Source organism: Lonchura striata, chromosome 4 (assembly GCF_050655825.1).
Source record: "Lonchura striata isolate lonStrDom1 chromosome 4, ASM5065582v1, whole genome shotgun sequence".
Classification (NCBI taxonomy): Eukaryota; Metazoa; Chordata; class Aves; order Passeriformes; family Estrildidae; genus Lonchura; species Lonchura striata.
The window spans coordinates 18,631,646-18,869,703 of record NC_140706.1 but is presented as its reverse complement, the minus strand read 5'-3'; the positions used below and the strand labels follow the sequence as shown (position 1 = coordinate 18,869,703).

Below are 238,058 nucleotides of genomic sequence, written 5' to 3'. Positions count from 1 at the left end.
AAAAAAAAAAAAAATCCTTTTGCTTATGATGTTTCCATCAAGCCACTGAATGGCACTAAAGTCTGTTTGTGCTTTGTCCTGTCCAAACCTGCAGTACTTCACAGCATTCTGTTTAGAGCCATTTAACGAGAATAATACAGCCTTTAAAGACCAAATTCAATCTTGTATCTTAGATACACAGTACGTGAGAAAATAACACAACACAGGTGCTAAAAGCTATATAAACGTTACATTTTCTATTAACTATTGCAATTACCTAAGAAATAACAAGAGGGGTTGAAAGAGCCTTGAGAAAAGCCTTTGCCTGCTATGTAGAACCTCTAGGAGACAGGAGCAGGAGATAGAGTTGTACAAGCTGCTTCTGCGGGTCAGCAAAACCTGGAAAGCTAACTGTAAAATCATTACAGTACTATTAAATGCAGCAGGAAACAATTTCCCTACTAATATAGTTGGCATGCAAATTCCATCCCAGGTGAAACATATTTTTATGGGGGAAAAATACCAAAACTTTAATCATATAGCATATAAAGATTTGGAAAATGTTTCTAAACCTAATGAACTCTGATTGAATTGTGAAGTCTGTGCATAGCGTTATCATTTCTGCTGGTGAATGAAACAGCTTTTAAAGACTAACAGTATCTGACCAGACCTTGTGCAAAGGGAACAATGAAAAGCCTGTATCTTAAGAAAGCTTGTTCATTATTGTTTAACTTTAGGGAGGGGAGCTGGAGCAGAGTAAGTTTCCCAGATGGAAACAAAGAAACCGGCTGTTAATTTAATTAATTAGTTAATGTTACATTACAAAGAGAGAGAAATGCATAAAGGGCACATGAACGAAGTAAGCTTCCTAGATAAGTGTGATCTGTTGTGTGATCCGCGAGTTGGTGAAGTCCAAAGATCCAGACTGCACAAGTACTGTAAAGAAAAGCCTATTCTGCATCAGAATAGCTGTGAGATGGGGACACTCCAAGAAAACTATGTGGGCCTAAAATAATAAATTATCCTTTCTAGAAGTCGTCTTACTGTATTGCTTCTTTCTCACTTCCTGCTGTTACCTACAAGTCCCCAAATTAAGCATGGAATGGATTGTTTTCACGCAATGACTGTGTTCTGGAGTTGTGGGGATGTCACTGCTGGTCAGGACACCATAGCAGATCTCACAATGAGAAGCTGCTTAGCTGGAAATGCCTCATGATGCAGTGCCACTTCATATCATGCAAAATCAGCTGCATGAGCTCAGAATAAAGGAAAGCCTGCAGCCTAACCCATTAATAACAGAAACCTGAACAATTTGTTGTTTCAATATGTGGACCCAAATTCTAAGGAGTGCCCTGCAAGGCTTCATCACAAAATCAGAGAAAAATGTATGACCTCCAGAGTTCCTCTAGTCTAATTCCCTTACTGAACCCCAAGGAACATCACTCATAACCAGATACCAGTTTCACTTCAGACTGGTCACCACTACTTTTTAAGTAAGTGTTTCAGACTGCCACCCACCTCGTCTACTTACCCCGTCCCTACTGGACTACAAAGATGCTGTGGATGTCACATCGAAAGACCCTTGCTAAAATCAGTATGTGCTGCTCTTATCACTTCAGTCATAGAGCCAACTCTCTCATGACTGAAGACAAATGAGTTGATGGAACTCAGCTGGTTTTCTGAATTGACTCATCCTTTGTCATCTAGAAATGGCTTTCAGAAATGTGTCCTTCATTATCTCCTCTGAGATACCTAGTAAGGATAACTGCTCTGTAGTTACCTGCACCTTGCTTTGATGATGGATGTGACATTTGCTTTTTTCCAGTAACTGGAAATCCCATCTGATAGCCACAGCCTTTAGAAGGTGATAGGATGCAGCACAATGAAGTTAATCACCCTCCTCAGCACCTTTACAAGCAGCTCCTAAGGACTTGCAAACATGTAATTTGCTGAAGTCTCTGCAAACCTTGCCAAACTAGGCATAGAGCTCTGTGAACCCTAAGGGCTGACCTTGCTAGTAAAGAACAAGGGAAAGAGGGCTTTGAGCATCTCAGCCTTTTTACAGTTCTTCATCACTAGTGACCCGCCCCATCCATCAGCAGAGCTGTGTGCGTTTTGGGTATGTCTGCTATTCAGAATGTTGTCTCTACCTCTGGCTGTAGACAGTTGTAATAGAAAGGCTGGAATTCGTTGTGAATGGAGAATTAATGGTACTGTCTGGGCGTGGGGTCGCTGGATGAAGCACACGGCAGTAAAAGAGTTCTCAGTTTGGACTATGCTATTGGCATCCAAATTACCCAACCTAGCACATTTGTGTGCAGTTTTACAAGACAGTTTTTATCTTTTTCTGGAGAAAAAGAGCAATGAAGAAATCCTGATGATTTACAGAGGTGAGACAGGGTGGAGACACCGATCGCTATCAGCTGCTAAAGGCTGCCAAAGTGGCATATCCAAAATCTCTGCACTGTTGCCAGCCAAGAGGAAGCGAGACATGAGGAGAACCTCAGAGCTGGTGTCACTTCTCTCCTGTGTAACTGCCATGGATGCTGGACCCAGCACGGTCTGGACAGAGTCTCAGCCCTGGGTGGCAGATGGCAGCCCGGCCACCTCTGCCTTGGTGCCCCGTGGCTGTACGAGTTCCCGTTCCCGGGGCTCCGGAGCGTGGTACAACCACCTTCCCCGAAGAAGGTCTGGCACTGGCATATGCACAGTGTTGATAAAATGTTGCAACAGCATTTCCCGAAAGTGCCTACGTTCATCTTTCTGCAGGGAGCAAACTGGTCTCAAAGCCCTAAGGGTTCAGACATTTATGTTACTTTATGTTACTTTATGTTACTGTCACAAATCCTGATGAGTATTAATGGCTTCCTACAGTCTTGGTCGAATTTTCTGAGTGTTCTTTGTTGTATACATAACCTGAGAAGCTTTTATTTGAGTCCTGTCCTGTATCCTTCCATTGATCTCCAGAGCAGAAAGCTTTTTCTTCTCTTTTATTAGTGTGTATTAACTGCTTTGAGTTGCCTTTCCTGTTAGCAAGTGTATCATTCACCTAGCCTTAATCACCACATTGATTTATCTGAACAGAAAAAGGGTGAGGATATAATCTTCAGAGTTGTTTAATGCCAACAGTTCTTTCCAATATATACATTCAGCCAGCCCAACAATAACCCTGAAGCAGGTTTGAACATAGAATAATAGAAAAAAATATTTTTTCTGCCCTTTAGTGCCATTTGCAGTCTCTCCAAACTACAAGCTGTGAATACACTGGGTAGATGAGAAGACTGATGAGGGAAAATGAGCCAGACTAGTAATAACAGATGAGAAAGAAACCTGGTGGGGGAAACAGAAACAATACATGAACTTAGGAAAAATGCTACAAGGTCACCTTACAGGAAAGAAGGCTCAGAAATTAATATAATCACTTTTTTTTTTCATTAAAAAACAATACAAGTACAAACTGGCAATAAGTTCAAATTCAGATAAGCAATGGCCACTAGATTATTGGTAAATTGTCCAATAAACATTTGGTTTGTTAGTGCTGTGAAAAAAAAATTCCTTTTTGAACAGACTTGAGATTAAAATTCAAATATCTTCTCTTGATTAGAGAAGTTATTAATATCTGCACCCAAATTATAAAACTTTATAGTTCTCAGATTTCAAGTGCTGATAAAATATCAAATGAAGGGGGAATTTTCTAAGATTTGCCAGGATGAGAGGATCAGTTTAGGGACCCCTTCTTAGTTGTTTCTGAATTCCTGAAGTTTATGTTTTGGAGAGGGAAACTTGTTAGTTCAAGAGGAAACTATACAAAGTATTGTAAGTGGGCCTGTATTTCCTGCTGTTAATAGACTAAGAAACTATATGTCATGGATGTTATCTCAGTCCAAGAAAACTGAACTCGGAGAATGGAAGTCAGTGAAACACCTTCCTTATCTGATGGAGTATTTGCCTTTAGAATCTTTTTATCAGTGACCATGAGTTTAGATATCCCTCAAATGAGCAAATTAGTGGTAATAGGCAAAAATGCTGCATAAATTACCAAATCTCTTTCAATAAGAAAGAAGGAGCAGTCATGAAGGGCAAACCAAGAGCTGCAGATCTGCAACGAACTTTTTTATTAAGTGTCCTAGTTAGAGAATTTTTTTTTTCAGTCAGCATTGTCACAGGCATTGCAGAAGACTTTTTTTCTTTAACACTTATTGAGTAAAGACAAATATAAAAGAAGTCTTGGAACAAACAATGTTCACCAAGTGTTCATTGCAGCTGATTCTTGTATTTGCATAGAAGCTTTGCTTATCCTTTTTTCAAATTGTTGAGCTCTTTATGGGAAGAGAGATGCCATTCCAGTTAGAAGACGTTGGCTAGGCAGACTGTGGTTGGATTATGTTTATTTCAAAAATAAACAAAGACTCAATCTGTTTACACAAGATCTGGAGGCACATCCGGAGATTCCGAGTCCGAAGGAAAACAATGGCAGAATGAATGAATAAAATATTTCAGGCAGCACTTGGATTTCTGGAATCTGTAGTAGGAGCCAAACAGTTGCCAGGACACAATCTTACTGGTGGTGCAGGAGAAGGGAGGGATCTTGCTATCTTGAATATTTTGGCTTGTCAGATTACAACAAAGTGTTGGGTTGTTATATATTTGACAGCTAAAGACCATTTTGGAGCAACACAAAAATGGTTGTGGAAAAGAATTACCTTACAGATTTAGGTGATCAGAAATATGTTAAAAACTACCAAGGGGCAATCCTGGAGATTATGATATGACAAAGTTCATCATCTGATCTACTCAGAACCTACACCACTGCAACTGGTTTTGCCAAAATTGATTGCCAGACTGTAAAAGTCCAGGCATCTTATTAAATTTCAGCAAGACTTTGATTCTGGCAATTTTGCATTCACAGTAAAATCATAATGGGTTCATTTGTAGTTCAAACTGTCTTTAACTGATCAGTGTACCCATTCCTGATGTTTAATGAACAGCAATATTAACACAACAAATCTATACATTAAAAATAAATTGCTGGCTTTTTCACTTTTCAGGCAATGTGAGAATTTAACCAATTTCAACACAGAAGTGAGCTATAGACATGACTCACCAAAAAAGCCTATCTTAGAGGAAATGGAGGACAGAGCATTTTACCACCAAATGAAAAAAAAAAAAAGATCCCAGTATGTACATAATATTTCTTTTGCTTTCCCTGAATCTCAGCAAATCTCTAAATCTGCCATTCCCTAAGCCGAGACAGTCACTGCTTTGTGTCTTCTTATTCCCTCCCTTCCTGCTAGACAGGAAACAAGGAAAAGCACAATCAGGAGGTGATGAGAGTCACTACTACGTATGACTACTTTTTATCTTACAGAAGCATATTGACCAACTGTGTAAAAAAAAATATATAATAAAAACCACAATTAAAAAAAATCCATCATTTGGATAGAGTCATTTAGCACATTCTCGTGAGTGCAGCAAGTATTGAAGAGTGCTTCCTGGGACACATTTGGGTATGTTTTTGCTCAGAGAAAATAGTTCCTATTTTCTCTGAGAAAAAAATCCTACTGATGTGTAACAGGAACTATCAGAATGGAGTCTGCTTATTCAGGCTGGTAGAGACATTTTGGGGATCAGTTTTAATTTTCTCAGTGTTTACAAAGAACTTGCATTAAAAATAATGTGAGTAGTAACTTTTAGAGTATTTTTTTTTCTAAATAAAGGCTTAGTTAATAACATATAAAGCTGTTCTTTACCTGAATGAGCAAGATCAGAAAAATGCTGTCAGATTCATTATTTGCAATGGAAATAATTTGTCCCTTTATGATTATATTTGGGATAAGAACAATTACTATTTATGATCTTCTGAAAAAGCAAGCAGAAATTGACAAAAGCTTTTACTAAAGTGTGGTTTTGATACTTTTATAAGCTGTTGATTGAAAAGTAGAATGAGCAATCAATCAGAAGTCAGAACTTCGGTGGGTAGGAGATTATATTCTCATGATCTGTGACTAACAGAGAGTAATAGAAAGTGAGTGAACATGTGTATCATGTAAATACAATTCTATTGTCAGATAGTTTGTGGTAAATTGAAATGGCTGCTCTGAGGTCACAGCAAGCAGACTGCTTCCTGGAATTTCTGCAGGCAAGTTGCACATCCTGTAAACAGTAGCTCTCTATATCTGTGGCATTGCACTCCCAGGTACTGTGAGTGACACAGACTAATAAATAAGTTCATTCTGCAGAGGCAGAGAAAGCTGGTCTCAAATTACCCAGAAAATTGAAGGACATATGAAAACCACTGCTAAGAAAATCAAACAATAGATTTTTTTTCTTTGCGTCAATTTTTATATGTTTTGAGTTGAGCAATAGAGGCGAAGCATCAGAGACTGCATCCTCAGTTACAAGGTCATTGGATACAGACCATTTGTCAGAACACAATTAGGCATTTGGTGTTATCACTTGGTACAAACAGCTGTATTTCTCACAAAAAACCCAAAAATTTAAAAAAAGAGTAACATTTCATCCATTGCTTAAGTTTTCAGAAAGAGTACACATAGTTCATTTTTGTTCCTGCTTGCTTTGCAGGTTGTGGTACTTGTAAGATTGTGTGCAATGTGCTAAGCTTCCTTGAGCATCAGATTTGAAAAAACTTTCATTATTTTCCTTGGATCTGGACTTCTTATTCCTTTATCTGCCCATTATGAAATTGTGACAGTTTTGGTTAGGGTGGAACAAAAAGGTTCTGTATTCAGTGAAATTTTTCAGCTTTCTGATATGACTTGTATATGTCACATGTATATGACAGATCATATTTTTTATCTTCTATTTAATGAGTTCAAGCAGTTCTTTCTCAACTGTTCATAGTTAATAGGAAATGTAGGGAAGGACTCAACTAAAAGTCTAAATCAGAGACAGTCAAGTCTTAACCCCTTTAGAATCAATAGAGAGTAATGGGAACTTCAGGTTGCTAATTTCTTACTAAAATAAGTATCTAAGATCTGAAGCTTTTCAAACATGGAGAGGAGAGGCAAATCAACTTTCAGGAATCTCTTACCCATTAGGAAATGGCCAACTAGCACAGCCCCAATGTCTTTCTTTATTTCGTGTTCTTGGGACACAGGAATCAAAATACCTTTTAGGCCTTAACTGATATAACTAGAAAACAACCATAAAAGAAACTGCTCACTGCATTAAGGAGTTGGAGTGCACATCCCATAGCAATGGGTAAACTTTTACTCATGTTTTAGCATCTACTTTCATGTTTATGCTGTAATTTCAGAGAATGTTTTCAGAACTAAAACGACTAAAGGAAGACTCAGAAGAGTATTTGGTTCCTAAGATGTGCTCCCAATGGGATTACCTGTGCTAACACAAGCAGTGCTCCCCTTCCCCTGCAATTAGTGTCTGTGATCATTCAGTACTGAAAGTTTTGGCATCACTTCAGAGCAAGTCTCTTCTACACAAACTTGATCTCTCTGTAATTTGTAAAAAGAGACAAGCTCAATAAACAGTTACCTATATGATCCAAAAAATTAGGTTCATAGAATCACAGAATGGGCTGGGTTGGCAGGGACCATACAGGTCACCTTGTATGTTGCTAATGGCTTCTGAACTATAAAGGCTTGAGGTAGGATGTAACACCTATAGAGAATTACTGGAAAGAGACTGCAGTAAACCACAAACTATGGCTGTGGGTGTTTTTCCTTAAGGCAAAGAATGAGTGGTGTGATTCTTAACTGCTCTGAACCTCCCTTTTTAGATCTAACTGATCTCACAGCCTGAAAACTCACTGTGAAGTAAATGGGCTAGTGAAAATTTAAAATATATTACATTATGGAGGAAATAAAAAGCTTAAATGTCTAGCATTAATCCTCACTGAAATCTCAATAAAGCACTGAGTCTTGAAAGAACATTTCTGTTCCATAATAGCCCTGCCTTTGAATGGCCCGGTCCCACCAAAAGCAGAGTGCACAGCACTGACCTGTTTGCATTGGAACAATTTCCTGAGCAGTATCAGTAACCATCTCTGTTTAAATGTCTGGACTGAAGTCAGGAGAGAGTAATCTATCCTGCTCTCATAATTTTAAAATCTCACCATGGTGTTTTCTAAAAAGGAACAAAACTTCCACCTAGAGAAAACTGAAAAGATGGCTTATATTCGCATCAAGAAAATGCTAATTTCATTGGGTTGTGCCCAGTTTTCTGAAAGATCCACAGTAAATTCTACAAAAAGAGGACTAAAAAAATCAGTTCAATTCATAATATTTTTTGTTAAACTGTTTGGAACTTGTGAACAAAAAAATCTGTATCTATGAAGGGCTATTTCTTCTATAACTTTTTACACTGCCTGTGTTTGTACTGAAAAAGAAGGTGATATTTTCCCTTATGAAATAAAATAGACTGAACTGAGATTTTATAAAAATGTTCAGAAGTGACTAGCAAGAAGAACAGTAGCCTTGAGTTGAATACACAAATAACTGAGAATTACAGATCAAGCTTTTAAACTAGGAAAATACAAATACATATAATAATATATAAACACAAAATTCATTATTCCATGAAAACAAAAAAAAAAATCTCATCTGAATGGGCAAAGATGGACCTTACATGTCAGAGAGACTCATTGTCTTTATATTCAAAAACTCCACTGTTTACTTGAAAGAAAAAAACCCATAAACCTCAGGAGCAGAATTTCATCATTTTGCAGAGACAAGGAAAAATCTGACAAACTAGAAAAAAGTGTCCAGCTGCTAACATTGTGAATTGAGATATCACAAGATGATACTTGGCTTTTTTCTTTGCCCAGATTGCTGGGTTTAGGCCTAACCCTAACCCTAACCTTATCTTTTCTCTGGAAACAGTATTTTCACTTTGTCCTAATCTCATGTTCTAGAATCCAGTGTAAAGATCTAGTGTATACAAAACAAAGAAGTTTATTTGTACAATCTACCACCTTGGCCCTTCCCTCATCCAAAGTCTAAGTAGTAGGACTGAGATTTCTGGCAGTGTTTTCCATCTCCTATTGCTTGCTTGCAAGTTAGTGCCTAACACCCCTTTAGTGTGTGATTTCTTCCAAAGCCAAGCTGGCCAACAGTCTTAGACAGGTTTTTTCCAGCTTTGAGTAAACACATAGGTTATCATCCAGCCTGAGGAAATCTGCACTTACAATGGTGCCTGTAACTTCCCTGCTTCTCTTTCACTACTCCCTTCTAACTGAAATCCTGGAAGGCAATGCAGCACCCCCTTTGTCCACAGAGCTCTCCAGTGTCTGCATTTAGAATGGTCACCTAGGATGCTCAAGAAAACACCCTGGGCGTCACTTCCTGCTGTTTCTGGAGGACTGCACTGACAGGAAGATCTTTGATATATTTGGCTTTCTAAGACTGCAAACCTCTATTTAGGTCTTTATTAACCTAGATTGTTGCAAAGCCAAACATCTACCACTTCCACCTTTCAACTGTGTGTTTTCAAGACTGAGTATTGATTAGCTGCCTAAATAAATTATACTTGCTGAAACCAACTCTGCACTATAATACTTACCCCTTATCCCTATTACCACCTAATGCAGGAATGGACTGATACCAAGTTTAAAATTTTTCCAGGATTTCTTTGTAACAGAATAGAAATGTATTTCTCAGGGGAAGAGAAAAACCCTAATCAGAAAAGTTCCTGTTTTTCTGTAAACTGTAATTCCCATAGACAGGAAATCCAGATTAGACAAAACTAAGTAAGGATATTTGTTGAAGATTCCAAAAAGAGAAAGGAGAAGATAAAGCTCTCGAACAGAAAAATCTAGTGGTACAAGTCTGAATTTCAAAATTTACACAAACATATCAAAAAGACATTTTATCTTTTGTATGATTAACAAAACTTACTCAAGCTTTTAAAATAATAAAAAAATAATTGTTGAATAAAGATGCAATATAAAGTCAGTAGAAGAAAGTGTACTTTGTTAAAAATACAAGTAGCAAATGATTGCTTTTTGTGTTGCAGAGGTCACTGTTTACAGCGTTTTAACACCTTTTTCCACACCTGTTCCCTTTCTTTCAAGGATTGCTTTCCCTGCAGTGGAAGTGCATTGTGTGAGGCAGAGGTGGCAGATGGGCTCGCCTGCCTCTGTGTTAATGGAAATGAGGGGCATTAATGCTCCTAACACTCCTTTCCCATGCCTATCAGATAGCTGAAATCCTTTCAGAAACTGGGTACAGTTAGAAAGTATTACAAACTAAAATAAAGCATCTAATTATGTCTTAAGGTCAGAAATTATGGAGAGAACTTCACCAGTAATGTGAGTGCCGCTAGCAACTGGAACTTCCTTCACAAGCTGTAACTATGCCAGTTTTCCACAGTTGGAACTTGATATTAACATTAACACACCACGATTTGGCTTCAAAGAAATGCTTGTTTTTGTAACCTAGATGCACTTGGAAAAAAAAGGGAGAAAAAGGAAAATGTTGTGACACTAGATTTATTATCAAAAAAATTTAGATAAGAAATAGTACTGAACACATAGAGAATTAAATATTACTGCTTTTTATATTTTCTGCTGATCTTCTATTTATAATTACATTTATTAATTAGGGTGTAACTATCCTAAATAGAGCTTTTCAGAAAAAAAAAAACCAAAAACATAGAATGCAACACTCAGAGAACGTTTCTTGAATAAAATGAACAATCAGATATCTAATAAAACATATTATGTGAATAAAACATAATATTTTGCCGTTGACTATCAGAGTCCAACTTGTCTCTTAGCAACATGATACAGACATTTTGTTTAAAGCAAAGCACAGAAATTGGTCACATGCTTTATCTTGCACAAATTGTGTCTTTAATTCTTTTGTTAAATATTCCATTTATTTTGGTCATAATTCCAAAAGAAACAATTTGTTCAAACTGTTCAGCCAAACACAATGTCATTTGGCAAACCACTGTGGTCCTCCATAAAGCCAGTTCTCTAGAGAAAATTGTTTTCACATATCAGTAGTCCAACATCTACAACATGCTGATTTTGAAATCTAGGCACATGGAGTTGCTCTGCAACTTTCTTCAGAGGAACTCAAGTTCACTTCCTGCAACCAGCAATGTCTGACAAGACAGAATCAGGTGAACCTCCCTGGGCTTAAACAAAGACTCAAAAAGATTGCCAAAAAAGCAGTATTTCTCCCTTTGTATTAATTTTAAGGCTGATCCCTGGTTAATATTTAGCACAGTCATATGGCAGTACCACTGTTTATGTGTTGCAGGCTTACAAAGTATGGTGATGAACCCAAGACAAACATCTTGTCCTAGCCACAGACTCAATCTGTCCCCCTTAATAACTGGTGATTTGTGCTGCACTGCGTCCTCCACAGAAAAGACAAGTATCCCGAGATGCCATAATTTGGTTGGTATACTATTAATTGCCTAATTTTAAAAAATACAAATTTGACACATTTTAACACTGTTTTAAAGCAGAGTACAACTGTCACACTGCTGGATCAAAATTATCTTCCCTGCATTAACAATTTGGGTAAGGTACTGAAAAAACCAAGCATAAAGTGTACAGGAAAAAAAAAAAATCTTTCAGCGATCTCAAATAGCAGCACACAATCTCTAGGTTCTAGATATTTTGGTTTATTCCACAGTTATTTGCTGCAATAAGTGTTTCAGATCAGATGTGCAGCCCCTCATTACACGTGTGACCTTGTGCTAAAAGCCTGAAAGCTCCAGGAGGGTATTTTCTGCCTTCTGCACTGATTCCAAAAGCTGTGAATAAACCCTGAGTCCTGTTATATGTGATGATTGTAATTCGCGCCAATATAATATTGTTATATTTGATTCAGGAAAGCGTGGTATGATATGTGCAATATTTTATATTGTTGCAAGCACTCACGCCACCACCGAGAGCTGCCCCCACATATCCGAAACCGGTTTCTGACAAAAAGTCATTTGCAATCTAATAGATGAGGCTCGCCCGGAGATGGGCTGTTCCTCGAGGTGATACAGGAACGCCCCGGCGCCCATCATCCCGGCAACGACCCTAGACTGGGATCGCTGGAATCCTCCGGGCTAATACATCTGAAAGCCAAGGTTCCTGTAAAATCGCCACACCTGGACCCGGATTGTTCAACCACGCACAGAGAAAGTAAACTTTATGAATATATGGGACTTTGAATGCGAAGAAAAGACGGATTGCTGAAATCCCGGCCTCGGGCAGAAGATTTGCTGTAAGAACAACTGGGCGGTGTGCGTGTCCAGGGCAGCCTCTGCCGAGAGCCCGGGCTCGGCACTGGCCTTTTCCTTGTGGCTGCCTCAGAGAGAATTCGATATAAAATAAAATTTTCATTATTTCACCTTTAATTTGGCTGGACCAATTTTTATGTCCAACAGTGCCAAGTGCAGGAGTTGTCCTTCAGCACCTCTGGAAGCTCCCACAAGAAGGACACGCACTATCATTCCTATGGCTGCTGGAGGGGGAAGGAGTGCCAGGGGCTGTTTGTCCTGCGGCGCTGCCCAGCCCGGCAGGAAGGCTGGCCCATGCCCCTGGGCCCGGCACTCCCGGGTCCAGCACCTCAGCCCTGGCCCCGCTGCACTCCCCGCCCAGCAGCGGAGCTTCCTGCGGCTGGAGGAAACCTGCTGGAGCTGGCTGGGCAGCACGAATGCCTGCAGCTGATTGCCCTTTCTGTGCGGGCTGTGGGGATGGAAGCCGCTGGTCCAGCACAGGAAAGCTGCCAGGCACGGCCAGAAACGGCCTGGAGGAAAAGAGGGAAAAGGAAGCGCCCAGGAGCTCCCACTGCCCCAGCTGCATCCGTCCCCTCCCTCCCCCATTTCCTCACATAAAACGCTGGACAGAATATTTTACTGATTTGTTAAATTATGCTGAAAGGCTCTTCCCCTTCCTCACTGAAGACACAGCCCTTCAGTTTTGCAATTTATTTCAATATCTTTTATAAAATGCATATTTTATTGTTAATTAACAGCTCACTGTATTGCTTTCCCCAAACTGATTTCTATACGGCAATTCTGTTTCAAGGAATCCCTTCCATTTTGCCGGAAGCATTTTATAAAATTCATTAGAAAACAGTAAAATAGCAAAATAGCTGCAAGCTTCAGCTTTTTTTTTTTTTTTTTTTTTTTTGCTGTTTTCTGGCAACAAATATAAATGTGTCTTAAATTGGAGACTCCTTGCAGCCTTTTCCCTTTACTAGGATATCTGTTTTACAGTCTTTATACTCTTCATTTCTCATAATAAAGTTTGTTACTATGACCAAAAAAAAAATCCACTAAAAATTATAAACTGTTCTAGTTATTCAGTTGTTCCATGACCCAGCCATCAAGATTTGAGCTTCAACATATTTTTGGAAGTACTAAAGGAAGATAACTTGGGTACATTTTTAGACAAGCCTATTTACTTTTGCATTTTTTACAACAGTTGATTTGACATTACAAGAAACCCCTGACAGACCACAGCCAGAATCCTAAGGAAAGCAGCAAAATACCTGATCATTATCTATAGATAACAGAGCACAAGGTTCCCTGTCCAGTCATCAGGAGAGACACTGGCGCAGGTCAGGCACAGTTTAAGTGCCCCAGTGGGGAAGATGGAAGGGATGCAAGGAAGATGGGAGATAAAAACAGACCATATTCTGTTAGTTATGGAACTGCTTGTTCAAACAAGAATCCAACAGTCTCTATCTCTGCCTAGTTACAGCATTTCCAAAGTTATTGAAAATTAAAAATAAGAGAAGATACAGCTCAAAAATCACAATCTGGAAAAAGTTAAGGTACTGTTCAGATTTTGCACCATGTATGAGCACAAAGCAAAGGGAATTAGGGGGTCAGCAGGCCTGTAGGGAATCTCCCTTGCTATTTAGTAAATACTTTTAATTCTTTATAATACCATGGTAAGCTTATTGAGCCGCAATCCTTGTGACTGCTTTGTAACATTGTAACTTCTAAACTGCTACCCAGTTTACGGATTTTAAAAACTGCAAAATGCTGCATTTTTAGATGTAGATCTGAAGATGAAGTAAGATCTTGTGGTTTATACATAAACTGAGCATCCAGAAATGCAAACAGAACTTCAAAAGAGGAGAGACTGCTCACCTCCTTTAGACATCTACTCTGTAATCTTTACCAAATAATTTAATCTTTCTATGCCTTCATTTCCCATATATAAAACAGGGTTATACTTGCTGTAAAGGATAAAAGCTGTCACATGTCTTTTTAAAAACTGTCACAGAAAAAACTCTAGTTATAAAACAACTTGTAGCAAATATTAAGGAAAACATTAATTTTCTGTTATCCAGAGCAAAATTTACCCAAATATTCTCAAACATTTTATCTGCTAAGCAGTTTCATTCTTTATACAGGAAGTGATACCACCAAGTCCACACCTTTACCTCTTTTTAAATTAGCTTTATAAATTTACCAGTTCAGTAAGTTTGTACTACATCATCAAGACAGAGACAAGAAGATTCAGACATACAACTCATACCCCTACCTGAGACTACAGCTTAGATCGCCTGTCAAATTTTGAGCAAAGTATAAAGGATTCATGTTTCACTGACTTACATTTAGTATGGCAAATAATGACAGTTACATGTACATAAGCATGTACATTTTCATAAACTAGACAAAGACAGAAGTCCTATGGCAAATGCAGTGACTATATAATCCATTATAATTTTTTGGCTTAGAGTATTTTCCAGTGTTAAAATACACTCAATCAAATCAGATTATTGATTTCTTTAACTTTGGTATTAAACAAATCAAACAAATTTTGTGAGGAAGACCTCACAAAAAGGTATGACAGCTAACAGATGATGCCAGCCTGGACTGTGACAATCCATCACAAATCAGTATGAGCAGAGCTTTGGCACTGAAGCCTGAGCTGTTGAATCACAGAGGCTGGAAAACTGTCAAAGGCGTAGCACTGCTCACCCAGAGAGGGTGTGGGGCACAGCAAAAGGACTCTTGGCATCATTCTCAGGACAATATTTTGTCTCATGCAAAGACTGGCTCCAACAAGTTCTGAAGGAAGCTTTGCTCAGGCATTCTCTGCAGGGGAACATATTTTGTGCCCTTGATGGGACTCTGGGGAGGAGTTCAGCAGATGCCTGAGATAGCTCTATACCTAAGCAAAGTGAATGGTGAATGCGTGACTACATCTCTGTGTATGAAAATAATAAATAGGAGCAGTTAACATGAGAAAGAAGATGGAGAAAATTTCTGTGAAAAGAATAAATAAGACAGGGATAGAAGAACTGATGTATGATCCCATCTTCTCCTTAGAAAACAAGAAAAAATAATCTTGCAACTAAAAGTACCTTGATTTTCTCACTTGACAGTATTGGAGATGATATCCTCTAAGATGTGAGCCTGAAAAATTAATTTCATATTAAAAGAATTAGATCTTTTACAACTCTGACAATAACACCACAAAACTCAGATCACTAATTAAGTTTACTTTATTTCATTTAATATTGCATGCATTTTAGACAGTGACTCATATTATTTACTTGCACAAGTAGTCATTCGCAATGTACAAGTAATAACCATTGCTTTTACAGTGGAATTCATTAGCATGCACTTCACACAATTGTGTGTAAAGTTATTTTTTCAAGTTAGAAAATATTAAGGTAGTTATTTCTAAATTGATTTTATACATGGAGTTTAATTTTGGTTTTATGCAGGCATTGCATAGTTGATGCTTAGCTTCTCCAGAAAGACTCGAATGTGGTACCAGTATTGTTGAAACAGATCAAGTGACAGTAGCAAACAAGAAGATTTGAAGAAGAGGCATAACTTTCAGGGTTGAAAGGTCAGCAAGTACAGCCTAGGATGAAAATCAAAAAGGCTTGTTAAATTTGACATTTGAATCAAATTTCCTTAAGGCAAGTTAAGAAGTCAGGAAAATATTCAAATACTGACTACAATATGCCAATAATTAGATGTAGACATGGCTAGAAACAAATTATACTGGTTTATGTTAGTACTGTATGGCATAAATTCTCATTCTAACATTTCAAAGAGAAAAACACATTCACCCAATGTATAGTATGTAACTTTATTTTAGCCTTTAGCCTTACTTCAAACATACAAGGCATCATGGGTGAATAAGGAGTCTAACATTTCAACTTGTTTCTAAAAATAATTGGGAATTAAGAATCCTTATACTGTGGCTTGGCTAGTACTTGTGAATTAAGTCCAATTTAATGCCTCAAATACTCAATGTCTTCTCATGAAAGTATATTTTAAAAAAAAGCCAAAGAAAGTGATCACAAACTCTCTAAATCTGTAACAAATCAATCATTTTATTTTGGAAAAAAAAATAAAAAAATCAACACATGACTATATATAGTAATAATCTTCATGCTAGTAACTTCATTTTCTACATTTCCTATGGCAGTACACACAGTGAACTTTCAGATTCACACTGACAAAGTAATCCTGTAAAATTTTTGTAATTTGTAGAACAGAAGCTTTTACTTTTTCTGAGGAAAAGAGTACAAACCTCTGCAATATTTCAAAAACAATATATCCCACTAACACAGATTATACATTAAAAAAAACTTAACTGTAAAAATAATTTTTTAACACTGCATTTTTACAGCAAATATACTTTATTTCCTTTTACTCCAGAAAAGCAACATTATGTACTGCATGTTCACAATTTCCTTATTTTTTATCTAAGGTAAGAATTTAGACAGAAAGATTTGCACTATGCACCATGTGCCATATGAAGCTTAAGTTACTCCTACTGGCAAAGCATCAGAAACTATTTCAATCTCCTCTAAGTGAAACTTATCCTTACTTCAGCTGCAGCCAGTGATGTCACCTCCATCAGGTTGACTGCTCGGAAAGCAAACACAGCAGCTGCCAGGACTGAAAGAAAATGTCCAATATTTAGGTTTCTGACCTGATAAGTAGTGGTTAGAATTAATCTTGATATAAAATACCAATTTTCACTTAGTTTAATTATTTCGATTCTGAAGAATAATATACAACACATGGCCATGTTTGAGTTTCATTGACCACACTTTCAAACAGACAGGAAAAACACAACAGGAAAAAAATAGGAAAAAAACAACTTTCAGGAAAGTCTGAGTGAAAATGCCTGAGTTTAAGATTAATAAGATTAATAGCTTTTCATTAAAAGGGACAAGCTCTCTTACATGTACAAATGAAACCAAAACCTTTTCTCTTCTCCTCACCTCCTTTGTATTTAGAAACTGACTCAACTGAAGATATATGTTTTCCTTAAAACCTCCATCTTAAATCTTCCTAAATATGAGGACATTATTTAGCTACAAAACTTCCAATGTGTCTTAAAAGATGCCACTTCAAAGGAAGAAATCCAACAAAATCAGGGGGACTCTCAATTGCTTTAAGTACTGTAGGTAGCTGCCATAACTAACATAAATCTTGTGAAAGGTGATGAATTAATTTACCACTACCACTGAAGTTGGGAGAACATCCTGTGTTCTGTTCAGAGAGCACTTAGCATTTTTTGAGTATTGCCATTAAAAAAATTACCTGACATATTTTTATTAAACATGCAGTACTCATGCAATTCCATTTTTCTAAATGATATATGCTTTGACATGTATGTAACCTGCTGTCTGCATTCAAAGAGCAGCTATTTTCTTCTCATCACAAAATACACTGAATCTAATGAGTATTGGCCTTACATTCACACAGACTTCACATGTTTTTGTAAAAATAATTCTTTTACCAGCAAGAATTTCTAGAGAATTGTATCCCAGGATTCTGTCCCAAAGAAGCAAGAGCTGGTCTGTAGCTAAATAACCAGAAAATGCTCGTACCATCCATTTAAATGAAATTCGTAGCCTGCAAACAAGTGACAAACAATGGTTATTATATTTCTGCCTCCCATAATGATCAGATTGTCTATAAATTGAAAATATTCATTATCCTTCTGCATTTCTCTTCTCTTCCAGGAAGAATAGCATTTTCTGTTGCTGCAGTAATAATCAATATTTTCATTTGCAACAGCCATAATAAAATTATTTAGCATCTTATTTGATAAAGTACTAATATGATTCTCATAATTGTTCTGATGAAACAATCACATTAGAGTGATCTTCAGCTATTATCACCCTCAATGTTTCATCCTTTCTACTATTATGCTATTAAGATGGATACCAATTAAGACAAAAAGGTTTTCAGGTTCTCTTGTGCCTGGCGCCATGAATTCATTATTAAATGACTCTTGCTCTCTTGCCTCTTCCAGTAGCTTCTGCTGCAACTAACACATCTCTGTGTCTTCTGTCTCCTAGGAAATACATAACTTAATTCCATCGGATACAACATGAATTGCTGAAACTTAGCTGAACAGTGCAGCATAGAGCATTTCTCACAGAGCAATTCTCTCTTTTGCAGAGCATGCAGAAGAAATGCATAAAGCACAGTTTCTCAGGTTATACAAAACACTCCATCTGACTCTCAAGGAAAAATGGAGCACTGATGGTTATACTTTTGTGCAATTTCCTACAGATCTTCAATTAAAACACTACAGAACAGCATTTTCAGAATAATAAATGTGCATTTGTTTGTATTGAAAAAAATTTGTTACAAAATTTGAATATTTGTAAAAAGTCAGAAAGAAGTACTTACGGCTGAGCTCCAATTTCTCGGAGGTGATAGAAGAGCTGGGGCAGATGGGTTTGTAGAAGAGTCTCAAAAAGCAAACACAAAGATACAATGCCCTAAAGAAACAAGATCATATCATTAATACTAATACTCATCCTGTCAAATCCGAGAAAACAGTAGCAGCATGTAAGTGTATGAATTTTTAATTCAAGCAATAAAACACCTAGAGTGATACAGTATTCAACTCAGTTGAGAAAGGCACAAGCAATTCTAGTACCTTCAGTCACTAAAGCCTTACTCCTGCAATTCCATGTATGTATTAGCAACATAATATGTTGTGATAGTCCTCGTCAAGTCCGAGTTACTTATGGTATTTGTATTCAGGGCTGAAGTACTTAATGGGTCATTATAATGTAACCTACTTGAAATATTTCCACTTTGATGAAACAGACTTCAGTTGCACTAAAAAATAAAGGATGTGAGAAAAAGTATCTCTCTGATAAGTAAAACCAAACAGCAATAGGGAAAACTATGAAAATAGCTAAACATAAACACATTTTAAAAATTGTTTCAAAAACTGCCATGGAAATTGATAGATTCTCGTTTGACCCCTTTCTCTGTTATTAAAGATGGAAAGCACAATACATAGCCTTGAAATATACTAAGGATAGCATTTTCTTTTAACCAGGAAATATTTTCAAAAAGCAATATAACTCTTCAGTACTTTTTGAAGGAAAAAAGAACTATCTACTTTGTTTTATTCTTCACAAACAGAAGACAAGCCAATTGTAACAACTCTTGTACATTGAAGGCAGCTGGTCTTGGTCACAAACAGACAAATTATTTAAACTCATCTCGTAGTACTAAAAAGCATGTGCTGTCATACCAAGATTCTTCAGTTAAAGAAACTGACACTAACCTGGTATCACTGAAACAATATCTCTATACATATATTTTAGTCCCTTTACCCCAGGCAATATTTTGGAGTCCATTTACATATCTTTAATGAAAGTGAATTTGTGTGATTCTTTGAACTGAGAAAGCTATTGGATTAAAAAACTTGACATTAATAAAAGACCCCACACCCTCATAAAATGAGTACTTACTATTTTAATAAGGTACATGATAGCAAAGACTAACACTGACATAGAAAACAACAATATCCAGACTGGAATGGCCTAGTAATTTTCCCAAGTTTGCCTGAAATGTTTTAGTATATGTAAAAGAATACATTCCAATCACATTGAAAACAATGCTACTGTATATTATTGTTCTGTAGCAAACAGGATATCAAGTGAGTGGATTTAACTCCTAATGAACTTACAGAGGGATGAGAAGAGATGGAATGGAGTCTGAAGAAAAAACGCACATACATCTCACGGAATATCTGATACAATTTGGAAGGTTCATGGTACAGAAAACAAAGTGGAGCAACTGAAAGGATAAAAGAATTATAATTGACTCAACACTGTAAACTGCTAAAAGAGTTCAATGATTAAGCACATGAAGTATGAGGTAAAATCAAGTAATTTATAGTACCACAACTTACAAAAACAGTACTAAACCAATTATTGAGAAAGAAGTATTCAATCACAGTTTATCATTTAATGTAAAAAGTAAAAAAAGGGAGTATGATACATTCTAGATATTATTCCTACATGTTTCAAGAGGCTAAACCAATTAGAACCTACTTACTACAGTGCTGGCTTCAGAACTGTAAGAAATATCCTTATGGAGAAATATGCTTATATGCTCTGTAAGGAGAGCACCCCTAAGGTGTAGGGCAATGTGACCACTGCAAGTTTTTGCTAAAACTGTCTCTAACTTTCAGTGTTCTGAGGCCAGTGACCAGCTTCAAATTGATGCCCTATTTGTAAGACTGCTTGAAGACAGATATTGTGAAAATGAAAGCATTGAAGGAACAGCTCTTGGCTGCCATAAAAACGTCACTAAGTATGACAAACTCATAGAGACATGTTTATTTCTTACAAAATCTGTAAACCATGGACATTTGGTATTTCACTGTTCAGAAGTCTTCTAATAGATCTGATTCAAAATAATAATTGAAAATTACATTTTGTAAAACAGCAGCTTTGAAACTTGGCTTGTTTTGTAAGTCTTGCATTTAGTTAAATCTGTTAGATATATGTTATATCTGGTATATGTAATCTGTGCTGCTCAAATAGAACCATCATTGCTTGAGACTGACAGTCCATACACTCAATGCATTCTCACAAACAGCTGTCACACCTTTTTGTGAACAGCCTTTTGATCTGTCCAGTCATCATGCTGATTCCTTCACTTTACAGGTGCAATCATTTTAGCTCACAGTTTAACACACTCAGTTTCTATCTCTACATCCACCTTCCACTTCATTTTACTTACAATAAGCTAGGGATATTTATTTATTTATCTGCATATGTATGTATACATACACACACAGATATATGTACATTTTATATATATATATATATATATACTGATATATGCACATGTGAATTTGTTTTCATATCTAAGAATCAGAGAAGGTGGCTTAAAAACAAAAATGGTGTCTGTGTATGAGAGGTGGGGTGCTAAGGTAGGGTGAGATGTTCACAGAAACACGTAATTCCGTAGGGGTAAGAAAAGCAAAGGGTGTTATCTGTGCTCATGGTTTTAATGTTTGAAGATGGAGGTGGAAAACTTGTCAGTGTGCTCATGTACATAAAGGCCAGGAGGGTAACAGAACAGCCTCTGACAGCTGGCACTCTGACAGTGTATGCATGCAAACTGGAAAAAGGGTATAGGATTTTCATAAGGACCCAGACACTTCCTCAGATAGCAGCACAGCATGGAATAGAGCAGATGCTCTGCTTGATTCCAGCCACTGCACCCACAGTCTTAAGCTACATAACCATTTTTCTGCTGCTTTGCTTTTCACCCTTCCTCTTCTCAGAGCCAGCATATTCTGAGCCTGTGCAAAGAGCGGGGATGGGAAGGAGGGAGGAAAACTCACACCTCTGTTTGGGAGACACTGTTCTCAAGGGCAGAGTCAAATCCAAACATTTTGAAAAGCAGTTCATACAGAACAAGTGAACATCTCTAAGTGAGTCCCTAAGGAAGAGTATGTAAATTAAGTGCTCAATATTCCAAAGACTCTGGATTCCCTACTCAGGTTCAAATTTGCATTTAATATTTCAGTTCCATTATTTTAATGATTGTGTGTGATCATTAAACTTCATTATTATCAAAACATAGCATTTTAAGTATAATCTTAAAACTGCTTGCCCTGTGGTGCTATGAACACCTTTGATAAACCAAAAGAAAAAAACTGAAAAGCCAAAACATCTAATCTCACATCTGAAATAGCTGCAATGCATCTGTAACCCCAGATTTTTTTGCTTTTTTTCCTAAAAATCTTGTTGATATTTGTGCTTTCCTCTATGCAGTAAATTAGCAAGCATTTTATTATGTAATGCTCCTTTAATACCTCTTGTAGGTAAATGTAGAGAACAACAGGCTTTTCGCATTATTTATGTTTTTAAGAACTTTTTTCATGGTAACTTGGTCTACCCAGAATTGAAACACAAGGAAAGAGCATTTCGTTGGTAAACTTTATCCTTCTATTCATATACATTAAGATGTGTAGCTTAGCTCAACTATTAGCTCTCAAAGAAGGAATTCCCTCATGGCAGCAAGCTGTAATATGAGTAAATAAAACAGTCTGAAATTTTAAAAATTAAATTCAACAATCTTCATACACAAAAAAACATTAAAGCACATGCACAAGTTTAAAAGTTGCAGAAAAGTATATACAGCTTTAAACTACAATATGAGGAAAAGCAATCCTGAAGTTTTAGATTATGAGAGTCACACTTACCATACATAGAAAAGCCATGAAAAGGAATTACACCTGCAAAACAAAAATATTTCTTTTTTTGTTCTTTAATAATCCTCTTTATGCAGGCAAAAAATATTTTACCTGCTCACATTATCAAATTGTATTCTGCCTACATCAGGAATAAAGTATTTCCTTGTTATTGCACCTGCACAGATCTCCATCTTGTACCTACATAAGTACAGTTTTGCCTATGTCAGTACAACCAAAGACATGCTTAAACACAAGCTACAGTTCCTAGAAAGTCAAGTAAAGCTCCATTTCCATGAAGTTGTTACACAGAGGCTTTGCTGATATCAGAAACTAATTTCAGATAAATGACAACCCATAAATGTCATGCACTGAAAAGAACGGGGCCGGAAAAAAAGGAGGCCAAGACCTCTAGTAATTCATGTTGTACTCAGACAGAACATTCACAGTGCTTGGCAGTTGTAGCATGACAGCTCACTTCTCCTTCCCAGCTGATTTTAGTTCCCATTCACTAGATTTTATATAAGACTGGTAAGAGACGGCTGCTTTGGCAAAGATTGTAAGAACAATGCTTCATGGCAACAAAGCTGCAAGAATTGCAGAGGCAAACATAGAAAAAAGTGAAACAAAAGTATATACGGTAACTGACTCCACTGAAATACAGAAGACATAGAAGACAAGGCCAGAGATAGATTTAAGATTGGTGATATAAGGCCTTGAAAGCAAGAGGAAAAAGCTTGAACTTGAAATATAAATGGAGGGAAAGGACTCAATAAGGGATTGAAATGGTCAAGGTAAGAGCTGAAAAAAACAATTTTAATAACTGAAGTTATAACAACAGCAATGATATGAAAATGACATAGATCTGTTGTGTCAATATACATTTTGAAAGGAGAAAACTTTAGGGTGTGGTTTGTTAAGTACTGAAAATCTGGGAGGTCAGCCAGTTTCAGCATTTATCATTCAAATCCTCTAAGTGCTGATACAAGACTGAATACAAGCTGCTGTACCACAAGTTATTTTCCTTCTCCTTCCCACACACAAACTCTGTGATCACTAACACCAGGCTGAATGTGGGTTTGGAGTAGCTTCCATCCAGCTTATTCCTTTAAATTAATGAATTTCACAGAGTAATAGCAAAACAATAACTTGTAATAAAAAAAGAAAATATCACATATTTGAGAAAAACATCTTTCCAAACTACCACTAGAGGAGGCAATAGTATAATTCATACCATTTGGAGGATAGAAAACAGCATATTCTTCCATTCCGAGTTTCCCTGTGAACCGTCAAACCACAAAGAAAATGTCATTAAGCTGTAAAAAGTTATAAAGATTTAAACAATTTAAATTAAAAAGTAGATTTTAAGTTACAATTACAAAGATCATAACGAATTACATTACTGACTACCTGACATTGTCTAAAATGTGGCAAGAAATGCAATGGGACAGGTACAATATCAGATATAAAACTGAAAGGCAACACCAATACAGAAGGATGACAAATAACAAAAAAGAGGAGGAAAATTTCAGCAATACTGTTCCATTGAGATTCTATTTAGGTGTGTCTTAGGAGCTCTAAAGTCTGCTGCAGACATGGAAGACAGTGAAACTCTGGGAGGGATTAAGGACAGACTGACCTAGGGACAAGAAAGGCCATCAAACATATACAAACAGAGATAAAAAATATTCAAGGCATCATTAGGTCTGCAACAGAGGAAGATGGATGTTCTGATATAAAAAACAAATATTTAAGTAATCGGCCAGATACAAAAGAATTAAGTCAAGAAAATCACTGATGATATAACTTTTTAATCTTCCAGGCAAAATGAACACATTATATTATTAAACCATATTTCACCCATATAAATTAATAATCCAAAATACATTAATAAAATTTAAACATTTATTTAGAAATATGAAAGTACTATTAAACATATTACAACTAATTAAAACTTGCAATTATTTTAGTTCTAAAATGAGAACATTCAAGTAAAAATTTAATTAATTACATGAAAATATATAGAATATTCTGTGTACTCTATTTACTTTTCACAATAGAATGGAATCTGGATATTGATATTTTCCTATAGCATGAACTGACTAATATAAAATAAAAATTGACCTCCAAAATTCCTATGACCCCATGAAAACAAAATCCAGTATTTTTCAACTACATAAATAAGTTGTTTCATTAAACTAAAAATTATTTTCTCCTTTTCCTTTCAACAGGTTGCTTGTTGTGCAGCCAGGAATTATAATCTGGGAGGATGAGTATTTTTAGCATAAAGCACATCTCTTGGAAAATCAGCTAAAAATAGGACATACGAGCCTTTTGGATTTGCACTGCACAGATTTAGGTATCAGCAACATCATTCTCCAGGATTTGTCTAGGAACATGCAGGATGTTCTCCATTGCTGTGTTTCTGGGCTGCCATGGCAATGTGTCTGAAGTAAGACCTGGGATCCCACTGCTGTTTTGCTCTCAGATGAGCCCTTTGCTTATTTCAGGGAGTAGGTAAAAAAAGTAAAAAAAAGTGATAAAAAGCAAAAAAAAAAGTAATTAAAAATTAGAAAACAAACATTACTTATAGTGACATAAGAAGTAGCAAAATTAAAACTCTCAGCCGAGGTCCTGCACAAAAAAAGTACTTGGGAATCATATTTGGCTAAATACACCAGGCACCAGGACCAAGGAAATAAAGGGTAATGTAGAAGATTAAGGTACCTGGGAAAAAAAAAGTGATTGGATTACTGAATGACTCAAGAAGGAAGGCAAAATTAAGAACCTCTAGGTAAAATCAAGGCAGGTGAAGTTCTAAGACACATGGAAACATCCAGAAGAATGGCACAAGAAGCTGGCAAAAAAGGCATAATCAAGAAATCTAAAGATTGTTAAGAAAAATATTGAGACCTCAAGTCAAAGAACATCCAAAAATATGCTAATACTCTGGAAGATGCCATGATTTAAAAAAAAAAAAATCAGTGCTAAGCATGCTTGGTAAAGCTCTAATCTCCCACCTGTTTGAACAGAGCCCACAGTTCTTTAGCAGCATGTTCTGCTCCTGTCTACAAATATTTGCAAAACTCAGTGCTTTGCAAAAACAACATTCTATAACAACTCCCAGTTGCTAAATGTATTGGTGTTGCAGAGTTCAATATTGTCTATTTAAATGTCTAGCTCTGATGAAGACAGGGATTGTCATGATTTTACCATATTGTTATAGTTGTGTTTTATTTCTTCTGTTAAAACACTGCAAAACTATTACAGGAAAGTGGAGTAAAAGACAACATTGCAATCTTTGATCAGCTTCTAAATTGTCATAATAGAATCTATGCATAAGTCAGCTGGATACAATTTTATTAACATTCTTTAAAGGGTAGTCTACTAGGTGTAATGAACACAAAGCAAATTCACATACTGTATTAGTGCATCAGTCAACAAAAATCTACATGATCTTCTTAAAACAACTCTTTTTACCTTGTATGTATGATTTGGGTGGGGTGGCACTACTGTAAGTAAAGTGCTCCAGGACAGATGTATCTCGGGAAAAACACAGCAACACCTGCAGAAAAGAAAGTCAGCTATAACTGGATCAAAGCAATCAAACCAATGTCAAACAAATTTAATGTCTTAATTAGCACCTATTAGATGCTATTTAAGAGAGCCAATAAGGTTGAAAGCTCTTCACCACCCTAGTTTGTTTTCCTGCTCAAATTTCCAGGCTCGCTTTGAACTTGCTATAATTTTACATTCACCTTCATTTGTTATCAGTTTTTATATCCACATTCTTCAACCCTGCTCCTTCCTCCTCAGCAGGTGTTCATCCCCTTCTGTCACAACATTAGTGACTGTATGTGTACTTGGCTGCTTCTGCATCCTTTAACTGTTTTTCACCTCAGTTACTGTGAACTGGGCATGTCCTAGTAAGTGAATACGCAAACTAATCATATACAGCCCCAAATGCATGCAGCTCTGGAAGAACGTACATTTGCTTTCATTCTCAGGATCTTTACAAAATGTTTGCATGCAATTCAACTCTTTCAAAAAACAGATTATAATGCTCACCTTGTATCCTAAAGATCAGAAATGCACATTGTGTACTCTAGAGTATATTTGGGTTTTATTGTTTACATAAATGAAAAAAAAACTGTATTCACAGCAACTGAGTATAAAATTAAGCAGTAAAAGCATTCACAGAAAAAAAACCCACTATAAAGAATCTCATCCTATCTGGAGTTGTAAAAATGGTAGTAATTAGTACTGTACTTTAAAAATCTTCATGTTTTCACGCACTGAAAGGCTGCACTGTGAAGAATGTACACAAGAGGGCAGACATAAGGCAGACTTCACTCACTGCTGACTTCTGCACACCCGAACCTCTCTCTGTTGGGGTTTAAGACCAGTTGGAAACCAAGCATCATCAGACGCTTGCTCAACCCCCTCCCTCTCCCTCTCCACCCCGGTGGAATAGGGAGCAGAATCAAAGTAAAACTTGTAGGCTGACAAAAGAACAGTTCAGTAAGTAAATAATGACAAATGATAATAATAATGATAATAGAAGACTAAGGCCAGACCCTTCCCAAACCCAGACTGGCCACCCGATTCCAGGTAACTCCCCCCAGTTTCTATACTGGGCATGACATTCTGTGGTGTGGAATACCCCTTTCATCAGTCCTGGCTATGCTCCCTCCCAGTCTCTTTTGTGTATTTCCTCACTGGTAGAGCATGAGACAAGGAAAAAGTCCTTAGGATAAACACAACTTTCCAACACCTAAAACATCAGTATGTTATCAACAGCACTCTCATGACCAACCCAAAACACAGTAGCAGCTACTGATACAAAATAAAGTCTACCCTAGCTGAACCCAGGACACCCTGCTCTTGAAGATTTTAAGAGTTTATTTTAACTGTAGTTAAGGTGTAAAAGGAAGAAATATTTCACTACATAACTTATTGTGAATAAAAATTAATGCATTTTTCCTTCCACTAATTGGTGCAAACACCTTCCGCATATCGGCATTTGTCACAAGGAAACAAGCAAAATCACATATCTGACCATTATTGCTTTAATTTTTTTTTTATGGAAAGCCGGTCATATTTTGAGACTTTTTTCTTTTTTGAACCTCAAAACTATTTCTCAAATACAAACATCTTTAAAAAATGAATAATACTTTATCTCAAACAGTTTAGGCTAAATATTATTTTTGTGAATACACAATCATGTTCATAGCTGCCAAAATATCACTGACAATAACAATGCACAGGCAAATGTAATTCTATGTGTATGTTAACTGAGGTGAACAAAAGAGAAACTAATCTGAACAGGACATAAACTATGTTCTCTCATAGGGGAAAGAATGTAACCTTCATTTGAGGCCCTCTTTTTTAGGAATACAGTGTCCAGAAACAGTATCTGGAAGTCTTTAAATGAAGACTGTGCATCTTTGTAAGCAATAGACTCTAGCTCAAACCTAAGTTATGACTATACCCAAAAAACTCTGTGCAAGGTTCTTTGCACATATTCATTCTGCAAGATGTAAGACTAGAGTATTCAAATTGAACTTCTGGCCTGAAATAACGAATTTACAAATTTACTAATCCATGTGTTATTTTTCTCATTAACAAAATGATAGTGCTAAAGAAAACTATGGCACAAACCCCTTTTCAAGTACACAAATATTAACCAAATTATTGGATATTTATAATCCAACTGAAAAGAAAACCACTGAATTCAAATCATTAAGGGAAAGAAAAACCCAAAGTCAAAGCTTTTATCAAAAAGAAATTACTTTATTAAAAATACCTGTATTTTATTTCAACAGGTATGAAGAAGTAATAAAAATAAGTAAACTTTGGGGGAAAAAAAAAGCAAAGGTATTAAAGGAAATAAATGATGTCATTTCACAGTGTTTTTCCTGAAAACTGTTGTATGCTGCTGAAGAGGTACCAATAATGACACAAAATATCCTCATCATTATTTTAAGCCCAAATTTTCTTGTTTTGATGGAAATTTCATCTATTCCACAACATACAAAGGACACATTCTGGTCAATGACTTAAGAAGCAGTAACTAGTCATGAAAAAGAGCCATAAACCCAGTGCAAACCCAGAAACAATGTATCTGGTTTAAACTAACATTTATCATATTAAATCAATAAATAATATCCCACATCACAGTGACTCATACCGCAAAATTTTTCCAGGGGCTATAGAACAAAATAATTTGGCAGTAAGGCATTTGCAAATTAGGTTGGAAGAGGAAATTATCAAAGAAAATTGATAACTTTTTTCTAGAGCAGAGTCTGAAGAATATCACAAAATAGCAAACAAAACTAGAACAACTAATAATTAGACATTGGAGATATTCTCTGCTTCAAAGCCCTGCAGTAAAACTAGCCACATAACTTTTTCAAAGATTTTTGGTGAGTGTCCTTCAAATTACTTAAGACAGTTTAGTCTTTTTAATGATTTTCATTCTGCAGCTATTCTTTTAGTCAGTAGAGATATAAAAAAAGGAAAACAATCAACTGGGTTATATAATGATGAGCAAAATCTATTTCTGATGGTCTTAAAAGATTATATCATATACTAGTTCATACTTCTTCATAGTTTATTACCCCACATCTACTGCAAGTGTTAGTTAATGACTAATTAATGCCATGGTAGTCTACATAACAAATGAAAAAGAAATAGGAATCAGATTTTCACATCCCATGATGAAGACACAGTATTAACAATAATGAAGATCATCTTTGACCATTAAATCAAGAAAAACTCTTACATGTAAGTATTTAGTAAACAAATATCAATGTTTGAGTTGATATTATTCAGACAGTTTGCCAATTTCACAGAATCACTAGGTTGGAAGAGACCTTCAAGATCATCAAGTCCAACCCACGCCCTAACAGCTCAACTAAACCATGGCACAGAGTGCCACATCCAACCTTTTTTTAAACACATCCAGGGATGGTGACTCCACCACCTCCCTGGGCAGACCATTCCAATACTTTATCACTCTTTCTGTAAAAAACCTTTTCCTAATATCCAACCTAAACTTCCTTTGGTGCAGATTGAGACCGTGTCCTCTGATTCTGCCAGTTGCTGCCTGGAGAAATAGACCAACCCTCACCTGACTACAGCCACCTTTCAGGGAGTTGTAGAGAGTGATAAGGTCACCCCTGAGTCTCCTTTTCTCCAGGCTAAACAACCCCAGATCCCTCAGCCATTCCTCACAGGGTTTGTGTTCCAAGCCCCTCTCCAGCCTCGTTGCCTCCTCTGGACACGCTCAAGCGCCTCAACGTCCTTCCCAAACTGAGGGCCCAGAACTGGACACAGCACTCGAGGTGTGGCCTCACCAGTGCCGAGTTCAGGGGGAGAATGACCTCCCTGCTCCTGCTGGCCACACCATTCCTGACACAGGCCAGGATGCCCTCGGCCTTCTTGGCCACCAGGGCTCACTGCTGGCTCATGTTCAGCTGCTGTCAGCCGGTACCCCCAGGTCCCTTTCTGCCTGGGCACTGTCCAGCCACACCGGCCCCAGCCTGTAACATTGCAGGGGGTTATTGTGGCCAAAATACACGACTTGACACTTGGAGTTATTAAATTTCATCCTATTGGACTCTGCCCATCCATCCAACCATTCCAGCCAGGTCTCTCTGCAGAGCCCTCCTACCTTCCAACAGATTGACACACGCTCCCAGCTTAGTGTCATCTGCAAATTTACAATGAAAGACTCAAACCCCTCATTCATGTCATCAATAAAAATATTGACCAGAACTGGCCCCAGCACAGAGCCCTGAGGGACACCACTGGTGACTGTCCCCAGCTGGATGCAGCACCGTTCCCCAGCACTCTCTGGGCCCGGCCATCCAGCCAGTTCCTAACCCAGCACTGAGTGCTCCTGTCCAAGCCATGGGCTGCAGCTTTTCCAGGAGAGTGCTGTGGGACACAGTGTCAAAGGCCTTGCTGAAGTCCAAACAGACAACATCCACAGCCTCTCCTGCATCCACCACGTGGATCACCTGGTCATAAAAGGAGACCCAGGTTGGTCAAACATGACCTACCCCTCCTAAACCCGTGCTGGCTGGGTTTGATACCCTGGCCATCCTCTAAGTACTGTGTGATGACACAGTATAAACTGTTCCACTGTCTTACCATGTACTGAGGTCAGGCTAACTGGCCTATAACTACCAGGATCCTCCTTCCCACCCTTTTTGTGAATGGGCACCACATTGGCCAGCTTCCAGTCTTCTGGAACCTCACCAGTGAGGCAGGACTATTGGTAAATGATGGAGAGCAGCTTTGCAAGGTTGCCTGCCAGATCCCTTGTCACCCTGGGGTGGATCCCATCTGGTCCCACAGATTTATGAACACCCAAGCAGCTCAGCAGTTCTCTGCCTGCCTCATCATGGATAACAGGGGGACCATTCTGCCCCCTGATAACTCCAACTCAAGACCACAGCTGTCCTGAGGACAAGCCATCTTCCCACTGAAGACTAAGACAAAGAAGGCGTTAACCACTTCTGCCTTCTCCTCATGTGCATTTACTGAGTTCCCTCCCATCCATTAGAGAACAAAGGTTGGTCTTACCCCTCCTTTTGGAAATTCATTAGGAAATTCATAGATGTAATCTCCTTCTAATTATGAGCCTTTGATAGGCAGCAACAAAGCTAATTAGCTGGATTCCTGATTCCTAGAAACAACTTTGCAATGGGAGCAATCCTACAAGTAGTCATACCTGTCACCGCCTTATTCAGAATCAATGTCTTTAATATAAGAATATGTCGATATGCTTATTGTAACAGGTCACTGTAAAGCAAGGGGGTATTTTAAATGGAACCCTGAATACACTTCTCATGACTTAATTTTTCTGTACACAACAACTTTTAATTGTTGGGAGTTATTTACTCCAAAGCTGGAAAAGGGAAAAATATGGCTGACTTTGTATTTTCTAGCTTAGTGCACTGGAAAGACATTGTATATGGTCCTTCATAGCAGGAGTTTTAGAAGCTTACCCTGCTTAATCTGATTAAGTGTGCAAGATTGCTATTCAGAAGTGAAATACATGCAGCCAACAGATGCATCCATCCCACTGTACTCTGCCTTACAAAGGCAGTTCTCTCTCCAAAGGCAATACAATCCCACAGGAGCGTACCTCCTAGGTTTTCTAACCAAAAAATAGTTACATACCTGATATAAATAATCCTCAAATACAAAATAGTAGTCATCGTTGCTTGCTGTCAGTTTTACATCCTGTAATAAAAAAAATACAAGCGTTTGAAGCCAAAAGATCTCTTTTTAGACTCCCATGGAGATTAAATGTAACATTGTGATAGAAAACACAGTTTCACTTTCATTCAAAGAAATATAGTTAAGCTTATACTCCACATTTTAAAATTAAAAAATGCTGTATTAACTTGATGATTAAGTATTCAGAGTTGAAACCTGAAATGGAAGCAGTCACACCCTGTTGGTTCTTTCTCACAAACCCAGTTATTCCTTCAAATAAGGATACCATTCCTTTATGACTTAACGGTTCAACTCAAATGTCTTACATGGGAGGCAACACGGGCACAAGGAATAAGTTCACAATAATAAGTTCACACTTATTATTTTTACACTCCTCAAAACCAAATCATCCAGTATTTTCTTTGTTAAAAAAACCAACAACAAGATAAAAGTGTGATGAGCACATAAATCAGTCACTGTTTAGTGAATTACTTACTTTGTAAATCAGGTTGTCCACTAAAAGGTCGTGTTGAATCACATTTGACTTAAGCTGTTCATAATACAAGATGTCCTAAAATTAAGAATATTACCATCATCTGTCTGAGACATGATCTGAATTTATATTGAAAGTAAAAAAATTAATTTTCAGCAATTAAAAAAAAAAAAGCATGTATTCAACTGAAAAAAAGCACTTCATATTTATGAAGCATCTATCATGGCTTGTTCTAGTTTAAGTCCTAAGAATTAAGATTTGAGACATTATAAAATTACTTCACCTTCAGATAAGGGAATAGTTCAAATCAAAGGCTTCCAACCTCTGGTTCTCTCTACACCTAAAATCTTTTCTATGCTCAAAATAATTATATTTCTTTGTTACCTTCTTTTTTCATGCATGTCTCCACCAATAGGTTCTGTCTTATCTTTAAGCATTAGTGAGTTGCTGCAAATATTTGACATTAAACTAGTATGAACCTGTAGGCAGGTTAAATTTGTGCGAAGATGAAATTATTATATATATGAAAAAACTGGTGAAGAGTACAAAAAAATAGGATCTGTTTTTAAACTCCATCTCTTTCCTGAATGTTGATGGAACATACAGGTGAAACAACAGGGAAAAATCAGAACAAACTTCTCTGTTTTTACTTATTCTATCCCTTCCTTCTTACAAACAGCTTGCAAAGGAAAAATAGAATTAAATATTGCAATGTCAACCTGTAACTCCCAAATCCCTTTTTATATATACTTCTATCCCTAAATATTTTTCTGCCATTACAACTTCAATTGAATAACAATTTCTGATTGATTTGAACTAATTGATAAATTAAGTCAGCCATCCCAAAGATCCTTTTCACTTCACAAAAGTATTTTGATTTCAAAACATCTATATGGACACCACAAAAATATTTGTATATTCCCAACTTCACAGATTTACTGCTAATTTCTTCAATAAAGACAAGTCCAGAGTAAGGATTTGAAGAACAAGTGGGAAGTACGATGAAATCTTGCAGGGAGAGAATGATGAATAATGCACACTTAGAAACTATTAGAATTAGCATATTACTAAACTGCTAAGTTGAAATGAAGACAAAAGTTTTATTTACTAAGTACTGATGCCTCCCACAGGGAAAATATTTAAATTTTCCTTTTGAGAAATAAAAAAGGGGAGGTATAAATATTACACTATTCTTTAGGAAGGATCAGACATAAATATTTACTAAGTGCAAAGTATCTGCACTATGAATATTGCATTGTGTTCTTCAAAGCTACGAAGAACTACTTGATTACTCAAGCCATCATTTTAAAGCATCAATATTGTAATCTAATCAAGTATAACACTGCAAGTGTTATAATCAAGTATAAATGAATAACATTTTTTTTTTGCCATCTCTAATGACTGTCTGTATTAAAACACAAGAAGTTAATATTAAAAAAAAACCAATCAAAACCAAAGAAACCACAAGCCAAAACCAAAACCCATGGTAAGTGGATTGGAACGAGATGATCTTTAAGGCCCCTTGCAATCCAAACCATTCTGTGATTCTAAGAAGACCAGAAAGAAGCTGTTCACTTGAAATAGAACTCATGCAAAAAGAAGTTTAGCAAAGAAATCAGAAATTATTAAAAAAGGACTTGCAAAGCTAACACAATTATAACCATTATAGGAATAAAGGTTTTAACTCCTTATTTGCCATTCATTCTCTCTTAAATTGTGATTGCTGTGATGGAAAATGAAGCTGGGCTTGGGAATCATGACAGGTTTTCAGCCACAACTTGGCTACAGGAGGATCTTGCCCATGTCTCATGTTAAAACAAGAGGTTTGTGATTGATGCACGATTAATAGATTTATTCCTTAGATCTGAATCATAAACAAGATTTACTTCCAAGACACAAGACTCTCTGGTGATCAGTCTCTCACTTAGACAGTGAGGAATATTTAAGAGCCTCACTCTTAAAATATATTAAAAAATATATTCAAAAAAATATTAAAGTCAAAAAATATTCAAGTCTACTTTTTCAATTTAATGTCTGAATTTTTTTCTCCATATGAGAAATTTCACTACTGGCAAGTTTCAAGAGTGTCCAAAGAAGTGTTACATTTCTTACATTATTTAAAATTTTTTCAGTTATAAACAAAAATCTTACCATTTTCATCTGATTCAACAATTCTTCTTTGTCTGCCAAATCTTCATGTAACATTGATTTGTAAACCTTTTCCCTTTCAAAAATATGTTGCATTTTTATATAGACTGCAGCTTTTCAGAAAATTATATACTTTTATACCACACCTCCAAATATACTAATCTTTCCAAACTGAATTTAAGTACACTTCAGGATTGCAGTGAGCAGCCTTCTTGACCTTACAGAGCCACATCCCAAAATTTCACCCAAAACATTCGTATTGCATCCACTTGAGACCATAAGGGAGCTCTGAAAGGAGCTCATGGGCAAGAGAGAACAGTATGTTTCAGGAGAACCGAGCAAAGCTACTTTAAGCAGAATCTGGATATTCACCTTCTCTCAAATAAAGGTTTGGATTACTCAGCAACCTCTGCACTGCCACACGTGTCCTGCCATGAAATCCCTGGCACTAGAGCTACACTCTCACTGATGAACTGTTGGCAGGTCATGACCCATTTTTAGTTACCCTTGACGTGATTGCACTATTGCATTTGCCTCTCAATCTAGCAAGGTTAAAACAAATACCTAATCAGATTTCATAAAGAGAAAACAGAAGAGTTAAAGGAAGACCCTTCTGGTAAATTCTTGAAGAGGGTACAAAGCTTATTCTCTTTTCACCAGAGAACTGTGAAATCTACTTGTAAAGTACATCGTTCTCCAGCCAAAGATGATGACAGTCTGTTACTATAACTGGGTTTTCTGCTGTTTGAGTGGTACAGTGGGGACCTTTGGCTACTGAGCCTAATCTAAAAAACCTTTTGATAAGGCAGATATACAAAATGCCCCATTATGAACCTACCACCTCACCTATTTATTAAGTTTTTAAACCTTTGAAACTACATTCAGTAATACCTATAGCAAAGTAAACCATTACTGATTTTTCCATTTCCTGGAATTTTCAGAATTAAGGTTTTACACCTATTAACTCAAAAAACTTACAGGGGAAGAAAAAGCCTATTAGATAATGAACAAATTTCCTTCCTAAGCAGTATTTCAGTAGCATGCAGAGAATAAACAATTGTGAACACTATGAATAGAAGGAAAAAAAAAAATTAAACAGATTTTCACTGTGTGCCATCCATTTCGTGCAATGAGACAGACGACCCACAGGAAATAACTGTGAATATGTGATTCAAGATCATATGATTAAAAATATATACAGCAAATTGGACTGTTTACACAGACAATATTAACTGACACTGTTCACCTTCAAATGTTTGTCTTTGCAACCTTAAAAAGGCTCTTTTAGCACAGTTCCTCTAAAGTGTACCATTACAAATGAAAACGGAGAAACAATTCATTGTCAGGCAATGTGTTTATATATTTCTAAATAATCCTGCATACTGAGCTCACAGTTTATCATTTTTATTACTACAATGCTAGATCATTAGTATCATTCCTTGCTTGGCTGTATATTAGCTTTATACAGAGGCTGAGCTTTACTGAATAAAATTGTCCAAACAACAATATTGGATGCTAGCACACACAATGCTGCCCATACCAAACTCTCATAATATTTCACATCAAAGAAAGGAAATTCACAGTTCATGTGATTTAGAGATTCATGCAGCTATAAATGTAATAGAACCTAAATTGCAAATCAGAAATATTACAGTAAGGAATGCCTGCAAACAGACAACTCGACTCCAGCAGAGAAACTATTCATAGCAGATAGAGAAAAGAAGTGTTAGGTAAATCCATAAAGTCTATATGAAATTCAGCAGATCATAAAACAGCTACATGTATAGGAAACTGTTTTGTTATAGTTCACAAAAAATAAAGCCATGTATTCATTCTATGCAAGAAGAACATCTCAGGGTGTTAGCATTTTGGCAGTAGTCACAGCTTACTTCTGTGTACGAAACATTAGTTAATGCAGTGCTTAAACTGAACCACAGCTATTCAGTTTATAACATAGCTGTGGTGATCCATGTGCTATTCTACTTGATCCATGGGCACTCTGCTAGGTCTCATTCAGAAAATCCATCTTTTAAATGCATGTACTCAAAGTCCATAAAACAACTTTAACTTAGAACCCAGGATAAAAAATGCTATGCAAAAATAATCTTCGAAAAGAAGACAGATTATGACAGCTGTTAGATTAGAAGAAGTTTCAGCTTTGCATGACAGAAAAACATTTACATGCACTTACCTCACTTACCTTGAATTATTTTCTCCAAAATAGTGTATCTTGTCCCAACTTCATAATTTCTGTTTTCTAAGGGGACTGAGGGTGCATTTTGTATTTCACTGATTTTCAATCCTTTATTTCAACAACCTCAAAGTAGTAGACAAATTTCCCAGTTTGCATCACTTTATCTGTCATTACCACTTTGTCTTAATGTTATAATTACCATTTTCCAGCCACTTCCTTCAGCATCATTACAAAGTCTCACCACTAATTCCTTGCACACAGTCTACTCAGTTCAGTCTCAAGGCTTTGGATCCAGCAGACTGTCTCTTAAAGTAAAATTTCTACTGCATTCAGTCTTAGAATGTGTTTAAAATAGCTCATTTTTCTTTTCCATCTATAGCTGACAAATATCATTTGCTAAGTGTGTAAAAATTTATCATAAGGTAAATTATTATGTACATATAAAAGCCTCACATTGAAGTTTCCCAATTATGCAAAGACCTTAAAGAGGAATTTAACTTTTTAAATAACCATGGCTTCATATTCTGCAAAAATTTCCTTGTTGAGGACTTGCATCAAGTACTTTGTTCACATGTCTATTAAAAATTAGGAAGAGTGGCAAAGACTTCACCACAGCACAGAGCTTTTTAAATCATAAAATGTTTATCAGTTTATGTGACAACTCAGTAGAGCATTTCTATTTTGGAGAAAACATCACTAGAAGATACGTGCTTGCACTTTTGTATTCTCACCTAGTCTTCACATTTTACTCACCCTTCACTACTTACCTCTGGCTGATTAGAAATGTTAAGAATGAGGGCCCACAGATCAGCTCGGAGTGCTGTTGGACATCCCTGACGAACATACTGCTGAGCTGCAGCACTATCTTGCTCTGCTAAAACTGTAAGAAACAAAGCAGGTGAAGAGTTGATGTATGTAAGACTTCTATCAAATACCTTAATTTTTAACTTTAAAAACTGGCTTACCATGCTGTAAAGAGTTAGCTAATAGAAAAATACTGAAAAGATTTCATTTCCACATTGCAATTTTAAGTAATTCCTTGGGAAACAAGGCAATTGGTATTAATCAGCAAAGCTGTACTACATTCTGTCACAAAATAGCACTTAGTATGTACATATGACTGTATCAAGGCTGGTTGCAGCTACTAAGCTAGCATTATGCAGAACAAGCAGCCATTTATAGCCACAAAGTACTCCTGGTTTAACTATGAATGGTATCTCAGTTCAAATAGGAGATTGCCTCTCATTCTGGCTTTTTTTGTGTCTCCCTTCTTTCCATGTTAACTATATAAGTATCTTCACAGATAACTGCAGGGCCAGAATTTTCCATTCCAGAGTATACTGTTCTGTTCTCTCATTATTGGTGTATTTACTCTAGGGGATAAAGACCTAAAAAGATATTGGTTTGCCTTCATATTGACAAAAAACAAATACTCTCCTGCTGACAGGTTTGTTTATTTGGGTCACTGCTGTGAAGCTTTAGGCTACCCTGTCACAAGGGACTCATGCTGAATACAGTACTGTATATATCATAGAACAGATTACCTAATTCCCTACTTAAATCTATGAACTTGAAAGACATACATCTTCAGCTACTGTAATCTGATAAAAGTGTTCCTCACCAAGGGTGTGTGATTAATTGTACCCTGATACCCAAAATGTCTTTCACAAAAGTGAAAGAGAGTTGGGAGAAATTTCTATGTTATTATCTAGACATTACATAGGTGTTGGACTGCTTCTTGAAAGCTGCCAAATCCATTTCCTCTAATTTTTCAGAAGTGTCTATGAAACAGGTTGCTTTTCTGTATCTCACTGAATTTGATATTCGCAATATCTGCTCTGATATGACTTAGAAGGACAAGATTTAGAATTAAATATCTAACTAATTGATTTTTATTTTCTTCCCTTTTTGCTTAAATACTGAATAGATGAGCTTGCCAAAATCTGTTTAAGTTGCAGAGCTCTAATACAGACATTTCTATGATCCTTTGTTCTTGCATGAAGATGGCAAAAAAACCCGATTCCTACATTCTTCACAGAACTTCAGAAATACTGTGATTTATCTTGGCATCCATGAGTATTTACCTTATTTTTCTTACTGACATAGAAAATATTAAGAAGTAGTTTCGGTATTTACAAGATGGGTTTTACTAAACACAACAAAATAAAATCCTCAGGCTATGCAATACATCTAATAAAAAAGCAAAATTTGCCTCCGTGACAAAGTCATAGCTAACACCCATTAGAGAATGCAGCAGTTTTCCCACTGAATGAAAAGGGATTTCAGTTTATGGTCAAGGCACTTACATATTTACAAAATTTTTAGTCTTTGACTATAGGAAAAGCTAAAGCATTTTCTAGAATAAAGCTTCTTTGTATAGGCAAGAGAAGATGAATATGAACGGCATGAATGAATGGCTCAAGAAGTCCAGAAAATATAGTTTATTTGGAAGAATGGGAAAAGAACAGAAGTGGACAGAACCTAATGAGTTGCTCTTGGATTAGAAAATTGACAGTGCAGGACAGAAAGATGACAACAAAAGAAGTAAGAAAGAAAGAAAGATCATTGTTCTGTTACTGCAACAAAAAAAGTAGGATGGAGCCCTTTTGGGACAGTATCCTGCCTATTTTTTCCTTTGATGCTAATGTTCAGCAGGAATCAGAAGAGACAGTAATGAGTAAATATTGGTGTATTTCAACCATTCCTTGTATGTTTCTTCTATAAGCAAACTTAAACTATTCAATTATTATTTCTTTTAACTTCCCCTTCCTTTTGTAGGTTATTTCTTAACCTACAAAAACAATCCTGAAACTTCTAAGAAAAAGCAGTATAAAGAGACAAGTAAATGAATATTCCATAGTGGCTAATATGGAATACTAATACTAATCACTAATACTGCAATATTTGGCAATTGCAACTGATTATTAAAATGCTAATTCTGACATAAAGGCATAGATCCCATAACAATAATGAGATCTTTGTGTGCAGAGAAGGGATTCCAAAGAATTTTGACTTTAAACTGAAATTCAGTAATGGAATAAGATAAGTTGCCACCAAAAAGATGTCTATGTGCTTCCTATTTTGTTTTTATTGAAATACCTGTGGAGCTTTTTTCTGGTAGGTACTGGTACCCTGCAAATATTTGCTTTTCTGTCCCTATTTAAATGATAACAGTATTAGTGATTGTCTATCTAAATTGCAATGGTATTACTAATAATGCTTTGTGCTAGTCTAGGTTCTTAAAATTCTAAGAGGTACAAACAAATAGAAATTTATTAAATTAATTCTTAACTACTCACAGTTAATTACAAATAAAAACAGATCCATACCTTTCTGCCCAACATGTACATGTTCATTTTCAAAGAACTCTAGAAAATAAAAACACGGAAAAGTATGGCAAACAATAAATGAAAAAGACATCCCAGCTGATAATGTATTTTGTATTTTTAACACATAATTACATTGAGTTGCTCTTTACTGCTAATATCACTAAAAGTTAACCTGCATCAAAGTTCTTTTTCAAAAACTAATTTTGTGTTTCAAAACCACAAATATCAAAGCAGCATTATACCACATGATTTTCAACTAGGCAAGTTTCCATTTAAAAAGAAAAATCTTGTGATACTAGAGTGATTTCCATTTTTATGTAGAAAGACCATTTTAAAACCTCTTTATACAGCAATAGATGCATACATGGAAAACTAATAGAGATTATACACTATTTAAGTTACTGAATATTAATATATGGGTATGTCCTGTAATATTTTCTTGACAACAGATATTTTAAATATGTTTGCATGTGTACCTGTATGTATGTATATATATAAAAATATGCCTATCTGTTAGCTGGATTAACATTTACTGATAATTTCTGTATTTCTGGAAACAGGCAATGTGGTTCTCTAGATCCTGAAGTGTTCAAACATATTGAAATTAATATATTCTCTACTTAAGGTGATGACTTTAAAACTTCTCCAAATATGATTCTTCATATATGCATTGTTTTCTATTATTAGCTATATTTTACTATGAAAATCACTAAAATCATAGTCACAGAACAAATATTTATGGTTGAAAAAAAAAATTTGGGAAAAATACACAATTTTTTTTATAATTTCAAAGGATTCTGCTCATTAGTGTTCCGTTTGAATGACTGGAGCATGGCAGTAGCTTACCAGGAGGCACTTGTGCTGAATCATCAATACCTAGCTGTCCTATATTTAAGCCTAGTTCATTAAAGTCTTCTTTCTGAAAAGGAACAGAACCATAACAAAGTAATTAATATTTTTAATTCTCTAAATCACTTGAGATTTCTTCTGAAAGGCTTAATGTGAGTATTTTCTGAACCAAATGAAATTCTTCTAAATGCATACATTTGTCATAGACTCTCACATCAATTCTTACTCTAGTTTTAGTTATAAGCCTCAGTTTGCATGTCAAGTATGAGCTACACCTGGATGTAGTGAAGTGGTGAATCAAAGATCAGGTTAAGGATCTCTAATTCCCATCTCTTTTCCAACCCAGGTGAAGGCTTTTCTACTAGCATAAAATCTGCAAGAGCCTCATCAGTGAAGCATTTAGAAAAACTCTCCTATATAATACACTAGCACTCAAACATTTCTTTTCATTTACACCTGACAATAAAGGGACTTAAGATTATATTGCGAAGAAAGCCAGAAATTAACTCACTGTCAGGCTACTGATCTTGTACAGAATCTGCAGAAATGAGATGTGCTACAAATTTGGAGTTTCTTGTATAGAAGAAAAATTGTTAAGTGAATAACATGTACAGAAGTGTATTTTTGGCACAAATTAAACCTGTGTTTCATAAAATAAAAACTTCCCTACTGGCAGAAATTTTACTGTTTATGTTTTATTTTTCATTTAAAATATTTTTTCATAGACCTTCTTTATGCTCTGTATTTTAACTATATATTTAGATTGATTTTCACTTTCAAAAGGAGAAATTTATGATGATAATTGTATTAATTTTTATTAGTTAGAATAGTTTTCATTAACAAGGAAAAAAAGCTCTTACAGAAACCTCTTATTTAAAAAAAAATACTTACCAATTCTGGAATATCTTTAACTTTTAAGGGAACCTGAATTAGTCCCAGATGATTTCTGAAACTAGGCTGCTCTCCATTTTCATAATTTGGGTTTCGAAGATTCATCAGTACCTTAAAAAATTGTATCTCTGTCATTTCTTGCTTACATTCATAATCCTTCTCAACCATTATCACCATTACAAACAGTACATTCAGCATAAAATAATTTTCCACAACATATATCTAGACACAAATTATCAAATTATATCTCAACATTTTCAAAATCAACAAGTACTGAAATTTTTAAGGAAGCTAACAGTCTACTTTGAAAAGTCAGCTCAATAAAAAAGCAGAAATAATTTTAATATACATAACTAAGTGTTGGCTATATAGTAATGCCTTGACTAAAATTTACTTCCTCATATAAGCTATACCAACAACATATTTCTGATGGCTACAGTATCCAGGATATTCTTCAGCATTACTTTTCTCTGAAATAATTTTATCTATCTTCTTACACTGGCAATCTTACAGAGCTTCCAATAAAAGTGCTACAGAATTTGCTACTAAAATAATTCTTTACTAAAATAACAATATCAAAATATCTTCTTTCATATAAGAAAAAGAAATTACAGAATTGAAAACTTAAAGCAAATATAATTTAAAGAACAAGTAATCATCTCAAGTAACTGTGATCTATAAAGGAACTTACAGTCTCTCATATACTGTTATTTCAAGGTATAGATTTTGATGTGATGCAAAGATTCTTTCTAACATGAATTTCCAGCTCTTATGAAATTCTTTTATAACACTGTATTTCTACAGGTCTCATATTTTTAAGTATTCTAATACCATATAATCTCATTGTCAGACTTGTTAATTTAAAGAAACTGCAAACTCTGGAAAGAAAACAGCATAAAAGAAAAAGAGAATGATCATGAGGGTCACTGAATAAAGATTAAAAAAAAAAGACTAATTTATTTACAGATCCCGAATTTATTTACACACATCAGGGCTGTTAGTACAATGATGGAAAACAAAATAAATTAAACATCTTCAATGTTATTTTGATTAACTTAACAAAAAGAGTGATACGTAGTAAGTACTATTTGACTATGATGTTCTGTGCTTGAGCCAAAGAAAATGATGAATAATACTGACATTTAAGATTTTAAAGATTCCACGGTCACCAATTTTTTAATGGTTCAGTCTGATTACATACAAAAGCCCTGAAATTCAACACAGTCCTGTTTCATGTTTGATTTTTTACAACCTTCTAAGAAGACCTACAATTTCAACTGAATACAAGTCTGCAATCTACTATCAAACAGTCTATTAGTTTCACATATTGTGAATTATGATCTTAATATATTGGAATTGAAAATGTAAAATGGTTTGCAAAATCACTTCAGAATCACTCTCCAAGAAAAAAAAAGTTGGTCCCAAACTCTGGTTTAGAGAAGTTTATCACAGGTTCAATTTAAAACTTAAGTTAAAAAAGTGACAATAGCGTTTTGTTTTCTAAACCAAACATGGACTCGCTATAAATGATAAACAGTATGAAATACACTTAGCAATTATTTTTCCCACTTCATATAAAGCACTATAATGAATACAAGATAATGGCTAAGTTTTATTAGAATTGAGGCTTACCTCAAGGAAATCTTTAGGTGCATAAACAGGCCGGAAAAGACTTAGATCTGAAATAAGATTTAAATGACACTATGTTAAAACCAAAAGATCAAAAACCTATGTGCCATATCTATAACACAATCTAGCAATTTAAATAATAGATTAGAGCAAAGATCAAGATAACATCATCACAAATATCATGTCAACAACACCACATATTCTGTCATGATTATGCTACTTATAATTGCCTTATTTTTTTAAACCCCAGAAAAATGAAGAGGAGGGTGTTCTTCAAGGTCCCTTCCAGACCAAACCATTCTATGATTCTATGAAGAGAACAGTAGTCAAGGGAAGCTTCCACTTAATCTTCACAAGTGTTTAGACTGAATCACTCTTAGACTTAAGAAAGACAGGATTTTCAAAAGCAGGGTATTTTTTAACAGCTTAGATTACTGAATTACACATACTGCTGTTAAATGAAAACTGGGGAGCAGTACTAAAAAATCCATGAAAAATGTTTGCCATCAGAGAGGTGTTAATGTGATACAAACCAGCACCTGTGCAAAATCCTTTTTAAAGAACTTGGCTATGAACTAGCATGAGAGTTAGCCTTACTTTCCCTAAGTATAATATTATTCTGTGCAGGAGTTATTTTTATCTTTTGTCAAGAAACAAATCAGAGCTTAATTATCCAGAGTTCCAAACATTTTCTGTAAGCCTGAGTTTACAATAAGAGGAGCTGTCTCCTAATTGAATAAATCTCTAAAGCACTGGAATATGGAATATAAAACAATAACCTCTCAGTAATGATTCAGTGTTAGTACAATAACTAGAAACAAAATAACAAGGAAATAAGTATTTATTTATGCATAATGACACACTACCAATGAAAGAAAGATCAAAATTAAATTGCCTTGAAGAGATTAGATTAACCTTTGACTGGTAAGTAAGATGTACATCCTGCCTTTCTATGTACAAAAATTTAATGGATGTTTAAATTTAGTTAAATGAGCCTTACCTGGCTCATCAGTCCCCATTTCATTCCATTTATTAAGCAGTTCTTTTTGTTCATTTGCAGGCCTCTGAAATACACAAAAAAGTGTATCTTCTTTTTTTTTAACAGAATTAATAAAAACATGCTTATTTCAAATATGTATTAATTTCAACTATACATTAATGCAATGTTTTACAAAATAGCAATACAAGCTTATTTGCTAACAAATTATTCTTAGGCTGAAGGTACATTACACTGCAAAAAACCAAAGTTCCAGTTCCTGGAAGGAAATAAGCCCATTAAATAGTTTTGGGTGTTTAGTGATGAATTTAGGGTATTTAGTACTCAGTTTTGTGTTACTGAATATTTACTGTCCTTCCATAGAGCTGTTGGACTCCATCAAATTCCTGTCCCTGGCAGTCATGAAAACCAAACAGCAGCATCCTTTAGCTCATGATGAACAATAGAGGTTTTGCCACCTATCACAGAGGCAAAACATGGGAATGAACAAAAGATTCTAACATTACTCCCTACTTCCATGATCTTTAAAATTAAAGCCTCTATATTAATTTAAAAAAAAAGAAAAAAAAACACCAAAAAACACAACCAAAAAAAAAAACCCACCACACCAAAATGAACGACAAACAAAATCAGCGATGTACCAATAATCTCTCTCTCTCTCTCCTCATGTACCAGTTCAACTACAGATTTCTGTGCACACAAAGCACATCGGTATCGCACACAGGCTGCACAAGTTATACAGTGGAGTCTGCACACAAAATACTGTTAAGAGCAAGGAACATAGTAATTTGCTTTCCAACATGCTGCTCTCTCAAGAGGATAATTACTGCAACAGCAAAGAGGAAAATCTACCTAGAGCCTTCATCTTCTCCCAAGCTGAGATGACACATTCATTGCCACCATCTCTGAAAATTATTCTGCATTAGAAAATATTTAGATACTGAACCTGCAGCTCTTGATAACCATGCCTAAAATGAAGATTACATTACAAGTGTGCAAGAAAAGGCTTAATTTCAGAGGAAATGTCAGTTTGAAAACAGAAAATTAACAATACATTACCTTCTGTGCTAGTGGGATATTGAGTTCTGTGCACATGCTGTTCAGACTTTTCAGAATTCGCTTCTCCCAGCTTCCCTAAAATGCACACGAAAGATCGATTATAAGGAATTTCTTTTTCCTGAAAATTGAATTTACTATGCGATAACAAGCAGCATTTTGAATTCAGATATATATAAAAGTATAGCAAGAGTCACTGACATCTGGAAACATATGAAGAGAATATTTACATGCTTCTTCATGCGGAAGCAATAGATCAAACAGATCTCATTCTTTACAACACAAAAAAGAACCAGAAAATTTTGTTGTTCATATTTCATATCTTTAAAAAATCGCGTATTTCACAATTACTGATTTTTATATATGTTTAATGATCAAGCTTCTTTATAGATCAACTTTTAACAATTTTTTCAAACAATTATAAGAGGTCAATCAACTGTGCATAGCAAATACCTTCTCCACTTTGGGGCCTGAAGAGACTGGCAGTCTTTCTCCACAAAAAGTATCTTAGATGTTGTCAGAAATTAAGGAAAGTTAGAAATCTGGTATTCTGTAATGCTTAAAAAAATGGTTCTTCTAACACAATGCTCAGGAAATAGTTGTCTGTCTAATCAGAGAAAACCAAAAGTAGACAATACCTTAGTGGCCAGTGGACAGTTTAAAAAGCAACCAGATTCTTCTGACAACTGCATTAGGCCTCAATAGTGCCTACTCCATGGCTAACTCCCCTGAAGTTAATGCCAATTAGTAATGACTTCCTTGTCAATGGACTTGGTATTTTGCTTCTGTGACTACAGCACCATTGGTGGGTTCTATACTTAATTTCATTTTCTGTGGATGACAAGCCAGACCTCAATCACATGAATGCAAAGACTCCACTTAATTTCATTACGTTCTATTTATTGCTTGTAATTTGCTCTAGACACAAATTTTACAACAGCTAGTTACTGTTTAACCATGCTCCTCAAAGATCTGTCCAAAAGGTGCTGCAGTTTATTAGACAAGAAGCAAATGAAGGGAAGGGCAATTTAAAAAAAATTAAATCTTGTCTATAATTGTTTCATCTTAACTTTCATTTACAAGCTCATTTACTAGATCCTCTCATAACTTTTTCCATTTAAAAAATTGCTATCTTGCACCAGAAATTTTTCCTCACAATCAAGTCATCCCTTCACTTTCTTTTGCATAAAAAAAATAGGTCTGAGTTTTGAATCTAAGGAATGTTTTCCAAATTGCATACTTTTTATCATACTCTCTAAAATATTTTTCTTTAACTGTATTATCATATTTAAATTCCTTTCAAATGCTACACAACACCATGCCACAAACTGGTTCGTCTCTCACAAAGTGGTAGTATCAAGTATTTACTATTTTGCTAAGAAGTGAAGTTTTGTTGTTATATAAATAATAAGTGAGAGAGCATGAAAATTACTGGGCCATATAGGATAAGAAAGTGGAAATGGAGAATACACAGGTAGTAGTAGCAAAAACAAAGTTAAAGTATTTTTTGGCAAAAGCAAGATCAGATGATCAGATGGCCTGGCCTCCTGTCCAGCCAAACCCTAAGTGTCCAATGCTGTCTCCCTAAGGAGATTATTCCAAAGGCCGATTGTTCCCTGTGTGAAAAATTTTCCTCTTCTGTCCAATCAGAATCTCCCCAGGAGTAACTTGTACCCTTTACTTCTCATCTTTTCCATGTGACTCTTGTAAAAAGGTGTCTCCATTTTCCTCTGTAGTCACCCTTTAAATACTAGAACAAGGTCTCCCCTAAGCCTCCAGTTCTCAAGGCTGAACAAACCCATCTCTCTCAACCTTTCCTAACATGTCAGGCTTCCCAGTTCTTTGAACATCTCTGTGGCCCTTCTCTAGACCCTCTCCAGTCTGTCCACATCCTTTACTGTACAGTGGGAACCACAGCTGAACACAGTTCTCCAGATGTGACCTGACAAGTGTTAAGTAGAGTGGGTCAATGATTTCTTTATCTCTGCTGGTGATGCCCACATTGATGCAACCCAGAATCCTGTTGCCTTTCTTTGATGCAGCAGCACACTATCCACTCATATGGAGCCTGCTGTTCACCAAGTCCTTCAGGTTAATTTCCTTCAGGCTGCTCCCCAGCCAGGTAGATCCAAGGCTGTGCTGCAGTCTGGATTATGTTTTCCCACATGCCAGACCTTACATTTGTGCTTTTACATCATAAATCTCTTATTAGCCCACTCTTCCAGCATATGCAAGTTTTTCTGCACAGTGACTCTCCCTTCTGATGTGGCCACCTCTCCACTTGGTTTGGTACCACTGGCACCATCACTTCATGATACCATCCAAGGGAGGACAGGTGGTGGGGGCATAGGGAGGGGAAAAGCAAAGATATGTGTAAAGATATGAAAGCTACAAAAGAAGAGACAGATGGCAGCTTTCCAAGACCAAGAACCATCTAATTTCAAATAGCAATGGAGGTCAACACACTTGGTGTGACTTACAACTGCCACACTGGACATTAATCCACTTACTGCATGGGGGTGCAACGTGTTGGCAATAAGCCACTTATACACAGTCATAAACTGTGACATAATTCATTTTTCAAGACACAGTAAAATATATTCAAGTAAATGCAAAGAAGACAAAACCAAAGTGAGGGTTATACAGCCTTTCCAAGCAAGATACCATGCCCTCTCTCCAGGACAGCAAGTACCTGAAGTGAGCAGAAACAGAATGCACTGTTCTTGACTGAAATAAAAAGCAGAGGGAGAGGTCATAAACTCTTTTATTGATGGGAACAATACATTTAACAAGATGATTCCTCTAGTCTTAGGAAGACATTCAACACTAAGAAAACACACTATTAGGATTGCTATGGTTACAATTATTCAGTAAAATAGCTGAAACTGAGGAAGGTAGTAGTGCAATTTGGAAACAATTTCATAGCTTCACAGAATAGTTTCCAAGACCTAAAGAACCCACCTGAAGGGAGGGAGAAGGATTATTAACAAGGGCATGTAGTAACAGGACAAGGGGGAATGGATTTAAACTGAAAGAGTAGGTTTACATGAGATATGAGGAGAAATTCTTTATTGTGAGGATGGTGAGACATTGAATAGGCTGCCCAGAGATGTTGTGGATGCCCCATGCCTGAAAGTGTTCAAGGACAGGCTGCGTGGGGCTCTGAGCAACCTGATCTAGTGGGAGGTATTCTTGCAAGGGAAGGCTGAAACCAGATAAGGTCCCTTCCAACCCAATCATTCTATATTCCTATGACTTATAGCATTACTACTCATTGCCATTAATGCTCTATCCTTCTCTAGAAACCTGGGTTTTTTTGTCGTAGGAAAAGAAAGTAATATAAAAACTTCAGTCTGCCATCTATGAGAAAACAGAACTAATGTGAAAACAAAAAGGTTTAATTATGAACATTTTAATACCTACTCTATAAAAAAATATTAATATCACTTTAATCACTGATTCAAAGTAATTCCAGTAACTATCAGAGATGGCTTTCTGGGAGTAGTACCCTTATTTCCAGAATTCTGAAGTAGAACAAAATTAATTAAGATGGAATAGGATAAAGAAATTGTCAACAGACTTATAACAATGGAAACAGCATCTTAAATGGTGACTGTATCTAATAAAAACACAATATGACAAATATGACTTACATGCAGAACATTTTTATATGGGGACAAATTTTGATGATGGCACCAAAGTATGTTTTCCAACTGCTGTGATGCTAAATGAAAATAAAGTAAAAATAAAAAACATCTACATACAAATAAAAAAATCCCAGCCTTTACTGTCAAAACATTAGATTTTCAGTACCTGTGGAAGTAAATAATTGTGTTTTCACTTTTATCTCTCTCCCAAAAGGTATTAGCAACCTGTATACTTGTATTTTAGCTATTTCCAAGTATTTTAAACAAAATCATTGAAACACTGACTTTGTAAGTTTTTTACACTGTTTATTCATCTTCAATCAAAAAGAGTAACAAAACAAAACTTAGTTGTGATTCAATTGCTCTGATGATGCTTGTTTTCTTACAGGCCCATTATCTACAGTGATAAATGCGTGTCATCTTGGAAATCAAGCAGTTGCATGTATCTCAGCAGTTTTAGAAATTATGTTTAGAATCTTAGTTCTCTAACCGTGCATCTATTACTATTTCACAACTACCATAATTTACCAGTATTTCTCTATGGAAAGGATTCACAAGGCTTTATCAAAGAGCTAGATTTCAAGAAATGGTTTGAAAGAGCATCATACTAGTTTGGCTGGGATAGAATTATCTTTCTTCATAGCAGTTGGTATGGTACTTTCTTTTGGATTTGTGACCAAAAGGGTGTTGATAAAACACCAATGTTTTAGCTGTTGCTGAGAGCATACATAGCTTCAAGATCTTCTCTAATGCTTCCCCAACAGCAAGGAGGCTGGGAGTGCACAAGAAATTGGGAGGAGACAGAGCTAGGACAGCTGACCCCCACTGAGCAATTGGATATTCCAGACCATACAACATCATGTTCCAAATAAAGAAGTTGGGACAAAACTTGCCTGGTGACAGGAAGTAATTCACGCATTCCTATTTTGCTTTGTTGGCATGTGTGTCTTTTGCTTTGCCAATTCAACTGTCTTGGTAACACGATTTCTCACTTTTGCCCTTTTGATTCTCTCCTGTTTCACTGGGGGAAAGTGAGTGAGTGGCTGAGCTGCCTACCAGGTTAAACCACCTGGAGGACATGGGTGACTAATACTCTTTGAAATAGGGAATCATATTTTGAAACCAGCAAAGACAGGACTTCTGCTTATTTTTAAACTACTGGAATAACAGGCCTTTCTACACCTAAAAACACTGCAAGTATTACATACACTTTTGTAAAATAATAACCCATGAAACTGGTTCAGACAAACATGCATATAGATATATGTCTGTGGTTTTTGCATTAATAAACTAGTAAGAGTGATTCTTTTCAGGCAGCAAATTGTGGCATTACATTTCACACCACACAAGAAAAATTGATTAAAGCAAACTATAGCCCCAAATCCTGAAAGACTGAAACCCAGGACAGAGAGATAAGACTTAGGGGAATAAATAACAATATGATTGTAAAGGTAACACAATTTGTTGAGTATTTTGTAAAAGAACACGGCAATGTATTTCTAGACACAGCATGGTTAAATACACCTTTATCCCTACCTCAGAGGTTTTTGTTAGATCATATTCCTGAAGCATGTTATTTTTTTCTTTACATTTTATGTGGATTTTTTTTTTTACTTCAAATGGCATATATTGGCAAAAAAAAAACAAAAAAGCAAAAATATTTTTCCTGACACAAAAAATTCTCATTTAATCTTTACAGTCCAGTTTCTCTTATTCTCCTTCAATATGCCTTAAGCTCCTTAGCTCTAGATTCTTCATCTTCCTTTCACATTTTAAGTACTAAATATATCTCTTCTTTCTGAAGATCTCACTGTCTCTGCAGCCTGTTATCTTTCATCATGAAACTGTCTGTGCCCTTTCAAAAAAATGTTTTTGTAACCCTAAGGAAATGACCTATAGCTACCCCTTTTTTTTCTTCTCAATGAAACCAAATTCTCCCCTTTGACACAGTCACATCATCTATTCTACATTTTTCACCTACCTGCCACTATATCCTACTTCCTTCGTGGCTGGAGAATTACTTGAACGTTTTCTGTATTTATGTAAAATGTCACATATACAATATTACTATTAACTTTGATGCAACTACAAATCTGTGCTTTTCCTAAGGTATAGATCCTAGAAACAGAATAACAGTCTACAGAATAAATCTCAAATAATCTAATTAAAACTCTGATATGAATGGTAAAATTGATAACCACCAACCTGTGCTTTCCTCATATAGGCTAAAGGTTCTTTAATATGTTCAGATGGTGCTGCAGGATGACAGGGCAAAGGAAACCTTAAGAAGAAAATATGGTAAACTAAGTATTTTGATGTTTTATTTTGCTTAATTAATTCCATATTTGCAAACCTAAATATAACTTTTTTCATGAGAGCACTAGCAAAAACACAAGTGTATGTTGATCAAAACTGTGTATTATTTTTGGAAGTACTTTTTCCTCATCCATTCTATGGATAGAAATAAGATAACAATATGCAAGAATTAGTAACATTTCAACATCAGTTCTTCTTGTATTAAAAATAATGCTCCCTTATAATTTCACATACTTACAAAATAATTACATTAACAAATCAGGTATTTAAAAAGTGTATTCTCTTCACATCATGTCATCTTTATGATTCCCTGGAACTTTCCCTGTCCAAGTCATCACATTTTTTTAAGAAACAATATATATATTTTAAAGGTCTCCTTTCAAAAATCAGTAGTGAACATGTACATGTCCAAAGTAATTAGAAGGTTAAGTGAGGTACTGACTTAAGCAAAGTTGAATATCCACTCATAAATTGCATTATGACAAAATATAAAAGCTGGAACAAAAATTAAAAACTAAACCAAAACATTATCTTTCAGTAGTGTAGGTTATTTCCAATGAGTTTTTGCCAAGCATTACATCCAGCTTAATTTTAAGTGTCTCAAACATATTTCAGGAAAAAAAAATTACACATAGCTTCTATAATAGTTACCCTGAATTTTCATTTGTTTGAATGCATTCAATCAGTTTTTATCATGTTTTTCGGAAACCCTCCCCAAATTTCTTTCCATTTTTAACAGACAAGATCATTCTTGTACTTGCTGCAGATTTGTTACTGGCTATTCTGTCCCAGTGTGTAAAACAGAATCAGTATCAACAGATTTCAGAAATGCTGTTTCTTGGCTTTTCCACAATGCTCATGAAATCATGGTGTTCATAGTAAATTTCAATTTTCAAGGGCAAATCTCGTTATTTTGTTGCTTATTTCCATGCGATAGCCCTAGAGACAGGTAAATATTTTTCCCTGGAAAGATATGATGAAGATGAATCCTCACTAACAGACAGAAGCATTTTGCTGAATTAAGTCCCACACACTACTAAATATACATTGTGCTAAACTGGTAACTCTAACAAGCTTATGTAAATTAGCACAAATAGATTTGTATATACATTTCTTATTTTATAGTTGCATTTATGACTATATCTGTTATGAAATTCACCTTTCCACTGTGCCAGAATGTAAGGAAAAATTATGCTTCCCAGAAATCTAATCTGAAGTTTGCTGAACAATAATAAAAAGGAAACTTGACTGATTTAACTGTTTATAACCATATCCCAAGCATGATGAGCACTGACCTGAGAAACCTAGAGATCCAAATATTAAAAATAATTAATAAAAAAAATATGTGGAATGTTGCAATAAATACCTCAATTAAAACTCATTTGCCACAGCTACCTCATTTACATAGAATTATATTATGACCCTTGGTACATTTGGAAGCAAAGCGAAAAGGAAAATACTAAGGTAACTACAAAATGTGGTGATACTTATTTCATTTATTCTTTAAAATGCACTTGAATCCAGTATTTTCATTAGGATGAAAAAGAAATAATGCCACATTAAAAACAGAAACTAAGCAGGTACCCTTGCTCTGACAGATAGTGCAGATTATAGCAACACACCATACACCTCTATAAACAAATGGATCAAAAGTTAATCATGTGAGTAGAACTCATTAAGTGAAAATACTAAATAAACTCACACATTGAGTTCACTATAAACAGCATTCTGAAGCTTCTTTTCCCAACCTGTTAAAATACAAAAAAACCCAAACAAACAAAAAAACAAGCAAACAAAACAACAACAACAAAAACAAACAAACAAAAAAAAACAAACCAGAAGTTAACTTTAGGAATTAATATTAATGGAACATCAATCAGAGGTTGCTTTGTAGTCACTGGGGTTTTATGGTTTTATGTCTGGTCTCAGTTCATGTCTACCTACCACAGAGACAAGAGTAGACAAAGAAATATTAATCTAATTAAGATAGGAAAAGTGTAAGTCTCTTTATAGAGACTGAATATCCTTTATTTCCATCTGCTGTTCAAATAATTACAATATAGTTTTGGTTTAAAAATTTACATTCTATTTCTTAAATCCATCATTTTACTAAACCAACAATTAATATGAATAGAGGCGGCCTTCCTGATGATCATGAATCTAAGATCATTTATCATAAAATTCTAACATTATAGTAACATAGCCTACAACTTTCAATGCAAATTGGAAATTTAACTAAAGATAAAATCTTCAAGAGTATCTCCATGGAAGTTAATTTCCATTTTTGTAAGTGACTGAACTCTCACTCAGAACTTTCAAAAAAATCACCAGGATCTTATAAAATGATAAATGCACTTTGCATAGTATGTTTTTCAAAATGCAGATGGAATTCAACAACACTTTCCCTTTTAAATTTTCTTTATCTGATTTAATAATCTGGAATCACTGAATGTCTGCCTCTGGCTACTGTCAGTGACAAGACACCAAGCTTCACAAAATACTCTTTTATCACTTATATCACATATGTTCCTACATATATATATATACTATTCAAAAATATATCAATGAAGTATTACAAACCTGATGTCTTCAGAAAATCCTTAATATCCTCTTTTAGAGATTCCAGCTTAATTTCTGGTTTGTGTAGGCTAACCTAATCAGAAAAATAAATAAATAAGCATCAAGAACTAAAGAGAAATTACATTCTTCAAGTTGTGAAGTAAGTAATGTACATGCTTAAGGTTACACCCACAGCAAAGTCCTTCCTCGAGCAATAGCAGTCAAAAATATCAGTTAACTTTCTCACTCAATGTCTTTGCCTTTTTCATCAATGCTAAGAGGTGTATGTGGGGAAGAACAGAGAAAAAAGGAGTAGAATATGCAATGAATGCATATAAACATAGATGTTTAATAATCTGAGCGAAGACCCCCCCATACTTAGCCCAAATACTAGACTATACACATTAAGGTCATAAGGTACACATGGAACGAACTAGAAGCCAATCCCTGTACCTTATCTGAAAGATTAAAACTGGAAACATTCCCTAATTTTCCACTTAACCTCACACAGTTCAGCTCTTTCAAATACGAAATGCCATCTTCAAACCAAAAAAAACCCGACTGCATCAAACGTTCCTCACTACAGTTGTGACCAGTGGATATATACAACCTCTTACAATGAAATGCACTCAACACACTAACCTGCACTAACCAGCTTTACAACCACACCATGACACAACCACACAGATGGTGCTGCACATCGTTCAGCAACAGCAGGACCAGCTGCTACAGCATCTCCTTCTACATCTAGACCAAGAGGAGAAAACAAATACATCTCAAAGGTCCAAAAGGACAACCAGCAGAAACTCAGAAGTTTCTGTGAAATGCCTTCTAAGAAATATTTTCCTAAGCACGGTACATGGCAATAACTGATTAACATCAGATAATAAAGCTAAAGGTTTAGAAAAAAAAAGCAATGTCACATGCTAACTTGAAAATAACAGCAGAGGATCTTTGTGTCCACAGCCATGACAGCTCCAGGCATACATTAGAAGCATATGGCCATATCATCTACATAGAAATGTGAGCTATCTCTTACCAAAAACCTACTCAACAACATGCTGTAGGCATATCAGCTACTGATTCTATTGCAGCAAACTTTCCTGCAGCAGTAGATTTAATTATTAGTTAATTAAAAATAATCTTTCAACAACTTGTGCAGTTTTCCAGCCCTAACAGCACTGCTGACAGCACAGCATGCTTTAAGTCCATGGTAAACAACTAAAACTCCAAAATCCTGTACTTTGCCTTACAGTTTATACATAGAAAAGGGTGCTTCTGTACTGGAAAAGTTGGTTTAGGTGAATTCACAATGCAGAATTTTAAGAAAACCTTTCCATTTTCCTCACATGAAAAGAGGAATGAACAATAATGGAGAGAATGACAGCAACAGCATTTCTGCTCTTATTTCATGTCCCCTTGCCATTACAGGTAAGGAAGGCATTTATATTTGGTTTATTGACTGCAACAGCAAAGAGACTATTTCTCAGCATGCTTCTGAGAAAGAAAGGTCATCATAAGCATAAGTGAAAGAAAGGTCATCATAAGTGTGGTGAGTTGCATAACTCCCATGCCAAATAACAAACACGTATTCCATCCAGCACAATGGTAATAGCTGGCAAAGGATGGTCACTAATATCTGGGAAACAAAGATTTTTATGTGAGTTCTTGGGCAGCTCACAAAATACCATTTTAAGCAAAAACCTCAAGGAGTATTTTGTGATTAATTCCTTCTGAAGCTACTGTGATGAAAAGTCCTACATCCTTTTTGTACATTTGTCAGGCTGAGGGCTTTCTGTGATGCAAGGCAGTGGTTTTGTGTGATTCCTGTAAAAATTTTAAATTAAGTAACACACATCAACAGGGCAGATTTTGCCATTCTGTTCTTCAGAAGTTTTTGTGTACACGTTTTGTAAATGTTCAGGTTTGTCTTTGAGTTAAATATGACTAATTCTAATCTCAAGGTCCATGGGGTGTTTACCTGTCAGATCTGGTATGCTTTTTAGATATCCAAAAAAATCCCCTCACAAATACAACTCATTGACAGATGATAAATCACACAAACAAAAAATAAAGCTCCTGTACAATCTGCTATAAAATGGCTTAATTATCTTGACACTGAAAACAGTACAAGAAATTATGGAAGTGCAATCAGAACAGTATTTTAATTCTCTGCTGTTCACACACCTGTGAGCTCCTGGCTTATTAAGAAACATCTGACACTCCTATTGACAACAACAGGAGTTTTTTGGACATTCCTGGAAATTCTGGAAGTTGATACAGAATATTGCATTAGAAGGCATTAAGTAGTCCACAGACTACTTACCATTTTCCCTCTCAGGCCAAAGAACAACAGGAGTCTTTCTTTTAAACTGCTGTTCCTAACACAGCCTGTTCCCCACCTGCAGAATATAAAATCCAGTGACTCTCCTGTATGCAGCAGAAAGGAAACAGGATAACACATTGGGGAAATCTTTCTCCAAGGTTTATATTAGTGCACCAACCTACACTGGTAACCTTCACCTCTTCATGCCCATGTATTCATCGAGTATTATTTAATTATTCCTAGCCCTGCTGTAGCCAATGTTCTTAGGGTAATCTTTAACTTACCAAAACATCTATCTTTAGCACCTTTCCTGTGTCCTTTTTCTTTTCTTCGCTGAAAAAAGCTCTGTTGAGACAAATTTTCACATAAGAAATGTGAAAATTCCAACCCCCGCCAAATTATGGGGGCATTTTTGCATCCACTTTTACCAATTCAGAGTTCAGCTGCAAAGCCTCCTCCCATTCACACTCTCCCTTTGCTTTACTTGTGTACTACAATCAACACATTCCTAAGTGCTAAGCAGAACAAGAGAGCCACAGAAACTGTTAGGGACTCACTGCCCACTGGATTGCTGATCAGTTTTCAAATCAGAAATTAGATACTTGAGAATGTGGCAAACAATTCAGCTGGCAGCTGCAGCCAGCTCTAACACAGATCATATTCTACCCCCACATAACAAAACAAGGGAAAATACTCATTCTGGTAAGTGAAAGGAACTCTCTTCAGAATGGTTTTGCTGTAACTTAACAGTATGGTACCTCTTTAGAATTTATGGGAACTAAACTGAGGAATCAAGGGGACTTAGCATAGCTGATGCTCCAAAATTATTAGTCCAGGTCTCACACATAATTTTGTTTTTCCTTTGGATTAACTGATCTAACTTATTTCTGTGTTGTACCATGTTGGAAAACACATTTAGGTATTTTAGGTAGGGTAGTTTTGTTTTAAACTGCTTGGTACAACATATTGACTAAGTCTCATTTATATTTTCATTTCCTGTGATTTTTTTGTAGAATAAATAAAAATATGTTGACAAAATTCTATTTTTATTAAAAAAAGCTTTACTACAACTTTACATAGATAAAAATACCTGTCTAAGATTTATTGGGAGAAAACCCCACATTGATGAGATTTGTACTCATGAACTGAATTAATTCCCTGCATGACCAAAAAACAGCAAACACCCAGGTAAAACTACCAATTTCAACACACACATCTTGATGAAAGGTACTTCTATAAGAAAAATACTATCTGTTACTATAAGGAGACTATCACATGCAAGATAATAGAGAATGAGCAATATAGGAGAACAATCCATGAAAGCAAAGGGTGACAGCTAGAACAGGGAAAAAGTCAAATATTCACAGGCTGGGTCAGGGAATATAGAGCCCTGAAAGGAAATAGGGATGAAATGCAAACATTTCAGCAAGAAATAACAAATTATTTCCCTGTAAAATTAGCATTATGCATGATCTTATGGATAGGGCACCAAGGTCCAGGTGTGGGATATCTGTGTTCTCTACAGTCTTGGTCAGCTTCCTGTGAATCAAGACACATCTGTCCCTTCCACATTCCTTCACAGAACAAGCTATCATTACACCATTTCTTGGCACCCCCCATTCTTCAGCTGTACAGAGCAGTAGGGTAGTTTAGGGACCTTTAAAATTTTGCCAAATTTGCCGGTGCCTAAGGTACCACTAACAATCTTGTGTGCACGTCTTTGATTTTGGCAAGGTATCCTGCTGAGATCTTGGCAGTCACCATTGGAAGTGATACTCTAAATGTACTCCCTCTGTAGCTGGATGCCAAGATGGAAGAAAATTCAGACACTCAACACTGATGTGGCTGAAAGGAAGCAAAAGAATAGCACAACAGCAAAATAATAAAATTGGTGGAAATAGGAAATTTATTCACAGAGGAACTGAACACAGAGCTCAACCTATTTGCAAATTAACATCTAAATATGAAAGTGGCATTCAGTGATCATGACTGGAGCAGCATTGATCATGCAGGAGATGATCCATCAATCACAGCACTCAAAGAAGTAAAGGAAAATAACTAGAGGCAGCAACATACTACTAAGACGAGGCTTGACAGAACAAAGCGTTCCAGTATAACTCCTGTGTTAAAACATTTCTTTTCTCAACAAGAATAAACACTGCAGAGAAGTGATCCAACCATACTGAAATGTGGAATTGCATCAGGTGAACACATATTTTTATCCTGTTGCAAACAGTTCTGCAAATAACTTTACACAATCCTAATATTTTTACAGGCTATCAACCATAATTTCCCTTCAAAGCCTTTTTTGTTTAGATAAACATGTACCCTCTCAAAACATTTATTACTGTTCAGTATATTTTTGCACAAAGGCACAATGCTTTTTGGTTTTATTGCTATTATTTCCCAAAATACAATAAAACAGAATCCTCAAATATAACCCATCTTTAGAAGTAAATTCAATGAAAGCTAATAAATATTCACCATTCCTTATGTACTTCATTCTACCAGAACTAACCAAGCTGACTTGGTAAAATCCACTTCAAGCACAACCACAACAATTTCAACATAAATACTCACTAAAAACTTAAACCCCTGCAACTTTAAGGAAGAGACTTTAGTTTTGGTTATGCATTTCTGTAACAGAAAGAAGAATAATTCTGAGCCTAACTAAACAAACTTCAATAAGAGTGAAACCCTAATTACAATGACAATTTTCCAACCCTCCTACATTTCTACATGAACTACAATAAGGGAAAAAATAGTGTGAACTTTCTTATACAAGTAAAAATAACCTAGCAGATACAGAGAGTTTCAATCAGCTTCATATGGAAGTAAACAGCTTCAAATGTTATGCTGTGGTACAAGATATAAGGCTATCTTTTAATGATGTAATTTCAATGTTTAATAAATTTTCTAGTTTTGAATATAAAATCAGTGCTGAAAATAAAATACACACACAAGGTAAAAACCAGAATCCACATTACTAAAAAAGTACTACTCTGCCAGTCAAGCTTGCATTGCTTTTGAACTCCATAATCTGATCAACACATATGCAACTGCATTCAATTTAAAATTCACTCTAATACAAATATTACTGCTGAACCACTTAAAACAAAGGCACAATCTCTATCAGCAGGCATAATAAAATCCTTTGCCAAATACAATGCATGAAAATGAACCATTAATTATCCATGATGACTCATGAGACTACAATTCTTTGCTAATTTTTATTAAATAAATGCTACATTGCACAGGAACATTCTCCTTCTTAATTTGATCTTTTATATAAATTGAGATTGTATCAATTTTTTTTTTTAACTGGAGAAAAATATCATGAAAACAATATGCTGAGACATCTTGCAAACCATTCATTTCACATAAATTGTTCAAAGCTTTCTTACTTACACTTTCTTTAGAAGCACAGCCAGGCTCCTACTCCAGCTGCCATTTTCCTAGCACTTCCAAAGCAAGTCCCCTCCTCCTTTGCTCCACCTGAAGTCTTGTAAAGACCCTTACCTCTCCCTTTGATCAATATTGTCTTTAAACCCTTCTGGTTCTATCACAGGTCTGCCCAAAGAATGGTGGCAGACTCCCCTCCCCTGACAGTGTTTCTGACCATGACATCTCCTCTCCACCCTTCTTCGTACCTCCAGTACCTCCACCAATGTTCCCTCACTCCCAAACTTAATTGCTGCAGTGGGGTGGGATGGAGTATCAGACCTGATGTTTGCACTTACATTACCCGTTTTAGCCTCCTGTAACAGTAGCTATAATGCTTTTTTACAAGTTCCCCTCAGGTTGTCCCACTCCAGTCATACCTACAAGAAACATCTGAGAACATTTATGCAGACAATGCCAGGGGGAACTCCTTGCACTGTGAGTCTTTCTTGTTTCCTTTAAAACATAATTTAGAACTCTTATCTTTCATTTTATTGTCACCTCCTGTCTTAGAAAAGTTCTTTAGGAATAAACTACTGAAGCTTTTCTTTGTTGGTTGGTTTTGTTGGGGTTTTTAAAAACTTTGTTATTTGCCCCGGTCACTAGAGGTTCTGGGCAACTCTGAGTTAGACTGATGTCTATTAGAGGTTTGCATGGGACAAAAATTAAGATTGATTAATCTTAATTAATTAATAAAGCTCAACTCCCTTCAAAAATTAAGAAAAAAGAAGTTTCCGAATTGGCTGCAAATGAAAATGTGCTAAAAAGGTAGCACTTTTTTCATGTCTTTGAACAGTTTCACACAATAAAATATGTGTTCACTGACACAGATCTTCCCTAAAGCAGAATTTTAGCAAGATTTCACAAAATAATTTGCTTTAAAACTGCATTTTGTCCTTGAGATGTCCATCTTTTAGTTTTTCCAAACACCACTAATCTCTACCTTAAAAACATTTACAGTTCAGAAAGGGAAAAGTTAAGATAAAAACAAGCAAATTTGATTACAAACTTGTACAGTGAAGTTGTGCCCAGAAAATGAGTTCTCTCCTCTGCTACCTCATTAATGCCAGCAGCAATTCTACCTGTTGAAAAGTTAATATTTTGGCTCTTTGTCACTGTTACTCTTTCCATTCAAACACATTACGAAGTATGTTCAGAAGAAATTCCAAAGCAAATGATAGGCACATTAACACTCTTACCCACATCAATCTCTCTTATTAACTGCAGTAATATATCAATATATCAAAACTCAACCTACAAAAATCAACCTAACATTAATTTATTTATTCATTCATCACTTACATGACACTACCTCTACTTCAACCCTTGGGATAAAAATGTGATTATCTTGGTATCCCCAGAGGTCAAGCTGAGACAGCAAATCATTTGATGCCCATGCCAAAGTTATTTCAAAGAGATTGTGTATCACAGCCCTTGACACCAGCTCAGGCTCCCAGTGACAGCCAAGCACAGCACTGGTTTGATCAGTTCATAACCACAGGGCTACTCTATCACCACTCACAAATAATGTCAGGATACTGTGTTTTCCCCAAAATTCTATTAACTCATCAATGAAACTGTTCATTCTGAGTTATCCTTCCTAGCAAATAAGAGATAAATTTACAAAATTTGTGTACAAATTTACAAAATGTGTCTCTCTGTTTGTGAGACTACATATTCTCTCAAAATTTCAGGGATTATTATAATGGACCTTAAGATCCATTTGACTATGTCTTCAGAGACAGTAAATATTTTTTACAAATACCAACATCATTTTCTACACTAAGAGACTAAGAATATTTGTGGAGTATAACTGCAGTATAAATACCCGAAACAAAAGTAAGTTTCACTCTGATGCACTGATTACAAAGGCTTCTCAAAATACAGTGTGCATCTCCCAAAACACTTTAAAATCCCCTAAAAAAGGATCACCCTTCAAACTCATAACTTGTGCAGACCGAGCATTGTTAACCAGCAGACAAAAAACTCCATCACATCCTACCAATAAACTGGAGTTCAGGAGTGAGGCACAGCAACAGTTAAGATTTCCTATTTGACAGTGCAACTCCAGCAATACCCCACGTAACAGGAGGAATATCAAGCATTAGCTTAATACAGAGTGAAGCAAAATTCAGACTTTCAGAATTCTGTACAGCTGCTCAGGGATGGGCAGCAGACCGGCCACTGACTGAGGCAACTGCATGGTATAGCATCAACATGACTGACCAAGCTTTATAAACAAAACAAGTCTTCTGTACATGAAAGAACATAAATGTGTGCAAGGTCAATTAAAAAAACTTCCTCTATCAAGAACACAGATTCCTGGCAAACACAGTGTACATTTGGACCTACTAATTTAAACCACAATCTCCAAGAGAGAATTCATTCGACTGAGAAATCCCATTGTTGATGTATCTATAAACTTTCAGATCACTAAACTATATCTCTGATTTAACCTGCTATTAATAAACCTTTCAAACACAACTCTAAGAATCAGCTTGAATATTTGTTCCCTGTTTCTTTTCTTTCCCCTTAGCACTTTGTATGACTAGAATGATCATGACCTATACAAACACTTTTTTTTTCTTCTCCAAGAAATCTGTAAAACAGCACTCTGCAAAGCCATCATAGCAGATACATTCTCGTGTCCAGCAGGGATTTAGGCACCTCACTGCCCTTTCAGACTCCAAACACCACCTTGGGAGGTCACTGCTCATGTTCGCAGTGTCCAGCAGAACAAGAACTCCACAAAACAGCCACCCTCCCCGTTTAGCACCTTCTAAACACCCAGCCAAGTTCTGAGGACACCAAGCTTCCTCTTGTCTCAAAAAACCCATGCAAAGTATCAAGTGACTGTGAAATCAGACCCTGCCAGAGACAGGATAAAAGAATCCTGTTGAAGGGAGTGCATTCAGGTGTGTTACAAACTGGAACAGAGTGGTTAGGACAGAGCCCTGTTCACCACCCAGTTTGAGGACCAGGTCTGACTCTCCACTCCTCATGTCAGGTTTTTTAGGATACTCAATTTCCCAACATTTAGCAGAACCCAGCCCCTACACTACTTCATAATTCCAGCCCCCTTCAAGTCATGTACATTGGCTTATTCAAATAATTAGAAAGGCCTGTCAACAGAAGCAAGGCAGACACACATTTATAAAAGCATTTAGAGACCAAATCAGTAGATTTAAATATAAAACAAACACAAGACAGTGTGACAGTGATGTCACTCGCTATAAGAGTTTCAGGGACATTCATAGAGGAATATCATGTTTAATTAAAAAATGCAACAAAACTAATGGACAAATTAACGGACATGGTATCCTTAAAAATAAACCAAAAAACCCAAAAATAACCCACCCCAAAAATCCCCAACCTGTATAATTTTAAGCAGTGTCTGAAAAAAAAAAAAAAAAAAAAAAAAAAAACCACACAAAAACAACAAATCCAAAACCGAAAGCATAACATTTTAAAAAATCCAATCCAAAATATTTCAGTTACGCACAGTATTTGTTAGAGCACCATGACTAGGTTATTATGATCCTGAAAACTGATGCAATTTTACTCTGAAACATCCTGAATTAAATTCAGCTGAAATATGAAAATCTGGCTCCAAGTGCAGATAAGTTATTAAATATAAAAAAATGAGCAAAGCTGTTATCCCAGCTACTAAAATTTACTTTCCTGCGTATTTTTTTCATTTATTTTCACTTCCTTTCATCAAATCCTCATTTTCTCAGGGACACTAGGGGAGCGGGGGCGGAATTTAAAGCTCTCCAAATTAAAGATTAAAAAAGCAATTCGCTTCAGGACCTATATTTGAAGCGGCGAGGTTTCAGACGGATAGTCTTCATATTCACTGCGAAATCCTTGGGCCCCAAGGGGACACACAATAAGCACGGCTCTAGAAACCACACGCGCCGCTCCGCGGCCCCGCCGGGGAAGGAGAGGAGCGGGACAGGGAGGGAGGGAGGGAAGGAGGGAAGGAGGGAAGGAGGGAAGGAGGGAGGGCGGGGTCCGGGCCCTGCTCGTGCGGCGCCGCCGCGGCCGGGCCGGCCGGGAACAAAGCGCCGGGGAGGGGCAGCGCGGCAGGGAGGCGTGCGAGCGGCAGGGCAGGGCTCACCCGGGCCTGTCGCTCCAGCTGTGCGTGCAGGCTGGAGCCCTGCAGGCGCTGCACGACCCTGGCGATGGTGAGGGACAGCCCGCGGTCCGGCTCCAGCATCGCGGCCCGGCCGCCGCAGCGCTCCGCGGTCCCCGGCAGCGGCGGCGCCGCCCGCGGCTGCGCCCGGCCGGCAAGCGGCGCCGCCCGCAAAGGTTCCGCCCTCACGGGGAAGGAGGCGCCCGAGGTGCTCCGGGGCGGAAGGAACGGCAGAAGTCAGAGGCTCCGCAAGCAGTCAGAAAGTGTTATTAGAAAACTGCTGGGAATTTTTATGCCCTGGCCTCCTATATAAGCGCAGAAAGGAAGGAAGAGAAAGAGATGGCGAGTCTGGTCCCAGCGCAGCCATTCAGCCCGGGGTCCTGTCCCTTTTGTGGACAGGTGTCTCCAGCCCGAAGATTCCCTTTCCCGAGGGATACAAGTGGGCCCGTACTGATGCGAAGTTTTCTTTAGTTTTTGGCTGTTTTAGCTCGTCTGCTGGGCGGGGTGAGGCTAGCTCAGGCTGGGTGCGGCAGGCAGGCAGCTCCCGCCCGTTCAGCCGCTCCGGGAAAGCTGCTCCGACGCGCGGCAGTGACAGACGTGTAATCAAAATTGTACTTAATAAACTCATTTACCACGTCAAAACAGCCATTGTTAAAGTCCCAGAAGGATTAGGGATTAAGCTAAGAGAGGAGATAAGGTGGAAAAGCTGATCGTTGACCTCTAAAGTATTAGAACCCATTTTCAGCTCTGAGGATGACCTCTGTAAAATAAAGAATGTTTCAAGATTCTGAAATAGAGTAACTTTTTCACTGTTTGGAGTGATAGATATGAGGAAATGATAGATGTCATCGGTTGCATCAATAGAGAAAACAACTGCATATAATAGGTATAAAAAATGCACCTGAACTCATTTGCAACCAGCTTTGACTTATTGGTGAGCATTTCTGGATAAAATGAATTTTAAAGAAGAATAGTAATATAAATTTAGAGATTAAGTTCTTTAATGAACTGTAGAGAAACCTGAAAAAGTCACATATACTAATCAAAATACTGAGAAGAGGTTGCTTCTCAGTTCATGGAGAGCATGGGAAAATGAAGCATCCAGTTGCCTACCAGTGCCTTGAATATCTATTCTGATTTACATCAGGTTTTCTGTCACTTCTTTTCTTACATACATGTATGATGTTAGGGGCAACAGTGTACACATTTTTTTTCCCTCTGTATTGACAGAGTTAATTATATTTTTTGTCTACATTCCCAACTGAGCAAGTATACCAAGTGAAATAACCTTCTGTGCTAGTTCATAAAAAGAGTCTGCAAAATGTTCCATACAGAGAGTGCCTCACCTCATTTTGGTTTGTTTGGAGGGGTTTTTTAAGCTCTGCTGATCAATAGCTGAAAGTTCAGAGTTTCACATTTCAGCTGCAAGTGTGAGAGACCCCTCCCTCTTTGCCTGGCACAGTCCACAGCAGCGCTTTCCTTTCCAGTTTGTGAGCAAACCTGTGGACTGCCACAGGGATGGGAGCCTTATCTTGTGTTTGGTGAGCGTGTTATTTTTCAGGGCAGCTTGGTATGTGAGGGCTCAGGGGCTGGGTACATTCCTGCTGGTAGCACAACACGGTCTCTGGCTGCTTTCCATGTGATCTGCAGGCGCCACATTTGGCCACAGGGCAGGTCATGGGGTGGGTCAGAAGCCACAACACCTTGCTGATTAGAAATGTGTGCTCCCCTGCTACTGGGGAGTATGGGGAAACCATACATCAGGTGACTTTCATGTGCAGTGCATAAGATTTGCAGGTCTGCAAAAGCCATCCTGATCACTATAGGTCAAGAAAACAGGACAAAAAGCTAATGTCAGCTGCAGATGAGTAACTTCCTGCAGTTGACTACCTCTGCTCCAAGGTTGCCTTTATAACTCTCTGCCTATGCACGTCTGCCTGTTGTCATTCCCTGGTTTTTTAGGCTGTTTTCTTCCACTTGGTTTCCTTCCACTGCATTTCCCTTTGGTCAGTCACATCTCCAGTATGGGTAGGAAAACTTACTTCTTGTAAATGCCAATCCAAGCTTAAAAGTAGGGCAATATAAAGAGATAATTTACAGAATCTTACCGAGGGCTGTTAACAGCTTCTTGGGTATTCCTACCATATCTAGTTAAGAAATCTCGTGCTTAAGTGTGTGCTTCTTTTTTGTTTCCTTACAAGGAGTGTACTGCATAGCAGCTTGAGAAATACAGGGTCTTTATTAGAAAATATCACTTAAATAACAGCCATTGGCAGAAATCCCAACTCATGCTTTAGCCTATCCCCCTGGTATCACACAACTGGTTTAACTTGGTTCCTGTGATAAGTTTTTGACAATTGCAACTTTTTTGTCATGATTTACTTTTAAATTGCAAGTAAGCAGCTGCAGTACAGTCAGCGTAGAGTGATTTTATGATGTTCAGTACCACATACCAGAGGTAGCTTGTTGGTTTTATTAGGAGGTCTGGTGTAGATGTCATAGTTTTTCTATTTTGGGTTGTTGGTCTTTCCTTCTCAGTGTCTCAGTCTTACACCCTTGAACACCAATTGTCTTCCCTTTGTATTCCTCCTCCATTCCACTGCGGTGCTCTACAGTGTTATACTGTAGTTTATTGTGGTTTGTGTCAAGTTACTTCATGAACTGTACTGATACTGGTATCCCAAGTGTCTTTTATTAATCTGCCATAACAGGTCTGGAAAGCATCGAGAATCTGGAAATGGAAAGTAAAAATAACATAGTCAGCTTGGCTTTTTCCATGTAATATGGTTGTTGACCTAATATCAAACTAGGCTGTCTGCAGGTATCACCAAAGGAGGCAGTGCTGTTGTGTGACAGATAATGGGTGAAGGAAGACAACAAAATACCAACAAGGTCAATAAAATCCCAACAATCCCAACCACAAAATCCCAGCAGTCCCAGCACTTCCAGTCAGCTGCTCATGAGAGACTCTGCCTAAGCCATTCACAACCCCCATGCTGCCCTGATCCCACCTCCACCTTTCATCCTGTTCCTGTGAGAAATGCCAATCATGAAGTCTCCTCTTAGGGCTGCTGTCTCTGCCGGGGGAACAGGGGTGCAGAGGGGCTGGAGTGGGAGCACTGCCCCCTTACCTGTGCTGAGGGTGGTGCCTTCATGCACTCAGTGCTGGCAGGAAAAGGGAGCAAGGTGTGGTGCAGAGTAGGACTAAGCATACAATCACTGGGACTTACTGCTGTGGGTGAGCCCCTTCTCTTTCCTTTGCACCCTGAGTGCCAAGGGGTTTGATGCTATCCAGGGAGAGCTACATATTGCATTCAGCCTGGTAATGCATCAAAAATATTGTGTAGTTCTCTAAGTTACTCCTTTTTTTTTGTGCTACAGGAGACACTGCCAGGAGGATGACAGTGTGGGCAAACCCCAGTGGGAGTCAGGTCAGGTGTAAGGGTGGCACTGTCCCAAATCAGGCAAGTGCCACAGAAACCCAGGTTTAGGAAAAAGAAAACAAAAACAAAAACAAGCAAAAACCACCACAACAACAACAACATAAAAACCCAAAAACAAAACAAAACAAAAACCCAAAACTAAATCAAAACCAAAACCAAGAACCTAACTCAACAATTTTCTATTTTCTGCCAAAACAAAAGGATAACACATTAGAAGGAAAAACACTAACAAACTCAAACAAAAGCCACACACATCCTCCCTTACCCCCCCCAAACCTCCAAATCTGCCTTTCTTCAGACAGGGTACAGGATAAACTGGATTTTTTTTTGTAGCTGGTTAGTGGTTTTTTTAATCTAAAGAGCTACTCCTGTCCAAAACTTTATTTGTTCTTTCTCCACTTAGAATAATTTTAATTTGTAAGGGCTTAAAATCCATTACCCCAGTCTTCCATTTCAAGCCATTATCAGCACTTCACCTGTGAACTAAAGTGTCAAGTTCCAATAAATTTCTCATCTAAGCAGGCACTTTCAGAGAACATAATATTCAGTCTTTTTTTCAGTGTGCTCACTCTTTATATTAGACAAATGTATATTAAAATTTAATATCTATTATGGGCCAATCCTGCAAACTCCTCTTTATAATATCCACTGGTTTTCTTGCACAGTCTTAATCATGATATACTGTTTGGAGCTGATAACAGATTCATGACAAAAGAAGAAAGATCTGTCAGTGACTCATCCTTTTGACTTTCAAACTTTATTCAAATTATCAAAAAGTGACAGTGTGTATTTTGACAAGTTTCAATACTTCCTTCAAAATAATCAGTTCCTGTGGAGTAATGAGATTTTTTTTTTTTGCCCCAATACCACTGATGCAATCTGAAGAATGTAGAAAGTTTAGATGGTGTCTTCACTTATCAGAGCCAAAAACATCACTTATTGCAGAATGTTGTCCATGAGAAGTAATATACTTTCTCTAATGTGTGGCTGAGCTTGAGAGCTAGGCTTTTGAATACCAGTGATGTCAAGGATTATCAGTCTAGCCATAGGAGTTTCATGTTGCACCAGTTCTTAATTTTAGGCAATTTCCTACCAAACCTTGGCTTTAGATAGTGTAAGCCTCCCTAGTGAGGACCACGTATTTCAGGTCATAATGTCTGTTAGTGAAAGTTTTTACAAAATTTAACCAATGGTTTGTAAGGAAGAAAAGCAGTAAAAAAAAAAACTGTCTCAGTGGATTCTTAGTTAACATCTCCATATCAGGGTTTACTGCTGTGTGGGTGTGCTAGGGTGAGATTCTGTGTTCTTTTCAAACCTATTGACTCCAGTGAGTCTATGTGATCTAAATACAAGCAGGACTTGGGTCCTTTCTGTCACAAGAAGTATGCTCTTTGTAAAGATAGGAACAGTCTGATCTAGTGGGTGGCATCCCTGCCCTTGAGGAGGGGATCAGAACTAGATAATCTTTAAGGTTCCTTCCAACCCAAGCTTTTCTATGATGCTATGAAAATATCTAAAAACATACGTGTGGTGATGTTTTCATATCTATTTTTGAAAAATATCAAATCCTCTCATTCTCTGTTTATTTGTTACACAATATTGTGCATTTCTCCAATGAAATAGCTTCTTGATGCTGTATCCTACTTATTGCAGTAGGGGAATTTCGTCTTCTGTGGAAATGTAATAAATGTTTTAAGGTAGTCTGTTATACGTCTGTTCACTGCCTGGAATATATACAATTTACTACGCAGTTATATCAGTGTGTGTTGCAAGTCTTCAACAACCAGCAGACCACCTTGGATACATTATTTAGTGTCTAGATCATAGCTGCCTTCTCCTTAATCATTTAGAGGTAATCATAAACTTCAGCTGGCAGAACAAGGATCTCTTCTTGAGTGCATATTATTCTTCTGATTAGGATTTGATGACAAAGTTGATTAATCCTTTATCTTCTCTCTCTCTTTTTTTTTTTGGTTTTTTTTTGTGTGTGAAGGATTATTCCATTGTTTCATTTCCTTGTTTGTAAAGTTTTAAAATAGAAGAATAAAAAGTGAAGAATAAACCAAAAGGAACTAGAAACTCTTGAAGCGTTTTTGTAATGGTTATAGTTCACCAGCTACTGTAACTGTTCAGAAAAACAATCAATTTTTGTCAGGGAGATTTTTACTTCCATTACAAGGATTTGTCACATATCCTTTACCTTGATTTCCGTTTCCTTAACTTGATGTCTTCTCTGTTGGAAAGACAGGCAGAAGTGCAACAAAAAGGAAATGTTGAAAGAGCAGAAGATAGCAAGCAAACCTTCATAAGTTTCTCATAGATTTTTTCTCCAGTGATGATTCTTTCCTTTCCCTGTATGGACAAATAAATGCCATGTATCATAGAAAGGGAACACCAGGCACTGATTAAATATCATCACCAACTATGGAAAAGAATCTTCTCTGACACCTCTCGGGCCATAGTGGGGGCCTAAAGCATCCTACGTTGAAACAGTTGCAGTTGTCCTGTATTAGTTCAAAAGAAATTAAGTCAAAATGTAAAACTGAGCCCTAATTTCTAAATTTCTACCGTTTCTCTTTTTATATACAGGAATACATGAATGCAGAAAATTGAAACACTGATTACTAATACTGCCTATTACAGGAATTGTTGTGCATATGTGAAGCACAACTAGATGATCAAACTTTTGCTGTGGAAATGAGTTCATTATAACAACATGCTCAAAAATTCACCCAAAAAAAGAGTGGAACAGTGGGATGGAAGAGCACACATAGGTGAAGCACAGCTCTGAAGGCTGGATTCAGAGCCATTGAGTAGCAGACTATCCTGTTTTTTGCTAACCCAAAACATACAAATTAATATACGGATCTGCTTAAAGGAAAAATGACACCAAAATAGTGTACACAGCTCTAGGGAGCACAAACAAACCCAAATTATTTGATTTCAGATGAAGCTCTGCACACTGAAACCAAAAATTTTAAATACAAAAATGCAGTTAGGTTTTCTGTTTTGGATGACTGTTTAGAGGTCTGTGAAGAAATCTTCCAAATGCACAACAAATTTGCTAAATCAAAAAAAGGACAGAGGTAGTACCTAAAAAATTGTATTATTTTGTTAATTACAGGATACAGGCTTGAATCTTACAATCTATATTGCAGCATGTTTCCAGAAAAAACAGGAAGGAAAATCAGAAAACATCCACAAAAGTGAATGTGCTAAAGGGCTCAGGAAGGGTTGAAATAAATTTCATTTATTGCAAAAAAAAAAAGTAAAGAGACAAGGTATGGAACTGATAAACCAAAAACTGTACAGCCTATCTGAGACTATCATTAATATGAGTAAGCAGTCATATAGCAATGCAATTTATCATTGATCACTTTTGTTCTTCATAGGACCTACCCACTGTTAAGCAAAGGACAATTTTCCAGAGCAGATGGGATAAAATGTGCTCTGAACTTAAATAAATACACGTATTTCCTGGTCTTTGTCTGAAACTAAATTGAGTCTTGCATTCATAGAGAGTAGAGCTGGGTGGATTCCTGATGGATAATGTTTTAATTTTAGGACAACCTAAAATATGGAATTAAAATACCTTATTGGAGTTGTTCAACAGCAGAAGGGCTTTTCACTTTGGCAAAATTAGGCTAATAACAAAAGCAGCATAGTAAAATTTTAGATCAAAGGTGTGATACGTAAGATCAGCCCCCACATATGTATTGGCATACAGGGAGATAACAGCATGAGATCCTCATAGAATCATAGAATATCCTGAGTTGGAAGAGACCCCAGGATCACCAACTCCAGCTCCTGGCCCTGCACAGCACAATCCCCAGGGTCACACCATGTTCCTGAGCACTGTCCAGATGTTCCTTGAGCTCTGTCAGGCTGGTGCTGTGAGCACTTCCCTGGGGAGCCTGTTCCAGTGCCCAATCTCCCTCTGGGTGAAGAACCTTTTCCTGATATCCAACTTAAAGCTCCCCTGACACAACTTCATGACACTGACTCTTTTAAGGAGATACTTTTAAAATGTAGGGTTGTTTTCTGTTTCCAGATATGTCTGTGAGGTTTGCAGCATGAATATGGATGGGATAAATATTTAAAATAGATACTACTAGCTTTCATAATCTTATCCAAGAGGCACAAGTCCTTGAGACTTAACCATTTATTTCCTCCTTAGAACTGGAAATAACACCAGTTGGAGGTACTGAACCCAGCTCAGTTGTGCTAAGGGATGAACAGTCCAGACTTAAGGTGCCATTTTCAAATTCACCATGTTGGTTAAGTTGGCCTAAAGCAGGAGAAAACTATGCACTAATAGGATGAGCAATAAGTAAAGAACCATTTATGAGGATGCACTGAAGAAGGAACAGAAGAAGTTATTATCATGTCACTAATTAATTGAGCCACCATATCAGGGTGATGCAAAAGTGTAAAGAAGGAAAAATCCTGGGATTTTTTCTTATTCCCCTGTACTATTAAGGAAAATGAAACTGATTGCCTTCTTGATAATTAAGCTGTATTTCATCAAAAACTATCAATTTGTACAGCTAGTTTCTTCTCAAACAGTATTAAATCTGTAAGGCCTTGGCTATTTAATAACACTTCAAACTACAGGAATAAAAGTTTCCTATTATTTTAGGTTGGATAATATTGTATGTGTCCAATGATCTATTCCTTTTGAAACTGAAGATGAAAACTTATTTGCCAATTTATATAATGATCTGATTTTTTTAGAATTTATTTGAATATTTCTCACAGAATCCAATTTTAAAATTTTAGCCTTCTCTTTATAAGGTCTTGTGAAAAACATGTTCTGGTATGAAATGGCTCAGTTTAACAGCTAATGTAATAGTGATTTAGGTTTTTTGCCAACGCATTCCCATTTATCTCCTAATAACTTTCATGAGCAGACATTGAGGATTAAGTGAAGACTTTTGGGAGGTCTGCCTCTACAAAGTATAAAATCACAGCTGACAATTCTAACTTTCTAACAGAAATGTAAATGTAAAGAGATAAGATCCCTATTAAATTATGGTTTGAGCAGGATTGTACTTTAAGTACCACTGGGTTTAAAACAAGAGTGGGTGACAATGTAAACTGGGAGTATCTCACTAGCATATTGCTTAGAATATTTTAAAAACCCTTTACTTGCTCCAGGAACTTGAGTCAGCACAGCTAGAAAAAACAAAACACAAAATGTAACTGACCTTTGGTCATTATCTCATCAGAAATACCTTTTTATTTTAATTTATTCATTTTTCCCACATTGTAGGATTGGAAAATGAATGCATTAGAATAAAAGGAGAACATTGTGAAGAGGTAAGGTATCCAAGAGGAGACAGAGTAGCCAGAATGTGTGTATGGTCTGTGACTGTTTTGCACTGCTTTTTCTGTACAGAGCACACTTAGCACCAGTGCAGTTGGTTCCTAAAACAGCCAAACCAGAATGCCATGAAATTGCAAATATGAGATAATGACTTCAGGCACACACACAAAAATATTAGAAAAAAAGAATCACCCAGTTAATTGCAATTAATATACCACAATTTTTCAAATGTTCATTTAAAAAAACTCAAGAGTGTGGCACATAACTTTTCTATATATAAGAATTATATCCAAGAGATCCAACTTCTGATATGCTTAATTTATAAACCCTGGATATTTGGACACACCACAGCAGCCTGACTGAGTTTGACTGTCAAAAAGTCAGTGTAGAGAATTCAGAGCAGAGTTTGTCCTTGGAGTTTTGTTTCTCCCTTCTTTTGAGAGTTGAGACCTCTTGGCAGATTTAAAACAGTTTTGTAATGTAAGCAAAGACTAAACAATGAAAATGAATTTAAAACTTACATAGTTTCAGCCACATTAACTCCCTGCACTATGTAACACTGTATAAACACGAGCAAATAGTCCAAACTAACTACAGCAATTGTTCCTCAAAATATATTTTTTTAAGGATTATATAGACAAAAGCCTGGCAAGTAAGGCTAACAATACCATCGTTTAACAGCTCTTCTGTGCTGAAACTCTGGAAAGTATTATTTTCAGTGTTTCAGTATTTTAATAGTGTTTTGAAATTGCTATCAAATAATTCCAGGACTGCTTAGCACAATAATTGAAATAAATTAGAGTATTTTTTGTCACTATGGACTTGATCTGCCTCCCCCACTTTCTCAGAAAATTATAACTGACATATTTCTACAGTTATTGGATAGCATTATACCAATCAAAGAAGTGCAAAATGCAAAAGGCATTTAGCTAATTTACAAATAAAGCTAAACATCCCAGAAATTAAGACCTGGAAGAAAACTTCAGCTGGGGTAAATTGTCTTTGCTCCTGAAGGTCTCCCTGTACCTCCTCTTATTGTGTTCAATAATTAGTCCAAAGTGCCAGCTAGCAGAGTTCCATTTAACTGAAAAAAACTGGCCTGGAGATTATCACAGTAAGAGAACAGGAGTCAAACAATAAAATACTTAATTGTGTACAACAGAATGCAGGCCATGAGCCTAATTTAAAATCTTACTTTCATTATATAAGCCCACAATTTGAAGGGGACAACCTGTCATCTTGCTATCTGACTGCCCTTCCATGCAAAATTATGACAATGGAAAACCAGCAAAATTCTAGACATCCCACAGACTTTTGCTTTTGTATTTATTAGATCAAAATCCTACTTTGGTTACATACTTTCAAGGAGTGTTGTTTCTTTGTGGGCTTTGCTGACAGGGTTTTATAGAGTACAGCAGCTGTCTATGTTGTACCGGTAGTAATGATAGATAGGTCTTCTAAGCGGAGAGATATTTTACAGTATCTTCTAAAATTTTTCTTCTTTACCCTCACTTCATGGTTTGAATTGTTTCAAATTACTAAAATTCATACTCAGATATCAGTTGTTGAGAAGAGGTTTAGCCAGTTAGTTGCTCTTTAAAATCTGAGCCTATGTGCCCCTCTTTGGCACTGAATAACAGAGAATTCATCAAAATATTATAAATTGTTTGTTCTATTTCTTGTGCAGACTTGTGCAAATTTATGTCAAATCAGATGACTGCTCATAGGAAGTTTATGTTTCCTATAAAAAACGGAAACTTTAAAGAATGCCTATTGCTGATTAAATTTATTAATTTTATGTAAGTTTAATTTTCAGTATTTGTCTAATAGAGAAAGTGTCTCTCTTGATTCCCATATCTTGGGTTCCCTTACAACAAGGATTAGATGACTCTTGGGAACTCAGATGTCAGTGAACAAAGTTCAGTAGTATTACCTCAAGGGAATTTATCATCAACAGACACTGATACTCCTCTAAAAATACTGATGTTAGGTGAGATGCTATGGAACACAAAGTAATTTCTCTCTGTACATAGTAAGACACACAAACTGAAGCCCTGGCTTCAGACATGCTGGTACCAATTCACCCAATAATACATCAGCTGACCTCCATTTCCTCCCTGCTAATCGCACAGCCACTCTCTAAATTACTTAGTTGGTGTTGTGATGCTAACATCTCTTCATCTAATTCTGTGGAAATGTGGAAATCCATTTGATCTTAGCGTCATGAGGATAGCATGGCTTCTTTTGAGAGCAAAGTATCAGACAGCAGCAATCTGAAAAGTCTTCCTTGCTTTTCCCAACTCTTCCACTCTCCCACCGAGTGGCCTGTGCCAAATACTTTGTTTTTTCATCTTTAAATTGAAACTCATAACAGCTGCAGTTAACATAACTAATTCATTAATATACCTCTGTGAGATATGCTAATGCAAATCTCTTGTGGTAAAATAGTTGTGACTCTTTGTCACGTGCCTAACTGGAATCTTAAAATCAAAGACTGTGGTTCTCAGTTGTTACAGGTGAGGCTTTATTTAGCAGCTGTTGCTGTTTTGAGCTTTGTTAGGGAGTTGAGTACTGTCAAGAGGAGTTGTACCATTTTGTTGCTGATGTTATAACCTATTGGGGTTGTTTCTGGTGGCAATCCCTGATCTTTCATCTATTTTTTACAAGCCATGCCATGACTGTACATCAGAAAAATCTCAGATTACCAATACCTTAGAACATGTGATGGATTTTGACTTTGGTTGATGTTGGTCTAATATGGAAAGGTTTGCTCAAAGGAGAACATTATTAGTACCAACATTTGGTGCTGTTAATATAATCCAAAAAAAGGGATCTCCTGAGCCATGTGTTGATGCAGTTTACTTGGTGTGGGGTTCTAGCATGTAATATACCCACAGCATAAGGGCATGCAGGACTATTTGCTTGCATCTCTAGCTTAAATCCTGAGCTGTGTTTTCTAGCAAATTAATATTCAAAGGGTGAAGGGACAGAAAGAGTTGTACAACATCATGTATAGCCTGCAAAAGAAACAAACACCTTTTAAAAATATCTATCTTCCTCTTTCATGAGTGTGTATTCATTCTTCATAACACTTATGTATCTGTTACAATAAGACACAAAAAGGAAAAGGATCAGCTTTAGCTGTTCAGAGAGCATTGATGTAACTTCTGCCCTCAATTTTTAATAGTTAGAGGGCTAGATGCATGGGGAGAGAAGATGCAGCTGAGCTCAGTGACAGTCTGAGAATTGCCAACATGAGGAGCAGCGTGCATGGTGAACCATTTGGACAGAATGAGTGGACAATGACTCATTCCAGACTTCAGTAATATCACAGGGCGTCAGAAGGATTGTTATGAAATATTTACACAGATTTCTTTGAAGCAGTTTCCCTAAATTGTGTACAGAACTTGCACAGAAATCTCTGGAGCAGAAATCCCTTTTGCACCTGGAAGCCCATAGAAACTTAACCATGATTATGAAATTGGACCTGAGGATTTACAGAGACAATATGCTTTATTCATCCCTTTCATCAGAGAGAGTTGAACACTGTAGAGAACTCACAGCTATCACCTGAGAGGTCTCATTTCCTCTTTTCTGAGGAAGGTGGTAGGACAGGCTGCCTGGATGCCCATGAAGGCATCAGGACCAGCTGTCTTGCATCTCACAGGCAGGCCAGGTACTATAAACATCCAGGAAGTTCAAACACTATGAATTTGCACTTCAAAACAATGAAAAGTGGTCACCTCCAAACAATTTAAAAGATACCTTGAGATGTGTCTTGATACTAATGTGACCTAAATACAATAATTTCATCATTGAAGACCTGTGGAGTCTTCCAGAGATTAATTAAGCAACACACCATGTAATACGTGCCCTTTGCAGAACCACTGCAGGGGCAGCAGGAGCACCTTGTTTGCCTTTGATCCCATCTATGGTTGGTGAATGGTATTTTGGAAATCACTGATAGTTCAACAAGGTGCTCAGAAGTAAATTTCTTCCTTATATTATTTAGTTCAGGTCAGGATGAAATAAATAGTTTAAATGCAGCTACTGTGAGACACTGATAGGACTACGGCTCAGATTGCCTTGAAAAGGTTTATGATAAATGTGTTCATGAAAATTTTGTGCATTCTCCAAAAGTGTGGCTTAGTTCTAATCTCCCTGTTATTTGTGCCTGTGAGAGTAACTCCACTGAATCAGAGGCCTAATGCCAGTATCAACCTGGTGAGTGAGAACAGAAGTAGACCATGACTTTCCATATATGTTTTTTCTAATTGTTTTATTCAATTCACTTGTCAGGACAAAAAAGACCTGGTAAGAAACATAAACCTATTTGTAAATTTGATACCAGCTACAGATATGCTTTTCCAAATTCATCATTTTACAATTAGATTTTCTATTTAACTTAAGTAAAGATCTTTGTCAAATTAATGAAGAAACAGAACAGAGTATTCTTCAGGAAAAAAGAATGAGGTAACTGTTAAATTGATGTGGTTTAGTTTTGGATGAGAAAAGATACATATAGATAGCAGGAAATGGCAGAGTACAGCAACTGTTTTGGCTGCAAGGGCAGTGTGTTCATTATATGATATTACAGGGGAGAAAAGGATTAAGACTAGAATTAAAAGAGGCAGATTCTTTTGCTATCACGGATTAGCAAGCCTCCTTCAAATATAGGGAAACATATTTTTGTATACTTTTGTCCAAACTATCAACGCAGTCATATTAAGATACCTAAATTGTTTCTTAATTAAAACCAAATTTTATTAATAAATCAGTGTTGCTAATAAAACAGCCAGCTCCAGAGAAGTTCTTGCCTAAAACTTTCAACATCCCAAATAATGCACAATTAAGTACAAGTGGACAGACACTCGGGTTTTTGTTTCTCCTAAATGATAAAATTGCATCTGCAATGAGCAGGCATTTAGTTAAAGCCTCCTTTTTTTGTCTCTTCTGAAACTTGCAGGGAGACAATGAGATGACACTGATCTGCATGGAGAGTGATCTACCAAGCAGTTAGTTAATGTAGTGGAGGGAAATAATATTACAATGGCAACTCAGAAATGTTCAAACATGAGTACTATTGGCTGTACATTTGAGTAAATCTATGCCAAATAAAAGCCTAGAAAAACAAAACTCTTTGATCTCAATATGTTTAATGCAGAAATCCACTCCAAAATGGGAGTCAAGAGTTCATAGCAAATTCTTCCTCATTTACTCTGGCAATTTAACTAGCAGATGCTGAATCGAGCTCAGCCCAGGACCAGATGGTATTCATCCAGAACTTCTAAAGGAAATAGTAAAATTATTAACTATGATGTGCAATCTATTGTTTAGAACTACATTGTTGCCAGGGAAAAAAATTTGTGTAAATGTGATTCCAATGTTTAAAAAGCACTCCGTGGGAAGTAAACCCTTGAAATTGTGAGCCAGTCTGTAAGCCTGGCGTTCAGAGAAGGAAAACTGATGAGGACTCTAATAACAGATAAAAAACTCTGTACAAATTTGTAGAGGAAAGCTGCACCTTATACACTTGGAGTCCTGAGTATGTGAACAAGGTGGTCCAGTTTGTTTTAAACACTAACTCCATAGTTGCTGGGATTTGCACAGAGTATCATTCCCTCACACATTCTGCTCTTGCTTTTGGTTGAAATTAGTACCTTCTGGAGTTAGTTATGGCTCAGTACTTACCCCTCAGCTGTTCAAGCCTGTGCTGCACCTGCTGTCTCCTACCACTGTGATCCAGCTCCTTGGCTGCCTCGCAGGGTGAGCTGTCCAGTGCAGCCTGGTGAGTTTGCCTGTTTGACAGCTCTGTGCAGCCTCCGGCCGTGGCTGCTGGCCTCACTGGCTTCACCCATCTTGCATGTGCTTAGCAAGCATGTCTTGACACTGAAGTGCCTTGAACCTGCACTGGCTTCACAGTGTTAACCACAGCCCTGGCCAGCCTCTCGCACCCTGAGAGCAAGGTGGGACTGTGCTGGGTGGGTGGGTATGGGCCACTGATGGCCAGCTGCATCCAGGGCTCCCAGAGCTACAAGGGGTAATTGAGAACTTGGAACTTTCAATGTAACTTTTCAATCTACTTTCCTACATCCCTATTCCCATTATTCGTACTATAAAGGAAAACTGGCAAGACTGGAAGAGAAAGCCAGGCTTTCCAGTCTGTGTATATCAGGTTTGAGGGGCCAGGATTTGTTATAAAGAACCTGTTACTGCCCTGCTTTTAAGTAAAAGGGATTTTAAATGTGAAATTAGTTTTTCATTCAGATATAGTAGAGATTAATTCCTAATATTAATTTTTATTTCTGGACATAAACAAGCTATATACTGGAAAGTAAAAGCCTATGACTTTGTGAAAACACCAGTGAGGATGATGTTTAATAAAAAAGCCAAACTTTTAAACCACTGAGATCTTTGTGTTTTCCACTGATGTGTAAGTAATGTGCCATGATTTATCAGGTTTATCAAGTTTGTCGAGTTGTGTACAAGTTCTTGCACAGAGGAAATGTATAGGCTTCTTCTCATATTAACTGACAATTCGAATATACTTTCATAAGATTTGATCCACTAAGTGAAATTAGTGAGCTTTTCTATTGACTTGCTGGGGTTTGGATCAGGCAGGTACAACACTTTTGTATGAATCTAGCACTTTGCCAATTGAGATAAATGTAGCTGCTTTTATTTTTCTGAGTCTACCCTATCTTCACTTTACTCTGAAAAATATGAAGACAAGAATCATTTCCATGTAAGGAATGCCAAATCTTCACTATGTTTTTCTCTTCTCTGCTTTTATTAAGCAACTCATACCATTTTAAATGTTAGTTGAGAGACAGATTTATCACTCTCCTCACTCACTGTGTCTCGTTTATAGGCTGTGACCTCACAGGCTGACTCTCAGAAATAGTGCAGAGACATGAGTAGAAGCAATCTTGCAAGGGGTTAATGCTGTAATCTTTTTCTAGCCTGTTTATAATCCCAACAGTAGTGCAGTAACAGAAGAGGGTGGATCTAAAAAGTACCCGGGGGGGATATATGTGTGTGTGTGCATACGTGTGAGTGTGTGTGTGCACACGCTCTGCTTTTCTGAGGGGCCGTGTGTGCCCCTGGAATAAATCTTGTTCAGCCAGAACAGGACTCTGTGTGCTGGGTGCTCCTGCTGGAGAGTCAGAACAGCTTCCTTGCACAGCTGCCTCTCTTGTATTTCTTCTGAAGAATTCATTCAGAAACCATTTGTTTACTGAAAGCATGGGCAGATAGTTACAAACCCACCCTCTTCTTCATCAAAGCTACCCTGTGGATACTGAAGAATGGAAATAGTTGATGCTAGTAGCTTCCTTGGGAATGGTACCAACATTACTGATTTCCTCTGCAATATCATCTTGGAAAATGACACTTTTTTCTGTGTGGATGATGCACCTTATCCTTCTAAAGGTATGTATGGAAAATTGTTTTTTTCCAGGCAGTTTTAGTTCTAGCTGGATGCAGAGATACTGTAGAAAGAAAGAGCTATGCAAGGCATTTTCTCTGAGAGAGTGAAAAATCAATTGCTTGTTTTTAAGCTAGTATGAGAAACAGGTAGCAAAAAATTTAGTATGTGCTGGTTTTCCAAGTTCAGAATTGAACTAGGACAAAATCTGAATATAATGCAAAAAAAACCCCACTAGCACTTTGGAGCACGAAATGCAAATATCTCTGCTAAGGACTTGGAGAAGCATGATTTTTACTCAATTCAATAATGATGGAGTGATCAGATCTGATACCATGTATGAAAATGATTTAATATGAAATCATAGCACTCTGAAGCTGAAAAAAATTCCATATATTAAAATGTGTTTTGATTGCTTGATCTTTTCTTACCTTTGCATAAAATAGGATCTCCCATGGTGAGTGAGTGGTGCAGTCAGTAGCATGAGAAGCACATGTTTTAAGAAGTTGTATTTGACTCTCCAAATGTAGATTGTATTGCTTATATTGTAGATTAATGCTATGCAATTTAGCATTAATTTAAGAATTTCAGCACTTTCAGACATTTTTTGTTTGTGTAAAGACATAAACTTTCATAAAATTGAATACAGAAAGGCTTTTACCTTCTGATTAAAGATTGAAATATATAATCTGAGTTCAATACTATGCAATTGATCTTTTCTTGCGACAATTTTCAGATTTGCATCAGATAATACGGATTCTGCTGTATTGCTTGATATTTCTGCTCAGCATTTTGGGGAACATTCTGGTGATTACGGTGCTGATAAGAAACAAACGGATGAGAACAGTCACCAACACATTTCTGCTGTCACTAGCAGTCAGTGACCTGATGCTCTGCCTTTTCTGCATGCCTTTCACCCTTATTCCCAACCTGCTAAAAGATTTTATTTTTGGAAGTGCTGTTTGTAAAACTGCCACATATTTCATGGGTAAGTCTGGGATGTTTATACTTATTTTGAAGACTGACTAATGAGACAGGTGAGAAGATATTTAAAGATCTATAAAAGTCTGATTGTTTCCATCCATCATTGAAGTTACTATTATTACAAAGAAACAACTTCGTAGTGCAAATCTTCATGGTTCTGGTGTCCTTGGTCTGATCCAGCAAAACAGAGGCGCACACACAGGTAATTTTAATGACATACAGAAGTGTTTTGCTGGATGTGAAGATGTTGCATGATCAAACTTTAATGAGGAACCCAGCACATGCACTTGCTTACCCATCACCGACAAGATTCTTATCAGTGTTCAGATCACCCACCAGAAATGATGGGCTTGTACACCCTCAGCAAGGGCAGAATTTACCCACAGATTTTGGCAGCAGTGATACATAAAAAAGAAAAGAAATGGGCCAAAGTAGGTGTCATTTGCAGAGCTAAAAGTTAGCACAAGTACTCTTTGCAGACAGACCAGGTGTGATCAGAGCTAACCAGAAGACCATAAAACGCAGATATAGATTTTAGAGGCTGACTTTAAAAAGCATTACTTTTGTATGCCTTGTCATACCCCTTTTGGTTGTGGACCTAGGCTCTAGGATTTGCAAAATGTCTTGGTTGTGTATGTGTGTGTAAGTGATAGTTTGTCTCACTTTAATATTTCCTCTGCATTTGATAATTTCTTAACAAAAAAAAAATCCAAACAAACAAACAAAAAAAAACCAAACCAAAACAAAACAAAACAAAACCAACAAAAAAACCCCAAAAACCAAAAAAGAAAAAGAAAAAGAAAAAGAAAAAGAAAAAGAAAAAGAAAAAGAAAAAGAAAAAGAAAAAGAAAGAAAAAGAAAAATGATTATGTAAAGTTTTTGCTGCTTTGGGAGCCCCTTAGTTGATTAGAGAAAGCGCTGGTCCCCTTTCAACCTGTGCCCTTGAGAACTTTGATGTAATGTGAAAGTACACACCTAAAGTGTGCGAATGGGAAATCAACATCTTTTTGTAGATAAAACCAATAAAACTAAAGGCCATGTTTAAACAATTATAATGAATTGCTGGCAAAAATATCCTAAAACATTACTGAAGCTTTGTCATCTTTCTCTTATTGCACACAGTGTAAATTACTTTATTAAAAAATCCAGTGAAATAGACCAACATAAAGTTTCTTCTTATTAAGGTGTTTTATTTTAGGAGTCAGAATGTGAAGATTTTCCACTAAATGCTCAGGTAACAGAGGCATCACCTGACAAACAGACACTGACAACCATTGCATCAACTATGCTCAATTTTTCATCTTAAAATGTCTCATTTTAAGATGTAGAAAAACAAATTTTCAATTACAGATGATTTCTGTAAAGCAAACCATAACAATATTGGCATTTGATAGTCTGACACATATTCACAAAGACAAATAAAACTCATTTACTGAAAGAAAAATTTGTGGCAAAGTTAAGAGGAAATATTTATAATTTAACAGTGGTGAACTTGGGCACCTCAATGACAGAAACACATACAACCACACTATACTTTATAAAATATGAACAGAAAAAATTGAGGGTACTCGAAGGACAAAGATTCTGCTTTATGACTTCGTTTCTCCTTGTTTGTAACTCCATTACCATCTAATTAAAAAGTTGTAATAGGATTAACTCTCTTGAATGAGAAAATCAGATCACAAGTGAAGCAGGACACTCATAAAAATTAAAATAATAAAAAAAGGACTGTGAACATCTGTGTTAAGAGGGTAATTAACTGATTTCAAATGCTTTGTTTGAATTTCAGTGCAATTAGTGAACAAACCACAGTAGCAAAGAGAATAATTAAGAGTAAAATTGTCTTCTTTCCCTGTTACCAGAATTTTATTATTTGATAGTGTGTATTTCTTCTTGGACTTTGGGAGTAAGAGAAGTGCAGAGCAGGAATATCAGTCTGGAGCAGTCTGGAGACCCAGACCCACTGCCCACACATTCTTCACTGACTTCATCAGTGTGGTGTTTATAAATATTTTTGCTTATAAACAGTTTGCTATATTTTTAAATTTTTGTATGCATACAGCAAGCTACTAAGACCATTTGAACAAAACATAAGCTTTAAAACAAGAGAATAACTTTTTTCTTTATTTTATATGCATAGGTGTCTCTGTAAGTGTCTCCACCTTCAACCTGGTTGCCATATCTTTGGAGAGATACAGTGCCATTTGCAAACCACTGCAGTCCAGGGTCTGGCAGACAAAATCTCACGCTCTGAGAGTGATTGCTGCGACCTGGTGTGTGTCCTTCATTATCATGTCACCATACCCAATCTACAGCAAACTGGTACCTTTCACCAAGTACAACAACACCACAGCAAATATGTGTCGGCTCCTTTGGCCAAGCGATGTCATTCAACAGTCTTGGTAAGAATAACTGGCTGTTAGCAAATGTGTAATTACCTGCTGGAAAATGGGATTTTGTGGTAGCAATAAGCCTATGGAAAATCAAGCATTAACCTTCAGCAAATGTTTGCACTCTATCATTCTTATTTAAGATGTAAAAAAACCCCAACATTTTTAAGCTGCTTACATTTTGACGTTTGAATGACTTTTCCTTTGTCACAGGAACGACTGCCCAACATGGCAATGATTCTCACGCCATGGTCTGCTAAGCCCCAACTGTCACTTTAAAGAAAGCATCTGTCATTTGTAGTAGGAATACTGCTTTCACTCATTTACACATAAACTTCAACATTCTCAGAGAAATTCTTGATTAATCTTTGAGAAACACGGACACACCCCTCCGTGTGCTGCCTTGCCTGTTAATTTGTTTGAAAGTTCTTTGTAGCAGAGAAGTAGAACATGAGGCTGAAAATGTCTTATTTGAAAATCCTTTTGGTTGCTTATGAAGAATAGACACATAGGGAAGTGGGGAAAGACATGTTCCCAGTCCTACACATCCAGGCAGGGTAAACAGCAGCACTATCAAACAGCAATAGTACTTAGACACGGTGTCCTTGCACGTTGACTGAACACTGACTGGCACTGAGACAGCGTAAGATTTTTTTTTGATACTGAAGGTCAGTTGGGAAAAAGATTAAAGTCTGCACCATTTTGGTAGGATATATCCACCAAGAGAGTAACTTTGTGTTCATGCTTTCAGTAGTAGTCTCAGGTATTTGGCAGCATGTGGAGGAAGGGTACAGGATGAAATTCTCTTCTCTGTGTCTGCTTACAGATTCCCAGGTGTGTTACTGAGTTTGCACCAAAGTCACAGGGATCAGGAGAGACACAGGCTCATGGATGCATTTAAACATCATTATTTCCCCAACTTGTCGCCACATCAGAGAATCTGTCTAGGAGAGCAGCCTATGTGAAACCTCATAAAAGCTGCTTCCTTTACCTAAGAGATTGCCACTCCTGGGATCCCTCCTTAGGAGTTCTTCATGGCTCCAGGGATGAAAACCCACATTGTGGCTGCTCTGTTTTTGCCCACGTGTGCCACAGCCCTCTAGAAGTCAGATCTGAGGCACAATAATAGAGTAATTTGCATTGGAAAAGACCTCTAAGATCATTGAGTCCAAACATTAAAGTATTTTTAATGTACCAAGAACCCCTTTAAGAATCAGCAGATGTTCATTAATTTTCTGCAAGGCAATTTTCACACTGACCAAAACTACAGGGCATCCAACACTCATCTGGTTAGAGCAGGGAGTCGCACTCATGGGCAGAGAGAATTTCTGCCCCCTTTAACTACTGTGAGAGTGCCCATCTCCTCTGGGCTGCATAGGTGGGATGAAAGATGGTTTTTTGCCATTATAGGTTTTTCCTGCTGTACCTTTCTGATGGAAGCAGGAGAAGAAGTAGGAAGCTTCAAATTTCTGAGATGTCAAAATGATATTTTGTATTGGCGTGAAAAAAAACTTTAAAAATCTTGAAATCCTGTCTTCTCCAACTCTCAGTTTTATAAAAATAACTTTTTCTGGTTTTTTGACATTCCCTATTCTCAGTGTATCTTTTGATTCCTTAGGTACACTTTCCTGCTACTCACACTCTTTCTTATTCCTGGGATTATAATGATGGTTGCATATGGTCTAATTTCATTGGAACTCTACAGAGGAATAAAATTTGATGCCAGCCAGAGAAAATCTTCACGAGGTAACAATACATTTTGGTTTGGGGTGGGCTTTTTAAAGATATGAGCGGTCAGTCATTTTGAGACTAGTAAAAGGAAAGCTTTCTACTTGCAAAAGTGATCATTATGGTCAGTTATGACATGAATTTGCCAGCAGTTACTCTTCTGCTAGCAAATAAACCTCCTCTATGGCTTGTTTGCAAAGATTCAGGGCAGAATACATTAAATTTCTAATTTGCTTATTATAGAAATACCAAGGGTTTTTTTCTGGCTGTGGATAAGGACCATTTTTAAAAATAAATGTCACAATTAAAATTGTCAAATTAAAGTAGAAGCATATAACCTTGAAAACTGGACTAAGCAACATTCTTGCACCGTTTGCATCAGTTTGTATAGAGGTAAGATGTGAGAATATTGGGAGGCAGTGGATTCAGGGAAGCTGATAACACGACTGACTCAGAAGCAGGCCAGTGCTTTCTTTGCAACAGTTGCTCAGCTATGAATTATGTTGTTTATTTAGATTTAGACTGCATTCTTCATTTTTTATTTGGCCGACTGTTCAGAGATATTTTGCCAACTATTTAAACAGCACTTTATATGTACAGAAAGAAGAATAAGTACCTGCAGCGCCAAGTACGAGGATGGAGATGGATGTTACCTCAACAAAACCAAAAGAAAAAGGAAAATGCCATTGCAACAGCTCTCTGCTATGAGCCACAACAAAATAGAGAGAGTGAGAAGCAACAGCTCTTCTGCCAACTTAATGGCCAAGAAGCTTGTCATCCGCATGCTGATGGTGATAGTGGTTTTGTTTTTCATCTGCTGGACTCCCATCTTCAGTGTCAATGCCTGGCGAGCCTTCGACACAGCTTCCGCTGACCGGCGTCTCTCGGGGGCTCCCATCTCCTTCATCCACTTGCTGTCCTACACGTCTGCCTGCGTGAACCCCATCATCTACTGCTTCATGAACAAGAGATTCCGCACGGCCTTCCTGGCCACCTTCACCTGCTGTGCCCCGCAAAAGCCCCCCGCCATACGGGGAGAGGCTGGTGAGGAAGAGGAGGGGAAAACAACAAGGGCTTCCCTCTCCAAATGTTCTTACACACACATGTCTGCATCTGCACCCCCCTGAGCTGCACCAGGGGAGGCAATGAGTGGTGAATTGTCTGGCTTTGGAACGTGACTGTGGCATCAGCTGAGCGCCATTTAGTCCTGAGTTAATGAAACACTTCAGCTGGCAGTAAACACAGCAAGAATTTTATGGGAAATTGATGCTATCACTGTATGAGTGTTAAATCACCTTCCCTTCAAAAGTACAAAGGAGGAAGAGAGCTCTGAAGATAAAGGACTTTATGAAAAGCCTTATAAGCAAAAATTTGCGTCCTCTACATCAACAGCTTTGCTCAGTTTTCTGATGCAGTTCTGAGTATCTCAAGATATCCCCAAGATGCAAATAGATTGTCCTCAAACATGAATATATGTAATGCAATCTCCACTTCACTAGATATGCCTCATAAGCAAAAATATTTCTGTTATATTTATAGTATCTTTTCACATTATTTTAGCTGAGCTAATACATGTTGAGATAATTTTGGTGTCACTCTCACAGGAACTCTGAGGTGGTGAGAATGGGCTTGTCCATGTGAAATTAATGCTTTTAAATAAAATAATTTCTTTTTTAAAAAATAAAATTAAAATAAATACCATTGGCTTTGTGGGTGGAATGCTGTCTTCATTCTGGCACTAGCATAATTTGACATAAATGAATGTATTTTTCACTAGTATAAACCCCATAGAACAAGGACAAAGAAGTGACTTTCTTCTGTGCAGCTGAAAACACCCACATATGCAAGTGGTGGGATCTAAGATGAGCCACAAAGGCTCGTGTGGAAATTTCCAGTGGGAAGCACAGGGATAAATGCCTGGGATAAAGCAAAAAGAGGTGTTTTAGAGAAGATGCAGGACTGAAGACACAGGCTGGTGCCCACGGCAGTCACAGTTCACAAATATGTTCACAGCCGCTTCAGGCACGGCACTGCCAACATGGAAATTGGGTGCAGAATGGTGGATACAATGAGCAAAGGCTGAAAGGCTTGGTCAGAAAACAGCTTTTCTAAACTTTGTAGCAGCTATTTTCTCCAACTACATGTACTTGTAAACAGATTCAACATGGAGTAGAACAGCTTTGAACGATGTAATTATTGGTGCTTTGTTGCACAAGGAATCCAGCCTCTTTCCTGTGCAGCACACAGGTGGGTGTGGGTGTTCAGGTCCTGTCCTTTGCTCTATGGAACTCAGATGGAGAAGTTACATTCCTTATTTTGGTTTGTGAAAATATCCTGTTGGAGATGTTTCTATCTTCTACCTGAATCAATATCATTATAAACCCTTGTTATTAGACAGAGATTAAATTTGAGCACAGCATGGAATGTAGATGTGGATATTAAATATAAGCCCTCTCAAGGTTTTTAATCAGGAAAATCTGATCTCTTTACAGAATGATTTTAAATTAGAAATACACTGTGTGTTCCAGGACCCAGATCCATGTTCTGCACTCAGTTATTGCCTGAAATGGTTTACCCTAACAACTTAGGACACAACTTTGGCTATTATTTTTTTTCCACCCAGCTTGTCCACAGACAGGAAATTAAAAAAAAAAAGAATTCTAAACACCATTTATGCACAATCCATAGAAACAACGTTTTGCCTGCCTAGTTAATAAAGTAGCACTGCTCCTGGAACAGTGCTGAGACTACTGACATTGATCTGACCTTTTGCAAATGCCTAACAAATTAAATTATGGGATTTAATTCATAGCAATAAAATGAAAATTTTACTTCACTTACAGATACATGTTAAGACCCTCTACAAAACTGTCCTGTGTGTTGAAACTAAGGAACAAACTTAATTGTTTTCTAATTTATGTGGAACAGTAACAGCAGAAAACATACTTGTGAAATATTTTATACCATTTGAAAGCCTGGATCAATTATAGACAATAGTTTAAAAATGGTTGTTTAACTAAGAAAACTCTCCACATTTTAATAATACACTTGATGTCACTGTTGCTGTCTATATGATGTATTGCAGGACAGCCCATGCCACAGCTCTTTCAAAAGCAAATTCCTTTTTGTAAATGCAGCTTCTCCAGTACCTGTTATGTCACCTGAGTGACATAACAGGATATGCACATTTCACCTGCTCTCACTGATTGAGTCTGAGGATAGTGGTTTCAGATGAAAGCCAAAAGCTATTTTCAACAATGCCTTAATCAGACCTCAACCCCCAACAGCCTCCAGTAGCTGCAGCTGAAAGGAGCAGAGTTTCTGATTGATTCCCTTCTCTTAACTCTCAGGGAGTACAATTTGGAGGTGATGAAATGAGGAAGGCAGGGGAAGATCCTGATGGATCTCCTGATGGAGTGGTGGCTGGGAGACAATCAGGGATGGGTTGAAATGTGCCAATCCCCCAAGGCCCATCTGTGTGTGCGTCACTCATCCCCTCCATTGCCCCCTCTGCACCTATTTTCTTGTTATATCAACACAGTATTTCTTTTGATCAAGCTCCCTAAGCCACAAACCTTATGCCAAATTCCAGCAAGAATTAGGAATTAAGCTTTTGAAATGCAATATAACGATCCAGTCATTTTATATTCTTCTGTCCTGGTCTCCTAGCACAGGAAATTTCAGCCCTTCTGCATCTTAATGCCATTTTTCCTGATCTGTGTATTGCAGAAATCATTCCTGGGTCCAAATGTTGCCCGTTAGTTGTTAAAGACTCATGGCATCCTCACAGTATCTTTAATTCAGATGCTGATGTCACTTGAAAAGGCATCTTCAGCAATAAATATGGGTGGAATAAACATACCAAAATAAAAATAGCCTATGAGATCTTTTCATTTGAGCAGTAGTTTACAGGGATTGAGGATAAAAATCCTATCCTACTACAAGTACTCTGTAAAATCAAACCGTTTTCCAGATGTAGTAGACAAATGGCAAACCAATGATTTCAGGTGCATAATGTCCATAAATCTTGGAAGTTTTTATCTTCTTTCCCTTTTTCCTAGTTCCCGGGGCCTTTCCCCCCTCTGTCTTTCTTTCTCTTATCTCTTTCAGCTGCATGGCACCATGTGATTTTTCTCCTGCATGCTTCTCAGTCTCTAGGTTACTTCCCCAGCACCACCAATTGCTAGATGATTTTTTTCTCTTTGACAGGTTTATTTTCCTTCCCAGATTTACTTTCCCAGAAGGCACTCTCATCTTCATTTCCCCCATCATCTCCGGCTGACAGACTCCTGCAGCACATTTCTCCAAGCAATACATCCTGCCCACAACACAGCAGCTCTGCAATCCTTCCTCACTCCTACTTCTGAGCTCACACAGTGGCTCTTGAACATCAGCTCTCTAATGAGCAGGATGTACTAGTTCAGAAAACAAAAGTGGAGCATTAATTACACCCAGATCCTCCTTTGATACTTCTGTCACTATTACTAGCAACCTCTATTATTAGGGCATGCTTTAATACTGATGCCTTACAATACTGCTAATGCTAAATACAGGACTTGGTGAGGGGTCAAAGTAAAGGTATTTCACTGTTGCCAAGACAAAATACCTTCATGGAAAGCTGTGTGTGGATTTTGAACTCCAGCCACTAAAGGTTTACATCCCTTATACAAGTCATGGCCTCTTTTCCAATACCACCAAGCCCTTCTTGGCAAAGTGGAGAGCCTGTCTGTGATCCCACCTGCTCCTGCATCCTTCCCCTCCTGTTCCTCCTGCCTCTGAGCACAGGGATGCTGCAACCCCAGTACAGCCACCATGGTTCACCACAATGCTTTTCTCACCTGGAATAGATGACTGCAGGATCAATCAATACTGAAATAGATGTTGAGCTAAACTGAGGATTGCTGGCAGAAAAAGATGCCTATTCTCAAAAGGAAAGTATAGAAAGATAAAACCTAATGGTTTTAAGTTTCGGAAAGGATTACGTGAGAGTAGAGGCTGTAGCCATTTTATTACAGCATCGGAGACAGAGAGGTAAAGAGTATAAAATGAAAGTTTGGACTTTCAGTTCAGTTTTATTTGTTTGCAAAATGTTTTGCTCTTCATTCAAATATAAGAGACCAACCAAATACCACTTCATCTCAGATGTGCATGTAGGTCAGCAGTTTGCTTACTCTCTGGCCAGTTTTCCAGTCAATTTTTCTATATGCATTATTAATTTTAGTTAAACAGCTTCAGCTTTTTATGCACAATCCATTCAGCATGCACCCAGCTCTTCTCCCAGGGGTCATGTACAGCAGAGTAATGCATGCCTTTAACACACCAGAATTTCTCTCTCAGTGTGAATAAAAACCTCAACTTCTAGAATTACCTGGTTTTATTTTTTCCTTCTGCAATGCTTGTTAGGCTGCCTTGGATACCTCCTAAAGAAAAAAATGCAAAGGAAATCTTCATGAATTGTAAAACTCCCGTTTTGCTGCCTAATGGCAATTCATCCCTGCTAGGAGCTATTTGTCTGCATCGTCACAGATAACTATTTCATGAAGAGTTTTCTTGGCTTCCACTCCCAGTTGTGTCCAAAAAGCTGATTTTGAGGTAGCAAGATGTCAGTTGTTCCACTGTACAGTGAGACAAGAACAAAGCACATTCATTAGCATCAGCTGGTAGTAAACATCAAGTAGGAATCATCCCCTATGGGGTAAACATGAGTTAATTGATGTCCTGCTATTTTGACAGTTATTAAAAATTTAAAAAAATATTTCCTGTTACAATGAAGAAATGCAACTTATATACAAAGTCTGGTTTAAAACAGTAGACAAAAATCACTTCATAGGTCCTGTGAAAGTCATACAAACACTAGAGATACAAAACAAGCATGAAGAAAAATCACACGTACAGAACCTAAATTCACTGGAAGGGGGCTACTCATGCATTTTGCTTGCTGTCAGAGACAATTTTTAAATTATTATTATTATTGAATGGACATTGGCTTAGGGCCTTGTTCTGAGAATATTTAACAACTGCTAAGAGGCCTCATTTCTGAGCAAGTGAAGAATGACACACAGAGGTGAAACCACAGGGGCAACTTTGCTGAACAGATAACAATGCCCAAGAGAGAACTTTCCAACCAGCCGGGAACTTTGCATTGACTCCTACAAACCTGCTATGGTCCTTCTAACACCTGAGATCCTCAGGATCTCATAGCTAAACTGAAGGTAAGTGTGCAACAACCAGAGATGCTCCTTGCTCTGCAACTGGCTCAAATCTCAGCCCATATCCCTGTGGGGACATCTGGCAGTGTTGCTGTGGCTGGCTTGCTGTTATTGCAAAGGAATATGAGAATAGCAAGGTCATCCAAGACACTGTCTGGAGTTGTTTTTCCTGTTGGCATCCCAAAAGATGGTTCAGCCACACGCAAAAAGGAAAAAGAACATTATAGGTATGCACTGAAATTAATTCAGGAGTTGTTCCTCCACTTCTTGTCCACCAGCCAACATAGAGCTCACCTCTGCTACCACTGCCATGGTGAGAGGCAGCCTCCAGGAACATGATACTCCATCAGACAGAGTAGGAGTGACAAAGGTTTCACAAACCATAAAAACCAGTTGCACTAAGTAGAAAAACAACTATCTAGTGAAGCAAAGGGTTATTTACAAAAGAAACAAAAAAACCCCACCACCAAACCCCTCCCCTAACTGTGATGCTTGCATTTAATAGTTACCAATAACTAACTAGCATTTCACTAGAAAGAAGCAGGTATTGCCTCTCCTGCCTCACCTCCAGCTCATTGTTCTGAAGCTCTTTTTCACCACAGAGCTCCTGTGTCTTCATTTTGAGGACTGACAGCAGCAGTCTCTGGTGCATCTCAGTGCTACCACCTGGCTTGTCTAGATAATAATTTTTAAACCTATGTGTCTGCTTAGGCTACAATACCTTAAGGGTTCAATTATTCTCCTAACTCTACCAAAAGTAACATACCTAAATTAATATGAACTTGCCAAAATGCAATTTTATAACTGATTCATGTTGTGTCTGTGCTTCCTCCAAATGTAATTTGAATAACATTTTCTAATCTACTAACACATAAAACAAACTGAAGAACTTTGATATTATTTCCATGTGCTTGTGGGCTCTAATGTAGCCATCTGTGCAACTTCAGGCTCTGCTTGTGTGCCAAGAACTGTTATTTACTTACATCTGTCCTTGGTCCTCTCTGGACCAACATTATTTGTGCAAGTGCTTTTGAGCAATTTGCTGTGTCTGTGAGAATCTCTCCACCTGTGTGATCAACTATCGTAGGAATCAGGCGGGAGGGCTTTGAAGGAGGGACACTTGGAAACACCTGCTTTTTAGTTACAAGTAAATTTACACCCACTTTTTTTTTTCAATTTTTAATACTGCAAAATTTCACATCTGGCTTGAAGTCACTCTACTTTGTTTCATAGCTTTAACATTAATCTTCCTCTTTCACCTCCTATAACTGGTCTCTAATTCCAGCAATTCCCCTTTTCCTTGGGGAGTATCTCACACACAGGTCACCAACAAAACTACTGTTTTTTCGTATCCAGGAAACTAAAGCAAATTTTGATTGCTTCTTCTGATGCATTGTGTTCAGCTTCATCAAATTGAAAAGGCTAATTTTATTAATATTTCAGGATTTCCATGTGTGCCCTGACAAATTACAATTCACAATTGTGGACCATCTTGCATTTTTTGGTTTCTTGTGTTTGGGCCCTTCAGCTCTTTCTGTGGGGTGAAGTGAGATGTGACAATAAATTACCTTGTAGGAGCAGCCCACAGGAGACACTGCAAGTAAGGGGAGACACAGATACATTTTCCAGATTCCACTGTCTGCAATAAATTGCACGGAAGTAGTGACAGCACATACTCATGCATACTTAAGGAGGGTGAATGGTGGCCAGCAAGGCAAGAGAAAATTAAAATTTTTAGCACCTGATGAAACAGGCGGCTACTGAGCACATAGAATGCACTTTGTTGGAGAGGAAATTAGCGTAAAATGCACACATTTAAAGTCTTTTGGTGTGGGTGAGAAGATGATGTAGTTTACACCTGCAGCAGATAAGGAATAGGTCTATCGTGCAAGAAATGGTGTAAATAAAGGTGCACAATACCTGAGATGCTGCTGATGATCTGGAAACCTTTTACACACTTATTAGCTAGTTCTACTTCAAACTTAGTCTAGGTCAGTGCCATGTAACCCTGTTTGTTCCCAAACAGCAGCTCTGCAAACAATCTTGGGCTTACACTTGTGGATTCTGTCACAAGTGTAAACTACTACACCCATAACGCACAACTCCCCTTTTCTCTGAGTATCCAGGAAACTGCCTATTTGTTTTCAAGTGTTTGTCCACTCTAGTCACAAATACACCTGCCCAGAATCCTACTCTGGGTGTGTCCATTAGGACTTCTGACCCCAAACACCCATCTTATGGTGAGGGTGGGCTTGGAAGGCCACAGAATTAGAGTGCATTGGCCCAGTCAAAGTTCAGGTTTCATTATTATTTTTCATGTCATTTTGAGCAGGCAGAATAGGTTTAGTGCTGTGGTAAGGCAGTGGAGTGTTTGTATCATTTACAAGGAAACAGTTCTTTCGCTTTTCTAATGAACTTTTAGCTCTGCCTCCAAGTTCAGCTGATGACCAGACTGACTGACTTACATGCCTTACTAAGTAGAAACCCAGCACACCATTGGCATAGTCCTCATCCAACAATTGCCAGAGCAGGGGTTTTCCAGGCAGCAGCTACAGCTTGAAGTTCAGTAGTCCCCATTTTCCCTTAGATGCAAATACTCTTATCTCTTGCATTTTTGCTTAAGGTTTGCCATGACCAGATCCTTATTGAGGACTTGGAAGTGCTAAAGGCAATGGTTCTTCAGCATCCTCAGTTTACATGACTTTTCATTTGTGCACACTAAATAATTCATATTTCTCCATCTCAGGAATATAATTCACTCCTTGAATAACTTCACTGTTCAAGTACAGCTGGGAAATTAGGTGAAGTGAGAGTTCTTAAGGAGCTTTCCTATTAAACTACCCAAAAGAAAATTTTTTGATGGAGATAAGGTGTCAGAGTTAATTTTTCTGTCAGGAAGAAAGCTCTTATTACCCAAGAGAGAAATTCTGATTCAAGGTGAGAGAGAATCAGGTTTTAGCTCTTTCTGCCTCAGAAAAGGGATTTAAACCTCAGTTTGCTCCATTCCAGCCAAGATGGACTCACTAAATGGTTAAGATGGAAGATAGATTTTACAGCCTCTCTAGTCTGATGCTTTATCAACATCTATGAACTATTTGTTATTGAAAAAAAACAAGTAACACATAAATACTTAAATTTCTAATTATTATTTCAGTAAGAAGCATGTCAACTTTGCATCCAAGGCAAGGAACTTGACCAGACTTTTTTCTTTACCGTTTCCCCCCCTTTTTAAAAATTTTATTTTTAGACTTCCTCCATATGACCCTGGCAAAACACATCAAATTAGTTAAGATTAGGTAAATTCAAGATGATTTCAACTTGAATGGGGCACATGCCTGAGTTTTTAAAGTAGATATCTTGCATATGATTTTATTTTATATCTGAGTCCTTGACAGTTTACTAAGGACAATAAATTGCTAGAGAATAATAATTTTAAACTCAGTTCTGGTACAGTCCAGCAGTACATTGAACTGTAATTATCATTAGTCTGTTATTCAATTTTTTCCATTTTACATCACCAGGTTTTAGAAAAAAAATTATTCCTAAGCTCTGGCTATCAAGGCTACATCTGGTACTCAATAGAGGGATTTCATGTGTGGCTTTTTAACAGCTCATCCTCTTGTCCTCACTCTATATATATATATGTCTATACAATTAGGAAGTTTTTAGTCACATATACAGAGTAAATTGAAAAACAAGGTAAACATTGTTAGTGTCCACTCTAATAAGACCAGCTGAAAAGAATTTGTTTAAACAACTAAGTGTAAGTACAGGTGAGAGAAAGAAGTTAGACTGTAATATTTGTTACATTGTAATGTGTATAATGTGCAACTAATTAATACAGGTTTTTCAGATTCCAACAGATGAATGGCAAAACTCTACCATATTTCATACCTGTATCCCTCAAGGTGGCTGAAAAAACATGCTGCAGAGATCTTAGTATCATTTTTAAAAGCTATGACTGCATGACATATTTCAGTTTTCTCCTTGAAGACAACCCCATGTAGGTAGTAAGCCTAGTTTATTGTTTCACCATCATAAAATCTAGTGAGAGGAGATGAAATTCTTTGTTTTCTAACTTAACACATTTCTCTTGGTAGCCAGTATCTATTTTCTACAAGTTTACCTGTAAGCTGACAGTAAAAGGTTGTGCAAAAATAGAATTTTATAAAAATTTATTATTTCAAGCTCTAGATCTGGAAGACATCCAGGGTATAAAGACACTCTAATAATAAGTTTTAGGATGAAACATACTTGGCTCATGACAGCTCAAGAGCCAAGGTATCTGAAGGCAGAAATAGAGAACAACAAAAAAAATCAGATTAGGGTTTTTTTCTTTGAATAAATAGCACAAAATAATTATTAACCTGAAAAATTAACCACTTGGTCAAAAGTGGAGTTGTATTTGAAAGTCTAAACACTCACCAATTACATTTATCCTCCCAAAGTAACAAATTCTCCTTATCAACATTATTTCTAAATTAAATGAAGAATAAACCATTTTTTCAGACCAGTTTGATTTCCATATCTATTAAATCTCCATGGTAAAACTGTTTACCAAAAAACTGAATGTGTGAAACTAAGAGGATGACACAACATCCGTCTCATGCCTGAGGTTACCACAACAAGCACAGTCCAAAAGGCAGATGGTTCCTTAAGCCCTGGAGTACTGTAAAAAGCAGTATGGAGCAGCAGCAGGACTCACAAATAAGATACACAAGCCCAAAGAAAGATTAATCAGTGTCAGATCCTTCAAGAATAGTTTCATTTTCTTGAATCTCTCTTCTGAAATTTGTAGTAACTGGTGAGTAATCTTCACAGCAGAGCCACAAAACATTTTCATGTGTAACGAAAATAAACCAAACTCCTCCTTTGTTGAAAATGTTGTGTTAGCTGTCTATTTGGTCAATACAAGATTTAACACCTTTTCTTTTTATGTTTTCATAAAACATCCTGCTTTGCATTCCTGCAGACTGCCAGCCTTAGCAAGCCCACATCCCCACAATGCTGGAAATGACCAGGCTGCAGCTCCTACAAAAGCAGAGCCAGGGTAAAGAAGCAACAAGACCACTCACTTCCTCTCCTAAAAGCAACAGGTGCTGTGCTAGAAACTGCACTGACACCAAGATGCAACTCTGCAGTTGCTCTGTCTGTACACTGAAGTGCTTGTTTTTTGAATTTGGCAAACAAGGAATTGCTCAGAATTATGCTAAACAGTGCAAAAAATTTAAATTTTTTTCTTTTAAAGGCAAAGCATAGAAACACTTTGCCTTAGGACTAAGATGAGGGCACTAAAAATCAGACATGCTACATCCTAACCTAATGATTTCTTTCACATTAAAATCTAAGTCAATCACATTTTTGGAAAAATTACAATTACATTTTTTGAGGCAGAAAATTCAATCATATGAATCCTCCACTGCCCTTCCCAATTTCCACAAAGAGAATTTATTGGCAGTTGAAGCACACCTAAGCGAGAACAAACAGCAACAAAGTAAAACAGGGCTAACAAGATACAAACCAAACATTTGTGTCTGGGTTTTTTTGTTATGTGTGTATATCTACATGGTTCTGCACAAGACATGCTTATGCAGATAAAGAAGTAGTCATAGTCTGCCCTGAACTAAACCCTGCAATTACACTGCACATACAGAAGTATCATGAAAATACTTGGACAGAGACCAATGAAGTTGGAAGGCATTGCGCTCACATTTTATATGGATAAGGACACTGCCAACATGGATCTCAGGATCACATCCTATTTCACAGCAGATACCTTGGCTGTATTTTCAACAGATCATGTACAATTTTATTAGAATTATCATAATCAACAAGAAACACTAAAATAAACTGTCTCATAAAAAAAATCCCTTAAAATCACTTGGAGATTTTAAGAACTAAGTTTCTGTTTGTCACCAGCTAGCTATTGAAACAGGTAACTTCAAGACAGAAACCATAGTATGTATAGATATGTGCTTCTATCTTTTATGTAACTTTTGAAGTTATTCTCCAAACAGAACTATGAAGCTATTGGAAGGATTCTGATAGTATGGTCTGCAAGGCTGTGGCTTCTGTATCAAAATCCTTATTTTGATGGCCAATAGGTGGCAATTTATTTAAATGTTGTAATGTACTGGCATAGCAATGAACAGATGAATGCAGTTGCTATTAGTTGTAAATGCCAAAGGCTTCCAAGTCAAGTCACTCAGGAGAAGCTAAAGCAGAAAGATGATTTGGAGGCTATGCACAGAAGTAGCTGCCATAGCACAAGGCCCCATCTTGCCTGTGAACACACCCACTGGGATTCACAGAGGTGGAAACAGACAACTTCTCCCAGTAAACAAATCAGCAAACAGAGCAACAGAGAAGACTGAAGGTTTAAATGAACACAGATGAGGGGGCAACATGTCAGAAAATACAATTAAAAATAAATAAAAAGTCAAGGATTTCTAAATTCAAAGAATTTACAACTTTACATGGTTCTAAATTGTGCCCCCTCAACTCAAAGCCTGTAAATCTTTAGGGCCAGGTCTGTAGATCCCTCCACTGCATGTATCTACAAGCAGCTTAAAAAACAAACATATCTTTCTCCCCACCTCACAGTCCAGCACTAGAAACAGCACCAGGAAATAGCAGGGTGTAGTCTCAGAAATTGGAGTTCACCTTACTTAAACCAACTCCTCTCCTAAATTATGCAGCAAAATGTACGCATTCTGAGAAAAACTGAAAAGTAATTAAGGACCTGGAAAAGTACACATGAGAAATAAGGGAACTGAAACTAGAATACAAAAGCAATAGCACACAGAACAGACAATATACAACTTTTAACCATCCCTTTCCATACTTGAAGGAGATGCAGAACATGGAAGACACCAAATTCAAAATATTTTATCAGATCTTTCTCAGATAGTAGTTAACTTACAAGTTTGCTTCTACAATGAATCAAGACTTTCTCAACTTCTTTTCACTTTAACATATGTCATTAAAGTCTATATTCAATACAGACGTATTTTAAAGTAATATGGGCTGTAACTCCTCATGCTTTTGATCTAACACTGAGTTTGTATTACTGGGTATCAGAAATAAATCTCCTTTACAAAGACATAAGTTTTTTCTACCCTGCTCAGGAGCATGCAACTCCAATCTAAACACAGCACCATGAAAGACCAACTACTCAACAGAATTCATTAGCTCTGAATGTTCTGAAATGGCACATATTACATGCAAACACTACATGAATAATTTCCTCTAACCCAGGTATTTCAAACCACTCTCCTTTTAACCTTCTTCTCTGGATCCTACTAGGATTTATTATTGAGACTACCTATATAGCTAATTGCCACAGCTCAGCTGAAGACATTTTTTTCTATCCATAGTTCTTCCTCTAAGATCTGCACCATCCCATGCAGCTTCTCCCAATGGCACCTTAGCAAGTGACCATTCTCTTTGCAAAAACCTCAGATCTAATTTCTACGCTGTTCCAGAACAATCAAGTTATCATTTCAGAAAAAGACTGAAGGGTCTTGGAAATAATTTTGAGACCATACTTTTGAGAATAAGGTTCATAATGTCTCTGTTTCAAAAAGCAGAAGTTCTGCAACTGCTGAGTTTGACTATTTAATGCATTTTAATGGCAAACACCTTGCAGGTGTCTAAATAAAAGTACCTGCAATCCTTCTTTAAAGCCAGTGATTTTTTTGTTGTTGTTCTTGCCTCTCCTACTTAAGAACCACTTTTAGCCCCTTCTCAGTCTTACAGGTAAACTTGTAATTCTTCAATCAGTTTAATGCAACACTAGCTAGTACTCACTCGCAGGCTTCTGCTCTTCTATATTCCCTCTCTTCCCATTTCAAAAACGTTCTTGAAATGACTATCACTTGTGCTTGCAAATTTCTGGCTGTTCCTGACAGCCCTACTATTCTGTCAAAACAAGAAATAAGTTAATTTGCTGAATTTCCAGCTCTAGTTATCAACCAACCGAATGACATGTCAGACATTCTGCAACTAAGATTAAAAGAAGTCAGGTGTACTAGTTGCAAAAATGAAGTTGCTAAAGTTAAACAATTAAACACAGTTCATTTTTTCTTATTTAATAAATTATATAAAAAAGTGAAACTTTTTTTTACACATTATTAAAAAACAGTTTCTTATCTAACTTCAGCAATAATACAAGCAAAAATGAAACCGATTTTTGGGTGGACATTCCATATCCCATTTAAGTGGAGTCCAGTGCGCACAGCCTCACAAGTACTGATGACTTTTCACTCCCAAGGTTGATGATCTTTGTGCTGTTCTGGTTCCATAGATGACCTCACAGTTCATTTGGGGGGGGAAAAAACAAACCAAACAAAACAAACAAAAAACCAAACCCATATTGCTTGGTCAATGTTGAAAAAAAACAACAAAATGTGGCAAGTTTCAACACTTGTTCAAACCATAAGTACTTTTGTATCATCATACAGATGTTCAATTATGTTTGTCACAGCAACAGTAACATGGTATTTTATCTTTAGCCTTGTAGAAAAAAATTAAACCAAACAGTTTATGCACATGCACACACAGAGTACACTTGACAAGAACACTTTTATGTGGTTTACATTTCACTTTTATTTAATCCTCAAAACTGCCCATATTGCAGGGATTTTCTTGATGAAATATGGAACTGAGCAATTAATTCTACAAAATTATGGTAAAAACTTGCTCGTTTTTCTACCTTTATTGCTAAGAAATTTTACAGGTGCACAGTTTGTAAAAATAACCCTTTTAAGACTGAATGTATACACATGCTACAGGATTTTAAAAAATGACATTAGCATAGCACCTCCAGATGGGGCAAATGCAGTGCTGAACACAGACAGAATGTTGACGAAGTTAGAACTGCTCATTTATTTTACAGCTTCTAAAGGGAAGAAATTGTTCAGTCCTAAAAGGGTTAAGTAGAAACCCTAATATACTTCTTTTTCTAACAAAGCTGCCACTCAATCCCACAGTACAGTGCTTGAAAACAAAGTCAAAAGTCTGGCACAGGAAAGTATACACATTTGTTCAGTACTCATAAACACAGCTGCTTTTGATAGAAAGTAAATAATATGGTTAATAATTGAAGAGCATCTTAGTTTCAAGATGGACATCTCTATGGAGTCATTTAATCCACAAGTGGGTAGCTTACTTCCAATAGATAATTTGATTCACTAGGCATCAATATTTTCTATATGGGGAATTCATCAATTCATGTCTTGACTTAACGTCTTTTCAGGCAACCATTCTGATTTTATAAGTCTGTGCAATGAAAACAAGTACAGAATACCATTATTAACATAGCTGTGGGATGCCCTCAGGGCAAATAATTAGGAAAAACATCAGCAGCAGATTATTAAAGACTACACTAGTGTTGAATTCTGAAATGCAGTTCCAAGCAACAGAAAACAAGAAAAGGCATAGCTAAATTAGAGCACTCACTTTGCTTCTTCTTCCTATAGTTGGAACTATAACAACATTCTGAACACAGACTCGATCTCTATGTATACAGAATTAACAGCAGACTTAACAGCTAGACTTGAACAGTTATAAGAGTTTCATACTGAAACATTTTATAAGTAGTTTTATCAAAATCTTGAGATATTGTTAATAGCATGAAAATTGTTAACAGCTCACAAGGCCAATATATGTAACAATATCACCCCACAGAAAAAAGTTCAGGAAGATAATATATCTGAACAACTGGACGTATTAACAACAGTAAGAACCTGGAAGACCATTTCTGTACTACAGAATAATTACTGGCAACAAGAGAGCCACAAGCCAAATGAAAAAATGTTGTTTAAAATGGTCTTGTAAGCAGAATAGGCTCTTTTTTCACCCACTTGGCTGTAGTGTGTAGAACAGCAGATATTAGGATAAATCTTTAGAAGTCGAGGGATATTATACCTATTGGGCAAAATTACCGCATGTAAAGAAACTGAATATAAAAAGTATTGCATTTATATGTAAAAAATTTAAAATAATGAATATAAAAGCACATGTCAAGTTCTGAAAAGCTATTTTAAATAGTCTTTGAAGGTTAAAAGGCTTGTTACGATTTGCCTGCTGTGTGTCTATCATGGTTTCTTGAATACCCTCTAAATTTGATATATGCATCTTGCTTATTTTAATTCTCAGTCTAATTAGTGATGAAAATCTGTGGCTCTTGAACTATGCTGTACTGCAAGATATTTATGTGCTTCTAACAAAAACACTGTGAAACTATTCCTGCCACAACATAATAAACCAAAATTTTACAGCACATACAAAGGTAAACAGATTTGCAAGTATGCCAGTAAACAGTTGAAAACAGAGTTAAGGCCACAATGAATCCTGCCCTTGGTCACTGAAATGGAGATGAGGTGAGGCAGCATTCACTAGTGCTAGGAACCAGCATTGCGACTACATCACGGGAACACCTCTTGTATACAGAGTAACGAGTATGAAGGCCTGTGGTAGAATACAAGCACATTTCTGGAGGATAGTGGCACTGATTTTACTATTTGCTAAATATGCTTTATAACCAATTTCTTCCTTTAAACACATTGTTCTCACACATTCAACGGAGCACTAAAGCAAACAAGTAGAATGGAGCGTCAGAGTACACAAATATGGTGCAGAGACAATACTTTAAGATGATGGTGGGTGTTGAAACTGGAATCAGTGGTCAGAAATAAAAACCCTATGAAAATGGTCAACAGGTAAGCATGTAAGCAATGCACTGCAGGAAACCACAGGTTCACATTTACACAGCAGTTGTGACTTTTGCTTCAGGGTATAGAAAAGGCTGAACACACCACGACATTTTGGCTTTTAAAGAGGAAGATCACACTGTCAGAACTTGTCCTACAAGTCTATGCCTAGCCTACAAATAAACTACTGGGGTATACGTTCAAATACAAATGAAGCAGGCAGGTCTATAAGGAGGGACAAAACATGGTAAAGTCAAAATGGAAAACAAATGCAACAACCAACAAAGTCAAAGTGCAAATGAGCCTTGAATTTATGCTGGAGAGAAGACTTGAATGTTGCACAAGCTGTTGGCAGGGAAAGGGAAACCCACAGGAAACAAGAATGGGAGGAGTTGACATCTTCATAGTGCTTTTATGATTTTCTATTTGCCCATCTCTAAGTAATAAAATTTACTTCTAGTTATTACTGTATGATCACTTCACAATGAAAGCACGTTCTCAATACAAGTGTTACACAAAAATCTGGCCTAATTTACTGAACAGTATGAAGAAAAACATGCTTGTGATTCTCAAGTGATGAAGGGCATCACCTACCAATGCCATTGGTAGCACATACTTCTCATGGTACTTTAGTTTCATGCCAACAAGACAGAAGACATGCTGCCAAATGAAGTTATTGGGAACATTCCACTTTTGAAATAAAACATTTAACTTACACTTAATACAAATTATGTACAAGATTAGAAAAACCTGAACAGATCCTGAAACATTTTTAGATGTAATATGACTGAGCAAGGAAGAGGGGAGTAACCCAGTAACAACCCTTCAAAAATACCAACATATGCCTGTGACATGAACAATCATTAATATGACTGCTTGAGATGCCACTTTTAGGAAAAAAAACTCATGTAATGTTAGAACCTCATGAATTATCACTATAAATACATATTTTAAAAAGAAAAACAGAAATAACTATTAACAATGACTGAAAACAGAGCACTAAAGTTAACATACATTGCATGTATTGCAGGCAAGGCAGAGGCATTTTTTAAAGCTTTTGCACAGACTTCATATAATCTTAAAAAAAATATGCTGGCCTTTACAAGGTTCTACTTGCTGAAATAAAAGCAATTTCAGTTCATAAAAAGTCACAAGACTTCAGTTTAAAAAAAGGAACAGTTCCAGCCACAGACCAAAAATATATATTTTTTTTTAAAACTGGAAGAGTATGGTAATTAGATTATACAAGCATGGTCAGGCTTGGAACCTGAATATACTTCAGAGCAAAAGCTCAGAGGAAAAAAAAATATAAACTATTTGGTAACAAAAGTGTACTATATGTTGTGATACAAAAAAGGTATGGTGAAAATGTACCTTTTATACTAAAGCTTATACAAGTTCCTTGGTCCATAAAAACTATGTTGTGTTCATGTTTTCTAGTTTGCTCAACATGTATCCCAGCCACATTTTTGTTTCTTGCCCACTAAAAAAACCACAGCTGAAAAATAGATTTTCAATAAAGTTCTTATGTATCGGATGTTGGTTTTCTCTTTTTTTATTGTGGCTTCTGTTTTTAAGATCAGCACTTGCAGGTAACAAGGTTGAAATCATATCACCTAAAATGGAAAAGTGTTTTCCCATGAAACCACAAAAACTGTTCAGTTCTCTTGAATGTAGCACGAAAAGTCAATTAAAGTCCAGACAAACAACAGTAGTTAGGAAACTACAGTTGCCGTAGATGATGTGACATTGGTGGGGTTTGTGCTGACACTTGTGTAACTTCCCTCACTGTTTGTGTTTGTTTCACTGGAGGCCATGAGGCTTGAGTTGGCTCTGAGGATTGCTCCAGCAGCACTGCAGTGTGGCCGTGGCCCTGGTTCCGGTGTGTATGTAAAGGTAAGGCTGGTGGAGTAAATTATGCCATCGTTACGGACCAAAGTTACTGGAACCTGGACTGGCTGTCGGACCCACCTCCAACCCTCTCGAAACGCAGAAATGTCTGGAACAACACAAAGCATGCTCTCTGCACATCTGAAAAACAGGAGACTCAACTGAGAACAATGTACTTAAGTTGAAAGAATTCAATAGAACAGAACAGCTCTGTTGGAAGGGGACCTACAATATTCAACTAGTGCACACACTGACCACTTCAGGGCTGACCAAAAGTTACAGTCATATTATTGAAGCCCAATTCCCTTTATTTGGTAAAAGACAGAGAGGCTTGGGACATCAAATGCCTTTCTAGGAAGCCTGTTCTAGTGTCTGACTACCTTCTCAGTAAAGAAATTATGCCCAATGTCCAGTCTAAATCTTCCCTGGTGCAGCTTTAAACCATTCCCATGTGTCCTGACACATGACAGCAGGAAGCAGAGCTCAGCAGCTCCCTCTCTACTTCCCCCCCTCAGGAAGCTGCAGAGAGCAATGAGGTCACCTCTCAGCCTCCTTTTCTCTAAACCAGACAAGCCCAAAGTCCTCAGCTGCAACTCTTAGGGCTTTCCAGCCCCTCACCATCTTTGCCACCCTTCTCTGGACATGTTCTGGTACCTGAGCATCCTTCTTAAACTGGGAGCCCAGAACTGCATGCAGTGCTCGTGGTGAGGCTGCACCAGTGCTGACTGCAGTGGGATAGACACACCTTTTGACCAGCTGGATGCAGTTTGGCCTCCATGCTGCCAGGGCACATTGCTAACTCATCCTGAGCCCCTGGCAGCCAGCACTCCCAGACCCTTTTCTACAGTGCAGAAAAGTGTACGTTTGAGTGAGTACACGAGTATACATTCTTCAAAGCACCCAGTAAAACACAAACACCATAGAAGTAATACAAAATATTATACCTGTACATGGTTTCAGCTTCCACATCCCCAAACCAGACACGTAAATTTGGAGTGAAGTTCTGTCCTGTAAGTTCCAACATTGCTACATCCCCACCACCATTCAACTGGAAACGGAGCAAATAGAAAAAGAACAAGAAAATCCCCCCCCAAATATGTATTATTAAGAATAACCACTGTCCCCTAGGAAAAAAACAAACAAACAAAAAACCCCACCAACCAAAAAGAGTCACAAACAAAACCCTCATATACAGGTAAGAACTTTAAATAGTGATGTTTTTATCAGCTGGACAAAACCAAAACAAAACACAAAATCTACACAACTGAAGTATAAAGAAGTAACACATCTAAAAGATACTGCTAAGTAATTTGATACCTATGAAGGAATTTCCAAGTTTTGATAATGGTCGCTTAGAATAGATGTCAACAAGGCTTTGAAAATGGAGAACAAAATCTTTCAGAGAAAGTGTTATGGGAGCTTTAAGTTTTTCCTCTGCCAAATGCTGAGGTTTTTTTAGTAAGGTTCTCTTTGATCTATTATTGGCAAGAGTCAAAAACAATTTCTAAATAATCAAACAGAAGTCCTAAGGATATCACTACCATGGTAGTTTCAGAAATAAAATTCTAATTGTATACAACAATATTAATATTATTCCTACGATGGATAGGCTCATGTATTCTGAAATGTAAGGAAAAAAAATTACAACAAAGTAATTTTATTTTTTATAAAGCTATTAAGACTGCTTTCTTACAGTATTTAACATGGGTAACATGAAGGTTATATGAGTATGACAAAAATAATCTCACCAAAAACCAGGTTATTAAAACAAACTACTAACTTACTTGAAGACTTTCCACAACAGGCACAGGTGTCACTGGAGCATGGACTGGACCCATCCCCTCATAAAATGTGTATTCTGCTTTGTCTGTGCTAATGATTGTCCAAGAAGCTCCATCATTAATCATTTCTTTATTTGGTTCTTTTGGGCATGGAGTGGCCTTAGAGAGAAAGAAAAGTTTAAAATCTGATCTGTAGACATGTTTGTCAAGTCACAGACCTAAAAACCAACTCAGCCAGTAACAACGCCTGTTTTTTTCAAAAACATGTTTCTTTACCTTTTCCTCTAAAAATGACCTAGGGAAAACCTCTTCATATTTCAGAAAAACTACTAGACAACTACTATTTGTACATAGAACACCATAACTATTGCCTAGAACACTGTCACCTCTCCAACCTTAAGTCTGAGTTTTATTTTAGTTCAACTTTCAAAGTTTTAATGTTATTCAATAGGCATTAACAAAAGAACTACCGCAACTAGAAGTAGCTGTTTTAAAACAGATCTCTTAGTAAGGCAGAATGTCTAAAACAGCTACAGAGTGAAATGGAATACTTTTCGTTAGTTATGATTTTTATCTGATCAAGACTTTTTTTTTCTTTTTAGAGTTCTTCACCCTCCACAAAATGATGGCAAACACAAGCTTGTACGTCAGCGTTTGTGCAAAGACATAGGAGAGCAGCTGAAATGGCAGCCTTACAAAATAATGAAATCACAGAATGGCTTGCACTGGGGAAGGGACCTCAAAGGTCATCTAGTATCTCCCTCTAAATACTACTAAATTAGTATACATAGATAGATACATAGAAAATACACAGACAAACTTTTTTTATGGCAATATTGTTTTATGGCAACAAAAACCTCTCTGAACAATTTCACCACCTAGTAACCCATAAGACAATTGTGTATAGGTTAAACACATAAAAAAATGGGACAAAAAATTCTAATAACTAGATTCTCTTTCCCTCCATTAAGCTTTGAGGATATAATGGTATGTAACCATAATCTTCACTCTTCAAAGAGGCAGATAAACTTCAACTAGCATGAACCGTCCATATTAGATGTTTAAAAAACTGCATTTTCATTTGGACTCTTCATGCTGGTATGATCATGTAAAAAGTACTGAAAACAGCTGACATGGGAAGTGTGCAACATGGATAACTACAGATCTTTTCAAACTCAAGATTCCCAAATGAAACTTCCACCAGAAACATACAGTTTCTGAATTACTAGCCCAACTGCAAAAGAGGAGCTATTCTACAGGAACTGTTGTATACCATTTTGAAGCATGACACCATTCCTATAGGCTGACTGCAATTCTTGTTGGCATGAAATTACATACTTTGAATCATGACAAAAAAACCCCATGAATATAAAAAAATCAACAACCCTGTAAAAGATCCTTGATTGACTTTTTTCACATTTCCTAGTCCATGACGTGGAAGGCAAATGCCACAGAATTTGTTCTCAAAATCCTGTTACATTAAGAATCATTTCAGTAACACATTACTCCATCTGTTACAGAAATCTTTAAAAGGTTTCAATTTCTCTTTTAGAGAAGCATTCTTCCTTGTCACTTCCAAATAGGGCTCCAGGGACATTTCTCACCCCTTCTTTCCTTTCATTTTTGAACTGAATTTTCTCAACAGGTGGCACTGGAAAATTAAAATGCCTTAACATCATGCTTAGTACTTATGTACTGTCTGCCTTCAACTAGGGACAGAAGTTACAACTTGGGATCCTAGGGTTGCCACTGACAGTTTTCTGAAACCACCACCTTGATGTGCAGTGGCAGCTGTGTTGGGCACCATCAGAAAACAGGACTGAGAACAAGTTCTCTGGTATTATTTTGCCAGTGTGAATACCTTGTTCACTTAATTCTGGAATACTGGGTGCAGTTCTGGTCTCCCTGTTTAAAAAATCGTGGAGAAAAAACAAGAGAACTGACAGAAAGGGCAACTAAAATCACCAAGGAGTGCTGAACTTATGAGAAAAAATGGAGAAAACTGTGCTTTTCCAATTAGAAGAGAAGAAATTAAAATGTTGAAGGCTAAATGAATGCAGAACTGTTACTAAATCCTGCAAAACTGGAGGTAGGAATCGCTCACAGGAATTGTTACAACATTAAATACAGCAAACATTTACTACACAGGGAACCTCCTGAACTCAAGGAAGCTTCTTGAACTTTCTGCTACAGATTATTGAAGAAAAGGAACATCTGCACATTCTGAGGTTATCAAACCAATGTACACATCTACAAAATGACACTAAAAGACACGAGTCAGGAATGAAGCCTTTAACAACACTAGGTACAAGTGTGGATGCTGGCAGAGTACAACCACACTGGACTGTGAAACACAACCAGATCCACCTGCTCCCTGCAAGCACCAACTCCTACTGCTGTTGGCAGACTAGACACGGACATGGACTGTGCTCTGATCTAGTAAAGCATGATTCATATCCTCTCTCCATGCACCAGAACACATGCATGTCTTGAAAGAGATGCTTTAAGCTTCTATGGTCTCTATATAGGCCTATTTCCATTCACCCAAGAGATGTCATCCTAAAGTTTCAGGATTTTGGGGAGGAGTTGCTGTTATTGTTGTTTTGGTTATTGTTTTTTTGTTTTTGTTTTTGTTTTTTTTTTTTTGGTTTTTTTTTGTTTTTTTTTTTTTTTTTTTTTTTTGTTGGTTTTTTTTTTTTTTTCCCCTTTTCTTCCAAACAGTGACCACAGTTTGTCTAGACTCCTGCTACAGGAACAAATACACATTCTGTTTCCCTGGTCTTTGTCCTCTGATCCAAAATAAAAAACCCAGATAAAACAGGATTTCTCTCCTGACACTGGCAGAAAGAGTTTCTCTTCCACTGTGATTTCACCTACCAAAGCATGGTAGCAGTCTGATGTGCAAGTTACCAGATTTTTACCAACAAGTATAAGCAGCAAATTCCTACTCCACCAACAGAATTCAGGATAGGGAGTGTCCTTTTATCTAACTCCTACCCATGCAGAAAGTTCAGAGCTCTAATCAGACAGGGCTCCATGAGTGCTGCTGAAACTGAAGAGGGGTAAGACATCCTGACAGTCCCACAGGCAATTCTAGGATGCTGAACTAAGGCAGCTGTCAAAGCAGCAGGACTTGTCTATGCTGAACTAAGGCAGCTGTCAGAGAAGCGGGAGCTGTTTCTTCATTCAGCACTTCCCATGCAATACTCTAAGAATGATTAAATAGCAGGCTGATCCTGAGTTCTTGTACTTCATGTTTCACAGCTTTCTCTTCTTAATGATAGTCCATTCTCCTTTACAAAAATATGAATTGAAAGATAGGTATTTCTGCTGTGTGCTGTGGGTAGAAACAATAGATCTAGTCCCTTCTGAACCACAGGTCATGAATATTTACTGAAATAGGAATAAAGCTTCTCATATTCTCTTTCCATTGTCCCAATTCAGGACAGAAATGAAATGACTCTACCAAGCCTTCCCGTCCCTTCCCTTAAATTAAGGGACATCTTCAATGCTAGCTTCTAATTTCCTACCTCTATTTTTCTTACCCAAGAAGGTACAGCTGTTCTAAGGAAGTCCTGAATCTTTCCCAAGCTTGGCCATCTTCCTGGAGCACAGCATTATCTCTCAACACCCTTCATTATTTGAGCTGACCCCAAAATATTTAAAGAAAATTGTAATACTTAGGTAGTCCTAAACTTGGTCAAAGTCTTCAGAGTCACAGAATACTCTGACTTGGAAGTGACCCACAAGGGTCATCAAGGCCAAACTCAAGAAAAGACTAAGCATGTTCAGGGATTGAACCCACAGCCTTGCTGTTTTCAGCACCATGCTCTGACCAGCTGAGCCAATCTCAGGGTCCTTGCTGGTCTGGTAGAAATTACCATGTGAAAGTGCTACAAGCATGCTAACATACAAGAGACTAAAACCTGATGTTTTTCTCCACCTGCTGGAGAAAAAAATATTTGAGACAGTTCTATTCTTTACAGACAAATTAAATTTCTGTGGCTTTTCAAGTTACTGTGGGCAACTGCCACAGCTGCCTATGTTTATACTCTTAGTCAAGAGCAACACATGGCAGCTCTGTTGAGTTCATAATGAAACAAGACTATTATCAACTGTATCATTTCCTATTTGCTGTAACCTAGAAAGGGACACACAAATAAGTGGTGCAGTTCCACTGGCATATGTCAACATGTTAAGCCACAGTATCATGACCACATGCACAAGTTTCTAGTGTGTTTCCTTTTTCTCCACTGGAGAAACCAGTGGAAGAAGATTATGAGGAAAGAAAAACAGATTTGGAAAGGCACAGATAACAATTTGTTGCTTTCCATCCTCTCTTTTCAAAACAAAGTATTAGACTCACATTCAAAACCTACTGTAAAAATGGCATTCATACATATTTTGGGGATACTTGGGAAAACTTTGCAACTACACTTATGTATTGAAATAGTTTTGAACAACTTACTTGAAATTGGATTATTCTCTCCTGGGAAAGGCACAAATACATTCTCTCAGTGTCTTTAAGGTAAAATGCACATTTATGGAGCTGTGATACTGGATCGTCTGCATCCAATAATGCCGTTTGTTTATCTACTTTTCGAATTATCTGTGAATGAAAATTGTACATATATACTTAGAACAATTTCTATATTTTATTACATATATACAATCAGTAAAGGAATTGAAAAGTAATTTTTATAACATTTTCATGCCTCTCATTTTGATACCAACATTAGATTCAGAATTCTTAAGTCTTTTGGAACAAGAACACAACATTGAAGCGATATTCAGTACTACTTCAATGTGCTGCAGGCATTTTGCAGAAGGAGTGGGGAAAAAATTGAAGTTTCAGCAAAATCTACCTTTGTTTCATTTGCTGGTGTAAAAGAGCAGTTATTAATTATATTGTTATCTTTAATTACTATTTTTAGTAATTAATATGTTTCTACAGAAGCTTTCACCACTGATAGGATCAACAACATTCTGGGGCAAACTGGCTGCTGAAGGAGACTAATTAAAATAAGGATTAACTAAAGGTACTGAGATGTCCTTAAATACAGTTTTGGAAACAACAATCACAATATTGATTTGGTCATTAAATATTACTTAAAGACAACTGCAAAGAACAACTGTTCCTCACATTTAGCAGTTCAGTGAAAAAATATCTGTTGACTTAATTCAGATCACTTTTGTCAATTTATTTCAAGAATCAAAAGCTATTCCCTTAGATAGTGAAAATTTGTAGCTCGTAATTTTAACTCAACTCCTAGAAAAAGAAGGTTAATGCTTTATGCAACACTACCAGAAGCAACAGCCAAAGTGCCTGAATATTTCTAGGCTGACAATCAGAACCCAACTGTCTTCTGCAATATCTAATTATAATAAAGAATATTATTAGCAATACAAGTTTAATGGTTAATATTTTTGCATTTGCTTATAAAATACCTGCAAGTTATCTTTTAATTGCGCCACCTTCCATCAGTCCTGTAAGCAGTATGACAAATGTTCCCCATGGCAAACAAAACAGGAACCTTTAGCCTAATTTGTTTCAATCTGTTTCTATGTACAAATAAGGTTTCTGGAATAATAAATGATGGCTTCTCCTTTCATAAATAAAAAGTATTAACATGAAGCCCATAAAAAAGTGACATCCTCTTACTGAATTTCCTGTGCTTGAACCATATCTGTAGGGTAACCAGTATAACTGCTTTTACTGTCAAACAAAATTTTCATTTTGTACCATTTATACTGAACAGGCTATTTTTTTCTTTTAGCCAAGTTTGGTATTGGGAGAGAAATTCACATTACAGTCCTAGCAAAATTAGTCTGGAAAGAGGAACAAAAGCCTCACTGCAGGAAGTCTGTTTTTATATTGGTGCATTCTAAAGATTGCTTTTACCTAAACTGGAATTACCAGAGCCTTGTATGAAACTCGTAATGAACGTATAAACCACAATTTCACAGAAGATCCTGTATGAAGCACTACTGATTATTAATCACAATAAAATTCCACTTAGGCTGGCATTAAGTGCATAAAACAGAGAAAAAATCTGTAATTCTACTTATTCACAAAACCCAGTACTGTGTATCCAGAGATAATTTTTTTTTTTTGGTTCACAAACTTTAACTGGTTATTCCGAAGGCAATTCCCACATTTCAGATTTAAAACAGACAAGTATTAATAAATACGAAAAAATGTTTTTTGCAACCTGATTCTGGTATAATATATCCTTAGGAGTACATAGAAGTGCTTTTAGATTCAAACCAGTCGAGCATTTTTAAAGCTGTGCTGGAACTCAACACATGGAAGAGCCCTACTAGCTGAAAATATTTACTCATCTATTCCATATCAATATTTGAAGCATTTTGGAACAGAGAAATCTACAATATTGTTTTTAAAATAGACAGATTAACCTATTTTGGAAGGCTTAAATTCTGAAAAAGTCCCTATCCTATTTTGCAAGTTGTTCTTTGTTTACAGAAATAATCTGCAGATGCAAAAATATGCTTTAATTAAAATAAATGCCATTTTCCATAAAAAACATTGCCCAAAGGCAACACACAAGGCCAAAAACTGTAAACACTGGAAACGCAACTATGGAATTACATTAAGTTTCTATCTATAAATTAATTACAGCATTGGAGAAATGAAACTGTACCAGTCTTGGGAGTGCCATGCCAGTAACTGAGCATACAAGTTTGACAGTCTGCCCATAATGAATGTAGCCATCTCTCACTGTGAATTCTTCTCCTTCTGATTCATCATCATCCACTGCATGAAACAGGATTTTTCAGAATTACTTGTTTTAATCACCATTTTTCTTGATACGAGAAACATGTAACATCACACTATTACATCAAGTATACACTCAGTAACAAAACAAGTGTGTATATGGGCAATTAATATGGAGGAAAAAATTGCAGGATGTATTTTCATGAGGATGAAGGAAAGAAAGTGAACAAAAATACAGATTTGCTTTTACTTACACAGGTGAATGTAAAATGCTCCCCACTGTTGTGAACTGGCATGGAAATTACCACCTTCTACGTGCAAATATCTGGTGCTAACTGTTTGGGATCGAAGTCTATTAAATAGTGCCACTTTTGTCCCTGATGCAATACATACTGCAAGGAACACATACAGACTTGAGATTATAAAATTACTTCATTATTACATAGAAAAGTATCAAAAAGTCACAAATAGCATAAAATAAACTGAAGAATACTTGAAATCAAGACATAATTATCAAATATTGATTAATTTAGAAAATATTTATATTTGTGACAGACCAAAAATAGACATAAAATTATGAGTGCAGTAACATACATAGTGGCTGTTCTCCAAAGGCATGCTAGCTCACAGAATGCTGCCACTTAGCCAAATGGGCTAGTGCTTGCCAGCTGCAAACTCCTTCTGTTCATAGTTCTCCAACAACTGATTATTTAAGCAGAAGCTTTAGCCCTTGTGAATGATTTCAGCAATAATTTGAAAAATATTTGAAATATAAATACACAGTATTCTTACAGATCACAAGCGATTGAAAGGATGACAGATGTAACTATATCAAATTATAACCATGCAACTTGTAATGTTCTCAGATCTGAACTTATTTATCATTCAAAAGAGAGAAATGTCAAAGTTTGGTCCCCTAAAAAAAACACCAGCAACTAAAATTTTGCCATCAGAACGGGCATGTTGTTCTATTTGGTTCATATTTACTATTGAAGAATGCTTGGTTCATATTCACTGTCCATCAAAACTATCTGTCGAATACAAATTCAACAGTGCATACTCTGAGCCCACGGGTGTGAACTGCACAGCAACAGATTGCCTTTAGTCATGTGCCAAGCTAGCGGCCCCGAGATCCACATTCCATAGGTGAATGGGTTCCAGCCCAACACAGATGGAAGAGCCTTTTAAAGCACTAGTGAAGAGAGAGAGAAAAACAAATAAAAAAAAAGGGTATCTCTTGAGGTGCTCCAGTGGTATGCAGGCAAAAACGGTGGAGGAAAAGCAAAAATGTTCCCAATTATACATTAGCACCAGAGATATTGTTAGTTGAAAAACATGGTAAGCAAATAAATCTGGGTGAAATATCACCATACAGATTTCTTAAATAACTACTTAAAAGGAACCATGCAAAACAAAAATATGAACAACATGAAAATGGCATGAGAAAGTAAGAAGGTGGCTGTGACGTGACTTAGTGCAGTTTGCATAACATGATGCTACTCATTTATCACAATCTGAAAGCAATCTCTTTGATACTGATCAAAACATTCTAAGCACCAGATCATGGCAATTAAAGAGATCCAAAAGCTTAGAAAGCTGATGTAGAACATACTTTATACACTTGTCTACATTAATTCATTCCCCAGAGTATATGGGGGTTTAGGTGGGCCTTTTGTATTTATTAAATAATTAACCATGACTGCATAAAACTCAACAAAGTAACCTATGTATATTGGAATATTTTAAAATACATTGATGTGTACAGTTCTGAAATAATGCAAAAAAAAACGGGAGTTGAAAATTACAATGTATTTCCCTTGTAGTCAGACCTTAGAATACATAACAAAAAAGTAGTATGAAACAAAATTAATTGCTAAATAAAGAAAAAACCAGAAATACTTACAGTCTGCATTTTTCAGTGACTGTTTCTTTTTAGAGGGTTTGGAGATGACTTTGATCCGTTTGCTGAGGAACACGCCGATGTCATCACTATTGCCATAGAACATTTTTACTGATAACATGAAGTGCTTTCTCTTGTCTGAGTCCGATATGTATAATGTTTTGGCAGTGCAATAATTCTGTAGGTGAAAACATTCTGTGGTTTATTCTTTGAAGCCAACCCAGTTCAAGAAACTATGCATATTTAATTATGAATAAAATAAGAAAACTGATGCAATAGTTTCTAAAACAGATGAGAACCTGCTTTTTCCATGTCTTTCCTATGCATATCTTTTATGACTGCTGTTCAGCTTTGTGAAGTGTTGCACTCAACCTCATTACTCTATGGCCATTCCAAAGACCCTTACCAGGACTAGAAGAGATGACTGGAGACCATAACTGTGTCAAAGCCACCTGTGAGGAGTCAAGAGCACTACTAAAAATTACATTTTATTAGGGCTGTACAGACTCTGCACTGGGCATGCACAAGGGACTGCCTGTGCAGAAAATGTATTGAGCTAAACTTTTCTTGAAAGGATTGGAAACGATTGGGTTTTGAAACACAAGGAATACTTTTGGCTAAGTATTTATGCTAGGTGACAAAATAATTTAAAAAAAAAAAATCTCATAAAGAACTTCAATTATTCTTTATTCTTTCCCTATTCTGAATATATGAAGCATTTCTAGTAGACTGTGCTGGAAATACCAGCTAGCTATAAAATACCAGGTAGCTATAAAATACAGTTTAATAAAACAACCAGGTAAAATGAACACTTTTGCTGCTAGTTCTATTCCAACTGTTTAAGTCATCCCAAATACCTTAAGAATAAAATCTTGTAAGAAATTTACACTACTGTAAAAATAACCTACTAGATTTTAAAGATGCTACTTCAATTGTATTTTTAGGCAAATGTACTTAAAAGCTACTTCGAGCAGCAGATGTTTTGATATTTCCTTGATAAGATTATCCCCTCATGCAAGCCAAGGAGGATAGAGAATTTGGGCCAGAAACCATACTTTAGTTAGCCACTGATGCCTACCAAATAACCTAACAGTTTACTGAGTCTGCATCAACAACCTACAAATTAAATGTTAGTACCTTGCTATGACCCTATAAGCCAAAACCAACTATTCAATTGTCCTAAGTATTTTGAGGGATTTTTTTTCAAACCATTATGCAATACCTAGAAAAAAAATTATTCAAAAATAAGAAAGGGCATTCCTTGAAATATGCACCATGTAGCTATAATATCCTTTGCAGTTAGTTATCTTAGTGGTTTATTACAGTTTTTCTACCTTTCCTTCCAAGTTCAGCTGCTGCATTTCTTGGTCACTGTTTCCTATCCCGATAAAGGCGCAAGGTTGTGACTCCTGCTCAGTGCAACCATCCCGCTCCATTTGCTCTTTTTTTTTCTTCCATCCACTGCCCATGAGATACACACATGGAGGAGGACAAAAGAACCTGAAAAAGAATAGATTATGGGATTACACACAGTTTTCCAGATAAACAAACTGATGTGTACCCAATGCTTTCATATTGCACTTGAGTTCATACAGGCATGCCCCTTCAGTTGTCTTGAAGGTTTTCTAAAATATAAATTAAAAAAAAAAAAAAAAAAAGGCAAGGAAATCAGCAGTAGATGCACTGTCAGTGAGAGAATACATCCAGTTAAATATATGTCAGGTAACAGTTTGCATCTCGACAAAACACCTTACAAAGATATTCTGAAAGAAAGGAAAAAAGGCCTCAAAACTTATTATAGTCTTTTGCAGGTGCTTAACATGATGGAGCAATTAATACAAGCAGAACAGTTCCACAAACTAATTTAATGGACAACTGCTGACTACAATTCCTAAATGCTGAGTTTTGTCATAAGTAAGAAGGGAGTTTATTCTGTCCATACATAAATATCTCCCCAGTTTTCAATGGAATAGATAATTTTATACCTTTATCAGTATGTGTAAAAAATAAGACCTAGTTTTCAGCAGCACTCACTCTAATCAGTCTAGATGCTACTTATAGCAATATGTTCAAATTTAAATTCAGCATTATATAAACAATGCATTGGTCTTGAATTTTCTGCAAATTGTTAAAGACCAAATCCTGAAAAGGTATGGCTTTGGTTAGCAAACAAGCTACTGTGTTTTTATCATCATTTCATTATGATCAAAGATAAAGTGGAATGAGTACATCCAGTAGTGAGGTAGCTAAGGAGACATGTAATGGAGGGGAACATAAAAAAGTTTTTAATTACTTTATTTACTTCAATTTGGAGAGTAGCAGTATAACCTGGCACTTATGCAACCCAACAATGACTCCTACCTTACAGGTGAGGGTTTTCTGGCTTTGTTTTTTGGTGGGATTTTTTTGTTTGTTTGTTTGTTTGTTTTGGTTTTTTTGGGTTTTTTTTTCATTTTTTAAAATTGGTCTTGGGACAACTGAATTCCTGGCAGGGGGAGCAGGCTCCATGCTGGGGCAGCAGCCAGTTCTGCTAGTGGGCAGGAGCTGTCAGGGTAGGGGAGTAAACTGAACTGTGGGCTCAAAGTCATGGAAAACGATCAGAGGACAAAATTATTCAGTTTCTGAAGTGTCTATGGGAGTCCTGTCAAGAGAGGTCAGTGACAGGTAACCAGCTGGACTTGATGACCTGGAAGGTCTTTTTCATCCTAAATTGTTCTTATTTCTATTAAACACCATTAATGCTAGCTTTAGTATGAAAATCTACTGTAAAACTCCTATTTATCTCACCTATTCAGCATTATTTTTTTCAGCATGATCACATGTATTTAACAGATATAAACTGTTTTTTAAGTTACAGAATTCTTAATAGATTAAACCAAAGTGCTGTTAATAATACCATACTTAAATACACATCTTAAGAATACATATAAATAAATAAAAGTATTTGTACTATTTTTTGTTTAATGGACATAAACAATGTATATTCTTTGTCCGAGAAACAAATCACCAAATTTTAAGTCTTACTGGTATTTAAAATGTATTAGTGGTTATGAAAATGAACAAAACTTTACTGCCTGCAGGCAAAAAAACCTCCTCAAATCTTCTTTCTTGACTATAAATCTGCAGTCAAAATTTTTCATTTGCATTTGTTCTATTTACAACACAGCAAAGTAGGTGTTACACCAATAAGTATACAGCTGAAATATTTATAAACCTTTTTTAAAAGTAGCCTGGTCATCATCTACAAGCTATTCCTGATGAAGAAATTATACACGGATTAAAAAATAGTGTCAACCTTTATTAACAGAGCAATGCTTTGGTAAAATAAACAACATCAAAACAAAAATCCAACAAATCCTTTCTATTCCAAATAATATTACACCATAAAAAACATGACACATTTACCTTCTTTCCTTATGTACTCTTTTATATTTATCTTACTGGTCAGAACACAAAAAAAAAAATCCCTACTTTTTCTCATACCCTTTCCCATTTCAGCTTTATTCTAAACCAAGTCCTTTGAATAACTACAGCCACTAGATGGCAATAAAGACCTGTAAGAAACAAAGCGTAACCCACTGATGAAGAGAAAAGAAACCACAACAAAATGCACTCTTAAAATTAGAACGCAGAGAAAAATGTTTGAAAATTTACTGAACAAAGGAACTTTCAAAGCTGTTAAAATTTTAAGTTTGTTTAAAACTACAAACAAGAAGACAAGACTCTGGACACTCACTATTTAAATGGGTTTTCTTCCTTATGTATCTACCTCTTTTTCAGCTTTCAGGCATAGACAGCTACAGTCTTGGGTCTTTTTAATTTCATAGTTACCATTCCGTGAACTCATGTATAGAACTCATGTATCAGCTATGAATATTCTATCCAATACAGAAAAAGTGAACCAGGTTTGAACTTCGAAAACACTGTACTAAATCAGATAAACATCAGAGAAGAGAGCAATATTCCTTCAGTCAATTCAAGTCAATCAATACAGAGAAAATGTGGTACTTCAAGCAGAGAAGCTACTCCAATGGAACTTCCTGGGAAGCAAGGGCTTAAAGGGAAATAAGATCCACTTGTGTCATTTCTACCTCGTCCAGATGCACTCAGCATTCTCCTCAAACCACAGGCTTCTGTCACAAAGGTTTGCTTTTTCAAATCATCCAAGTCATCTCTGCAGTCATCTTATAAAAGTCTTTGTCTTCAGGAGAATTCATCTATTCTATATAGCTATATATATATATCTATATATATATATATATATAGATAGATAGATAGATATAGATATAGATATATAGAAGCACATCTATATGCTTCTTCTAGCTAGTTGGTAAATTCCAAGTGTTTGCCAATTACCCACACTGATCTGAGAATGAAACTGCTCAGCAATCTTTCTTCAGAGGAGATCAAAGAACTAACAACATCCACTAAAGAACTCAATGTGACAACAAACAAATGAACAATCATTAGGTACTACAGTGCTAAGGACAAAGCAGTGGAGCCATGGGGTAAGCCCTGGAAAAAGCTATGCTCTCAATAATGAATTTTATCCAGAAGCACACTCAGTTCAGAGAACGGAAGTACTTGCCCAGAAATTATAGGAGCTCCTTCACTAACAGCTGTAAAACAAGACACAGCTACAGCGTTCTCATGCTAATCAGCAGTGATCATGTTTAACTCTGAGCAGCACAATCAAAATCCCTATCTGGCTCACAGTCTTTAGATGAACTATGCTTTGCAATCCAAAACACTTCAATCCTTTACACTGCTGGATGTTCCCACTGCTCAGACTTTGAAGAGAGAAGTCTCAGTTAATGGTAAATATGGAAAACAATACAAGTGCAAGCCAAATCCCCACACTCATCAGGACTAAACAGCACCTGAGTCTCTATCAGCTGAATGCCTTTGAAAGGTGACAGCCATCCAACATGAAACATCAGGCACAAAGTCTTAAACTCAACTGGAGCCCAACCTGAGCTCCTTACCTCCTGGCTTCTTTGTGAAGCTAAAAATCATTAACTTTGTTAAGTTAAGGCTCATATGAAGGGATGACTCAACAAAGCCAACTCCTTTCATTCCTGTTACTTAAAAGTACTGAAAACTCTCAAATTAACCTAGAAAGTTTGCATCCATGAACCTGGAATAGTGTTATTAAATCAGGCCACAAAACATGAGATCTGCACCATCTACAGTAAGCTTTTAATAGAGTATTTCACCATCTAGTAACACTCATCAAAACACTGAAAGGTTATTGTACTAACCTTTTAATTATGATGTGCAAAGTTTGCCAATGGCAAGTATTTTCCATGACCTTGCAACAAGACTTAAATGAAGACTGGAACAAGAAGTGGAAGTTTGTCTAGGTTTAAGTTCCACGTTGACTTGAAAGAGATGTCATACTTAAGAAATAATTCCTTTTGTAACTTGAATTCCTCATTACAAACGTAATGCAAAGTAAGTTATTCTTTAAATAACCAGATTATATCTATGCCACAATTAAATCCCATGGGAAAAAAAAAAAAATTGTCTACAAAAATGGGTAAAAAATAAGTTTCTAAGATGTATGCAAACTAACTCACTTCAGAAATGGTAGTGAATGCAAAAATGATGAAAACTTGACTGCAGAGTTGCATAAAGCAGCATTAAAACTTTCCTAATTTTGCTTACTCCAGAAATATGAAGAAACAAAGGCCACAGTTTGCTATGAGTAAAGTAGAAACAATTTTAAAACTCAAGAAAAAAAGAAAAGAATAAACAGGAATATAATAATTCAGTTTACTAAGTACCTTAGAGCACACATGGATCCAAGGATTTAATAACTGGTGCTTTCTTTTATGCTGATAACAACAGGACATCATTACTGATGCTGACAGTCTGGGAACTAGCAGAACAGTATTAGAGACAGTCAACATGGTAAGTTACAGCTTAAGAAAAACTAAAATATTTAACTGAAAAAATGAATCTTTAGTATGTATAGGACAAGAGGGAATAGACATAAACTGATGCACTGAAGTTCCACTTGAACACAAGGATGATCTTTTTTACTGTGCAGGTGACCCACATGGAACAGGTTGACCAGAGAGGTCGTGGAGTCTCCCTCACTGAAGACATTCAAGAACCATCCAGATTCAATCCTGTGCCATGTGCTCTAGGTTGGACCAGATGGCCCCCCGAGGTCCCTTCCAAACCAATTGATTTGGTGACCAATTCCACATCTTCATTTCATACCCATACCACAACAGCAATCATTTCAGCACCATATTATTTGATAACCCGCAAGCAATTATTTTTAATTCCTGATCTTCTTTCATAAAGCTTTCAAGTTTTCTACACTCATTTGTCATGCTTCTATCCTTAATTAGATGAATCAGGGATAAACTGCATGAACAAATGCACCTGTTAAATCTAGAAACCCATATATGAAAGAGCATCCTATTTGCTTCTACTAGTCAAGCAAAAAAACCATCACACAGTGAAGACTGCAGAAAAAAGCACCTTTGTCTAAAAAGCATTCATTCTCATGTATTCCTGCAGATTCTGTCCTTCAGAAAAGTACCTATAATTGCAACTTGTACTGAATTGATTTTGCAAGGAAATGTTTATCATATATACAGTCATGACTGACCTATCCTTCTTTTTAAACTTATTACAGATGTGATTCAGAAACTTATCTCACTGAGGCTAGCTATTTCCCCTTCATATTAATGTGAAATTATTCAGAAAAAAACTCCTCTACAAGTATTCACTGTTGATCATTAATGTTTATTTACTCCAACATTAAAATGGAAGGTTTAAAATTATAAAAAATTTAGGCAATGGAAGAAAAGCTTTGCCCATAGATAGGGAACCTCTTGGTAGAAACTGTCATCACTCCACTGAATGCTATAGGTTTGCAGTACTTATTATATAATTAAATGATTTAGGAGGAAGCATTTTATGTTTCTTCAGACTACAGTGCAATCTGAGGAATTCTGCAAAGCACTGTGCACCCAACTCCACGGTATAGTTTCCTTAGTTCCCAGCTGTAGCCAGACTTCAGTGCAGCATAAAGTTACCTTTTTTCATTTCCATATGATTTCTGCGCAACTTTCGCATGGAGTATTAGCACGGTTTGGTCACCTCGCTCTTTCAGGTAATTTCGCATTGCTTCCCTAAAAATCAAAACACAAATATAAGCTTTGAAAGTCCTTTTGGTTTTGTTTACAACGAAACAAAGATGGCTTTAGGGAAAAACCCCAGGACCTGAAATTCCAAAAAGGCCATCATTAACAGGGTCAATGTTTAAGACAATTACACAGGAAAAAGAAGTAACTATCCTACACAAAACTAGCAATATGAGGTCTGTGATCATTTATAATTAGTGCATTTTCTAGGAAAAACATTCTTGTGATGTAAAATCATACCAATGCCAGTAATTACACCATATTTAAATTCCTGTTTCATTAAGCACCATGCCACAAATTAGAACACATTTTATTAGTTAAATATTTCCTTCACGACCTATTTAGTATCTCATGATAAGGACAAATTGTCTTAAGCTTTTCATCAAATCAGTGCAATGTTTATATACAAGTTTTCTTTTGAAGATATTAAGAAAAAATTAAATTCTTCAGCATATTGTTTCACCTAGTTTTCCAGAGAAAAGATCTACTTTCTGCGTACAATCAGGTTAAAAAAAAATTAAAAATGTTTTATTGTTCACTGTAATTACAGATGTCATATAAATGCTGTAATTACCTCAAACACACCAACAACAATTCCTTGAGAGAAACAAGAGAACAATAACAGCCAGTCACTCTTCTGTATAATAATCTAACTGTTCATTAAGCAGCATGCCAAATTCAACACCCTAGGGATCAGCTGTGCCGGAGTGCTGGCAGAACACCAGTTCCTGAAGGAGCTTTTGTGGGTTGAATGCCCACCAAGGCACTAATCTTCAAAGTCATCCACCAGATAAATAAATTATGAAATTATCAGGAATTTATATGAAAAGATAAAACCCTGCATAAGAAGGATTTTTCGTTTGGTTGTTTGGATATTTGTCTTTTTTCTGTTAATTGAGCTAATTATTGAATTCCCTTAGGGCAGATCTAGAAAACCAAACATTTCTAGTGAAAGAAAATCATGGGAGATAGAAAGCAGTATTTCATTGACCAGACCTTTTCCAAAAGAAATCCCCACACAGTTTCATAGAGAAAAGCAAATATATTGAGCCAGGGCTGGGTTGGACAATGACATCTCAGGTTTGCTTATCATGTTTTGCAAATTCTTGTGTCTGTCATGCCTGCGTAAGACATGATAAATGTCTAGTGATAAGTGAGCTGATTTTCAGTGTAAATAGCAGGATATACGAACAGAAAACAGACTTGAATTGCTGTTTCTATTTTGGACTAACTTGATCCATTTACATTTGACATTGGTAAAACTGATGTTTATCCATGAAAGTATAGCTGGAAAAACTATTTCAAAGCTCACAGACTTACTAATTTACAGTCATTTGTTAAGAGTATATTTTAAACCCCAAAATATAACTCACTCTGAAACTATTATTATATATTTCATTATGATATATATTAGTTGCATTTAAGTTGTCTAAAAACTTTTAATCTGACAATATGAAATATTCTATTAAGAGTACTATCAGACTAAATGAGGTACATCTGTTGTATTAAGACTTGACTACTATTAAGAAACTACCCAAACCCAGCAACCCACACAGAAAACTGCTTGGTGCTATTTAATTTTTATTTAGCATTGTATGAGGAAGAAAGATTGTGTTTTCTATTGGTCTTTTTCTACAGTGGATTTGTACAATCCAAGCTCCTGTGAGAACAAGTGATGTTCCCCCTCCAGCCCCTCCCACTGATATCTTATGTGACATTTTTCATTATTCAATCCTAAAATTCTTCATGAAGGTAGTATTACTATAGTTTACATCTAAAACCAGCTAGCATAGTATGAACAGAGTAGTGTTATTCTGCTGGAGATCAATAGTCAAATCACACAGCCTTTAAACAACAGTGATTTTCCAATAACTGAACTAAATGCTTTTAAGGGTTTACAGACACATTTTCGGCATTGCATAAACACATCAATTTTAAAAATCTAGGTGACAGTTGTTCCATTTCAGCAGTTTACTCTTCAGAGGAAAGTTAGGCTGTTTGTTTCCAATTTCTATCATCACAGGCAAAGTTTTCAAACTGTTGCTTTGAAGGATGGCTGGCACTTCTCAGATACCCACCCTGTATTCAGGAAAGAGCAACGAGCATACGTAGTAGCTAAAATCCTGCATAGAAAATTTAGAGTAACTATAGTAAATAGAAAACTTATTTAAAAGCTCTCATTGCATACTCATTTGTTTTTTTGTTGCTCTTTTTAAAATATAGAAGATACATTTAATTTTTGTTCATTTTTTTAAAATGAAGGAATATAAATTCTATTAATACCTTCAGGGTTATAGTACAGATGTTACTACTCAAGATGGAAAGCAGCTCATTACTTAAAACATTGTATCTTCAAATACCTGAGAAGACTGCCAGGCCAACAAGAAACCACCATCTTTCTTCAAATACTTGTCAGTATGGATCAATTTTGCTTTGAAATGAGTTTAATGATGACAAGCTAACCTAAAGCTTATTCAGAAATGCAGTGAGACAGATATTCACAGCACAAAATGTAAATCTTCCCCCCCATCATGTGCTAACATAATGTATTATTTCATTCAAAACAGAGGCTGTAATGAGGTGACAAGAGGCTTCACCACACAAAACTATAAAAACAAATGGCACATCCTTTTTTGCTTTCAAGCAAATAGTGAATTTTAAAATCAAGAGCTAATTATAACCGGCACAGTTTGTGGCACAGAATAATAAATATTTGCGTAGACTGTGTTAAAGCAGTTTGAAAAATTAAGGTGACTTCTTAACAGTTTCTGGTGTAAATACATCCCAGACAGGCCAGGAGCAAATCAAGAACTGTACTTAGTCATCCTAAACACCTTCCAGAATAGACTGACTTGATAATTCTATTTGATACTCTCTCTGACTATTTGAGGTTCACCAAAAATTGGTTCAGATCACTTCTTGACAGCATGGTGTTAAATTCTGGTAGCAAAAAAGGTTACATGCCTCACTTCTACTCAAGAAACAAATCAGCTGGTTCCTGAGGATTTGAAAATAAGCAGATCCACATCATACAATATAACCAATAATAACTGATACATGAAGTCAACACCATTTCTAAAAATGCATTTTGAGTTTCATATTAAAAAATAAGCCAGTCTGTTAAAACTTGCACTTCTGGCTGCTGTTTGCATATATAATTGAAAAGCTTTGATATTTAAAATTCTAGGGTTAGCAAACCACAATTTTTTAACTTAATTTTTCTGAGAATGAAAAAGGTAACTTCAAAAAATTGTTAAATACTGAATTTCTTTAATGCTTACCTTGTGAGCCGTTTCGGTTGAGGTCGCTCTCCAAATTTCCTGAAAAAAGAAGTAGTTGCTAATTTAAAACAAAAGTGTTTAGACACAATTTTATGGTAAGATACTATCCCAATTTCACAATTTTTGAAATTGTATTAGAATTTTACATCTTGTCTTTGTAATTTCCTAGATAAGACCACTATTAAATTATAACCACCTCCTCGTAACAGCTTTTCCCACAACAGCAGAGGCTTTTTTTTATTTGAACATTAGGTAACTTTCTTTGTTGAAGTCACATTTGCTCTTAGAATGACTTCTGGGAAGTTCAGACAACACAAGAATGTAAAGAAGCAGATCTTTGCCATAGAATTGACCTTGCCAACAACAAGCAGTTATTGCAAACATACAGAAATTAACAGATTTATATGTGTTGACAAATAAGTGAATGCTTTCCACCAGGAAAATTTCTCAAAAATCTGTTTTTCCTTCATGACTTCTTACAAAAAGGATGACAACATTTTCATACATGCCAGTACAGAATTACAGGAAAAATCTCTCCTATGGAATGCTGCCAAGCTTGATCCATAAATAGCCTGCAATACACTGAACGATTTTTTGCCATAAAGTGTTTTTGAGACAGCTGTACTTCTTTAAGTGTTCCAACACCGTCTTTGAGAAAAAGAATATTCTTTACACTAGGCTAAGACTTTCCATGAAAGTCTTCATTTACATAAGACACCAAATTAACACATGGCAGATACATTTTCATTACCAAAACCATCCTCAGATTAAAACCAAATGGTTAGGTAAAAGATATGAAAAAAGGAACGCTGCACCCAGCAATGTACATCTGCTAATCCTGGTGAGGAAGTGCAACCACAAGCTAAAATTATGACAAAAACTGGGGGGAAAAAAAACCCCAAGAAACCCACAACGCAAAACCAAAGCATAACAAAGTCAGGCTTAGCTTAACACCTTTTTGCCTAAAAATAAATAGACATTAGAGACTGTGCTTTTACTGCCAATGTTCATAAATATTTCTGTGACTTGCAAAGTTCATTTTATATGTGGGCATAGCTTTCCCTTTATGCTTCCTGGATAGGGAAAGGAACCCTTTCCTACTATTGTCCTACAAGAGTGTTGGAGGCTCCCTAGGACAAGAATTTGATCATTAAGTGATGTGACAAGAAATTCCCCTGTTCGTGCAATGAATCTGTCCTGGACTCTACAGCCACTGATGGTGGAATGATTTCATACATTCCAATTTAATTTCTGTAATCCCAGAAATGTACAAATATGTAACTATTGTAATTTATATAGCTGAGCTAAATAGCACTCTCTTGACAGGGCAATGACAACATTCAGCCAATTTTAAAGTTTTTTTCAAGACTTGAGAAATATGTTTTCTAAAATACTGGAACAGAATAAATGACATGAAGCCAAATTTTCTTTTCAGCTTAAACAATGAAATAAAAATTTATTTTTCCAACCAGACAAATTCCCTTCATGTTTTACTTTGTTGCTATTTAATATACAGTTCACTTCTCTGGCTTGATTTTAATTTTAAATGAACAATGAAACCAAAATTCTTGCTGTGAGATTTGTTTTTATACATTTTAAATTTTGAGGTCTACTGGACACAATTTATATTTTTCTCTGTGGTATGAACCACTGCATAAACATAGAGGTAATGCAGAAAAGGTAACTAGAAAACCCAAACAGCTTTGCAGTTTGGCAGTGGGAAAGTTACATCCAAAGCCTGTCTGCTTCTAACACTTATCTTTTCAGGATCTGCCTAGATGGCTCCTGAGCACACCCTGTGCCTCTGATTTTCCCTGGATAAGAATGTGAGTAGGTGTATATCCCAACTCCCCCATATTATCTGTGTAGTTGCTGTTCTCCCCTGAAGACCCAGGATCATCCTATTTGACAGAGGGTCTGTGACTCTCTGACTAGAGAACAGATTACCTTTAAGCAGTATTCTACAAACAACATCCCTATAGATTAGTTCCCTGCTTTTGAGTAGAACTACTGTCTTTGTTTCAATCCCTCTGCACATTTCAATTCACCACAAAAAAAATTAAGAGGTGCTTATCTTGGAGCAAAGAAGGCATTATGCACACAATACTTACACTGTGCTCAATAGATCCAAACCAAGATGAGGATCTTAGTACACCAGAAACTGCATTAACACAAAACCCCCCTTACAGACAAAACCTCACTCTGCCCTAAAATAATACTGCCCTTGCAGAACTTGAGTGCAGCAGGTACATTCCCTTGCACATACACTTCATTACTAAAAAGAGAGCTACACAATGCAGTTGCAATTACTGAAATAAATATATTTCATCTTTTCCTCTAGTCAAATCCTGAACATACAATGCAAGAGAAAAGTACCAAAATTCCCATTCTTCAGAATCAGAGCTAAAGCACTGCATCACTCTGGGGATGTAAAGGGCAAACTGTGATCTGATGCTCAGTGCAGTACCTCCCTAACTCATATACCAGCTTTCCCCAGCCTCTTCCACACAAAATAAAGTTATTTATGTCACTTTAATCAACATATGAACACATATAAATGCTACCCTTAGCAACAGAAACCCTTCAAAGAGCTGATGTAAATTTGGGTAAGCCTTTTATTATTCTTTCAATATACATTATAGAGAGGTATGAATAGGAGGAAATTGCATCTTGATATTTACTTTAGCTCCCATGTTAACTGTTTCTAAATTAAATTCAGCAACTTTCTCTCAATTATGTTGTCTTGACAGATGACTGATGGTTATGTATCACAGCCATGGTGTCAAAGAACAGCCTTTTCCTGCATCATTACAAAATAATTTCAAATATTCCATAGATATTCACCTCCCTAGCTCAACAGTAATAGTTAAAGAAGTTAGAATTCAAAAATGATTAAGAATGAAATAGGAAACTGAAACATCATCATGTCATGACATTATTCTGCCACACCCTCACAATTCTGAAAACTTGCAGCAGTGGAAAGAAGTTATCTGAGTAATAAAAGTTAGCATGAAAGTCAGTATGAATGATCAATAGTTTCTGTATCCAGTTGGCTGAAACTCCAGCCTTCAAGTGAGAGTATGAGAGAAAAGTGACAAACAGATGCAAAGATCGATTGATAAAAGATATGCAAAATGTGGAAAGGATATCATTATTATCTCTTGTCTCACAAACACAGGAATTGGGAAATATATCCAACACCAAAAATTTAATTTTAGAATACTTTTTTCCTTGCTCTACAAACACAAAACTAAGTTGTAAGACATATTGCTAGAGAATATTGTGGAGGCTGAAAGTAGAAGTAAGCTCAAAAGATTAAACAGAAGTCTCATACAGAACTCAATTCAATTCTATTAAGTATAATGACCTGTTTTTTATAACCTTGTTCTCAGGAAAATGTAAAGTATGTTCTACCACCAGCAAAGAAAGCAGCATGAGTTTAAAAAAACCCAAACCAGTCTACATTTATCCTGTCTTTTTTATCCTTTCCTAACTTATCCATTACTGATAACTAGCAGGCATAGATTAGTATGTATACTCCTATGTACCAGATATATTCCAAAGCAGCAACTGCATTCGGTACGCCAGATTTTCAGTCACACTTCAAAACTCAAATATAAAAAAAAGACACAAATTTTCTTTAAAAAAGTATCACGTGTATTTTGTTTAATGGTTGATCTGGTTTACTTATTCCATATGTTTGCAAACTGATGCAGAGATTTGTATTGACAATGCACACATATTGTATATTTTATGTTAATATATGTTTCTGAAGGGCAGAAACTCTCAGCAACTTCTACACAGAAGAAAAGTTGAAGAATCTTTTTAAGTTTTCTGATGTTAAGACAGATGAAAATGCAAGAAACACATTATATCTATGGATTTGTACTAAATGACATCCACTGCACAAGCTGTGATTGTTGCTATTTCAAACTTCCCTATTTGACTGGTATGTTAAAAAATGAGCCAGTTCAGACATTCCAAGGCTACCTGTCAGACATGACAGAGACTGCAATACTTTTCTTGTGAAGGTTTTAATTGGATTTCACTGTTCTGGAATTTCTTTATCTATTCAGTATTTTTATTTCTCCTTTTTTTATTATCTTGAAAATATGCAGATTGATTAATAACAAAAATGTACAGGAGAGGAAACTAAAAATGTATCATAATTATATTCTTGCAGAGGTTATTAGACAAGATAAATATATGTAATTTGCAGTCCTAATTAGAGGTTATGCATCATTATATCTGAATGCTCACCAAGTCCCTTTCATTTCCTGGGTTTTTAAAATTTTACTATCCAAGACTAAGTGCTCTTTCAGGTGTCCTGTATTGGGATTCTAGACATACAGACCTACAGTCAAATTGCTGTTTCATTCACATCAGCTCAAGCTGTGTTCTGTCAGTATATCACAACATGTTGTACTGGAAACATGAGTGAGAGTATTAGTCACACCATAATCACTTGCAAGCAAGTTATACTTGTCCTAATTAATTATTTTCCCAGTCCTGATTTTTTCTCCAAACACCAGTTAGTATTCTATTACTTCCTGTGTTTTGTCTTCTGATGCTTTGCATAAATTAATTTCACTTCCACACTTTGCACTGTAGGCATAACTCTTTCTTCAGTATAATGTCCCAAATATTTATTTTCAAGTCCATACTTTTTATTAAGCAAGTCCTAATTTGCCATTTAAAATTCTTTTCCCCATTCACAGAAGTGTAAGGAAATGTATTCTTTCTCCTTTTGTCTCTTTACTGCCCTTCAACTAAGTATGGAAGTTAACAAGTGAAGTAACACTAATCTTATCAGTACAGTACATAGTTTTACTCAAACTTTTAAAATTCTCAGGTTAGGTAAACACATATACAGGCACAATATACAGAATAAGTTTCAAATTTTCATCCAATACAGAATGTGAAATCCTATTTAGAATTCCTAGCTCAGATACAATACCACTACAATTTTATATGGTTGCAGGAATAGGAATTTTCTCTGTTTTCAGCATCTTATCTAGTTGTATGCCTTTACTAAACATACCAAACTTTTTTTGTTATATAGTCTTATTTTTCTGGACATAAATTATTTGACTCCATTTTTTTATTCAATGGTTCTATGTGTCAAATCAACTTTGGATGGAAAAATAAATGAGAATTACCAAAACAGTTCTGCTATTTTCAAGAATAATAAAAAAAAAATCTCTACAAAAAAATCACATGCTATCCTATCTTCAACTCTGACTGAAGATCTATGGTCACTGAACAGTTCTAGCATCCTCCTGCCTGGAATATGAACTTCAAATTTTTCCGGTATTGGTCTTCAGCCAAGAACATCATTTTAACAGTCCCTGAGAAAGACCATTCACCTTTATGTGCTGAGCACAGAAGCCTTAAAAAAATATTTCCAAAACGTACAAATAGAGACAAACTTCAGCAATTAGGTATTATATCTTCACTTGGCCTATGGATTGACACAGTTTTTGGCATCCAGTCAGAAGAGCATGGATCTTTCTGTAAATGGTCTCCAGAGAAGCAAAATGCAAAAGGGAGTTGTCAAATTTGACTACAGCAGGAACAACAGCTGAGGAGAAAGAAAGCGTGTTGGAGAGGCCAACATGGGGGAGCAGCAGAAACAATGTGGACTAAGAATGGGAAGACATGAGCTGCAAACTAAGAACTGCTAAATGAAAAACATGGACCTGAGACCACTATGGGAAATGGGGCACCAGAAAAATCCATTGCAAGGCAAAACATTCAAATTCAACTCCAGAATATACAAAGTAGTAAAAATACACTACAGTTACTGTTTTCTGTGTCAATTTTTTTTTGTGACAGAAGTTTTCCTGGTGTCTTAAAAATTTCAACACTGAAAATAAAAGTAAATACTTTCCTTACCCTGAAAATCCAAAAGCATAGTATACAAAACCAGGCTGTCCAAAAAGCTGATAGATGCCCCATCCTTGGGAACATTCATTGGACAGGGTTCTGAGCAACCTGATCTGACTGAAGACATCCCTGCTTGTTGCATGGTATTTGGACTCCATGACCTTTAGAGGTTCATTTCAAAACAAATACCCATGTGCGAGATCTCTATTTCCTTTCTGCCTTACACAAGTATGAAGAGATCACGCTTTGCTGCCCACAGGTAACTAAAGAGATCCAGGTGCATATTTCTCCCTCACCATCAGATGGATGAAGAAAGAAACATGAATAAAGAGCAAGAAAACTTCTATGTTGATATAAAATAACTGTTTAACATAGAAAGCAGAATTGGAAGCAAAGAAAAACAAAGTGAAATGGGTCACTCACCACTACCCATGATCAATATCAAGCCACTTCCTAAGCAAAAGCTGGGTAACCTCTCTAAATCCCACTCCCTCCCAGTGCTGAGAATGACATTATATGGCATGGAATATCTCTTCAGTTTGTTTGGATCATCTGCCTGGTTGTACCTGTACCCCTCTCAGTCATTGTGGGGGGACAGGCACCAGGCAGAGTGAAAAAGAGAGACAGCCCTGATGCTGTGCCAACACTGTTCAGAAAGAGCTAAAATATCAGTGTGTTATCAACACTGTTCTGTCACAAAGAACATGGCACCATAACAGCTGCTACAAAGAAAATTAACTCTGTCCCACCCACACCCAGTACAATGAGAAAAGAAAAATGGATGCTTTCTGCATGGGAAACACATGCCAGATTAAAAAGGCACAGAGTGCCTGTTCATTGGAAAAGTTTCACCCCCAACTACCTGACTGCAAGATCATTTCCAACTGGACCTCCTCACTTGCTGGTGCTTTTGACTGATGTAGCAAAGGCCTAGCGTCATTCCTGAACAGTAAACTCAATTCTTTGTAAGTCCTGTTATATCGCAATACATATTTGCTGCCTAGCATGTTAGAAGAACTCTTTAATAGGCTACAAGGGATGACTATAATACCTCAGTATGGATTTTGGAAAAAATCCCCAGACAAGTGTCACAAAGAAACTGGCCTGGACGGAACTTACCTCACACTGTTCAGTTCAATGGTTTCAGTTCCATCTCCCAGAGCACAAATGTCTCAACATTGTGATAAGTAAGGTATGGCAATCACTAATTTAAGGCAGTGTAAGACCTAGAGTATTAAACATAGAAACTAAATACAGAATAGAGTGATCAAGGAAAGTTTTTACTTCCTCAGAGGAGATCCAAGGGATACAATGCTTGAAACAGGAGGAGCCTAATAAAAAACCTCCAGATTTTTATATAGTCTTTGGCAACATCTCAGACTACATTATGAATTCAGAAATAAAGAACGCAAGAAAATCCAGCTTCTCTCCAACAACATGAAGTGACAAAGAAGTCTGGTGAACGGCTCAAGTCCCAACATTTCTAATACTTACCAAACAGCTGGTATCCCACAAACCATTACTTGTGATAGGATTGGGGAAGAAGAAATCCTGCCATTTCAGCTACTCTTAAGTGCATTTCAGCCAGGAGTGCAGCAAAAGAAATTCCTGTGCTTCACTTAATTCCATTTCTAAAAACAGTGTCAACTGTCAGGTGCAACCTTTTCCTAGATCTCTTATAATGCCATGTAACTTGTGAACAAACAAGAAGAGTTTGTGACTTAATAATCAGACAAAAGCCTTTTAAGGAAAGAAGTTAAAATAAGAGAAGTATTTTACAGGTATTTTTTTATCATTCTCCCTCAGCTTTAAAGTAACTGCTATGTATCTGGAAAGCTAGGAAGTCTGCCAAGTGTTTGTTCAGCTCTTAGTACCAGATAACCAGACCCTCGTTGTAGCAGGCTCTATTGCTTTCTCCCATGAGAAATGAAAATATTTCTCAAATAATTAATTTCAAGATACTTTGTGATCTGTTGCCACAAACTCACTACATTATAAGCCCACCAGTACAAAGGTTTACTTGGCCTACTGAGGTTATCTAAGATCCGGGAAAGTGAAATACTCATGTCTCCATTCAAAGTTTGAGGATCAATATATAAGTATTCCTTTTCAGCCACTAACAGAAACACCACCTGAGAAAAGCTGAAGGATGGACTTAAGAGGCACACTGGGACTTTATTTTCTCTTTTTCTTTGAATTGTTTATCCTCTGCCTATTTGCAGCTTCAATTTGCTTACCATAAACAAATTAGTGAATAACTGAAGAAGCACTGAGGAAAGTTCATATTTATGGACTTTTAAAATGCTTGAAATTATCAAAGCTAACACATGCAACAGTGCCCATGTACAGGGCACACTCATTAATTCTCAGGAGCAATCCCTTAATCTGGCATTTGCTAAAAACACTTCCTTTGGGTTGAACAGCATATTACAACTTGCATGGAAAGACTCCGCCACTCCACATCAGACTTGTTTTGGTTTTGCAGATTTCTACATTTAGGATAACGTGTTAGATCAACTGCAAAAGCAGGTGTATATTTTAAAACACAGTGTTTTCTGTTAATGTAGGTATACTTTTCTGTGCACAGATTTCGATGAAGACAAAATGAAAATACTGAAAATATTTCTGTGCATTCACCTACACAACCATAGTCTATTACAAACATTTTAGAACACAACTCCCAAGGGAAATGATCATCTGTTACAAAAAAACATTTTCCCATCTGGTTTCACAGACGCAGAGAATTCCTGTGTATTGAAAAAAAGGGCCATTTACGATCCAGCATGAGCTGGCATATAAAGACCACCACATTTCATACAGTGGTTGGATCCATAGCACTTAAACATGTTTCCTGCAGGAGATAACTGCTGGATTTGAGTTCTCTAAGTGCATCTTATTCCATACTGATATCCTTTATTTTTAAATGAATCTGAAAATAGTGCACTGTTATATGTCAATGCTAAAAATGTAGAGCTCAAAAAAGTGATGATCTACAGGTTTTACATATGATTAAAAAGCCAAAACACCTCAAGGACACAATTTCTAAGAGATTAATGCAAAAGACATACAATTGTATATGAGAATTCAGTTAACATGGAAATAAACACAAGCAATTATCTATGCTCAAAAAGAACATTTCACATCGATCTTCTCCATGGATGAAGATACTAAATAAATGAACCATACCAATGGCTAAAAAAAGCCATCAGAAGGCAAGTTTTATCTTCTCAAAAACAAATTGGGTTCAATATACAGAAGTCTGATTATGGGAAATAGAAACAGTTGTATTACCAGTAACATCCAGCACTAAACAACCTCCACATTGGAAACACAAACTAAGAACGAAAATAACTAGTTAATATTGTCAAAAGAAAGGACAGATGATGACGAAGTAATTCTTACCCACTCTATACTCCACAACCTACAGTTCCACAAAACCTTCATGCTTCACAACACTTCTCAGGCAACTCCCACTTCATGTCCCACAGGTTTTTTGGGGTTTTGCCCTCCACCAATTTTTGCGTAACTTAATGCCATACAGTCTAATTGTGACCCAGCATACCCTGTATTCCTAACTATCTGCATAGCATCATAGGGTAAGGAGTCTTTAAATCCTTAGACTACTCACACCCTAAATACTTCATTGTCCTGTTTCTTTAAAATATCACACAGCTGAGGTACAGAAACTGCTGAAGAAATGACACCTATCTCCCCCTGTTGCTCCCTCTAGACACAACTATGTCCATAAGCATGATCCTCCCAAGGATATGAAGTCAACAGATTGATTGACAGCTTCCAGCTCACCCACCCCAGGCTGGTTCATCCTTCAGGATGAACACACACACTAACAGAGTCACCCGCAGTCATCAACTCACTCGCACTTTTGCCTGCCAGCAGCACTTCGGCCCTGATTCTCATTAGGGTGTCTACTGTAATAAATATTGCTATAAAGACTTTGTCCTGAAGGTTAGAGTTGAATTAAAAGCTAACCCATTTTTATAAATAAATACAGTTTTCATATTCACATACAAAGAACCAATCTCAGCCAGCTTGCTTTGAAACACTATTGACACAAGGTATCCTCTATCCATCCTACAAAAGTAGATAAAATTAATTAAAAACACACCAATCAAGAATGTCTAATGGACATGACCAATGGATTTCTACTACTCCTAAAGTCCCTTTCTCCTCTGTAAAGAGTCAATGATGGGTGGTCCAACTGCATTGTGACTCTGGAAGCAAGGGGCACAGCAGCCCCTGAAATCACAAAACCAGAAAGTTGTTTATCAATACACAAAACATTCACCCTCTTCAACAATGACAAAATAAAAGACCCACCTGTTCCAGGGTGAATGCCACCAACCAAACATTATCACATCTTTGTACTGCATGATTCTGTACTGTCCCCGACCATACTTAAAGAATTCAAGTCCCGCAACACAGGGAGCGTGTTATCTGTTTGAAACACGTCTTCCACTCTACAGCACTGTACACACTTTTGGCACTATATCAAATAATACTGACAAAAACACAATAGAAAAAGCTCTGCTTCACTTAGTCACGCCCTCTCACTCAAGTCAGTGGTTCAATTAGAAACTCCCTCTCCCTTTTCTGACCTGCTTTCATCCTCCCACACTACTCTCATTATTGTCCTCTTGTTTTCCAATCCCCATAAAATCATAGAACCACAGCTGCAATTTAAATAAAAACTTGCACTGTATCAGTAAGCAGGGTCACTTTTAAACAATTTACAGAAAGTGAACAAATTCACTTCTTTATAGCAATCTACCTAAATTTAGAAAAAAGCTCCATGCAGTAATCACTACACTTGTATATGACTCTAAAAGTCAAAGGTCTTCTCCAAACAGGACATAATTTTAATCAAGACAACACTCACACAACTTTGCTATACTAAATGAGGTAAGGAAGTCGGTAATGATAGCATGGTTAATGAGGAAGTGCCAAAACATACACCTGGAGGTGTGATTTCCCTGTTTTTGCTTTTGGCTGTAGGTACCTGCAGCAAGGAGCTAGTAATCCAAAGATCTCAGGTATACAAAAGAACTTAGGTACTATCAACTTAAAGGATAAAGCCATTAAAATGTCAGAGTGGTGCAGAATGTAAGAAATTTAGTAAAATATTAGTCAATTTATTATGATTCCTTTATATTCACATGCTATTATTTCTTGTTTATTACTTGCCTAATAACATTAGTTCAAATATTTAGTGGAAACTGTAGACTTGAACACACATACCTTAGTAACTGACCAAGTTATTAGCTTGAAAATCAGCATGTCAGCAGAATCCCAGTCCCTAAAACACAGTATAATCTGGCTCAGCAACAGTAACTGCATAGGGAATGTGCTCATTAGTTTTATCTTTATCCATTCAAACCAAAAGAGAGTGGATACTTGGAAAAGGGAAAGCACCTGAACATTCATTTCACAAAACTGACCATTAAAGTAATGGCAATACATAAAACCAGTCTGGAACATGATACTACACAAAACATCCCACAGTCACAGCTTTCATTGATAATGACTTTGCTCAGCTTATGATTACTAGAACTCTTCTCGTCCATCTGACACAGCATATTTTCTTCGTGATCTCACCATGCATACCACCTTTGAATACATACCTCACCAGCAAACTTGACTCTTATTTCCTAAGAAAGTGATTATATATCCCCTAGTAAACCATAATTTAAGTATCAGCAAGTCCTTAAAAACAAGCAGTTATATTTTAAAAAACTAAATTTCTAAATATGGCAAGAACAGAGCTATTGAGTACTAAACCAGTGCTTTTTAGAGCTACTACTGACCCATAACTGCAAGTAAGATTTAGTCTGAAGAAATTTTTTTAGACGCATGAGAGAAAAACTACTAAGTGTACTGATCATTATCTCTGTTGCCCAAGTACTTGAAAAAAGTTTCAAATTAGAAATAAGAGGAGACTTTTTCAACCACTTTCCTGCCAATATAGGAGCCCAGCACTATAGTATAGTACCTAAGGATTTGTTCAACCTTCATTTCAGTGACTGTATGTCTGCAGCATTCAAAGAACAGCTTCACCTCTGTAAATATAATTTCCATCCTTAACTGGAAGATAAGCAGATATTCTGTGCAGAAGATAACTTTAAAAAAATTGAACAAAAAGAAGGGCAAAAGGTTCATGGTTTTCTCCAAACCACCACCATTCACTGTAATACAAAAAATATATAACGGAAGGATAAATTGTGAATGATTTTATAAGGAAGTGGTAAGGAACCATATTAAATTTGCAAAGGCAGAAGATTCTCAAAAAGCCAGACTAACCTCACTAACCAAAAAGGTAAATAGGTATTTCTTTGCAGCACCTCTTTAAGAGATAACAGGCTCTTGATGGGTACAATCATTGGTCAACTTCAAAATATCTAACCACCACTCTAATAAAGTAATGGGATAATCACTCTTCCATGTCATTTTCCTTACTTACCCTATACCCTCATAAACAAAGGAGCTTTATTGCTACAGCAAATGGTCCCTATGAGCAGAAAAACAAGGAGAATGGTCTAATCTGTCTCTAAGGGGCTTACTGTCCCTGCTCCAAGCTCCTCAACTCACTTGCCCTGCACCACCTGCAGTGCTCAGACATTCAGAAGAAGCTAACTCAGTCCATCAATCTGGCACACCACTAACACATGGGGAAGCAGGAGACAGGGAAACCAGTCATGTTGGTTGTAAAAAGCTGTTTGGTCACCTCAGCAATCTCAACTTCAACAGAAGCCAAGAAAGATCACAGGAGCAGCTAAGCAAGCCTGTAACTCTCATGGGAAAGAACTATAACGCAAGAAAACACACAGAGGAGTCCAGTACAGAAAATGACTTGCAAAATGCAAGGCTTAAGCAAAATAAAAAGATCTTACCAAGAGACTAACATCTTTAGTCAAAGTTTAGCTTAGAATACCTGTAAGACACTCACCACAAGTCCAGTCAGAACTTAATGCAAAATGACAGCTAAGTAAACTGACAACTCTAAGATTTAAGCAGACCAACTCTGACAAGTCTTGCTGTGACACTTTAAGTCACCACTGCCTCAAATGCCTTTCCCACCTCTCTGCTAGGTCAGGGCAAGCAAACGTGCCTGTATCCCAGCTGCTCCAGTTCACAGTTGGACTGTGGCTTCAGAGGCAGCTGAGCTGATTTGTCACTACCAAACAGGTCTTGCCTGTCAGCTTCCCCCAGCTGCACTGACCTACCCTCAAACACCAAATTCCAGCACTTGTAAGACCATTCCACAGATAATTCAAATCAGTAATCTAGAAAAAAACCTATCTTTTTGGGAAGGCCAGAGATGGAAAGGAGAAAGAGGAAAGACTTCACTGATTCAATTGCAAAGCCACTGAATGCCAGTACCACCTCACTGCAATCAACAGGCACACTCAGGAGAATGTGACCACCTACTTTAGTAGCAGGGCACTGTTATAAACCTGGTTCACACCTGGTGCACCTTCTATTTAGACCCATTTAATATTATTGTAAATACTGTAAATAATGTTAATAATAATAACAACAGTAATAGCAAAAAGCCAACAAAAACCAGTTCATACACTCCGTCAACTGGTCTTGTTTTAGGAACTGTAAGCTCTGACAGCAGTGCCTAGCCTTCCAAAACAAGTTTCAAGAGTAATTTTTAAATATCTTTGTTGTATTCTCACACTTCTAAAACACACCTCTAAGAAATGGGGACAATTCCCTATCATCTCCCTCCTCCGGCAACTCAGTCACTTTCAGTAATTTTTTTTTTTTATGCAATGTAATTGTTTTTCTTTTTTTTAAACACAGTGTTTATACAGTATGTACTCTCTCCTTTCATTCCCTTTCTTCCTCCAGCTTCTATACTGTGAGCCTTCAAAATGCAATATGGATGCAGCTCCTTATAGTCAATTAAAGTAAACTGCTAGAGTTCTATAGGCTTATTTCTCTGAACTATGTCCCACTCACTGATCCTAGACTTGTAAAACAATTCAAAAATTGTATCAGTACACAAGCAGAGAATAGATTATCAGCACCTAAGCAGGCTGCCATGCCAACAGTAATTTCCAAACTGGTAAATAAAATTTATCTCATCAGTAAATTGAAATGACACAAAACCTGTGCATACGTATACCTTTTAACGACGCTAGATTTGGCACCAACCTGTGTTACAAAATTATAGGGTTTCCTAGATATCAGATGTTTTCTTGCATCACCCAGGAATTACGTGATTACACTAACATTAACTGGGCGCAGTTATGAAATGAACTGTCAGTATCCTAGAATTAATCAATCTCAAGTGTATTGTTTCATAATTAAGCTTATGAATACATCATCCCATGAATATAAAAACAGCAGCAATAAACACATCCCAGAAAAGAATGAGAATTAGAAGGCTCTCTTCTAACTTTCCAGGACATCTAAATCAGTTGGAGGCCATTCTCCGCTCTTAGACTTTTTCCTTGTGATTGTGCTGAAGGTCTCTAACTGGGAAGCATTTAATAAAAGCAAATTATTCTTAAACCTTTAAAGTCACATAACTTGCATAGGCAGCAAAATTAGGTAATATTCCATCTACAGTTTACAAACCTGTGTTTTAAGAAAAGCAGTTGTTATAAAAGATTTGAAAGCTTTGGACTTTTTGTCACTGCTGTTGAATTAATTTACAGTTAAATTCTAAGTTTCTAAGATATTAAATTATACTGCAGCTACAGCCCCAGCAATAATTAATAGTGCATTCCAACATAGGAAAGATGGAAATTCACACTGCATTTAAAAAAATGCTTGACTTGAAGTAGAAAGATGAAAATAGCTAAGTAGAACAAAAACCATATTTCTGTTTCAATTTTATAAGCTAGAAGCTCCTTCTAATGATTTCTAGTTCTAACTGTAAAACTAAAATATTTAGAAACAAATTGCTAGAGAAACATAATCTCCACAATGCGTACCATCAAACCTGATAATATTTTAACAACTGTTATGGTAACTGGGTCAATGATCCCTGTACAAGATAATTAAACAGACACTCCAATAATAAACTTTTACTCCTCCTTATCACAGTACATTTACAATAACCATATGAAAAGATTAGATTACATGGCTGGAATGTCAGCAAGCTAACACCTTATCATCCTTTTTTCTGGTATTACAGTATTACTGGTCTCTTACATAGTCACACATGTTCCTATTGTGCCCTAACAGCTTTTATGCAGCATTTTTAATAAGAAAAAAAATCTGAAGTGCACAAATGCAAAGCAGTTATTATTGTCCATTTTTTAAAATGGAAATTGTGTGAATCATACTTAATTCAAGGAGGCTTGCTTTTCGAGTTTGTCAAGTTTAAACTCCACACATGCAAATTACTGGTAAAACTTCTCCCTGCATCTTAATGAGATACACTATAAACCATTAAGGCAATTTGAAAACAAGAATTTTTTTTTTGAGACAAACTTAATGTAGGTATTCTAAATCTTTAAGAAAACAGTATTTAAAAAAAACACAACCTAATAGCACTTAACTTCTGCATGATCTTGAACCTGTGACTGCTATAACATGAGTTTCCCAGAATAACACCTGTGCTGGCACAATTTTTTTGTGAGGATTTTACAGCATGAAAAGCGTGCCTAAGCACTCTTGTGAAGGCTCCCAATTGCTGAGCTCTGAACCCAACCTCTTTTCAAAACATTGTCTCATCCTTCCAAGTACATTCAGGCCAGAAGGGAATGTAAATTGTCAGAAGTGTCTTGAAGCACTAAACAATCAAATTTGTCATTTCAGTTAGCACCTACCAACCCAAGCGTACCTTGACCAGTAAAATGATTACCAACACAGGACTACCAAGCACGTAGTACATGGAACATGCCACTCTATAGAGAGATCTCCTTCTGCCCACTGCTGCCTCAAACAGGGCAGTCTGAATTCTCCAAAGCAGAAGAAAAAATTGACAAATGCAATCATTAAAGCTCAACAATCAGATAGATAACCTGAACTATAGAATGAAAATATGCAGGTGGCCATGCAGCCAATATAAATGAAGAAAAAAATCTCATCCAAAAACAATCAAGGGATAACCTATATTAGAAGTTACCACTTAGAATTCACCATTTTAGAGAAATGGTATTTTTTTCTTCAAGGCATTAATGCATTCTGGAAAATATGGCACAGTCTGTCAGCAGAGCAGGCTTAGTGCTGTATTAGTACAATTAACAAATTGATTAGCCACCCTTGCAATAACTTAGGAGCCCATAAATCTGTTTTAACTAAGTTTAAAAAGAATAAACAAGATTTTAAAGCAAATTAAGTTGCTATGAGTTTTATGAAAACTGGAAGCTGGATAGACATTGCCAATGTCATCAAAAAAACAAAGCAGAATTTGGAAATTACTGTTTCACAGCTGATCACTTTGCATATGCCATTTGGCTAGACAGTAAGATTATGCCTTAGATCTATTACCACTACACTTTGTCCATTAGGGATAAATAAGTTCATGGTACTGTCCCATAAACCTTCCGCACCATACAAGACACAAGTGCACAGGACACAGAAGTTCTTTGGTCCTACCATTTATAGAACTTAAAAGAGGCTAAAAACCACAAACCTGTCACATGACAAGAGAACATACACAAACTGCAGTCTAAACAAATGAAGGAGATTCAGAATACAAGTTTTAAAGTGCTTCAATTATCTTACATGGTTTTGGGAAAGATTAAATACTGTGAAGACAGCACTCATATTGACTACAGTACTACATACTGCTCACCTAGGCATAAGAAATAGAAAAACCATTTGCCAGTCAGATTGTAAGTCAGACTACAAACAGAGCATCTCCAGAATTTCTAGTGACATTTTGAAATGCAATCTAACTGCTGAGTTACACACAACTTTAGGGCCCCTGCATTAAGTGGACTTTTAAACAAAAAAAGCCCATGAGTTGCATACTGAATTTATTTATAACTATTAACCTTTTGGAACAGGTATCAAAGTTATGTTATATTTACTACCCTGAAAAAAGCCTAATAGAATGTTCTGGCAAGTTAAACACCAGAGAAGTGTAGCACCATATAATTTTTTTTTTTTATTTCCCCAATGGTTCACAGGTTGTTGTAATAATTTGGTGTGCCAAGTTAGGTATCACCTTTGCTATGACAGTGTCTAGCTCTTCAGATAGGTGGCATTGCTATGGGTAGGGGAAGGACTGCTGGACTACTTGTATGACAAGAAAGGTAGTGGGAGAAGTGAAATGAGAGCCACAGGTTTGGGAGCCTGAGGTATTTTTCACTTCTGTTTTTTATTTTTCCATACACACAGGAAACTCCCTTGGGGAGGGAGAAAGAACAACTTCCCTACAGCTAAATAAAAGAGCATGTGTAAAACAGAGAAGCCACTCAATGTTTCTAAGCTCCAATAAATAAAAACTTAAACAATCAGATAAAAACTTTAACACTGAGATAGCAAAATCTACTTTTCCCAAAATTTCTTCAATGTCTTTGCAGCAGTAGAAAATTCAAGAGACAATTGTCTCCACACACATAGCATACATCATTATCTACCTACAGAGAATTCATTCTGTTCCCCAGCCCCAGATGAGTATCCATCCATCCATTCCTCTCCATTCCCTTTTGCTATTACAAAGCAAGGCAAAGATGAGGAAGAAAGAGTTAAGACAATCCACCAAGGTGTGCAAGGCCTTCTGCTCCCACTGCCAGTGGTGCACAGGTTATTCTTATTCAGACCAAGGCTCCAGCAATCTATTTCTCCATTTCCAGCAACAGGATTAATGAACAGCTGAAGAAGAACCATACAAGCCTAAATGGTACTTCCCCTCAACCTTTTCCTGTCTGTGACTATTTTCAGTTCAGTACAAGGAAATCCAAGGCAACTTCACACCATCAATAATGATCAGCCTCAAAGAGTTGTCCCACCCCAGAATCAAAATTTTGTTTTAACAGATTGGGAAATCCAGGTTCATATTGGAGTGACGCTGGAGAAGCCTGCAAATCACACAGCTCAGCAGCCACAGACACTCACCACTGTGACAGAATGCCACTGGTATCTGAAGGTACACACAGAAACCAGCTGTCAAGTGTGGCATGATAATACAAATGCTTATTAATAAAATTAGCCACAAACTTTACAGGAAAGCAAAATACATCTATACTGGTAATTTTTTGGGAGGAGGGGAGGGCAGCAAAGGAATGGTACCGCAGAGTTTTCTGGATCAAGTTGTTTTTGTGGGTTTTTTTAAAAATGAAAGGATTTTCCGTTTTTTCCCAAGAGACTGGCAACTACAAAGCACAATGCCCTTTAGGAAATAAATCTACATTAACTACACAAACTGTGCCATGACAGGCACTGTTTTTCAACCCAACAGCTTTTCATCTATGATCCTTTTACTAGTTATAAAATCCATCTGGCCATGCCAGTACACCTTGGGACAAACCTGAAGTATACTCAACATTCAGGACACCATTCTTCCCAAAACACAAGCAATATAGAGAGCTCCAGTTGTCCTGGCTGGTTTTATAATCAAAACCAGAGTTCATCCTTTAAGGTATACTAGAGCCCTGCTAAAAGGGTTTCCTGGACCTGCATGCCACCCAACAGCTTGCAAGCAGCTTGAGTGACAGATGAATACAGGTTACTTACAGGAAGGACACTATGCCAAGACCTAGGGCACTTTGAACTTACGAGTCCTCAAGATGTTTCTAACAGCCACAATTAACTACACCACTGCAGAAAAAAGAATAAGTAAGCAATCAAAAGGACTGAGACAGCAAGTCAAAAGCAAGAAGACAATGTAATAAACAGCCTCAGGCTGAAAAAATGTAGTGGATTCCATTACAGATTATTTGGCAAAGGAGAAGCTGATAAATGACTCAACTCTTAGGAAAACTGCATGAAGCTAGTCTTGGCTTCCAAGAAAGAAATTAAGAAAGCAGCTGAAAAAAAGGAAGATGCCACAGACTGAAAGAGCAATGCTTAGGTGTTTGCTTCCTGTTTCTCCAACTATGGACCAGTGCCTCAAGTCTGAGTTTGAAGATTCCTTTTACCAAAGGAAAAAACCTTTAACCAAAGGAGCAAGGTCGCACACATTAACCTCACTGGCTGGAACAATTATTCAAATTTTATATCCAAAGGATATGCCTGTTTGACTTTCTAAATTTTATTCCAAAATGAAGTGGGGAAAATGCTTTGGACAAAGGCCTACATGAGCTGTTTAATCAGCAAAAGTAAACTGAGGCTCGCTGTTGGAAGAAAAAGTGCACCATTGTTACACATCTACTTCCAGAATACCTGTATAGTCATCTTTCAAATACATTTTTTTTTAAGCAAGAACAGACAAGACCAGGATATGTATCGCTAATTATAATGCCTTCTATAGTAAAAACAAGAAGTGTAAGGGAACTATCCTGATCAAACCGGTAATTTTTAACCTATAGTTAGACACCCCAATATGTACCATTTCTGTAGGGTTCTGAAATGGCATTAAGAAAAGAAAATCAAATTCAACCACTGAACCAGGCAAAAAAAAAAGTTACAATTTTATGCAGAATGTCACACAAGCTCTTTTAATACATCTTATATTAGAAGAAACTGTCTGTATAGTAAATATAAACCCAAGTTATATTTTAAAGTTGTATAGCAAACACTTTTAAGTGTATATATATACCCAGACACACCCCCACCACTTTTTGGGCAATGCTTATTTACAGAATTTAACCTGGTCTCAGCTTTACTTTGCTTTCATCACTTCAAAAACAATCCTTCCACCATGTTCTGTTGCTTTAGAAATACACCATGTTAGTAAGAACGAAGTGTTCTGCTTCTTCACAGCTTTCAATATACACCCTACAAAGCCACTAGCAATAGACTGCAGTTTGTGTTCAGTCAAAGTTCTATTTTATCCATTCTCTTTGGAGTAGCAAAAGCATAAAAAAATAGTAGTAGCTTCCATGTATGAAGAGGATTGAAACATTTCAAAAGAAAGAAGTGTGATAAAAGCAAAAAACAAAACTCCTCCAAAATAAAGTAATCTTTCACTATGTCTTCTTCCCCCTCCCAAAATGTATTTCCTGCCTTCACAGTAGTAACACTGGATCCTTCTCTGGCTTCACCAGTATAACTTAAATTTTATGCTTCTCCCTCTGTATCAATGTTTTGTCTTTTGTTACACGAGATATCTCAGGTTCTTGAATTCCTTAGATTTTATATTCTCTACAATCCTCATCAGTTCTTAACAGGGGAGACAAGTCGCATACAAGTGCTTATTAGACAGCCCCTCTCATGATCCAAGACATTGACAAAGCAAAGTTTCAAGTTCCCAAAAGTGAGGAATAAGGTTTGGATCTGATTTAAAACATACAGTTGTTAGATTATCACACTAGTTGAGTAGCAACAGTGACTTCTCTGCTCTGTAGATAATGGTTGTGGTGATGCTCTAAGTACACCACAAGCCTTAGGGCTAATAACAGCAAAATTTAGGGGGGAAAAAGGAACAACACTGTTGGGAAGCAGTCTGAAAGTACTCCTCTGGACAAACCTAAGGATTTGGATTGCCCAGGAACAAAGAGAACGGGGCTTACACAGAAACTTCACAAAACAAACAAACATAATAAAAGCCACCAAACAAAAAAACAAACGAACAAACAAAACAACAACAACAACAAAAAAACCCACACCAAACAAAAAAAACCAACAAAACCAGGGAAAGTATTCTGGTGTGTTACTCCATTAAAATAATTAAAGAGAGGGAGGAAAAAAATGAAATCCAGAAGCAAAGCTAATTGAGGGCTGCTCACAATACTCAGGAGAGGACACAACTGAAAATGACTAAGCTAACACAATACCCTCTGTTATTTCAGTATGCTTTATAATGTAACAAGAGGAAGCAGAATATTAGCTAGGAATGCAATTTGTGCAATGGTAGAATAGTATTTTTGTTCTTAAAAATCTAATATCACTACTGAAAAAACTCTTCTGCGATCAGGGCCATTAAGCAGGACAGTACTGAACACAACAAAGAAAATATCAGAAGTGTCACCAGCAATATCTGCTGAGTATTTCCAATGATATCCACAATTTGAATCCTAAGGACAGAGGAAAATTTTCAGTAAGTGAAGAAGTCTCTTAGCTCTACAGATATAATATTCATCACTTCCTAATACCTTCTGGCAAACATGTCTGTTGCTTATGGTTCAGTCTTTTTTAAAGAACTAGTCAAACTGAAAAAGATAAACTTTTAAATTTAACCTGATGCAATACTACTTTTGTGACTATGCAAACTGACAAGTCTAACCAGTCTACTGCTAACTCTTAAGTGCCATCCAGCAATATGGTGAGACATTAGACAGGAAAGTCAGTTCAGTTTTTCTGATTATTTACTAAGTATTTAACAATCAAAAAAAAGTTAATATTTTTTTTTTTTTTCAGAAAAAACATGGAACCCAGAAACATTAGAAAAGCAAGGGATATGCCCAGAGCTTTTCTTCTTCTCTATTTTATTTCCATATGGAAATTCAGGCTACATTCAAGGAATGTTCACATAAGGACTGGCTTTATACTCTGTCTGGAGAGGTACCTTAAGCATATCTTCTGAGGTCACCTTCTGTTTACTGCAGTCTCAAAAGCTACATGCAGATGCAGCAAGTCAAAAAGATGGACTGCTACCCTTGTAGCACAACGGAACCTGTACACAAGAGCTGCCCTGTATTTTCTAGGAGTCTTTAACAATCACAATTGACTGTAAAGGCCTGGTCTACTTTTCCTTTGCTATCATCTGAAGTACAATTTATCACTTCAACAAGCTGACTGGGAGTAAAACTCAGTAAAACCTTTTTTAAACCTTGTTTCATAATGACTCCTTTGTTTTGCCTGCTAACTGTTGTGAAATACAGGTATTTTGCCCATTGCAAATAAAAAAAGAAAAAAAAGCAGAAAAGTTCTGACGTTTGTTTTGGCATAGTTCTCACGTTTGTTTTAACACAGTTCTTGGTATTTTGAAAGTGCTGCTATCTCAACGTAAGTATCGGGAACACTTATTTTATTTACTGTATTATCAAAACTGAACATGAGTCTGGCCAATAGCTGTATTATTAATTAGAACAGATTATCAGGATAAATTTTCATACCTTTCCTGCTTTAGATGACTCTTAGAGCAAGAAATTTGCTTTAGCTCTAGAGAACTGCCTGGTTTTTTTCCTCTCTACTTAACACATTCTTCTATCACTCTAACAGACAAACTAAGAGACTCGTTACCTCCATCATCAACAGCAAAACAATTAACAGAGGAAGGTACTCTTGTAAATTTAGTATTTATACAAAGATCCCTTGAGCTTTTATACTGTGATCAGAATTCCATCTCAGTATCATCTGTGCTGACTACAACAGTTTGTCACAATACATCAAGAGTACTTACAAGCCTCTTTCAAAGAGGAATCCTTACCCCAAATAGTTATTTTGATTAACTGCACTCCATGACTTATTGTGAGAAATATGTAATGCACACATACAAAATAAATCAAAAGCAGCATCAACCACACAACAGTAAATAAAAAAATGGAATGCAAAAGGAAAATTAAAAAAACAAACAAAAACCCTCACAAACAAAAACACAAACAAAACCCAAACCAACAACCAAACCAAACAAAAAAACCAATCCAAACTACACCAAACCAACAATACCCCACGACTCAATGCTGACAAAGAAGAACTGAACAGCAGAAGAAAAGAATTTGGCCAAAAAAATACTTGGACAAAAAGACATATCCAAAATAGTTCTGATATATCCCCATAAATTCTGGAAGATATTACATTTTTGAGGATTTTACTAGTTGTTACTGTATATCTACAACAAAATAAAGCATGAAAAGAAGCACACACATGCAGAATAACTGCAGTCTCTCACCAAAGCCTTTTCTTTTCTGAATTCTGACACTCACCACTGAAACCAGAGCTGGGTGGCAGATTTGGAAAGTAATGAAATATTTTCATTTTGAAAATAAGTACCTATACAGAATAATTTCCCCCACAGTATAAAGATATGGCAACAGCACACTGTAGCACCACTTCATTTTATTACATGGCACGTTTATATACTGGTGATGCCCTAACCATGGCATCTGCCTCAGTAAGAGCAGCATCTCTCTAGTGCCCACTCTAATATTGCCCACTATAACCAAAACACATTAATGACGAATACAGTCACTTAAGTCTTATTTACCATACCTTTCTCTTATGCAGATGAAAAACCTAAGGAAGTCTGATTTCTCCTGACCAGCTTTCATGGCCGCATGTGGGAGAGACAACATGATGTCACCTGTCAAAACCCAGCAAACAGCCCATAACTACACCAAGTACAAGAACAGAGGCTGGAGACAGTAATTCTATTTCCACCTCTCCACAGACTCTGTTTGACCTTGGCAGGCACTGGGGTTTTGTGCTTGTTTTTTCATGTTCAGGACATGAGGAGCTTTTACGCAGACGGCTGGACAACAACAATAACTGAGTACGGCTAATTATTATTTATTCTGCCTGGCCTTAGAACTCTTCCACAAGGGCATAAACCCAAGAGTGTGCACAAGCACCTTCAAAACTCTAGACCTTAATGTTAAAGTTCCCTTTATGTAAGGTCACCACCAAAAGCAGTAACACCCCTTACCAAGACAACCTCCTCTGTAATCCATAACTGATAAAAGCTTAGTTTCACAAATTCTTCTGCTAAACAAACAACTCTAACCTTATTTTCTACACTGGTAGTTCCTAATCCACAATTTGCAACTTACAAGCACTGCCTGCAAGATCCTTTGCCACTGCTCCCAGACAAAATTACATTACAGTGTAAAAATAAGAGCTGCCAGGAAAAGGAAGCAGGATATTTTCTGAAGAGTATATTTTATTCCATGCAGTTTCTACAGTTCGGCAAAAATTAGGGACCAGTATTTTGCACAATTCAATTCTCTCTTTAGGCTTGGAAAATTCTGAATTTCACAGCAGCCTGATCAAGTTTCATTTCAATACCAACTTTTCCTGGTAATCTCCCAAAACACCACACACTAAAAATATGCCACAAGTATGGCTTTGAAAAAAAACAAAGTGCAGTGAAACATCCCACAGACCAAGCAATGTTACCAAGAATAAAAGCAGAAAGACTTTTTTTCTGGCACATTCAGAAGAATGTCGATATTTGTCTGTATTCAAAGGAAAACATTTAGGTATTTATTCCTCTACTCAAATAACTATAAGAAATTAGATTAATAACTGAAACACCAACTAGGATCCATTCTAGTATAGACATTTTAATCTAACCTATGAGAAGTAGAAAAATTAAATTAAGAACCAGGTATGATTCTCACACAGAACAATTAAAAATGATTAGTTGCCAATACAGCTTGCTGCTCATTTGACAAAGTGTTCTGGATTTTCAATGCACTGATGAAATACCACTGCATACAAGCTAGTCATTCAGTACAACAAAATGGAGATAAACTCTTGCTCCTGAATAAGAAACAAATGAAGAAAAGTTATACCATAACCACAACCACGCTAAGGTCTTCATGTTTTCCAAGTGAAGCATGTAAACAACTTTAGAATCACAGACTCACAAAACATCCTAAATTGGAAGGGATCCATCAGGATCATCAAGCCAAATTCCTGGCCCTGTGCAGGACACCCCCAGATACACACCATGTGCCTTGAAAGCATTGTCCAGATGCTTCTTGAACTCTGTCAGGCTCAGTGCTGTGACCATGTCCCTGGGGAGTGTTTTCCTAATATCCAACCTAAACCTCTCCTGACATAAATTCAGCCTGTTCCCTTGCATGCTGTCACTGGTCACCAGAGAAGAGATCATGTCTGCCTCTCTGCTTCCTTCCGTGAGAAAGCTCTAGGCTATGATGAGGTCTCCTCCAGGCTGAATAAGACAGCTGATCTCAGTCATTCCTCGTATAACTTCCCCTCTAGATCCTTCAGCATCTTCATGGTGCTCCTCTGGATGCTCTCTAGGAGCTCTACATCTCTCTTACACTGTGGTACCCAGAAGTGCCCCCAGCACTTGAGTGAGGCTGCACAGTGCAGAGCAGAGCAGGACAATCCCCTGCCCTGCCTGGCTGGAGATGCTGTGCCTGATGGACCCCAGGACAACCTCAGCGCTCCTGGCTGCCAGGGCACTGCCAGGGCACTGCTGACTGATGTTCGACTTTCTGTCAACCAGGACCCCCAGGTCCCTCTTGAGCCCCCCTGCCCCAGCCTATGCACATCCACAACTGCCCCATCACTGGTACTTGTCCTTGTTAAATTTCACATCTGGTGATTGCCCAGCCCTCTAACTAGCCAAGATCACTCTGAAGGGCTTCTCTTAACTATGGAAATATGTTCTTCAATTCAACACGAATGTTTCAAGACTCATCTACATAAAATGACATGCTCAAAAAAGAGCTTCACAAGGTTCCTCAAGACATGTGTTGTTGGCTGAAGTGTTCAGGCTATTTTAGAGAGAACAAATAATGTCCCAGCAGCATGCCATTCACTAAAATATTTTATTAATCAAACAGTAAAACATTATAACAATTATACCTTATAATAAAATCTTACAGATCAGTCAAGCTTAAAAAAAACTAAAAAAATTAGTTTTTATCTTAATCTCCATTTTATATTTTATATGTATTTTTAATACATATATAGTATTATATATATGATAATAGTCTGTCTATTGTAAGAATCCAAATCTGCAAGCTTAATCAAGAGACTTCTCACACTGTACATACTGAAACCCTTACATTCTTTTCTTTCTTGGTAAAAGATTTACCACCACAAATATGTAGTTTATACATTTACAAGCACAAGAGCAAGAAGATACACAGCCATATGTCACCATCTGGATAACTAAAGTGCAGTTCAAGAGCATGAAGTATTTTTTAGAAAATTAAATTATTTTTAACAGTATAAATAGGCTCTGAAAAACGGCTGTGAAGTGACATAGAAATAGTGACAAAGAAGGAGTTTGCAAAAAAGTTGCAAAATTAAGCAAAAAAGTTGCTTAATTTTTTTTGTAAAAGGTAGCAACCACAAAATACAAGTAAAGAACACCACATAAGTAGCACACCAGGAAATGAGAAACTCTACGTTTAGCCCTTATTTTTCCAAGGCTCAGTAAGAATATAGGGATATGGAAGCTGCTTCTATTAATAATTTCCTCTTCAATGAAGTGTATTAGCTGTTTCCTTCTCTGAGTTTTTACATTACAAAAATAACCATAATTCTATATTATTTCCTTACTTCGTATAATCTTGTTAATTAATGTGATTATGTTCAAAGTAAGGATGAAGTGTATAACATTATAATGCTATAAGCATTTCTACATAAAAATAATAGAAGTTCACTGAGATTGAGACTCTAATTTATAATTATAAAACTGCCTTGAAATACTATAGAATTAAAAGGTATGTCCACTTTTGTCAACAGAATTAGGATTTCAATACAGCTAGTGACATTTACCTACAGAATTAGGATTTCAATACAGCTAGTGACATTTACCTTTTTCTTCTTTTCACCTAAACACAAAAGAAGAAAATAAGTAATTCCATCAAAGCCAATACTCATAATTGCTCAATTTTTAGAAACATTGAAATAACAAATTTAAAAAAAAAACACCTAAAATACACCTTCCCTGTGAAATGCTCTTGGGAGGCAGTATTTCAGCACATTAGTGCCATATAGTTCAGTTAATAATGTGCTTGCAATTAACATCCAGAGAATTTAGGGTTGCAAGTATTACGAACACAGAAAATTGATGTCCTGAAACTTCAGAATTCTGCCAGCATGATTTCGTCCCCAAATGTCAAACTAATACTGTGCATAAGCTACATAATTCATCCCAAGAGAGATTCTAACAAACTGCATAAGAGAATACTTATTTGTATTAAATCTGTACTTTAAAAATTCAAATGCCAACCTATCTTTTCAAGTTTATCTAAAACCAAACATAGCACAGAACAGGTATGCATTGCACCTTAACTGCAATCTTCACCAGCAATGAATATATAAAACCTTTAAAACTATAAAACCTTTCCTCAAAATCTTTACCTGTGAAGGCACCACAAGTCTTTTAGAAAGATTTTATACACACCTACAGGCTACTTGCTCTTATTTTCAGTTTTTTTAAACACAGAAATTGGAGTTCTAAATTATAAAATATAGTCCTAAAATAAATTATGACTGCAAAATAGAAATTAGCAAGTCAGAGGAAAGAACACAAACCCATTATCATTATGCAATTCATAGTACGGAACAATACTTAAAAGAGAACTATTTTTGCAAAGAGATATCAGCAAATGATACTGCCTTTTAAATGGCTGTAACAAGCACACACATACTATACCAAATACAATAGTCTACAGATTATTTCTGGAGAAATGAAGCTATAGAAAGATTATTTTCAAACTTTCTTTGTGCTCTGTATCAAGCAGAATAAGTCAAACAACAAAGAGCTACTTAATATAGTGAACAGCAAAAGCAAATAAAATCAAAATTAAGACCTTAACTCCATAAAATTGCTTCTACTGAAAGTAGAAGGTTAAAAGGTTAAAACGAGTATTTGCCAGCATTTCAGAAGACTCTTTCAAGAATATAGTGCTCACAAGGATTTCCCAATAGTCTGACTTGACAGCTCTTGCTGCTTGATAACGATTTAAAATGTTAGTCACACAAAACCATCTACTCATTTGACTGTGAACGAGTTTTTCCCAATCTTTAACACTCATCACAATACAATAGGTGTAGTTATACTACTCAAATCTTAATAAGCATTGTTAAAATCCTCAGTGACAGTAAAAACCGTAGCCTGAAGAACCCATCCATGAATGCTAGTCCTATAGCCTACATCATCCTGTTTCCACTCCATAAACGTCACTGAAACCATTCTGACACCTCTTGCAGCCTAACCCTATGATGAGGCTCAGAATCAATACATAATTGTTATCTTCCTTGACCTGTCAACCACCCAAGTCTACCAGCAATGCTTCTTTTCCAGAAATAACTCTCCTTCATTCCCTTGGCATTGTTGTTCTCATGATTCACCCCTTATCACTCTGTTCTTTCAATCTTTCCTTCTCGAGGAGCCTCCTCATTCACCTGTATTATTTTATGAATCACTTCATAGGCTTTGGTCTTGCATCCCTTTCCATTTGTCTGCATTCTATCCAGGGCCATGATTCAAATTCAACCATGAACGACCTGCCATCAATCAGAAATATTCTTTCTACTCCCTATCTCTTGTGTTTGTCCAAGTCAACACCCCAGCTTGAGTCTCTCTTTCCCTACACTGATGCCTCACTATCAGCTCAGCCTCAGCACAGACAACACACTGGTCTTATTCATTCCACCATTGCTTCAGTTTCCTTTCCACTACTGCAAGTCCTGAACTTAACTAAGCATTAGCTTTCAAACCTAGGTTCTTTATAGGTCCTAGAAATAACTTGCTCTAGAGATTCTAGCAATGCCCATCACATTACTAAGATACCCCTCCACTATCTGAAGTTTTATCACATGACCACAGGAGTCTGATCCTTAAGGACATTTCTCTCTTGATAGCATTTTTAGGCTACAGCCAGGTCACAAAAGCCCTTCCTCATCTCACTTCTTGAGCAGCATCCACTTCACTCTCTATTTCAATACCCTCACTGGTCAAGGCCCTTATTCTAAAATTATTAATCAGGCTGTAGATGAGGTTAAAGTTCTGGTGAATTGTTGTATTTTCACCTCTGAACTTCTTTTCTCTTGCCCTTGTGGTTGGGAGATCTCCAAGAAGCAGCATTCTCTTTCAAAAACCTCCTACAATTGGGGTTTTTTTCATATTTCTCATTAAAAACAAAGAAACAAAATCACCAGATGGCTGTCACATCTATACTACTATACAAAAAGTCACGGCACTCATACCAAATATTCTCCTGTGCCATCACACACCTCCTAGGTCTTCCCTTACCCTTAAATCATTAAGCATTCTGGTTCAGGAAACCCCTCATAACCGCTGAACTCCAGGATGACTAATTCAGACATGGAACTTGAACAGCTTGTTACTTAGAAATGTGACTAAAACAATTTTCTACTGTACAGTGCCTATGGAAAACCAGCATCATACCAGCAATAAGCCTACTCAAACTATTTTTGGCTTTTCCAAGGCTTCTCAACCTGTTTGAAAAATAATCCAAATGCTATATTGTATACTGCTGTTACAGAGATTTTAACTGGTAATTGAGTACTTAAAACAATGTCTACTATTTATAATTTCCATCTGTTATTTCTGAGTTCACTTCCAGTATTTCTAAGATCAGGTTGTCCCAGGCTACTAAGAAGATACCATTCCATACTTTATGTCACTGTAAAATTATAAAATTAGTTTCATAGCACTAGAGATTTTCTTTGACCTATGGCTTTATTAGACCTAGCAGAGAAATATTCAAGCTAATGGATGCCTACAGGTGTTTTTGCAGTATAGCAATTATTTAAAAACAAGTGGCTTGCGCTCACAATATAATAAAGAAGCATGTTCATTAATTTTGTCATCTTAAAATGCTATTTCCCTAAATTGTACACAACCAAAACCAAAAATACTTCACAAAACCCAAAAAATACTATCCTATAATCCCAGCCATAAATTATCCACTTCTTTTAAACAGTAGTTGTGAATAGTAATTCCTTTTAAGTTACTTGTCTGATGTTTCTGTTTACTTTCTCACTGTATCTGGTTTTGACACTGTGCAGTTTGGCTTGTCACACTGTACATATGCACAAGTTTCATCAGAAGGCTCCTGTGAGGCAGCAGCACGAGCGTGCCACATGCTGCCAACAACAAAGCACGAACACACTCTGACTGCCCCCCAAAAGTGCTGCAGGAAATTCCTGCTATTGCATTCCAACACTGCATAAACCTATGTACCATAACTTAAGCTTAGGCACATAGTTTTCACAAGAAAGAAAAACAAAACAACTTTTTTCATTCAAGTAACACTGACTGCAAAAGAGCTATAAGTTTGAGTGCCCATGTGATGCCTAGTCAAACACAGTACAGGATTTGCATATTACATTCTTTAGTTATTGCTTTTTAAAACACTTTTTTCCCCCCGTCCAAGTAAGTTTTTACAGAACAGCCCAGAACGAAAACTTCTTATACTATTTTGAAAAAAAAAAAAAACCACCTACTGCAGAATCATCAATTTTTAATTCTAATACACACAGACAACTCAGCATCAGAACCACATTCCAAAAACAGGTAATTTAATAAAAACAATTAAAAAACAGGCTCCTTCATATAATATAACTACAACATCAACAAAAGGTAGCATATTTCATTTTACCTACACTGGAAATATTTAACAATAAGAAAACAAAATTATTTTTCCAGATAATTATTTGACTTAGGGGCTTAAACAATAAAGGTAGCATAAAATCCCAAACTACAAACAATTATTTAACTCTCATTAAAATGGCATTTTTTCTACTGTTCTGATTATTTGATCACTGTTTTTAAAATAATCCACAGTTGTTTTGTCAACATTTTAACACACATCTGAAAAGGATAAAACTAATGTCACAAACATGACATCACTTCTGACAATCCTGTAATGATCAATAAACAAAAGGAAATGGAGTCCAAATATTCAGATGAGTAAACTAATAGAAACATAGAAAAACTTAATTACTAAGTGGAGCACAGGCTAATAGTTATAGCAAACTTTAAAAGCATTTGTTCCCTTCTTTCAAGTCTAGCCTCTAAACTAGTACAATCCAGGAATCTTTTACAAACAAGATTAGCTTCCCTAAAGAACATTTAATTGGGAAATTTTGTATCAGCCACAAGACACCTTCTTCAGGAAAGAAATCAAGTAAAAGCTTCAATTTATTTTTTGACAAACAAGAGTGAGGAATTGGAAACACTACTGCAGCTAATCAAAACAACAAAATACCATAATGCTACCTTCTCCACAAGAACAAAAGCATCAACCACCAACTCCACCCCACCCCCAAGCAGGCTGTTGCTCTCTAACCACAGAGCCAATGCTGTAGACAATGTAATCCCACAGGGAAGACAGAAGGTCACAGACACTGTGAAATCTTAAAATAAGTTCGGCGTTTTAGAAAGTCCTAGAAATACTTTAACGAGACAAAATTTCATTTGGAACAGGTGGAGTACAGATACAGCCTGCTCTTCTCCTGTCTCTTCCCTCAACACATAGAGGGAGGTCACACTTGCTCAGCGTAGTGCAATATTAAGGATACAGCACTTAAAAAAAGCAGCAGCAGCAGCAATCAAGATGTGGCAAGGATGGCAACGTGCAATGTGACACTGCAGGTGTGATTGCACACTGTATACCAGCAGTGGATCTGTTATTATTCATCAGCTGTAGGTGGCTAAGAGAGTGTCACTTATTACAGTGACACATGCTGCAGCTGGCTAGCCATGATTAAGTATTACCCAGTGCGGTTGAAAGGGATGGAGACTACCATTCATTATGATCCAGCGTGGCTTAGTGGCGTAGGGAGGCTGCTACCCTTCCTTGCAGCCCAGCATTTGAAGGAAGGCAGCTAAAACTCAACAAAGCCCTGGGAATGGTGTGCAGAGAGGAGAGAAAGGGAACCTCGGTCGCCCAGCCCGACGGCACGGGTGTCCCGCTAGCAGGGGCGGAGAGCCGCCCGCGCCCGGCGCGCCCGGCGCGCTCCGCCGGCAGTGACAGCGCCGGGCCGGGCCCCGGCCGGCCCTGCCGTGCGAGGGGCGCTGGGCACCGCGCTCAACTTCCAGCCGCAGCAGCAAACGCCTTTGTCCGAGCGCTCCCCGTCCGTAGCCGGGGGAGCCTGGAGGACCCACGCCTACGGCGGGACGAGCCAGGGCGAGCGAGAAGGGAGAAGAGCCCGTGCCAGCCCCAGGTCTGCTCCCAGCTGGGCTCCGCCGCTCCCCTGGGACCCCTCAGAGCGGGACCCGCTCCGAAGCAGCCGGGATGAGCACTGACCCTGCACGGAGTCCCGACCGGCGCGTCCGTGCCGGAGAGAACGAGAGCAAAGTGAGCGCCCAGCCGCGCCGGGACTGCCGCGCCGCGGGGCGGCCGGAGAGCGCGGCCGCTGCCGGGCCGGCGCCCGGGGCGCCTCCTCCGTGCGCCCACCCGGCGGGACCCCAGCCCCACGAGGTTTGCGCCGCAGGGCCCGCCCGCGGGCCGTCCGGAGGGCAGTGCCCCGTTGCTCGAGCGGCGGCCGAGGAGCGAGCGGGAGGGCGCGGCGCGGTCTCGCCCCGGCAGCCGCGGGCGGCGGCGGCTCCGGCGGGCGCCGCGAACGCCCCGCACTCACCCTGTCACAACAGGCGCCATCTTCCACAAACTCTCGCCAAAACTCCTACTCTCGCGAGAGCGCCCCCCTCCCCACGGCCCAGAGCGCGCGTGCGCGGGCCCGCGAGACACGCGCGGGGCGGGGGGGGGGCGGTGCGCGCCGCCCACTCAGCGCCCGGGCTGCTCCCTCAGACACAACAGCCCGGGCGTGGGAACCGCGCCGCTCTCGCGAGAGTGCGCCGCCGGCCGGCAGGCGGACAGCGGCGCAGGTCTCGCGAGAGCGGAGCGCGCTCCGGGGAAACCGAGGGATTCCCTCTGCCCGCTCGCGCGTCCCGCCCCCGCCGGCGCGAGGAGGGGCGGAGGGGGAGGAGCCATTCGGGGCGGGGCGGGGGGCGGGGCCGCCGCTGGCGCGCGGGGACCGGCCCGCGGCCGCCGCCGCCTGCAGCCGCGCCCCCCGCGGGGCGAGCGCGCGGGGCCGCGCGCCTCGTGCTGCCCGCGGGCGCGGCACGTGCTGAGGGGCCCGTGGGGCGGGGCTGGGCACGGGGCGCGGGGAGCTCTTCGTCTGACGGTGAATAAAGGGCGGGGGGCTGCGGTTTGGAGCCTCAGCTCTTAGGAAGACCTCTCGGGTTCCTCGCGTGGAATTGTTAACATCTTTTTTTTTTTTTTTTTGTAGAAGTCAGTTTTACATGAGAAACCCGGTTTCATAACTTTGTTTTCATCCCCATCTGAAGTGCGTAAGATGCGTTTGTTTAGCAAACAGAAGCAGCGGGGTCTGGCAGGGTCCCAGCCAGCTGAGCGAGCCCCGTGGCCACAGGCGGCCGAGTGCGGGCACGGGGACACGAGCGATCTGCCGCACGGGCTGTGCTCCACGTGTGATAAAGACCACAGAAAAACACGATCCCTGTTCTGGATTCATGTAACAGCACCCTTCGGGGCGCGGGTGTGATTGTCCATTAGGAGACTAAGTTTGAAAAACAATCCTTTTACATTAAGCCTTCTGTCTGTTTCAACTTCGTCTGTGTTTAGTATAACACGTCAGTCTAACTCCGGGACAAATGCTACATTGATTAAAGATTGTTGAGGTTCCAAAGCCCACATCTTTTTTACTATGTTAGCTCTACGTCTGCTGTCTTCCAAATTACGGGGAAAAATAACATTTCAGTAGTCCCACGAATAAGATTTCAGATTTCTTGCCCACATATGCGCTTCACTGCTTATGCTAATTGAATGAATAATGTCTCAGATAAATAAAAACACGTTTCAAGAGATTCCTTAGTGACAAAGTTTTCTGTACGTGTCACTGTACAAACAGCTATTGTCTCCTGTCATTAAGGGACTTTCCCCATCATGATTTCCCCCTACTCATTAGATACAAGAGGACTTTGATTGGCTCCCTTGTGCGCACAGTTCTCGGCAAAAACACAATGCATACTGGAAATCTATATTGTTTGCAAAGAGCAACTCGTAATCCGTTTGGAAATCTCTTCCTAAAAACATCTCTCTCTCTTTTTTTTTTTTTTTTTTTTTTTTTCCTTCTCTTCTCCCAAGGCTAAAGAATTATCTCAGCTCATGCTAACTCCATTCCGTTAAGAATAGTTTCTGGATGTTTGCCATGGACTGTCTCTAGATGGTTATTTTGTGGGGCCCCTCTTTTAGTGTGTTTTGAATCAAACTGGAAAATCTAAAAATATAGCACACAATAATCTGCAGTGTCTGGTCTCTTTTAATAATTGACAATGAAGGCACTTTGGTTAATAATCAGATTAATTGGATACTGGAGCAGGTATATTATTTAGAAGAATTAATAATCATAGAAACCATTGTAGTCCTTTCCATCACTGACAGCAGTACATTATAAAACAAATAACCATTGATTTTGTTTTCTTAAATTATAAATTATCTACAGTTCAAAAGGCCAGGAATACTATTCCAATCAAAAACAATAGCTTGAACTTCATGTGAATAGCTGATGGAAGAAAAGATAATAACCCTAAAGGATTTTTAAATATTGTTTATGCATTGAATTTTTTTCTTGCTGCTAAAAGTTTGTATTTCACATAGATTGTGAACAGCTCCTATTGATTTTATTGGAAACAAAAGCATCCACTACCTCAGGGAACTAGACCTCACCTTCTGGCCTGTAACAAATATAAGCACTTCCAGAGCTGAGGTAGAAAAATTTAAATACCAGGTTTGCACCATTTAAATTTTTGTGTTTGCTATGTAAATTAGTAGTTTGACTTTTTGATTTAAGCTCAGCTGAGGTTGTCAAAAGGGCTCTGAATCAGGCCTGACACTTCAGAAACCATTTGGAATATCACAGCTTGCAGGCATATTTGAAGGATGTGACTTCCACAGGTGTTGGGCCTCACCTGTGTTCCAAGCAGATGCCCTGCCAGGTGCTCAGAATCATTAGCCACCTTTGAAAATGGAAGGCTGTTCATGCAGGAAATCCAGTTTACTCTCACTTGTCAACTGGGGGACAGGACCGCCTTGAATTTGGATTCACCAACATGTATGTTTTGTGGACAGAACCACTTGGCCAGTGCTTAGTGGATCTCAGCAGCTTCATTTTGGGAATCCATATGGTTCCCCTGTGCACTCAGTCTTGCTTTGTGTGGAAAGACGAGGAAAGACAAGGAGCCTAGCACGAGCCTACGGAATTGTTAGGATCAGGCCATTGGTGTGGGCAGGGAGGTCTTTTGGCCTGGAGTGTTGTCCCACCAATGGTGCTGCAGGACAGGAGCTGCTGGCCAGCAGTGCTCAAGAAGCCCAGCTTTGGAGGAGAAGGGCAGTCATGAGCAGGGAGCATGAGATGCAAGCTGCGATAACCAGGCCAAAAATTTCAACAGCTTGTTTGACCAGTCCAGAACAAACTTTCTCCAGCTCAGCCTTGGCTCTGGGCTTCCCATAAGCTCATTCCTTTGGGCACAACACTAGCTAATTAATATGCTTCTCATTTGGCAACTGCTTCCCACCTCATTGGTTTGGAAAAAGATGAGAAAACAAAAGACCTGCACACTTTTGTGTAGAAGCAATTCCATGTTTCTTATGTGCTTAGCACAAGCATGTGAGACATGAGCAAGGGGACAAGAGACTCTGTCTCAGATCAGCCTGTCTTACCAAAAAATATCTCACAGTGTGTCCTCTGAAATCCCAGCTATTTTAAAATTCAGTGACCTTAAAAAGCACTGTAGGTAGTGAGAACCGCAGTTATCTGGATCTCTTCATTATAAGGAGCAGGTTTATCTTGAGACGTTGTAGTTTGTAGGTGGTGTAAATCACACATTTGAGTGGTAGGTACTGTGATACAACCCTGCTGGGATTTCATAAGCACAGGATGTACAGTGTGGTTCAATCGCGTGTCTAGGAAAGCAAATAAACAGGCAGTTGCCCACAGAGCATCTCTTAGATCTGAACTGTGGTGCATGTGCCAACAAAAGTTATCGCTTAAGCTGCTCGCCAGCCAGCTCAATGTCAGAAATGTCTGCTGTTTGAAATGGATGCTGATGTTCAACACTGTTCAGGGAATTTGCAACATTGTCTTAAGGATGACAAAGAGAAAGAATACCCTAGTTAGCAGTCTGCAGCAGGAGCATTGTTAAATAGTTTTTGCTTGTGTGTTGTAGTCTCAAAGAGGATGGTAGAACAAAGAAAAAATCTGAATCCATGTCGTAATGCGGGCTCCGGTGTAAGTATACCTTGGTGTGGCAGTCCCCAGAGGCTATAGTCAAGCTTGGGCCTCATTATGGTGTTGCCTTGAAAGCAAGTACAGTCCCTTCCCAGAGTGTTCTTTTAGAGTAAAGACAAGAAGAAAAGAGTATAGCAAACATTAGGAAGGAAGAAGGGAGGGAAGATGAGGTTAACAGTAATAGCATCATATGGTTATATAGGTTAACAGTGTGAACAACTTGATGACTGACTTCTATAACCTCTTATTTTTAAATACTTTCTAGAACAGCATGCTAAGACACTTTGCATTGTATTAAATTTTGCTCCTCACCCTACCCCAGAATAGTATCTTATTTTCCATTGGGTGAAATGTTTTGTCAGTTTGCATGTAAATTACCCTGCATCCCTCCTTAGTTTTACTGGGCTCTACAAAGAGTGCACCTCTGAACCTCTCTCACTCAGCATTCCTCCACTCATGCACGATGCCTGTCCACCAGTTAAGTGTGGCACCAGGTTATTGCCTTAGCCCTGCCTCCCATGCACAGCCCTCTGCAGTGATGGCTGGTGCCATCAGTCCTCTCATCCTCAGGGTGTCCCTGCAGGTTCCACCAGACCTCAGTGAATCATTTGGAGGCTAAAATGCCATGTGGCTGCCCACCACACACCGGGTAGTGCCAGCCCCCTGCACCCCAGCATTCACAGGCAGTGGCAGAGCAGGGTTCCCCAGGCCCCACCTTGGTGGCTGTGCTGCCCTGACCTTCTGCCATGGCTAATGTGTGCACGCACCAAAGCAGTTCTAAGATTAAAGTTCTAAGATGCAGGATTACAAAGTCATTCATTACAAGGAATACAGCAAGATAAAGTGTAAAAATATCCATGTTTTCAAAACGTACAGGAGAAGATACAGCTTCTTTTCAGTTGTCTGATCTCTGTAGGACTGACTGTGAGCTGAAGACATCTAAGGAAGTTATTTGCATTCTATTGGAATCAAGAAAACAGGGAAGATTGAACTAGTTGATTAGACTATGAATTATCACAAATAATTAAAAAAAAAGGAAGATTTAAAGATTATATTACTCAAAATGTTTTATTGATTTTATTAATATATAAATAAAAATAATTTTTGCAATGCTACAGTTCTGAATTGGTATGAATACAGATTTTTTTTTTGAAGGAAAACATTTTAACTAGAGGTGCTGTTGCAGTTCTGTTGTTTTCCTGATGTGTGTCAATTCACATTTACACTCAACCCCAAGCCTGTAATTTAGTGACTGAGTTAGTCTGGTCTTTAATTCATTAGGCTCTTTGAGAAAACATATGCTGACAGACTTCACCTCTGTGTGTAAGTAAAATGCGGTCTTTGAAAACAAAGAATGAAAACTCATTTGATTCTACAAAACACAAGAGAAATACACACTCTTAATTATACACATTTTTCTTACTTACAGGGAATGTGTAACAGAACAATGCTTAAGGAAATTTCAGACTAACTATAACAAGGTACAAAAAAAGAATTCATCAGCCTACTATAAAAGAAAACCACAAACTGCACGTGACCTCTTGATATAGCTATCACTAAAAACCCATTTGCCATTGTAAACCATCCCATTTTACTATGTATTAGGGAAGTCCTTGTCCCAGTGATAACCACACACTATGTCAAAGGAGGAAATATGGACAGAAATAATTAACCTAAAATTCTACATACAAATATGTGTGCACAGGAATTCTGTCTATAGAGAGAAGAGTTAGAAAATTAATTGATTCACAAGTGTAAAGTTGGATACCATATAAATGCTCTCTGGAGAATTTAGTGACAGGTAAACCTCATTCTTGTCCTATATAGAGAATTTAAACTAATTTTGTGTTTAGTCGCTTACAGACAGTACATGGCTGTGGTCTATAAAGATAATACTTGTTTTGGGGCTGTTTATTTAAATCATTTAGGAAGTTATACAATCTTGAAACAGAAGTCCAAAGGCATCACCAAAGAACATGTAATCCTAAAAAATATTTAACTTGCAATACTGCCATGTTGATATCTATTTGGGTTACAAAAGTTCTTGTTGTGGACTTAGTCTAGCCTTCATACTACTATCATTTTGCAGTTCCATAGACCATTTGCCATAATCCTTCTCCTGAAAATAGATGGACTGTTTCTGGCCGGAATTATTGAAAATAACTTCCATAAAAATTGCTCAGAATATTGCTCAGATCCAGAGTGGCTGACACCTTTTGAACTTTTTCCTCTTAGGGAATTACTCATGACCTTTTAATGCTAAAGTTTATTAGTGCTTGGATATCATATTGATGATCTTCATATAAATGAATGGATGAACAGATAAGTCACAACTAAGCTAATGATCTTACAGCTGTTATGAAGGTAACTGAAGACGTCATGGATGATAATTACTTAAGTAATTTCTCTGCAATTTTATTTACTGTCATTCTTGGTTCAGGATTCACTCTGTCTTTTTTAATCTTAACAAGTGGTGTTTCAATTTTAGTGTTCTAGACAGCCGTATCTTTTTCTAGAAATGCCGATATCCAGGCATCCTTATTACTCACGGTTTCATTATCAGTTTGTTTTTCTCCTCATTACTGGCACTGACCTTGCCAAGAACTAAGTACATGCATAATTCTACTAGTGTGATTAGACTCATTAAAGCTAATGGGATTAGTCAAGAAAGTAAACCTACTTCTGTTTAAGTGTTTGTTGTTTGAGGTAGTGCTGCTAGAATCAAGATGAGGAAAGTCTGGAAGGAATTCAGACTGAACAATAATTTTCATTAAACATAATACAAAGAGAAATTAAAAGATTTTTCTCTTGACCCAACCCTGATGTGTGCTCAACCCAAGGTGGTTTTACACTGGAGGTGAGCAGGGATTTCCTAAAATTGCTTTTTCTTCAAAAGATGGGGCTTGTCAAGAATTAAGCTGGCCTCAGCAAACTTTACCAGGTCATTTCTCATGTCTCAGATGAAATTTTTAAATTAAAGACAATGAGACATCTCAGCCACTAGCCCAGCAACAGCGGCTGAGTGTAACCTGATAGCAGTGTCATGGTGCTATGCCCTGGGAGACTCTGGTTCCCCCCAGGAATATTTCATTAGCGTGGGGAGATTGAGAGAGGCAAACCCAGAAGAGGTTTCCTCTTTCTGCACAGAAACAGGGAAATAGCACTGAATTAAACAACATTTCCTCTTGCAGAAGAATGGTCTCACAGTTAGAACATGGGCTTAAAGCTTGGGGGTCTTGTGTATAAAATCCTCAAGAGGTGTTTATGCCAGTATAAAGTGGGGGAAAAAATCTAAAGGATTTCCTTGCTATTCCTCCTACCCTACCTTTGTTCCTCATTTTGAGTGTTGCAAGTCTTCTGGTTTTTGACCTGCCAGCTGAAAGCCTCCCAGAAGCATTATAGCAGCCAGAAATACAATGTTTAGAGTGCACCTGGTTTTCAGCTCTTTTGTTTGAGAGCCGTCTCAGCTAGGGCTGAGAGGGGAGGAGCATGGAGTAGTTGCTCCACCATCTCAGGGAACTTCCCTTCTGGATCATCGAGACAATTTCATGGAGACTGGTAACACAGGCCAGACATAAAGTGGGTGATTATTAACTCCATCATGCTATAATTTGCCATTTCTGACCTCTGATGAGCTGCCTCATACACAGCGAGTTATAAAAAATCTGGCCTCTTACAGTATCGAATACAAACTGCTCTGCTATCAGTTCAAGGAAGTAAATTTCCCACGGCCTTGGAGGAAACATCACTTGTGGGCTTTCACCCATTTTATACCTTCCTTTCAAAACAGACACTTATTTTGGTCTCTATAAATATAAATGACAAGTAAAATTTATTTAAGCTGGAGGAAGGCTATTTGTAGTCTAAAAGTTAAAATTCTTAGTTAATACTGACTCCTGTACCCTGTCTTTTATTGTGCAGAAGTTAAAAATCAACAAGTCCATCTCTGCAAAGTCTAATATCAAGGGTGGTAGATATATTTAACTATTACTCAATTTTTCTTGGAAAGCAATTAATCTATGCCCCAATGCTCACAATTTTATTAACATTGGAAAGAGCCATGTGGTGTTCGTATAGTGTTTAAGCTCCATGAAGTCTCAGAGCCCAGGGTTTTCTGCTTACTGGCGGAGGAGGAGGGCTGGAGTGGCAGTTAGTGGTGCGCTGGTCCCTACTGTATATACAGCTGTTGCTGCACAGGGGAGGGAAACGCAGGGTCTGGCTGTCTGTTCCAAACAAAAAGAAATGGCACATGCTATTACTTCCAGATCATTGCAGTCCCTGCACCACCATCTGCTGGGGGTCAGAGCAGTTGTCCGGGTCGGCGTCAGTCATGCACAAACTCAATGCCTTCCACCGAGCTGCACCCAGCAGTACATATTTACAAGAACAATAAAGCAAACCTGCTCCCTGGACACAGGCACCACAATGCTCCATCACATTGGGAACAAAGGGGCACAACGAAAGTTGATATGCATTACAAAGGAGGTTCTCGGGGATCAGAGCTTTGTGATTTCAGGCCGTAACACAAATTGAAGGAAAGAAAAACTGTCACCAATAAGCCCAGACCTAGTGATCATTGTATTTGTAATTGACGCAGCATTGCTGAAAGGGCACCTGGGTCTCTGTGTTTCCCCTTTTCCTATTGTTAAAGTCTTCTGTAGAAAATAGTTAAATGGGAAAAGCTCTGATGGTAAATATTGAAAACTTGGATATGTTATTCTGTAACAGCAGCAAGATAATCTCTGCCACTTACCCCAGCTTGTCCATGCAGATCTCTTTTTCTGGGGCTTATGCCATGTGCTGGAGCGAGATGTGGAGAGCCCTGACTGACGTAAACTGAACAGTTCCTGGAAACCGGATGAGTACAACTGTGTCACTGATGTTGAAACCAAATGAGCAGTTTTAGCATCTCTCTGGCCTAACAACAGCTAGTGAGTAATTCATTTCTCCTGCTAAAAACGGCTGCTTCACCACCACTAGAGTGACACATCAGACGTTACTGTTGGTGCTGCAAACCTTTCACTTAGCGCTGTCCTGCACCCTTGGCTGAACATACGTGTACAGGCGTGACACCCCTGGGGCCTAGAGCTTGAGGTGGCATAGCTGGCAGTATGTTAAGGCATAGACATAAACAGGACAGGCCTTCTCTTAGGTCTGGGCTAGCTTGCTGCAGAGCTACATCCAGTGTTTCGGTGCTGCATCAAAATGGAATTCTCGATGCAGAGGCGTCTGCATTCAGCTGAGTTTATCAGTTTGGTCTCAGCATCAGCACTGTTAAAACAGGCAGCAGTGCCAGCATGGGGTGAGGGAAATAGGCAGCAGTTCTGGAAAGCTATGAAAAGGGCAGGTGGAGCTACACCCAGAACATTTTTCAAGTGAGGCTCATTGCCAAATAACTAGAAACTATGCTGTGCTAGCAAAAACACACGAAGGACTTCTGTAGTTCCTGCCTCACATAGCTACAGTGTCTGTCACAGCACTACCAAATACATAATCTTTGACATTTCATCTGATAATTAGTGGTTTTGGCACAAGTAAGCACACTCTTGTTAGTTCTATCCTCAGTTGCTTTTTTACTAAGCATCCCTCGTCATTTTTGTATAAAACCTCTCCAGTCCATGTAATGTTTGACAGCCTTCTTGGATGATTTGCCTGAAACATGATATGGAAGAGGACACCTCCAGGTAGCTGCACACACATGTCTTCCAGACCCCACCTTCCTGGCCTCACTGGCACCAGGACACCCCAGCTGCCGGAGCCGCAGAGCTGGTTCTGGAGCCTGCGAGGGCATGCAGAGCAGCTTTTGCTTGTTTCCTTGGAGAACCTCACCAGCTCAGTTACATATCTGTACTTGGAGGACACTTTCCCTGAGCTGAACTCACAGAGCTGAACTCCACAAGTTTGTATTGTAGTTAGGCAGGCTTTCAGCAGTGGGTCAGAATGAAAAGAAATATTTTTTTTTTACCATCTGGTCCTGTGGAACTGCATTTAAAGTAAAAGCTTCAGAAGAGTAGTCAATGTATAGCTTAGATGCATTTACATAATAAAATGTATGCAAAGTGTAAATAAGTTTGTATCTCTAATTTTGGAGAGGAAAAGACAGGGGATGGAAAGCTGGCAGAGTGGCTCTGCAAGGATATTAGTAATAAAATGAAAGGACAGAAAGCCTTCAACCTGTAGGGAACTGATGCGATTAATGTGTGGGGACTGAAAGTCATTTCCATTAGTAGTCCAAAGTAAGTGATTGTGCTATATGTCTAGTGCACCACAGAGAGCTGCTACATTGTGGAAATCATCTTGTTTCAGTGCCTGCTTGCGCCCCTGCTGGAGGCTTTATTCTACCAGTCAGTGATTAGTGTAGGGAATAGTCTGGGTTTCCCAGTCGTCCTTCTGGACATAGTTCAGACGTTGAGGAATTTGTTGTAGTAGAAGGTGCCCCTGCCCATACCAACTAGATGGTCTTTTAAGTCCCTTCTAACCCAAACCATTCTAGGATAATGTGATATTCTTCACATAATTCCAGGGAAATTTAGAACTGGTCTCATGTATTCTGCAGATAAATAGGAAACTTCAGTATTCAGGAGGAACTTTACAGGTCTTGTGGTCACTAGCAAATGTAAACTACAAGAATAGATACATTCTGACTAATGAAATAAAATTTCTGATAAAAATAAAGCTTTTACTGGATAAACAATCAAACAACTGTGTTGGTATGATATGTTATCTGTAAACCATGCTCTTGGTGGAATATTCCATCCTCCTCAATCATATGTGGCATACTTAAATGCTGCCCTGGATAAACTGTAGTCTTCACTATGTTGTAAGACTATCATTGCAGGGAAAAAAGATTTCTGTTTATTTTTCTTAATTGCCTAGATAAAATGAATCTATACCATGTCCAACCCAGCAGGTATCCAGTTATGCATACACCTTAGGAGTCTAATGTTGAAACCCTGCAGCACCCAGGGGCTGAGAGGAAGCTTTTATGTTTGGGTACTTAAGTGGAAGATGAGCTGTTGGGAAAATCTAGACCAGAATAATAGTTTAACTTTTTATATTGACTCTTTTATTTCATTAACATCACCCTTTATCTCTGAGTTTTTTGTAAAGAGTAATTCTGCAAGTTGCTACATCTCTGGGCAACATACATTCAGCCCACACAAGGCACAACGTGCTGAGTCACACAGCACACAGAATGTGTACACCCATGGCTGTTCATGCCAGCTTTATTCTTTCTGCTGCATCAGTGACAGCTATTGGAGAAAAAGTGATGTTTGATCAAACTCAAATTGCACAGAGGGAAGGTTTGGCCTTTTTGAACAAATTTAAACTTTCACCTTCTGTGCCAGTTGAATACATTGCATCAAGAGACAGTGATGGTTTTGATCTGGGATTAACTGTTGTAATTTTGGATTTACTGCCTTGTGCAGCCTTGGCCTGATTTTTACCCCCAGACCACTTATATGCTGCTTCTTAGCATATCTTCCTTGTACTCATTTTCAAATCTACTAACCTCTCTTCTTCCTACCTGTTCTCTGAATTCTGTGTGCAGTAATATCTGCTGGTTTCTAATGCCTGATGGCCAGATAAATGACCATTAGGAAATAATGGATTAATAAAATACAATTACGTGTTTTTATGAATGCAATGTTTTAGTGATTTACAGCTGGCCTAGGGCATATATATGGTAAATATGGACTTTTGTTGCTTTCGTACTGCATCCCTTCTCACTGTTTATGCTCTCCACTTATAGATTACATTTTAGCCCCTTGAATTTTCCTAATTGAAGAAGCCTTTGCAGTGGTGTTTCCTTAGCATCATATAGAAGGTTCCTCAAATATATTGGAGATGCTTAAAACTTCATGAGGGAGAAAAAGCTTTTAATGTTTAAATATGTTCCCATTGTTTGTGTTTTTTTTTCTTTTGTCATAGAAATCTTTTAAAAGGAATATTCAAAGGGTTGTCTTGCCTTAATAAACTTAGGAAACTTTCAGCTTGTCCCTTATGTTGAGTACAAATGCAGCTGTTATTACTCTGTTTTTACTTGCACATTTTAAGCCATTGCACTGTGTTAGTGATTGAGTAGCACTTCACTGAGCAATAGAACTGTGTTCGCTCAGCTTAAATGCTGCTGCAAAAGAAGCACAAGAGAAAAATGTTTTTAAGGTTCTACAGAAACTCTGGCTAAGCTGCAGTGGTGTACTGAAAAGAGGTGTGGCAGAGAGAGAAATACAGAAATTAAGGAAAGATTGGTAGAAAGGCAAAGGGAGAGACTGTTGCTTTGGTAAATAAAGAGAGGGGGGGCTGAGCAGACAGCGTCAAATTGCTCCCCATCTCTGTCCTGGCGCTTGCAGATCTATTGAAAACGGGCCAGAAGGACATGCTGAATTTGTTACTCCTGTGTGCCAGCCTTTTCTGCAGCAGCAAGAGAAACCAATCAGTGCTGCTTCAAAAGCAGCTGGAAACTGAGAAATCCCTGGTCCCCTGCTGCCTGGCAAGCAGCAATACAGGGTCTTCTCAGTTTCCAGCCACTATAGAGGCTCCATTGACAAAATGTGTGCAGCATTTGAAGGAGTACAATGTGACAATGAAAGAACCTGAGGGAAACAAAACAAGGAAGGGGGAGAAAGGAAGAAAGGGGGAAGAATTAAATGGGAATGAGGGAGCAACTGAAGACAGGAGGACAAAAATCAAAAGAAAAATATGCTAATCACTGCAAAAGGGACAATAAAAATAAATCATCCTTGTCATATTTAACACCTCTGCACTGCTTTATCAAAGAGTATAGTTGTGATAGGAATACTAGAGAAAAAGGGGTAAACTTTACTAATGTTTGCTTTCATTGCCTCTCTGAGATACAGGCACACTTAATTTAGTCCCCCACTTTCACAAATACTGTTGTGAAGTACAGAGTGACTGCAAGATGCTAGACACCACACAGGGGACCACATGGCACTGTGAATGGGACAGCTCCTAGCCTCATCCTCTGTTTCTGAGAGAAGCAGAAAGATTTAAAGAGCTCTGTAAGTCAGGAGAATGGTGCCTAACTGTTGCTCAGAACAACCTGGAGAGTAAACAAATGCTGCCCAAAATAAAGCAAGGCAGCTGGCTCGTTTTCTCCTTTCCCTTGTACTTCATTGCATTGGCTATGAGAATGTGTAGTGGAGTGGAAACCAGAGCATCACCAAGAGCTCAGAGCAAAGCAGCATGACTGGGTTTTATTTCTTTTACCTCTGTCTGCCTGGCCATAAGGTAGGACATCCAAGAGGGGTACCAAGAGCTATGGGGATATTCCTGTGGTACATTAATCTCCCAGCTGTTCCCACTTAATGCTGCTTGTTCAGGATGAAGGGAGATCTGGGAGTGCCAGAATCAAAGTTAGTTACAAACTGGAAGGGACTTCCCAAATGTCCTCACATGAATCATGGGGTTTTTAGTTCATGGGTCCTTTAGCTCAAGCTCCTTCAAATTAAAATCCCCTGCAACATATGCTGGGTGAACACAGTGTCTTCAGCACCAACTTTTTCACTCCAGATAGCTGCTCTTACTTGGAATAACTTGGTACAGTAACATGCAAAAATGAATAGTACTTGGGAGAGAGCACTGGTGTCTGCAGATTTTCTGGGAATTCTTTGTACTTTCTGAAAGGTCAGAGAAATGCATCATAAAAACTGAGACGTAAGAAAAGAACTGTTACTGTTAGCTTCAAGAGGGAATATCAGCCAGGAACTGTGAAGGGGGTAGATTTTGTATTGCTAAAGTTCAAAATGAGTAAACTCAGTTTATGTGCATTTGCCTTTGAGCACTGCTCTGTCATCATCTTAAATGAGCTTACCTTTTTAAGCAAAGGAAGGCTTCTGTCCTGGTGACAGGAGTTTTACAATTAATAAAGCCTTCCTAAAAAATTCTCATTTATCATTCAGGTTTAAAACAAAATGCTTCCATTTGCTCTCTTAGCTTGACAGTTATTTTCAGTCATGACTAATAATTCCTGTAAAAGTTACTGCTTAGGTTAAAAAAAAATCTGTTTCTCCAAAGCAAACTCAATTTGAGCATGAGCCATGGCCTCTATACAATCCCTAGTATTTAGATTAGTGATCAATTTGTCTTTCTCTGTAGGAGTAGTAGACAGTCTGGAACTATTTTTTTTTTTGTGTGTGTGTGTGATATTTTTATTAAGGAGTTCCTGGGTGTTATAATTTTGAAAGAACTTACAAATGCTTTAGCAGTTGTAAAATGAGACCACCATCATGTCTATCTGATCAGGAATCACCCATTGTGTAGTAGTTTAAGAATGAGATGTTTTCTTTTTTTATTTCATCTGTTCAGTTCACATATAGTTGATCAAAATTGGTACCATATTTTCAAATTTACCATTTCAGATTTTTTTCATCTAAGTTAATTTAAAGCAAAGGTATCTTGCTTCATCTCTAAAATCTTAGCTGTATATTTTATGTCATAGAAAGAGATGATATCAAGGGCTGTAGAGGAACTACCAGCATGATAAATAAACACATAGGGATACCTCTCAAAATACTGGACAAAAACCTATCTAATACTTTTTGAATTTTTTTTCCCTTTTATGTTTGTCTCATGGATTTGTTTTGATTACATTAATGAGTAATTCATCATAACTTTCAGAAACTTTCAGAAACAGATCTCCATAAGTAGTTAGTGCTGAGAACCAGTGTGTTTGTTATAAACATTAAAAGGATTTGAACTTCAGGCCACCTTTAGCTTGATCCCTTGGACTGGCTCTTCTCACCATGCAAGCTGCCCAAAAGCTGTCCAAAGGCTCCACTGGTTGGTTTGGACTTGTGACATCCTCACTGGAGTGTATTCCATGTGCACTGAGCACAGATTCTGGGTTAGTTCCCTGCAAAGGGAATTCAGTGCTTCTGTGCACCAAAACTGCTCTGGGAGCTGAGCCAGTGTGCAGTAAATGGGAACAGTCGGGGGTGGGATTTGTTGCAAAACTGCATTGCTGCTCTGAACCAAAGTGGTAAATATATAGGCAATCATTGGTATTTTTGTGGCTTTGGGAAAGCACTGCATATTTTTCTCTAGTGTGCAAACCAAGCAATTTTGACTGCTAAAACTGAAATGTGTATTTGTATACTTTTCTGATCAGCATCCTCTGGTAAATTCTGTATGTTTGATGATGCAAAGAGAAAGCAAGCTGCACTGAATCATTATGTAAGCAGAGAAATCCTTACATATCTGCTTTACATGCAACTCAGAATATTAGATTTTATTTTATCAAGTAATAAAAACTGTGGCTTTCACATAAAAATTATGAAAAACTCTTTTCCTAGCTTCAATTCTCCAAAAAGAGAAAGTGATGGGTTTGCCAAATAAGGAAAACAGACTAATTTTCTATGATCAAAGAAGACCCTGCACTACATAGGGTCTCATGAGAATGCATTAAGAGTGAAGAAACAGAAGTCCAAAATCATGTGATCTTCATTTAAAGCAATGTGCTTGATATCATATAGTACATTGAGGTACTGATCATGAGATCAGAAGTCAGAACTTCTGTATGTTAATTTTGACTTTGTCAGTGAATTCAGCTTTTGTCAAGTCATTACTCTGCAGTTTCCCACCAGAGCAAAGGAATGTTAATGTTTCGAAGAGCAGAAGAAAGAGTTCAATACTTAACAGTTTACCTTTCTGATTTCCAGTTTATTTATTTGAGTGAATCATTATTTTACTCTTAAAAGGCTGCTGAATTTCATTTGCTATTTCTGGCTTTTTGCACTAAATGTTTTAATTTTGATTACTCACAGTCATTTGTGTAATTTCAGTTCCTTGGCTGGATTGCTAGAGCTCAGATAAGGTTCTTCTGCAGCTGCTGGTATAAGTACAAAATCTAATTTCAGTTAATTCTTGCATATATGTTTTTGCATTTTTTTCTTAGCAAGTGATCAGGCACATTTTGAATGAATGCATATTTCCAGAATCCAATAGAAAGGAATGTAAAGTGAGTGCTAAAAATCATTTGATTGCAAAAAAAGGAAAATTTCCTATGGTAGTGTACTCCAGTGGCTTTGTGCTAATGCTCTTGAATTTCTTCTACTGGGGTCTGATCCATAAAGGGATTTGGTTACTTGAAATAGTAGTTACGTCTTAAAGTTCTTAATATGTGCTATTAGAACTACATCTCAGCTTCTGTTTAAGCTTAATAGAGTACTTTCATGTTCACACCACAGATTATACCACAATCCACCTTTGAGACTGCTTTGCTACCTGCCCAAGGGAATGGTGGCACCTGAAATGATAGACACTGCAGGAAATTCAAGCAAATGTGTTGTACTGCCACCAGTATGCCTGAGCTCACTGAGGGCCTCCTTACTCTGACCTGGGGGCTCTTTTGCCACCTGTGGTTGTGAATTTGCACATTTGCAGAGGTATGTCTGTCAGTTTGTAGGTTATTGCTGTAAAGACCTGACAGACAGAGCAGCTCTGATGCAACAATGCTGAGGCTCTCCAAAGGACTTTGGTGTGAGCTCACGAGCAGGAAAGACTTCTCCTTGTAAAAGGCTGCCATCCACTTTTGTGCAGTATGCAGTTTGATCCATATTCTTGCCAATTATATTTTGAAGATAGTGTCCCAAACTGTACTTTCCCTATCCTGAGATGAGAGGCTAAGTTTGCCCAGGGAGTTGGAAGATGCTGGATGCTGCTTCCCGGGGAGCTGTCAGTCAGCTGTGACTCCAAACTCCTGGTATGTCACTCCCTAATTAAAACCAGCTTCTAGAATGTCTTTTTCACTCATGCCTCTAAATATTATTCTAGTTTAGGAAACTTTCAGACACAGCCATGCTCAGCTCCTTTCTGAGTCTGGGAGAACGCAAACCTATATTCACCTTCTGGACATTCTCTGTCTCTGGGCATGTTGTCTCCCTTTGTAGTCCTGGTCCTAGAACAACACATGTGTATTTGTCTTCTCATAAGGAGATACTTTCGTAAAGTTTTCCACTTCAGTTTTGCAAAACCAAAAGTTTCCTGATGGTCTACAGATAACTTCAGATCTAGTTTTTAATCTGAACTGGAGGCTCTCCACAAGAATGTTTAGAGATAGCATCTCAGTTCAGTTTGGTGATGAAACACCAGGAGTTTAATCTGAAAGGGGTTTCTGATTTTCTTCTTTTAATGAAACACAAAAAAGGAAAGTATCTCCCCTTCCATCCCAGGTTTACAGCAAGAGCTGTAGGAATGATCACAACTGCATCTCTTAAACAGAGGGTTTTTTAAAAGTTTAGGAGACTTTTAAAATTTCAGTTTGGTTATCCTTTTAAAATTTGATCCCCAAAAGAAAGCTTGCAGAAATCCCTAATAATTATGAATGGGTCACCTAGTATATTATGTAGCTCGATACTTCTTACCCTCAACCATTAACCATTACATTCCTATTACAAGTGAGAATACAGAGACAGACAGCTCAGGCTTTTACTTTGGCACAATCCATACAGATTAATTAAAAAACAGGCCCAGTACAAATTATACTAAAAGAAAAAAGTCCAAAGCATGAAAATAAGCCAGAAAAAGAATTGCATCATTTATTTGTAGCTTCCTTAAGGATAAGGAATTGGAGAGTATGAGTAAGTCTCAAGAAATGAAATAAAAACAGCCCAGCTTTTAGTGACTTTTTCTTATTCTTACCTTCTGGAGCAGAGCAGGCTACCAAGTACAAGCAGCAGAAATTTGACTGCCTGACAGGTTTAAAATAAGAGTGAAGGTGCAGTAAGTAGCTTGGCTTTCTGGTTTGTGACAAGATACAGTGATCAAGAAAAGTGGATTTGAATATGGGGCAGCACAGCATTGTGGATATCCCATCTCCTGCTGCTTACAGCCAACCACTGCTTACAGCTGCAGTTGGTGTGCTCTGCAGCTATTATGAGTGAAGTATCTTCAAAGTTCTCTGTAGTAAGGAGAACACACGTTACATGTCCTTTTGGATGTTCAAGCCTCTTTTTATACCTCTCCTTTCCACTCTGCCATACAGAGGTACTATGGGGAGGAAGCAATGCATGACTTATAACTACTGTCTTGGTACAGAGACAGCACATTTTGTCTGTGAATTATCACTTTGGCATATCATTTTGCCACATACTTGCATTGCTCTCTGTCCAACATCACAGTTTCAAATATTCTGGCAAACTACATTTAATAATGAAACATATCTTCCTGCTTAATGGTTCAGTGAGAATTATCTGGAATATTAATAAGTTTCTGCTTTGCCTAATTGGTGTTGTTCATTTCTGCTTAAATAAAGCTTAGGATAACAAAGGATCAACTGTTTGAGCCAGGGATTCATTTAACATCATCATTCACATTTCCTTTAAAATCAAGGGTATTCACAAGGTCAGTGTCTCTAAGGATACTTTGAGGGATATAATTCTGTGTTGTTTACATTGGTGAAGAAAACAAAAAAGGGCAGCACAACATTTTTTGGTCACACTCTCCAGTGCCTGTGAAGTATTTCAGTGATCAAACCTGGTTAGTTTTAGAGCTACCCTGGAGTGTCCTTGGTCTGAGTTTACAAGGCAGAAAGTTTAGTTACCCAGCACAAGTTACATTGTCCTCCTGTTCCTGAAATTTCATTTCAGAAGGAAATTTGGGGTGCACTTTTGCCCATATTTTTAACAATTTTTTGTTTATTTTGGTTTTCACCAGTAATTTCTGATCTCTTTTCATTTTTTATGCCATGTTATGTCCCTACTCAAAATAGGTTGTTTGGTGAGCACAAAGACATTTATTTTAAAGGGCTTCAACCAAGTTAAAAATGTGTGTAGAACTGATGGAAGACTTAATATGAGAAAGTGGGAAATGCTTACCTGGAAGTATACAAATCTTTTATACAAATATTTTTAAAAATATTTTTGACACCCCCTCCCCGCCCTGCCACCACTCCCCACTCTGACATTCATTTGACTGTATCACAATCCCAGTTTTCATGTAAAAATAACTGATGCCCCTACTGGTGCCTGCAGGTATAATGTGAAACAATACCTGTGAGCAATGCTGATGTGCATCAGGAAGTTCAACAGTGTTCAGTAGCTTCAGGGCCCCCTGACAATTTATCAAATGACCCCATGTCCTAGCATGAGAAAAATATGAAGACCTTATTAAACCCTCCAAAATCTTGGCTTTTGTAGTAATAATCTCTTTGCCTCTGTCAGCCTGTGAGGGGCAAATGCGAATGAACCATGGGATGTGTGTGAGAAGCCAGGACCACGCAATTTTCATGTCATGCTGTGCCTTGGGCAGAAGCTTCCAGTCATCTGACCCTGTCCTCAGCATCTGTTTCCCCGAATTGCAAATAGTTCCATTACCATCATGCTGTTTTATGTCCTGCAAATGCAAATTTGCCCTGTGACAGAATGAGTCCTATGCCTGATGGAGATTTCGCCATCCCGTATTGTGTGTGTGCAGGTCCTACGTAAGCCTGAGAGAAACCTTCTGACGTGTACTACTGATTGTTTACATATGTTATCAGAGGGAAAAAAAACAGGAAAGGAAAGCTGTCAGCTTACACTGCCAAGAGACCTGGCAGTGGCTATAATCACATTTAGATCATTTCCAGTCAATAGATTTTGTTCTCATTTAAAAAAAAAAACCCTTCCTAGAAAGTTGCTGCACTGTTCTTTTTACTCTGCTACAGTCAGTCCAGAAAATACCTGCAATGACTCCTGTCCTTATAACCAAAGCAGGCAACATCAGGAGATGCTTCCAGAGAGAAGGTGTAAGATGTGGCAAGAGAATGTGCTTTATACCAGTTCAAAATATGTAACACTGCTTGCAGCTGTGATTATGGTTCAGTATGATAAGGGTCTTTAAATGATAGTGAAGTCACAGACTTGTAATGTAAGTAGAAATTGATGCCAAAAAGAAGATAAAGTTTGGAACCTGGGTGTATGTCTCATCTTCAGGTCAAGCTCCATAACGGGACTAAAAAAGACTGGAGCACTGGAAGACTGGGACTCCAGCTGCCTGGATCTAGGAATTGCTGGTAGCAGAGAGAATGTTCCTTTAGCCCACTAAGCCAGAAGAGCTCATTGCTTCTCTGAAACAAAATACTAGAGGGAATAGACACCAAAGCAAGTTTAATTAATGTCTGACTAAGTTAGTGTGTTTAAATCTGGCTTCTTTAAACTATTCTGCATCCATTCACATGTACATATGATACTAGAAACTTTTTTAGGGTGAAATAGAAGTCACAAACTTGCATCAGCATCTCAAGTACTACAATTCCAGCTAGTCCAGGCCCAAGCATTGGGAGTCCTATACTATTAATATAAAACTGTTCTCATAGAGTTAAGCATTTGGGGACTGAAGACTGCAGTTTTTGAAAATGTCAATTCATTTTACAATAACAGTCTTAATATTTTATCTGCCTGAAGACATACAACATGAGCAAAAATAAAATGTAAACTTGAATATCAGCATAAATATTAGTCATTCATATCAGCGTTATGCAGAGACAAAAAAAAAAGAAAATTCAAATGCAAGCAGTCACAGAGATAAGGAGCTCTAGTATAAAGTCCATGTGAGATGCAGTGTTATTGGCATCCACATTTTGTCTGACATCTTAGTCATCAGAAGAACAAATATGGCAATGAATGCTCCAGAAGAAGTAGGGCAGTGATACAATCACTTCACATCTAGCATCCAATTCCAAGTGTAACACCAAAACAGAAAATTATTTTTGTACACATGTAGAAAAGTGACAAAATCTATCTGCTTTTGGCATCTAAATGAGACACACTGAAGAATAAAATTAGCACCCTAGTTTTACTAGGTGTTGCATTCCCTTCCCTAAAGAAGGGAAGACCAAATAGCACCTATCAGATGCTGAAGTAGCTTACAGGTTACTACATATACTCCTTCCCTCTGCCCTCCTCATGGAAATCATATGTCATAGGATCATGTCAGAGGTTCTGGCTGTTAGGTCACATATTCCAATACAAAAATGCAAGGCATAAGAAGTTGCCAATGATACAAGGAAAATCAAGGAAAAACAAATACTTGTCAGCTGAGATATCAAAGGAAAACCACAGCTAAAAAGGAAAACCAAAGATGCTGTGCAGTAAGAACTTGGTGGAAGCTATCATCTTCTGCTGTTTTCCTTGTGAGAGGGAGAAAGATGCTGTCTCCTAAAGGCTGGCAATGGTAGGGCATTGGTGTGCAAAAATTTTGTACTTCAGACCAACAGAAGTGGAAAAGAAAACAAGCTTGAAATAATTGGTGCCAGACTCCCAAACATACCTCTATCCATGAACTTTTTACAAGTTTGGGAGTAGGGTGAAAGGCTGGATGAGTTAATCCTGGTTGAGGTTACGTTGGTTCCCCAAGGCAGTCTGACTTGGAACATTTTTGAGTTTATCTCTTTTGAAAAAGCTGTCTGACTTCTTTGCAGGAGAAGGGTGAAAGCGGACCAACAGTTTTTTACATAAAAATCTTCATCCACCTTGATTTCACACTCATGACTCCTGCAAATGTCAGATAGACTGTGGCTCAGAGCCAGAACATGGTAGTGGCAGCAACAACTTCTTTCCACTGGTTTCTTTAATTGACCGTTTCCCTTACAGATCTGAGAAGAGATGAATCAAAACTAATTGCTTGCTTAAGAAGTAATACTGACTTATCCATTGTGGCACTGGGCACAGGCACTTGAATGGTCTGGAAAATATGAAAAGAATTGGCTGGGGAACAAAAACAGAGCTGATACGTGGTAATGGCAGAAACAGAAGTAGAAGCTATATTATAAAGGCAAATTCCTATTGAATGCTTTCTGTCTTGCTTTAAAGAAATACAGAGAAGCACTCAAGATGTGCAGATAACTAGGCAGTGTTTCTCACTGCAGAGTTTAAGAAGGAAGTGCTTCAAGGGTTAGTTCCTGACTCTATGGAATATTGCTGGATTGAAGGCAGTCAGCTGGAGTTCATCCTGATAGTCCCCCAAACCACTTTATCGCAAAAATGTACTGTAATCAGTAAGGAACAGTCACGGTATTTTCCCACCACTTTCATGCTTTATAGACAGATGGGGGAAGCAGAAGAGTGTGGGGTTCATGATGCATGTGAATGATGGACTTAGTTCATATTGTAAAGCAAGTATCTTGTGGAAAGAGGAAAAAAAAAAACAAACTATGGTTGCATGTGAACTTCAGCTTTCCTCCTGCCTATTGATTATTTGTTCTATTTGTTATGGCAAGGTGCTTGCATAGTTGTTCATTTGTTGCATCAAAGGAATAGAGATGAGTCACTAAACAGAGGGTGCTACATTCTGTAAGGTCTTTGCATCTGCTTCCACTGCTACATAACCAGCTGGAGAGCAACTTTAGAAGCATCAGTCCTTCTTCACAGGCTGATCAGTAGATTGGTGAAGACAGAATTTACAGAGGTAGGAAATTAGAAGCAGTGGAGTATTATACCTTCAGAGAAACTTGCACTGGCTACTTTCAGAGATAAGGGTATTATTGCCTTGGCCTTCAAGCAATATCCACAAGAATGCAGTTTTAATGTCTGCTTTCTTTTTCTGCCAATCTGGGTCTTAAGTTGAACGACTGTGTTTCAGTGTGAGTTTTGCAATGGTTTTGATACACATTTTTATTGTGTCAGTGTACAGATACAACTGTATAGTCTTGAAAACTAGACACTTTGTGCTTCAACTTACTTTGCAGCTTAGTTTCAGTAGTACAAGCGTTCTCAGGTTGTGTTCAGTTCCCACGATTAACTGGTTTACTTGGGTCCTTTGAACAGTGACATGGAAAAATAATTAAATATAGTTGTAGTAAAGTCAAAGGAAAAACAACCCATTGAGGTTTCTGGTTAAGTCAAGTTCTTACACTGTTGTCCTGTTAGTTCACTTCCAGCTGACACATGATATATAAATAATTGTTAATGTATGATTAGAAAGAAAATCTCAGTCTTGACCATAGCAAGATAATTAAAATGAGTAGGAAGAGTTTTTATCTTATTTTGTAGCATCAAAAGTCATAGGATAGATGGTATCACAGAAAATTACTTTTCTGGCATTTTAGAGACATTTACTAACTCTGTGAAATTATGATACAGTCTGAAGCATTTATGTTTTTCCTCTTACATAATGCATCACTATGGCCAGGATGGAAGAATTCATTCAGAGGTCATCTAGTCAGTTTTTTTAAACAAGAAACTTTGAAAACTTTTCTAGAAATTTTTCTACTCTGCTCTTGTGAAACCCAGTCTGGAGTACGTAGCTCTGGTACCCTAACCCAAGGACATGGTCCTGTTGGAGTAAGCCCAGAGGAGCCATGAAGATGATCAGAGGTGTGAAGCACCTCTCCTAGGAAGACAGACTGAGAGAGCTGGAGTTGTTCAGCCTGGAGAAGACAAGGCTCTGGAGACAACTCATAGTACCTTCCAGTACCTGAAGAGGGCTTACAAGAAATGTGGAGAAGGATTCCCTGCAAAGGCATGTAGTGGTAGGTCTAATGCCTTTACACTGAAAGAGGTAGGTTTAGATTAGATATCAGGAAGAAATTTGGTACCATGAGAGTGGTGAGTGAGCACTGGACCATGTTGCCCAGAGAAGTTGTGGATCCCTATCCCCGGAAGTGTTCAAGGCCAGGTTGGATGGGGCTTGGAGCAACCCTGCTGTAGGGAAGGGTGTCCATGCCAATGGCAGAGGGGTTGGAATTTGATGATCTTTAAGGTCCCTTCCAGCTCAAACCATTCTGTGACTCTGTGAAATCTGTCAGACCTGAAGTGCTCTTCCTGGTCTTGGTGGGCTGCAGAGGCATGGCTCTGAGGTTTCTGTCTAGGAGCCTGTGGTCCTAGAGCCCACAGTTCCAAAAGAGCCCACTGCTCAAGCTGTCCCTGGGGCCAGGGGGCATTTGGGATCCTACTCCAGCCAAAAGCAAGGAAACCTTGAAAGCTCTGACTTTTAACTTTATTTTGGCCTCCATCTTTATAGCAGTCAGTTTGCAACCCCAACTGAAGCCAAAATTTGCCTGCCAGGCATCCTACCAAAGAAAGGGATGCACTGCTAATTCAGGTTGACCTGGGCTGAGGGTGCCGGAGTTTCCAGGCTCCCAGTCCATGGAGCTTTAAGGATAACACCACCATCTAAAGATACACCTCAATCCAGTTTTAGAAGCTCCAAAGCTGACATTTGCCTGAGCACCTAGCATCACCTTGGTTTCAGTGCTGGTTTGTCTACCTTCTGCAGTTAGCAGTGTATAGGTTTTGATGATTCTGCAGTGCTATGGTTACCAAACAAGGAAGTCCCTGCAGCCATTGTGCTGGATTATATGAGTAGGAAAGACAGACCACAGCATCACTGCTACCATATCTCTCTGCAGGGCTTCTGAAAAGAATTAAAAATAGCTTCCTGCTTTACAAGGAAACTTCCTGTTATTTGTATAGTACTCTCTGTCACCTAAGGCAAGGTGTGAAATGAAATGTATGTAAATGAAACAAAATGTGCCAAGTATTATACCTCTATGAAGTTGAACAAATTCTCATTTCTATTGCTTTTTTCTCATGAGTACTAAGAGTGGCATGAACAGAAAAGCAAAATGAGGAAGTTTTTGGATGACTGTTTTCTGCTAGAAATTCTTGATCTTATATTAAAATGAATTTTGGAGCAGAGGAAGGGGGAGAGTAGTATAACTTCATCACACTGCATGTGCTTTCAGCTGTCTATTTTGCCTTCAGCCAAGTGCTCAGGAATAGGACCTTTAACCTTACAGCTATTTGAAGCTTCAAGGCTTTAAACAAGATGTGGTAGAGTATTATAATATTATTGCTTCTGATTGTTAAGGTAGAAAAGAGTGTGTTGTATGGCAGAATGGTATTTGGCGCTGTGAGACAGTGGGGCTGAAAAGTAGGAGGCTGTGTTATTCTTTACTATTTTAGTTTTCTTGGCAAGGGTGTCTATCCTTGTGTTGTTAGCAGGATAAAGGCTATTAGAATCCAGAACTCCAGAAAACAGCAATTAGCAGGTGTCTGTGCTCTGCAGATATCTTATTTGGGGAGTAAAGGTATGAACACAAACCGAGATATTTTTCTTGGTCTGTATTACCATCATAAGCGATATGTTAATTGGGAAAAGCTGCTTTCAAATTCTTATCAATTTAAGTGATAAACAAGAAGAGTACCAAAATCTTGCACAAGTGTGTGTTCCCTGCTAAACTGTGTCCTTTCTTCTCTTCCTTGGCAGCAATTGATGGAATATCTTTCCAACTTACCGAGGTGCAGGGTGCAGTAGGCTTTTCTGTTGAAGGGTTTTGTTGCCCTTCCCCAACTGTTTTGGCTTTTGAGGTAAAAGTGGTTTAATTTTTCAGATCTGCTAGGATTTGGCCTGCATGTTTTGTTTTCCTTTTCCTGTGTTATTGCAGAGTGTTCCCTTCTTGCTTACTTATTGATTGGCAGCCAGATAATGACACTCAATAAGACTATTTTGCCATGTTTTTTTCAGGAATGTTTTTTTCCATGGTAGAAACACCGAAGGAAGTGAAATTGAGTTTAAAAGTTTAGCATTCACAAGCATTGGTTTTGTTCAGAATAACTTTCAATTTTCTCATTTCAAAATACAAACAGCCAGAACTGTTTTAACAACAATGGTGTCATAACCATTCCCACATTTTTTTCATTGGTGTCCAGCCTGCTTTTAATTGTATGAGTGTTATAAAAGTAAATTCAAAAGTTTTGAATTAGCAGTGTTTAAAAATCTGTACAAATCTGGAACTCATAAGGCTTGTACTGAATGTTTGTTCTAGAAAGTTAAGGCTATGTCAAAATACATCCATTTGTGGCCATTGCAGCCTTGATTTTGGCCTGAATTGACTTTGTACAGAATTGAAGAAATCATGTATGATGGTAAGAAAGAAACCAAGCCCAGAACTCAAGAGGATCGATAATGCTAGATGTGATAAGGGAAACAGAGATGCCTGGTAATGTAAGAGCAGTGAGGAAACTGTCACCATATTGCTATAAAATAACACATAAGCAAAGGCACCAAATGGATGGGGTTGGTGTACTTTTGAGAATTGTGCATGAAGAAAGTATTGCTCATTTGGCTTGCACAAGGGCTGGAAAAAAACTCGTATGAATTTGTTCAGCCACCTGCCTAAAGTCAAGTGAAAGTTATTGTGCAGCTAGGCAGACAGAAAGGAAGATTACTGAAAATATTAAAATGAAGCAATTCAGCTTTCCTGTTACAGCTACAGATATAAGGCATAAAGTGAAAGAATAATCAGGGAGAATTTGAACCTAGTAATCATTAGATCAATAAAAAGGAATTTGTTTAGGACAACTGGGAGCTTAAGAATGTTAAAGCAAGCACAAAAGTGATGTTTTGGCCAGGAATGTCTGGAAAGGGAAAATAATTTTTTTTTCTAATGTCAGCAGAAAACTTTGTCTAAATGTCAGCAGCAAGAAGAAAATGTGAAATCATCAGCAAAAATAAACATTTATCATTCCTGAACTTCCATGTCACCTATGTCAACTTCTGGGAACAAGTTTTTCTGCAGGGAATAGTATGAATATTTACTGGCAATTAATTAATTTGAAATATTTTTAAACATCTCCCTGAAAACAAAATATATTCTTGGATGTCCACTCCAGAATTTCTTTCTGTATCTGAGAGAAGAAGAAGTGTGAACAATAACACGTACTTTTAAGCAAGACCCAGAAAGATTTTGGGAAAAAGCAATGATGGAAGAAGATGGGGTTTTCTGGTTTTGCTGTATGGACATAGTTGAACGTAAAATGCTGAAAAAGTGAACTCAATGTAGTTTTGTAAGTCACAGTGGCAATACTCACAATGAAACATTTACGTAGGGTTCACTTAAAAAAAGTGACTCAAGAGCAGGTGGACAAACTCATAGCAGGCTATTAGCAGATAAACATGAAATTCCTCCCCTGTGAGCACAGTGATGCTCTGGTATGTAGCCAGTCCAGCACTGCTTCCCACAGCCCAAGTGGCTTATAGCACCTTGCATCTGTGAGGGCTGGAAAATAACAGCAGCAGCTCATTTCCTTCAAGCATCCAGAACTTTCAGATGAGGCCCCCACAGTGCAAACCACCCAGTGTGCAAGGCAGCTCAAGCAGCCTCAGCAGAAGGCTGATTGCTCCCTACCAGCCCATCTGGCTGCAGCAGCCCTTCCTGCTGTGAAATGCCCCTTCTGACCAGTCCAGAGTGTGCTCCACTCTGTCCCCTGCCCTCCTGGGGAGAGCTTGGTGCTGCTGCTGTATCCAGGGTGCCGCTGGGGGCTCTTCATGGTACTACACCCTACTCCTTATTTGTAGCATCGGCGGAGCTCTGGGCGGAGGTTGATGGAAAGCTCGTATGATGTTGGGCAGAGGTCTGGCTCTGCTGGCAGGCTGGAGGAAGGGATTTTACCTTTGCTTGCTCTAAACCCAAAACAAGTTACTCCTAATAAAGAAAAGATGATTGGCCTACAGATAAAGACTAGGAGCAAGTAGGTATTTTTCTGCTTACCATAGTCGAGTGGAATTACGAGTGGAATGCTCGTTTGGAGATACAAAAAAATAGTTAGGTTGACAAAAGTGTTTCTTTGAGAAAATGTTAGAGGTATTATGTAAATTGTGACACTAGCTGCCTGAAATGCATATCCTACCACAGAATCTATGCTGAAATTGTGATAAAACCCAAAACCATGACTACAAGAAGGCACAACGTCTGGATGAACTAGACCTATCTTTCTCAGTGTTCATCAGTAAATAAATAGCATGAATTCATATTTTTTTCTGCATAGAAAAAATGTATCTTGTATATTTGTACCAAATTCACACTCTTTAATAAGCTGAGTTTTTAATCTTACAACCTGAGTATCAGATAATGGATTATATCCACCATGATCATTTTAGGGAGACTACTTTAAAAAAACCTAAATTAAACAAATGCAATTTGCATCAGTTTTTTCATGACCAGACTGTCTAAAAACCAGGAGTTTTAAGTTTTAAGAAGCCACAAGATGAAGTATGTGGAGGCACAAAGAGGAACCGCTAGAGTGCTTTAGAGACTGCCTTGGGCCACTGAAATGGTAAAAGTGGGGAGATGGCAGCACCAGCTCCACCCAGTGCAATGAACAACTGGAATTCTTAGCAAATAGGCACATGTGGTGTTTTTTAGGAGTTAACACTGGAAAATACAATTGGCTCCAACCTCTTCACCCTCAAGCTAGGAAACCAAAAATCCTAAAGGAAAAAGCAAAGCAGCAGCCTCAGAATATCATATAAGCCTCTTAAAAATCAGCCTACTCTATGTCTCCAAGAATTTAAAGACTATGAAAATCAACAAATTTTACTATTCAATAGCTAAGCAAGAGGCTTCATCCTTACCTAATGGCCAGCCAAAGATAGATAGTAGTATGCAGTAATATTTAAATAACACCTTGACAGTGCTATTAGAACACAGATTATTACTGAAAACGTTGAAATATGAAGACCTAATTTGCTGAGGTTACTAAAGTTTAGTTGAAACCTTGGCTTTTTGCCCTGTGGCCTACCTATCTATTATCTAAAGATCTTATAGGGTGTCTCACAAAATGAAGCCCAGATTCTGGAATATAATCCTTTACTGGTATTGTCTTTTCTTAAGAGAAATAAACTTGCATTTCCTGTTCTGGGTTTATGTAGTTCTGGACATATTAATACCATGGAATATTCAGGAATATTTGACAGGTTCTGTTAAAGAAACATCTTAAGGAAAAGGTTAAATAAATCCTATGCCTATGCAATATTTCAATGTAGTTATAATTATAAAACCCACATTAATGGAATTCTGAACCCAGCACAATTTTTATTTTGATGAACTGGAAGACCAGACATTTTACCAACAAATGGGAGAACCTCCAAATTTCTTTTAATCATACTGCATAATTATTTTTCCTTAGTCTGAAACAAAATTTCAGTGATGCAGAAAAATTCAACATACCATTTCTTAGTATAATATTTGTAAAATACCTTTTTGTGTATATATTTCTCACACATATGCACATGTGCATACACTCTCATTCTATTTGCTGTCATTTCACCATTAGGTTCTATATAAAAACTGCAGAGGTTCTTTGGATAGTTTCTGATGGCTCAGAATACCCACTGAGACTGAAAGCAAGCCAGAGTTTCTGGAAATCTAAATCCTCTCATTTTAATAGTTTTGCAAATCCTTGGCATTTTGCTTTGAACTTTAACCAAGAAAAGTTATATCTTATAAACAATGACATTTGTTGATTGGATGAAGGACTAGATCAATATTGATTTTGGCAACTTGTTTTGGCTGGGTTTGCATAATAAAATATGCTGGTTGTGGTGTTAAAAAGTTATGTCAGTTCCTCAACATGTGCCTCTTTTTCTTGGAGCATTGCCTGAGAAATAGTTTCCAAAGTTACTTCCAGAAGTTAACCTAGAGGCTATCTATTATTGTGAGCTAACAACAGCCTTCTGCTGAGCTATCAGCATGTATGAAATAAAACCATTCAAGAAGGCAGATTAAAGACAGATTAAAAAATTGTATTTCTGTTTCACAGAAGTGCTAAAGCATAGAACCCCTATTTTTATTTCCAATTAATCTGATATACATTATTCTTGCAATTTAAAAGGAGCTCTAAAGTAAAAACCTAGAATTATAGCAACAAGATTTTAGGCACTCTGAGAATTACCTAGTTGACATACAGCAAAATAAGAGCCATAGGATGTACATTAATCAGTTCTGATTCAGGGGTAGCATCAGGAATGAACAAAACTGTATCTGTTAGAGAAAATGTGCCATTTTAATTTCAAAGTTTCCACTGAGACAGAATCCACAGCTAGCTGATCAATTACCATCACAGTTAAAATTTTCATCTGGTTTTGAACTCAGTTTTTCTAGTTTCAGCTTCCAACTCTTTGAGCCTCTGATACGAGTGCTACAGGAAAGAGTCACGTTGAAAGTGATTATCTATTTATACATCTATCCATCTACCTACCCATCTTCCATTTCCTGTAGATGCTGTTAGTTCACATATCTTTCTCCTCTTGTGATACTCAGCCCTCTGATGTATTTCCAAAAAGCAATCACATCACATCCCAGGGTTTTTTTTTTTTTTTTTTTTTTTGCTATGATAAACAAGACAAGCTCCTTCATGCCTGCCCTACCAGAGCAATTTTCTTTTATCCAGGTGTCTGCTTTACTCATGCACAAGTTCGAATTCTCAAACATGAGTGAACAAATTTTCCAGATAGTATCTTACTAATACTCTTGACAAATAACACTAATATTTCCCCGTTTTTAAGAAAAAACTTTCCTCACCTGATTCATTCTGAGATTACTTGTCCCTTTTTGCATTAAGTTGCCTTATTCCTCTGACTGCATCCTGTGTCTGACCAGCCTTTTCATATGTGGGGTTTATACTGTGCCCTCATGAGGAATGCCACTTGACAACAGAAATTTATGTTCTTTGACCTAGAGGATGGAGTTCATCATCTCTGTGTTTAGGAACTTTCAGAAAATGATTTAGTCTGTCCTGAGATGAGTCCAAGACAGGTGAGATAAATGAGCAGTAAAAAGCTCCTATTTCTATGTGTTGAATACAAATGCCTTGAGAACTGCTATACTGTGTAGTATTTCATCAACAGATTATGTGAATACAGTTTTGCATCCCCTGTCCCCTAGAAAAGAACAAAACCACCTACTGGACATTTCTAGATTTTCTGATTTATTTTCTTATTTCTCATTTCAATCTCATAAAGACTAAATATATTGTCTGTAGTTCTCACCAGTCATTACTTTTGGCCTTTGATTTTATATATATTTAAAATTATAATTAATGTAGCTGTATTGTCTGGCAATCATCCCTCCCTCCCACTTCCCCAGAACCAAGGATTTTTTCTTAATTTTTAACATCCAAATCAATTATTTCTTAAGGTAATACAAAAGAGACAAAACTTCACTCTGCATTGACATACATTAGGATAAGCAGAGTAAAATGATGCATCACTAGAGTTGCTGCTATTGAGTTCCTTTAAGGATTTTGTGATAGCATTTTCCTGTAAGTGCCTTCATTATTCCAGAAATCCTTTATAGTGTACACTCAGTTTAATGTATCTCATGCATTTGCAAATCTAATAATTTCAAGAAAATGAGAGAAAATATTCTAGAAGTAAGTTGCTGGTTTCTTTCACTTTACAAGAAAAATGTCATTTCAGACTTTTATAAGTCCAGCTGTTGCTGAAGTCATTCAGAGTCTGCTGTCTGAAGTTTGATCAATGCTAGTTTTGATGGCAGGATCTGTTATCTGTTTGAAGTGGCATGTGATAGAAGATTTTTTATAATTTTATTCTAAGTTTGGCCAGAGAGTTGAAATTCTCTAACAATTTTTACCTGAAACAGTGCTTCTAAATTATGATGAGAACAGAAATAATCTCCTTATTGCTCCAGAATTTGTCAGACACCTGTAGGAATAAGCTGTACCACGGGATTTCTGCGTCTCTGACTCTAGGTTGCCAAATTCAATTATCAGAGCACCTAAAAGTGGAAAGAAAAAACAAGTTCTTTCTCCAAGGGCAAAAATTAAATGTTTCCTTTTTTAGATCTTACTTCTTTAGTCCTTGTTTGCTCAATCCTAAAGCATGTTAAAAAAAAAAGAATTCCAGGCCCAGTCCATGATACTAAAATCAATCCAGACTTCTTAAGAATTCTCCAGGAATTCACAAGTGACTTGTCAGCTATGTAGAATCTTGTCTGGCTTCTCTAATGCACAGTGCATTTGGTGGAATCCTTGCCACCGAGGCAGGAGCCCATCTTACTGGAGGCAGTGCCTGAGCTACATTCAGCAGAAGCAACAGTTCCTTCCACAATCTCAGTTGGACCAAAGTGTGGGAAAAACTTTCTTTTCTGTTGGACTTTTTGAGGAGGTCTGAGATCATATCTAGGTCATGTACATGTGTCTATTGGGTCAGAAAGACCTTTATCATCGAATTCTTTCTTCTTCAATCGGCACAACTGGCAGACTACATGCCTAATACATAGGCTGAGCTCCTTTGAGTCTTTGTATATCCCCCAGGTCTTCAGCCATTGCTTTGGATCCTCTTTGAGTTCCCTCCATTTTTTTTTTGATCAGTCTTGAAATGTAAAAACAAGAACTGCCCTGTTGTAGAAGCTATTGAAGCAATGCCAGCTACAGAAACTCCCAGCCAACTCAATTACTTGTCTTCTCAGGTTGGTGTTTTACATACTGAATTACACCACTTAGGTCCATCCTCCTGCTAAAAGGCCAAAATAATCAATGAGATTATCATTCAACCTCAAGATCTTCATCAAAGGCTCACAAATATGAGACATTGTTTCTCCAGCTATGCTAAAGGCATGTTGACCAGCACACACACAACAGAGATATTGAGGTGCTCACTGTCTCCCCACCCAGCTCCTTGGAGACTCATGGGCAGCCAGGAGCCAACACACACTTCAGACACATGCTTAAAATGAAGAACTAGAAAACAGCTACCTTGAGGTGCTTCACAGCTCTTACCTCCTGAACAATGTAAACATATCCACAGAGACATTCAGACTCTCTTTAGACCCTCTTTAGAGACTCAAAACCATAGCCATAGGTCTTACAGAGCAAAAAAACTAGAACTAGAGAGCGAATACACAGTCTTTTTACCTTCCAATATGAGATTTCTCAAAACTAGGCATGAAGGGCAGGGAAATGTAAAATTATATTGTTTGGCTTTTTTAAAGCACCAGGCTGGTGTTTTTATATTAGCAATTCTTATATAAAGGCCTCTTCTTTAGAAAATGTATTGCTGAAAGAGCTGTTACTAAGTGGGTCAGAAGCAGAGAAAGTGCAAAGCTGTTAAAGAGTATGTTTAAATAGTATGATAAGCACTTGCAAGACTTTTGTTGGATCTGGTTTACAGTATTAACTTGCAATAATTTTGCAGTGCTTTGACCTCCTGAGCTACAGAACTGACAGTCTCCTACATGATCCCCATTCCTCTGCACCCCTCTGGCTTTTGGGCTGAACTTTGTTTTTTTAGCTTGAAGTTGAAAAAGGAACTTATTCAGCTTTTTCATCTGAAATTCACCAGCTACCTAAAGAGCAGACTTCCTGGTTCATGTATGGAGCAGGTCATATTCCTCTTTCACTATGACTGTCAAGTCTGTCATATAACCTCCACAAACCCACTGCAGAGAAATTCAGACATATTTTAGAGAAGTAGTTTGCTTTAGCTAAATATAAAAGGGCAGGGACTTGCTTTCAAAGACTGAAATTTTGCTTTAAAAGTGATCTTACTAAGAGAAGGAAAATGAGTCAGTAGCATGTGGAATATATATTATGTGTGAGACATCTTACCCAAGCAAAGGGAGACAGGATACAAAGGGAAGTTTTGCCTGCACTTGCAATAATCTTCAGAAGCTTTTTTCCTCCTTAATTTGCAGGACTTGCATGTTGCTTTGTTCATATACAGAACCAGTCATTATGTGTATCCAACCTCCTAACTTAGCAATCAACTCAATTACATCCTCCTGTCCAGTGTCACTACTCTGAGTGGCACTGCCAGTACAACCTAGCAGTAGAAACATATTAAATGGTCCAGTTCATCTGAGTTTCAAGATAGGTCTTAACATATCCCACCTCACACCATGCTGTGGTAGCAGCAGAAGAAGGAAGTGGCTGGAAAGATTCTGGACCAGTCAGCTTTCCACTGCACTTGAGGTGTTCTGTAACTCAAAGCTCCAGCACCGGCTCTGTGATATCCTGTCTCTCCCATTTCTCATCATCCCTCAGAACTGTTGTGCTTTCCAAGCAAGGATGTGACTAATAGGAGGAAAACAGGATAAAAGCAGGATTGGGGGCAAAATTATGATATCACATGGCCATTTCTCACTGATCAGGTTTAAAAATCATTAAGCTGTCAGAATGAAAGATCTGAGATACTAGACAAGTCTAGTAACCTTTACAAGAAACACCCACATGCTCTTCCATTTTCTAACATTTTCTCCTTTACGTGTGTGCATGGCAGGAGGAAGCTATTGCTGCTTTCGTTTTACACAAGAACTGGGACTCAGTGCTTTTCACTAAGCAGCCCAGTGCAGGGACACACAAATCAACCCAACTCAAACATATAGCAGCAAAACAGGCGCTGGGAAAAGAAAAGCCATGCTTGCTTAGCTAGTCAGCCCCACTGCAAAGCAGCCTATGCCTTGCTAATGAGATTATCCTGCTTCCAGAAACCAGGATTTCTCATTAAGGGACTCTCAGTGTCTGAAATTTGGCTTTAGAAATTGTCTTGGTATGAAAAGGTTTAAAGCTGGTTTGGTCATTGCTGCATGGAAAGGTACCCAAAGGAACTGAAAGGATCATCCAAAAAAGCAGTGAAGACTTTCAGAGGAAACCGGGGCAGAGAAAGCAAGTGCAGCCACAAGTGTTTGCCAAACTTACCCCCAAACCAATGAAATGTCTGCTGTTCTGCCAGTGGCTGTGGAGACTCTCATTCACATGAAAAAGCTTTGACTTGGACTCCTGGGTATGTCAATGGCTCCACTGAAATTATACTACTGTTTTCATAAGCTATTTATTTCCTGTTAATACCTTGGAAAAAATTTTAGAAGAGACATAAATGAAGACAGTATTGCAACTTGGCAAGTTCACTTCAAAATTCATTAAAAGTGCTCTTTTTCTATTTTCCTTTACATAGCTCTGGTGCCTGTCATCAATAGTCAAGGGGAGAGTTGAGGGCTCTTTTGTTTGATTCTGATTCTACAGAGGAAAATTCTACTGGCTTCAGTGCTTTGACCCTTGAAAATTATTGAATTTCCCCTAGGAAGCTGCAACTTTAAAATATTCTGTACTGATACATTTTTAAGTCTGCCCAGATGTAAAATGGTTACATGAATTAACTTGACTTTTTGAGTAACTGAGACAGAAAAATTTCCTAATTAAAGAAGATATATTCTATATTAGTATTTCCTATCTATTGCGATTCAGCCCATATGATCAATTTATTTTCCTTCTGTCATGGATTGCATAGATCATTAGGCCATGGTGGTTTAACATAATGCTGTGCTGTGTTTGCACAGAAACACTGCACAAGGGAGATTCTACAGGGATTTTAGCAAACCTCTTCTAACACAGGGTTTTTGAATAACACTATTCGGCCCTAGGCAAAAGAATTTCCTTTTGGCATTTTCTTTTCTCCAATGAAAACACAAAAAGTGGAAGTTAGATAGTACTGTTATTAGAGCTTTGCTGCAATGAGAGAAAAAGTGGTGTTCGCAACAGCATGGATGCAGCAGCTGAGAGACAGCTCCTCTGCTAGACCTTCATTTGATCAGCTTCTTTCCTAGATTTAGGTCTTCATAGAGCTGATCCATCTCTTGGACCATACCTAGCACATTACACTTTGTTTTCTTCTAATCCTCTGCATCACTGGGAGTTTGGAAGGGCAGAGAGCAAGTAATGAGTTTGATGTTGAGATTTTTGTGTTTTAAATGTCAGTTACTCAAGAAATGCTTGGAAATTTTAAGGTTTGCTCTGTGTGGATTTCTAATGGAAATAAAAAGATGAAGACAGAACCTGTCAAAAAATCCATAAGGAGAAAAAGTCACCTATACTTATCCTTGGCTGCAAGCTGAATGGAGTAGGAAGCACCATAACACAGCAGTTCTGTTTCGTGCACTCACTAGAGCCAGTGAAAAGTGTTAATATTTTCATAGAAAACATTTCAAAATAATCTCCCTTCTGCAACAGCTTTTGGATTCTCAAGTTTTTTTCTGGTTTGTGTTTTTTTTCCCTTGCTCTCCTTCCATTTCACCTTTACTGGCACAAGAGAAGGGAGTAGAAAGGTGGCAAGTAATCTAGCTAACTAGATACATAGGTAGGTATCTTGCAGTGACAGGGCTGTGAATATGACTTAAGTTAATCAGGCCTGTTGAACTGAAATGTAGCTTTCAGATTTCCTCCCATAAACTCAGCACATGCCAGACTCTGCTTCAGTCCCTGTGACTGACATGCTGTGCCGAAGGCACTCCCGCATCTGTGCACAGGCAGCTGATGGTGCAGTGTGACACTATTTGCTGCCCAGCCAAAAGAACGTGTTCCTGCTCCACTGCAAACACAGAACAGACTTGTCTCTAAACAGGCTGTTTATTCTTTTGACTTGCATTTGTCACCTGTATATATTGAACTGTAACTTAGTCTTGTTTCCATTTACTTCTCCTTTGTGCTGTGCATAGGCAAAGCAGCAGTAGGTCCTTGAACAGTTCCCAATTTTTATTAACAGTTCTCAAGTTTCTGTTCCTAAGAAACTATGTCTACTTACTTAGTGTTTAGAGAATTGGCTCACTCTTTTCCTTTAATCATTTCATGCAGTATTCTGATTGCATAAGGTAAGAAAGTCATAGAGCCTTTCTCTTCCTCCGTAAGATTTAAAATAGAGCTACTATTTCAAGTCACCCCTCCCAAGGGCAAGGCTTTCTGTTTTTAAAAGCTGGCTCTTACTTTTAGATTCTCTTTAGAGTTCAGCATTAGATAACTCACAAATCCAAACTAAAGTCACACAAGATATTTTTTCTTTTTCTTCTATATACTGCCAAATAAATGTTTCCTTGCATCAAGGTTGTCCTTTGCATCTTGAAGGGGTAATATGCACTAGAGGGTGGCTATTTTGATTTCAGAATTTTGTTACTGGGACAAATACTGTAGTAAAACCAGCATGAAACTTTGAAAAACTTGAGACAACTCTAAAAAAAAATAGTTTCTTAACAGAAGACTTCCTAGTGTATGTTTGGACTACCATTTAAATGGCCAATAAAATGTTGGCCATTAGCCCACTTCCCTCCTTCTCCCTCCCCTCCTTCTCCTGGTGCTGCAATTTACAGAAGCAGAAAGAGGAAATCTGCTGATGACGTTTTTCCAACTGAAGAACAATTTTTGCTTAGTGTTCCCTGTAGTGTTCTTTGCATAACGTCCTCATTTCTACTCCTTTTTTTTACATGATGGCAGAAAGAACTGGTTGCTGCAAGCCTTGGTGTGCCCATGCTTGTTTTCCTGCAGAGACAAGAGCAACATGGAGGTTGAGGACACAACTGCAGTTTTTAGCCAGGGTTCCAGGTAGTTCCTAGTTCCCAGGATGAGCCTTGTTGTAGCAGATATTCACTTTTGTGAGCACTGGATACACTGCCAAGGCCATAGTCTCAAAATTGATTCTGTTGAGACCACTGTCTGAATATATCCTTAACTTATTTCTGCTTATCACAAATCTTTAAGGAGTCAGGCACCTAACACAGGGACACTTCCATACTGACACCCCTTCCATTAGATGGCCCCAAGATATTTCACCAGGCAAATTTGAGAGATGAATAGGCCTTTAAAAACTGACAGATCACTATCCCAGAAGCTGTAGGGTTGCTGGCATATCAGCATTCAGTGGCCCTTCCTGATAGCTGACAATATTCAGTGTTATAGAAGACAATGAAAAACGCTTTGTAAAATAATAGTTTATTTCTTTTTCAGGGAAACTAATAGTGACTAAGTCATTGGATGAAAACCACTAATCCAAAACTGACAAGATATATTGCATGGACATCATCCAAATAACAAAATTCTCCCTCTCCCTGTTATATAAAAGACTTTTTAGTCAGGAAAGATTATAGACAAAAGGAATTTAAAAGTTCACAGAAAAATGCTGGTGAGTGAAATGCTGGTGAGATAACATTTTTAAAATGGAGAAATATCCCAAATCTGGTGAGCAGTAAATTTGGCTTATTTGGCAAACAACAAAAGAATAATCGTGTTTTGCTTATTGCACTTCTGTGTCCATAATTTGATTCCAAGAAATGCCCACTATTTGTAGGGACTTGAGGGTTCTTTACAGCATTATTGAACCTTAATTCTCTTAATGCTGAAATGATGTGGGCAGACAGAGTTGATGGGAAGGATCCAAAAGATAATCCCATTTCTACTAGTTTCTGTTCACTTCTGAATGATATCCAGCATATCAGGCTCGGGTTACTGTTCCCAGGCTCTCCCTGCTATCTCTTTTTCCTTCTTTAATTCAGTTAATCTTTCTCTTTTCTTGCCATCTGTTTAGTTAGCCTGTCCTAAACTGTTTCTTTTGCAACACTGCTGTAATCCTGCAACCAGCAAGATAACCAAGAGCTGCCTTTGGCAGCTCAGCACTAGTGTAAATTTGCCAGGTCTCAGAGTGGCTGATAAAGCTTTCTGATACATTTTTTTTATTTGTCTAGCAGCAAGCTTGGAGGAAGCAGAATAAGAAAAAACACTCTATTGCTGTTTTGCTGTCCTATTCTCTCTCTCTTCATAGGATTTTTTTTTTTTTTTTGTCTTCTGTTGTCCTCAAGAAACTAGGAGTCAATTTTAAGTAAGAGTCAAAAAAATTATCTCTTTTCTGTTCTACCAAAGGGACAGTTAACACCATAAAAATTCAGGAAAAGGAAGTAAAGGAATGTTCACAAGAACTTGCTGCAGCTAAATGGAAGGGAAAAAAGAAGGAGGCTTAACTCCATTTCCTTATTTGCCCAGGCTCTCCAAAAAATGTCCAAGTGCTTATTAGCGGTACTGTTTATCATCACGTCGTAAAAGAGAAGATCATGTTAACACCTGTGAATCTCTTTGTCCGAATGCTTCATTGAAAAGAACTCAGAGCAAATGTCCCTCCTCTGCTGCTGCCTTCTTAATTGACTGCCTGTTTTTGCTGCAACCAGTGCACATGCAGAATGCATGCTTCTGCCTCAATATGATATTTAAAAAGGAAGTTAAATGCTCTGGCATCTTCATAAGAAAATTCGTCATCCCCAGATTGTCCATGATGAAGTGGACAGAATTTCTCAGCCACTAAGTGGCATTTTATAGCAATGGAAATTTGGCATTAATACCTGTTTCAAATATGTTCCCTTGAGTCTGTTTCCTTTTAGTGAACACTTCATTTTACTTACTTTTTCATCGAGTTCTGCTGATGACAAAACGAAGCAAGGAAAGCTGACTGGAAAATTGGAATTCCGTTTCATTAAACTGCTTCTAGTTTCAAAATTTGTTTCTGTATTCATGCGAATGCAATCCCTGACCTTTCCACTGAAAACAAAGCACCGCTCTGTGACAAAGCCCCAGAGAAGGTTCACTGTGGCTGCACTCCCCAGGAAAGGACGAGACTTCTCTGGAGAGCTTTCACTAACCAGACTGGGGCTGGAAACTTGGTTTCCATGGCTGGGAGAAAGCCAAGGCCTTTCTCTTAGCTTGTCTCTCCTTCTCTCTATATATCATCTGGAGAAGCTATTTTGCCAAATTTTGGTGAACTGACATTTCAATGTTTGACTGCTGCAACAAAACGACATTTTTGGACAAAAAAAGAACTGTCAAAAGATTCTTAATGTTTTATAAAAAACCATTCTTTTTACATTTCATTACTGTATAATCTTTTGAGAAAAGAAGCAGCCCTCTAAACTTTTCTCTCATCACTTGCACTGCAAACAGCACTCCAATCTTGGCGCTTAAGAATCAAGGCTTTTATGCCACAACTTTGATGACACAAATGTAGAAAAATAAATTGTCAGCATAACATTTAAGAAAACGGAACTCTACAACAAACCTAACTCATAAACAAAATTTAGACACTTTTTTTTCCTGAATCCTTTTTTATTTATTTTTCTGCAGTAATACTTGCAGAATACTTGAGTTTCATATGCATAATTTAGCATGGAAAAAAATGTGAACAACTGAGCTGTAGGTGATGCTTGGGGCAGAGACAGTAAAATGACATCCCATTGTTGTTGAATTGGCAATATGGCCTGCTCACTTCTGAGAGCAGAAAATGTACCCTCAAGTATACTGTGACATGCTTTAATCAGCATAAAATGGAACTGCCACTAAAAACATGGATCTCACACTTGATGCACTATATCCTTCTCTTTCCCACCTTCTCTTTTCCATATGACCCTTTCCCACACAAAGAACAGAACAGCTTTAGGTCTTCTTCTGCCTTGATCTTTTTCATCACATGTGATAGGAAAAATGGATGAATCAGAACTGGGAATGAGTAAGCTGCTGGAGATGGACAGAACAATATTTTTATTGCAATGGTGATATCATTTTAAGTGGGATTACAGCATTTGCTGCTACCAGGGAGTTTCTCAGGTAAGGTCACCAGGAGCCATGAATTTCACTATAACTTTTGGGTTATGGGGAGATCTGTTTTTATGACAATTGCCTCTCTGTGTTTTCACTACAACAAAAAGGAAGCATATTTGGACATCCTGAGAATACCTATCTTCCTGAAATGGAGCAGAAGGCCCTGGCTCTTTAATAGATGCGTGGCACACCCCAGGCTGGGCTGTATTATATCAAAGGTAACCTCTGGCACACACACTGCAGAATGGGATGTGCAGCACAACACTGGATTTCACTCTGCCATCAGAATTCAGATAATCCACATGCCTATTATTTCTTCAGCTATTGGGAGTGGGATTTACATGCTTAAATTTCTCAGATAAAAAAAATTAGACTATTTTATTGAGTAAATAGTATTGTTCCTCTAAAAAAACAGACAACATAAAGAAAGACATAAATGCAGATGAAGTGTTAAGTAATTTGCAATAGTTTGAAATACTTCTATTCGTACCATTTCTTTTCACTGGAATATATTTTGCCCTTGTTAACAAAGATGCTATTCCATTTAAGTCAACTGGGGCTTCTCTGGTGTATCCTAGAACAGAACTGGAGCCAAGATATCTATCTTACTCAGTTCATTAGACTCTCCAAAGCCGTAGATTAAATAAGCAAGTATGTCACTAAATCTGTTCAGCATTAAAATGATACAAAATGTATTTTTCCTCTTCCAACTAAATAGTTTTCTTCAAATTTGAACCAGATGGAAACACAGTGAGTTATCTGAGATGAGCTCATCTGGACTTCTGAGTGGAATGTCCGACATTTGGTCACACATCTTGAGATGTTAGTTAGGGTTTGAATGGGGAAATTTTGATCATCTTGTGTTTACTCTTGTGGATAGGCTCATTAGCTTCAATGGGCAGCAAGATAAACACATGACACATGCACAGGCAGAGGAAGACCACGCAGGACATAGTTCTGTATAAAATCTCTCAAATGTGGCTTGCATTCCAAAGAAAATTGTCCCTGAAAAGTCCAGCAAACACAATAAATAAAAGCTCAGCATCAAAATCAGTTAAGAAATGTGGAGCACTTCTTATTCTTCTGTGTTCTATTAAACCTGCTTTTACTATGTTTTTTTGGAGGATTAATATTTCAGGGGGCACACTGACTTGTAAGTCTTCCATGGAACCAGGCATACTGTTGCCATTTGACTAATTTAAAAAAGCAGGCATCTAAATTTTTTCTTGTCATAGTAATTTTAAAAAAAATCCCCAAACCTATGATGCAGTTTATAAATGTAGAGCAGCAGATATTAAATCCCCTTGCTTTCAGGATTAAAACCAACCATTTCCAATGAGAACTTGTCCCCCACATGGTAAGGCTACCAGGAAACTCCATGTGTTTCAGCTGTAGAGTCACTTTCTGTTGTTGAGTACACCAAGTGCTGCTGTGTTGAAAAAGTACCTGTCCTTTATTAGCCCAGTCAGGCTAATCTTGCCTCACTGAACTCAGGGGAGTTCTGCTGTTGCCTGCACTGAGACAGGAATTTTACCTTTAGTCAAGAACCTGAATATTAAATGCAGAATATCTTCAGCCAAGAAAATGACACCCAAAAGTACCTCCTCTATATAGTTAAGCACATCCAATTTTTAGACAGTGTGTGATGGCTGCTTCAGGCTAATTTACCAGGCTTCCTGGTAAAATGAATTAGCATAGGTGGAATTCATCTCTGGGAGAATTAAGCTGCTTCTAATAGTTAGACTTAACAGGTTTGGTTTTTTATACTGCATTGAACTGGGGCCAGCATACTTTTAATGTACAACTCTCCTGACTCCCATGAGCAAGATGGAAGAGTTCAGTAATTATTTTGTATTTATTCTTTCCCTCTTTTGGAAGGAAGATAGTGAAAAAATCTGCATTTAAACAAAGTTCAGGCTCATAAGAATTCAGAGTTTTTATGGTCTGGGTTTTTTTTTTTTTAAATCAAAATCAGATACACAAAATCTGATTTGTACTGGCTAAATTCCAATGTATTTCTCTTGCCTGATGTTTCCCTCTGGCTAGCCCTGCATCTTCAGCTGTGTGTAGCCAAGAGGAATCACCAGCCATGGGGATGTTAGATGAATTTAACTGAATAAATCCAGGCCCTGGTGCCTTCATTTTGTGACTTTCTTTTTTTGATATCCCTAAAGAGACTTAAATGTTTGTGGGCCAAGATTTAGATTATTACTTGAACAGCAAAAGATGAAACAGACTATTCTGAAATATAAACAAATTTGCACACGAACTCAAAGCTGAATTTATCCAGCAGGAATGTCCTGGTAGGATTTTACGGACACCAGGAAGAATGAAAAATAGGAGGATGAAAAAAAAAATAAAATCATACTTACTGGAGCTGTGGACATTCTCAGGATAATTAGTTACATATGTTTTGGTTGTGCCCTAGGGTAAAATAAGTTCTGGGATGAGGTAATAAATAAATTAAATGTGGTTTTGGAAATAGTTATCCCTCACTACCCAAAATGTCCACTGCTAAAAGAATTTGGAGGCAGCCAACTTTGGAAATCTGAAAGGACCACAGACACAATTTTTATAAGGGCAACAATACTGTAAAGAAGACACCACAAAACCTGAAGTCAGCACAATTTTAAATGCTGCTGATTGATGTGCTGAGCTAATCTAATTGATAGATTTTGGAAAGATTTGTTTGAATAAGCTAGGTAATTTAGAAATGAGCTATATAATGTAGCTGCACTTAAAGTCATCAATTATTATAGCAGCAGCTGAAATACTAGCTACATGTTTTGATCACATGGATGAATTTTATAAACACTGAATTGCTTTCTCAAGTCACCACCCTTCCTTTTTTTCCTCCATTTTTTAGAGTGGAAAATGTAAATATAGCTTAGTATCCCTTATCATGTCATATGTTCATTTACTACTGTTATTCAGTCTTGCTCACAACCTTTTTTTAACTGTGTCCTGCCCCTGTGATGAAACAGAGAACCTGCTTGACCTAGTCAATCTGAGAATACATATTTTAAGTCTTTGACTAATCACTAGGCTTTTACTTAGGGCTAATATCCATTTTCAGTGGAAATACAGATTTCAAGGACTTGACAACATGCTATGGTTTTATTTGGTCATGTAGAAGCAAGAAACAAGTAAATTGGCTAGAGTGTCCTGAGGTTTTGGTAAACTGCAGAATTTCCTTCTCACAACATGTATGATTAGCCTCAGAAGTTTCTCATTAACTTTCCAGAGGACTTCATAGAACTCTCACTATTTAAAATGTATTCTTTCAGTGGACAAAATATGATAATACTTAGTCTACAGTATCAAACTAATTTCTAATATCTTTGTTTCAGTTATCCATTTTAGCTCTTCTCATTCCTCCTCCATTAGATGCAGGATGATTCTGGGGTGTCAGCTTCAAAGCAAGGACTCTCCCAGCAAAAAATAAGAATCTGCAAATCCTGGATCTGGTGTGTCCTTGCAATGCCTATTTAGCATTTTATTAAACAAATGGACAAATCAAGGCCCATCAGTTTACCACTCCTGCCCCTTTGTGCCAGATTAAGCTTCAACCAGTTTACCTCAGCCCAGGTAATGAAAAATACAAATTACTCTAACATCCAAAGGATTTTAGTCAGAGACTAGACTTAGGTCTCTTTCTTCTTAGTCAAGAAGTCACTAGTCTTTGGATTCTTCTATCAGTAAATCTTAAGAATTTTGCAAAAAGATAATAAGAAAAATTAACTTCCAATTCTGTCTTTGCTGTTCTGCTTTTTCCACTTAGAATGTAGGTGTAGGCTTTCTGAGGTGCACAGTAACCCCATCAAGCATCCCCTCCTGAAGCAGTGACAGAGCAACTGAAACACAGCAGAGGAAACCGATGGCAAGGTCCTAAAACTTAATTGATCTGGGGTTGAGGCATGTAAATAAAAAGACAAGGAGAAAACTGAACCCAAAACCTGATTAAGATGTTTTGAAGGAGTTTTAGGAGGGACTGCCACCTAGAGAACTCAATATGCTTGAACATTGTGGTCTTTGAGCTGCCACAGAAAGGGTGTGTCAGGGGACCCACATAAATACCAAAGTAGCCTGTGCCATTATAGAAGGATTTCATATAATATCAAAGATACATGCTAAATCTAAAAAAGCTGTATGAGCAACTGTATTTTCTCAACAGAATTTAGCAACACAATCTGTCTAAAGCCATTGAAAATTATCTTTTAAAAGCAATAATTTTCTGTTCTGTCACCATATTTCTGAAACACATTCAAGGGTGTTAGAGAAATATGAGGTATTGTGGGTAGAGGTAATCTGGACGGACTCTGTGCACCAGTGGGTGTTCACAAACACATGTTAACTACAGTTGGGGACTGGAATTAATTTAGAGCTAAGCAATTTTCTATAGGATTGCATTTTACAATGGTAGGAAGGAAATAATGTTAATCACATAAGTAGAACAAGTATCATTCATTCACTTCTTTCCATAATGATGTGTCAGTGTTCATAGACCTTGTTGTGAAATCCTATGTTCTGAGAAGAAGCAATTTTTGTAATAACTGGTAGAACTTAAAGATCAGGATTCATTGATAAATCAGGCTTCATAAATATTAGATAAAGGGCTATGCATTGTATCATTAATCATATATTAAAAGTGAATAATAATCTTGATATTATACAATAAAAAATGTAGGGCTGTAGCACAACTCATACTGATTTTTTTTTGCAAGCTGAGAGCTGCTGCTGTAGTTGCACCACCAGACTGCCATTCAAGGGATGTAGGGATCGCCACATGTTTCCTGCGTGACTTTTTATAAATTGCTTAATCTCTGTTTCTTAACTCCTCATCCATGAAACAGAATTATTCCCTTGTTGCACAGGAATGTCTATTAAAACACATGTATTAATGAGGAGGTACAGTGGCAATAAAAACATTTATTCCTAACTTCAGGTCCCTCCACATTTTCTGCAGACCTCTGCTAATACCCCACGGGTAAATTTATTCGTTTTCTGCTTAATTCCCAAGAGAACATTACAAAAACACTGTGTTTGTCTAGATAGTCTTTTATCAGAATAATTTTTTACTATTTCTTTCAACATGTTGTGGATACAAATAAAATGAAAAAATATATCAAAGTACAGGATCATCAAGGACTATTTATCTAAGAAATTAAGTATCAAAAGGAAATAATCCCACAAAACTTGTTGTCCTTCAACAGCCTTTGCCAGTGGTAAATGTATTGCTGAAAGTTTGATGCATCCAATGTGAAATTCAGATATGTTAGAGATTAAATTGTTGGTCACTTAATAGGTAGGAAACCTGTAAATGGATTATAGCAATGCCTACTTTAGGACCTTCCATTAAAAATTCTCTGATTAATTCTTGAGTGTATTGGAGCAACACTTTTCATGATAGATAAGGAAAATGGAGAGGCGAAGAGTGAGGAATGATGTAAGATTGCACAATTGCTCCACGTAGAGCAAATCTGCCTGAGCACTGAGGAACCATTTGAGGAAGCTGGGAAATAGAGAAGGGTGTGGCTGGTGAAACCCTGTCTCTCAGAACCATAACCACATGTTTAAAATAGCATTGGAAAAATACACTCCAGCCCATCTTTGTTGGTTTTGAGTGCAGTAAACTTTCTACACAAGTCCTTTAAAACAACATGCTTGCACAAAGAAGACTAGGAGCCATCAGTGGCATAAATCATGTCTTTAATTTCCACTCCTCTCAGTTCTAGGTAAGGAGGAGTCCCAAAGGCAAGACTCCATGTAGTTATTGTCTAGCTGAAGTATCCCTGATGCACAGTGACAGAAAATATTTATTGTTAATTCCACAGAAAACAAAAGAACAAAGAAGAGGTACAACCCTTATTTACAATAAAAAGGTATGTGTGGACTTATGTGTCATGAGTATTAATAGGTCAAAGTCAGAAGTAATATAGTATTCTGGCACAATAAGTTTCCCCTTAAGAAAATATTTCATTTAGGCAGGGCAAGAGATTTTTCAATGATAAAGAAATAACAAAGAAAGCCTGCAGCTAAAGGCAGTAACTTTACTAAAGGTCTCTTTCTAACCAGTTACTTAAAGAGAGAGGAAGTAGACATGGAACTATCGCAATCACAGCTACCTGAGGGACAGGTATCTGTGCAGTAGCAGGGTTAGGTCCCAGTTTTGCTTTCCTGTGCAGAGTTGAGATAGCTGCCTATGGCACCACACCAGGCACACGCAGAGAGGCACCTTCCCATCCTGTCCTTCCCACTGGCAGCACAAACCCCTGCAGTTCTGCAGCTCACTGCACAGGGTTCACAGGCACCATAAGTGTGCAGCTGTTTGAGATCTGCTCTGCTGTCAGATACCCACTCCCTTTGGCCTCTGGGGAAAGGTCAGCAGGTCAGATCTAGCCTCTTCCTCTGCCTGTCCTGGGCCACATGTCTACAGTACAGGGGATAGTGCAGCATGGTCCAGGGAAGAGTTGAGCTAGTGGGGCCAGGTCTGGGTAGTTACTACTTCAGATCCCCAAAGCAGTTCTGCATTTACATCTGCTTTCAGTTTCGATGCAGCTTTCAGTTGAAGATGTGAAACACCGCGGTAAGTTCCTTGAAAAAATGTAAAATCTCCTTCACATGAGGTCTATAATGATTAGTTTAAAATTACCTGTCAGGAATGTATATAGATACCTGATCCTGCATCAGTGCTGGGCAGTTTGAGGTCCAAGTTGTTTCCACCCAGCCAATTCTACAATACCCAGGTAAAAGCTTCCTTTCTCCACTGGAAATCAGTTCTTAGGTTGAAATACTCCTGATACATCTTCCTTATTGCACATACATAGGCCAGTTGAATGTGAATAAAACCACTTCCAGCACTAGTGCTTCTAGCTACTTCTGAGTGAGTAGCATCATGTCCCCAAGCTCATGAAATCCCAGCCCACTAACCCCACCTCACTGAGATTTCTTGAGCCTACACTCTCCTTCTTATACAGAGAATCACCATAAAAAGACCATTTCACCTCCATTGCACCTCTTTTATATTTATCTTGGTTTATTGATTATGTATCAGAGGTTCAGGAAGGAAATATTTCATACTACTTTGCAGTCTTCTCATCTTGCAGTCATCTTGTAAGCTTCTATGCCTATTGATCTCTCATTACAGAAAACACAGTTTGTTTTGGAGACCTCACAACTAATTCTAGCCTCATAATCAGATATTAATATTTCAGAAGGGAGAGTCTACCAGATGCTCCAGAATGCTTCAAAGACTGATTGCAAATAATTTTTGTTTAGATTGATCTGACTTCATATTGGTTAGAATTGTTGTTAATAAACAATGAATTACTTTATGTTCAATGTTGTTGCCAGTTACTTCATTTAACTGTGCTCACAGTGAGATTTTTTAAAAAAGATCTTACAGGAATAATTACATTCTTTCACCATAAAAGGATTTCTTCTTGTTTCTTCTTCTTGTTATATACACCTACTGCCAGTTCAGGCATCCAGCTTTGAAAACTTCTTGGTCTGACATTGCCAATTCTCAGCCACCATCACTCAAACTGTGTGACAACAAAGGCTGCCATTCAGAGCTCTAGAATGCTGTCTTTTATATTAATTGACTTACATAACAGTTACTACTACAGTACTACTGGAGTAATCCCAGTGTGTATTATGATAGTAACCTCTCTGATATGCAAATAGAAATAAATAAATATCACAGTCTAAAGGGGTTACAGCACCTCCCTATGATCCTCTGGTTAGGACCCAAACCCTGTGGCAATTACATCTGTATTCTCACATCCATTCCCACTGTGCTGACTTGGACCAATCTTCAAATATTTGCATCCTTCAGTGTCATCATTTGTGAAATGACACTTTTGTTGACCTTCGTAATGTTTGTGAAAAGCTTTGAAATAATGGGTTTAGAAGACACAACCAAACCCCACAGTTAAGACCTTCGTTTCTTTGACTTCATCTTACCTAGGATGTATGTGAGCAGCAAGCCCAGCTTTAAGGGGTCTGATGATGGGGGAACACAAAACCAGACAGTAGGCATGATAAAAGTCTAGGAAAAAAAGTATCTAGAACAGGCTTGCCACGTGGTATTCACTGGGCTTTTGTTTAGCTGTCCCAGAGATCTGATAGACTCATGCCCAGGGTAGCTGAACTCAGGAAAACCTGAGCCCATCCTGCTCATATTCCAAACTGGCCAGCTGTGGGGCAGCTGTGGTCTGCAAGCTAAGCAATCATGTCCAAGCTGAGATACCCTGTGTTAGCATGGGCCAGGGCTTTCAGGTTGGAGCCTGGCCATTTCAGTTTGATCAAAGGACTCTTGGGCTGTCTAAACCAGCACAAAGACACCTGGAAATATTCATAGAATCATAGAATAATGGCATATTCTGAGTTGTAAGGGACCCAACAAGAATCATTGAGTCCAACTCTTAGTGCTGCAGGGGACAGCCCCAAGAATTACAGCATATGCCTGAGGGCATTGTCCGAATGCTTCTTGGAATCTGGCTGGTGCTGTGAGCACTTCCCTGGGGAGCCTTTTCCAGTGCCCAACCACCCTCTGGGGGAAGAACCTTTTCCTGATATGTAATATAAATCTTTCCTGACATAGTTTCATCCCATTCCCTTGGGTCCTGTCACAGGTCACCAGAGAGATCAGTGTTTGCTCCTATACTTCCCCTTGCAAGGAAGTTGTTGACTGCTGTGTCTCCCCTCAGACTCCTCCTCTCCAAACTGAATAGACCAAGTGACCTCAGCCACTCCTCATATATTCAGTATATTCCCCATCTCCAGGCAGGTATGGTTATTGTTTAACCACTCAGCGTAATAATTTTACATCTCACAAATAGTAGGTCCCTATTTTTCATTATTCACAAATTCACTTCCCCACAGTCCTAGTTAGGTAGGTCACTGCATCAGAATGGGCTCATGGGTTCTCAACAGAGAAGACAAAAATACATTTTGCCTCCCTTTGGATGAGAGGTCAGACTCTTTGTCGTTGGAGGGGAGAGCAAAAGACAGAGGTATAGCAAAGACTGAGGGTAAAGCCCTCATTATTCATCTTGACATTGGAAAAGGCCCCAAGTTCAACAACTCTGCCCTCCTGCTCATCCCTGCCAACGACCATAGTGACAAGCCATGGAGCAAGACCTCCAACAGACTGAGGAAGCTGCAGAGCCCTTTTTGCTGTCACTAGACATCTGCCGCCCTTGACAAGGCTCCGCTTTGCCTGTGCTGGCACCTGGCCCTGACTGAAGCCCTCTGCAAACAAAGCTGCCTGCAGTGCCCGCAGCTGTCACTGGAGCGTGGCCCTGGAGCGCTGGCAGCCGTGGGGGTGAGGAGCTGCTGCTGCCCCTGTGGGCTGAGCCTTGGCCCTGACAGGACTTAGCGCCAGCTCCATCTGAGATGGGCTTTAGAAAATCTGTGCAAGCAGTTAGGGGATGAACCGCCTCCAAGGAAACTTTCTCCCTAACCCTTATTAGTAGTTAGAGGTTGGCCACAAAGCAAGTAGCTTTACATTCTCAGACTAACAGACACCATCATGATGGACGTCCCGACAGGAGCCAATTCAAAACAGACACACGGCCCTTGCTTTGCTCGGCAATGTGGGTGCGCTGGTTTGCGTGAGGTACCAGTGCTGCAGCTCAGCGTGGGATTGACAGGGCTTTATCTTTCCTAAGCACTGGTCTTAAGGAGATTAAAAAAGAATTTTTTTAAATCTGAAGCCAAAATTTTGACAAGTCTTCAAATTGCCCTGAAACCAAATCCAGACAATCTACAAACATTTGAAAATGTTATGAAAAGTAATTTATTTTTAGGTGTCTAAACATATTGTTATTGACATTTCGTGCAGTAGTGTAGAATGCTGTTTAAAAGGACATGTAATGTACAATGCTGTCAATATTCTATGAGTTGATTCTCATGTTTTATTTTATAAGTGGACAGCTGTGTCTAAATCAAGGGGGAAACCCTTTACAGATTGGGAAGCCTTCTGTTTGTACTGTGACACAGTATTTCAATAGAATTTCCACTCCACAGGAAGTTCAAACTGTTTTCATTCTGAAGGACAGCAATTTGCAAAGTGACAATATTTTCCATGACAGGGAAATCCCAGCTTTTAACTTATTTCTGTCCCAAAGCAAGGAACTGTGTGGGTTCCCTCTCACTCCTAGCCCCATTACTTACTGTTGCATTTCAACCCAGGATTTGTGGCTCCAAGGTTAGCAGGTATGATTCTGAGTACAGGATTAGGAAGATTTCATAAAATGAGCACACCATATTTTTGGAGGTGTCTCTCTTCAGATGAGGACCACACTCTTTGTAACCAAGTCCTGCATTTTCCCAGTCATAAGAGTTATTATGATGTGATCTTAAAGGGAGTTGGGTCCTGAGCTGTGCAACTAATTCTCAGATCCTTTTATTTGCATGAACAGCTTCATCTGTAATCATACTTGCACCATATGCAAACTCTTCTTTGCAATCCACATAAATTACTAATTCACAGCTTAAGCTGCACATTTCCTCTATTAGTCACATTTCTTTGAGGCTTCTCATTACTACAGCATATGGAAGTCTTCTTTCCCTATGATGCTGTGCAGTGAATAATTGTGGGAATCAAAAGATATGTAAAAGATATAATTTAGGACCAAACTCAACATAGAAATTTCCCTAGCACAAACCTTGTCAAACAAGCAGTAGAGTTGCTGAAAGCTTACATTGCTACAAGCTTTTTCAGTGTTTGGAGACAAGGTATTTTCATCTGGTCCAATACTGAATGAACAACAGCAGTTTGAGAACTGTGTGTGGGGACTAATGACTAACTGAGAGGAGCTAATGGCTCAAACACAGTTGAGGGCCATTAATTGTAGGCAGTCATTAATTCTCAGACAACACCCAGTGTCAGAGTTGTTACTCTTATGAATAGCTGTTTAAAATCTTGTCTATGAATGTTTTTAGGGTTAGGTAGTTATAGTCAGCACATATGGGGCATTTCCAGAAAATTAACACTTTGTATGTTGGGCAGATTGCTTATGTCAGCTCTCCCCATGGCTCTCATTGCTAATACATTTTGAATGAGGAATTGTGGTTTATGCTTTTATACACTCCCAGTATTTAAGTTACATCTATTGCTTCTCTCTTTCTCTCTCTCTCTCTCTCTCTCTCTCTGTGTGTGTGTGTGTGTGCTCACCTTTTAAGAGATTGTATTGCAGAAGAGAAACTCCATGTTGATATATCTGACATGTCTTGTAACAACCAAAGGAAAGAATTTTAGGTAAATTACAAAGGAAACCAAAAATCTCCCAGCATGTCTCAGGTTATGTGAATATACAAGAAAAGGACAAAGGACGGTAGAGCAAGGGCTGCCAACAGCCATATCAGCAAGGTATTTTAAAGTCAGCTGCAAACGCAAACACATTCCTGTTGGACACACTGCAGATTGCTCCAAGATGGGTACAGGACTGGTAAGAAAGTGCAAGTTCAAAGAACTACAAGGGGCTCAGGAAAATTAGGTTGACCTCCAATTAAAACCTTGCCAATAACCTTCATAATGTTTTTATGGGTTCTATGAAATGAAGATGTAGTTTCACTTCCATTCTCAGTAAAGGCCTCTTTGCATCACCTAAGTCATCATCAAAGAAGATGTTAATATGACTTCTTTATTGGGGAAGCCAAGACCTAAGGGACTATGGAAAATGAAGCTTCCTTTTCCTATTAGAGTTATTTGCCCCAGGTTGAGTTGGAAAGATATTAGTAGTGAAACACAAAAATTATTCCTGTCTTATGTATATTTCGAAGCTGTATCAGCATGCTTACTTAACAGCTTTTGTGACTGCAATATCAATTTTTAATGGGCATTTTAAGAAAAGAAAAATCTATTGGTTTTTTTGAATATGACTACTAAAGCCAGCAAGCAGACATATAAAAAAGAGAGCACATGAACAGCTGCAGATGTAATCCAGGCAGCCAAAAGACTGAGCTTACTCTTCCAGAACTCAAAGCTTGCCAGAGGAAACCTCCTTCTCCTTCTCCTTCTCCTTCTCCTTCTCCTTCTCCTTCTCCTTCTCCTTCTCCTTCTCCTTCTCCTTCTCCTTCTCCTTCTCCTTCTCCTTCTCCTTCTCCTTCTCCTTCTCCTTCTCCTTCTCCTTCTCCTTCTCCTTCTCCTTCTCCTTCTCCTTCTCCTTCTCCTTCTCCTTCTCCTTCTCCTTCTCCTTCTCTTCTCCTTCTCCTTCTCCTTCTCCTTCTCCTTCTCCTTCTCCTTCTCCTTCTCCTTCTCCTTCTCCTTCTCCTTCTCCTTCTCCTTCTCCTTCTCCTTCTCCTTCTCCTTTTCTTGCAGATCTGTAGGTTTATTTTCCCTACAATTCCATAGATTCTTATGGTTTTCCTCACATAAGAAAATAAAACTCAAGTTATGGGTAGGAAGACTTAGAAGGCTTACTGAGATCAAATTACTGTAAGAACAAATCAATCTCTAATATAACCTTATTAGTAATTTTGCTTCATATAGTGTTTTCTCTGAGGGCAGGACATTTTAGAAGGCTTAGATTGTTCTGTAGGGGAAACTTTTATCTTCTGCACATGGAAAACAGAAGGATCAAAGAAAGAGGTAAGGAGAGAGTTTAATTGTCAGATAAAATTAGGTACTTAATTCACCCTTATAAAACATAGAGACAACCATGCAAATCTGAGAGTTGTGTATTTCCATGACAGGGAAACTGCCTCACTCTGCAGATGCAGTAGTATATTTTATGCACACCTGCTTGACTGCACAACAGCTCTGGATCTGACCACTGCAATTAACTTTTCACAAGCAGGTCCTGGTGCGTAGGTGCATTTTTTGATAATGTGGCCTCTAAGTCTTTCTTCAGAATAGTTTTATGGTTTCCATGAACTTTGCTCAAAAATCTGCCAAAAGACTTCCAAGTAACAAACATGCTTTTGCAATTTACTGAAACTTTCCCCTTGTGTTCCAGAGAAGCAACCTCCCCATTAGTCACCAGAGAGACACATGAGCCAAGGAGGAAGGAAAGGGAATCAGCTCATAAAAACAGTCAATTCCCTTCTTTAGTGTCTACACTTGGTCATTAAATAAAAAAAAGAAGTGAAATCCAAACTTTTTTTTCCAAATGGGTCATTACTTCAGTGCAGATTGAATAGATGAGGACTATTTGCAACTTGATTTTGATCAGGAATTTTTTGATCAGTTGCTTTTTTTTGTACTTCATACCCAAGTAAGGGCTATTGTGCATTTGAGGTACTCTGCATCCTTCCAAAGGAATGCAGTCTCCCAGGTATATCTTTTTACTCTTCTTTAAATGACCAGTGAACTCTATTACCCAATAAGCAAGGGGGTTGGAGTATGTTTGCCAGATACTAATTTTACTTAGAAAAAACCTGAATAAAGGCCAAGACACAAAGTTCATATCTAAATCAAATTCATTTTCCTCTAAAGATAGAATGTGTTGCAGTTTGAGGTTTCCAACCGACTCCTCTTAAAAATGGACATTTAAATACTTGCAGTGTTGAGCCTGCTTAAGTTCTAGGCTTGGTTCAGTTGGAAACTGTTAATGTAGATTTTGCAAGCTGTGTCACATGGAATGACAAGCAAAGGAGATTATAATGTCTCTTCCAGCCTTAAGAATATGGCAGTCGAGTAGAAGTTGAATTTTCAAAGCAAGCTGTCAGTTGATGCGTGATGAAATGGTAATTCCTGTTCATTTCCCACTACAATGCATTCAAAGCCCAAGAGTGACATTCAAACCTTACTTCCTGCAAGGCAGTACTGTACTTAGGAACACACTGTGCAGTATGAGTTGTACACTTGTAACCCACAAATCCCCCTGCAATTTTTCAAGAATAATCAGTGATAGGTAGCAAAAACCCAAGCACATGGCTCATTTCTTGTGAGTTTTTCTCTGAAAACTTTCTCCACAAAATCACTTGGAAGATTTTGGCAAGGGCAGAGAGAAGGGGTTAGGTCCTGGATGCTCACAATATTGAACTGTGGAAATCCATAAAATAATCAGTGTTACATTGTCAGAACACGTACTTTCCACGCATCCTGGCCAGAGCAAATTCTGAAAGCCTTTCTGGTGCCAAAGTAGTTGAATTAAATTTAAAAATAGCTAAATTTAGCCGTCCCTCCAGATCTCAGTTTCTGAGTATCATCTGGCTGCAAATGTAGGTGCAGAAGGACTCTCAATCATGGGTCAAGTTATTGTAAATCAGTTGAGGCCCTGGAAATACCTGGCTGCACACTTTTAGTTTGGCCAAGTGCAGGGTAGTATGGCTTAGTTTAGCCATCTTTCCCTGCAGGCAAAGCTACATCAAATTGCCTTACATTTTCTGTGGGCTCAAAGCATTCACACTGGATTTACCACATTTCAGCTGACAGATGGTAACTTATTAAACATCAGTATGCTGATGAATATTTTGAGCCCACAAGATTTTTGAGACTTTTAGAAGAGATAATTCCTAAAGTATGCTACACAGCTTCCACCTACACTGCTGACTATATGTTTGCAAATGCTTTGTGGGTATGAGGTACCATACTTGCAAAACCAAGCAGACGTGGCACTTCAGTGCCTCTCTCCTCCCTCCTGCTTTAACAAATTATCATCCTATTGAAACAAGCAAGCTGTCTGGCACAGTTGTAAGTGTGGTTACATAACAAAGCCAAAAAAAGCAGCTCCCACAAATCCAAACCACAGATTAAGTCCAGTTTTAGAAGATAATATGTACAGTAGTGACAATGAGAATTAATGCCATAAGAAGAAACAACTCTCTGGCTCCATTACTCACAATAATTATGTTTAAAGGCTCATATGTAAACATTTCAAAATACAATAAAAATAGAGTACAATAGTATGGATGGCATTTTCCATTTATATCTTTTCCCCACACCCATAAACTCACACTGGAGATAAGCAAACCAGTTTGTTCTGGGCATTCTTTCATTCACCTAAAGCTGTCTCTGGAAGCAGTACTTAACAGCATTTTGTGTTTACATACATAAAAAAAAAAAAAAAAGAAAAGATGGAATAAGGAAAAGAAAGGCTGTAGGCTTCAGAACCAGTGGTTCTTGAACTTCTTCTGGAATGGTCCAAAAAGTGCACCTATAGAGTCTTAAGTAGCCTTTGCTGGCCCAGAATACCACTGGGTTCCTTTCTCAGGCACACATATTTTAGAGACAGATGCACAGCCATGTTCCTCTACATGCGGGTACTGTGTTACAAGTGTTCTGAGATTTTTGGTAGGTAAAACATTATTTATCTCACTTCATTTGAGAAATGCTTCTCATTACCTTTTCTAGCAGTTTGAAATGAGTCATGAAAGAACTGGTTGACTGTCAGATAAGCTGAATATGTGGGGCTCTTGAAATGTGTATCCTCAAGTGGAACTTGACAATCATCTAGAGGTTCTTCGCTATCTACATTTGTTCATAATTTTGCATTATCATTAATAATGAGGCTAAGAATGAAAACTAAAATATGTGTGCTTTGTTCATAGGAATTAGAACAAGAACGACTTGTCTTTGGCTACACTTGAATGGAACAGTAGTTGAGAATATAATCAGAGGAAAGAACAAGAACTTTCTGAGGCTATAAACTATGATATACACAGGCTTAATAAAGTGTCACATGTGTCTTGAGATTCTGGCCCTATTATGTGCATTTCTTTCTTAGTCCCAGTGGTTGATGTAGGAAAAAATCTGCAGCTACCATTTTATGAAATTCTTGATAGCTCTGGAATTGATTATGAATGACAACAAAGAGAAATGAGTTTCAGACATTCCAGAAATAGAGTCAGAGTTCTCATTTAAAACAAAACAAAACAAAAAAACCCCACTCAACAAATAAAGCAACCCATTCCCCCAACCCTAAAGCTAAATTGTAGTATATGAAGAACAAGAACTAATTCCTCATTATTACACTAACAGTAGTCTTACGTATGTAGGGAGCTTGAGTGGTGAGTAAGGACTAAACATCCTTGTCCAGGACAACTTCTAATAATTTTTGAGTCTACACAACTCTTTGTCTCTGAGAACAAATCACAGAATGAACTAATAGAGGGTGGCTGCATAGCTATTCAAAACCAGAATCTTCTAATGTACCAGAGACCAGTAAGGTTTTCACTGGAAGTGGTCAAACAGAGAAAGCACACTGGCTGAACAAGGTACATGCCCTACAGATCTTATGCATAGGACAGAACACTTTGGAGTTGCTGATGGGAGTGAAACCAACATACCACTTTTCTGGTTTGATTAGGATGCTACCAAGCCAAAGTTTCACTACTGCTTTCTCCCTGCTTTGGAGTTTTCTCACCAAACAGGTCTGCTTCAGAAAAGAATCTCATCACTGGAAAGTTCACAAATAATGTACATACAAATAAACAGCAGCCCAATGACTTGATGCTAATTGTCAGCAACATGTAAATTTCAACCTGCATACACTGATAGGTAATTCACCATAGTTCAGAGGTGGCTCAAGACCAATGAATCAGAGAGACATAAATCATTCTTTTAGAAGTGTTGCACAGTTAAAACCAGAATAGGAAGTTCACTACAGAGAACAAACAGTTCATCAAGCCAGGCAGTTTAATTACAGTGTTAGACCGAAGCCCTGGAACCTGTGAAGAAACATCAAGATACAGAACTGGTAAGGTCAAGTAAATCCACATAGGGAGCAAATGCTTCATCTTTCAACAGATACCATTATCTGTTTCATCCCGTCCCATATCCACATAGCAAAGCTAAGAAAAGTGCTAAAAATAGAACCATAAAAAAAAAAGAATCAGTTTTGTGGCTTTCTGTATTGGTAACAATGCAGAAGTTTGTCTGTCAAAGATGGAAATAGTGCCTCATTCAGAGAGATTCACCTATCAAGCTCTTTTAAAAGTAAGTAGTTTTTCCACACCTCAGGAAGGAAACATTATCCCTGTAGATGTCTGCAATTACCATCTCATTTCTGGGCAAAATGATTAAAAACACAGTAATCAGAAAATGCCAACAGCATACAAGCGCCAGCTTTCTGGAGGCCTCACAGTCAGGGTTCACATCAGGACATAGAATGGAGACTGTCTTTATTGCCACTCTGGCCATCACTAATATAGAAAAAACCCTGACTCCCATATAGAGCCATATATAGGAGTGCAATAAGCCATGAAAATGCTGGATTCAAGAAAAGGTTACCCTGCTCCTGGTACCTGCAATGTCTTGTTTGAAGCAGAGCTCAGAATAGTGTGTAATTGTAACTTCTGTCCTGCCCTTCACCTGCAGGCTCACACATACCCTTATTCTTAATCTCTGGTGGATACTCCAAGGTGACAGAGGCATAGCTGATAACATTGCAAGGACACTCATTCTCAACTGTTACAGCTATTACTATTATTGAAAAAACAAAACACCAACAGCAATTCAGCTCTTTGGTAAAGTATGGCTGACTGGCTCATGCTGAACTCCAAGAAGACTGAGTCAGTGTCTATCAGATTGGGAAAAATACTTCAAGGGCCTGAAAATACTCCTGAAACTTTAAGAACTATCACAGCCATATGATAAAACAGGGTACTGACTGATGCCCTCATAGGTGTGGACAGCTAGAAAGCATCTCTTCCCTCCTTTGGTCTGCTGGAAAACTTGTTCCTTACTACTTAGTGACGATCAACCCATACCTTGGTCAGATCAAAAATCAGACAGCTCCATTTGCTGTAGCAAAACAAATACAACTTTTAAGCACTGACAGACTTCATCTGCCCTCTTTCCCATGGACTCAGACCCCTGTGTCAAGATGTCCTTCCAACAGCTGTGGAAACTGGTTTGAAAACTGGAAGCTGGTTTGAAAACTTGCTTCTAATTTCTAAAGCAGTTGATGGACTGAATTCCAGAAACTAAAATTAATTCTGATCAACAAGGCTCTGCAGGTGCTTTATCCTCTAGGCCAATGAAATCAATGCATCAAAATCTTCCTCCCCATCATGAATCTCATCTCAAATAAAACCCAAATGAATTTACAGCCCTGCAAAGAACTCTGCCCTGAGCACCTAAGAGTTTTCTAATGAGTGTGCCAATGTACCTTGACATTACTAGGTACTTTGATAATTTTTAGAGATAGCATTTGTACATCATGGTAATAGACAGTGATACTGATCCCATAAACAGCCAAGCTCAGTATTTAGGAGGAATGAAAACAGGAATATAGGCAATCAGGCAAAAGAGTGATGCTAACAAGAACAGCAGAATAAACATGGGAGAAGCTGAAGGAAAAGGAAAGCATTTTTTTACTCTTGTGGAAAGAAGGTGGGCAAGAACAGAAAGGCAGAAGCAAAAGCTTATGAAGATGGGTTTCACAGCTGAATGTCCTAAATAGTGCTCAATTTTGTGGCAATATTATGAAATTATATGTTTCCACTAGGAAACTTGGATAGTTCATATCACTTTTAACATGGACCATCCTAACAATAAAAATAGAAGAGCAACAGCCTGTGTATCAGGGCCAGAGTAAATGGGACATTTTCTGCCATTCTGGTGATACTGGATGGCTGGAATGGACCTTGAATGCATCTCCATGATTTAACAACCTGGAATCTAAACTGACCTTTCCCGTTTTCCTTCTGTTTTTTTTAAACAGTTCCCCAGCAGTTCTCAAGAGGGTACTCCTCCTGCACGGGTACTAATGACTGTTTCTGCACTCCTAAAAATTAAGTACTGACTTCATTGCATGGAAAGTCTTAAAAAAATGTGGAAGTATGGGGGGGGAAAAAGTAATTTCAAGTGATAGTCCAAGCCCCTCCTCCCTGGCTCCAAAGAGTAATTACTCATCTGGAAAAAGAAACAACACTGCTATTTCAGTGTGGCTTAGGACCTTGGGCCTGGTTTCATGTTTCAGATTAATGCTTTCTGTGCCTTTTGGAGATTCAGAATAGCAAAAAAAGTCACTCTTCCAAGAGAGCTGCATCTATAGATGCAAGGCCTTCTGGAGACATATATGCCTTGCTGCCTTTTTCCTATTTTCTGGCATCCTATTGAGACACATAGCTATTTTCCCTCCCACTTGAATGAACTTCTAACCTGCATCTACAAAGCCACATCTGTTCTTCCTGACCTTCTGTCCAGGCCTCCAGTCACTCTGTGATGAATATATAGCATTCTTTGTTGCAACATAACTAATAAAGGCAAAAAGATTCAACCAAACAGTTTAGAAATGAAATGACAACATGAGCTGCATCCAGTCAACTGAAAAATCTGGTGTTATGATATGATCCTACCTAATTCTAGTGCTAGTGGCATGGCTGGCTAGTATCCCAGATCTTTAAAAAAAGGGGCCAAAATTCTTTCCTCAGCATATTATTTTTATTATTTTGTGTATCAATTAGTAACACATAAGTATTTCAGTTATGGTTCTAACGTTTCTTATATTCCAGTGTGGTGGTGCAAGAATACAGACACACCAGGACAATGGTGAGATGCCCCACAAGTAGAGCTTCAACATCACCCATCATTCGGAGGAACAAATCAAAGCAAGGCAACACTTTACAGAAAAAAGACGGCCTGAGACCAAAATTTGAAACATGAGAAAAATTCGCATATTGTCAGAATAAATTGAAGAATAAAAATTTACAAAACTAACATGATCAGGAAATTATCAGCATCTAAAGAAAAAAATTCTTATAACAGTGATTCAGTAACTTTTCTTTCCAATATAATAATGGATCAGAATGAAATAAACTATGAACTCCATGAATACCTGTATTCTCATTTCCACACATTTAAAGAATTATGGGAAGATATGGATATAAGTTAAATAGAATTCTATAAAATTTCAGCTCCTTCCTTTATGAGTATTAAACCATTCTAGAAATGGTTTAATATAGGAATTGCCAGACTCACTTAGACACACGTCCATTTAGGCCAGAACACTTCCATTTAAGTGTCCAGCAGGAAAGGTTTCAGCAAAGAGCACAAGAAGCCTCATAGAGAAAAAAAAAATTAAAAATTCAAATGTGGTATAATTTTAGCCTCAGTTTCCACCTCAGCTTTTCATGTACTCTCTTCTTCATCGCTTAATAAAATATGTGGGTTCTTTTCAAAAGTCTGAGTGCTCTCCAGTATACCAACAATAAGAAGCCATACTGCTACAATTTTTTTCAGCAATAGACAGTTTATTTAAAAAAGCACAAGAAGATTGAATTCCCAAAGCTCTGAGTAGGACATTAACCTATAAATCCCACATACACAGTTGCCAGCAGTAACAGATCGTAGCAAATAGACTGTGCAACATCAGATCCCACTGTCTGCCCTCTGCTGAGAATATTATAGACTCGTTGATTGTCTCTGTGAAGTCTGGGAATGCTTTCAATAGTGCAAAAGCAGACACACAGACACACCTCAGGTCTACCATATGTGTAGAACAAATACCTGGTTGATCCTGAAAAGTTCTGAGCTCTTAAAAATTCTGGCAATGTGCTTTTCACTTCTGCTTTACTAAGGTAAGCCTACAAAGTGCAAAAGTGACATCTCACTAGTTCAAATAATTCTTTCCTATTTCAATAACTCAGATAATTAGAAATGTTTCATTGATCTCCAGCAGGCTGCCTAGAGACAATCACAAAGACTCCTACAAAACTTCGCATATTGTCACAGTCTAAGCTACCCAGAGGTGAAAACTGCCATCTCTTAGCTCTTTAACATTGGAAAGCAAATCTATCTCCAAAAAAAATCCTAATTATCACTTTCTTTTCCTTATGAAAAGTCAGATAACTCACCACAGCAATAACAGGACTAGTTCACCATATAAGTATATAAACAACTCCTTATTCCTTTTGATGTCTCACATCCAAGTTACTCTTTCAAGCCTCCAAAACAATTCAGCCCTACCTAATGACAGACATAAGATAAAGTCAAAAGCTGCTGCGCAGGTGAACTTTAATTTTGCCTTCCATAGGTGCACAAGGGTCTTCTTGTTCTCAGAATGATGACACCAGTCCCACCAAAGTGGCATCAGCACTTTCTCCTATTTGTTCCTGAGTCTCAATAGGTACAGCATAAAAACTTGCTTCAATCACAGCTATCTTGCAAGAAATTCAGCTTCTGTCAACACTAAACTCAAGGTTTAGCCTTTGTTTAGTGGAAGATATTACCCTCAGTCTACCTCCAGAAAATGGTGGGACTTTGTTCTTAGATTTTTGAAATCTTCTGGGACGCACCATAACTTGCAGTTTCAGAGAGCTGTTTGAAGGACTATGAACCATATTCCTAGAGAATAATGCAATGTAGTGACAAAGTGACCTGAGCAGGGAGATAGATTGCAGGGACATCTGAATAAAAATGGCTCTTATTTCTTGTCTAATAGTATGAGTTCATATCTCTAGTCGAAGCTACAATAGTTAATTGGTTTATTTTTCAACACAAATAAGTTCACTTAAGGAAAGAATATGCAAGTATTTTTTATCAAGCAAGGAAATTTACCCCAGAAAAAAACTACTTCCTTTCATGAAGCCATAAGAGATTCCAGTCACATGCCCTTGCAAGCTATAAAACAAGAGACATCAAGTTACATAATTCTTTAATAAAACACTTAAATAAATCTGAGATTCTTAGGGAGAGTTTTGTAGTAACTTGGTTAGTTAACTATGCATTTGGACTCAACACCTTTTGTTTCACATTTTCTCTGCTTTCCACATTGTGACAGCAAAATAATTTTTATTCAAGATCACTGAAATTCTACTGCATGTGAAAAAATAAGGAAATATATCCTGAGCTTCAGTTTGTGAATGATGGGGCAACAATTCAAAAGCTTTCCATTTCAGTCCTGCATGCCCAAATTTGTTTCACTGGTGTTTTGGCTGACATAGGTGAATGAAATAATCTGAGGAATCCAACCTTGAAGTCTTCTAAAACCATCCAAAGATTACTGCCAGTAAAATGTCTGGCTCTTAAAAAACTGAGGTTCATCCAAAAGAAGTTTAGGGATTGAGTTAAAATACCTAATGAATCTTTTCACAAAAAGTTTTAAAACAAAATCCAACAAAATATTTCAAGTTGAATTTCATTTCAGTGTTTGCTCATTTCATCCTGCTATGGAATTTAAGAAATTTAGTAGAGTTATGGGGATATTTCTTCCTTTACTTTTTTCATGTCTATTGTTTAACTTCCTTCCAGTTGGGAAACCTAGGGAACAACAAAGCATTATGACTGTGGTGCCCTTGATAGTGATGAAGTTATAGAACAGGAAATAAGCTCTTTGTATGTGATGATAACTGGACATTATAAAAATCTATGGTACACTGCCTTAAAATGAGGAAAGAAATAAGAATACAAAACCAAATACTTGCCCATTATTTTTATATGAAAATTCATTTAACGTCAAAGCCTATGATGGAATTGCAGCAGGACTTTAAGAATTAGTTTTAATTAGCTTTCTTTTTTTTACCTGCTGTTTTCACTACTCTGTCAAAGCTGGTGTGCATGAATTTTTCTTACACAGCAATTGTAAGAACATAATGGCTGAAGACATGTGAGGATTATGACAGATTTTACATTTTAAAAGTGAAGTGGTAGCAGCTAGGACAGTGTAATCTACCAGACCACCAGGGTCCACAGATTTCCAGTGTGTTGAGGTAATTCCTAGATTAATTTTCAATTGCTTTGTCTCATATTTGTGTCATATTTTATTTCTGTCATCTGTATGTTCTCCTTTTTGCTACTTTTTCTTTATGTAACCTCTTTGGTCTCTCTCTCTGGGCATTCTTCACATTTTACCAGTGTAATGCCTTCAATACAAACAACTTTACTGGTTAAAGTTGCTTGACTTATCTAAAACATCTATAGAAAAGTAATATCAACAGTATCTCTCTTTGTATTTATTGTGAAACGTAAAATATTTCTCCTGAGCAACATTGCCCAAGGTCTCAATACTACTGCTTTCTCATATTGATCACAATTCCTTGCTGCAGGAATTCTACCTAAAAATAATTATGACTCCCTTGCTTTTGTCTTCTTATTTCTCTCCAAAAAAGGAAATAACCTATTTCAAGAGACCAAAGATTCCTCACTGCCCAGGAGTCATGACAAATTCAGCCCTGGGGAGGAGCAGTGGCTCTACGTTAGCCAAAGTATACACTGAAATGCTGTTCTGGCACTCATGGTTTCCAAAGAAATGTCATATGACAAAGATGTCACTTGGTACTTGATAGTTTTATCAAACCCTAAGGGATAGAAGACATTAATTATCTCGTAGTACAAAAACATTATTCCCTTCCCAAAGTGACATCATTTCAGTATGACAAATGCATCACCCTTTCACTTTTCTGACTGGAAAGCTAACACCAAATAGTTCATCAGCAGTATCATTTCATCTTTAAAGCATTGTTCCTTGGGTGAAAAATATTGCACAAATGAAGAATATTGCCATGAGCACAGAGGTGAAAGTCAGGCCTCTGAAACAGATTGAAGGCTCTCCCATCCTGCCATTTTTTCCTTAGCAGCTGTTAAGCAGTAGGTTATTCTCAGGTCATACTTACCTGACCATGGCATTGGGATCCTTTGACCTGTCTACAGATGTTTAGGTCTCTGTGAGATCACTCTTCACAAACTGAGTGCTCAACTCCGTGTGCTTGATTTTCCATTTAAATGTACTCTGCTGAGGGGCAAACTCAGTCTGGGTTTGCAGGGAGACCTCAATTCAAACCAGCACAAGCACTTTGATTCATCCAGAAGGCCAGGCTGGTGCTGAGGGTTTGCACTCACCTTTAACAAATGGCTCTGTTTGCTGCCTGGCCAGAGGATAATTTCATCTGGCTGCACCCGAGGGACATCAGTGCTCCTGAAGCATCTCTAGCTGTCCAGGAGCACAGCCAGACTCCAGCAGCCACCCTCTTCTGGCAGAAGCATTACAACCTGGTATTCGATTGAACCCCAGCTTTATGACCCAGGGAATGCCTCAGGGGAGCAGGGAGCAGGCAGGTGTGGCCGTCCCCAGGCCCACAGCCAGAACACAGCTGCCAGTGGGACCCCCGCAAGGCTGGAGCTGGTGCTGCGGGGCCGAAGTGGCCCCGGGGGCTCCCACATTTCACTCTGTCCAGGAGCCCATTTCATTATCCCCTGGTGTCACTGGTCCCTGCCCCAGCAGCACTGCAGCAGCACTGGTCTCCAGCTCCCCACAGCCCTGCCCTGCGTGGCCACAGGCACCACGTCCTGCTCCTGGTCCCTCCATCCTGGGAGGATGCCTGGTGCCCAGGGCTGGTGTCCCCAGGCTGCCTGCTCCTGGCAGGGGCGGTGGGACGGAGCCTGGCTGCCAGGCTCGCAGCAGTCAGCAGCACTACCATCAGCACCATCCAAAAGGGGGGCTCTTGCCAGCAGCCCGTCAGGCAACAAAAGCATCCTGGCACCATTTTAGCTGAGGGAAACAGAAAGAGCTCTTGGAGCTGCTGTAAAGCGCCGATAGCTACCAGCAAGGCTTTCATTTATTTCTGAGAATGTCCTTACATGCAGCCATTACTATGCAAGGGGTACATTTCATTGCAAAGAGCTCAGTTTCTGCTTTAGCTGGAAACTTCTTGGATATTTCAGAGGGTCTGGTTAACTAGGGTTTGCTGAAAATGGCCATTCCAGTGGTCATGATCCATGGTGCCTGGGCCAGCATCCTTGCATGAAATCAGCAGATGTCATTCCAGTGGAAACCCTGCAGCAAAGTGTCAGTTTGGGAATAACACTTCCTGGGATGCCTGTCCCCTTGAAACACAGTGAGAGAATGTCTGACTCCCAAGAGCAACACAAAGCTGTGATACGTGGTCCTCTGGAAAGCTGGGCCCTTTACAAGCACACAGGCATTTAAACAAGGTGCAAGATTTGGCTAAGACAGTGTTTGCACAGGGCTAGCAAGAGACACAGCACCCACTCCCAAGGAGCACCACAGCTTCTGGCAGCACTGTGCAGACCCTGCGTGGTTCCTCAGTGGGGTGCTTGGGAAGAAGAAACAAAGCACGAGACAAAGAGAAGGAGACACAACAGACTCTTAGTTTATAAAGCTTAAAAAGGGGTGAATGAAAGCAGGATGAAAAGATGGATTTTTGTCTTGATGTACAAACTCAGAGGTTTCCTCTCTTCACGTGGAAGTGAGAGCTTGGCCATGCATGGGCAAATATGCATGGAGTTTCATATTCCCCAGGTTCATCCACTCTTACAAGCACCTTTTGTACCACAGACTGTGCTGCTCTCTGGCACACTGGCTTTTCTCCATATGGCTGGCACATACTGTAATGGCATGGGTACCTCCACAGTGGTTTAGTCCCCTACCCACACTTTTCTGAGTGATAGAAGAGAGAAGAAAGGCCAAATACCATGAATCAGAGTATTCTCCAGCAATTCTGCTTTGCATGTAAGTTCAGAAAAGTTAGAAAACTATTTCCTCTCCTACACAGGGCTATTTTCTCCTCATTCATATCTGTAGGTTTGTCCCAAGTTGCAGTCCTATGATCTCACAACCTGCAGTTTTACCTTTACTTGTCCCTTATTCTACAAAACTGCATATACTACCTTGTTCCCTTGACCTGCCTACATGACATTTAGCTCCACTGGTCTTCCAGCTCAAGCCTGTGCCATCTTGGCATAAATAGGTGCTTAACTGCACACCAGCACTCCCCTGTCCAGGAAGCCAATATACTTACTCACAGGGTTTATTAAAAGGTCCATTGCAGACAGATGTTTTGGCACTCAGGGCCAACTGGAAGCTACATAGCCATTTTAGAGAAGTGTTAAGCCACAGCTGAAAGTTTATGAGTTGGGTTTTGCAACCAGCTAATTACAGGCACAGCTGAGAGCACATACAGAGGAAGCTCCTATCTGCTGGTCAGTGACCACACAGCTATAGATACAGTATAAGTGAATAACAATGAGAAAAGCAACATACAAAAACTTGCTGGAATGAAGATACACAGTATGTTTCACTTTGATGAAGTTCAAAGATGGGAAATTCAATTTTATGAAATCCAGCAATGGGGAAATAAGCATGTATCACTGTAATAAGGTTATTAATCATGGAAAACTGAATGTCCTGTTTAAAATGAGCAGGACAAGGTAATAAAGACTATCAGTGGAAAGTGAAACATCACAAAAAAACTGGGTTATCAAAATAACTGATTTTTTACCTGACAGCTTGATCTGCATTAGTGGGCATTAGTGGGGGAGAAAAGCATTTTTTGACAAGTAGCGCCTGTACATCAAAGCAGACTGCAGTTTATTAGATATTATCTATTTTATTAGATTAAATCAGACCACATGTACCAAGCCTCAGATATGGAGAAAAAAATCCAGTTTCAGAGGATAATAGGCAAGGTTCCCTCTGGAGCCTTCCTGGATTCTGCCATGCTTAGACCTCAAAGCTTCATTGGTGGTTCATCTTACCCCACCTTTCTTTCTCCTCATGCTTCCCAGCATTTGGTGCTGTCGTTAGTGATTAGGATATGTTTAATGTTCAGGTGAATTAAATTACTCTTTCATGGCTGATAGCCACCTCATTGCCACCCTCAGCTACGATGTAATACTTCTCAACAGATGAAAAGCATGTATGTCTTGTCTGGACTATGATTTACACTGCACCGCCCAGAGATGTTTCAGGGTGAGGTATTTTACTTTACCCTGAAGTTAAACAGGAGCAGTCATTTAGATACAGACTTACTTCATTCTGTCTTAGGGAAGAGAGGGATAGGATGACATAGGATTAACACGTGCATTATTTTACTTGTGCTTGGCACAGCCATAAATTTTTACTATTCTTAAACTGTTCAGGTCCCTCATAACATGGAAGAGGAAGTACAGTCTGGTTTCTGTGATTCCTTCCATGTCCTGACTGCCTTGTAGCTTCGAGGCTGATGCTTTAAATCTTTAACTTCTTTTCTTCTAATTTTCCTCCCTAGAGTCTCTTTCCTCTTTCAGGCTTACCTGTAAAGCACATCAGGAAGTGGTAGTAAGACCACAAGTCTCAATACTTGAATTACTAGCCAGGCATCAGCAAGTATCTGCCTACACACAACTACACATCTGCAGGAAGGAAGGGGTGAAACCACCTTAGATTGAAATCACAACCTGCCTGGCTGTAGCTCACAGTGCCTTGTAAGTAAAAATGCAAAAGATACATATAACTTGCCAAAAGAAGTCTCTGTCTTACCACTTAATTGTACATGGCAACTAAGGGAGCCCAAACACTCTAAAAATCAGTCTGAGATAAGAAGTCTCTTATGTGATGAGGGACCTATAATACAGTGTACTGTCTTTATATTTTCCTATGTACTCAAAGGACATGCATCTGGAATGGTTACACATTTTCAGCTTATAAAAACTAACTGCATATTTGTCAATTAAAGTCAAACTAATTCCTGCATCCTGCATCAAAACCATACTTTGATAATCACATGTTTAACACTAGCCCATAGAATATAAACTCTGACAGGTCCTGATCCAGCCTCCTCAGCTTCCAGTGAAATCCACAGTCTCATTCAGCCTTGGATTAAACTTGGAGAACTGCACACAGCAAAATGATGTGTGGGGAAAGAGCAGGAGAGCTGCAGCCAGCACACCAGACTGCTTTCCAGGCACAATGTTGAAATGCCCTGAAGGTGTTATAAAGTGATACCATGCTAAGTAAGGCCACTAAATGGGTTTGATCTATTCTGACAGTGTCAGCTCTCCACATCTAGAGGGGGGGAAAGAAAGTGTCATATGGACAGATCTTTAGGCACCATCCAGTTTGTCCACTTCATTATTTCTGCTGGCTTTTGGGTTTTTTTTAACACGGGCTAGGAAATTTATATTAATTCTTTCCTCTTTATCATAGTTGAAGATTTACATTCCTCCTCAATATGGTCATTTATCAGGTACATTTTGGGTTCCTATCTTCTAAAAAGCATGAAACCCCAACAAATCCCATATCATAAGCATTGTTCAGTGCCTCCCAGGGTCAAGCAGTCTCGCAGAGCAAGCTATTGCATGGGGAGGACTCTCTGCCCCTGCACATCTGCCCCTGAAGTGTGTGTGCAGCACTGGGCCAGCAGCGTGCTGAGCCACGCCTCTGTTCCACGGAGACACTTTCCACATCTATTGTTCTTGATTAGAAAAGCATCCCAAATTTTAGAATTGACATTTAAGACTGAATAAAGTTCCAGTTTGGTTTTATCAGGGCAAACTTTAAACTATATTGTCTAGTAGCTTTCGTTACTATATTTCCTTTATGAGTGTGAGTAGGAAGAGCATTAAGGAAGGCTATAAATCAAATGCATACTTCTAGTGAGTGCAGGAAATCCTTCATGTTTCATAGAAATAGAAATAAATGTGAATTTATTCACATTGTCCACATTTAACACATCATCCAAGGTAGTATTCTAGAAGCAAAATTATCAGAAGAAATCAAAGGAAAAAAATCCCCCAGAAATCCAGTGGTGCCTAAAGCATTAATTAAAAGCCATTGCCTCCTACACATATAAGACAGAAGAGACAAAAAAATCCCAGCATTTTTGTTTTCTTTTGTTTTTTGAGGGGCTAGGGGATAAAAGAAACATCATGGTGTTGAGATTTAAGACAACTCTCTTGACACTGATAGCGTGCCAGCATGTCCACTGGAAAATAACCTGCCCTTAGTGACTAATTCTCAACAGAAAACTTGGCTACTTGCCAAAATGTACATATCCCTACATGTATGCAGGAAATCATTTTCAGTGAACCCAGAGCTGGCCTAGCAGGATGGGAGATTCTGAGCAAGGCCCCATTGATACATTCTATTGGAATGGGTTAAAAGACACAGCAGCATGTTATGGATGACAGCAGAGAGAATTTAAATATGCAGCATAATGGTAAAGCAATTAATAAGAGCAGTTGCTAACAGTTGCACAACAGAGGAGTGTTTTAAAATTCCTGTGCTCTTTAACAATAATGTGGAGAGACGCTGTGAAGGGGAAGGGGGGGAAAGCCTGGCAGGGAAGGGACATTCCTTCAGTTCCTCTCAAAAGTTTGAAAAAAACCTCTGGATAGGAAAATACTATTGAGCAGCCAATTCTTTCCACATTTGGCTAAGCCTAATGCCCAAAATACACAGAACACTACTTCACTTTGAAAGGATTGCAATACTCCTATCTGAGTCATCTGAAAGCAAATAAAATGAGACCTAAACAAATAAACCTAATTGTGCATGGAAACAAATCCAGCTCTCCAGCTTGGCCATGCCTTTGTTTTTGTTAGTTTAAAGCCTACATATGCCGTTTTAGTGGCATCAAGAGTTATACAAATATTGACAACAAATTGCCAAATGTTGTTTTTTTCCCCTTCAGTGCACAGAGTAAAGAAGCTGGGGTAATGCTTCTAGGAACCTTCCCCAGTGCACTGAACCAAATCACAGCTTGATGGGACCCACTCCAGCCTCTTCTCTGAAGAGTAGACACTAATGAGATTGAGGTTGTTGATTGTTATCGTCAGAGACTTTTATTTTTCACTCATGAACTCTGCTGAACACAAATCCAGGCTTTCGAAACGTAGCTCAAATGTTTGCACCATAGCCAGGGCATTGTCACATGCTCTGTCCTCCACCCCATGATTTGTTGCTGGCTTGTGTCATCCTTAACCTGCTTCTGGTGGTTTGGCCAGGAGAGAAACAAATAATGATGACAACTGAGAAAACCAAGCTGCTCTCTGACATCGTTCTTTTAAAATGCTATTGCTACTTGCTGGCTGTAGAGAAGGGGCAGTCGCCTTGAGATAGAAATCACTCATGAAATCCTGCTGTCATCTGTCAAAGGTATATTTCCATCAAGTTGGTCTGAATCCTTAGCAGCTTGCTAGAAAAAATGAGAATATGTCAAATCTTGATCTGTCACAAGCTAAAGTTAGAAAAAAATATATTTACATTTGACTTTTAAATGAAGCCCAGACTTTCCTCTCACAGAGAGCCAATACATTAACACATTTTCTTCCTCTTTGCTTCACATTCACAAAACATCCTTAACTTTTATTATTCTATCTGGCTGGATAGCAAGGTTTTCATTTTGCAAAACCATAAATTTTTAGTACCAACAAAAAAGAAAAAGAGGAATTTTAGAACTGGATAAAGACTCAGAGTTTTCACACAAAGAAGCCACAGAAATCAGATTCACGCATCCTCCTCAAAAGCCCGACAGTTAAGACACTTCTCTACAGTACTGGAAAGATTAACTGATATTGCTGTTTCTTCTTATTCATCTAGAGAACTTACAACTTGGTCTCATACATCTCAGTGATCACCTAAAGTTGTTGAATACCCTATTTCTCTTTTTCTCTTTTTCTCCTTTTCATCAGAAATTGCATTCTACACATAAGAAACTCCCCAAAGAATTATATCCCAAGTACCAAATTTCCATGAAAAGTTTCAGGGTTTAGTGCTAAGGTCACCAGCAAAAAAAGTTCTTGACTAATTGTAAACCTTGTAGCTTTGACTGTTATACTATCCACTCTTCATTTATTCTGGTGTTACCTGCTCACCATATGCAGGGAGACCTCAGTATATTCAGGAAGCCACATGCAGAAGCATCAGCAAAGGCTTTCTGTACTGCGTTGCTTATTACAGTGCAAGCACCCCCAAGCACTTACACAGTAAAGGGTGGATCACTAAATCAGTGAAAGGGATAGCAGAAAGGCATGAGAATTTGGGGGCTGTGAGAAAGTGAAGGAAAAAAGATCCTCTCTATTTCACTAACTCTGGACTTCGTAAAAAACCAACACAATGCTTGGGACTGTTCGTGCTGTGAGCAAACACTGAAATATGACAAGGCATCAAGGCATGTTGTGCTACATGATATTCAGGCAGCTGCTGTGATGGCAGTTTTAATCCACCAACTGGTGCAATGAAACAAATCTGAAATGTAAAAGCTAGATTTCCACCAAAATATTTCATTAATATTACATGCATGTAAGGCAGGGAACTCAGACTTGTAATCCCCACAGCAGCCCTAAGTCAGCCCTGAAGGACAAAGCAACAACGCAGCTGCACAGACGGGGGCTCAGAAGGTATTCTAGGTTTCAGTTTCCTGACCGAAGTATGCAAATTTCTCTATCAATGTTCTGTTGGCATATTTTCTTTGAAATTCATTGAAGGGGAAAATACACATTGTTTTTCAGAGGAACATAAGTATGAAATGACTGTATACCAACATATGAAGATAGGCAGATATAGCCAAATTTGTGTGAACACCTACTAGTGGAAAGTTTCACCCTGCAGAACAGATCTCAGCAATATGTTTTAGGTCAGAGGAGGAGAAGAGAGCTGAATCTTCTGTTCTTGACTGCAAATTGAGAATCAAGGACCTTCCACAGCATATGCCAACCTCAAAACCTGTCCTGCACTTACAGCAGTCCCATGCCTGTCACTTGGAATCCCCACCAGCCAGTTTGTCAGCACAGAGTTGGTTGGCACAAGCCTTCACAGCAACAGAGCCTTGCTTACTCAGCTAAAATACCCTGCAGGTCCCACACCATGGGGGAGGAGGAGGTTGACCTACCCCCAGAAGTCACCCACCAAGGCAGGAGAAAGGCACAATTCCTAGTGAAAGAAGAGAGGGAGCAGGTGAGCAGGCTTTGTCTGATTTAGCAAAACACCTTCACTTCACAGAGATGTCCATTCAAATAACTTTTAAATTTCCCTTGATTAAAGCAACAGGGAATAAATAGAAAGGAAAGTAGCATCTGAAGCTGTCCATAAAACAGGATTTGTGTGGGTAACAGATGAGGAGATGTAAGGGCACCTCACCAGCCTGCTCTCTCCTCACATCTCTTTCTCTCACACACTCACCCACTCTTCCTTGGGCTGGGCACCTGCTTGTCCGCTGAGGCAAGTCAGTTAAAACCAAATTTAAACTATAATTATCACAGATAGGAAGGAGGACAGACATCACAGACAGCTGTCTGAGGACAGCTACTACTTCCAGCTGGAACTGCACAGGAGCACTGAGTGTTGTCCCTCCTACTCTCCCTCCTGCTGCTCCCGCATCCTCCAGGTCCCACGATGTGGGGATGTCAGTCTCCCACCACAGCACACAAACTGCCCACGAGCATGGCAAGGCAACTCTCCTTTTCCACCCTGGTTGCCACTGTGGGTGGTCATGTTGGTGTCTGCTCACATTTGCATGGTACTGAGTGCTGTGGAGTGTACAAACTGTTCCATATGGCATGTGGAGGGAGAGAGCCATGCTAGCAGTGCACTACAAAGCTGCATTTATGTTACCATATAGAGCCCCTGGTCTGTATTTGTCTTAGCATGCCTATTAGAAGGATAAATGAGAAAAATCCTACTTGTCTGTTCTTGAAAGTGCAGGAAGAGTAGCTGCTAGCAAGACCGTGCCCTTCACCTTGGGGTTTCTATCTGTCACTCTTCTGCTTGGTATTTGTCACATGCTTAACTCCTATAAGGTCTTAGTTTTTCATTTAAATAGCTTTTACTCCTTAACTTTCTAGGCTACCTTCTTGTTTAATATCTGATCTTTTCCAGCTAATCAGTTGACTGCTATTTCTGAGACACTGTCAAGTTATTTACCTCGCTGAAGTGACATAAGTTCCTCCCCCCACGCCCCCCATCCACCCCCTGTCTGTCTGGTTTCCCCCTCTAGTCTAGCTGAAGTGACAAACTCTCTCCCCTAGCCAAACATTTGTTTTTACAAGGTATTTTTATACCATCACCTCTTCCCTGCATCTCCCCCACCCACCCACCACAAACATATGCTGTAGTGGGAGGACATACTGGTTTCACATAATTTGCAATGTTAAGGTGACAAATTTCCCCTCCTTCAAGTATTTTTTTTTAAGATCTAGTTTGTAAAATGCAAATGGTAATGGGTTAGTTTCTCTTTGCCTTTTTTGCCCTGTGCATGGTGATGTCATTCCTCGCATAGAAGTCAGTGGAAGAGAAAACAAAAACCACTTGATTTATATTATTCAAAACCTACTTATGCTATAATAAGATACAAAAATAGACAAAAAATTATATTGTCTAGATTGATAGATTTCTTTTATTCATCCCAAGAAGGACAGGAACCATGATAATTTCCGAGAAAGTAGGCAAATGTAACCACTTTACTGACTTCATTAGCTGGTCCCAGTATGTTTTTCTCCATATTAAAATCCACATGCAGTCACATTCACGCAGTAAAAACAACCTCAAGCGCCCTAAGCTTCAGGCTTGGAACCATGGAAAACATGACTGTGGCCTTCATCATACCCAATTAGGGGTACATGTAATCCACAGTGATCCTGGTGTGGTGGATAAATGCCTAAGCCAGCTTTAAAGCAGGCAAGAACAATCTAGTTAAAACAGCACAGAGCCCAAATTGCGCTCAGCCACTCTAAATATTTACCATATTCTGAACAGGAGGCTGCAGGGGCATGCATAGTACTACAATTGGAGAACTTCCAGTACCTGCATTCACCACTGCAAAGCAAGGTCTGGTGTGCTAAACATCCTAGTCATTCTAGCAGCATACATGCATGGAATGGGCCAAATTAGGACTATTTATAAAAGCACTGAGTTTATGTGGTAGGCTGACTGAATAATGTTTTTTATATGTGCACGGTATCTAATGAACACACACCATTAGACTTTCTGAAGTGGGATAAAGACTAAATTGTCTACTATTCCAGAATGTAATCTGCATTTTAATTCCCATTTTATGCAGAACTTTTAGTGCAGTACAAAACAACAACAAAAATGTATGCATCAATAATGCATTCTTGTTAATTTAATCTTGTGACTTTGTCTCATATAAGAAGGGCAAAGAAAGATAAATTTGAAAAACAAAACAGAGTAGGTCAACTCTCTGCCAGCAGCAGAGGAACAAAACGGGAAAGTACTAAACAGTGAAATTTATTTATACTGTGCAGCAACAGGCTCCAGAGGACATATTGTTAACAGAAGGAGCCACTCATAGCACATGCAAAGTTTCTCTCAAACCAAACAGATACGGCTGTCACTGTGGGAAGCCAAGGAGCAGAGAGAATGAAAGAGAGAGGAAAAAACCCTCTCCACAGACTGAAAACATTTTGTAGTTAAGGGACTCAGAGTAGAACATGGGTAGTGCCTTCAGTTTCACTGTGGTTCTAACAAAGTCATCTGGGGGAAATGTCTGCAGAAAACCACCAGAAGTGAGCTAAGCAAATAAGAAGGGAACAAGTAAATGTGTTCCCTTTTTTTCTCAGTAAAATGTGTGGAAATTGGAAGGAACTGGTTGTCTATTCCAAGAATTTTCAGATTGCCCCCTTTTGTATGTTAAGAAAAAATGAGTAGAGGATTACCAGACCACCAGGGAGGTCTGGGGATAGTCTGGCAAAGGAGAGCCATCCTCCAATCATTCTGGAGCTATCAGCCTCCAGAGCTCTGCTGGAAATAGTTCAGGGCAGTACAGTTCTTCTGGCTTTTAATTCATTGCCAAACCTCTGGCACATCCTCAGAAGGAGGTGATATTTATTTGGCAGCATGTTCTTTTCTAGAAAAACAACATTAAATCCTTGCATTAGCACCCTCCTGTTGGCTAAAGATACATCCCTTTTCTGTATGCTCTTGCAGACTAACAGGTGACCTCTGTGTCTCAAAGGAGCATCCAAAGACGTATCTACTGGTCTGTGAGGAAAATATCCACACACATGAAGAGACTACTTCTCTCCCTTCTGGGTCACCAGACATTTTCGTGTATCAGACATTATCTGAACATTCACTCAGCAGTTGGGCATGGCACAATCTAGCCTGAACCTATTCTCACTAGTGACGATCTACACAATATTTCACTTTTCCCATTTGTGTCCCCTCAAAAGCAGCAGCAGAAAAGAGAAATGTATCTTTGGGACTGATCTTTTGTCTTCAGTCCAGGTCACAGATCTTCTTGCCTCCTAAAAATAAGACAAATGTATTTTTATACTCAAGTGACCACAACTCATGTGTACCTACCTCAGCTAGCCACACAGTGGCCTGCTCAGGTCCTGTTACCAACCTAACTGCATCAGCATGAGCTTGGCACCAGCTGCAGAAACCATCTTTGCAGGTAAGGAAACAGTTGGCCAAACAGCCACAGCAGTACCAAACTCAGTGTAGGCTATATGGACAGCAGCATCCAAAACCTGCCTCAAGTACATCTGCAAACACAGGCATTAGCCTATCCTTCTTAATGTTTTCAAAATGTTCAGAGATTTTGGGTTAAAGATGCTGCATCAGCACAAAAGCATTCCCAGAGCAGTAAACATACTTGGCTGGACCACTGCCTTTGTTTGAGCTCTGATTTGCTTCAAGTAAATGTAGTCATTTATTGCATTTTTCACCTTCTTGTGGAACAGCTGCTGCCTGCAAGGAGCCAAATAGCAGGCGAGCTCTCAGTCCTCCTGAGATACCTGGCTAACAGCATGCACAGCTTTCCTCAGAGGCCAGCATGTCACTGAACAGTTGGTTTACTCTAAAATACTGCACGCTGTAGGTGTTTCCAGCTGCCTCATGAGGTATTTGTGTCAAAACCCATGTTCCTGAGGAGTCTGTGCCGTCTGAGCCATGTTTTATACCTACCCCAGGAGCAATATGTTCCTTTTAAAGCAGTTCTCTTCATATCACAAACCAGAGAATATAGAGAGAAATGACCAGCTTTTCAGGGAAGGCCTGAAGTAGGATGGAAGCAGAGGCATTGAGAGTCCATAACACTGCTTATCTTATGAGGAGAACATCTCTTTGGGAGCAGGGAAGGATATGAAGAAAATTATAAATAGAGGAAGATCACAAGGAAGTCAAAGGGTTCTGGACAGTCAAGACATACACAATGAACAAAATGCAAACACTGGCTGGAAAAGCACTGAGGAATTTACATTTCATTCAAAACAATAAGCCAATAAAAATATTCTAAGGCAAAAGTAGATATGGCAGGAGCCAAAGGAATTTTTGCTGTAAGACTGTCAGAGGACTGAATGGAAAGTACAGAAAGCAGGACTGCTGCAGGCTGTAGGAATTTGGCTGCAAAAAGTCCCGTCTGAATCATCTGCTCACCACATAGGGGAGGCACTGTTAGAGATGAGGTCTGAGGGCATCCTGAAGCTGCAAAAGAGAGGGAAGTTGGAGCAACCTTTGAAATAGACAACACACATTGCTCCTCCAAAATATGGCATAGATAAGGTAATGCCTGTATAATATACTTTTGGAGAAGGTAAGCCAGACTCTTACTGCTTTAGATGTCTGTAGAGTTTGGTTACTTTCATTATCTGCAAAAGAGCTGCTCTCAGTTTACACCAGCTTAAGCCTTGTACCCCCACACTGCATTCAGTATTAGCCACCTTAGGTTTAACCACGTAACAGCCTCGAGAAGAGGAGAAAGTTATGCCAATCCAGACAGGAATTCCTCTGTGCTCCATCCCACTCAGAGAAGTTTTGGATATCACAAACAGATAATGACAGATGGTGGCACACAGACACCCCTGTGCTAAACTAAAACCCAGCAGCTGAGGGTCTCCCTATATATCTGAGAGGGTGGGCTCACATCTATTCCTCCATTTCAGCTTTCAAAAGTTTGAGGAGAAAAAGCTGGAGGTTGCTGACTGCTTGTTTGGTTTTTTAATCTTTAGCCAAATTTTTTTTTTTTATTTTAACATGCTGTATTTGCCTGGCCAGTTTAGTATAGATACAGGTTTCTTCACCAGCCCCAGCCACGGAACTATCTCAGGCAGCTTGCCCTACTCTAAGAAAAAAACAGAATAGAAATATCACTACCTTTTATTCAAGGCTGAATAGTAGGAGCTGCTTCCATAAGGGCAAGATACACTCTCAAATAGGCAAACCATATCTGGTCTATGTGACAAGCAGAAGCTCCCCACTGTCCCTGGGCTTTGCACCTGAGGAGTTGTTTGCCTCAGTGTAATGCAGAAAACAGTTCTTGAACCTGCATCACACTACCTGTAAGAACACAGCCTGCTCCAGGACTCACACTACCAAGCTGAGCTCCAAGAAGTGGGGACAAAGCAGAGCGCACTTAAGGAGCTGATGTGATGAACAGCAAACAGAAATGTGATTGTGGCTAAAGGGAAACTGAGGACTCTCTATTCCTACATGTACCTATGTGTTAAAGAAAAAGCTCTTACTCCTTTTAACGGGCAGTATTCAGTGACTGACTTGAGGATCCCCCTCTCTTTAATAAGTACATAACAAAAAGTGTTATCAGGAAGCAAGGAGTGTGGGCAGAGAGCAAATGTGGCCAGCAACCATGACCACTCATGTAGTCCGTACAAGTCTGGTGCACCAATAAATGTGTGAAAGTGACAACAGCTTTAGTAGGAGAAAACTGATTACCCAAAGGCAAGTGAGGTGATCTTGCCATTGGTACACTCTACAGGCCTGTGGAAGACTACCAGGGACCAAATCTTGGATCCTTTGCATCCCCATGAGTGTTGTAAACACCTAACGATTGGCTGACTTTGGGGAGGGAACACACATTTCCATATCTTTGCACAACAAAACTTTCAAAAGATTTGTTTTCATCCTTGTGTAAAGAAAGGAACATAATTTTAAATCTCAGAATTTCAAGGAACAGAACGATTGTTTACGACACATGTTTGTAAAGAAAATAGTGCAGTTACGTCAAAGTTCGTAATTTACCCTTACAGTACAAAGGTAAAGAGCCTTCAAACTAGACTGGCTGAACTAAGAGCCAACGACAGCTACATTTTAACCTTGCATTAAAAAAAAATTTTAAAAAACCCAAAACAACAACAACAAAAAAAAATTGACTATAACTATAAGAAGGCCTACTTGCCCCATCTACTGGCCATTGGGAAGACTGGATTTACCCTGCAATTAAAAGCATTACCACCGAGGCCACAATTCAGTAAATTCTCAGGTTATCAGTTCTAAATTTAAACACATGCAGAAGTGCTACTGAGAGTCCTAAGCACAGAAGGGCTCTACTGAAATGGAGCCTGAGGCCAATTATTTATCATGGCAGAAATAGAAACAACAAACAAAGAGAAAAATGTATTACTTTCAAAAGAAATACTAGGGCAGTCTATTCACTAACACTGGTTTGTTAACCTTGAAAAATTAAACAAACATGCCTTCTTTCGTTCTGAAGTGGGCCAAGGTAAATTAATGCTATAGAATAGCAACCTGCGTAACCCCTGTCACAAAGCAGCCATATATACTGCAGCTCAGTAAGTTCATCCTAAAAGGTTACCATGCCATCTTAAGGATTTTTAAAATAAGCATTTGTTTAATAAATAGTTAGATAGCAAGTTTGGTTCCCTAAAGGCCTGTTTACCGTATATTTTTCTTCTCTGTATGCAGTGAATCCATCCTTCTGAAGTGGGTCTATTCCTTTGAGGAACAGGCTGATGTCTAAAGGGAAAGCATAACGTTTGGGTGACTTGATGAGGCCTTTTACACTAGTCTAGGAGGAAGACTTGGTGGATTTCTCTTTTTTACCACATGCCTCACTCTCATCATGTTCTTCAAGGGCAGTATTGTAGCATCCCTCTGCTCCATGACCTCCCAGGCTGGTTGCAGGTTCAGTCAGATGTACCTAGAGAAATGCTGCAGCCAAGGGGAAGACCATCAAATCCCCTGGCAGCAAGCTTCCCACCAGGTAACCCAATATACCTGCAAGCTGACTCCCATGAGATCTTACAGCCAGCCTCTCTCCACGTGACCCCAGCAAGCAGCAGCACGTGCCAGTCTGCTTAGGCAGATACTCAGCATGCAACTATATTTCCTGCAAGGAACACAAGCCTCCTGCTCAAAGGACTTCTGAGTCTCGTAGATTCTAAGCAGAAACAGGGCTATCAGTATATCTATCTAGGCCCAGGCATGAAAGCTCAGAAAGGAGTTATTGTCACACCAGAACAGAGAATGATGAACCATCTTCTTCAGCAAGCAGAGCTCAACATTGTCTTCAAGAAGTACAGGTGCAATCCCCTGTTTTGAGGAGCTATGACCCTAGTTACCCAGGAAACTCTAACAATAAACTGGCCACAGCAGGGAATAGACTGTAAAAGAGGAGAGGGAACAGCATCCCAGCCCCACTGAGGCTCCTTCAACTCAGGATAAATCAGAGAAGCAATTATGGCTGCATTTAAATATATAATATAAATATATAATTTCTGTATCAGACAGGGAAAGAAATCATTTGCACTAGATCTAGACCTGCTGGTAAACCAAATGATAGGTTGTACATGAAATTTCATAAAGTACATGCACATGTATAATCACAAAAGGTTTGCTTAGCCCCATTCCAGACATATATTTCATGATGAGTTTTGCCCTAAGGGGATGTCAAATGTTTCAGAAATCACTCAAGTCCAAACTCTATATAAAAAAAAAAATAATAATGCACAACAGTGCCTTGGTGCAAATGCTTTCACAACCTCACAATTACAGTGTAAGGCTGGGATCCAGCATTTCTAGATTACATTCCTGGAGGTCACAAAAAGGGCCAAGAGATTTTTCAGCTGAAGCATGTGATTTCTAGCATCCCAGTTATCTAGGGACTGAGGTAAAAGAAATAGTCAGTGTCCAGAAGTATCTGCAAGGAAAACCCACTGAAGACAGGTCCTGAGAGCTCTCTGAGCATCCCAAGCCTGCTGAGAGTTCCTTACAGGCACACAGCCACTTGGCATACATGCACCACACATCAGAGGAAGCAAAGAGCTGACAGCTAAGGTGTCACTTGGGACAGTGCACAGAGATGACGACTACAGACAGTGCCCAGAACTGCCTGCAGTGCAAGCTGGTTTCCCCAAGAGCAGATGTTTTGGGAGTCCTGTATCTAAGCTCACCTCAATAATTCCTCATTCTCAAGGGACAAGTAACACCACCTAAGAGTACTTCAATTCTTCAGCCTATAAAACACTGAGTAGTATAAGAAAGGGCAGTACTTACACCTGAGGGAACAGGTGCCAACTCTGCCTGGGCTTGTGAATTTATGCACAACTCTCTGTGCATGAAGACCCACCCAGAGAAATATAACTCCCAATAGCTCAGGATTCCTCTCTCCTGAGAGAATGCACAACATTTAGCTCCATGAGCTTCAATCCTGTTGTGCTGGGAGGACCCCCTGAGAGCAGCTGGTCCTGTGGAAGCTGCTAGAAAAGAAGTCATAGCAGACAGCTGTCAAAGAGGCAACTCTGCTGAAGAAAGACACTGAAAGGATGCCAGCCCGTTTTTAATGGCCACAGAGTAGTACTGCTCTCAAAAACAACCTCCACAGACAAAAGGCAGACTTCATTAATTCTCTAGTCCCTCATGGCAGACACCTTTGACAGACCAAGTTTTGGCTTATTAGGCTGGGAAAACCCACCCTGTTCCCTATGCAAAACCAGATTTAGACAACTGACTTGCATCATGGGCCCAAAGCTTATTTTGTCAATCCAATCTGATAAATAACCTAAAACTGGCAAAAGCAAATGTTTGGCAAGAGCTTTGGATATAAACTAGGCTCTAAATGAAAGCTACAATGATGACTGCACATAAACCATTTATTCTTTCTTTCACTGTTGCCATCACTGTACATGAGACAATCCTTATCCCACAACTTCCCATCTCTGCCCCATTTTCAGTGTTCAGAAACAATCCTCAATTCTTATTTACATTGCACTTGACAGATTGAGTACCCTCTTTTTTTCTTTTTGCAAAGTAAGTTGAATGAAACATACTTATTCCTCATTGTGAATAACTGCATAATTAATTATGGTAGTTATATACAGTACATTTGAGGGGGGAAAGCCGCACTGTTCTCTAAAAGTATTTTCTTGGTTACTTAACAGAACTGAATATAATTTAAACTTTTCCCTTGGAAGAAAGTCTACATTCTTCAGCTGTGAACTTAGGTTTCTGCTCTGTTTTGGGGGTTTTGTTTCAATTTTTTTGTTTAGTAATAAGAATAATGCACAAGAAGAATGCAAAGACAGGGTTCTCTAGAGACTGAATCACATATTTTATATCAAAAGAAAATTTGTTTCACTGGAAAATAAGCAGTCCAGAAAATGCCAAATGAGAAGTTTCACTCTACATCTAGACACTTGGGAGTAGGTAATTATCAAGCTGACTAGACCCTGTTTTGGGGGTTCTTCTGGAAAGCAGGGGTACTATATCTTTAGCAGCAGACATACTAAAATTCAAGACAAAAGAAACATGCAAAGCAACTAGTGTACTACTTCTTACTACTACCACAAGCATTAAAAACATTCCTAAACATGTCACTCACTCACCAAAAAACAAACATCAGAAGGAACTGGAAATCACTGCTTTGCCACCACTCAGTTCTGACACTGTTGCTTTCCGCCTCCTTGCAGAAGTCAGGCAGCACCTGTCCAAGCACCACCTGCATCAGGCCACACTGTAATGTCCCACAGGCTCAGCCAGCCCACTTTGACATAAAACCAGGCA

General features: G+C 38.0%; 3 protein-coding genes across 11 annotated transcripts; 1 reads left to right on the top strand and 2 right to left on the bottom strand.

The window, feature by feature from the left end:
- Window positions 1–15,412: 15,412 nt before the first annotated feature.
- On the bottom strand, window positions 15,413–63,806 carry TBC1D19 (TBC1 domain family member 19). 7 transcript variants are annotated; one of them, XM_085577757.1, is made up of 25 exons: window positions 63,337–63,529; window positions 56,086–56,161; window positions 53,781–53,853; window positions 52,903–52,948; window positions 51,090–51,165; window positions 48,891–48,961; window positions 47,930–47,964; window positions 45,691–45,743; window positions 45,241–45,315; window positions 44,185–44,248; window positions 43,188–43,234; window positions 41,556–41,666; window positions 40,662–40,734; window positions 39,816–39,854; window positions 37,254–37,366; window positions 32,148–32,222; window positions 31,613–31,675; window positions 25,901–25,985; window positions 23,655–23,699; window positions 22,433–22,465; window positions 19,898–20,007; window positions 18,598–18,689; window positions 17,696–17,811; window positions 16,775–16,845; window positions 15,413–15,796 (listed from the first exon to the last, which is right to left on the bottom strand). In XM_085577757.1, exons 1-25 carry the CDS (start codon window positions 63,375–63,377, stop codon window positions 15,722–15,724), a joined length of 1,758 nt encoding a protein of 585 aa, XP_085433883.1. In that variant the 5' UTR covers window positions 63,378–63,529; the 3' UTR covers window positions 15,413–15,721. The 7 variants fall into 7 exon arrangements, with proteins under 7 accessions (XP_085433883.1, XP_085433885.1, XP_085433884.1 ...); XM_085577759.1 differs by lacking the exon at window positions 63,337–63,529 and adding an exon at window positions 56,370–56,392; XM_085577758.1 differs by lacking the exons at window positions 56,086–56,161; window positions 63,337–63,529 and adding an exon at window positions 63,647–63,806.
- A 148-nt stretch (window positions 63,807–63,954) lies between these two features.
- Window positions 63,955–88,124, top strand: CCKAR (cholecystokinin A receptor). The gene is made up of 5 exons (XM_021554375.3): window positions 63,955–79,861; window positions 80,593–80,844; window positions 82,981–83,242; window positions 84,849–84,976; window positions 85,559–88,124. The coding sequence occupies exons 1-5, from the start codon at window positions 79,738–79,740 to the stop codon at window positions 86,083–86,085; spliced, it is 1,293 nt and encodes a 430-aa protein (XP_021410050.3). The 5' UTR covers window positions 63,955–79,737; the 3' UTR covers window positions 86,086–88,124.
- Window positions 88,125–99,241: 11,117 nt separating this feature from the next.
- On the bottom strand, window positions 99,242–156,886 carry RBPJ (recombination signal binding protein for immunoglobulin kappa J region). Of its 3 annotated transcripts, none has more exons than XM_021554435.3 (11): window positions 156,860–156,886; window positions 124,631–124,669; window positions 121,242–121,337; window positions 115,521–115,686; window positions 114,190–114,364; window positions 112,541–112,678; window positions 112,213–112,325; window positions 110,019–110,159; window positions 105,554–105,709; window positions 104,714–104,817; window positions 99,242–103,910 (listed from the first exon to the last, which is right to left on the bottom strand). In XM_021554435.3, exons 1-11 carry the CDS (start codon window positions 156,877–156,879, stop codon window positions 103,595–103,597), a joined length of 1,464 nt encoding a protein of 487 aa, XP_021410110.1. In that variant the 5' UTR covers window positions 156,880–156,886; the 3' UTR covers window positions 99,242–103,594. The 3 variants fall into 3 exon arrangements, with proteins under 3 accessions (XP_021410110.1, XP_085433890.1, XP_085433889.1); XM_085577764.1 differs by lacking the exon at window positions 156,860–156,886 and adding an exon at window positions 156,529–156,595; XM_085577763.1 differs by lacking the exon at window positions 156,860–156,886 and adding an exon at window positions 147,755–156,245.
- Between the last annotated feature and the right edge of the window lie 81,172 nt (window positions 156,887–238,058).

Coding starts and splice junctions, on each gene's coding strand:
- TBC1D19 (XM_085577757.1), bottom strand. CDS start 63,377: ATGAAGACTATCCGTCTGAAACCTCGCCGCTTCAAATATAG. Junction 47,965..48,890: donor CATATAAAAATGTTCTGCAT/GTAAGTCATATT, acceptor TTTTTATTTCAG/TCAAGAACAGTGCATTCTGT. Junction 41,667..43,187: donor CACCTAAAGATTTCCTTGAG/GTAAGCCTCAAT, acceptor CAATTTTTTAAG/GTACTGATGAATCTTCGAAA.
- CCKAR (XM_021554375.3), top strand. CDS start 79,738: ATGGAAATAGTTGATGCTAGTAGCTTCCTTGGGAATGGTACCAACATT. Junction 80,845..82,980: donor AACTGCCACATATTTCATGG/GTAAGTCTGGGA, acceptor TTATATGCATAG/GTGTCTCTGTAAGTGTCTCC. Junction 84,977..85,558: donor CCAGAGAAAATCTTCACGAG/GTAACAATACAT, acceptor TTATATGTACAG/AAAGAAGAATAAGTACCTGC.
- RBPJ (XM_085577763.1), bottom strand. CDS start 147,837: ATGTTGTCTCTCCCACATGCGGCCATGAAAGCTGGTCAGGAGAAATCA. Junction 121,338..124,630: donor CAACCGAAACGGCTCACAAG/GTAAGCATTAAA, acceptor TTTGATTTTTAG/GGAAGCAATGCGAAATTACC. Junction 103,911..104,713: donor GAAGCTGAAACCATGTACAG/GTATAATATTTT, acceptor CCTGTTTTTCAG/ATGTGCAGAGAGCATGCTTT.